Source organism: Amblyomma maculatum, chromosome 2, assembly GCF_055883805.1.
Source record: "Amblyomma maculatum isolate TAMU_Amacu chromosome 2, ASM5588380v1, whole genome shotgun sequence".
NCBI lineage: Eukaryota > Metazoa > Arthropoda > Arachnida > Ixodida > Ixodidae > Amblyomma > Amblyomma maculatum.
The window spans coordinates 157338847-157627204 of record NC_139345.1 but is presented as its reverse complement, the minus strand read 5'-3'; the positions used below and the strand labels follow the sequence as shown (position 1 = coordinate 157627204).

The 288358-nt window shown below is 46.0% G+C and overlaps 3 protein-coding genes and 1 pseudogene across 3 annotated transcripts; 2 read left to right on the top strand and 2 right to left on the bottom strand.

Annotated features, from left to right (window-relative positions):
- Positions 1–87693: 87693 nt before the first annotated feature.
- On the bottom strand, positions 87694–173929 carry LOC146200260 (uncharacterized; annotated as a pseudogene).
- Positions 110266–205645, top strand: LOC146200259 (solute carrier family 52, riboflavin transporter, member 3-B-like). Its single transcript, XM_084595455.1, has 7 exons — positions 110266–110397; positions 174034–174379; positions 175760–175956; positions 183221–183467; positions 186340–186606; positions 188831–189061; positions 204668–205645. Exons 2-7 carry the CDS (start codon positions 174089–174091, stop codon positions 204854–204856), a joined length of 1422 nt encoding a protein of 473 aa, XP_084451581.1. The 5' UTR covers positions 110266–110397; positions 174034–174088; the 3' UTR covers positions 204857–205645.
- LOC146200261 (uncharacterized) lies at positions 128179–128838 on the bottom strand. Its single transcript, XM_084595892.1, has one exon. The coding sequence runs from the start codon at positions 128836–128838 to the stop codon at positions 128179–128181; it is 660 nt and encodes a 219-aa protein (XP_084452018.1).
- Positions 205646–215786: 10141 nt separating the features above from the next.
- LOC146200258 (uncharacterized) lies at positions 215787–277764 on the top strand. Its single transcript, XM_084592311.1, has 13 exons — positions 215787–215889; positions 218235–218264; positions 224578–224587; positions 227359–227453; positions 230429–230584; positions 236787–237047; positions 242370–242501; positions 244772–245007; positions 247423–247544; positions 263139–263259; positions 265298–265465; positions 267746–267865; positions 277353–277764. Exons 1-13 carry the CDS (start codon positions 215787–215789, stop codon positions 277542–277544), a joined length of 1746 nt encoding a protein of 581 aa, XP_084448437.1. The 3' UTR covers positions 277545–277764.
- Positions 277765–288358: the final 10594 nt, after the last annotated feature.

Here is a 288358-nt window from a genome sequence, read left to right as displayed (position 1 = left end):
TACTATAGTCTGGAGTTAATAAAATCTTTATTCAGCTTATAATATCGGCAATTAAAAAAGACCGGCAATTAGTGAATTGCAATCGTGCAACATATGAGCCATCCTACTATATGACTTGACATTGTATTCGTAAGTTCAAGTGGTAATCACAACTATCTAATTAACGGCGACTAACTCAAATTAACTGAAGTTGGATTGTTAATCACAATTAACTTGTTAACAGTTCTTAACGAAAACCGGCCATTACTGTAGTGCAAGCATGTTCTGCATAAGCTATCCAAAGGTATATATGCCTTGATGCTATAATCTGAAGTTAAATATTTAATCACCGCTAATTGAATAACGATAATTAACAAATACTGACAATTAGTGTATTGCAATACTGATGGATACAAGCTATCCTGCGATATATGACTAGACATAGCCTAAATTTTAAGTGTTGATGAAATTATCTAATTACTGGTGATTAACTAATATATTTTAACGGAACTGAACTCAAATGTTAATCACCAATAAATCGTTAACAGTTTTTAACTAAACCGGCAATTAGTGTATTGCAAACGTGCTCTGTGCAAGTTATCTAATATGACTTGATGCTATAGTTTGAAGTTAAGCTTTTAATCATAGTTAATTAAGTAACGGCAATTAGCAAATACCGGCAATCAGTGTATTGCAATCGTGCTAGATATAAGCCGCCCTCTGATATATCACTCGGCATTGTAGCCTAAAGTTCAAGTGACAATCACGATTATCTAATTAATGGTGATTAACTAAAATAACTAAGGAAGTGTTCAAATGTAAATCACCATTATCTGGTTAACAGTTCTTAAGTAAACTGGCAATTAGTGTAGTGCAAACATGCTCTGTATGAGCTATCCAATGATATATGACTTCATAGTGTAGTGCAACGTTCATTTCTATTCACAATTAGCTAATTAACTATTGTATTACAATAATTTTATTGCTATTATACTCGACAAGCTTTAAATTTATAATGCAGTTGTGGCATTGTATTTATTGTATTTGCATTTAGTGTTCGCCGATGACTGCGTTATCTTTATTGAAACTGTGGTACTCGAGACAAGCATGCACTTAGTGTCGAACTAATTAATATAATAGAATAGTGCCAGGAGTGGGGCATGCTCCTAAACTCAGACAAATCTGTCTTGCATCGCATAACCAGGAAAAAATACCCGCTTCAGTACACTTACTCTGTCCAGGACCGAAGTTTAACCGAAGTGAAGGAATGCAAATATCTCGGCATTGCACTAAATAACCGCCTCAGCTCGAACACACATATTCATAACATCTCCTCTTCAGCCTTTCGCAAACCATGCCTGCTCAGACACAAGCTTAAGGATGCTCCCGCTCATGTTAAACTTCTCGCATACACAACACTTATAAGGCCTAGGTTTGAATATGCTTGCACAGTGTGGGACCTTCATACGATGTGCCATATAAATGCTCTTGAAAGCTATCAGAGACGGGCAGTGCGTTTTATTTAGTCCAACTACGGTCTTACCGATTCAGTATCTGAATGAATGGCAGAAAATGGTATTATCACTCTCCAAGCAAGAAGAAAAATCCTCCGTCTTCAATTTTTATTTCTCTTACTTAATAACAAACTCGAACTTGATCCTAGCCCTTACGTTTGCCCTCTTACCACTAGGCAGACACGCTATTCTCATGCCCTCTATTTAGCACCTTACTTTCCAAGGACTTATACAAATTCTTATTTTTTCCTAATACAATTGCAGATTGGAATAGTTTGCCTGCTTCTTCCCTTCAGTCTTTAGATATGCTGGAATTAAGTATGTAACCACTTACGAAATCTTGCCTCCTGTCAGTTCTTGGGTGTCGGTTTTGATTGTGTCAGATTTTTCGTACTTTTGTTCTGCTTATATTTTATGCATGTGCAGTAATACTTCCGCTTCAGATGATCTACTAAATGTGTTGGTGTGTTTTTTACGTTGTGCTTTCATGCTTCTTTGAACTTTATGTTAATGTATGCTACTCCTGCTTAGGCGCTCAGCCTAGAGTATGTTCAAAATAAATAAAGAAAATGAAATTAAACATAACTACTCAGTGGCCGTGGACACTTTATCTACATATTAGGTACACGACGCACATCAGTCAAATAATGCTACACATTGATATTTTCTAACAATATTTTCTACTAAGGGATATCATTTTGGTTCAATTACCAAGCTCTGATTCCCATAAAAATTCACGTAACGTTCCTTATCAGTCAATTCGGCCAATTTCTCCTCTTAGCTAACCTTGGTTCTACATATGCAAAATGTGCCACTCCTAAGCTGGGGACAAAAATGGCGGCCCACCAAGCTTGACGGCCGTTTTTGGCCCAAATCGGCGACCCTGGCAGGAGATGTCACCATCCTAAGCTGGGCGCCACGGTGAAACATGTAGGCTCCGTAGCATACCGCTTGTGCAACGCTGCCCAGCGACGGCCGCCTCCGGAACTGACACGCCCCTCTCTCACTGTCCTACTCTCTAACTGGGTGCATCATGCGATTGCTCTGCCCCCTCAGTGTTAAGTCGCGTGATGCGGGTGTCGCCACTTTCCCTTCCTCCTCTTCAAGTTCACGGAGCGATGGATGGGCAGCAAGAGAGACCGGCTTCTACTACAGCTCTGCGGCCACTCCACCTTCTCAATGTTGAGCCGCGAGACGCGCGCTTAGCCAGCTTCTCTTTCTCCACTTCAAGTTCACGAAGAGAGAGAGTGAGCGACTTCGGACAGACGTCGGCAAAATTTGTGATGGCGGCTAGTAGTGCTCCGCACTAGAAAGTAATCAAGGAGCGAGAAAATTTAGTAACCGAATTCTTTCTCGTTGTATGCCACATCTCGTCAGTTCCTCTGAACAGGAAGAAAATAATAATCCTTTTATGTCGCCAGTACTCGATTGTGGGACAGGACCATGAAAGCTAAGGAAAACGTTTGAAAAGAAAAAAAAAAAGAGCACTGCAGAATCTGCATTGGAGTAATGCGAAAGCACGGATGCTGCTGTTGGTTGCGTCTGGTTACGTCTAGTTGCTTAATTCACTTCTTGTTTACCAATTTTAGTCTTTGGTGCCTCCAAAGTGCGCGCCAATTCCTTCCCATGCTTTCTTGTCAGCTCTACTTCCGGCTGCGTGCCGTCACATCCTCTGCGCAACACGAATTCACTTCTTGTTTATTCATTTTAGTCTTCAGTACTTTCAAATTGCGCTCCAATCCCTTCCTATGGCCTTTGTTGGCTCTACATCTAGTTGCGTGACGGCACATTCTTGACGTCACATTAACTCACTTTTTGTTTCCCAATTTAGTGTTTGGTACTTCCAAATAAGGCGCCGATCCCTTCCTATATGCCCTTTTTCGGCCTTACTTCCAGTTGCGTGATGTCACATCCTCGACGCCACCCTGACTGATTTTAAGAACTATTTTAGTATTTGCTACATTCACATGTGGCGCCAAGCCATTTGTTGTTGAAAACATTTTCGCCTTGATGTTTTCATTTTTGCCTCTAATTAATTACCTATTAACTTATTGCAGTAATTATTTTTTTCGAACACAACGCTACGTCACCCTCCATCGATTGACACCACTCATTATCCTCTACGACCTCTCAATTACAACTGCTGCGGACACGATTTTGCAAATTGCGCGCCAATCCCTTCCTCTGCCCTTTTCCGGCTTTACTTCCGGTTGTGTGACGTCAGATCATCTCCGTTACATTAATTTACTTCTTGTTTATTCATTTTAGTCTGGTACTTTCAAATGGCGCGCCAATCCCTTCCTATGCCCTTTATTCGGCCCTACTTTCGGTTGCGTGACGTCACATCTTTGACGTTATCCTGACTGCCTTAATTAACTACTTTAGTCTTTGATACATTGAAATCGCACGCCAATCCCTTCATATGCCCTTTTTTTGCTCGACTTCAGTTTGCGTGATGTCGCCTTAATTGACTGATTTATTTAACTATTTTATACTTGATACATTCAAATGTGGCGCCAAGCCAATGTCTAATGAGACCATTTTCGCTTTTACTTTTTCGTTTTAGCCTGTAATAATTACCTAATTAACGTATTGACCTAATAATGTTTTGTACACAGCATTACGTCTCCTTTTATCGATTGACACCACTCATTAGCCTCTACGAGTTCTCAATTACAACTGCTGCGGACACAAGTTTGCATGCTCTGCCTCTAAATAATTACCTAATTAACTTATTGGTCTAATTAATATTTCGCACAAAATATTACGCTACCCTCTATCGATTGACACCACTCATTAGCCTCTACCTCTTCTCAATTACGTGAAACGTTTACATTTTGCCTGTAATTAATTACCTAAACAGTTTATTGTCCTAATTATTTTTCGTTAGCAACATTGTGTCACCCTCTATCGATAGACGCCACTCATTAACCTCTACCACTTCCTAATTATTCACAACTGCTGCGGACACGATTTTGCGGATGCGGCCTGCGGACAGAAATCTGTGAATATAGCGAAGTAATGCTATCGCAATAAGAACAAGCAAACTCCGCGAAGTAAAGCGAACGATGGAAATGCAAATAGTTGGTTAAAGTTGACAGATGGGGAAAAAACAGCTGGGGTGGGGTCGGGGAACAACGAAGCTTATGTGCTGAGTCCTGGAATGAAAAACGAAGTAGATATAAGTTTAACGTTTTATTGCAGCAATCAGCAACAACTGACCAGTGGCCAAAGGGTGTGGAATAGTCGAAGACCCAGTAGGGCTGCTTCGGCGTGGTCCGCGACCTAAATGTAGTCGCAGCAACAATACGGCGCACTCAGCAAACCCGTCAGCGTCCGCAGCGCGACACGGATGGCCAAGCGGCCTCGGGTATGGGCCCAGTCAGCGCATTCCTAGTTCCGATCGAACCGATTGTCCCGTAGCTCTCTGATCAACTGGCGTCCGTGCAAAAACCACTCCGCTAGATACACGCGGGACAGTTTCCTCTCCCTTCTGCCACGTCCAACTGGTGCAGTCGAGTTTTTAAACGGCACGGCGATTCGTTCGGTGCAACAGCAGATACAGTGTTACAGAAATAAACTCTGAATTTCGGTTCAGTTCTTGTTGCGCATTTACTGACTGAAAGGCTCTTCAGTAAAAAGTCAACACTGTTTGAATTTGCTCAAAGCTACTTTCACGAAATTTGTATTTATGTAGCATGGGTGTTACGCTGACACTGCTATGCAGACAGCATTGAGAAAATTTCGTCCCTCACGTAGCAGGAGGCGGAAGATAACAAAACCAACAAAAACAATACAAACAATAGCCTATAGTTAAAAATAAAACAATAAACAACAACGAAATGACTCAAGATATACCAAAAAGGCCTGTTCCGAGCAGACCGGAACCTCCCATTCTTTCTGGGAGAGAAAACCAATGCTTTCTCGATTCTGTCTGTACGCCGGACGGGCGGCCCTTCGCGATGGCTATAGGAGAGAGCTGCTGAAAGGCTACCACCAAGAATAGATACCAGTCACTTATCTTCAAGAGAAAAACAATGTAGACCTGGAGACGAAATACACTGGGGCTACCCGGCCTGCGCCAATTGCTCTTTGAGGCAGCTCAGATAGAGCCTTTGTCAAAAGTGGAGAGCTCAGGGGGTCTGCTTCTGGGCCGTGTAGTGGCGCTGATTTAGCATTAAGGGAAGTAGTCCTTCACCAAGGAGAGGGTAAGACAAAAAAATGTTCTTACCATCCCCAGATTCAGAACTCTGGAAATGCAATAGAAGCAGCACGAAGTGACACAGAAGCAGATACCATGGGCTGTACGCTTTTGACAAAGACTGTACGTCCGAAGTTTGTACAGATTAAGCTGCCACTCACTCTCTTCCTTTCACAATGATCGTCCACTGTCGGAGGACTTGGTATATATTTAGTCGGAATATTAATCTTATGGTTAAACAGTATCGTGAAGCTGACGTATACACTTTCAGATGAACCGCTGAAATATTTGGAGCCGGCGAGCTGCGTCACGCAGCTCCGCAAACCATGTATTTGAGACCATACTATATAGTGTAACGTGTTTGTACTCTATTTATTACCAGTTTCATGTGTTTCGGCTATATCTGGTCATAATGGCTGGATCTGGGCGCTTAAGCCTTCAAGGCCTTCTAATTGTACCTATTATTAAACTTAATTGCCATAATGTCCAGTCTCTTGTTAACACCATAAAATCACATTAGAGTTACGAGTGTTCGATGCGAATGTTAAAGCTTTAGATGCGGTTTGATCGCAAATAATTTTCACAGATATTTTGATTTATGTCTCTCAAAGTCATACAGCCGGTAAAGCCTCCCCATTCGCCCTGGACTGCAGCAGTACTTTGAAGTTCTTTCGTAAATTCGCTTACAATAGGGACATATAATATGGTGAGGCAACCAAAAAATCAAAATAAAATAATATGCCTCTGCCCGTGCCACTAGGTATAACAGGCTCAATCCAATCGAATATAAAAGAATTGGTCCCGAAGGACAAGCTTGGTCTGTGTTTGCACCCGTAGGTGAAAGAACCCGAAGGTTCCAAAAAAATGCGGGAATCTCTACGCAGCGGCCCACAGCCGGAAGCGGGCCCGGGGAGATCCCCCGTGATCTCCCCTGGGAAGTAGAGGGAAGGGATGGGACAAGGGAAAGGGAAATGGGATATAGGGAAAGGGTTATGGGACTGTAGGAGGGAACGGGGCAGCTTAGGGATTTCTCAAATGATCCTGATTCGATTCGAGCTCCAATTCCTTGGCCTCAGTTGAGGGCGAGCACTCGCTTTAGCCAATGCACGGCCCTCGGCCTTCAAGCACATTCACATCCACATCACGTTCGCCGGGTCTCCGCCACATGAGACAGGCTGCTGGGCCACATTGGGGTTCCCCGTCCCCCAAGTCAGGCTCCCTCGCCCCGACTGTACTAGGGCTACTGGAGGGGCGCATTTCGCCGTACTAAGATTCTTTCAGCCCTACTCCAAGGTACTAAGAGAGGTGCCCAGAGTCACCTATTGTAGACAACTCTCCATTCACCGTTATCTCTCCAACATAGTATGTTTGACGGCTAATTTCTGGTCCTCCAGCCAGGTTCACCGTCTGATTATGTCCGCAAAGATACTCGTGCACGCACCTACAGAGGTACGGCACTGAGGGGTCACCACTCCCCTTTTTGGCCCTGAGTCAGCGAGCCGCGGTTCCCTTAGTACTTCGCGAGCAGGGGCCGTATCCAGCGGAGGTTCCTTTCGGGAACCGTTCTCTTTCAAGATGACGTCAATTTGACGTCAGCAAGACAGCGGGCGCCACCTCACGGCGAAGACGGGAAAGACAGCGGCCAATCAGCGATGGCCCCAGATCGTAGGCGTGTCCATCACGAGCATGTGGCTTTTTCTGGTGCCAAATACTTGTACCAAAGTGGTGTTAAGCACGAAATAAATCTAATAATTACATGGTAATGCAAACTAGTGAATAATAGACTGAAATATTCTTAGAAGCATCCTGTTAACAACTGCCAAGCAATTATCTTGGCTCATGAGTACCTTTCTTCGCCGCTAGATGGTGCTGCGCGCGCGGCGGCGTCGTCTGCTTTCTCGCTCGCTGTGAAGTTTTTGTAAGTTCTGCCTTTCGCACAGAGTGGCAAATATCCTAATAACGATGTCTACAACGCCCGTAGTATGCAGTCCGAATCACACTAGCTCTTTGACGGAGGTGTTGCTGCCGCCGTTGCGAGTACGAACGAGCTGCTTGATACCGGCACTGCGCCGGCGCGTCCGCGCCTGCCTATGTAGCGGGGCAGCGTCCGTAGCCTTATCGGCCGCTCAAGCGTCGTGAGTATGCGCGACCTTTCCGTGAATAGATGTCAATGTAGGACGCAGCCGATGACACATGGAATCCGACTGCACTCGACCCAGTCAGCCACCGTCTGCTCCCCTTCCGCTGATGTAGAAGGAGGGAAAACTCAGTCCGCACTTACGGACGCAAATTATTTGTCTCTACGACTGCCGGATTCAAATGGTCGCACTGCTGTTGGCCGAGAGCTCCCGATCGCTAAGTAGCGATCGAAGCGCGTAGAGCACCTTTGCTTCTGACGGCAGCCCGGCATACCCCTTCGTCCTCACTTCGCTTCGCGATCGGCACGGCGCCTTAGCCAGTGTTGCCGCAAAACCTCCTGCGACATGTAGAAGGCGTTGTCTCGTTTTTCTTTTTTTTTTACTGCGTCAGTTTACTAAACCCGCAAAGCGCTGCCCAAAAAAGACACACGCAAAAAAAAAAATGTTACCACGACCGTACTCAAGCAGCTGCGCGGCGCGCGCCGTCGCTCGACTACGGCCATGAGGCGCCACAGCGAGCGCAGAGCGGTTCCATCTCGAAGCAGACCAACTCGTCGCGGTTCCTGCGCCGGCCGGCAAAACGGTTCCTTTCGGAGCGGTGGCCCCGCCCCGTGCCGCTCCGTGACTTAGGCGAAAAACGTGGAGCCGCCTCCGGAAGTTTTGGGGGTCACGCCGGACGTGACGCAGCAACCAATTAGGAGCGGCGAAAGGAACCAGTTCCCGAACGGAACCGTCGCGGGATCTGGCCCCAGCGCCACCGGGGCCTTGGCAGCGGGCTGGGCTTTCCCTCGGCCAGCACTACCGCCCAGGACCAAGGGTCTCGAACCCCCCGCTTCTTCCGCGGTTAGCAAGCCGCGGTTCCTTGCGTACTACGCGGGCAAAGCCACCTTAAGGTGGCCGGCTGGGCTTACCCATGGCCCGCCTACTAACCTCGGTTCTGCGGGGCGTTGCCCCCCGGAGGAGGTCCAAGTCAGTGAGCCGCGGTTCCTCTCGTACTACGTGAGCAGCGCCATTGTTCCCTTGATGGCCGGCTGAGCTTTCCCTCGGTCAGCCGTACCGACTCGGTTCCTCGCAAGGGGTCTTTACTTCCCCTTGAATGCAAGCATATGAACCAGCCAGCCGCGGTTCCTCTCGTACTACGCGGCTGAGCCATTGTTCCCTTAACAGCTGGCTGGGCTTTCCCTCGGCCAGCCAACTGACTCATATCATTGCGGGGTCTGACTCCCCTGAGTAGTTCTGCGTGTTCGTTGAAGATACTGACAGTGAGGGGCACATGTGCTTTAGCACATTGTGCGACCACCCTCTTTTCCCAAGTTTCTGGCTTACTCGAAACCATGTAGGCTACTTTGACACCGTCTTTTTCGCCTTTTCGAGCCTAAAGGCAAGTTCCCCAGAACCTGGACTTGGTTCGCCCCAGCCGCGGCCCCGCGAGGACCCGCTCCCCCTGGCAGCGGAAACCAACGTGTCTGCGGCTGGGAGATGCGCTCTCTCGCACCGAGGGGTAATTTTGATCCAACGTACGGAGTCAGCTAACTGCATTTCCTTTAGTACTCTGCAGCTACGCCGCCGTTCCCTAGGCGGCGGGCAGGGCTTTCCCTCGGCCTACCGACCGCCCCGTACATTGAGAATTTTGTTCTGCTTTTAACCGGATTCCACGTGCCCAGTCCGAACCCCTTCAGACTTGCCCCCGTGTTGGGCGTCGGGCTACGTGGGCGCGGCACGCTCACAATGCCGCAGGGAGTAAGCTGACAACCTCCCCGGGGATTCGCAACCCCTCAGTATGGGTTCCGGCTGCACCCATACTGACCGCTGGCCGTTGCAACTGGACAAAGCCTAGCAGCCTTAACCGCTCTGGCCCATCCAGCTGGCGGGGGGGACCGCGTGCAGGTCGCCAGATTGGATTTGCCCCCCCCTTACAATAGGGACAGCGGTCTGTGAGTATGTTTGCACACCTGCGTGGTCAGCATGCCCTGTACTTTCTTCCACTCACGTATTAAGCGCTTCCTTTCCCCGCAACCACTTCCCGGCTTCTTCTCGCGGCAGCCAGCCACTATATGTTTGCTCATTCTTCTGCCCTGCCGAGAACCTGATCCTTCCAGGGTAGCCACTTATTTCCCCTGGCAAGCAACTTTGCTCTGATTGTCCACTAGTCCTCTCTCACTATAATCTCCCAAGCTACCAGGTCATACGTCTCTCTCTCTCTCTTTAATCCTCTCTCTCAGTGCACAAGCGGAATTTCCTTCCCTCCATTCAGTTTGTCATCTGACAACCGTGGAAGGTGCTCTTGGGGAAGCAGGCAATGGCGCCTACGATGACAGAGCCAAACTGAAGAACGAGGTTATGATAGCGAAAGCGCTACAATTCCTATATGTTTACAGATGTAGCTGTATTGAGCAAGAATCCTACAACTTGTTTTTCTACTTGCTTAAAGCGCGACAGAATAGAACCTGTCCTAACAGAATCCTGTGTGACATTCCATCAACTCTTTCTGGACCATGGAAAAAACGAGTGATTATCACCGGTCTTGGAAAATATTTTTATTAAATAAAGTGTTTATACCACCTTGATGTGACAAGCATGAAAAACCAACCTATTTCAATGGTACTTCACACAAAAATAACATTTCACTGCAACATTTTGCATCACATGAGAAAACTCGCACAGCGCGGACTTGCTAAAACAACACAGAAAGTGGGATAGCGCAGAAAAGTAAACAGAAGACAGTAATAAAACATCATTTAGAAAGCGTAGAATCTGCTACGATACCTCTTTTCTTGTTTGTGAAGACATTGTAGCCCCTACATCCAATTTACTTTTTTTAGTGTTGCTCAACGTGTTCCAACTATGGGACTTGCAACAGCAGACGCAGAGTATAATGAATCAGCTTTGCAGCTTGATCTGTGGTGGAAAGAGATTGCCGCATAAACTTCCCATGTTCCAGTACAGTTGCACTGGGGAAACAGCGACACCCATGTATATAGGCAAAAAAAAATCGAGCATTTCACTTCTGGTGTTCTTCTCATGATCCGTCTGAACGAGTACAAGTGCCTTTATCCAAAATGCAAGTCCGTGCACATCTATTCATGTTTGTGCAAATAGTTTCTATGTCCCGAGTTGAAAAAAAAAGTAGGGGTGACAAGTTTTTCACCCATATCGCCACCCAAACAGAGGTGGGCAACCTCACAAGGTTTCGACCTTATGAAGTCAACCTCAACCTCAAAACGACTTCAACCTCAGGGAATGAGGTGAGGTTGAGGTGAGATCAGCAAATGAGACCTAAACCTCGTGTGAGAGTTTGAGGTTGAGTGAAATCGTAACTTAGTGAGGTCAGCTTGTGAGGTCAAAATTATTGTCTCCCACAATAAAACAGCCGACAAAGCACCTTTCGTAATGCTTGTCGTGCACTTTCTTTTAGTTACCAACGCACACGCACCGAAAGGTTAAATGCCCACCCACCCATATGTAACTCAGGATTCCCTTGCGACAAAATCACCGCCATATGTTGTTCAAATCATTGAAAACGGAGAACGAATGCACAGCAAGCATGACTAGCTACTCAAGCGCAAACAAAGTAATCTGCGTTTGGGACATTAGTAGAACTCTTAGGCTTATACTTGCTGGAATTAATTGTAAGGTTAAAGTGGGTTCTCGGGAAGTCGTCATCAGGCTCTTCTCTACTGCGGTAATAAAACCAAATGCCCAGCTGAAGCAATGAAGTCACGTGACTAAAGATGAATTCTATAATCTATTTCATTACTTCCTTGCAGTAGTCTGGAAGCAAGAAGCCCTGTTCTGTAAATCAGGAGGGAGCTTTACGCGTAAACCTCCGCGCCGCGTCGTCTGAAAGTTGTCTGGTCACGGCGTATGCATGCATGTGGTTGCAAACGAGTATACAGAGATCCTGTCTACGTACCCTGCCTTGGAAAAGCATTCGGAAGTTTACGAATAGCGCTCTGATTGATGTTACTCTTTACTTCACATCAGTATTTTAGCTATTGTGTGCAAACGAAGCCGCGGGGTATAGATAGATGGATGGAATATAGGAGCCCCCCCCCCCCCCCCCCCTTTTAAACGGGGTGGCAGCAATTGCAATCAGGCTCTTTTTTCTCTATATCTTAATTATAGTTTTAGATCTGTTAACTATACCATCATTCTATTTGTTGAATTTTTGTTTCTACATTACCGACAATATGTTACTTTTCTGCTTTCAAGAACCAGTCTTCCAATCGTTTTTTGCTAGCTTCCACCGCAGGTTCATTCACCTGGCCACTGGTATGTCTAAACCCCAGGGCCTCAAGAAGACTGACTGTGCCTGCGTCTGCGCCGGCAACTTCAGCTTAGTGACGCCATTTGGTTTTTCCTGAACTATAGCCGTGAAGTTTTAAAGCGCCTCTCTCGCCACCGAGGCAACCCTGCAGAAGGCGCCGAGTCGGTATCAAATCATCAATTTCTCAATGATATTCTAGCCAGTGTCAAAAATATTTTTACTCTCTGAGAAGTGCCGTGAAGGCGAACGCTAGATGACTGAATTAGACCACCTTAACATTGCAGGAGGCTGACTGTTAAACGGCTTTAAAATGCCTAAATTGTCCATGACTCATCATCCTGCGTGCACTTCAAATGGCAGCTGTTCGTTTCAGGCGTCATTCAATACACAAAAGGGTAGGGTATTCCTGAGCAAAGAAAAATTACTGCAGATGCTAGGTTGCATACAGTAAGCTTGCGCATAGTTACAGGCCCGGTAAGATAAAAGATAGGTGAGCAAGAGCAATTCCTCTGGCAACCACCAGCCGTCAGCCTATTATTGCTTCCTATTGTTCGCTGAGCATACCTCGAGCTGTCGTTGCAAGTCTGACGCCAGATCCCGGCTGTTACTGGCGTCTACATGTGACTAACCTGATATCATCAGCTAATAAAACACTTGGCTTCTTGAAACGTCACCTGCGGGATGCCCCTCAACATGTAAGACTACAAGCATAGATTTCACTCATCAGAACTAAACTGGAATTCGCATCGGCCATCTGGAACCCTCACCAAGCATATCTAAGAAACGCCCTCGAAGCTGTGCAGAACAGGGCCACCAGATTCATTCATTCCTCGTATTCCTACGACGTTAGCATATCATCTCTAAAATTGCAATCAGGTCTATCTAATCTTTCTGCTCGCCGTCGCACTGCCAGTCTCGTCTTATTTCACAAGTTTTTTTTATTCGCCACTCAGACAAGAACCCTACATCTGCGCACCCCCGCCGCGCAGATCCCATCGCATCAGTCACCCTCTTCAAGTTTTGCGCCCACGTGCCCGTACCACTGTTTTCTCTAATTCATTTTTTTGCCGAGTAGCAGCTGACTGGAACGGCCTTCCCCACGATATCGCTGCCATCACCTGCCCTGGAGCATTCATAACTGCATTGAACACCTGTACTTAATATAAACCCCCTCCTTATGTAACACCCCGCAAGGGGTCTTTAAGGAAAATAAAGTGAAGTGAAGTGAAGCTTAACTGCTAGCTGTTTTAACATATTTCCAAAGGGTCGAACAAACAACGGCTGCACAGAACCATGTGACGAAGAGAGACGGCGGAAAGGGCGAAAATATGCACATATGCGAAATTATCCTGCTGTTTTCAGGCTGTTGTACGATTCCACTTTGCCACATAACACACTACAACCTTTCCTGCCATTCCAGAAAAACATTTTCACGTCAACATATAGGCGAGATGTTCCTAAATGTGTATCCGCCTTTCCTACGTACCCAATCGAAGCCAAGTCCAAATGAGAAACGGGATGCGGCGTTGGCTGACGTTCCATTCCTTCACTATTCTGCTCTTTTTGCGGAGTTTTTGTCTTCCAGGACAACTATAGCCGTCTTCTTACGTACGCTCCAGTGAGCATGCAGGGCGCAAGATATAGCCCTAAGTATGTTTCATAATCAGCCTAACCAGCGAACCTCTTGGCTTCATCTGTACAGCCGTTTCTGCGTTACTTTTCCGATATTGTATGCGTAAGCGTATGCGTGTATTTGTCTTTGGGTGCTCATTAGTGCCGGCCAAACTTTATTTGCACAAATTTGTGCTGGGACAGTTGATCGTAGGCCTTACGGGTACCTGAACAGCTCTTATATGTAAAAGTTAAGTTCATTTCTGCCTTACAATGTATAAACAATATGGTAATAGCCACTTGTCACGCCTATGCCTGCAACAGCCTTTCGTTGCTCGAGCGTTTGACGGAAAGGGAGTGCGAAAGCAGCCGTTAGACTGCAAATGATGCCGATAACAAAATCAACCTGAAAACGGTTATCTTGAAAGAGTAGATTTTCATCCTCAAGGTAACCATTAAGCGGCAGCATATCCTGCAACAGTCACACAGGTACCTATTGACCCTGCTTCACCGTTAATGCGTGCCACATCACTACTGGTGAAACCAAACAAACCTTGTTTGTAGAATAGTTTTTTTTCTTGTTTCTTGAGTTGTTTTAGCGCTGTAGCCCGCAGTATTCAAGATTTCTTCCAGGTTTGTGCCAGTTCAGTTTTCCTCCTGCTCTGAAGCGTCCATTTCCTCGGAGCGTTCTATCTGGTTTTTGTGCCATGCGATGGAAGCTATTATGAATGCCTGGTATCAGTTTAAAGTGCATGCTAAAGGAAGCTTTTGCGTATAGATGGTCACCATAAAGTACGGTGATGTAGCAGGCAATGGCAGCAAAAAATACGCAATAGCCATTACCGCGCGATGAGAAGCCATGGCCAATAGCTATGCACTTTATTTGCGTGCCAGCGATCATTGAGAGCGGTTTGATGGTATCTTGCAGTGGATGGTGGTTAAAAAATGTATCGGTCTAACAAGGAACATGAGTCATGCTTGGATCAACCCGTAAGGGACCGGTCCTTACAAACACCAGGAGGGGGTTCCTAGTTTGAGACCCCAGTGGCGGTAGCCGTCGCTCGAGCGTGACTGACTAAGGCTTGTTGGGCCAGTACGTTGTGGCAGCCGAGCAGGATCGCCTCCCATTACTCCCGAGTTGGGCTGGGGACGGGGGGAATAGCCACGTTGGAGGGGCAGGTCCACAACATGTGATAGGCGTCCGAACACACCTCTCTGTTGTGCTGGTAGCTGCAGCTAAATGATGAATCAAAATGTGTTAGGGGTACCGGGCACAGGAATGTACTGGTGAGAAGACTCATCCCTATCCTTGAGGCCTTTACATGGGCGGGAATAAATACGACGACTACCTTGACAGTACGTTTTAATATCGTTGAATGTAAAGACCGGATTAAAATCGGGTTCCTGATCGCGTGGGAACCCAGGTAGCACAAAGTGGGCTATGAAGGGGGGCCCCGGTGGGGCCGATGTAGGCAATGCAGGACAGCCCCGGTGGGCTCAATGTGGGTGCTGCAAGAGGGGCCGACGTAGGCCAGAAAGGGGCTGTCGACAAAGCACCGATGGGCCCCACTAGTGACCGATGCAGGCAGCCCTTGCGGGCTGCCCACATTTTTCCCGCATTGCCCAAAAGGGCACATCCCGCCAACTCCCCCCGATGGTCCTACTTTGGACAGATTCGGGCAGCCGCTCTGGATGAACATTTATATTTTATTTCGGTTAGCCCCTCAGATAACGCCATAGGACCGATGCGGATTCTATAGCGCAAGCCGCACTTGGGCTTGCCCGCATTATTCTCATCAGGGTCCGACGCAGGTAATTGATGGGAAGCCCTAGTCCAAATTCTCCAAATCAATCTTTATGCACATAATTAATTAATTTATTTATTTATGTCTGCCCTCTCTAAACGACTACAATATTAAATTTTATAATAATTCGTAACGTTAATCTAGCCTAAATGATTTCATATACATCTTGTTCAGGCTATGGAGATTTGTTCTGAACATTAATATTGTGCTGAGAGTTGCAGCTGTCCACAGCAACCACATAAGGAGCAACAGTTAGCAATCAGTAGGTTTTAGTATTTTTAGCGCAATTTGCATGATCGCGAGAATTAAAGCCATGTAATGTCTTTAACCAACTAAAAATGGCAACAACTGTTATAAAAATCATCTATAATAGTAATTTAGGGCAGCATCTAATGCAAATAAAGGTTGAAAAGAATGATTGCACAATTGCACGCCCGCCTTTTAGCTCCATTACGGCTGATGTGGGACCTACAGCGGTTTTGTGTGCGCAGCCCCAATTGGGCTGAGTTGGTTTTGATCCTAAAGCCCACTTTCTGTTGCACGTGCCTTCAAACTCCCCACAAGGGACCGATATTAGTACCATGCGGGCCCGCCCGCCTTCAAGCCCCCTTACGGCCCATACGGGATATAAAGCAGTTTTGTGTCGGCAGCCCCAATTGGGCTGGGTGTTGTTTTTGAACCTAGAGCCCACCTGCTGTTGCACGCGCCTTCAAGTTCCCCACGAGGAACCGATTGTGGTACCATGCGGGCACGCCTGCCTTTCAGCCCCATTAGAGCCGATGTGGGACCTAAAGCAGTTTAGCTAAGGCTGCCTCATTTGGGCTTCACGAGGGCTCGCCCAAATTGAGCTCTTATTCATATTTCGCCTGCCCTCAAGTAACCTACAAGGGGCCGATCGGGACAGCATGTGGGCAGGTCCGTTTTTTTCCCCACTACGGTCGATGTAGGTCCCACAAAGATGTAATGCGGGCCGCCTCAATTCGGATCTATGAGGGCTTTCCCATAAAGAGCCCACATTTATGTTGGATTGCCCTTAAACATCCAACAAGGGACCCTTGTGGTCTGAATGAAGGAATGTGCTCTGCATTAGCCCGAGCAACGCCGCTATGGGACCCATGCAGCAGGAACAAGGGCAAGCCCAAATGGGGCTTGCCCATATTTGCTCCATCGGGGCCCGATGCTCGTTTTATGATGGTTGCCCCATCCCCACTTGCCTACATCGGACTTACTGGGGCCCCGCATTCAAGGAAAAATAGTCCGCTGAAAGAGTACACGGGCGGCTGAATCTGCTGCCTCGTTTTCTGCCAACCCCTGATGAGCAGGAGCCCATGCAAAGTAACGGTGTGCGTGGTCCGTATATCGTATGTAATTTAGGTACATTGGAAAAGCTAGGAAGGCAGTCCAGTCTTGTTCGACGTTACGAGAGGCCCCTCGCGAGTCTGTGATTATGTAGTTTGAATCGGCATGTGAGACTCCAAGAGCAGTTACGACCTCTTCTGCTTGCTTTGTATGGTGGGCTCTGAAGGTGAGGCCGTTAACTTCGTTGCTGTTGAAAACTACCGCTGCTCTGTGCAATCCCCGTTGGGAAACTTCGCTCTAAAAAGTGATTAGTTTTACTATGTCCTTTTCGGGCGCTTTTGAAATGCAGCGCTCTCTTTAAACAGCCAATAAAGCTAATTTACATTGTTGTCATAGCCTTCTTAGAAGCGCATCCATTTCTTTTACCTCTTACTTACCTGTACGGCTGTTAAGTCTAGAAATGTTTAATATTGAATCATTTCAATTGATTTTGTTTCCAGGTGGTTGTGCACTTATACATAATTGCAAAGTTTGCAACTTCGACGTTCGCTAAAAGCTCGATGGAACATTAACATTTTACGTTCCGCGTGAAATTCCGCGCCATCATGCATGCTTGTTACATAAATTGCGTGTAAACGTGGCATTCACTCGCAGGTACTTGCATTTAATTGGACAGGTGGACTCCCCATAATGTTCAACTTGTGGCATCCCAGAGAATGTGGACCATATATTATTTGTGTGCCCAGAGTATGCGCGTGAAAGAACTGTTCCAGCCGTTTCCTTGAAGCGTTTGGACAAGAAGCCTCTGTCGGAGGAAGTGCTGCAGGGCGCTTGGCAGGAGAAGGGGAAGGGTGTCCAGGCAGTGCGGAGTCTTTGGCGTTTTTTCTGTGCCACCATACTCGATTCGTGCTTGTAAAGTGAACTGCCTGTATATTTTGCCTGTATATTTTCTTCATATGCCTTCTCTCCCATTTTCACTTATCATGATCCTCTTTCTTCTCCCTTTCCCCTTCTCCAGTGCACAGTAGCCGGCCAGATTTTAATAATTGCGGCCAACCTCTCTGCTTTTCCTTTCAATAAATCCACCTATCTGTCTTGGAGCCAGTTTCGTTAAGGAGCGTGGGAACTGCCACTAACCGTAAACACCTAAATTTTGACGAACTTGCACCGCCGTTGCTGGCATGATATATCGACCCAACGGAAGTTTGGCAGCAGTATACATTAAAGAGCTCTGTGTTCTATTTCGCCCCTGGTTGAGGATTGTCGACACAATCGGCTGAGATATCGCAGCTGGCGCCTTGCTGTTAGTGCCGTTCCTGAAATACCCTAGCGTATGTCGCCCAAAGGCAGTATCAGCGCGCTGCTCAGTCTTCAGTTACTTTGCGGAACACACCACGGTCGCGTGAGCGAATACGTTGCAGTGGTTAAAGTGCGCTGTAGGACCTGACAATGCGACATTTTGATGCAACTGCATGGCAGTATATAATAGCCACAGATTACGAAATGATTCGCTAGTACATCGCTGCGATGTATAGGCGGACCGCCTCACGAGCCTGTTAACCATACGAGCTAGCGCACTTGAATTTTCTATTACAGTGAAGACCGACGCGCCATGCTGGGTTTTCTACTGTCGAGAAAGAGGATCTCTTCCCCCAAAATGAGGATTGCTCACTTTAACACTCCTACCGACAATTTAGATAGTTGAACCTGCCGCAAAAGGATTAGAGAATTGGTTTACACGTCTGCTCTCACGATGTCCTATTGCATTGGATATTGAACTACGACTTTGAAAGTTGTTTATTTCACCTCTGTCGGGCTATATTGCCGCTTTTATTCGTCGCACTAGCATCCAACGGCGTCGCTTTAGAAATCGTGTAAGTTGTCTTTGAACAGCCGTCGAGTTTTTAATTACATCCAGTTAGTGGCTCCCTCAAACGTGCTTGGGCACCTTCCAATTATAATCTCATCTGTGTGGGACTCAAAAAGATAGGCAGGTGTGTGTGTGTGGGGGGGGGGGGGGGGCAAAGTTTGACATGATCTTGATAATATTCGACGCATTTTATTAGCTTCAAAGCTGGTCAAATTTATTAAAAGTGGCTTACACAATCACATTTCAATTTATTCACACAGCAGTGATATTCTGAACCTTTATCAAACTGTGCTGTTGTTGTTGTGGCTGTAGGAAGAAGGAAAAAAGAATGCACGGGCCTTCTACTGGCTCTGTAGCTGAGCCACCTCCGCTGCCTAGTGCGAACAGAAGAGAATATAGTGAAGAAAGAAAAAGAAGAGGTAGAGCAAGATGCGCGCCACAACAGCCGTCTTCCATCATCATAGCGGTGGCGGGTGCAATGACGATCTACAACAGATAAACGTCGTTGTAACTTGGACTCCTCAAGTTTGTCGCTAATAACATGCTGGTACTTGAAGCCCGAATCCTACACCACTTATCTCGGTTTGAGGTTTTTACTGGGCAGTAAGCCATTCTATAAATTGTGCGTACATCTCACTCTTTGCTTAGTCTGCTAGCATGGGAAGGCCAAAGTTGCAAACGTTTTCCGTCCATCTGATGCCAAGGTTGAAATGGCACATTAAAGAAAATGAATTCCTCCTGTCCACTTTCTCTCGAGAACGGGAGTGAGAGGGAATACAAGAAAAAGGTGGGAGCAACCGGCTGCGAGTGCAGTGAACTGGTGCCACTCCCTCTTGATTGACTAGGCCGGACCTTCCTTTCGCACTGTCTAAACCCTTCAGCGGCAACTTGGTGGTGTGGGGTGGGAGGCGGACTCTAGTAAGAAGTCATAACCTGTCGCACCAATCGAACTGATATATCATCATTCTGTTGGAAATGCTGATGCTTTCTCGGAGTCCATTCTCTCCGCTTCCACAACCAAGAGGTTATTTCTGCGTGTTGCCGTGCAAAAAGGAGCTTTCTCTACAAGGCGCAGTGTGCGAAGCCGAAACTTTGCTGAAACATCAAAAAGTTAAGTTTTGAAAGACAGTAACAACCTTTTTAATGCGCAAACTTGTCTCTCTCCGACTTCAATCTCTTCCGACCTCTGAAGTATATGATTTGAGGAGCAGTCGATTTTTCACAGCTGTGCTTAAACGGCGCAAGGAGTCAATTAAAGACCAATGAAAAAACTTTTTGAAGGAATTTGCAAGCTTGTATCCGGATGCAGCAAATGCGCTGAATAGAGAGGAGATTAGATTGAGAATTAGTCGTATGTAGTTTTTTGCAGATAAACTGTAGAATGAAGATGGTAAATACTTTTTACTGACCCTCGTAACATCATCCATATCTTTTGAACCTTGTTCACCAACAATGCCGTATCTAGTATTAATAACAAAAACCAAGTACCTGCTCAATGAAGATAAAAAGAAAACGATTTCTTTGTTCGAGATGTAAAAGGGGCGGTAGAGATTTCAATTATGTTCCTATCTCACTGTTCGTTTTCTTTTAAAACTGGCCTATGTAGAGTACCTTGGCAGCTAAGGAATGTGTCTACGTATTTTTGTCACATGATCCTCGTGGCAGTCAGAAGGAATAGCGAGGACCAAGGAGGTTAAAATGAAAAACAGCACGAACATCAGAAAACGTCAATTTTAACAGGACTGGACAGAAAGTAGACTGACAACTACAGGAGAAGTCTGTCCGCACCACAGATGTACCGTGGAATAGAGAAAAGATACTAAAACTGAATAAAATTGGTGCAGTGCCAAATAGATTATAAGGATAATAAAGTTTTATAGGTCGGGACATGGAGTAAAATAAGATAGGAACGCCGACTCAGACACGTTGGAGTGCATTCGGTATATGTCGATTTTGCTATGCGAAAGCCGAACCCGCGTCCGGCGCACACCTTTGCGCTGTATCTCTCCCTCCGCTCCCCATTTGCTCGCCGAAGCGGCTTTGGGCAAACCTTCCTCCTCTCCGCGGAGGACTGCGCTAAACAGGATTGAGCTAGCCCTCTTTTTCCTTGTGTCCCATGTACGTGTTTCTATGCGCTGCACCTCTCCATGATGCGTCACGGACTGGCCCACGCCACAGTATCAATCCGTCACTATCCATGCTCCCTATCTTCCTTGCAAAAGGAAGGAGCCTTAGAAAGAATGTCATTGACGTGCCACTTCTAGACACTGCCGCGAAACGAAATGTCCCCGCACTCGATCCTGACGACCGTACGAGCGTCGCGACCAACGGGCGAAATGCAAACGGAGTGGTAGGTTTGTGCATCGGCTGCTAACCGGAAACGCGCAAGTGGAACGCTTTTAAAGATAAAACACTAAGATAAAGCTTCGGCCATGATTTGTTTTCGCCTGCATGTGCCCATTAGCAGAGGTGGTCAACATCATGCTGTTTCGAGTTCATGAGGTCTACCTCATGAGGTCCACCTCAACCTCAAAATGACTTCTGCCTCACGGAGTGAACTGAGGTGGAAGCGCGGTCTGCAGCAGGTCAAAATGTTTTTATTGAGGTCAGAAAAGTAGGCCTCAACCTCATGCGAGGTTGATTGCGGCCGAACGTTGATGACTTTGACCTTTGAGGTCGAGGGCTTTTCACAGTGCCACGGCTTACTCCGATGAACACTCCTTCATAGCTGGAGTCCAAGTGCTCCATCGCATAAGCTTGTGTGGGCTCGGCTGCCTCTTTAGGAAGACTGGATGCTGCGGTCTGCTCCAAACATTGGGCGGTTCCACTGTTTCCCTTCAGCCAAAACTTACAGGATGGTCTTCTTGGAAGGAACGCTGTTACATCGTTTTACATTTTGTTCATTAGTAATCATTCTGCTAGTCACATAATTACATTCACTCGTATGGTAGGTGCTAAGCTTACAAGTCGCCTTGCAGAGGATCAGCTGCATGATTACACCATTTGAAAAATTTTATACTCTCCTCCGTCGCTTCTTCGCTATGTGCGCCGTGTGCACGTGTTTCACCTTGAAGGGAAGAGAAACCACGTGGCAGCTACGATATCGCTCAGCCGCCGTCGTTGGCGGGGGCAGCTCCGTGGTGACGCGCCGCCGCCTAAACCGAGGTAAACGAGCGCTCGCCTCTGCCTATAATCACGTGAAAACTATGACGCCCACTCATGGAGAAAAATGCGCCCACTCAAGTTTCAACCGCCGCTACGCTGAAGCCGTGGCGTGGCGCTTGCTCTTTCGAGATAACATCCGTTACTGTTGAAAATGTCTTACTGATTGGTTTCCGATTGAGAAAGGAGTGAGGCAAGGCTGCATACTGTCGCCCTGCCTAGATAACCTATATGCAGAGTGCATCATGAGGAAGGCCGGTCTGGACGAGTCTTCAGCTGGAGTGAAGATTGCTGGAAAACGTATCAACAACCTTAGATATGCGGATGATACCACTTTAATGGCAGAAAGTGAAGTGGAACTCAAGAGACTTCTGATGCACGTACAAGAAGAGAGTGAGAAGTTTGGGCTTAAACTGAACATTAAAAAGACAAAGATCATGGCGTCTTGCCCTATCAAGTCCTGGAGCATCAATGGACAAGAAGTGGAAGCTGTGAGAGATTTTCTCTTCTTAGGCTCCAAGATTACCTCGGAAGGAGACTGCAGCCATGAAATTAGGAGACGCTTGCTTCTGGGAAAGAGAGCAATGGTTAGCCTTGACTGCCTAGTAAAGAGCAGAGACATTAGTCTGCCAACCAAGATCCGTATAACTCGTGCTATGGTATTTCCAGTTGTGATGTACGGATGCGAGAGTTGGACTGTGAAAAAGGCTGACCACCGAAGAATTGACGCGTTTGAATTGTGGTGCTAGCGAAGACTCTTGAGAGTTCCTTGGACTGCCAGAAGATCAAATCGGTCTATATTGTCGACCATAAACCCTGGCTGCTCATTGGAGGGTCAAATTCTAAAGTTAAAGCTCAGCTTCTTTGGTCATCTGGTAAGAAGAGAGGCGTCGCTGGAGAAAGATTTGATGTTGGGAAAGGTTGAGGGTCGCCGGAGAAGGGGTAGGCAGCGAACGCGATGGTTAGATGGCATCCTCGAGGCACTGCAGATGAAGTTATGTGATGTTAGGAAGATAGTGAGAAACCGGAAAGCGTGGCGTGACATGGTCCATAGGGTCACGAATAGTCGGACACGACTGAACGACTCAACTGAACTGAACTGAACTGTTGAAAATAAAGCGAAGCGCTGCCTTTGTCTGAGCTAGCGCTCCCACGCATGGGCTCGGGCAGATGCTTCCATAAGTGGCATAGGCAAGATGGCTGGTTGCGTTCTTATTTGAATCCGCCACATCTGCTGGTGTTGAAATCCGGGACCAAACCAAGCACCATTAGGCGTCGGTGAAGTGCTCTTAGCCGATGCCAACGGATCATAACAGCTCTCGACAACTTGACGGCAGGACTCGTCATGGATAATGCAGGCGAGCTCCTTCATGAACTGTCTGCGTCTTAGAGGTCGCGAACGCGGCCGACAGAATCCGATTATCCAGTGACCGTATCTCGTCGAGAGGCTGCCGCGCTGAGATTGAGAGAGGCGGATCGAACGAAAGGTGCCGCAATTTTTACATTTTGGTTGCATTGGTTTAGCAGGAGTGAAGGTGCAGCTTTCTCTCACCATATGATACCTGCCAGTGAAGACAGGACTCAGGTGGCGAACTGTTGAAAGTGGCGAGTTTCTACACCACTAAACCATACGGCACCTTTTAATTGTCGGTGGGGCTTCTATTAACAAAGCACTAAAAGGAAGATATAAAAGAAAAATTAATACTTTTTTATTTTTAAGCTATATGAATATTGAAAGCTGTAGAACATCATAATTTCTCAGGAGCTTACACCGTAAACATACGCCCTTGTCACCATCACAGTCAGCACCATCATTAGGAATCGAACGCGTAGTGGTTGCAACAGGGGATGACTGACCAAAGTATAGGCCATCCAGCAACCACGGGAGTTGCAGGATACTCCATGTGCAAATTAATGCCAATCCTGCCAAACTAATGCATACACACTTAATACTGTAACTGCATTAAATATTGTATATACAGATTTTTTCTCGCATCTTGAACCAACGATATTAAAAATTTACCACCGTTGGGTGCAACAAACGACATATTGTGTTTCCTGATGTGTGGTGCTCTTGATACTATTTCAATTCTGGGTAATTAGATAGTTGACGATAGTGAATTATATATGCTGGTTATTCTCACTGGGGTCAATTTTTTTCAACTAGTAGAGGGATTAAAAATTGCATATTGAATTTTACGTGCAAACGTATTCCATAAATGGTTCCATCACTGTAATCTACGAAATGTAAAAGAAAGAAAATATTGATCGTGCTCACGCGTTGCAATAATGCCGCGATGCGAAAAGCGTTTCGAATCGACGATGCGTGCGCGGTAATTTGCATTTTTTTTCCTATTTCGCAGGTTTTCTTTAAATTCCAGAGGAAAAGTTATCAGTTGTACATGTCTTAACCCTACGCAGCTAGTTCAACGAAGCGCATTGCGCCCGAGATGAATGTAAAAAGAAATCCGATGTTGCAAGTCTGCTAAGGCGCATTAATGCGAACACGTTTGCCTCACTTGTGCTTACTATGGTGGGTGGTCATCTCTTTAGGCTTTTGCTAATTAACGAAATGATGGTACTTTTTGCGTAAGCAAGAAGAGAAAGAAGATGAGGAGGAGGAAAGGCAGGGAGGTTAACCGGTAAAAGAAACCGGTTTGCTACCCTGCACTGGGGGAAGGGGGTGAGTGGATACAAAAATGGTGGGTAAGAAAGGGATGGGTGAAGTAAGTATAGTCACATCACGTCAGATAATAGCAAAATCATAGCCTATCAATCGGGGCCGGGGTTTTAATGAAGCGGAGCAGTGCCTGGGAGGCCTTCACCGCCGACGATCGCCGCGGCCAGTGACCTAGAATCTTGATTTCAGTCAGTGGGCGTCCGTCTAGACTCTCGAGCGCACGGCAGACTGTTTTTCCGCACTTTATATGGGGCACTCACAAAGAATGTGGCCTATAGTCTCGTCGCACCCGCAGGCTGCACATGCCGGGCTATTTACCATACTTATCACAAAAGAATGAGAGGTTGTGAACGCTACACCAACCCTCAGGCGGCACAGCAAAGTTTCTTGATGTCGGGGTAGGGCAGGTGGAAGCCGGCACTTCAGGTCAGGGTCCAGGGATTTTAATAGGCAGTTCGCAAACTGGCCAGAATTCCATAAGGAGAGTGTGTGTTCCCGCGCAAGTGCGCGAACCCTACCCGTTGCGTCTGCCCTGGAAAAGGGGATCAACACACAATCGCCCTCTTGGTGGGCTGTTCGCGCGACCTCATCCGCCTGGAGATTGCCCGCTATGCCGCTGTATCCTGGAAGCCATTGGTAGATGATGTCGTGTCCTTCATATATGGCATAGTGATGAAGTTCTCGTATTTCCAAGACGAGTTTCTCATGGGCTCCACGGCGAAGAGCCGCTTTTAAGGCATGCAGGGCTGCTTTTGAATCTGTAAAAATTGACCACCTCTGAGGAGAGAGAGATATATATTTTAATGGCAACAGGAGATGTCGGCCTGGTGGTAAGCCTAGCATGCTACTCCTGATGAGGGTTGGGGGATCAGGGTGACAGATTGTGGGAGGGGAAGGGGAAATAAATGAGAAAAAAAAGAGAATCGGTGTCGCACACTTTCACACGCACATAATCACACACAGATGAGTTTTAAAGGGTATTGATGAACCCTGTGTCCTTAAGAAAAGTTAACTTTCATACGCACATAATCACACACAGATGAGTTTTAAAGGGTATTAATCAACCCTGTGTCCTTCAGAAAAGTTAGTAAGGCCTTGGTAGCTCGCGCAGCAGACGATCCGTCGCACCAAGGACCCAGGACATGTTCAAGGCGCAAGGCTGTTTCTTTAGGTAAGCTTAAATTATTGCGCAGTGTCCTGCGATGTGCAGTAAACCGTTGACAGGAGGTTACCAAATGTTCAAAATTTTCACACAAGGGTTCTGCTGACTAATATGCCTAATTGCGACACGAAGAGCGGTTAGCTCTGCCGCCATCGAAGAAATCCGGTGAATTGTCTTAGCTTTTACTTCAGTAGTAGTTGCGGGGGTGAGCATAGAGCCTAAAGAACTCACGGCATTCTTTGAACCGTCGGTGTAGACCTGCAAACAATTTGCATGGTGCTCAAGAAAGTATTCAAAAGTGACTTGTTTTACTTCTGTAGGGCATAGCTCGACCTTTTTCCTGATGCCGGGTATTGAAAGAAGCACGTGTGGTTTATGCAGGCTTCATAGTGGAGAGGACGGTCTAGAGCCGGGTGTAAACTGGAGCGGCAGAATAGCCCGATGTGCATCAACGGTCTCTGTAAACAATGTACATGGCATGGTAATAGAAAGACTGGCGAAATGATGAGAGGGAACCCGGGAGATGTGTTGGAAATGAGCCCTCAGGGCGTGAACTATTAGGTAGGTAGTTATGGGATGCTCCTGTGCCATTAATATGGTAGCAGCCGTAGAGGCACATTTCGGCAATCCCAGGCAAGCTCGCAGAGCTTGACCTTGAACGCTCTGTAGAATTCTTAAGTTGATTTTTCTGCTATTTCCAAGTGCAGGTAAGCTGTACCAAAGGAATCCTATAAATATTGCATTGTACAGTTGGAATATGGACCGCACTGACGCTCCTCATGACTTTCCCCCAATAAAGGCAAGTACGTGAGCAATCGCTGTCAGCGTCTTTTTCATGAATGAAATATGGGGAGTCCACTAAAAATTTCGGTCGATGATCACTCCTAGAAACCAATGGCTGCTTTAGTAGGGTATTGCTTTACCACCAATGCGTACAGTGTAAGGTGATATGTTCTTGCGTGTAAATGCAACTAGCGAACACTTTTCGGGTGGAGGTAGGATGCAACTATGCTTGCCGCCCTTTGAAGCCTCGCTCTAACTTGTGGGAGCGTAACTGGTGATGCCCAGGTGCAGATGTCGTCTACATAGATTAAAAGTTGTGCCGACTGTGGTATTAAGTCGACAAACCCGACGAGAGTACGATCGAAGAGCGATGGGCTTAGCACTCCACCTTGTGGGACTCTAATGGAAGGGAAGGCAATCCTTCGTCTGCATAAAGTGAGATCTGTTGGATAAATAACTGCGTATCCAGCACAAAAACAAGACCGCCAAGCTCGGCAGCTTTCAGAGCGTCCAAAATGGCCTAGTGATTGACATAGTCATATGCGCTCTTTAAATCCAGGAACAACGCCGCGGGTAAGCGCATCAAAATTGTTTGACATTGTACAGATGATACCAGGTCCACCATGTTGTCAATTAATGAGCGTCCACGTCGAAACCCAACATTATATCCGGATATACGTGGTAGCGCTCCAGGTACCACTCAATACGTGTAAGCAGCATTCCTTCCAGTACTTTACCGACGCAGCTAGCCAGTGCATTTGGACGGTATGATGTCAAGTCCAGAGGCGATTTGCCAGGTTTCATGAGCGGACCTGAACGACTGCACTTCTACTCTTGGGAACTGTACCCTCACTCCATGATTCGTTGTAATATTCAAACGGATGTGTCTATAGCGTCGTGTCCAAGGTTTTCAAGCGCAGAGTATGTCACACCGGCGGGACCCGGCGATGATGACCGTCTGCAAGAAGCCAGCGCAGCGTCAAGTTCCTTCAAAAGAAGGGAAGATCCAGTCGTGAATCCCGAGAAGCTGAAACATCGTTGAAATGTAGCATTGCCGTTGGTGTTGATTGGCCTGCTACACTAGCGCAGAAATCTTCAGCTACCTCGACCTCACCACGCCTTTGGTAGAGTGCGAAAGATTTGAATGTGTAGAGCTGTTGAGGGGATGTTCGGAGACCACGAACGACATTCCAGACGTGTGATAAAGGCGTCAGTGGATCAAGCGTTTCACAGAATAACCTCCAACGTTTTGCCTGTGGGGCTTCAATTTTGCGCTGAATTTTCTTTTGATTGCGCCTCACATCTCTGAGGTCGAGGCACGACTTCGTGCGTCGTGGTATCTACTATCTCCCTTCCGTCGAAGTGATCGCAAGCGCTGTAATTCCGTATGAAACTCTGTTACGTAAGCATTGGGGTGAAGAAACGTCGCGTTTATCAAGGCCTCCTTAATTTTCCCTTAAAAATCTGCAGAGATGCCGACTCTGCAAGCATCTTCCATAAGTGTTTGAAACGCCGATCAATCGATGTGATGGATATGTCTGGTAGAATTGAATGTGGAAATACAATTAATGATCACATATGTAGGGATATGTTCGCTTCCGTGTGTTTCTATGTCCGCAAACCATTGGACGCTTATGGTAAGGCATCGAGACACGAAAGGCAAATCAAGATAGCTACTGTAAGTTGCCCCTCGAATAAAGGTCTAAGTACTGTCATTAAGACACTGCAGGTCATGATCAGAGGCAAAGGACGCAAGCTTTCTTCCCTTAAGGTTCATTCTAACACTTTCCCTCATGATGTGGTGAGCGTTAAAGTCTCATATGATGATCGAAGGGCCAGGTGTAATCGCCATCAAGTCGCTCAATCGTCTGGCGTCAAAACGACTTCATGGCGACATATACGCACCCACAAGCAACGTGAGATTGCGCTTCTTCACTGTCAGGCAAACGTACTGGTTATCGTTGCTGGGAGGAACCGGATAGATTACATATGTGAGGTCTCGTCGAATATAGACGCTGACCTTGCTGTTTCACTGGTGCGTTGAGATTCAAATGCCTCGTAGCCTGACAGTCACAAGATCTTTGGTACATTTGGTTCACAAATAACAAGGATAGGGGTGTGATTTGCATGGCATATTTTGAATATCTGCGCTGAAGCCCACGGGCATTCCATTTAAAAATAGAGACGTCCTTGAGTGTTTTTCCAAATAATGCTGGGGGAACTATTGTGCCTGCTGCTGTAGAGGCGCCAGAACTGGCGTTAGTGCGTCCAAAACATGTAGCGTATACTATGCTGCTGGCTTGCTCAGGCTAAATAGCACAGCGCGGATTACATTCATCATGGACGTGAGAATGGCAATTAACCTGTAGGTCTTGCCTCATGTCCCACATCCTGACATTTCTCTAATTCGGCAGTAGGTGCAGGACATTCGGTTCGCGGCAAGTTTTTTGGCCCAGTAAACGTGGAAGGCTTTGGTAGCGGTGGCCACTTAATGTCTGAAGCAGCACCTCCAGCTTTACCGCCCGTCGAGGTCCCTTGATTTAAAACGACAGGCATAGGAGTAGGACAAGATGCAGGAGTGCTCGAGGCCTTGCTATCAAACTTAACTGCTTTCTTAGATGATCTTCGGCGACAAGAACGACGCCGTCGCACCTTAGCAGCGGCCTCACTGTGCGTAGATTGATCACGCGCCATTTGCTTCAGCACTGCCCGTTCGGTCTTTAAGCGGGGGAAGTCCCTACAGGAGGAATCATGAGGGCCACGGCAGTTGACGCACTTCAAAACAATTGTGCGGCAAATGTCGCCGCTATGCGACGCAAAGCATCTACGGCACACGGTGAAATTTTTGCAGGCATTCAAGTGCCCGATCTTCATACACTTTCTGCATTGAAGTGGCTTGGGCAGGTAAGGCCGCAGCGGGTGTCAGAAATGTCCAGCCTTCACATGCAATGGTATGCAGTCGCCCTTGAAAGTGAGCTCGATGCATTTCGATCTCCCGAGGCGCTGTACTTGCAGCATGGAGATGCTATTTGATGCTGCCTTGATTAAGACTGGTAGATCGGTGTCAGCGATGGCCACGTGTACATTGCAGATGACGCCGGCCGTAGTGCCGCACCCCTGCTGTATATGGGAGCGCACATCGATGTCGCCGAGTTTGCCAATGGCGGTCAATCTCTCCAGTTGTTGTTGTTGTTGTTGAAAACTTTTATTGTCCAACAGAGAAGGACCACACCGCCTGGGCCGCTCTGTCTCACCCCCTGTAAGGGGGAGGGGACTTAGCGGCCCAGCCGCACGGGATGGTCGCATTAGATGCTGGCCGGTTTGGTTTCGCCGGCGGCCTCTGCTGCCAGTTGGACGGCGGTGAGTTGGAGCTCAGGGTCCGAGCTTCGCAATAAGGTTTTCCAGGCTTCCCTACTGCTAATGTTTTGCGCCCTGCCTGGGGAGTAAGCGCACTCCCAAATTATATGGTCGAGGGTTCCTCTCGCCCCACACTTTTTACATTTATCGTCCTCGCAGTCCGATCGGATATGTTTATTTAGTACTGGGTTTGGGCATGCTCCAGTCTGCAGGCGTCTCCACGCCATTGCCTGACCTCTATTTAACGCCGTGTTTGGTGGGGGGAAACGCCTCCGGCATTGCCTGTAGTGTTCTGTAATGTCTTGATACGAAATTAATCGCCCTTCTCTATTATGTTCTACCTGAGCCGTACAGCTCGGAGGTAGAGATCTCGAGCTGCACTGTGGGCCGCCTCGTTACCGCTGACAGATTCGTGCGCCGGGGTCCAGATGATGTTGATCGTCCTATCAATCACTCCTTGTGTTAAAATTTTGGTGGTGAGGGGGTTTACCCTCCCCCTACTGAAATTTTGGATTGCAGTTTTACTGTCGCTAATAATATATCTAGCTTTGGTGCCAACGCAAGCGATCGCTATCGCAGCTTCCTCCGCTATCTCGGTTTCTTTCCCTAGTATGGTAGCCACCGTGATGAGGGTGCCTCCCCCATCTACCGCCGCTATGGTCATGTATCGACTGTGTCTGTTTCCTGCCGCATCTACGTAGGCAACTTCATTTGGGGGTTTGCTCCGATATATTGTTTCTATCGCTTCCGCCCTTTTCTGTCGCCTTTCCCTATTAAACTCAGGGTGCATGTTTTTGGGTAGGGGAGGGATTCTTAGGTGCGCCCTGATTTTCCTGTCAATGTCAACCCTTTCCTTTTGCCCCCTGTCTGTGGCTATTCCAAGGTTACTTAGCGTAGCTCTTCCCACTCGCGTCGTGCTGAGTCTTTCAAGTTGCGAGGTTTTAACCGCTTCCGTGATTTCTGAAATCGTATTGTGCAGTCCTAGGGCCAGTAGCTGCTCCGTCGATGTACATGTTGGGAGGCCTAGGGCCTTTTTAACGCATTTTCTGATGAGCGCGTCTATCTTTCTCCTCTCATCTGCCTTTAGGTTCAGATATGGCGTGGCGTAGCCCACTCTGCTAATGATGAAGGCTTGTACCAATCTCAGGTCTATTAAATGTCTTAGGATATTCCACGTCTGCGGGAGGTTCATATTCCTTTCCATGTCGCCACATTTGTTAGTCCAATTTTGTTCACATAGTTTAAAGGCGTAATCTTCTATTTCTTTGTTATGACGGCCAGTCTTCTTCTGAGATTTTTGTTGTTTCTGCCCTGCCTTTTAAGTCGACGTTCCATGCCCTGTTTGGCCTCCCACATGTGTAGGAGTCGGGCGTTCGCTATTTCCGGAGCTTTTTCCCCTTCTAGCGTCTTAGTTGTTTTCCTGGTGTCTTTCTTTACCGCTTCGCACCAGTCCTCTATATTTCCTATCTCTGTTAGGTCTCTGTTCCCCCTAATCTCTCTAAATCGGTCCCAGTCTGTGATTTTCGTCCGGAAGCACTTTTTTCCTTTGACTTTACTCCTGATTTCAACCGTGGTTTCCACTATTGAGTGGTCGCTCCCCAGGTTGAGTTCCGTATTTAGCCATTGCGTTGTTTCTACGTTTTTAATCAGGGTCAGGTCCGGTGAGGTATCGGCGGTAACGCTGTTCCCCGCCCGCGTGGGGTGTAATGGGTCAGTGAGCAATGTTATCCCCAGGTTATGCGTGTCCTCCCACAACTGTCTCCCCTTTGCGTCTTCCTTAGTGTACCCCCACTCCGGATGATGGGCGTTAAAGTCCCCCACTATAATTAGCGGCTGGTTCCCTGCTACCTTAAGTGCCTTGTTCATTATCGCCCTGAAGCGGACCTTCCGTTGTCTTGGTGGGCTGTAGATATTGAGTAGGAAAGTGTTTGATTCCTCCTTTTTTCCTGTTAGAATTTCTACAAAGACGTTTTCTATGACGTTGTCCTCTAATTCGTGTTGGATTGTTGCTATGTTTCTCTGCACCAGTGTTGTAACTATCGATTTGTCCCCTTTCCCACTGTGGAAGGCGCGATACCCGTGCAATTTGGCCGGGCCGCCGGTCTCCTGCAACGCTATAGCAAGGGGGGCTGATTCGCGGATCGACAGCGTGCTCTGCAATACCGGTCGCTTGCGTCGATACCCGCGACAGTTCCACTGCCAAATTTGGATGTTATTGGGCGGTCTGTCCATTATTCGACTTTGTTTTGTTCTCCTCAAGTATAGTCACTCTCGCATTTAGGTTGGCGGTTTCCCCCTTTAATTGCTGGAGCGCCTCTGTCATGAGGTGAAAGTGATTTTGCATCTGTATCTGCATATGTTGAATCTGCTTGGCTAAGTCCTCAAGTTTACTGTCTCTTTCCTTAGCGAAATTGTTAAGACTTCTGTCCAGTTTCGCATTTACTTTCTCTAGCTTTTCATCCACTGTTAGATCTGAGCTACTATCTTCCCTAACTTTGCGTTTAGATGGGGGTGGAGAGGTATCCTCGACCAGCATATTATTATCCGCTTCCTTGTTGTCGACTTGAACTGTAAGATGTTGGCCTTCGATTTTGTTGGGCGCCCCTATTTCAGATCCGCCTGCTTTTGTTTGAGATTTAGTCGCCACTGTATTGCGCTCTGTTTTTAAATTTTGTATTTCCTCCTTTAAACTAAGGATCGTTGCATTCATGCTCTTAATAATGCTTGTTAATTTTTCTATTTCCTCGTCTTTTTTGTCCTTCTTAATATTTCGGCCCTGGGTAACCTTGCCTGCGAAGCTCACGCCTTTGCTCTCACCATTCTCGGTTGTTGGTTCGTCTCGGTCTCGACTGGGGGTCGTGGCTCCCGAGCTTGACAGTCCCCTGGATTGGCTCCTCCGCCTGGAAGAGCTTCGTCCCCTGGAGGCTGTCCGCTGCTCCTCTCCTAGTCTAGGGAAGGAGCTCGTCCTGGGCTTGTACCCTTCCTTCTCCCCTTCTTGTCTGGCTCTTGGGCGGCTCTGGTGTTCTTGGGTTTTTGCGATTTGGTTGGTTGCTCCCTCCGATTCCGCTTCTTTCTTCATCTTCTTTTCCCAGATTCTCTTTTTGATTTCGTACGGTGTACGATGGATCAGCTTGCATTTGCTGTCCCCCAGCATGTGCTCTTTCCCGCAGAGTTGGCACTTCAGCTTGCAGGTGTGGTCCTCTGGTGGATTTTCCTGTCCGCAACCACGGCACTTGATGTTTGTCGGGTTTGGACATACGTCGATTCTATGGCCGAGTCTTCCGCATGCCTTGCATACTTCATATTTCTTCTTATACAGGTAGCATCTGTGCGGGGCTCCCCCAAGGATGACGGTCCTCGGTACTTTCTCCTCCTTCAAGAGTATTAATATAGTCGTGGAATCTTTCCCGAGTCTTCTTACCCCGATAGCCTCCGGGTTTGCCTTTTGCCTTAGCATTTGCATGATGTCCTCTTGGGTGAAAATCCTATCCACCCCGTGCACCACTCCCTTGCAGCACCCGTCCGGAGTGCCCACGTAGGCGAAGACTGCCACCTCTTCTTCTTCCCCTAGCTTAATTCGGTTTATGCTCGCGTATTTCATTTTCCTTTCCCCACTTGTTGTAGCGATGAGAATGGAATGTTGTTTCGTGTTGGGTATGACGATGTCCTCCTCTTCCGTTTCTTCAATATTTACGCCCGCCGACGCCCTGATCATTCTTGTTAAATATGCGGCTCCACGTTTAAGGAGTCTATCTAGTCCTCCTTCGGGTCGGAGAATAATCTTGTCCGCTCCCTCCGGGATTCTTGCCTCTTGTCTTTCTACAGAAAATGCTGCCAGTTTTCGTCCGGCCTGCTTAAGCCTGAACTGCTCAGCCTCGATTTCCTTCCTGCTCTTTTCAAGCGGGACAACCTTCTTCCCTCTGCACTGGAACCACTGTCCCGGCACCGTGAACTCCTGCGGGTCCACTTCTTCACCTTTAACCACCTCCATGGCTGCACTCACTTCAAATTTCCCGCGCGCTTCGTGCCGTGCTGAATTTCTTCGCCGCCGGTGGCGCTGCTGCACCCTCGGCTCCCCCGTCGGGGCCTCGACCACTTATCGTCTGGGTTAGGCTTAGCTCGCTTCGCCCCAAAAATCCTTGATGATTCGAGAAATCGGACTCACTTGGTGGAGAACTTGTTATCCACGTATTCCCGGCGGGTTCCGACATCCGATTCTTCACTCGTTTTCAGTCGATGGGCAGGATTTCTCCCGATAACAGCATCAAAGCACTGAGCTGTGCGGAGACGCGTCCGATCATGCCGGCACCGCAGCGCCCTCTCCAGTGCGCTCCGCTCCATGACATCAATGACAATTATGCTTTTGTATAGGGATTCACTTTGAGGTCTTTAATCATTCCAGGGACGAGGCTTTCAAGGAACGCAGACGTGACTTTCCTATTTAGCAGATTCATATTGTTTGTTGGCGTCTCTGGAACAAACAAGACAGTGTATGTCGGGGGCCTCGCGTAGTGATGACCGTAGACGTGCTGGATGAGGACGAGTCTTGTCGTCGGCTTAGTCTTTGCGTTTCTTTCTTGCTAAGCACCGGCACGAACCCATCGTCGTCGGTCGAAGAGTCATCACTATCAGCCGAGTACAGCACAGTGGCTTGTCTGCTTGCGTCACTCGAGTGGTAGAGGCGCTTCCTTTGGGCGACCACTGCCGACGCACCGGGTTCCAAAGGAGGCCCATGAGTGTCCATTTGCATCGTGTAAATTGTTTGCGTAAATGAGTAATCAACTTATGCACCTAAATGATGGGGTGACCCATCAGTTTATAAATAACTGCTCATTTCGTTACGTTAACTAATTTACCAATTAAGTAAATTGATTCTAAATGACCAGCGCGAAAACAGGCGAAGACGAGAGAAGAAACATTGACAACAGGGCGTCCGCTGTCTAACAACTGTCAATGTTTGAGGAAAATGCGGCACAATATATGCCAAAACATTACGTGACAGTCAGGAAGTCAAATATTACAATCTAAAGCACAGTCATCATATGACGTTGACGCAAGCATGGTCCGAAAAAAAATAAAAATGAAAAAAAAGGGGGCGGAAAACTTTATGAATTATTTACATCAAAAGCATGATAGCCACCATAAAAAAACACAAGAAAAAACGTGCACAAACAGCATCGTGGGCAAGGGGCGGTGTCAAGAACTCAAACAGCAGCAACGAGCGAGCCTAAAAGGCCCGAGCAAGTGAAGCAAAAGCAGAGTCATAAACTCAAACGTCACACAATCCTGCATTTGCCATACAAAGTGGCTAAAAACAAACGTGTACTATCTAAAAAAAGCGGCAAAAATTTGTTAAACCTAGAAAGGAAAACGGGTAAACACTGACAGAAAACTAACAGCCCACACGTGGAACACATTTTCGACGAGAACAACTTATAAGCCGCGTCAAAAGCCTGAAGAGTAGTATGCGCACCGGCAAACATAAGAAAACTTCAAAGGCAGACGAGACGTGGCAGGCAAGACTGCAAAAAACGGCATTCTAGGCGTGGTCAAGCAAGCGGATTTCTTCTTCGTGCAGTGAAATTGAGGGCGTGCTTACTCAAATGTCTTCTGGCTTAGCAATAAAGTAATAATAATAATAATATAATAATTTTATTTCACCGCCACAAAGTACATGGTGGAAGGATGCCTACACTAAAAGCCCTTGACAACCCTTGATAAACCCTTTACAAGGCCACAGGCACCCAGCCGTTTACTTTGGCAGCAAAAGTAGCACACAATATTTAGAAAAACGACAATACATGTAATACAGAAAGCTACATAAGCACATGACAAGTATTCGTCACAAAAACAAAAATAAAACCACATACATAATTATTTTTTATTTTTATCAATAAGGTAGGCCTCAATGACTTCCCTTTCTGTTTTTTTTTTTTTTTTTTTTTGATGCTGCTAGGAGCCTTGTATTTCCTAATATAGGTTTACAGTTGTGGCGAGGCTGGTTGCAGTGGTGTGCGATATTACCTGCAGACCCTCTATCTATTTTGAGGAAGTGCTTCCTTGCCCTCATATTAAAACATCTTCCCGTCTTGGCCTATGTGCACACTACCGCAGATTAGGGATATCTGATTGACAACCCTTGTTCGACACGATGTGTACCGTTTCCCGTCTCTCACGGTGCAGGCCGCCTGTCTTTCATGTTGTTTAAGACGTATATCTTCGAAAGCTTGCACAGAGCCGAAAGGGCCACCTGGACATCAGACCGCACTGCTATCTTTCTTGCGTTTTGGGACATCTTGTGCAGATAAGATATGATTGCAACGTGTTTGTGCTCTAACTCCTTACAGGCCTTGCTCATCGCCTTTATCTTTTTAGGCATGACCTCGAATAGATTTGCTACTAATGAAGGCGAGTATCCAGCAGAGTAGAGGCGCTGTACCTTGTTCTCAAAGCTTGAGTTGGCCATATGAACACAGCTCTTGGCTACGCAGCCTGGAGTGCGCATGTTAACGCGGCAGCGTTAAGGAGCTCGTGTCGCAGAAAAGCCGGTGTCGTCGGCGGCGTTGGCCGTGAGCGATAAATCCCAGCATGCACTTCATAAATAAAAAGCAACTTCCAAGATGGGCTGGGTGGGAAACGAACCAGGGTCTCCGGAGTGCGAGACGGAGACGCTACCACTCAGCCACGAGTTCGATGCTTGAAAGCGGTACAAAAGCGCTTCTAGTGAATGCGGTGTTGCCTTAGAAACGTGCCGTAGAACGTTATACTGCGGTGTATATCGGTAATTATGAGCGTGTTACACACAGAAGTCGCAGTTACACGAGTAGCGAAGTACGTTTCCGCTACATTTCTTCTGCGCTCTGCGCACATGCAGAACCATCTTGCGGCAAACACAGAAGAACCCCTCCTCGCAATGTGCGGCGCTGCCCCGACACGTGGCGCGCCATCTTTAGATCACTATCTTCGCTCACCCGCTTCTCCCCTTCGGGCCGCGCGGCTACCGGTGCAAGGATGCCCCAATACCCTTCCGTTTAATAAGTTTTCTCGACGAGGTGCAATAACGCTATCGCGTTCCACTCTTGAAGGCGAAGATTAAGGGTCCTCCAAATTTTATTATCGTTCTTTCTACTAGCTTTGAGTGCGCGCTGTGTAAAAGTAGTGGGCATTTTTAGACCTCACGTTGTAAGGTCAGCAAACAAAGTCCTCCCTAAAAATAATCAAAACGTCTAAAAACAGGACTCTGTTATCCACGGGCAATGGAATGGTGTAATTCAGATCACCAGACAAGTCTTTGAACAGTTCGGAGATACTATTAGCTCACTCCAGCAAATGGTCAGTTTCATCTCGGTCCATAACTACAAGGTAGTCATCTACATACCAGTAAACTTTCACGACACGTTTATGCTTCAGATTTTGTTGAATGTTTCTATCTATTGCAGCCGGATAAATATCACACCAAATCGGGGTGACTGACGAGCCAATGCAAATTCTGGATTTCTAGGTCAAACATTGGCCACTGAAAGACACGACAGTGGACGAAAGGTAAAAGCTTAGGAGCTCTATAAAACTGTCCGCTCTTGTGCCGGCTGAATACTGAAACATTACGACTCCGGTGTCTTCTATCCTCTGGCGAACAGCTTTGTACAGACCATCATGAGGAACAGAGTAGAACAAGTCCTCAACGTCTAGTAAGAAAGCAATCGCCGCCTCCACCATGCCGGCCCTCAGATCATTCACAAGTTCAGACGAGCTGCGGAACTGGAACGGGTCCTCACCCGTCAATCTTATCAAATTGTCCCGCAGTTAATGTCCCACACGCTTTTGCAAAGCACCTTTTTCTGATAATATTGAAACGGGAATTCGGGTTTGTGCGTCTGTCCTGTGAAAAGTATTTCCAGGCCCCCGGTTCTTACTCCTTCCACTTTCTTTACTAAACCATCTAGCTGGCACTGCTTCAAAAGCCCGAGTGCCACCGATTTCTTCATAGAAGCGCGAAACTGCACAGGCTTAACACAATTGTGACGGCAGCCATCGCCTTTTCATTGAAAGTATCTCGCGGCATTGCGACAAACCCCCTTCCTTTTCCGACTTCAAAATGATGAAATTATTGCGTTCTAGACACCTCGATACTTAGGTGATACATTGCCCTCGACTCGCATTGCGGATGGCGCAACACACCATCCCCAATGATCCGTTCCTTGTATCTGTCACGGCAACGGTCAGCAACTTCCCTTCACCATGACCAGCATCTGAGGTCGGCTGGTGGCATAGGTTCGCAGGCCCGTGAAGTGTTTTGTTTGCTGGTGCGCATACTTCTCCGGCTTTTGGCACGGCTTTTGAGTTGTAATCGTTGAAAATGTGTTTCACGTGTGAGCTGTTAGTTTTCTATCAGCGTTTATCCATTTGTCATCCTAGCTTTAAATTAATTTTTGCTCCCCTTTTTGGTTGTTCGTTTGTTTTTAGCCCCCTTTTTGGGCTTATGTATGACTGTATGATGTTTTAGTTTAAGAGATATATGCGAGCAGTGCTGCAAGTAAGGGACGACAAGCCAGTGCAGTTCGATGATGCAGACGACAAACGCTATATTCAGGGATGTATCCCAGCATTGAAGCAAGCGATACGAAAGTGCAGCGATACTATGCCTATGACGGACGCGGCGGCACCATGGAACCGCCCGAGCTGCTGCGGCGAGCTTCACCAGAGTAGATGCTAAACCCGAGCGCCATTTATCAGAACGACACAAAGCTCTCTGCGATGTAGCGACATTTCGCCCTTCCCAACAGCGGAGTCGGCGTTCCTATCTTACTCCGTTGTTGGGACCATCCCTCCGCCTAAAAGCTAACTATCCAGAGCTCAGGCAGTCGCCTGGAGACAATTACAAACACACATACCTGAACCTGCTGCAGTATAACAAGATTTACCCCGAAATATATAACACCAACACGATCAAGGTATGCAAGACAAACAAATCCATACTTAACACATACTCTGGGAATGTAAGGCACAATTGAGCAGTGTTAATCCCGAGACCCTACCCCTGAGGTGATCCACCAATCTGCACAGCTCCAGCTGCAACGACCAACTCTGGGCCATCCAGCAGGCCCTTCAGCAGGCCCTCCAGGCGGGGAGGAGAAAAGAACTCGACGTTCCCACGTGGGAGACCTAGGCCTGGTCACGCTGAACCCTGCCGGACACTAAATAAAGTTATTACTCACTCACTACTCAGGAAAGAAATGAAGAAAGAAGTAATCAGTACAGATGGGCCGCGTTGTCAGCGTATCCATGCAGTCAACAAAGCAGGCCTGCTCATGGACGTTTTTCAGAATTTGTTTCCTACCCCATTTCCTTCTGTTGTCTGTTTGCACTTATCTGGAACTTGAACTCGAACTTGAATCTGGTTTTACAGGTGTCCCTGAAATTGCGTTTGTTATTTAAGGTTTATTTCATTCAAGGCAAAATAAGTTCAGACTGGTAGGTAACTTCATTCGGTGGCGGTATGATATATGCTGTAATTGCTGGTGCGGTAATCGTGCTGATAAGCTTCATTAAAGCTGAAGTTACTTTTAGGGTGTTATTATAGACATGGATGTTTCAATTTATGTGTAGTTATAGATGTATTTATTGAAAGGAAAAGGTAGAGAGGTTGGCCGGAATAATTCAAATCTAGCCTGGTACTCTGCACTGGGGAAGGGGAAGGAGAAAAGAAGGAAGGTCATGATGGGTGACGATGTAGGAGAAGGCATATGAAATACATATACAGACACAGTAGCTTGCTTTACAAGCGCGAATCAAGTCCGCTGGCGCACAGAAAACGGCAAAGAACACGCATTGCATGGACACCCTTCCCCTTGTCCTGCCAAGCGCCCAGCAGCAGTTCCTCCGACTGAGGCCTCTTGCCCAAACGCTTCAAGGAAGCGGCTAGCACATTTCTTTCGCACGCATACGCTGGGCACACCAATAATACATGTTCCACAGTCTCTGGGATGCAACAAGTTGGACATTCTGGCGAGTCCATCTGTCCAATTAAATGTAAGTACTTGCGCGTGAAAGGCACGTTTAAACGAAGTCTATGTGGCAAGCATGCCTGATGACGCGGAATATCACGCGGAACATAAAATTTCAATGTTCGATCGGGCCTTATTAGACGAATGTGTAGTGTAGTTGTGTGTATGTGTAATTATGTTTTGCATACAACAAGCACGCTGGCAAAGAGGGGAGCCTTTATTACGTATAAGCCAACGTACAGTACTCTGGTTATGCGGGATGTCGGGCTAACCTTTCCGTGTTTCCTTCTGTAGGAATGAATATTCCTTCTGCTAAATAATACCTGAGACTGGCTGAGACACGTTAAGGCACATGCATTTTTTCTCGTAAAAGCTTCGGCTCTGATATCGCAGTTTTCGGCCGGTCAGTAAACTGAAATGGTACAATTGCAACTCTGAATGGACCATAATACGACATTTTAGGGAAAGCATGGCAGAAAACGGCGATCATGTAAACTTTAGAAGGTCTAGGCAGCTCTTTCAAGCGCAGTGTAGAATACACTTCTTGCTCAAGAACCAGACTGATTCCGCGTTTTCATCGAGCTTGAAAAACCTAAGGCAACAGCCCGTATAGAGGAAAAGTAATACGTAAAAAAAAGCCGATACATTTCCTATACTGGACGGCTAAATATTAAGTGAATATTTTTTATCGTTTCTCCTCGCCGCGTTGGCGCATTTCTTACTCATACTGGACTACAACATGTTAACCGAATAATTTTTTTACTATTTCCCCCGCCACGCTGGCGCAGTGGTTACGGCACTTGACTGTTGTACCCAAGGACCTCGGGACAGAATCCCGGCTTAACCGGTAGATTTTCGATGGAGGCGAAAAGCAAGGCGCCCGGGTGGTGTGCGATGAGAGTACACGTTAAAGCTCCTCAGTCTATCAAAATTTCCGGAGCCTTACTTCAGTCTCCGGAAATGGAAGTGTGACGGGTGCTGTATATGCGCGCCATGAGAGGTCGTCGCGTGAAAAGCGAGGAAAATGTTTTGCTCTGCTAGGGGCACTGCAGTCAGGAGGGGAGTCGCCTTGCTGGTGATAGCGAATGAATTCGCGGCATTTGTTTGTCTTCATTCTCGCTGTCGCTTGCTGAGATTGAACAACCGCTATTGTGTTTATCGCTGTTTAAGATAGCTTCTCGTTTCATCCGTACTTCCAAAAGCTCTGCAGTAGAGAAAACTCGAAGTATGCGTTGCAATGTCGTCCGAAGAACGATCTCTTTGTGACTGGCTGCCAAAACAAGTGCAGATACGTACGGCTTCCTTTTTTGGCCGCTCAAGTGTAGGGGAAAACAGTGTATTGGACGCGTAATGTCCAGCGTGCCAACAATCAGCTATGAAGTAATTTCTTGGCTTATAATTTTGTCGCTCACCAGAGGCGACGTGATTCATTTGAGTGGTTTTAGCCACGCTCAGCTGTTTCCACGACTTTCGAGATTATGTGTAGGTACCTTGTATTTATAGATTGCATTCTGATAATGTAAATTGCAGCTCAGCTATAAGACCGAATGCTCGTCTCGTTTCTGACGACCATACAGCACATTTGTAACTGTTGCCGCCAACAAGTTCAGTTAATTTAAGGCACAAGTGCACCCAGTGAAGCTAGTTTCCGTTTAAAGCCTTCAATGCATATTTTGCTGCTGCTACTGTCACCTCCACGCGATAACGTTAAAGCTAACTACAGATACGAGGCTGTCCTTATTCTGCAGTCGCAGCCAAAGGACCAACTCCTGAAAAATTCTGTCGTTCTCGCAGATTTTGCCGTCGGATTTCTACATGTGACCATCTACCTACACGTGCCTGAATACTCATCCTATCTTCACTCGATTTCGCTATCTGAGCCTCACACCTGCGCCCTCAACGCCAACGAGTGTGGGATCTACAGGCGCTGCAGGAGGGCCAGGACCTAAAATACGGATGACGGCAACTGAAGAGCTTCAGTCGGCAGCAGCAGTCGTAGCCAAAGGACCAGCCCCTAAGCAATTCTGTCGTTCTCGTAGGCTGGTACACCCCTGGTTGATTTCTTTAGAATTCGTGTTACTGCGACTGCTGCACCGATTTAGTCTCAGAGTATCTTGTTAAGTGTCCTGTTACATTCATTGTGCACAAATGAGCTTCTATCAAAATGTCTACAAATGCTGTTCTTGGAGACAGTTATAGGGCTGTGCCGCCCAATTTCTTCACCCCCCCCCCCCCCTCCCCTATTCAAGAACCTGAAGGTCTACAAATGCTGAGCTGGCTAAAGTCATTAGCCGAGCTTGAGGCTTCTTCTGAAGGCAACGTGGACTGGTTGGCGGAGAATGTTGCAGGAAAACTTTCAAGCGAAAGTGCAATCATCCGAAGAAGATATTGCGGAATTGAAAATGGAAATTGCAAATTTGCTTGAAAAAGTAAATAAGCTCCCCACTGTTGTTGATGAAGTCCGTACTGAAAATACCAACCTTGCGTCTGCCAACATGGCCTTGAAGACACAGAACAATACCCTGTTACTAAAAGTAGCTCACCTTGAGCAGTACTCACGCCAAAAAACATCGAGATTTTAGGTGTTCCCTGTACTCAGGGTGAAGAGTGCGCCGCCATTATAAAGGCAATTGGAACGAAAATCGAGCGCCCTATGACCGATTCGGACATTGACGTCACACACCGAGTGCCAACAACAGCTGACACTAACACCAAACACATAACATCCCGCTTCCGCAGAAAAACGAATTAATAGGAATTTATGAGCAATGCACGTAAGGCGCGACTCAACGAAGCTAATCTTGAAGAAAGCTCGAACCCAGTGTTTGTGAACCACCATTTAACCGCAGGAAATAAAAGGCTCTTTGGCAAGGCTTTGAAACTGAAGAAAAAAAAAAAGGGCTGGAAGTTCTTGTGGGTCGATAACTGCCAAGTTAAAGCTAGACAAACGCCCGAAGGAACTGCTTTCATTATCTGCTCCGAGGCCGATTTGGCTGTTTTTTGCTAGACTGGTGTAAAAGCGCACAGCCAGCTTTTTTTATTTCCTACTAGCATGCCAAGTTACTTCTCGCCTGATCAGCTTACCCAGTTACTTGGCGGTTCTTACTTGTCTAGTCTGAAATGGACACGGAAAAGTCCTAACGGGGAGACTAAAAATGAAATTGACTTCATAATGTGTTCAACCCCCGCCATTGTGCAAGATGTAGAGGTAATCGGGAAAGTGCGATGCAGTGACCACAGGATGGTGAGGTCCCGAATTAGCCTAAATCTGAAGAAGGAACGCAACAGATTAGTAAGAAAGAAACCCATCAACGAATTAGCGGTGAGGGGGAGGGCAGAAGAATTCAGGATTTCGCTACAGAATAGATATTCAGCTCTAACCGAGGATGGCGACATTACCCTAGAAGCAATGAACGATAATTTCAGAGGTATAATTACTGAGTGTGCGGTAGAAGTAGGCGGTAGGATAGTTAGAGAGGATACCGGTAAGCTGTCTAAGGAGACGTAAGATTTGATTAAGAAACGCCAGAGAATGAAAGCTTCCAACCCAACAGACCAGATCGAATTGGCCGAGATATCAAAGCTAATAAATAAGCGCAAGGGGGCTGATACAAGGAAGTATAACATGGAGAAAATTGAACATGCTGTAAAGAACGGGGGAGGCCTTAAAGCGGTAAAGAAGAAATTGGGCATAGGCAAAAACCAGATGTATGCGATAAGGGACAAGGCGGGCAACGTCATCACAAATATCGACAAGACAGTCAAAGTAGCCGAGGAGTTCTATACAGATCTCTACAGCAGCCAAATTAGTCAGGATCGTAACCAGATTGGCAGTAGGGAAAAACAGTCAGACGTTCCACCAGTGACGAAGGACGAGGTCAAGAAAGCATTAGAAACTATGAAAAGGGGGAAATCAGCTGGAGAGGATCAGATAACTACAGATTTGCTAAAGGACGGGGGGAATATCGTGCTAGAGAAACTGGCCACCCTGTATACGCAGTGTCTGGTGTCATCGACGATACCGGAACCAGGGAAGAGTGCAAACATTATCCTCATTCATAAGAAAGGGGACTCTAAGGACCTTAAAAATTACAGACCAATCAGCTTACTGTCCGTTACGTATAAGGTATTTACTAAGGTAATCGCTAATAGAATCAGGACAACCTTAGACTGCAATCAAGCAAAGGATCAAGAAGGTTTTCGGAAAAGGTACTCTACTATCGATCATATCCATACCATCAATCAGGTGATAGAAAAATGCTCGGAATATAACCAGCCCTTATACATAGCATTCATTGATTAGGAAAAAGCATTTGCCTCAGTTGAAACCTCGGCGGTGATGCAGGCATTGCGAAATCATGGGGTAGACGAGCCATACGTGAAAGTGCTGGAAGATATATATAGTGGCAGCACAACAACCATAGTTCTGCATAAAGAAAGTAACAAAATTCCCATAAAGAAAGGTGTTAGGCAAGGAGACACAATCTCCCCAGTACTATTCACAGCTTGCTTAGAGGAGGTATTCAGAGACTTGGAATGGGAGCAGTTAGGGATAAGGGTAGATGGAGAATACCTGAGTAATTTGCGATTTGCTGATGACATTGCCTTGCTAAGCAACTCGGGGGATGAACTGCAAATAATGATAGATGACCTAGACAGGAAAAGTAAAAAGGTAGGCTTGAAAATCAATATGCAGAAGACTATAAGGTAATGTTCAACAGCCTCGGGAAGGTGCAGCAGTTTACATTAGGTAGCGAAGTGCTGGAAGTAGTAGGCGATTATGTCTACTTAGGACATGTAGTAACCGCAGATCCGGACCATGAAACGGAAATAACAAGAAGAATAAGATTGGGATGGAGCGCATTTGGCAAGCACTCGCAGATTATGACTAGCAGCTTACCGGTATCGCTCAAGAGGAAAGTATACAACAGTTGCATCTTACCTGTACTCACCTATGGGGCTGAAACGTGGAGGCTAACCAACAGAGTTCTACTTAAGTTGAGGACAACCCACAAGGCTATGGAACGAAAAATGGAAGGGGTAACATTAAGAGATAGGAAGTAGCCGAGTGGGTCAGAGAAATAACTCAAGTTACCGACATTCTAGTGGAAATTAAGAAGAAATGGGCATGGGCAGGACATGTAGTGCGAAGAGAGGATAACCGATGGTCGCTTAGGGTAACAAACTGGATTCCAAGAGAAGGAAAGCGTAGCAGGGGGCGGCAGAAAGTTTGGTGGGTGGATGAGGTTAAGAAGTTCGCGGGGGTCAAGTGGATGCAGCTAGCACAGAACCAGGTTAAGTGGAGAAATATGGGAGAGGCTTTCGCCCTGCAGTGGGTATAGTCAGGCTGATGATGATGATGATGACTTGTCTAATATACATTTCAATTCCAGAAGCCTAAGAAAGCATTGCCATGATATTTGTGCCGTACTATCTTCTATAGAATCAGGACACTAGAATCAGCACAACCTTAGACTGCAATCAAGCAAAGGATCAAGCAGGGTTTCGGAAACGGTACTCTACTATCGATCATATCCATACCATCAATCAGGTGATAGAAAAATGCTCGGAATATAACCAGCCCTTATACATAGCATTCAATGATTACGAAAAAGCATTTGACTCAGTTGAAACCTCGGCGGTGATGCAGGCATTGCGAAATCAGGGGGTAGACGAGCCGTACGTGAAAGTGCTGGAAGATATATATAGTGGCTGAACAGCAACCATAGTTCTGCATAAAGAAAGTAACAAAATTCCCATAAAGAAAGGTGTTAGGCAAGGAGACACAATCTCCCCAGTACTATTCACAGCTTGTTTAGAGGAAGTATTCAGAGACTTGGAATGGGAGCAGTTAGGGATAAGGGTAGATGGAGAATACGTCAGTAATCTGCGATTTGCTGATGACATTGCCTTGCTAAGCAACTCGGGGGATGAACTGCAAATAATGATTGATGACCTAGACAGGAAAACTAGAAAGGTAGGCTTGAAAATCAATATGCAGAAGACTAAGGTAATGTTCAACAGCCTCGGGAAAGAACAGCAGTTTACATTAGGTAGCGAAATACTGGAAGTAGTAGGCGAATATGTCTACTTAGGACAGGTAGTAACCGCAGATCCGGATCATGAAAAGGAAATAACAAGAAGAATAAGATTGGGAGGGAGCGCATTTGGCAAGCGCTCGCAGATTATGACTAGCAGCTTACCGGTATCGCTCAAGAGGAAAGTATACAACAGTTGCATCTTGCCTGTACTCACCTATGGGGCTGAAACGTGGAGGCTAACCAAGAGAGTTCTACTTAAGTTGAGGACGACCCAGAGGGCTATGAAACGAAAAATGGTAGGGGTAACATTAAGAGATAGAAAGCGTGCAGAGTGGGTCAGAGAAATAACTCAAGTTACCGACATTCTAGTGGAAATTAAGAAGAAGAAATGGACATGGGCAGGACATGTAGTGCGAAGAAAGGATAACCGATGGTCGCTGAGGGTAACAAACTGGATTCCAAGGGAAGGAAAGCGTAGCACGGGGCGGCAGAAAGTTAGGTGGGCGGATGAGATTAAGAAGTTCGCAGGGGTCAAGTGGATGCAGCTAGCACAGAACCGGGTTAAGTGGAGAAATATGGGAGAGGCCTTCGCCCTGCAGTGGGTATAATCAGGCTGATGATGATGATGATGATGATGATGATGATGATGATGATCTTCTATTAAACATAATTTCTCGTTCACCTGCATGACAAAAACGTGGTTATCATCCGACGATAAAACTTATTTAGCCCCCGTGATTGCTCTTCAGAATCGCTCATTGAAACCGCATGGCGGTCCCCCGATTGTCATATCGCCAAATATAAACTACTCAAGAAGGGACCTTGATATTCGCATTGTCGACTGCGAATCTGTGTGGATAGAGGTCACCGAACTTTCCCTGCCCACTGGTCAGCATAGGTTTGTTCTTGGTGTTTATATCGATCCCCATCATCAGCAGTGAGCGACGTTTGCTCTTCACTTCACAAGATTTTATTCACTTTATCATCAGAGGAAAAAAATGTGGACATAATGGGCGACATTAACATTCATCTTTCAGAAGAGAACAATCCTACCAGTGTCAACGACTCGCACTGCTTCCGCGGGTTCGGATACGAGCCTACAATTTGCTCTAGGTCAAGGCAAGAAACGGGAAGAAACAAGTAGTCTGTGTTAAGATATGAAATACCAGCGCGAGCTTTCTAGTCCTTGCGCTCGTGAAGAATGGTTGCCTATGTGCTTTTCACGTTTTATATTTGAAGGCAACAATCAAACTCTTCGCAAGGCAAAGCAGTTCGAACGTGGACCGAGTCACCAGAATGACTGCTCACCGTGTGCGTCGCACGGCTAAGTGCGCTAGCATTGCTTTCCTGCTGCCAATGGCACCCTCTGAGATTGTGATCGCAAACCTGAGCACCCCTGCGCCTCTGGTCGTGACACTTGGCCTCTCCGACACCATAGTCCTACCGGCAACGTCTCTTATAGGCTGAGTCACTTTGGTACTGCAAAGCTCATCAAGCGAACAATGCCATTATTTCGTTCCTCTATTTTGGTTCGATCTCTACAGCCTTCTACAAGAGCAAAGCACAATATGCACGGCCTGCGAAATGCATTCGACAACTTTATTTACCTATTTTACACAGGGACCCTGAACATGTCCTTGCTTTTTCGAATAAAATTTCCGGCATTATTTATCGCCGAAGACAGGATACTATACTATGCTCGCTGCGGTGCGGAAACCCATATGTTATCTCCACGCACATGTTCTGCCAACACAGACCCTATTAGAGCTTCGCCTGCTTCACATAAACAGCTTTTCTTTCACTGTCCACATCCCAAACGTATTATTCAAAGCGCTTTATTTCCTCAATGATATTTTACAGGAAAAGTAAGAGCGGATGCACTGCTTTTTGCAGTCTGCATTTCATCCAGCAGTTTCCGTGGAAGTTAAAGTGTTATGTGCATATATACAGCTTAAAATATTTTAATGTTAACTAGCGAGCGCTGTGCTCGTAATCGGCACCTTTTCTGAACGCTTAAAAGGACACTGAAGGCATCTTTATGAAATATTTGTTAGGAAAAGCGATAGTTTGGCATTTTCACACTGTGCTGTCTTTTGTCCGGATTCAAAAGGCTCTTTTGTTGCTTCGAGATAAGGTTACAAGTTTAAAAGGCTTGCTTCGCCTTCTTTTATCGCAAAGGGAATACAACTCTAGGTTTCGAACCTTCAGTGTGGCGCGGCCGCATTCACGTGAAGCTGTGACGTCACACCCCACGTGACACCAGGATAAGAGCTGGGCTACCAACTCAAGCGGTCGGCGTAGCGAGGTCGCAGCTACAGCACAGCGCGTGACTTCACACTCCATGTCAGAATCAGCCAGCTAGGACCCTGGCATTCACGTCACCCTTATAGGCCACTAAGGCAGGTTCATACGGCTTGGTTAAAGCGGGACTTTATATGTAGGCTAAGGAAGAAGAAAAAGAAGAACGCTCGCGGTCACCCGCAGCTAATGCCTTCGCTCAATATTTAGTTCAGCAGCGTTGAACCCTTGTAATTTTTATTCTCTGGCAACGAAAGCTCCCAGAAATGAACTAAACACGTAATCGTCTACTGGCGGCAACAAGCGATGCCGGTCTAGCAACTAACGATATGAGAGCTGTCGCCTGCAAGGCGTTGCAAGCGCTTATTTATCAGTTATTTCGCTTCTATATTGCTACGGATTGACGAACCTCCGCCCATAAACGTATGCGAGTCTCTTGGTGGCTCAAGAGGCTATTCTATTTGGGTTTAAGGTATTTTTCGACTACTGGCGAATCGGTAATTCCGGCAACAAGCGAAGCCTCTGATGCCGCAGCTACCATCGCTGAACCATCACGACTGACGAGTAGATATACGCGTGGACATTTTTATATTATGTAGTAACTGCCCTTATAGCGTTTGTTATGCGGCCCAATGTGTTGGTACGTTCGAAGAGAGAAAGAGCCGAATCGGTGTGTTTGGTTGTGTGAGGGCCCGATACCTTTCTAATCACTGGTCTTTATGTAAATTTTTCCGAGCCATGAGCGCGAACTGCGCGAAAGGAACTCTTAAATCCTGCCAATTGCTTACTGACACGAGGTGTTGTTTTAACCCGTAGCTTTGAAAATAAATCACCATAGACATTTGCCGGCTGCAACGAACTGAGTTTCCTAACACGAAATGATCTTACTGATTAACTCAGTCGTTTCAACAATTGTGGTTGGAAACTTATTGAACTGGATCCACACAGCCGACCTTGAGGAAATCCTATCCCGGGCGTGTTATTATCAAACCACCCATTGTGAAGAAAATTATTGCTAAGACGAAGACATTGCACAGAGAACCTAGCCGATATGTTTAACGGTAGGATTGTTGGGGTTCTGACTCCAGATATTTCACCCGAGGGCATTATCTTACATTTCCACCTGAGATGTTATTAATGTAGGGAACGCGTAGGGTCTCTCTGTACAAGCAAAGATATTTGTGTAGCGGATATCGCGTTTGTCAAATATTGGCGCAGTATATATGTTATATTTTACCCAAACTGACAGACACTAGAGAGATACCACGGGGACACTCACAAATTGGCCCGCATCAAACGTGATGAAAAGCAAGGCGCACAGTACGGAATAAATCTCGTGGGAAAAAAAAAACAAAAAAACACAGCACCAAATGACTTTTCCGGCAAAAGAATCGGTATTCGAAGGAACCCCAGTTCCCTTCTACACCTACGAATTTGTCGAAAAAAGTTTGACTGTGAGATTGTTTGTGCACATTTGCAGGTCTGATGGTCTGATGAAAAGTGTTCGTATCTGATGCTGTTTTGTACACATTAGCGCGTCGAATGGAAATTGTGCGCGTCCGAGACAGACAATCACGCCAAGGCAAGGATAACGTTCGGGCTCCCATCGTTCTTGGCATGCAATGACAGTTATGCACTACTAACAAACCTGTGCGAGCATATTACTCAACGTGTGAACCTTGACAACATTTACGGCAGCGCGAGTGACACGGCACAGAAGCGGCTTTACATTTCCTCCTTTCGCCCTCTTCTCGCCGGAAACTCACCAGCTGTATTGCATTTCGCCCGATGTTAGCAATTCCTACTACTTCACTGCGCGGACGTAAAGTAGCGCAAACTTCAGACAGCTACGCGATAAGTGGCGCCATCTGCCGCAATTTTCATCAACCGCAGTGGTGGCGCTAACGGCAGTACAGGTACTCGCAGCCGCTCGCTTCCCATTGTTTCTCAGCTATTGTCTCGTTCAAATCCTGCCGCGGTTTCAGCTGTTGGTGCATGCAAGCGTTGAACGGACACCTGCTGCATTGCTGAATGTAAGTCGATTTCGGCGGCCTTCGCCACTCTAGATTTTCTACAGAGATTGGCGCTGCGCTGCCCCGACAACGTGCGGCAGTGCCAGCCTGATCGGATACGCGCGCAAGTGCGTAGTGAACTGCCTCCGTCGCCTCCGTCGCGTGACCGATCGTAGCGACGATAGCGCCGCTACCCGCGTGACGTCAGTTCAAGGATTCTTGAGTCGGTCGTCTGATGCCGCTCAGGTGCTGGCTGTGGTAAAGCCCCTTGATGTTTTGAAAGTAGCGACACTCTCCTCCTTCGCGGCGCATTCCTCCTCGTTTCTCCTCGCCCGCCAGCCGCCCGCGCTGCACACGGCACTCTTTTTCACCTAAGCGCCCGCCGGCCAGCCGCGCCTTTGAACGCTGGCGTGCTTTTTAAGCACCGTTTACAGCTTCGGTAGTGAAAGTAATTCTCATAAACGGTTACCCAAGCGATTAGAATGCTGAGAAAAAATTCTGTGGATTTTTTTCCTTTTTTTAAGGCACTTAATTTCTAAATATTTCCCAGAAGAAGACATTCTTCTGCGGGTGTCATTTACGAAAACCGTCTCTGAAAGGAGATGTGATGTTTTGCGGCGTATAATCAACTAAGTAGTGCTCCAGGCGTAAGTTAATGCGTATTAAGCTTATCAGTGCAAGACATCTAACGGTTTGCTAGTGTTTATGGCGGCGTACAATAAATTAGTTGTAAGTGCTGTGCAAGACGATGTGTTTAGTTTCCTGATGTGAACGCAGGTGCATGCAGTGAGATGTGCGGCGCAGAAGTGATGGACTTAAAAAAACTTACAAAACTGACAGTTCAAAACACAACACAAAAAGCAAGCACAATTGTACAAAAGCAATATCACGCTATGAATGAATCGGCTTTAGTGCGGCTGAAAAATGACCAACACAGTACCAAGCATGAACTGCTTACGATTTCCAGACATGTAATGAAGCCGATGCTACGTGGTGCAAGGGCCAGCACATTATTTGGAGCCGAAACTCTCCAGTAAAAGGAAGTTCAACGCACGGAACGCAGTTTTCTTTAACGTTTATTGTGTCTCCTTCACCCTTTGTGGACGTTCTGAAGTTTTTTTTTTCTTGGTGCACTTTACCATTGAGCCCCTTCAGTTTTATGTTACAGTAAATTGAAAGCGGATTGAAATAAAAAAAAAAGTCTTTTCTGTTGTGAACAAAATTTATTTCGACATGAAAAGCGAAATCCTCACGTTAGATATTAACTACACAGTGGCTGTAAAATTTTAAAATTTATCCCAGGCAGTGGCTTGCTGCTTATGAAAGATATTTGTTTTAAAAGTATCACATAAAGGTCCTTTGCTTCGCAAGCAATGAAGCGTCTACACATCATTTAATGCTTGAAACAGCAACGCGCATTCCAATGCTTTTACTGGCACATTTGGAACTCTCAATAGAAGATCTTTTAGCCGCTTCACTTTTCACTAAAATTTCCATGCGCAGTTTGCCGAATATTTTAACAATGTCTTCAAGTAAGTTATGGCAAGAAGGAAAGCATGTCTGCGAGGTTACGCTTTGGGTAATGGCTTTTTGCACCTCCGACTCATGTACAGAATTACGGATTAGCTTTTCCTTATTAGTGCGGAAGTAGTTCTCTGCTATTTTTATCACTTCAATCACCCCTTGCGATGGAGTGGTCAAAGACTGCTGGTGCTTTGAAAAGTTTTTGAGCTCTATCAGCGTCATAGAGCTGTCTCGTTCAATCAGAGAATTATAGCAATTCTCACACTGTACTCGCTTCACAAGTTTTGAAGCAACGTAGCCTGCTAGGTACGTTAATGACTGCTCTATTTCAGGGCTCAGGTCAAGAATATCATCGGGCGCTTGAATAGCATCTGTGTCGCTTCTTGCTTCACTTGTGTCGCGTAAATGTAATAGTAAATAACCTTCCTCCTCGGAGTAGCTTCCTGATTTGCTAGGCTTCAAAAATTGACCTAGTGTTGCGTTCCTTAAGCTACATTTAAACTCATATAGTCTCGGGATGGGGTTTTTGGCGCGTAATGTAGAGAAAGAAAGACAACGGGCCGATGGCGGGATGGCGCCATCGGCCCGTTGTTTTTTCTTCAGCTTTACTTTAATTTCTTTCTCAATCAAATCATTACAAGACTGATTCAGCTCACTGTAAACTACTATAAACATTACAAACAAAACATCCCTATGCGTCCACCTTGGAATCGTAGACTGCTCCCTCCTTTCGTTGTACCTAATTAAGGTGATTATACAACACCCGAACGTAGTTCACTGGCTACTTCAGCTCATATCTCGTGATTCCAGATTAAGGAACACTCCCTCCGTAAATTTACTAAAAGAATATTTCTGCATGGATTACACCTCGTCTAGTAAACTTGGGAAAAGCGGGAAAGTGAGAGAGGTGCCTTACCTCGCACACAACGCTGCTTCTTGTCGGCACAAAGTTTTTTTCTCCCGATATAATGAAGCCATTGCTTCGTCTTCAAGCGATCCCGCTTTCCTTGAGGTACCATGAAAACTGCATAGCCATCCTCAGGCCGGTTTGAACAGTTATATGCGCAACACTGTGGCATTTGGCGAGCGCGCCGCAAAGAAAAACAACGTGCGCAAGGTCTCCTTTGCTTGAGTGGGTGAAAAATGGCGCGCGAAGAACGAAAAGCTTCACAAAGAATGCAAAAAGCGCGCGTGTAACCATGGCGACCCCGGGGACAGCCAGAGTGACCAATTAGCGCGAAGCGGAACGCGCCGCGCGTCTGCGCGCGGCGTCGCGCAGAGGTGCCCGTCGCGCGGAGATCTGAATCCGAGTAGGTGGCGAGGAGGTGAGGAGAGGAGGTGATGCGGCGGCGGCAAAGTACAAAGCGTGGCGGTACTTTCTCTTTATCGAGGGACTTTAGGCTGTGGTAAAGCCCCTCAATAAACTTCAGGCTGCAAACCTGGATTTCACTTGTCCCCACTTGCGTTCGGCCTCCGCTTCTTGTTCTTCTCATTTGCGCTCATAGTTATTAAGAATGGTTACGTTTTATATACTCCTTCCTGCTATTCAAGTTGCAGGAAACAAAAATACGATTCCCTTCCTACGTTGCGTAATGTTAATGCGAATCAGTAACGGCCTCACCGTGCTGGTGCAGTGATTAGGGCGGCCCATTGTTGTCCCCAGGAATGAGGGTCGCGGTAGCCGCATTTCGATGGAGGCTAAAGGCAAGGCGTTCGTGTGCTGTGCGATGTGAGTGCACCAAGCTGTCGCAATCTGCGCAGCCGTCCACTACGGCGTCCTCGTTAGCGTGAGTTGCTTTGGGACATTAGACCCGTTTAAAAGAATTTCTTGTTGGATTGGTTGTTAGCAGATAATGGTTAATTTAAAGGCGCCAAAAAGGACACACATACACACAAGTGCTTGTGTGTGGGGGAGGAGGGGGGGGGGTATCGGTGCCTTTAAATTAGCGATGAATTATGTCCAGTTATTTTCTTTATAACCACTGTTGCGAATGACATCGCGAAAGTAATGACGGCACAGAAGGCAACTAACAAATGCTACTTATTGTTCGCAGTTCGTCTAAAGGGTTAAGGTCTATCTGAGCTGCTTTTGAAGCATTATTATTTGGACCGTGTTTTTGCAAGTGAAGAACCAATAAGCCTTGTACGTATAATGAGAAAAATATTTTTGGTTTATGGCTTTCCTAGATGAAAATGAGGGCGTTTCTTTATTTTAGCGCCTGGCCCTTTATTTGCAGCTACTCTAGTGTGCTGCTGCTTGGTGCAAACTGTCTGGCTGGTATTGTTTTACTTGTTGTTAGAGGTTGTTCAGTTGGATACAACTCAAAAGTTAACCACGGCTTGTGCCAATTAGTAGTTAATTATAGGCGAGTCATGGTATTACACGGATCATTAAGAAATGTGCTATTGTTAAGCTCGTTATGCCCAAACACGATCGATTCTTTCCGCGACACTGTCCACTCCGGCAGATAGTGAACAACTGAAACCCTGTAGGCTAAAGTGACTGTTAGAAGCACTGGAACGAAACAGGTGTTTTAAATAATTGTTCTTTGAGTGGGGCCTGATGAACCCACAGCAATTTAATAGTCATCAATGCCGACATTCGGGCATGGTTTTACCGCAACATGTACAACGTAGAGAGTTATGCGAAAAATGCGAAAAACACTTGTGGTAAGGGAGCCGGTGAAAAACCCATAATTATGTGCCTCGGCAAGCCCCACTTCCCATAAACAACGACAGCAGGGAACGTAAGTGTCAAGCGGGCAACATGTAATGGCGAAAAAAAAAAACAAAAAAAAACCTATTATCTGGTTTCAGAAAATCATACACAAAAAACACCTTAAACTCTTTCGCATAAAGCAATAATATTGGCCAAATGTCTTCTTCGTACCAGAAGTAAACCATCGGCAGTGGGCCTTAGTTTATTTTGAGTTTGCGGGACCGAAACGATTCCTCTGCGTTCCATAATTTGTGCAAGAGACCTCGTTACGAACCGAATGTCCGGATTTACCCTCGAGTTTACCCTCAAGTTTGCTGTTTTAGAGTATTGTGCGTCGTTTACGTAATTCAGATTTGAAACTTGCAAGAAGTTTGGGCACATGGAGGACATTGACTTGAATTACGTATTATATAATGAAAAGTGGATGGGTATGGCCGTAATTAGGTTGATTTTCAATATCGCGTAGGGAATTTTTCCGCATAACTATTCAATTGCGGAATCATTCACATGGAAAACAGTGAAGATATCACACGGTGTCGATTTCGGAATGGAGAGGATATCATTGGTTTTATTAGTTTGATTGCTAAATAATTTTACACCTATCGTGAGTATAATTTTCTCGGTGTTTGTCTAACGAGGTCGTCTCCATTACAGCTAGAAAAAGAGGCTATTATCATCGGCGTACATTAAATAATTTCCTGAATAATCAATGTTTACTATATCACTTATGCAGAAAATAACAGAGGCCCTAAAATATCAATTTGAGGTACACCGCATTAATTAGTGCTGACGTCGATAGTCTTTGTTTAATGCACACAGACTAGTATAGAATCTTCAAATCGCGGTTTATTACACCGGCTGCAATGCCACAAACGCTGTAGACGGAAAGCTCCTCACAGAGTGTAATATGGTTTAACCTTTCGAACGCATCCAAGAAATCAGCGAGAACCCGCAGTGTGTTGATTCTGGCTTCCATGTTGCAAGATTAATTGTTTTAGCGGAGTAAAGCAATAAGTAAACAGTCCAGTCCTAAAAAGTCGTTGTGAAACTGTAATTAGTGAGTTGATATCAAGAAACGTAGAAATACATCTTATTAAAATATAACGCTTCCATTTTTGGCAAAGCTAATGTTGAAATCGGTCAGCAGTTGGCTAGCTCATTTTTGTCCCCATTTGTTGTGCAGGCGTCATCTTCTACTGAAACATGTTATACACCGATCTAAAGGTAGAAAATAAAACAAATAACTGTAGCACGTGTTTGTTTTTTTAACCATACCAGCTGTTGGAAACGCGCTCCAAGTATACGCAAATGCGAAAGTCTTCAGCAATGTTTCAGTAGCCTGTAGTTGCTACATACTGAGGAGATAGCTTACAAATACTGCAAACTAGACCATGATGAACGCTAAACATCAAGTGACTCCCAGCAGGTCATATTCTGATTATTACGAGTGAGTGATTTTTTGAAAACAGTTACAAGGCGTCATGAAGTAATAGGTTGGATACTTGTATTCATTGCCAGATTATGGGTATATGCTCGCTTCTCAAAAAAAAAAAAAAAAACGATTTGGATGACTGTGTCACTACTTCACTCACCTCACTGCTCAACAAATAGGTTACAAGTAGAGTGTTGTCCAATAGCAAAGTAAGTCACAAAATTAGTTTTGTAGTCGCCAGGTTCCTCCAGGGCTGCTTCTAGTTGGCCCACATTTAGGGGCTCCATTTTAATCCATTTTAATCCACGCCTATCCAGCCCTCTAGGTCTCCTGCCGAATAACTTAAAAAAATGCGCTCGTCTAAACCTCTGTTCATCTTTCCTCTGCCGTCAAACAACGTTATAAACTTTAACAAAAAGCAAATAGAACTGCGGTAAACTGCATCCAAATACAAATTAGTGTTAGAGGTTATGAGTAACAAGCTCTTTCGAGAATATCATCTATATGACCTAGGTTTCGCCTCTTACACGTTCAAATATTTTTAACATTGTTCCAACAACCTGTTCACATCTCGAGTTTAATATTTCGTTGTCAACCTACAGCCTTTCATCGTTCCGCGTGGTCTCGCCTGCACACTCGATAGTTTTGCTTCGCGCAATCTCGCCTTGATCCCTAATAATTCATTTTACAGGCGTTCTTGCGATGTATGCAAATGTCTCTGCATAATGTTCAGATAGTATTTGATCATATTTTGTCTGTGAGCGCAAAACTAAAGCCATTTACTTTCCACCGTGGTTCGCTGCACGACCGCCTAACATCCCTTCCCACTAATATTTTTATTGTTTGCCAATGCTTCGGAGTCACTGAAAGCAAGCGTGGGTATTTGTACTCTGTCATTTGATTGGGCCCTTTTTCTAAGCCTTCCTTATTTGACTCCAATTTACCTGACCTAGTTATTAGCAGTACTCAGTGTTACGTAAGGCAGAAAATTCCGCTTCCTGAATTTTAGTTATGACGGACTCTCTATCGTTTTCTTCTTCATTGTTCACGCCCACAGAGTATCGGGCATTATGCCTATTTAAGCTCAAGATACCGCTCCATCTAGACTAGGTACGCTTGCATTGGGTACCAGAGCAGAAAAGACGTTCACTTGGTTGCAGATGTTGGTTAACAAGGGCTCCTGAGAAGCCCAGTTATTGCAGTGAAATCCAGGATTTGACGGAAACCCATCTGGTCGGGTATGTTCATTGTGGAAACCTTCAAGTGTCGACCAGTCATTCTAAAACAAGATTGGCATTTCGGCCTCCATAGCGGGGCCGAAATGTCATTTTTTAGAACTTTGGTCGGTGCTTGAACCTCTCCCGCCAACTATTGTCGTCCTGCTAACATGTGAATATACAGCTGCGGTGAGGTTTCGTAGCTACATAATATTTCATAAATGTGCAGCTTGGGCACTTGTATCATCTCCGGAGTACCAATGTCAGTTTAGGGCTTGGAGTAGTAACAGCTGGCACTCGCGCAGACTTGAATATTCTTTCGCGCTTTCGCGTTGCCGAATTTCGTGGCTGAACTTCACCTTCATGTGCCTTCCATTTTTGCGCTGAAACCGAGGCAGTTGTCGCTCTGCGTCTTTGAGGAGGCGTCTATTGAAAATTCCTTGCCAGCTGTTGGGTCTGCCTGTGTCCGCTGAGGTTGTTCTTTCGAAGGGCACATATCTGTTTGAACACAGCACCAGAAATGTGCGACATGCTGTAGAACATTAGCTGCTACAAAAGCAACGACAGCCATTCTGAGAATTTCAGTCTCACTGATTGATGTTTAGTCGATGATAACGGGAAATATTGCGTTAAATATATCTGAATGAATGCATAAAGTGGCCGTTACGTATTCAATCTTGTATTTCACAGTTCCCCAGTATTTTCATCGCCCAATATTTGGGGCAGGAAATTACTTTATAGTTAACTTTTTTGTTCTCTCAAAAGCTTCGGTCTACTACAATTCACCACTTGTGTCTTAATTCACCGTTGTGGATGTTGCAGATTCGCGCAGCAATCTGCAAACAGAACGAGAAGAAGGAAGACGAGTTTTGGGGACTGGGAGCGCGCGCGAGAAACTCGATGCCATGTTGGCATATTGACGGCCGGAAATTAAAGAAAGTAACAGGCGGCGTGGTATCTGCCCTCCTGCTTCTATAGTTTTGGCTCCGAAATCCGGAAACGAACTCGGGACCTTTAGATTCCGTGTACATCGTGCAACATTGATGAGAGTCTCATGGCTACGATGACGAAAGCAGTTCAGCGATTATATCTTGAGCCGTTACAACCATCAAATAGACCACGACGGGAAACTGAAGCAGATGGTGGACGAGCGCTATCAACTTCCGGTCTACAAATCTCGACAGCTTCTTGGACGCTATCCATCAGTTGAAGGCTGTCATCATAGAGGTGCCACAGGCTCAGAGAAAACTACCCAGGTGCCACAGTACTTACTGGACTTCTACATGGACAAAATGATTGATGTTGAGGGATGTATTGTGGTCACTTAGCTCCGACGAATCAGCGCAGTATAGCAAAATAATTCTCGGAGGAACTTAGAGCGTGGGCTTCAGTGTGCGATTCGAAACTGTGCTGCCACCCCGCTACGGATCCATCTTGTTCTGCACTGTTGGTGTCCTGTTGCGGAAGCTGGAAGCCGGTCTTCGTGGAGTATCTCGTGACATCTTTGCCGGGATTCACGAACGAGAAGTCAATACCGACTTCATCGTGGTGGTCATCAGAGACCGTTGATGGGACACTGTTGCAGCTTCAAGCTAGGTCTCACCTGAGGATGTGGAGCGTGTTGCAGATTCGCGCAGCAATCTGGAAATAGAACTAGGAGAAGGAAGAAGAGGGAATGGGGTGCGAGAGAGTCTTGTATCTGAGGGCACAACAACAGCGACTGAGCGTCATGTTGGTAGTAACAGCCAGGGAGACAGCCGGGGATTAAACGCAGTGTAGAGGAGTTCTGGTGTCTGTCCTCCTTCTTCTATAGTGGACATGTGCCATCTTAACTTGAATCCTAGAAAACCAATTAAATTGAGAAATAATCAAGATGATGAATTGGACTTGGGAGAGATATCGAATAAGGGAAACAGGTACCTGAAGACCTGTTCAGATGACTGAGGGTATATGAGTGGAACAAGCCGTAGAATGCAGCATGAAGTCGCCGAGGAGACGGACTTATGATACTGCCTAGGGTCTAAAGGATCTGAAGTTCATTTCTAAAAGGACGTGTTTTCAGTTATAAGTACGATTTTTCCGCACACTAATACGAGTTTCGGCAGACAAAGTATCATGTCGTTCAGAGCGTTTCAGTCATACCAGTGGGGAGACTTCACTTCTAAACGTGTCTAGTTTTTAACACTCACTTCTCTGGTGCCCATGTATATTGTCGCGGCATCTAGAAACGGCGGTCCGTATAAGCTTTCTGCTATTGCCATCATTTCCTTCTGGAAATATTTTTTTTGTTCTTTTCCACCCTAATTACCTCTACGGCTGTTATGTCTAAGAATATTATCCCGTGTCAGCGTCGGAGCCAGCAAAGCAGCCTGGAACCGACGACGACGAAGTAGCTTAACTCGCTCGAGCTGTGTACTTGGTTGAAGTGTCGCCGCCGCCTCAGTTGCTGCCCTGCCCTGAATTCAAGGAACTACTGTCGAAGCCTTTTACCCTCAATGCGTTCCCGATCTTTAACGTGCGCTGACATCGCACAACAACGAAGAGCCGTCCGTGTGCTGTGCGATGTCAGCGCACGTTAAAGATCCCCAGGTGGTCGACATTTACTCCGTAGCTCTCCACTACGGCTCCTCTTTCTCTCTTTCCACTTTCAATCCCACCTTCCTTTTTTCCCTTACGGTGCGGTTCAGGTGTCCACAGAAACAAGTGCGACAGATACTGCACCTTTCCCTTCCTGTGAACCAATTATTATTATTATTCCTGAGGTCGTAACGATATTGGTTGCTGCAGCTCTTCAACTTACTTTGTTTTCCAGATGGTTGTGAATTTATCAATAATCTGAAAGTTTTCAACTCAGACATACTTTCCGTTAATGGTCACGGACGCCGCCACTATTTGTAAATACCAAGAGCCCCAGCTGGTCGAAATTTTTGGAGTCCTCCACTACGGCGTCTCTCATAGCCTGAGTTGCTTTGGGACGTTAAACCCCACAAACCAGCCAAATATTTGTAACTACCCGTGAATTTCGACGAAGCAAAGCCGCCGTTTGTTGATACGTGGGCCCAATTTGAAGAATTTCGCAAGACCTCGGATGTCGACTAGCTGTTTGAATAGTTCGTCACGTGCGCTTTTATAACTGTTAAATCTTGGCGTATGGTTTAAATGAAATATATGTGACAATCAGTAATCGAAATGTTTATTTTTGAAATTCCTCAAATACCATTACCCTCTGAATAGCAGCTCAACTCATATCGACACTCTCACGGCTTTTTATTTTGTTTAACTGTGCGACTTTATATTACGCGGCGTGCACATACGCGCTGATCGGGACAACTTGTGTGGCATTGCGTGTTTTCCTTCGCACAGGCGTTCGCAGCTGCGTGCTGTGCATTACGGTTACTCATAGCAAAGGCCACCGGTTAATGTCATCCGTACATCAAGTAAACAAATGCACAGACAGACAGATATTGATGAAATCGGTGACTCGGGTGGGGGGGGGAGGGGGGGGGGAGGGGGCTATTGGCTTCGAGATCGAGCAGAGTCGCCATTATACAGTAGGTCGTGGTCGCCACCTTGCGGCTCAGCGAAACCTACTCAGTGTGGATGCGTTTTCGCGTCGCGTGCCAGCGCGCAGTGATTTACGGGCGCGCATGCGGCGTGTACAGGAGTGTTTTTGTTTGTTTCGCGGTTCCTGTGAGCTTTTGCTTACCTATATGCCTCTAGCAAAATAAATATGAACAGTCTATTACCCCACGCTTCATTACAAAAGTATACTTGTCCGTATCGAGCATGTCATGCTTGGATAAGGACATCATCCATCGCGGTCTTCCGCGCTTGAGATCCTTTGACATGCAATGTCTCAAACGAAGTGGTACTGTCGTTACCGCCGTGTCAAAGCAAAACAGGTCGCTGCCGTCAATAAAAGTTAATGCAAGCGCTCAGAAATCGCATATTCCCGCTTCTGTTTGGAATACCGCAGCTACTAAAACATATGCCATCGCAGACTGCTTCATATAGCAGAATGCAGTTTGAACAGACCACTCTATGCCTACTATGCCGTCTGTATGCACGATAGAGTTGTGTGAGTACTTTTTTTTTTTTTTTTTGCTTTTAAACCTCTGTCGCGGTGTCTCAATGGTAAGGGCGCTCGACTGCTGATTTTGAGAACGGGGGATTCAATCACGACTGTTTCGAAAGGCGTTCCTCTGCTGTGGGATTTGACTGCACAATAAACAATCCCACGTGGTAAATGTGGTGTTATTAATGAAAAAAAAAAAACGACACCAAAACCAGCCTCTGCAATCATCCGTCATAGCCGATGCCGCTTTCATGCGTTAAACCCGGGCCAATATGCATTTCTTTTTTTTTTTTTGTTGTTGTTGTTGTTGAAGGCTTCTGTGCATCCGTAAAATTTTAGTGAGCACATTTTGCTTTAAAGAAATGCTCGAATGTTCGGGAAACATATTCCCTGCACCTAATTGTTACCCTAAATATTACATAATACACCTAGATCAATGTACTTTACTGGTAGCCTATTATAATCATCATAATCCCTTTTCGTCCAAGTGCTGTCTTCCGAGCAAACTCGTCATTTCTGACAAGGGGAGTAAAACACCTTTATGCGGGCTTAAATATCAGTGTTTAGTTCGGGAATAAATACATTTTTATAGTCGCATGATAAGATGACCTCCATTTCTTTCGGAATAGTTTTATATCCGGCATCTGTTTTGGAAGCAACCCTAATATTTTACTTCGCATAAGATTTAGTCACTGCTAAATAATTAGTGATAAAGAAATTTGTAGCCTGCAAAATTGCTTCCCAGAATATGACAGTGCCCATGTGCAGTTTATAACGACGTTTTCGCAGCGAGTAATTCGTAAATAATCGCTGATTATTGTTAATTCTGTCAAGTGTGTAAAGGTCTCCCACACGGTGAAATTTATTCGCATTGCAAAACAAAATAGTTACACTACTAATTTACCGTTATATATTAACATCACACACATCAGAAATCCCTTCTACTTTCCTCGGTTTCAAGAAATTATTTACAGTTAGTGGCGCATGCAGTAATATACTATCACGTTCTGTGAAAGTGGCCGCAAAAAGCATCTCGGCAAATTCAATCCACTCAGCGCTGTACACGTGAACAATCAGCTTTCCTGTGCGGCGAGGTTTCCTGTATAGTGTTGGCGTGATCTCATTTTTGGGGAATACTTTTTCGGGGCCAGAGTTAATTTTTCGGGCCGGAGTTGATGTGCACTCAGTCTAAAACAACTCACCATGCAGTGTGCTGCCAATGCTACATTTAACCTGCTTAATCCTCGAGTACTCAAGTACGATATAATGAACCAGGCTTTCTTGATTCAATCTAAATTACTGCAGGTCAGAGCACGAACCTTGTATCTGCGTGGGCTTAACACTAAATTCGCCGATCTCACTCGCATGAGACATGCGCAAACTGTTTAAGAGTCGATAAGGAAAACAAAGCTGTCATTAGGCAGGCCCAAGCATTAGGCGCGTGAGCGCGGTACAGCGTAAGAAACGTGCAAAGTAAATCTAGAAGACTGGTGGTTGCGTGCTTTGTTTTTCCTAAAATCCGCTGTTATTCCGCTGCATTTTTTCTGCAATATTGCAGAAATATTGCAGAAGACACGTTTTCATCGCCAACAAACCCGCCGTAAACTCGGAAGCAGACCTACGCAGTGTGCGTTTCTGCGAGCGCCGCCGGCTGCCGGTCCACACTACCGGAGTGACGGTGGCGCCACCTCTAGGTCGATCTCGCGACGAATATTGGCATTGCACTGAAACTAAAGCGCAGCAGCATAGCTTGCAGAAGTAATTCTATTTATAAATTATTAAGCGGATACAGCATGTCGCGCCGTAGACGCGCCGCGGCCTTAGCAAGTAGGCAGGTCTCCAGCTAACACGGCACATTTTGTTTAGTCTTCTTGTTTCGCCCTGATGTGATTATTCAGCCATTTCGCCAGAGGCAGACAGCACAGTCAGCGGTAACGCAAAATGGCGACTTTGTAGCGCCAAAGACGGCCACATGTGCAAGGGATGCAATGGAGGCTCAGAATATGTACCCCTGCTTAAGTTTCGGCATGTGTGTCGGTCTTAAGCGCTGGGAACAGAAAGCTAATATTAAAAGCGATAACTCTAAGGCTTCGATTTCCGCGGAAAAGGCGGCGTCGGCGCTATGTTGAGCAACCGATGTCGCGTGAGCATGTCTGGAATGCTGGAATGATAACAATTGAAAATTGGGCTCTACGTGAATAGAACTGAACATCGGCGCATATGTCTCAAAACAAGGTAAATTTTTACATATTAAAAGTTCGACTCTAGTTTCGTCGCAATTCCAACTCGTGACTTGAGTCACCAGCCAGGCAGCCTGTGTTTGGCGCCTGGGTACGAATGCGACTCGAGGGTGACAGCATGTAGTAGAGAAGACAAACTGCTGCGCGATTCTCCCAGCTGGCTCTATAGCCTGCAGCCGATTAAGTTCAAGGCAGGTGGCAGGTTCAAGCGCAGTACCGCACCATCGTGTCTTTCTTCGATTGTATCACACCGTTTCAAACGAATATCTCAGCTGAAAAGTGTCTCGTAATGTAACCTAAAAGGGAACGCACATCCAGGAGAGACGGTGAATTACATACATGCTGGATATTGCATTCTGCAAGTACTGCTACATTGCTGTATTACGCGTTGGTTTATATGCGATGTCGCCTTCTGATATAGCTTTTTATTGGATATTTTCACTGGATGTCATCCCAGACTGCAAATTAAAGACAACAGACACGCACGCACGCACGCACGTACGCACGCACGCACGCACGCGCACACACACACACACACACACACACACACACACACACACACACACACACACACACACACACACACACACACACACACACACACACACACACACACACACACACACACACACACACACACACACACACACACACACACACACACACACACACACACACACACACACACACACACACACACACACACACACACACACACACACACACACACACACACACACACACACACACACACACACATTCTATGGTTCATCATCATCATCGTCATCAGCCTGACTATACCCACTGCAGGGCGAAGGTTTCTACCATATTTCTCCAATTAACCCGGTTCTGTGCTAGCTGCATCCACTTGACCCCTGCGAACTTCTTAACCTCATCCGCCCACCTAACTTTCTGCCGCCTCCTGCTACGCTTTCCTTCCCTTGGAATCCAGTTTGTTACCCTAAGCGACCATCGGTTATCCTCTCTTCGCACTATACATGTCCTGCCCATGCCCATTTCTTCTTAATTTCCACTAGAATGTCGGTAACCTGAGTTATTTCTCTGACCCACTCTGCACGCTTCCTATCTCTTAATGTTACCCCTGCCATTTTTCTTTCCATAGCCCTCTGAGTTGTCCTCAACTTAAGCAGAACCCTCTTGGTTTTAGCCTCCACGTTTCAGCCCCATATGTGAGTACAGGTAAGATGCAACTGTTGTGTACTTTCCTCTTGAGCGGTGGTTAATGCAATGAAAAAGAGGCAAGAGTAATGAATTCGGTGGCGTAGAGTAAATATGCAGCGCTAACGCATTATCGCTTTGCATTGCGCTCTAATTCGTTTCCCTGAAATTTCTCCTATTTGCCTCTAGATGACTAGTAAGAATTGCGAAGTCTTCTGCCACTAGCCGGTGTCGAGGACCGCGTAGCCAAGCAGCGGCCTCATTACCCCCTCATTCGCGTGCTCTCTAGCCTCGCGCTAGTGTTCAGGCGGCAAGAAAACTGAAGAAGCTTAATTAAGCTGCGCCTTAAATTGTGTGATGCGAGTTCATAGCTCCCATTAACCGGATTCCTTTGAGGTTTCTCTTTAACGTAAGTGCGATTTGCTGATCGTGCAGTAATATTCTTTTAATTGGTGCCTCTATTTTTCTGACCATACTCTTTAGCATTCAGTAGCCAGGTACCTGTCTATGAAAATACCCCCCGACGTATTTATAAAGCCCCAACATAACCTAGCCCTACAAACATGTTTACGTGGTCATGGTGAAGTGTCTAATTCGGAATCAAAGTGTCCTGGAATTGTTAGTGCACGTAGGTAATTAATACCAGGGGGTCAAAATCATAAACCAGCATCCCTTGCGGCGTCCGTCGTAACCTAAGTAACTTCCAGACGGCAAACACCACGAATTAATCAGATGCAACTATTAAAAGGCTAACTTTTATATATGTTGGGTGCTATAGTTCTACAAATACAAAAATTGAATTATGAAAAGCGCTTTTTTGGTCGGGTACAACAAATGCACGGATATTTTTTTTACATCAACCATTTTGTTTTATGCTTACAGGCGTCAATTAAAAAAAAAATCCAGCATATTTACGCCAGTGTGGTTGGTCTGCACAGCAAGTTTGGTTTGGTTTGGTTTGGTATGTGGGGTTTAACGTCCCAAAGCGACTCAGGCTATGAGAGACGCCGTAGTGGAGGACCCCGGAAATTCCGACCACCTTGGGTTCTTTGACGTGCACTGACACCGTACAGCACACGGGCGCCTTGTTTTTCGCCTTCGTCTAAAAGCGGCCGCTTTTCGATGAAGGCACAAGTTTATGCAGCACAGCAGACAATATAAAGTGAAAGATGGCAACAATTACGTGGAAATATTTCGAGATCACTGCACAATTTGCACTGTAGAAATGAGTAAGCCTCAGCGTTGCTACGTTGTCCGCGAGATGTGTCAGCACACAGATACTGCGCCTTTTCTATCATGTAAACCTATTATAGAACGGCAGTGAAATTTGAGGCATTGGTTGCGTTCGACAAGGGTCGCGCGATGTACCGCGTGCAGCAGGAACGCTCAGGCTTTCGCATTTCTGCACTGCACATTATGCAGTACTCTAGAAATTTGTCAGACTGCAATTGGTTGATTATCTCTCTCTACATACCTTCTAACCATTCCCACTATATTTGTGCACGCAAATCACACCCTTTCCCGCTCATTCACTTTTAAAGATTTCAAATTTCCCGCCACGTGAAGTTGTGTCTTTTGGGCGCTTAATCTGTCCGAGGGATGCGCAAGACAAATACACAGCGTGCCGTGTAACAAACATCTTTAATCTCACGTCCAGAAGGGGGTCGTCCAAGGCGGTGCGGGGTCATCGTCCGGGAGGGCAGGCAGCGAACCGCGGGTCGTCTCCGTAGTGAAGATTTAAATTTTAAATTGGTTCACAGGAAGGGAAAGGCGCAGTAACTGTCACACTTGCTCTGTGGACACCCGAACCGCGCCGTAAGGGAAGGGAGGAAGGTGGGAATGAAAGTGGAAAGAGAGAAAGAGGAGCCGTAGTGGAGGACTACGGAGTAATTTCGACCACCTGGGGATCTTTACGTACGCTGACATCGCACAGCACACGGACGCCACTTCGTTTCGCCTCCATCGAAACGCAGCCGCCGCGGTCGGGTTCGAACCCGGGAACTCCGGCACAGTAGTCGGGCGTCTTACCACTGCACCACCCCGGCGGGGCCCGTAGTGAAGATCTGATCTGATTTATTTATAGGAAGGGAAAGGCGCGGTAACTGTCTCACTTGTTTTCTGTGGACACCGCAATCTGATCTGATTTATTTAAAGGAAGGGAAAGGCGCGGTAACTGTCTCACTTGTTTTCTGTGGACACCGCAACCGCGCCGTAAGGGAAGGGAGGAAGGTGGGAGTGAAAGTGGAAAGAGAAAGAAAGAGGAGCCGTAGTGGAGGGCTACGGAGTAATTTCGACCACCTGGGGATCTTTAACGTGCGCTGACATCGCACAGCACACGGGCGCCTCTTCGTTTCCGTAGTGAAGAGCGAGGAGCGAAGATCAGGAACGAAGAGGGCGAGACGGCGGCGCGTGCCTTCTTTTATAGCCCCCTGGTGCGGGACCGGTTATCCCCGAACGAGCGGGGAGAGGGAAACAGGCAGCGCGCAGGGAGTATTGGGAAGTGGCGCGGCCTTTGAATGCGCGGCGCGCCACGGGCCCTAAAGATAAATGGCGCATGGCCCCACAGTCTACGTCACCGAAAGTCAAGTGCCACGAAGTCTTCTAGAGCACTATAACAACGTCCCCCTTTGAATGTCGGCATTCCTTAATTTAATTGGTTCACAGGAAGGGAAAGGCGCAGCATCTGTCTCATTTGTTCCCGTGGACACCTGAACCGCGCCGCAAGGGAAGGGAGGAAGGGGGGTGTGAAAGTGGAAAGAGAGAAAGGGGAGCCGTAGTGGAGGGCTCCGGAGTAATTCCGACCACCTGGGGTTCGTTAACGTGCACTGACATCGCACAGCACACGGACGCCTCTTCGTTTCACCTCAAGAACAACGGAAGATTATCTCCAGTGCTATGAGGAGTATTGCTCTTCAAGGACGTTCTTTTGCTTTATAAGGGTGTCTCCCACATAGTAAGGGAGCACCTAAGTGCCATGCAGGGGCCCCCACTGTTTGTTCAATGGCAATAAAATGTTTCTACCACCACCATCGAAACGCAGCCGCCTGCGGTTGGGATCGAACAAGCGTCGACATCACCACTCACGATATTTTAACGTCCATCTATTTTGGCGGCCACTTTGGATACGTATTACACACTTAATGAGCTCTAATGAATTCAACTAATTAACCTACATTGGCCGTTTTCAATACCGGTAAACCTTTTTGATGCTCTATACGATGCTACCATTCGTTTTCTGATATACCTAGCAGCTCTTTTTTCTAGAATGCGGATCGGTACTGGACACGTCAAAACTGTCGAACCTCCCTAATGCTTATGCAGTAATATTTACTGTTACTATACAATCCACTTGCGCCGGATTTAGGAGGCGAGAATATAACGCGAAATGTAAGCCTATCAACATCGTAGGTGAGCTCAGTTTCTAAACATCCTTAATTGGGCGAGCCATCCAAAGTACCGAATTGCAAACTAAGCATTTAAAAGTTGGCCGAGTGTTCCAGCATCGCGTAATGTAATCAATGGCATAGGCACGTGCGGTGTTCTGAAAATCAGCATTCACTTGTTATACATCAGATGCAGAAATGGGTTCTGTATTTCCTGGATAAAAAATGCCGGCGACGCCACTTCACAATTAAATCTGGAAGCGGGAGAGCCACTCAGTCATCAGTAAAATGCTTTATGTGCTACATTTAAAGCTAATTTGCTGATACTTTAAAAACAGGCTTCATCTTCGATGTTGCCAGCGTTCAGTTCCGGAATATGATGTCACCCTCTATAATATGTAAAACTCGCCCGTGGTGGTGCAGTGGTTAGGGCGCTCGAGTACTGTGCCCAAGGATGCGGGATCGAATCTAATCCACGGCGGCCGCTTTGCGATGGAGACTATAGCGCCCGTGCGCTGTGCGATGTGAGTGCACGTTAAAGAGCTTCAGGTGGTCGAAATTTCCGGTGCCCTCCACTACGGCGTCTCTCATAGCCTGAGTTGCTTTCGGACGTTAAACCCCATAAGCCAAATTAAAGAGTATGTAAAAAAGAAAAGATTAAGTGAATGTTTGTATATTGTGTGTCTCAGTATCGGCGCGTATCAGTGTTACCACCTTGGTGTACAGTCGAGCCTCACACGGAGCATACCTGCGTATCTCCTACAGTTTTCAAATCAAAATCAGTAAACGATTAAAAAAAGCACCCAGTACATTATGAAGGAAGGAATGGCACCACAAGGCTTTCTGCTCACTAAAGGCTCTTTAAATGCTGTTAACTAGCATGGCGTGAGGTGTATGTTTGTTAGCGTGTAATGTCTGCCGAAATAATGTACTGTAAGCACTCAGCAGGCTTGGCCGCTGAGTAGAGGATTCGAGCTTATCGGCATCATGCTCAAGGGCAATAATGCGTCAATTCTGATAAGATACGAGCACTGGACCCAAATGGCTCTTCCATACAGTAACTGATGCGCATATGTTGCGGTTTCACCCTGTCCGTAATCTCTGTTTTTTTCTTCAAACTATCTTATCTCCACCGCTTACATGCTCCCGTGCAATAGCGGCAACGTATTTGCCAGTTAAGGTTACTGAGGATGGCTGATTTTGAACTTCTCTTAAAAAGCACGCAAACGTTGTCTAACAGTTATCAGGCTAGCTTTGCCTGTTAGAAAGGTAAGAACTCCATTGCAAGGGTACGCAAACACTCACGAGAATAAGGAAAACCTCGCAGCAATGTTCCACAGAAGCCAGGGAAAATACTCCAGTGTTCAACGTTTTTTTTTTTTTTTTGTTTATTTGCAGCGAAGTAATAACACTGCGGAGATGGCACGAAGCCTTGCGGGGAGATTGTGTTGGTGCATTTGTTCGGATATGATCAGTGATTACTACCACTGAGCAGGCTTGTTTATTGATAGATGAGAGGGAATTAACCTTGTCTGGCAATTGACATTACAGAGCTGATTACAGCCACATTCCACTGCGCTATCAAGCCATGGTTAGCCTTGACCGCCTAGTAAAAAGCAGAGACATTAGTCTGCCAACCAAGATCCCTATAACTCGTGCTATGGTCTTTCCAGTTGTGATGTATGGATGCGAGAGTTGGACTGTGAAGAAGGCTGACCGCCGAACAATAGACGCGTTTGAATTGTGGTGCTGGCGGAGACTCTTGAGAGTTTCTTGGACTGCCAGACGATCAAATCAGTCGATATTGTCGACAATAAACCCTGACTGCTCATTGGAGAGTCAAATTCTAAAGTTAAAGCTTAGCTACTTTTGTCATCTGATGAGAAGGGAGGAGTCGCTGGAGAAAGATTTGATGTTGGGAAAAGTTAAGGGCCACCGGAGAAGGGGTAGGCAGCGAACGCGATGGTTAGATGGCATCCTCGAGGCGCTGCAGATGAAGTTATGTGATGTTAGGAAGATAGTGAGAGACCGGAAAGCGTGGCGTGACATGGTTCATTGGGTCACGAAGAGTCGGACACGACTGAACGACTGAACTGAACTGAACTGAACCAAGGAAAGGAGCTGTCTTCTTAGAGGTAGTGTAACGGCGATATCGTTCGATGGTTCGCTTTCGTGACAGTGCACACTTTGCCTCCTTTGTCGTCAGGCCTGCGAAACGGACGTGAAACCTCTGGTGGTGTTGAGTTAAGGTGTGCGGGACGGCTTTATGAACGGTGCGATGCGAGTGTATCAAGAGGGAGTGATCACGGAACTATATGTCGAACTCCGTGCGCGTCATCGGTATCTGTATGCTTCCGTTTGGGGATGCGGACGAGCCAGACTCCGCAAAAGAGCAGGCGCAACTTCCTGCGCGGATTTCCCGTGGAAACAGGTTGGCCCTTCTGTCGATACGCATACAGTTGGCTATGGAAAAACGCTCTCATGTTCACATGGTAGATCAGATGCATTTTATTAACGTGATGGTGGTTTTGGTTACCTGCTCGTTTTAGTTACCACTTCGTTCGCATAGCAGTACCCCCGTGTAAGGGCTCGCCGAAGCGTTGTCAGGGAGCTACAGAGCATAATATAAATTTTTGCTTTCATTCGTTGTATTTTGATGCTACCTTTGAATGAATCTGACACTGCAGCACTGGTGTGAGTGCAATACACTTGTATGAGTTTAGTGGTTGCATCCGCGGTCAACTACGAGAGCAGCCGCAGTATGCAAGAGACAAGAGCTGAGGCGCAGTAGGTAAAGAGACGAGAGAGAGAGACCAGCAGATAAGAGGAGAGATAGGTGCAGTGTAAAACCCGTTCTATTTTAAATATTGGCCAACAAGGGCCATTAATTTGCAATGCCGACTGTCCCGTACGCTGAGCCCAGTGGTGGGTAGGCGTAAGAAATATGATGATAAATTACGATAAGCTGATCGTGAGGGCCTAGGAATACATTAATCCTGAAACTTCGCGCCGTGTCATTTTGTTACTCGCTAGTTGCTGTGATATGCAGAGCAGTCGTCTTCCATGGACGGTCAGCGCAAAAACATGCACGTCAGTCGAATCGCTGGAGAGATCTGGCCAGTCTCCTCTTTCTCTCTATCCACTTTCACTCCCACCTTCCTCCCTTCCCTTACGGCGCGTTTCAGGTGTCCACAGAAACAAATGTGACAGATACTGCGCCTTTCCCTTCCTGTAAACCAATTATTATTATTATTAATGATCAGTCACATGGCACCAATTATTATTATTATTAACGATCAGTCACACGGCATTTTTTCAGATCTTCTGTTGGTCCCCGTTACTGAACTGCTCCATAGGGCCCATCTCACCGACTGTGCTCCGTCTATTACGCTCGGCAGTCTGGCGTCACCGTTTGGCAAGCTGTTCCTCTCTCTGTCTGGGCGTCTCCGCTACTGCCTTCGCCTTCTTAAGCCGCGTTCAGACTACGTGCGCATCCGTCTTAAGTATCGTATTTATCGCAGTGCGCATAGTGGCTGGAACTCCCGTTTACGTAGCTTGCGACCGCGCATGTTCACACTGGGCCGTTCGGTAAGATGCGTTCTTTACGACCGGCCAATCAGCGCTCTCAACATGGCGCTGGTTAGCAAGCGGCTGATAGCGGAGGTCTGGGCTCTTCAAGCTCAAAATGAGATGTGAAAGAAAAGACTGGACACACAAATAAAATACGAAAAAGAACAATGGGTATATTAACAATTAACAACTCGATTATAAATACACTTCGTTTCACACACGCACGTTCGCACACAGTTTTCAAACGTCCGCTCACCGTGTTGACACACCGCTCACTCCTTCGCACATTTCACGCGCCCGCTCTCATTGTCGACGTACTGCGCACTCCTGCTCGGTGTCCCGTGATCGCACACTCTCGCACCAAAACAGGCGTACGGTCCGCCTGCATCCCTGCTTGCGATTTTACCAGTGCCCCCGAGCGATCTTGGAGACGGGCCGGGGCGGTGACTCAAAGGCCGTACTACTGACTCCAAACAATGAGCCGGGGCGCGCGGCAGACTCGGAAACGTCAGCGGAACCTCGTCCCCCCTCAGAAAATGCTGTTTTCTTTTTCTCTTTTACGGTGAGCTTCTTTCGAACTTCGACGAGTCCGCACCAGCTCCGTTCTGCGGCCCGACCGCAACGTCTCCCCGCATCGGCCTTTCGCTGCAGGCCAACTGTTTCCTCACTTGTCAACGGAGCCGATGGGCTGCGAGAATGCACGGGGATGAAGCGGGCATATCCCCCGCCTCCATAACCTCACTTTTCTAAACTAGAGGAAACATTTGCTTGTTGAGAGCTTGTTCGCGCATGAAAAAACGGATTGATAAACCACTTACTACTTTGACTCAGCGCACTGGCAATTTGCAGCCAGGCATCGTTTTGCACTTCTCTCTGTGCGATTTCAGCTACTCGTAGTAGAGACAGTAGAGAGCCAGCCTCTGCCGAACTTTTTTTATGAGAGGCTGATAATTCCACAGCGAAGATTCCGCACTGCACATGATCAAGCTGCGGACAGACACAATCACCGACACAGACACAATCACCGACAAAACACCAATAACACCGGCGAGCCGAGACACTGCAGCAGAGTAGGAGCGTTGGATGATGCCGCCTACTAGTGGTTTGCGCGCGAAATCTGAAAGGACCGGAAGCCCCGTGACCGGAAAAGGAAAACCGAAACGGCTGTGCGCATTGGTCGCGCGTAACAGACGTATCTGTAATAGTCGTAAAAGTCGCGGGTCCTCCTACATTTACGCCCACGCTTGCTGCGTACGTTGCGCATTTTACGCTCAATACGACAGCAGTCTGAACAGACACGTTACGTTTTTTGCGCTTACGCTTACGATCCTTACGAACGATACGTGCGTTGCGCACGTAGTCTGAACGCGGCTTTACTCTTATTCTCTATTTGCTGCTGATATGCGCCCCTTTTTGCGCCCTGCCGGCGGCTGCGTTTCGATGGAGGCGAAACGAAGTGGCGTCCGTGTGCTGTGCGATCTCAGTGCATGTTAAAATTCCCCAGGTGCTTGAAATTACTGCGTAGCCCTCCACTACGGCTCCTCTTCATTTCCACATCCTTTCTCCAGCTTCCTGTCTTCAATTATTTCGCGGTCGGGTGTCCACAAAGCAAGTGTAACAGACACTCTGCCTTTCCTTTCTTGCGAACCAGCGGTTCTAGGCAACGGCGCTAAGAGCGGTGCGACCATGGCGCGGCGACCACGACAGCGAAAATGCGACTTTTAATTCTAACGTAGCTCTCGCTACAAAAGTAAGTCGCGACGGCGCCCCATCGCGCCCTGTTCCGCTCGCCTAACATGGGATCGTCCAATGAGCGCCCAGGAGCCCCACTGAGGTCAGTAGAGAGGATTGCGCGTGGTGATGCTTCGCACAAATCAGCTGCGATCGGTCGCCAGGAGCACTTTGTCGCTGAACTCCTGGAGCTTGAGACGCGGAAACTATTCAATATTGCACCGATCCTTAAGAATATGCACCCGATTCATGACAAGGAACGAAGACAGCATAGAACAAAATTTATTGAAAGCAAACTACCATATACAGGCACTAAAGCCAAAATAATCCTTTCAGATAATAAGGCGGCTGTTAGGAACTTCGGCAAAGGCCTAATTTCCAAGCAGGCAGCCAGTCTACTGAGAAAGCACCCACTAATCTGGGAGGTTTCAGTCATCTGGGATCCAGCTCACGAGGGTCTACCAGGCAATGAGGTTGCCCATCGCCTCCCTCGAGATATATACACCCGAGCGGCCATAGAGACCCGCTACCGGGAGACAAAGACCACCTCATCACCTACAAGGAGCTCTCTGGGACTCAAAGCAGAAGGATCTATACACCACCAGATAGGTCCCTAACAGCCTCACAATGCAGGGCCCGGCCAAAAATTCAAGCCAATCGTTTCTTTCCTCATGCTACTCTACATAATGAGTTCACTGGTGACCCAGAGGCAACGTACCTCTGCATCGTACCTCTGAGTAAGGACTCCCCTTATGGGGCAGGGCAGGTAGGTCACCGCCGCTTGCGGCGGGGGCTAGCCTGCCACAGAACTTGTAACTGTTGTAGGCCGTCATTGCCCCTGCCACCGCTTCGGTGGTGGACGATGGCTGTTGCTGCGGCGCGCGTCTTTTTTTCCCTCTTCCTTTCTTTCTTCTCTATTTTCTCTTCTGTCTGCACGAGGCAGCGGAGGTGGCTCAGCTATAGAGCCAGTAGCAGGCCCTTGAATTTTCTTTTCCTTCTGCCTACAGCCACAACAACAACAATCTCTGAGTCAAAATCATCTAATCTGGCAATGCCCCGATTCTCCGGGAGCTAAAGAAACTGATCCCATTGATCAAATTACCTGGGCGTCTTACATCCGCAGCCCAAATGCGGATGAACAAACGATCGTCCTACGCCTGGTGGAGGAGGCTTATTCCAAAACCTCTGCGGCCACGGAGCAGTAGAACCGGCAAGGATCGACCCTCCCCCTGGCTGTGCCCCTGCATTGAGATCCATGCCGGTGTAAATAAAATCCTTTCTCTCTTCACGTAAGGATTTCAAATCTGACTCGAATACTGACAAAGGCCACCTCTATGAATTACTTGCATTAGAATTTTACCCCCCGTAGCATTTCAGGGGCCCTGTGATGCGCCAGTGACATATCTTGTCACCAACTTCAGCCTTGTGGTGATTTGCACTTCAGTCATTCCAGCACATGTCAGCCAGGCTACGTGATCCCTTACTAAAGGCCACTGATTAGCAGCATTTAGCATATAACTGGACTGTGTGGTCATGTAAAACAAGGAGGTGTGAGGTATATTAACTACGTTGCTGCGGTGCAGGATTTCCAGTCTGAATTTATATTTATGCAGATGTTGGTATGCCCTAACAAGACTATATGACTCATACAGAGAACTTGAATCTATAGAGAATTTCTCCCTCTCTTGCGAGATATTCGAACTTCAGAGAAAGTCTTACCTGGAGATTCCTCTCTCCAGGTTATGCGTCCCCTTGTCTCTACCAGTGTTCCTATCGTTTGTTGCGAGCGCGAAAGGATTTGAATTGGGTTCAATATGCGGGATTCTCCATGATTATATAATTACAACTGCTAGGTTGAATTGCAAACAATTTTAAATTTCTTCAATATTTTCTTCTTCAACAAAAATATTCTGTTTGTTATTTTACTTGAAAAGTTCTTGTGTTGCCTGTCGCGTTTAATCAATACATTTTTCAAAATTCCAGATTGGCGCTATTATTTTGTTTTAACCACCCGTGGAAAGGTCTGTGTATATACACCACTACATCTTTCGCCCATGTGGGTTTTGCCATGTCTCAAACGGTCAAGAAGACGAAGGGTCTAAGACCAGCAAGCAAGAAAGACACAGACAGAAACAAGAACAACAACAACAATAATCAGTGTTCCATTTAGTGCTGCGGAAAGGAATATTTCAGATAACCGACGCCGCTTACCTCGGCGGAATGGTACAGGGATTGTACTTGGCAAATCGTGAAGTTGAGGGTTACCAAACATTGTAGAATGGATTGCCTTTCGGAAGTATCATAGTGCTGACCAAGACTTCCCGGCCCAAATTGGTCCATTTCAGTCAACGTCTCCGATGCCTTTGAAAGTCGTGAGGCAGCGGCGGAGAGCTACCTGGCGGTCGCCGACCAGCACCGCGTCTTGGAGACTTCCAGGCAAAATCCGCTAGTCGGAGAGGGCTCCTCGGACGCTTGGTCTTTTTCTTGATGTGGTCAAAAGCGCATTACAGAGATTACAACGGACCGGCGAACAGCGAGCTTGACGCGTCCATAACAGTGGCAGAAGTCAGAGCGGAGCTGCACGGCCTAAAAAGACGCTCGGCCCCCGGGCCGGACCTCGTTAATAACAAGATGCTCGCAAATCTGGACGACGAATCGATCAATGCCCTAACCAAATATTTAAATCAGGTGTGGGAGAGTGGTCAAGTACCCCAAGAGTGGAAGAGGGCTAAGATCACCCTAATCCACAAGCAGGGAAAACCACCGGGCTTGGAGAATCTCCGCCCAATATCGCTAACATCCTGCGTAGGCAAACTACTTGAGAAAGTTATTCAGTGGAGGGTAACCAAATACACCGAAGAGAATGATGCGTGGCCGGCTGAATTGGTCGGATTCAGGCCCGGCCTTTGTACGCAAGATACCATGCTCAGACTACATAACGATGTTGTCAGAGACTTCAGGAAAAAAAATACGAAAGCTATTCTAGGCTTAGACCTTAAGAAAGCTTTTGACAACGTCAGTCACGACGCCATTCTCGACGGGCTCGCTGAGCTTAGAGTAGGCGAAAGAACCTACAACTATATTAGATCATTCCTGCGAGACAGGACGGCGATCATCAGCTTTCAGGGCTTATGTTCGGAGGAGTTCCCGCTGGGTAACAGAGGCACTCCGCAGGGGGCTGTGCTCTCACCTTTCCTTTTTAACATCGTAATGAGGAAGCTCCCCAGTAAGCTTGGCCATCTCGATGACTTAAAACTAAGCATCTACGCGGACGATGTGACCGTCTGGATGTGCGAAGGGAACGACTCGTACATCACATCCAGGCTCCAAGAGGCAGCAAATATAATCAGCTATCACGCAGAGGACGTAGGTCTATGCTGTTCGCCAGAAAAATCGGAGCTTCTGGTAATGACCAGCAGTAGTGGGAAGATAACTCCAGATATCAAAATTAAAGTCAACGGAAACGAAGTCCGGAAAGTAGATGAAATTAGAATATTAGGTATGATTATCAACCGCAGGGGTAGTAACAAAAGCCTGATGAAGAAATTAAAAGATCAGGCGGAGCTCGTAGTCAGAGTATTTAAGAAGACGTCCAACAGAAGGAGTGGTCTCACGGAGGCTAGTAGACTCAGACTCGTACAAGCTTTTGTCACGAGCAGAATGTGCTACGCGACTCCATTCCTAAATATCAACAAGACCGAAGAACACAAATTAAACACCATAATTAGGAGATGCACGAAGTGCGCTCTAGGACTCCCCATAACTACTTCTAACGACATTATAGAGAAAATGGGGTTGCATAATGAGTGGAAAGAGCTGGCTGCGGCGGTCAGGCTGTCCCAGAAGGAGCGACTCGCAGGAACGGCGGCGGGTAGGCAAATCCTCGATTGGGTAAACCTACTAGCGCCCGGGGAAGGCGAAAGTGTCAGAGAAAGCATAGATCGAGAAATCAGAAAGCATCTATACGTCTCGCCCATACCGAAGAACATGCACCCCGTACACGACGAGGGGAGGAGAAAAAGCAGAGCTAAGCACCTCGCTAACAAATTGGACAAACTCCCGCCGGGATCGGTCGCCTACACCGATGCAGCGATCGGGAAAGAAGGCGACGTAACCTCGGTCGCCCTATTGGACACTGGGATCGCCATAGGAATAGAAAGAAATCGAGATCTACCGCCGGTAGAGGCGGAGGAGATTGCAATAGCCATTGCCATTGCACGACCAGGCGTGAAACACGTCATCAGCGATAGCAAAGCGGCGGTTAGAAATTTTAGCAAGGGTAGAGTCAGCAATCGTGCTGCAAAACTTCTGAACGAGTCGTCTCTCGCCGAAAGCGTGGCCATAATCTGGACCCCAGCACACGCCAGTCTCGCCGGCAACGAGGCTGCCCACATGCTCGCCCGCTCCTCGCTACCTCGGGGTGCTGCGGACGCCTCCACAACATCTAAAACCAAAGAATGTATAGGTACCTTTAGGGATGTAACGGACAACTTGAAGAAAGACTGGAGGATATATCCGCCACCGGTTAGATCCCTGAGTAAAAAGGAATCGTATGACTGGAGAAGACTCCAAGCTCGAAATTTCTTTTCGCCCCTGTGGAGGAGTTGGACGGGTGCCAGAGGGCGGAAGAGGGACGGTGCAGAAACCGAAATTTGTAAATTTTGCGGCCACGTGGCAACATTAGATCATATAATATGGAGATGCGTTCGTGCCCCAGGGCGCAACGCGATTAAAACTAGAGATGAATGGGAGACCACGCTAAGAAGCTCCGACGAAAAAACACAGCGATTCGCCGTTCGCCTGGCGGCCGAGGCTGAAGACCTCTTCTCCTAGACGAGGCCGGGTGTCCTCTGGCCGCGGTGTGACAGACTGCCTCCCCGGACGCCTGCGTGCGGACTCGTAGGTGGCTGCTGCACCATATTCGGCGGAAATAAATGTTCTTCCTCCTCCTCCTCCCCTGTGAAGGTGCTAAGAAAATCGCTTCTTTTGCGGGTAACAGTCGCCGACTCGTTTGGTGGACCCATCACCAACTTGTAAACTTCCTGGCAACACCTGTTCTGTGGGTAAAATCCTGGGCCAGTAGCTTTCTGCTCTGTGGCAGGGCTCCCCGTTGTAATAACGCTCATAGATGGACGCGATCAGTCCAAGATTCACACGACAAGTGCCGGCCAGAGCTCGATCGCACGATCTGGAGGCGAGAGATCAGGGCAGGTCCAGGCCTACAGAGAAGGTCATTGTCCCCGTGTCATGGTGGCCAGAGCTCGAAGCCGAGGCGATGTTTAGAGAGGGCATTCTCATAGAATGTGGTTTGAAACCGTACGGCAGTTGCACCTGGACTTGGAATCAGGTTACAGGTGGCGTCGTGCCGCCCCAATGAAAGGCTTTCAACAGGACAGCAGTAAAAATGGTGCTTGTTTGAATCCGCCGAAATGGGACCGATTCTTGTCACGCGAACACTTTCAGGAGAAGCCCTAGTACTGAGAGGGCCGTCATATATTCATAAACAAAGAAAATCTTGCAAACACTTTTATTTAAGACTACGCACTGTTCACAAAATTCTGTTCCGGCATTCCGGCGGCCCCGCCGGGGTGGTGCAGTGGTAAGACGCCCGACTACTGTCCGGAATACCCGGGTTCGAACCCGACCTCGGCGGCTGCGTTTCGGTGGAGGCGAAACGAAGAGGCGTTCATGTGCTGTGCGATGTCAGCGCACGCTAAAGATCCCCAGGTGGTCGAACTTACTCAGCAGCCCTCCACTACGGCTCCTCTTTCTCTCTTTCCCCTTTAGCTCCCACCTTCCTCCCTTCCCTTACGGCACTGTTCAGGTGTCCACAGACACAAGTGTGACAGATACTGCGTATTGCCCTTCCTGTGAACCAATTATTATTATTACTATTCCGGCGCTTTTTGCAATTGCGAGGTCCTATGTTTTGGAGTTTATAAAACCTGGCAGCTACTTCGTACTTACCAAATGCAGTGAGGACAGAGCCTCCTAAGTGCAGTGATGACGTGACTCGTTTTATAGCAAATCGAACTTTTAAAAAATGTGTCGTCAGCAGCTCAGCTCCTTTATTGGATGGAAATTGAATGGAAATGGACCTTTGCCCATGCAATAGCTCGCGCTTTAGCCCAGCCATATTCCCGCATGCTTGCGTGGCCTAATAGAAGCGTGTTTTACTCATCGCACTCGCGACTCTATCACTCGCCATTCACGCCACAGAGCTATACTTTATTATCCTTACTCTTTATTTAGACATCAATTTCGAGTCTCTGCATGCATTACGTACGCCGTAGCAGCCATGGGGAGTTGTAACCTTTTCTTCAATGCCACGAGCTGCAAAGCATTTCATCGTACAAGTGAACGAGGAAAAAGAAGTGGCAAAAGCCACGATTCACCCACTCCACGCTCGCCCTCTGTCGTCGGCCACTTCAAATCTGCTACAAGAAGATCAGCGATGGCCCGCGAAGGATACCACTGTCATGAAATGAATCCTTCTGATGCTCTGTGCTCTGTGGAGAATCATGTTGTAACGAGCCAGGGTGACCACCAGACACACAAGGTACCCTCGCATCTACCGGGTGCGGAAGAACTCCAGCGGGACGTGCAAGACCCCGTAGGCGCCGATGAGCGGCCTTCCGTCGTCGTCGGTTCTGCACCGATGCGACGACAGAACGCTGAGGCTCATAACCCAGTGTTGGGCGCACGATTGCGTGCCATGGCAGCGTTCAGGCAACCCCGGCCATGCGGAGGACACTTCGGATCGGTGCTGTTCTGTCTGCTGGCGTCAGTACCTTTCGTGACAGCCATCGTGGCTTTCGCTCTGTTCGTCATACCACAGGCGATATGGCCTGGCGACAACAGCACATCCTTGGCATCTTTTCATCAGCCCCCTCAACGCGGTGGTCTCCTGGGGCCAGTTGTATTCTGCTTCCTTGCGTCACTTGCCTTCGTACTTGTGGCATTCGTGCTTTACGTATACCACAGGCCGTACCCACCGGAGACAGCACCGACGAATGTGTGAGTGGCTAGTCGACACGGAACACTGGCAGTCTTCGAGAGTACGTAACATTCACACGTTACGGCGGAAACACTGGTGTGGAACATTGCGACTGGACGCCTAGTCACTGTAAGATATTTTTTTTATGGCGTTGAACGCTTCTGGGGGTACTGCTATGGACTCGTGCCTGATAGACGATTTCAAGCTCTGAAGCCACCTGGGCGTCACTAACAAGGACTTGGAAATCTGTTTGTTAGAGCTTTTCAGTAAGTTGTATCACATAGCTTAACGTGTCAGAGTAAAAAACAAAAAACAAAAACAAAATATATTGTCATGGCAGGTAGAACTTTCAGAATAATTGTGAACCATGCCTAGAAAAAGCTAGTTCGAGAGGCAATTGGTGATTATGGTGAATTTATCAGAAGTTGCGAAACTGAATAAAATTTTTTGCCATGGCATCCCTTGGTTGTTCTAGAAGATCAATGAAATAACCTAATGAAAGATGGCAGCTGCAGCTCGCCATCAGCTGAACGAATCATGATCAGTTTTGCCAGGCAAGTTTATACATTCCCCCTGTAGGTTTAAAATGAATGCTACGTTGATGAGCCGCGCCCATCAAATAAATTCAGTTCTTTTTGCGTGGGCCGGTGAAGCTTATTTGTATCATTTAGTCCAAAGGCTATCCCGTTATTTGTTTACTGGAAATTGAATATACTATTTTAGACCTTCAGTGCCCAAACTCCATTTTGTTTATTTATCTCTGAATAAGCGCTGCGATACTGCGCCAGTTTAGTTAAGAAAACTTGCGGCTTCCATAAAATATGGGTGTCTTTCTGCTGAAGATAGAGTATATGTCGTTTAGGCATGAACAAAATAATGTTAGACAGCGCAGGTTTATGCAATAATCATTATGCTGTCACTCTTCTCTTCAGTTGGTGAATGCTAGCTTCATTCGGTATTATGATTTTGAATATTCGGCTCATCAGATGTAGGAAGGCTACATATATGTATATTGCTGAAAGCTTGACTGTGCTTAGAGGCTTCGAGGTATGCACTGGCGATTAGTCGTTTCCCACAATTTTCTGAGAAATGAAGCTCATCATTTGTTTGCGTTATCGCAGGTCAAGCATAATTACGCGGTTTAAAAAGAGAACGAAAACTTTCGTGGTCAGTGCGGCATGTCCGGCATCCATTCATGACTGCTCAAAAAAGGTCTTATTTCACGCTAAGGTTCGAGCTAAACGATATGGCCACCACTAGATTCTGTTCAGCGTACTCTATTCAAAGGATATAAGTACTCAGTTTCAACAGGCACTTAGCCACAAGAAGCACATTTGATTTTTGGTCTATTGCACGAACAACGATGAGAAGAAAACGTTGTACCAGAGGCGGGAAGTAAGCGCGCAAAGATTATTCTTTTGTAGCTCCTAAGCGGCATCTTAACGTTTTTACAGAGCTTTAAGTTTAACGAACGAGTTTCCCAGGGGCGGCGTTGTTGTATTAACGTTCCTTTTTGAGTACGTGTCAGAAATCATAATAAAGTGCACACTGAGCGAACAAGTTATGTTCAACTATTGCGTGGGCGGTAACCAAGGTGAGCATGGTGGCAGCGGCGTGAGTGATTGTCACGTGCGTTGTTTTTTCTTCCGGGTAACGTTTGTGTTGCCCTGGTACAGGCAAGTTTTCGCTCACTCTGCTTCCATACTTAGTGAAGCCCGTGGGTGTTTACCCCCGCTTGCTGTAGAGTTCTTCTTTTTCTTCTTCAAGTAGCAAGGCGATGTGAATACTGAACAATTACGGCAACAAATATTTACGCGAAGATTCGAAAGGTGTGTGTTATGCTACACGCGATTTTAATTGACGTTGCTTGCAAGCATATCTCACGAAAACGCCAGAACACAACTCTTTCCTTACAACTTTACAGTGTGCTCTGCTAGTCCTGTCGAAAGCAATTTTTAATTAAACACCATATGAAGGTAATTACGACACACGTGTAAGGTGTGCTACACTGCTCTCGAAGGCGATCATTCCGCAAAACGTAAAGCTAATCTATTCCTTGACAATGGCTGAAATGGGCTTTCATACATCACGCTTTGCAGATGCTCTAGTTGTTTATTTAAACATACTCTTAGCTACTTGGAAAGATATATGGGTCTCCGTATTATATATTAACCACAGCGGGAAAGCGCTGCACAACTTTGTTGTAGTGTTTCAAGATTGCCAAGTAAGAATTTTATGGCGGTTACAATTTCTACTAAATTTATGACCTACACACGAATCCAAAACTACCGAATAGAACTAAAGGAAGTCCCTGACCATCCAGTTTTGATGTTTCTGGCAGGAGCGAACAGCGGTTATGCCTTGTCAGTGTCACTGTAAGCGCCCAGAAACGACGAAGTCTTCCGAATCCACCAAACGCTCGTCACGATTTTCCCGGCGGCGTCGGCGAGACGATATCGCGTGTGATGCACGCACAACGCATACTGTCACAAGAACCATCACGAAGGCTGTTGACGCCACAAAGTAGAACAACAGCGGCCCGAAGAGTTCATTGAGCAGCGGGGGTTGCCTGAAGGTCGCCGAAACGCGCACGGAGATGACGGTCGCCGGACTGTGAGGTTGTTCTTGCTCTCGCACCCTTGTCCAAGTACCTACACCAATAGGTGAAGGCATTTCTCCTGTGCCGACGAGGTCTTGCACCGTCGTTTGGGGTTCGCCTGGGGATGGATGACTGGGGCCAATCTCGTGAGCTGGGTCGCCCTCGCTCGTTACAACAGTGTTTGCTGCGGAGTGCCTCGTTGATTCTCTCGTGGCCAGCAGTTCACCGTCGAAGGGCCCCTCGTCGGCCATTTCCGAGGAGTAGGGACTGGAGCGATGAGGAATGTCAGGCGGCCACGGCACGTGTAACTTCTTCGCCTTCGTTTTCAACTTACCAGATCGGTAAGCTCATAGCGTACTTCTAATTTTTATATTTGGGTGTGTTAGCGACGAATTTTCTATCGTACAAAGAGAGTGAGATATGGTTACCTTGCGTCATTTCGGAAGTAGTAGTGCAGGTGTCTTTTGTGCATTTCCGAGTTGCTTTTTGCACATCATTTTTCACGTCCTCTTCTTTTGAAGTTTTCGGTCGCCTCTTTTTCCTCAGTGTATATTGGATGTGTGGATGGATGGTTGGAATACAGGACCGTCCCTTTTGAAACAGGAAAAAAAAAGTAGCTACACTGCTTGCGTTTGTCTCTATGTTTTTTTATTAGAGTTATAAATTGCTCTATAGCGTCTTCATTTCATTTAATGCCTTTTATTCGTATGCTTTAAACCTTTCTTCCAAAGTGAAAAATACATAAAGAGTGAAAATGCTTAAATATGTTTGTTAGTTGATTACTGAAGGGTGCAACTGACAGCAAACATAATTCGCTGTTTTTGCTGATAAAGACAAATTTGGGAGAAAATGCCCCTTAATAAAGACTCTTTTTATTCAGAACTTCCCCTCCTTGAAGGGTGCAAGGGTGTTCGTTATATAGACACTGATAATCAGCCTCAAGGGTTCACAGTGCGTTTTACAGACACTTTTGGTTTACTGTGCTTTGAGTGCCGTCGAACAATGGCCTAACACAATGCACCTTAAACGAAAAGCAATCAAGCGCGATTTCATTGTTTCAACGAAGCATTATTTCCATATTGGTTTCAACTCTATGGCTGACAGCTTTCTACTGGTCGCAGAAAATAGCTGGACGTCACTTACAAAGATAAAATAGCTTGGCGGCCATACGTTTACGACGTCGCTGCTAAGCTGTTCAAGATGTTACATAGGTTGTGTGGTGTCCGGCCATGAATGCTGTGAGATGGGGTTTGATATTTGCAGAAACGTGCGTCCAGGCAATTTAAATAGGCGGTTATGCACCTTCCGTTGTGACTTGAGCTCCCCATGTATGTAGCTAATAACAGTTGGACCTTAAAACCAGAATCCCAACCCTTCAATCTCGACTTGTATATCTTAATTTCCAATTATGCATGCAACTTTATGAGTATGTAGCACTGCGAGACATTTTTTGATGCGTTAGCAATTTGAACCAAAGTTAGAAAAAATGTGACAATGTACGTTTGAAGGCTCAGTTGCCGGTGGCAAAGGGGATAAATGCAAAATACTCGTACGCACCTTCTGAGAAAAGGGGCAGGGAGACAGAAAGTAGGAGGGGAAAGGCAACGAGAGCCTGGAGACAAGAGACAGGAACTGGTGCCACTTGATGAATGACGGACTGGGTTCGATATTTTTTTCGCACTGTCTATACGCATCAACAGCTGGCCCGTATGGGGCCAGAGCCCTAGTATACGAGCGCATACTTTTCCATTGGCCATTGGCCATTTCCATTGGCTTTTTTTAATCCGGTGTTCATCCTTCTACGATGTTTTTTCGCCTCGTTACGGAAGGAAAGTTAGGAAAGAATCTATAGAGGCTGAGCCTCGTCGCCAATGTCCCCAGTCAACAGAACGGCCCCGCTCATGGATTTGTCGAAATTTCATTAGTGTATTTCCCTTTTCTTCGTTTGTACCTGAATTTTGGCCCGAATGGGGATCGCGTTTTAAGCTGTATGATAAATTACGTTAGAAATAACCTTTGACAGGAAGATAGGTGGAATGATGCTTTTGTTGATCTTGTGACGTTAGTATTCCTGCTGAATAGCTTGGCTAAAATTGGGTTTGGTCACTTTTAGAATGTTTGCATAGATATGGGTGGTTCTGTTTGAGTGTGGCGTTCGTTAATATTGCCACGTGCCTAGCACCGCGCGGCCGCCGCGCTTTGAGACAACGATGACGAAGCGGCCGTTCGCTCGAGAGGCACGCTGCGACTGAACTTTGATATCAGTGCAGGAAGCTCATAGAGAAACATACTTACGTAAAGAGCGGACACTTCCATAGGGCCCTGCGGCCGAGCTAGAGCACTGCCGCCAGCGCCCCAAGCGGCTGGTCAGACCGCTTATTACGTCCTCCGAGATTTTAGGCGCGTGATTTTGCTCTGTTTCGTTTTTGGTTTCGATAGCAATGCTTTCGATTCTGATTTACATTTGCCTGTTAAAATATTCAACTACAACGTCTATAGTGGCGCGTAAGGTCTTTAATGATGCCACGCATACAGACGTAATAAAGTCGCGGATCGCAGCTTTTTTACTGGAAACACCGCCAAGGTTTTCGGAGAACGTACTTTGTTCATGCAGGTTAGATAATAAAATCTAAGCTTTTTTTTTTTTTATTGTGCTTTTTTGATGTCATTTAGCCGGTTTTCTTAGTTGAACACATATGAGGCATGGGTTTCACTCAAAAAGTTTATTTTTTCTTGTTTACAACTTGATCTGTACAGAACAAATACTGGATCACACACATTTTATAAAGTACATCATACTATGAAGAGCAACAAGAAAGAAATTATTTTAAAGCCAGTGGCACCATGCCACGAACAAAAAAAAATATTGCACATACGCTCTGCGGGTTTGTCATCTAAGAAATCACCCGTGCAAACAACACGACAGGAGTTGTCAAAAGCTAGTCACAAATAAGGGGTTAAAAGGCATGTATAGCTCGCTCGTTTCTAGCATATCAGCAGCTTTGAGCGATAGGTTCATAGACTGTTCATAAATACAAGCACAACATATTCAATACATCATAGTAACACAATAGTAAGCTTGCACTCTTCATAAAATGCGATTTTTTGGTGAAGGTGTAGACAGCATGTAACAAAAATTCACATTTGTGCTGCACGCACTTGTTCTAAAACAATACAAATATGGACAAATGGCATACAACAACGTAAATGGCCTCTTCAAAAAGACTGTTGTTGCCTTCGAGAATAAAAAGAAACGTACAACTTTCTACAAGCATTGTCCTACATGTACAGAATTAAGTCCATGTCTTTACTAATTACAGAACTTAGCAAAGGGAAGCAAAGATGCAATGAATAATCAGCGCAGTAATGATCTTAGACAGATATATGTAAGCCAACCCTTTTGCGGAGATGAGGAACAATGCGTCATCAGGCTTTAAATTTGTCCAGCTGCCTGCCAGACACTGATTTCTTGAAGCGAATGCTGTCTAAGTTTCTATTGATGAAACGTACATGCCAGAAAAGACGAATTCTGCAGAACATTCTCAGAAACTTTTCACGACACTGCAGAGAGCAAAAACAAAAATCGCCAACATTTGCCATGAGCTCATACAGTGTACTACAGACGTGGCGCACATGGGATGTTTCTTCAATTACAGAAAGGAATCGAGTTTCCAGTAGCTGTATAAATGCAAAAGCTGCTTCAGAAGGAACTGTCAAGTTTCCAAAAAACTTACCCGGAATATGATAGGCAATTCTCATCTTTGAGAACTTCGCAGCATGTGCATTCTTCTTCTGCATTTCTAAGAAATTGCCTAATTAGAAATCCAGCAACGTAGTAGGTGGCAGAATCTTCTACTACTTGCGAGAATTTCTATTCGGCTAGACAGGAAATGTCGTCTAAAGCAGGCAAGTCAACAGGGGGAACAGGAACCACAGTGTCGACTATAGATTCCCGTTTCAAAGAAAAGGGCGTCACCGCGTGCAGGAGGTCAGACCCATCGTTTTCAGAATTAGCATTTTCCGAAACCTTGAACAGCTTCCGGATCATTATGTGTTTCAGCCCAGATGTCAACTGAGATACATTAGGATTGGTGTTGCATCGTGTTTTTGTCTCATATGGCCAAATATGTTTTCCAGGGAATCCTGTTGGAGGCGGCGCGTGAGAAGAAACGAGAAATCATAATTGTTTGCGATGTCTTCCCATAGCAGAAGAATGGCTCTAATTGTGACCTGCCATCCAATAGTTGTATGTGGTTGACGTTTTCCTTCAAATTTCCACTTCGATATCCACAATCTCGAGAAACTCGGGCAACTCAACGTGACCCTTACGGATCGCATGCCGCAGCTTCTGTTCTGTCTTTTTAACACGTGAGCTATTCAAGCAATCAAACAACTTGTCTATGCGGTCACAAAAGTTAGCAGTTGCCATTGCCTCTTGAGGGAGCTCCTTGGTGTTCACCATAGCGAGCAAAGTGATGGAAACAGAGGCACTGAGGACTTGCTTTGCCCTGTTAACCTTCATTGCAGAGAACGGTTTCTGAAATATGTGTCTATCTGTAAGTTTCGGAGCCAGCCGCAGTCTCAGCTCGTGTGTTGGTTGATAGAGTTTAATAATATGAGACCAATCTGAAATTTCATTTTCGATGTGAAGCTTATGTGCTTGCAGATTGTTACGGGTAGTCTTGATCAGGTGTGGGACATCAAATATGAAGTAAATGCGTTCATCATTTACAAAAAAGAATGGCGTTGCAGCCGACACGCTCGGCGAATTGGCGAGGCTAATGTTGGTATCTCCCTGGTCACAAATAACAGCCTTCACTGTGATTCCTATTTCTTTGAGAAGCTCAATCAGAGAAAGAAGTAAACGACGAGTAGAAAAATATGTTATAGACGCATGCCCAAATGTGTAGGCAATAGGCTGAACCCATTTTTTGGAAATGCCCGACAGAAGGAACACCATAGCCCTGTCCGCTATTGAGGATGTTCTTTCATTTCCATGATCCGTAAACCCATTAACGACATCTTGTGTAATATCATAGGCAAGCTTTTTCTTCAGCCTTATTTCATCAAATATTATAGAGCAGACACGATCACGCTTGCTCCATGACTCTGTTTTGGAAGCTATGGTAGGAAGTATTCCAGGAATAATTCCAAGGCTCATTTTAACGTTACTCAGCAATTTTCTCAAATAACGCTGTGTGGGAAGTGTGAAATAGGATGAAAAAAAGCGGTATGCTCGTGGGCCGCGAAAGTGCAAGTGCAGGGCGAATTTCTTTAGCCACAAAGGAAACCGCTTCCCTCTGTTCTTTGACTGCATTTTTACGTGACAGGAAATGAGTTGAAATACCTCATCCGTTACATGAGGCTGAATGCACTCTAGAGCTTCTGAAATTGTCGATGGTGCCTTGCGTTCCATTTTGCGCAGTCTTGATATTGTCTTTCTGTACTTGGGCACTTTGGCCTGAAGTCGCCTGATGACGTCCCTCGGTGAGTCGCGGAAGTTCCGTGGACGAGCTGCATTCATAGCAGAAAGAGCTGATTTTAATAAATTATAGAGAATTGATTTCTATATGCACTTTATTTAAAGCCTGTTGCGCTACTTCTCAGATGTAAAATAGTCCACGCTATTTACCACTCATACAAAAAAACCTTGTTGCAGCATTAAGGCGCATGAACTGCGTTGCGTCGCATTTCAGGGTCACTCAAAGGCACATGAAGGTTCATTAGAATGTCATTTGTGTGAAGCGGGTATATTTTATACACACTGACATGCGCCGTCTGTAGTAGGCGTGTAAAATGAGTAATATCAAATATAATTGTACGCGTACGTCGAACGTAAGCAGAGCCAACAGGCGTCTCCGCCAGGCGTAATATCTTGTGATTTTTGCTCCTTTCTCTGTAAGTCCTAGAAGGAAATTAAATGAACTTGAGCAACATGCGAAATTGCTACAACTGGGATAGAAAGTCTTTTTCTAGAAATCCGAAACGTTTGAGCTAGAAAGTGTCAAATTATTATATGTATACGTTTTAAATACCGACTAATGCATCATGAAGATGTGCTTTACAATAAACCATCATTCATCTTTATCATTGTATTAATTTCAATCATTAACTAAATTATAAAAAAAATCTAGTTGTTTTGGCCGAGCACATTGTACAACAAAACTATCCTGTCTCCTGGGATGCCAATTCTGTCTCCTGGGATGCCAATTGCGGGCATAGTTTCGTTTTCCATCTGATTGAAAGAAAAACGACTCGTTTCGTGTACCGAACCAAGTACAAAATATCGAGAGTTGGTTTAGTGTCAGGATGACATCAGTGATTCTAAATTAGAAGATAAACAGTAGCGCAATCGTTTGTCCTCTGTCATTCTTCGTCATCGTATTCCGTGCTGCTAGTGTGAAGATAATGAAATGAATACATACTTGTGTGAAATGTCCTGCCAAGTACAGAATCTGGCGACCTCGAAGATGATGGTGCGGCAGTCGTTGGCTTTGGGGCAACAGTGTCTGCGTATGCAAGTGAAGAAGCAATAGTTAATGGTTCCTGGCATGACAACAAAACGGACACATTTATGTGTACTGCTGTGAATTTGTCTTACATTTTCATGTACAGTAAGCAACAACCATTTTACAGTTACACAAGGCTCTCGGTAATTGTGAATTTCTGCTCGTTCACGGTAAACCAGTTCTATTTCAGTTAATTCCTGTGATGGTCGTAGTAAGTAGCACAAGCCGAAAACTATGTTCAAACACTCAATCGGATTCCGACCTCGCTATTGCAAACCTCACGCGTTGCAAATTATTGGTACAGCTGTACACAACATCTCATGAACGTTAACAATTTCAGAACTTAAGGTTTTTAGGCTATACCATTAGTTATTAGGTCGGCAACAACTTCTGCATCCAATGCAAGGCTATCTTGACCGGGCCCTGATGAACAAGACTGTAGAGGGCCGGTGTCACTCGAAACAGGGCCCAGGCACGCAGATGACGATTGTTCTGATGAAGCGACCACTGCGATTGTATGAGGGGATCCAATACCTGCGAAAGCACCGGTGAAGCAGACTTTTGAGTCGAGTGAAGGAACATTTCTTTACGCCAACAACAAGCTCTGCATTAGCGTACCCACAAAATTGGAGTGCAAGGTGTTTCACGTAACGCTAAACTTTGATACACCATTCACGAATACACGTTTGATACTCCTTTAACGGATGAGACAAACGTTACTTTATTCATAGAGTCACCTTGAGTTACCAAGAATATTTTTGCAATGCTTTTAGTTAACTCTTTTGTTACGTTTATTCAAACATGATTTTATATAATTTTTTAAAGACCAAATCTTATTTAATGTTGAGAAGCGTGCTGAGAAACCAATTGTCCGACCACTTCATTAATGTAGATACTTAGGCTATCTCTGTACAATTTTCTTCTATACATTTTTTTTTGAGCATGGGAAACAAACACAAGTCTACTCTCACCGGTGGCTGTTGCAGACGGGGACAGATAACTATTGACGGAAGTGCTCGGGCTCGAGAGAAGTGTTGATGCTGGCAATGACTCGGTCACTGCGGCATTAGGGCTTGAGTATATAGTGCCTGCAAAAGTGGAACAAAGATTTGCAGAAATATAATCTATCAGAAATGTACGTTTTTAATCGCTGAGATTACATCGAGTGGGTTCTGCGTTAATCATAATTCGTAGCTAGAAAAAGACAGTACAAAGCTTTGTTGGCAGGGCGATATTGTCAAGTGTTTAAATACACAAGCACACACTGAAAAATACCTTGAGCGAGCTGAGAGTCCCAGTATTCGGTTGGCTGAATAGTAGGAATAGCAGTCTTCTTCAGCGAAGTCATCCCGGGGTCCATGAAGTCATTTGCGGTGAAATGGTCCCCGCAGATGCGGTACGTGGCGTACAGCTGGGTCGGCGACTTTTCTAACAGGTCGTCCCTCTTTGCATACTCGATCCAAGCCTTCGACCTGAAACAATTCTGGCACAGTATAAGTTGTAATTAATCGCTGCAAATGACTGACCAAAAAACATCCGCATAATAGCCGGCCCTAGCAAGAGATTGGCAGCACTGTTTTATATTTCCTTTATGCTACACACAAAAGTCGTCAATCACCTGCTGTCACGAGGAATACGGAAGAACTTCGTCCCCGGGTTCTTTTGTCTTCTTCCGTTGTTCCCACACCAAAAAACGCAGCAGTAGCTCCCGTAATTTAATCCGCTCCGTGGCATAATAGAGGGGGCTTGTGTACAAACTGTAAAGATTGTTGCAGTCATCAAACGGCAAAGAGAAATATATTGCAGCAAAAAACGAAAAGGAGATTAAAGTCGCTGATGACAGTTATTTTTAATATGTTTGCAGGCAAGTATGTTAGCATATCGTTCATGAAAAATTCTGTCTAACTGGCTTCAATCCCTTGCGGAAGTGAACTGACGTAAAATTTTTTGGCTATAAAACAGTGACTGCTTGTATGGTTTTCTTCCAGACCGTACCTATATGCGCTAAGGACCAGTGATAAACTGTCATTTCACAGTGACCGCACACTGTCGCAATGATTGCGTAGATCGCTGTGTCCGCAACAATTTTCTTCTACCCTTTCACTTGGGCACTTTCGATTGGGATTGAGCCCTTGACTTTGATCAAAATTTCAATTGCGATGGAAAATGATCTTTGATATAGCAGTCCAAAGATCGGGAGTAAGAGCATCTCTAGCTTAACAGATGTCACTAAGTAGGTCCGAAACACCGAACAAAATTGCGTCCCAAACATAGCAGGTTTGGGACGCAATCGGGCAGCTCGATCTATGGCTCGATTCTGGTGCTCTGATGGCCGTGAACTATTCCTAATCGCGGCTCAAACGCGATCGGGGCATATTGACGCCCTATTAGGATCAGACCGATAACGGTCAAAATTGCCCGTTTCCCGTGTGACGAAGGCATTTTCACGTGGTCAATCTCAAATGTGCATTACGCTGTTCGACCCACGCCATGTAAAGTGCTTGTGTTACGATACGGGTGAGCCATCGGTAAATCTGTGTTTTAAACCGAACGTCGTTCCGAGTGATTTCTGGAAAAGTATGCTTTCGAAGTAATGCACATGCACTTCCGTAAAAGACAGTAGAAGAACAAACGGATGGCTCACGGCTCATATTATATGCTACACGTACAAAATACGTTCACGCGGCATAAAAAACGACTGCTACAATGTTCTTAGCTCAAGAAACATCAAAATTAATCCTACGGGTAAAAGGAAACAACTTACCGGGAAAATGAGGTTACTCGTTGAAAAGCGCGGTGAGGTGGGCGTAACCGGCGGCACATGACCGTCGCAGCACCAACTTCTATATGGAAATGGATAGCTTTGATGTAACCCGGTGTATGTACGTGTGATAAGCTGTTGACCTTCGAAGTAGAGTGGAAGCCAACATAGGCCGCCTGGCGGGTGGTCAGACCTGTTTTTGCTCGGCCGCGAAACGGCTCGAGTGTCCGCTCTTTACTTAAGTAAGTTTCTCTATGGGAAGCTGACCTGATTCTCGGGCTCTCGCCTGCAGGTAGTTTCAAGGCTCCCTGGGGCTTGAGTCGTGACACTGGTGGATGTGCTAGGCGCGTGGCAAATCGCTGCTCCACAAGACGACAACGTCGGCTAGATCACGACCACTCTTCAAGCTGACATCGCCGCCCAGCGACGGGACGACGGAGTGCACCGCCCGCGACCTCAGCACGAGACGAAGCAGAGATCGAACACCGATGCCAATGTGCAATACGAGGACGCGAACAAGCGACCTTGAGGTTACTGTGGACGGACGCACGGTTACCGCCCTAGTGGGCACCGGAGCCGATTACTCTTTCATCAGAGGAGCTTTCGCCGCCAAGCTCAAGAAAGTGACGACCACTTGGGGCGGCCCGCTAATCCGTACTGTTGGTGGTAAGCTTATTACGTCGTCGGGGCGATGCACCGCAAGGGTTGCAGTAAATGGACGTACCTACCCTACCAGCTTCGTTGTCCTACAGCACTGTTCCCGTCACGTGATTCTGGACATGGATTTTCTGAACGAACATCGAGCGATCATCGACCTTCGATCCAAACTCATCACGCTCTCGATCGACAAAGTCATACTTGCTACGAGACCTTCGACGCATCACGTCGCTTTCAACGTCCTTGACGGAGAACTGACTGCACCGCCCCGATCAAGCGTCATTGTCCCTGTGGTTACAGCAGAAGTCGAAATCACAAAAGGGGTTGTCGAAGGAAGCACTCAGTTGTTACTGGATAGAGGACTTGGCACCGTAAGAGGCATCGTCCGTTTTCGTCATGGACAAGCTCAAGTGCTCCTCACGAACTTCATCAAAGAATACCGGTACCTGAACAACGGCATGACGATTGCTTTCCTTGACGAGCTAGAGGACACCCGAGAAGTCTTCTCCCTCCCCAGCCAACATGAAGACGAGGCACCCAACCGAGCCAAGCAGCCCAATTTCAACATCAACTAGCACTCCCCTGAGACAGACAAGACCGCATTCGCACTTTTCTTGAAAGCTACAGCGAGTGCGTTTCTTCAGCGTCGAAGATGCGGTAAACTCTTTTGGCAAAGGTTCGCATTATCACGCACGAAAACGCTCGACCCCTACGTCGTCAAAGTCCCTACCGTGCATCGCCGCGAGAACGCCAGGCCATACGCGATCAAGTTGAGAAAATGCTGCGTGATGAAGTAATCCAGCCATCGAACAGCTCCTGGGCGGCACCAGTCGCTTTGGTAAAGAAGAAAGACGGCACACTTCGCTTCTCCGTTGATTACCGACGCTTGAATAGCATACCTAAGAAGGGTGTCTATCCGTTTCCCAGCATCGACGACCACTAGACCGGCTCTGTATCGCTAAGTACTCGTCGATGGACCTGAAAGCAGGTACTGGCAAATTGAGGTCGACGAAAGAGGCCGCGAGAAAACGGCGTTCATAACACCGGACGGTATTCAAATTCAAGGTAATGAATGCCATTTGGCTTGTGCTCCACACCAGCCACGCTTCAACGGGTAATGGACACTGTCCTGGCGGGCTTAAAGTGGTAGATTTGTTTGGTATATTTGGACGACATCGTTGTGTTCTCGTCAAACTTTGAACATCATCTGAGAAGGCTTCAAACAGTACTTGACGCAATCAAGTCCACTGGTTTAACGTTAAAAGCAGAGAAGTGTCACTTCGCCTACGAAGATACGTTGTTTCTGGGTCATATCGTCAGCAAGGAGGGAGTTCGCCCCGACCCACAGAGAACAGCTGCGATCGAACAGTTTCCACCACAGCTCGGTGACAAAAAAGCTTTGCACCGATTCCTCGGACTGTGCGCATATTACCGATGATTCGTCAAAAATGTTTGCGTCTCGCCGAACCTTTGACGTAACTTACAAAGGCAGACTTGCCATTTCAACGGGAAGGACCGAAAGCGGAAGCCTTCGAGCAACTTAAGCGCCGCCTACAGTCCCCTCCTGTGCTAGGCCACTTTGATGAGAACGCCGAGACAGAGATGCATACCGACGCGAGCAGTCTGGGCCTAGACGCTGTTCTCAATCAGAAGAATGCCGGACAGGAGAAAGTAATCGCCTACGCTAGCAGATGCCTCTCGAAAGCCGAAGCCAATTACTCGACGACCGAGAAGGAGTGCATTGCGGTCATCTGTGCCACTTCAAAGTTCCGCCCGTACTTATACGGCCGACCATTCAAGGTGTTGAGCGATCACAACGCGCTCTGCTGGCTGGCAAATTTGAAAGACCCCTCCGGCCGTCTTGCCCGATGGAGCCTAAGTCTTCAAGAATTCGACATCACAGTCGTCTACAAGTCAGGTCGCAAGCACTCCGATGCTGGCTGCTTATCACGAGCCCCCGTTAATGCGCGAGTGAACGAAGACGACGAAGTTTCGCGGAACAACAGCGATCAGACCCGGAGCTTAAACTGCTATCCCATTACTTAGAAGGAAAAACCTCTTCCCCTCCTGCTGTGTTCAGGCGTCATTTATCATCGTTCGCGTTAAGCAGCGGCCTCCTCGTGAAGAACTTCGCATCCAACAGGACCGCGCAGCTACTTGTGCCTAAAAGCCTCCGGCAGGAAATTCTGCAGGGATGAGCCCCCAGCAAACCATTTCGGGTTTGCGCGCACGTTGCGCCGAATCCAGAAGTACTACTGGCTGCCGATCAGACCAGCAGCACTACTGAACCCGATTCCGCCCTCAACCCTGCTCTTTCAACAAATTGGGATGGATCTCCTCGGCCCCTTTCCATCTTCGTTTATGGGTAACAAGTAGATCATCGTGGCCACTGACTACCTTATCCGTTTTACCGCAGCAAAAGCACTACCTAATAGTACCGAAGCAGCAGACAAATTTTTTGTCGAACAAATTCTCTTGCGACACGGTGCCCCAGAAGTAATCATCACGGACAGGGGAACGGCGTTTACGGCAGAGTTGACGCAAGCAATCCTGGAACACAGTCATGCAATCCATCGACGAACAACTGCGTACCATCTCCAGATCAATGGACTTACAAACAAACCTGAACAAACCGACTGCGGACATGATCGCCATGTACTACGTCCACGCTGAACACAAGACCTGGGACGCCATGTTGCCGTACGTGATCTTCGCTTATAACACGGCAGTCCAGAAGACTACCAGGGCGACCCCGTTCAAGCTTGTGTACGGCAGGGAGCCCACGACGACACTCGACGCAATGCTGCTGCGTGTAACCAACGAGGACAATTTTAACGTCGTCGTCTACCTGCAGCGTGCAGAGGAAGCCCGACGACTCTCATGGCTGCGTATTAAAGACCAACAGCGCACCGACAGCCGACCATACAACTTACGACGACGCCACGCAAAGTACAATCCAGGAGAGCAAGTGTGGGTTTGGACTTCAATTCGCCGCCATGGACTAAGTGAAAAGTTTCTGCGTCGATACTTTGGGCCATACAAAACCCTTCGCCGCGTCAGACAACCCGACCATGAAGTCATTCACAGCGGTATGGCAGCACCACAACGGCGACGCGCGCGCCCAGAAATCGCACATGTCGTTAGTCTGAAGCCTTATTACGCGCGTTAAAAAATCCATGGTGTTTAAATTTTGTAATCTTTCTATTAAAATTGCTTTGTTTATTTTGGAACATCGGGGCGATGTTTTTTAAGCGGGGATAGTGCCGCGCAACATTCAAAACTGTATTTTTGTTGTTTTTTAGCAGCCGCCGGCATGCGGCCTTATTACTCTGATTCTGGCACGCGTATCAATTCTGTATTCTTTGTTTGTTAATGTTCGTTGTGACGAGACGGATCCTTATCAGTTTCTTTGTCACGCAAGATGCGCCGAGATCTGCCTCGAAGATTCCGATCACTCCTGTATGTTTCTACAATGTTCCAGGTTGTTCCTAGTTCCTATTATCAGTTTGCGACGTTACCTTGATGGTTCTGAGCCGCCTTTAAATTGAGCGTTGGCGTGTGCGACGGGCATTCTTAGTTTGACGATCAACGAGCACGTTGCTATCGCTGCCGCCGAGTTGCTTAGTTCTTTTGCGGGCGCAAGTAAGCCCAGTAAAGTGTTTCTTTAGTGCAATCATCGACTCCGCATTTGTGTCATCGACCTTTTCACCAACACGTGGCAATATGATACGTGCTTGTCTCATTTTTAAATCGAAGGAAATGGTTCTTCCGCGGTGTTTTTACTCGTTAGCAGTCTGTAATGTCGAGTCTTTATATTTGTAAGTGAAAGTCAGTGGCATTTGATTTCTTGATACTGCCGTCGCAACTGATTTATCTAGGTTTATTAACATTTGTCAATCGTCGCACCAAGCGCTTCTATTTTTTCAATTGCATTACTAAAGCTGAAAGGTGCAGCGGTGGCGTAGCGGTAGAACATCCGCCTCGCATGCAAGGGGACCGGGGCTCAAATCCCGGTGCCGCGCAATTCTCCACCGGATGAAAAAAAAAAAAAGAAAAAAAATCCGCGTGTCGATGGAATTGCATACACAGGTTTGGGGTGCGACCTGATGCCGGTGAACACCTTCGGCAACGCACTCCCTCACCAGAACAGGAGTTGGCCACCCTGGTGCAGTAATTGGCCACAACCTCCTATGATAAGTTCCATAAAACCCCGGCCCTCAGTCACCAGCGGCTGCGGAACAACTGACCACGGCGACGGTCAGACCTGTGACGCAGCAGGGGGTGCTAAGAAAGCCTGGCTCCGCTGGACAGGCCGCCATTGGAAACTGACCCTGGCAATGTTCAATTCTAGAACCCTAACTAGTGAAGCTAGTTTAGCAGTGCTGTTAGAGGAACTAGAGGGCATGAAATGGGATGTCAGAGGGCTTAGTGAGGTTAGGAGGCCAAATGAGGCATATACTGTACTGAAGGATGGGAATGTACTGTGTTATCGAGGTTTATCAGAAAGGCGACAACTAGGAGTAGGTTTCCTTGTCAATAAGTATATAGCGGGTAATATAGATGAATTCTATAGTATTAATGAGAGGGTTGCAGGCATCGTAATTAGGCCTAATAGGCGGTATAAACTGAGGTTGTACAGGCCTATGCACCTACATGTAGCTATGATGACCAGGCAGTTGAAAGCTTCTATGAAGATATAGAATCGGCAATGCGAAAAGTAAAAACGCAGTATACTGTACTAATGGGCGACTCAATGCCAAGGTAGGGAAAAAACAGGCAGGCGACAAGGCAGTAGGTGACTCTGGCATTGGTTCTAGGAATAGCAGGGGGGAGTTATTAGTTGAGTTTGCAGAGCGCAATAACTTACGAATCATGAATACCTTCTTCAGCGAACGGAAGAACCGGAAATGGACATGGAAAAGTCCTAACGGAGAGACTAAAAATGAAATCGACTTCATAATGTGTTTAACCCCCGCCATTGTGCAGGATGTAGACGTAATCGGGAAAGTGCGATGCAGTGACCACAGGATGGTGAGGTCCCGAATTAGCCTAAATCTGAAGAATCTGAAATAGATTAGTAAGAAAGAAACCCATCAACGAATTAGCGGTGTGGGGGAGGGCAGAAGAGTTCAGGATCTCGCTACAGAATAGGTATTCAGCTCTAACTGAGGATGGCGACATTACCCTAGAGGCAAGGAACAATAATTTCAGAGATATGATTACTGAGTGCGCGGTAGAAGTAGGCGGTAGGATAGTAAGAGAGGATACCGGTAAGCTGTCTAAGGAGACGAAAGATTTGATGAAGAAACGCCAGAGTATGAAAGCTTCCAATCCAACAGACCAGATCAAATTGGCCGAGATATCAAAGCTAATCAATAAGCGCAAGGTGGCCGATATAAGGATGTACAACATGGAGGAAATTGAGCATGCTGTAAAGAACGGGGGAAGCCTTAAAGCGGTAAAGAAGAAATTGGGCATAGGCAAAAACCAGATGTTTGCGATAAGGGACAAAGCGGGCAGCGTTATCACTAATATGGACAAGATAGTCAAAGTAGCCGAGGAGTTCTATACAGATCTCTACGGTAGCCAAAGTAGTCAGGACCGTAATGAGATTGGCGGTAGGGAAAAACAGTCAGACGTTCCACCAGTGACGAAGGACGAGGTCAAGAAAGCACTCGAAACTATGAAAAGGGGGAAATCAGCTGGAGAGGATCAGATATCTACAGATTTGCTGAAGGACGGGGGGGATATCGTGCTAGAAAAACTGGCCACCCTGTATACGCAGTGCCTGGTGTCATCGACTGTACCGGAACCATGGAAGAATGCAAACATTATCCTCATTCACAAGAAAGGGGACTCTAAGGACCTTAAAAATTACAGACCAATCAGCTTACTGTCTGTTACGTATCAGGTATTTACTAAGGTAATCGCTAATAGAATCAGGACAACCTTAGACGGCAATCAAGCAAAGGATCAAGCAGAGTTTCGGAATCGGTACTCTATTATCGATCATATGCATACCATCAATCAGGTGATAGAAAAATGCTCGGAATATAACCAGCCCTTATACATAGCATTCATTGATTACGAAAAAGCATTTGACTTAGTTGAAACATCGGCGGTGATGCAGGCATTGCGAAATCAGGGGGTAGATGAGCCATACGTGAAAGTGCTGGAAGATATATATAGTGGCAGCACAGCAACCATAGTTCTGCATAAAGAAAGTAACAAAATTTCCATAAAGAAAGGTGTTAGGCAAGGAGACACAATCGCCCCAGTACTATTCACAGCTTGCTTAGAGGAGGTATTCGGATACTTGGAATGGGAGCAGTTAGGGATAAGGGTAGATGGAGAATACCTCAGTAATCTGCGATTTGCTGATGACATTGCCTTGCTAAGCAACTCGGGGGATGAACTGCAAATAATGATTGATGACCTAGACAGAAAAAGTAGAGAGGTAGGCTAATATGCAGAAGACTAAGGTAATGTTCAACAGCCTCGGGGAGGAACAGCAGTTTACATTAGATAGCGAAATACTGGAAGTAGTAGGCGAATATGTCTACTTAGGACAGGTAGTAACCGCAGATCCGGACCATGAAAAGGAAATAACAAGAAGAATAAGATTGGGATGGAGCGCATTTGGCAAGCAGTCGCAGAGTATGACTAGCAGCTTACCGGTATCGCTCAAGAGGAAAGTATACAACAGTTGCATCTTACCTGTACTCACCTATGGGGCTGAAACGTGGAGGCTAACCAAGAGAGTTTTACTTAGTTGAGGACAAGCCAGAGGGCTATGGAACGAAAAATGGTAGGGGTAACATTAAGAGATAGGAAGCGTGCCGAGTGGGTCAGAGAAATAACGCAAGTTACCGACATTCTAGTGGAAATTAAGAGGAAGAAATGGGCACGGGCAGGACATGTAGTGCGAAGAGAGGATAACCGATGGTCGCTGAGGGTAACAAACTGGATTCCAAGGGAAGGAAAGCGTAGCAGGGGGCGGCAGAAAGTTAGGTGGGCGGATGAGATTAAGAAGTTCGCAGGGGTCAAGTGGATGCAGCTAGCACAGAACCGGGTAAAGTGGAGAAATATGGGAGAGGCCTTCGCCCTGCAGTAGGTATAATCAGGCTGATGATGATGAACTAAAGCTGGCCTTGTTGCGTGTTATTTTCTTTATAGATTATACGATTGTCAGCAAACATGCGTACTTTGACATCTGTATCGTTGGTGATATCATTTTTGTAGTTTAAAAACTGCATTTTTGCTAGTAACGTGCCTTGCAGGACTCCTGACTTTACTTCAATGTTATCTGAATCGTAACCTTGGAAATGAACGAACTGTCGGCGGTTCGAAAGATAAACGGTTACCCCGTTAGTGATTAGGTTAGTACCGAGAATTGTTTGAATTTTGACGATCAATTAGGCGTAGGACACACGTTTGAAAGCTTTTGGGAGGTACGTCAAGAAACAAGATATCAGTTTACAAGCATTTATCGATCACAGATGCTAAACAATGGATGGTTTCGACCAATGGCGTTGTTGTGCATAATCCCTCTCTAAATGCGTGTTGCATTTTGTTGAGCAGTCTATTTTCTTCTATGTAAGTCACGATGCGCTGGAGTATGATGTACGTGCTCTAAAATTTTGATTGCTGTAGAAGTAAGAGAAATTGGGCGGTAGTTTGTCGGGTTGGCAATGTCTCCAGATTTATGTATGGGATTTATTTTATCAATTTTTCACTTCGTAGGTAGATCGGCGCTATCCAATGATTTCTTGTACATGAGAAGAGGTATTTGGATCCCCATTTGCATGTCGTTTCAGGAATTGATTTGGAATATTGTCGGGGCCACTAGAGTTCTTTGAATTGATATTAAGCAATAGGGATGATATACCAGGTTCGTTTATGTCACCATTGGTGCCCTGTTGATATTTTAATTCTGGTATCCTACCACTGACAGCAGTGAACACCGACTTGAAATGATCGGTAAACTTGCTTACGAGAAATGTGATGAGCGCGTGTGATAGGAGTATCTTCGAAATCACAGGTTTGATAAAATTTATGATATGAAGGAAGACCAGTGATATTGCGACGACAGGCCAACGTAGGGAGATTGAGCTGAGATTTGAGTGCGCTTATGTGATACAAATAGTCATAACAAATAAACCTTGCAGCGCGATTCTGAACAGATTCGAGTATCTCAATGAGGTTAGCAAAAGAAGGATCATGCGCCGCCCATGCAAATTCTAATTTAGAACGTACAAATGTGAAGTTATCAAGCCGTTTAATAGAACGGGTTTTTAAGGCAAGGTTACGGTGTCAGTACCCTAAACCTTGTTTAGCTGAATCAATGAACGTGTTGCGACCAAATTAATTATTTACTTAAGTGGATGGTCAGGTGTGAACTGATAGAATGGGAATTTGTTAATTGTTTGAAAAGCGTCCTGGCGGTTGCGCCGTCGTTGCAAGGAAAACCATTTTAGTAGGATTTAACACCACTCTTGAACGTGTAAAATCTCTTCTTGAAGTTTGGTTACATGTAACATCAGGAAATATCCGGATATTAGAACTGATGTTAGAGAGTGTGGTTTGAAAGCTGATTTGTGGCCGAGAGATTGCAACACAAATTGAAAAACCTTTCTCCCGCCTTCCTCATTCTCTGGTGACGAAATATCCACGAAAAGAAGTAAACATGCAATCTCATGCAAGAAATGACGTAAGCATGCGGTCTAGCAACACTATATAAAGGCTATCGCCTTCCGGGCGTCGCTGGCACCTTTTGTTTTAGAGCGCAGCTCTTTGGCGCCCGTTCCTGCGTTTCGCGTCGTCGTCGCCGTTGGCGTCGGCGTTGACGTCGTCCCTGTAACCAGCTCCGTAGCTGGGGCAGCGCGCGCTCCTTCCCTCACCCTCCTCCCGCTTCCTCCGTGGCGGCAATCGCGCGTGTTATCTGATTGCTGCGCCCCCCCCCCCCCTCTTCCTGCGTGGCGGCGAGGGTGCTCTCCGGTTGCCGAAACGCCGGCTCGCTATCAGCGGATCACGGTGTGCATGTGAAGCCGAAACGAAGTCACGTTCTCTTCACTCGTCAGCGGCATCAGTCAGTCGCTGCTATCTGTTCGTCGCACAATGTTCCTATGGGCCCACGTGCTGCCTTCCGCAACCTCCCGATAACTTAATCGCTCTCTTCATTTCTCCGACCACAAAGCTTCTTTCATGACAGCCAAGAACTGTTAGTGGAGTGTTTCTTGAAGGAATACGTGTGGAATATTTAAAAAAAAAAATGTGTCTGTAATTGTACATACGTGTCTTGCTCGAAATCTTTGCCCCAATCTATCGAAAAGGTGGAACAGCTGATGAACTGCGCTCAAACTTCGCATTAGGAAGTAACGTAATCGTCGGCAATTTTTTTAATGCGACTGAGTTAAACGTCCTGATACTAAGAAAAATCCGATGACAACGTTGGCTTTGTGAGCTATTAGCCATTGTAGCTTCCTTTCTTTTTTGTTAGCTTGGTTGTTTCTTGGCTGGATACTGGGTAGGGTCTAGAACCTTCTGGGCTGTTGTTTAGGACGTTGGTAAATGTTTACATTCTAACAGTACATATTTTAGTGTCTTTTGTTTGTTTTTTTAATTGCATTATGACCAATTTTTACATTGTTTTGCAGTCTTAGGTTGTTCGTGTTAGCCTTGCGAAGCTGTTTTACACGTCGGTTAGCACGGATAACTTTGAAAGTGATCCAGGGACTTTTTCAGATTTTACCTTTTTCTCTTTCACTGGAATCTAATTACCTACACGCTTCAACAATACTGTTCAAAAACGGTCACAATAAATCTGAATCAGTGGTTGCATGGCAAGCTTTTTCTGGGAGAGAAAGGGATTCATGTGCTGGATAATTTAGTATGTTACCGTTATCTGCTTTATTAAAGTTAATTATTCTATTCACTGTAGGCGGGATAGTAATGCAGCCGCTGGTTAAGGTGTACATGTGGTGAGATATATTTTCGGTAATAGACACCTTTAGCAGACCGTGTTGCGTGTTGCCGTCTGCGGTTGTGGAGTTGCGGGGTCCCTCCCATCGGCAGTGCGCATGCGCTTAATTGGCTTCGACGCGTTGCAGCTTGCCTTGAGATCGCCAGATGGTGCTAGTTGCCCGTCAGCTTAACGCATGCCCACAGCGTCGGGACCAATCAGTACGGGAACACCGGCGGTGGGAAAGATTCCGCAACTCCAGCTACGCAGAGAGCAATACGCAATATGAAGGTGCTTAATACCCAGTTGTTTTTAGTTTATTTAAAAATCGGTGCTTAGGTTTGAGGTTGAGGGTATTGTTTATTATAGGCTTAATGCGAGTGGGATCAGTAACAAGTTTATGTAAGTTAAAATTTAGCATCAAGTCAATTAGCACTTCTGGAGCATCTGATGCGTGCTTCATTGTGACCCAGTCTATGTCGGCAAGGCAAGTCCCCTGCAAGAGTAATTCTGGATTAATGGATAGGAATGGCATAAACTCTTAAATCACTGAATTTCTTGCGCTGTCAGAGAATGGGCTTCGATAAACGTAGCCGGTAACAATCATCCCGTCGCATAACAGTTTACTAGAAATGGCTTCGGCGTTGCCCAAATCGGGAAGCAGGAAAAAGGAAATAATTTTTTTTATTAACAATGCTACCTCACGCCGTGTATATGCCGGTCTTTTCGAATGATTGTTTAGTTCGATGGGGTAATCTCGTGGCCCATTATAGCAGGTGATAGCCGTGTTCCCGTAATGGCTACTATATATGTATCGTAGTCAACTAGTGTAGACTTTCAATGGGTCGTGTTTATTTGGAACACTGCGGCCGTTTACGTTTATCAGGGTTAGTCTTTTGATTGCTTGGCTCGGCGGGTTATTCGACGGGCTACTTTCGTTTGTGTGTCGTTTCATCCTGCGTCGGTTTGCTGTAGTTTCTGCTCGTTTTGTGTAAACGTATACTTTGTCTTCCTTCTCTTCGTCCAAAATATATACGGGTTTCTTAATGTATAATATGTAACAGGACACTGACACTTCTAATTTGCTGTCACGGTTTGGTTTGGTGCTGTGAAAATCCTTCTGTCGTATGTATCGTACCCTTTTAAGAAAAATTTTTAGCTCGCGTGCATGCCCGAGTGCATAAGGAAATTCAACTTTTACATTCCTAGATGCTAAGCAGCACAAATGACCAATGATTCTGGTTCTATGTATTAACGGATATCTTTTAAGCTCGTTCAGTCGAAAAGCCGTTGACGTCCTCGCCATAGCAGTGGTAGGAGTTGGCACAGCGTATCGGAAATAATCAGGGCCGCGTAAAAAACTGTATCAATGTACATTTCTGGTTCTATAGTGATTAATAAATGATTGGTGTGTGATCGGCGTTGAAAAGGTAATGAAATAATTGTATCGAATTGATGAACTCAACAAATATATAAATTGAAAACGCTTGGTTCAAAGGTGCCAAAATACTCAGAACAGAAAGCCAATGCTTGATGATGCTACTCAAGAATCTTATAAATTAGTCAATTTAAGTAACTCAAAAAGGGGAAAAACTGAAAAATGGGGTTCAAAGGTGTCAAATTACTGCCATGAGAAGGCAGTGTTTGATGATGCTTATTAAGAAAGTTTAGACTTGTAATTGATGAATTAATAATTTGGTATAGATCAAATAATGCTTGCGGAAGTTAAGTATCGTTGTATAAAAAATAAATGTAAAAAGTAGAAATAAGAAGTACAAAAAAAACAACATCCCAACTGTAAAACGCTACCGCGTGATAGCCTTAACGGCAGGGTTAGCCTTAACTAATTTTTCCCTAAAAAACAAAAAGCTACGACAGACATCGCTTAAATGTATTAGCAGGGCAAGACAGAAGGCTGGTATTTTTTTACAATGCGGCGCCTTGTCTAAATTAAACGTGTACTGCCGCAGCTTCTTGTATCGGATAATAAAAGCAGCAATTGAGCATTGCAAAGTTTATTATTTTGGAGCAGATTTTCTTCCGTGTGCTATATTTCCGGACTAGACTAGGCTTTTAGCAGTTGTACAGCCCGAGCTTTTTGCTACATAAATGATTTTCTTATACCTGCGTGTTATTAATTTCAAGTTGAATGTTTAATGTGTGGACGCTGTGTCACTAAGTTCCTCCCTTTCCTGACTAAGCCTGCCCCCCCCCCCCCCCCCCGGTAGATGCGCGGCTTAAGTTGTTTAATTCACCAGGCATTCAGCAAACATGCACTTGTGCATGTGAGTACCCGCGTTGTAGTGATACATACAGGAGCGGCAAAACGAAATGTGGGCAGCGCGACATCTACGTGCTCCATCATTGGCATTTCTTTCCATCGCGATAGCCTCGCCGGGGTGGGGCAGTGGTAAGACGCCCGACTACTGTGCCGGAGTACCCAGGCTCGAACCCGACCTCGGCGGCTGCGTTTTGGTGGAGGCGGAACGAAGAGGTGTCCGTGTGCTGTGCGATGTGAGCGCACGTTAAAGATCCCCAGGTGGTCGAAATTCCTCCTTAGGCCTCCACTATGGCTACTCTTCCTCTCTTTCCCCTTTAACTCCCACCTCCCAGTCGGAAAAAAACTATAGAAAATTTTCTGATGTTACGACAGAGTTTCTGTGCGGTTTTTGACGGGAAACCTGTTGTGACAACAGAACATTCTGTAGTAACATCAAACAATTCTGTAGTTACAACAGCAAAGTGCGACAGAACTACAGACAACAGAAATGTATTACAGAAAAACTACAGAACTACAGAAAAATCTGATGGTTACGACAGAACTACAGGATATTTTGTCGTATTTTTGACACAGTTCTGCAGTTTTTTTCGACTGGGCTTCCTCTCTTCCCTTACGACGCGGTTCAGGTGTCCATAAAAGCAAGTATGACAGATACTGCGCCTTTCCCTTCCTGTTAACCAATTATTATTATAATTATCATTATAATCATTCCCTCGCGTTAGCGAAGGCTAGGTGTTATTATGTGTTGTCGCCTAAACGTGCTTCGCGCGACTTTCTGCAACAGCTTAGCCGGGGCTCTCTGGCCCAAGGTCCGGTATATTTTCCCGAATCATCTTCGGAGCCAGCGGTATCGCTGAAACCTCAAACTTTTCGTAATTATCCGCATACACAAATAAAAGACTTCAGCTAGTGTTGTTAGATATCAGTAGATATCACAGTTACTAAGGTCTGTTATCAAAGGTTTGCTATGTGCAAAATCCAGGTAAGTACTAATTAGACTTACTATATAGTACTAATAAAACATGAATGCCTCGGTGCCTGAATTGAAAACCTCCATCGCCAACCTCCGTTGCATCCCTACGATGTCTGTTGTCACATAAAGCTTGCGTAACTTCACACGCATCAGAAAGCACGCGTGCTGAAATAGCTGCTCAAAACAATCGTTGTGCATCGAAGTGAATTCATACATGGCAAGAGTCAAATGACGCGATACTCGCTGCGTGTTATAGTGGGTAACAACAAATAAATATTAGGGGGATACTTAACCGCCGCTGTTAAGGATATGACGAGATGGCATTTCACCAGATGGAAAATGTTTTTGTTTTTCACTTTTTAGTTTTTATTTTAATTTTCTTGTTTTATTCTTATCTTTTTGTAATTCATACTTAGCATCATCAAACATTGCCGTTCTATTCTGAGCAATTTGACACCTTTCAACGAATCATTCATTTTACTCAATTATTTCGAATAATTGATTATTGTCGATTCTAAATGTTCTTAATTAGCATCATCAAGCGCTGACTTTTCATTCCGTGCGTTTTGACGCCTTCGAACTCTTTATTTCAGTTTTTTTTTTGTTTTTCAGTTATTTCACTTGATCAAATACAAGACCTAATTTTTCTCAATTACATAGTCAAGCTTTGCCTTTTAATTTTGAGCGTTTTGACACATTTGGGCCCCTCTGGCTCATTTTATTTCTTAAATTATTTCTGCTAATATTTGATCAATTACACACCTTACTTTTTCTTAATTAGCATCATCAATCATTGACATTCATTCTAAATTTTGAAGTCCTTTGAACCCACTTCTTACAATTTTTATATATTCAATTATTTCAATTTATGAATTGATCAATAAGCACTCTAAATCTTCGTAATTAGCATCATGAAGCATTTTATTTTCATTCGTAGCATTTTGACTCCTTACTACATTTTTATAATTTTCAGCTTTATTCCTTCAGTTCATCAGTAAATTATAATTCACTCACATAAGAACACAAATTACAATGATACGACATTTACGCAGCGATTGATTATTTCCTACCTAAGGTACCGACCACGCCAATGGCTTTTCGATCGAACGATCTGTGTAATCAATCGCTTAAAAGAACAGAAGGACCCTTAGAACGTTTTCCTTGCATTTAACAGCTAATATAATTTTGTAAAATAATCACATGAACTTTTCTTGGTGGTGAGGAATGAGAAATGTGAGGTGAGTTCGTGTGGAGCGGAGATTGCAGTAGCTACTTACATGTGCGAGCGCTGAAGTGCCGGCTACAGCTAACATGGCGGCCGTGCAACTTCTGGAAAACAGGCACATGCGCAGATCGCTCGACAGAATCAGTCTATTGCAGTCGGTCAATTTCAGAATCTTCTTCCCAAGATTGCAACTTTTCCAGCGAAAGCTACACTGGGTTAGGTTTTCAAGCCGTCGACGTGGCACCGTGTTACCGTGGCACCTTGAAAGACAAAGAAGAAGAAGAAGATGAAGACGACGCCGACGACGACGAAGAAGACGCTTCGAAACCTCGTGTGCTTCAGTCAGCCAAGAAAAAGCTGCCGTTGGCATATTTTCACAGGATTTGACATGAAGTTAACCTGTCCGTATCCCAGATTATATTCCTATATTCTTTGCGGAAGTTTTAGTGATATTGGATTGGCTTTGCACAAAATTCCATGCCATGAATCACAAGTAATCATTCTTGCTGATTGTGGATCGGTGTTAATTTCACTTGAAACGTCAAAAAAATATTTTTTGAGCCGATTCCTTCGTTTTCTTTTTTTTTTTTTTGTTGTTGTTGTTGTTCCGCGCTTTAAAAGAAGTCCACTCTGTCTGGGTGTCTGGCAATGCAGCTGTTCATTCATATGAGGTGGCTGATTACTTAGTGAAATCAGTCCTTAATGCATCTGTAGTATACCAGTGCTTAATTTTAGTGTAATGGCGATTTCCAGGTTAAAACGGTTTCAGCATATATCAGCCAGGCACCGGGATTCCTTACTGAATACAACAGGTTGTCAGCATTTGTCACATAATTGGAATGTACGTTTATGTAAAACCAGAGAGTGCGAGGTATCAATGATGCTCTTGCGGTGAAGAATTCCGGGCTTGAATTTGTATCTATGTAGAAGTGGGTCGACACCAACAAACCTTTGTGCATAATGCGGAGAAGTGGAATCAATAGAACATTTTATCGTCTCGTGCCGGCGGTTCACACTCTAGAGAAGGGCATACCTGGAGATCCCCCTCTCTAGGTTAGGTCTCCCCTCGTCCCTAAACGTTTTACTGTCGTTCGGTGCGAGTGCCAAGGGAGTTGCGTTGGACCCAATTTGTGGTATCATATACATGCCTATGTTACAGTAACTGGTAGGTTAACCTGTTAACCCTTTTCGAAATTGTTTCAAGTTTTTTTAATGAAAATTATTATAATTGTTTTTTTTTTTATGCTCACAATTATAATAGCTACATTCTTATAATTATTTACAATCTCGCTTTGCGACAAGCTTGCGCTTGTAATTGAGTTTATGGACAACACCACACTGTGCTTTCGCCCTGTCGCTCACCTCTTTGATTTCTCCTACCTGTCTCCTTAGTATCCCTTTATTTCCGCCGCCCCAGTTCAGGTGCTTCAGCTTATTGATAGCAGATACCGGGGCAGCAAAAATCTTTTCCTTCCTTTATTATTTTTATTTTATTCTATTATAATAAAGAACCACTACTACTACTACACCACACCTTGGCCAATCCCCCATGGTGGGTACGTCTCACTTTTCAGGAGGCCAACAACAACAACAACAACAACAATAACCTCGTATGCTAAAAACTGAAAATTTGTAAAAGATCCTTTTTTCTGGATTCTGACTTGACACAATCCGAGCAGGTGTGCCGAAACTATCTACTGGAAGTTTGTGGCGAAAGCTACACTACGCTACCCTTAAACATTTCGTCGGTGCCTGAAAAAGGTGCCTCAAAGAGATGGCAGGTGGTATCTGGCAGCTGGCACGGTCGCTTACTGACATGATGTATAGGGTTGCCTGACGTTACGTTCGGCAGGAGCTCCCAACTCGGGCCTCTCCTTTCAAATGGGAGGTGATACCAGAATAAGCCTGGCAGGACCTTCAGGATCAGCGTTACCCTTAGGCCACGCAGGCACTTTCATAAGCTTTGAAAAGCAGGTGTTAAAGAGGCTATCACTACAACACTCACAGCGTTTGCTCTACCACTAGGTTCAAGTCATGCTTAGACTCTCACATTTTGTTTGCCTGTGGTCCGGTAGTTATAATATTAATGGCCTAACTTCACCTGTCCCGGCTTCCCTAAGCTAAGTATTCTTCCTATGGCGACTTTTTCGAGCTGTAAAGTGTAGTTAATATGTCATTGTTAACAGTCTTCTGGGGACTCCCTGGTTTCTTCCTCATTTTATTCGCGGCTGTTAATAATTAATTTGAGCCGCCTGCTGCGATTTTTTATATTCCGTTCAAGTGCTTATAAGGCTTTATTCATGCCAGCGATTTCTGAAAGCCTCAACATTACTCTGAAGGACTGCAAGAATGTGGAGTTCTCTTTTTTTTTTTCTGTCAAGCGTTTTTCTTTAATATCTTTATGTAAGCTGCAATCTCCTGCAGTTGTCTAGCAATTTGAGTTAGTTCGGGGATAGGTTTTTTTTTTTTTTTCAATAGCTCTACCCAACAGCGGTAATTATCTCAATGCCAAAGCGACGCAAACCAGCACTACGAAAGGCGGCGGGTAAAGTTAAATATTGTTTTCTTTGTGCACATTTTCGTTCCAGAGGAGAAGGTTGGCTTCCGAGGCAGGCAGGTATGCATTTAAAGGCCCAGATGACGTTCGGCCTCCCGTCTTTTTAACTAAAACTTGTCGGGGAATTGCAGTTATGCGCTGCTGATAAACATGTATGGGATTTTATTCAACGTGCGAAGCGTTTTAGTTTTAACGGTGGCGCGAAAGGAACGACACAAGCAACTTCACTTTTGCTCCCTTCATACGCTTCTGGCCGAAAATTCAACATATGTGTCCTGTTTTATGCCCCTTCCTTCACACGCTTCTCGCCGGAAATTCAGCATATGTGTTCTGTCTGACGCCCCTATACTACAAATCCCCATTTTGCGGCGCCGATGTAGAGCTTGCGCAAGTTCCAACACAGCTAGCTGTGTCATATGTAGCGCCATCTACCCCACTTCTCAGTAACGACAGCGGTGGCGCTAACGGCAGTAGCGAGATTTGTAACAGGCTACAGCTGCTACAGCTACAGCTGCTCGCTCCGCTGGCTCCACCGGCTCCGCCTTGCTTCCCAACTGATGTCTCGTTCAAATCCAGGCGCGATATCAGCTACTTGTCCGTGCAAACGACGAACACCTGCTGCATGTAAGTTGGTTTCGGGGATAATGGCCTCTTTAGATGTTCTGCATAGCTCGGCGCTGCGCTCCCGCCGACAATACGCAGTAGCGCCAGTCTGATCGCATGCGCGCGCAGGTGCGATGTGAAGTGCCTCCGACGAGTCGACGCGTGACGCGCCGCTGCCGCTGACATCGCCCCCGTGGCGTCAGCTCAAGGATCCCTGAGTCTGTCGTCTGGAGCCTCTCAGGTGTCGCTGGCGGCATTCACTTGCTTGCTCCTGGGTTCGGCGTTACTCTGGCAGCGTTCCACTTCCACTTCGTTTTAATTTCTTTAATGAGACTGTCTATTAGCTTTCATACTTCCTGCTGCTATTCAAGTTGGAGCTAAAAAAATACAATTTGCTTTTAGAGTTTCGTAATGTGAAAACGAATCAGTAACGACAGGAAGTTAAGTGAGTGATACTCGGTTATTTTCTTCATAATTAGTGTTTGCTAATTGCATCGGAGAAGCAATGCTGGCACAGAATACGACTAAAAATATTATTTATCTGCAGCAGTTCTTCTGGATGGCAGGTTTGGTCTGAACAGCTTTTATAGTACAATTATGGGGCTGTCTTTCTGCAAGTGAACCACCCATTAACTTAGAGGAAATATGGAATCATTCTCGGTGTACGGCTTTCTTAGAGAAAGGTGTTGGCTGTTTTTTTTTTAATTTCGTTTTGGAGAGGCTATGGCCTGCTCTTATGATATGCTACTTAGTGCCAATTATCTCTTGGTATATACACTTTGCGTGCTTTAGAGGATGTTAAGTAGGATACTAGTCGTAAGTGAGCCGCGGCTTGTGCCAGTTAGTAGTCCGTTTAGGTTAGTCACGGTACACGGATTATGAGCAGTTTGTTCAGCTCGCTATCCCCCAACACGATTGATTTGTTGTGCGACACCATCTACAGGTGAACAACAAAATACCTAGAGGATAATTGTTAGAAGCAGTGGAACGGAACGGGGTGTTAAATAATTGTTCAGTGGTTTGAGAATTTTCTGAAAAACCCACAGTGAATTAATAGTCAGGGATGCAAGCAGCTGGGTTTGGGTTTGCTACAGTTTAGGGTAACATGTGCTGTCGCATGGCAGTTATGCGAAAAATACCGAAACACTTGTGGTAAGCCCGACAGCCAAAAAGCTACAAGTTGAGGCTTGACAAGCCCCGCATCAGAAAAAAACAACAGCAATGAACATACGATATCAACAGTGAAACATGCAGTGGCAAAAAAACAAAGAAACATTATCGCGTGTTTTCAAGAAATCATTCACACAATATTCTCTAAACGCGACAGTTTTTGAGGATGTATATAAACGGATATCGATCCCTGAAATCGCGGTTTATTACATCTGATGACAGGCAAAAAATTAGTTGTGGTTTAGCTGTGGTTAACAGCAGTTGAATTGCGATAATAGCAATGGCGGAAGCTTCTTTCGCCTGATAAATTATTCTCCTATCACACCCTATCAGTGTAAGGTGCTACATTATTGGGAACAATTAAGCTCATTTTTTAAGAGTACAACGCGAGAGCGTAAGCTACCAGCCCACGTAAAATAAGAAAGATTCAATGCTGCTCCTTCTTCCTCAATTCTTCGTCTTCGTCTACTTCGCAGCTGTTCAAGGCCAAACGTTACCCTTCCCGGGACCACGCGACGGGCCAAAACCTGGCGTAGTATTGCTATCGGAATAAACCTCGGTAGAAGGAGAGCTTTTGACAGCGCGCAATATGGGTTAGCTTGTCGAGAGCTTTCGAAAAATCAGCAAGAACCCCTAGTGTTTTTTCTGGCTTCTATGCTGCAAAACTAATACTTTCTGGCTGATTAATTCGGTTTCTGTAAATAACCCAGGGATTAAGCCCTGTTGTTAAACTTCAGTTAGTGAGTGGCTAACAAATATGTTACCTTGAATCAAATAATGTTGTCCAATTTCATTGTAAGTAATTGCAATATTGATATTGGAATTTGGTTCGCTAGCCCATTTTTATTCCTTTATTCTGCACAAGACAATTACCTTGGTGTTTTGCAGCTTTTGCAGAAAAACGTCACAGCTTAAAAGAAGGTTGTGAATATCTGTTATAAGCGGAGCGATAAAGTTAAAAACAGAACACTTAACTGTATAAATATTTTTTTCTTATCGGTACTATCCCTTGGAAGCTTGCGCTCCAGGTATGCAGAAGTGACAGTCCTCAACAATGCTTTTCTAGTTTCTTGGGACCACATACCATACGCGATAGCTTACGAATACTGCAAACTTAGACCACGACGGGCTCTAAATAACAATGAATCTTCACTCTGTCACCTTCTTCTCATTATTACGAGCGATGTCTAGAAAAAGAGCTGCCAAGCGTTAACGACTATTAACCTCTGTGTTCATTGATAGGTTAATGCTGCGCTAGCCCCCCAAAGAAAATCCATTGGATGACTGAGTCGCTGGGCTTCGCATTGTGCTTAAGAGGGGCTTTCATATTTATACTTATCTCGCTTGTGAACGAATCGGTAACGCTACGATGGTTGTTCAAGCACAAAATAGACCAAAAGAAAATTTGTTTTGTAGGGGAAAGAGGTTTGATGATGATATTGGCGTCCTTACCCTTAAGGTGCGTACGCGCTCAAAAGTCCGTTTGTTTATTTTTCAGTTGCGTGACCAATATGCTCTTGCGATACTAAAAAAAAAAGGATTAGCCCTCATTTACTTCAATGCTCTGCACAGTTAAGCAAAGTCATAATGTCACTGGCGTTTGTCACAAAATTTCTTGTTTTAATTTCGAGTTTACGGCTGCTGGGTCAGACCAGTAATCAGGAAAACGTCCGTCGTCAGGCGCGAAAGAATCCGCTGATATTACGCATTTGTACTGCGTAAACTCGCCGATTCGATACATGTGCCGCGACGAACTTCACAGTTGCATAAGGCATGCTACTCGTTTTTCTTCTTTAATGTATGATGTGTTCGCACGATATTTACGTGGAACTAATGACTGACACAAGAGGGAAGGCTCCGCATTCAGTCCATGCATTAGAGTGAGAAACGCATGAAACCCACCATGATTCAACAGTTTAACGGTTTCGTGGTAGTGAGATGATTTAGTTTTGCTAAATCTGGTTAATGAACGCGTTGTGCACCTGCAAACATAGGTTTTGGGAAAATTCTGCCATGCAGTGTAGTTTCGGCTGCTGTAAACAACGGTGAAGGCGTCGCTTCTTTTTGTATTTAATCTGTTGGGATGTTGCTCCGCGCGCCTAGTGCAACATCATACAGGCACTATATTTTGCAGGGCTATTTGGGATATCGTTGTCTAATATAAATTTGAGCGTTGATAATTTTATGACACTTCAAGATTCAGGGGCCGTCCTGACTCCCTCCGTGTACTCTGTGTACCTGTTTTACTTTAAGTTATAAAATGCTTACATAGTCACAATGCTTTTCTATGTCGTTATTTGCAGGCCATCGAGCCACGCAATTGCTACACGCCGTCCGTGCCTGAAACACACACACACACACACACACACACACACACACACACACACACACACACACACACACACACACACACACACACACACACACACACACACACACACACACACACACACACACACACACACACACACACACACACACACACACACACACACACACACACACACACACACACACACACACACACACACGCACGCACGCACACACACACACACACACACACATACACACGCACATACACACGCACACACACGCACACACACACACGCACACACGCACGCACGATCGCACACACACGCACGCACGCACGCACTCACTCACTCACTCACTCACTCACACACACACACACACACACACACACACACACACACACACACACACACACACACACACACACACACACACACACACACACACACACACACACACACACACACACACACACACACACACACACACACACACACACACACACACACACACACACACACACACACACACACACACACACACACACACACACACACACACACACACACACACACACACACACACACACACACACACACACACACACACACACACACACACACACACACACACACACACACACACACACACACACACACACACACACACACACACACACACACACACACACACACACACACACACACACACACACACACACACACACACACACACACACACACACACACACACACACACACACACACACACACACACACACACACACACACACACACACACACACACACACACACACACACACACACACACACACACACACACACACACACACACACACACACACACACACACACACACACACACACACACACACACACACACACACACACACACACACACACAGGTGGTCGAAATTTCCGGAGTCCTCCACTACGCCGTCTCTCGTAGCCTGAGTCGCTTTGGGACGTTAACCCCACAAACAATACCATCTGCAGCAACGGTCCTGCCTGGCTTATACTGCACTGGAAGCGTCGCATAGAGTAAAGTCAAAGGATGCTCCTGTATGCAAGTCCACTTAACTTTTTTTTTAACTTCAGCGTTCTTTTGTAAATGCCGGTTCAGTATGTTGCGAGAAAATCAGCCTTTTGGAGTCTACCACGTACTTAAGGTGGCAGTAATACTGTAACGCTAAGCCAGCTTTCCTGCTTTTTATTGTTCCTCTAAGGAAACCTGCGAATAAAAATGTTCAATTCGATTGGTGGCATTCGCCTGCGGAAGGGTTTCTTTCACACGCCGTGTAGTCCATAGTTCTTCGCATAGCTCTCGCTGTAGGTTGCTGGGCTTTTTGAACGAAACCAGTGTTTATGCTGTCTGAAAAATAGGGGCCCGTATAGCGCGTCTTTCACGGCTATCAGCAATTCTTGCGTTCTCACGCTTTTTGTTGGTACATATCACCTTCATCGCTATTTGCGCGAGCTTCGATGATGGTTTTTACTATTCGAGATCAATGTTCTCCTCATCTGGCTTTGTGAATTCGGCTATGTACACAGACGCCGCTGAATGCGTCTGCTGGAGATATTTGCGGGCGACACCACCTTTAATGCTTAGAATGCTTGCTGAACAAATGATATCTCAACAATTTCCTGGATTCTATGCGTGGCCTGCTCTTGTGCATGCCGGGTGTTTCCAAAAGCGCGCGCATTTAACGCCGAAGTGCAGTGATACTGTGAAAATAATACGGAGCAAATCCGGCGTTTAAACGTAACACAGTCGTTTTGCAAGTTACAATGAAGGTATGCACGTTCCCAGGCTCACATGCGAGCAAGCGAGTCTCGTTTGTCAGCAGTGTGCTTCAACTATATCCTACATATTATTAGCTAAGACAGGAAAAATGTGTAATCGACGAGGTGTGCTCCATATAACGGGGCCGCGACTGCAAATTAAATTGACCTCGGTGATTTGTGTGCCCCACTGGTACGTTTGTGCCAATATCTCTGTGAGGGACGGACATTGTTAAATGAATGCTTATAAGACGTGACTGGACAGAGCAGCAAGACGTGCAAAAAAAAACACACACACACAGCCAACGGTCCGCCCAGTTGAACATGAAACTTCTGCAAGCGGGCCGGGCCGGATGCACTTCCCGGCTTTTTCGCGTTCAGCGGGTCTAGCCTACACTGACTTGTATTGTCGGGCGCAGGAACTTTAGCCTGCGAGTACCAAGCCAACGGTCCGCCCAGATGAACATGAAACTTCTGCAAGGGGACCGGGCCGGATGCACTTCCCGGCTTTTTCGCGTTCAGCGAGTCTAGCCTACGCTGGCTTGTATTGTCGGACGCAGGAACTCTAGCCTACGAGTACCAAGCCAACGGTCCGCCCAGTTGAACATGAAACTTCTGCAAGCGGGCCGGGCCGTATGCACTTCCCGGCTTTTTCGCGTTCAGCGGGTCTAGCCTATGCTGAATTGTATTGTCGGGCGCAGGAACTTCAGCCTGCGAGTATCAAGCCAACGGTCCGTCCAGTTGAACATGAAACTTCTGCAAGGGGGCCGGGCCGGATGCACTTCCCGGCTTTTTCGCGTTCAGCGGGTCTAGCCTATGCTGAATTGTATTGTCGGGCGCAGGAACTCTAGCTTGCGAGTACCAAGCCAACGGTCCGCCCAGTTGAACATGAAACTTCTGCAAGCGGGCCGGGCCGTATGCACTTCCCGGCTTTTTCGCGTTCAGCGGGTCTAGCCTATGCTGAATTGTATTGTCGGGCGCAGGAACTTTAGCCTGCGAGTACCAAGCCAACGGTCCGTCCAGTTGAACATGAAACTTCTGCAAGGGGGCCGGGCCGGATGCACTTCCCGGCTTTTTCGCGTTCAGCGGGTCTAGCATACGCAGACTTGTATTGTCGGGCGCAGGAACTCTAGCCTGCGAGTACCAAGCCAACGGTCCGCCCAGTTGAACATGAAACTTCTGCAAGCGGGCCGGGCCGGATGCACTTCCCGGCTTTTTCGCGTTCAGCGGGTCTAGCCTACGCTGACTTGTATTGTCGGGCGCAGGAACTTTAGCCTGCGAGTACCAAGCCAACGGTCCGCCCAGATGAACATGAAACTTCTGCAAGGGGGCCGGGCCGGTTGCACTTCCCGGCTTTTTCGCGTTCAGCGGGTCTAGCCTACGCTGACTTGTATTGTCGAATGCAGGAACTCTAGCCTGGGAGTACCATATCTCTGTTCCAGGGTCTTGGTTTTTCAAGCCTGCTTTATGTGATCACAGTGAAGCGGCAAGTTAGATTATATATGAGGCAAGACTTGAAGAAACAAGAATTGAATGCAAAAGTAAGGAATCTCTATAGCGGGAATCAGTAGAGGCACATCACCAAATTAGAAAGAGCGGTGAGGAAGACCTTAACTTCCCATCAGTAAGGATCTAGAGGATATGAGTTATTTGAGTTCAGTTAGATTATACGTATTCCGTGCTGCGTAAGCATTATTTTCTATGATATATATCTATGTCAAACTGTCCGCGTGCTTTAAGCGAATGTATAGGTAGTACCCCAAGAGGGTTTTACTTAAGTTGAGGACAACGCAGAGGGTTTTGGAAAGAAAAATGGTAGGGGTAACATTAAGATATTGGAAGCGTGCAGAGTGGGTCAGAGAAATAACTCAAGTTACTGACATTCTAGTGGAAATCAAGAAGAAGAAATGGGCACTGGCAGGATATGTAGTGCGAAGAGAGGATATCCGATGGTCGCATAGGGTAACAAACTGGATTCCAAGGGAAGGAATGCGTAGCAGGGGGCGGCAGAAAGTTAAGTGTGTGGATGAGGTTAAGAAGGTCGAAGGGGTCAAGTGGATGCAGCTAGCACAGGAGCGGGTCAATTGGAGAAATATCGGAGAGGCCTTCACCCTCCAGTGGGTATTAGTCAGGCGGATGATATATATATATATATATATATATATATATATGTTTGTGTGTGTGTGTGTGTAAATTGAACCACCTTGAAAAACGAAACAACGTTATTTACTAATGTTTCGAGCAGGGACTGGTCGTGATATGGTACCATGACGGCGCACAACCCTCTGGCAAATCAGCAACATGGCCATGGCAGGTGCAAACTTTAGCTCACAACCCCGGCAATGCCGACGCATAGAACGCCGGCCTTTTTTCAGAAGGACGCATTCAAGTTTATCGCGTTGAAACAGCTTTCGAAACCCTCGCTCTCCCAGAGCGCATTTATTTTATTTTCTGTACCCAAAAGAAAGCAATGCGTTCTCTTGGCCATATACAAAGTAAAACTAAAAAGTTGCAAAGTTGCATAACAATGCCTTGCTTTAATATTCTTGTTTCAACCAAAAGATGCGTCTTCTACTGTCATTGCCGTAACCCTTTGTGATGCCTGTTTCGATGGAAACGCTGTATTAGCCTTGTGAACGGTATTCTGATTACGCGACTCAAGTGCTCACCGGCTTCGTGCAAAACTATATGTTATTTTTACTTTTTACATAGACATTTATTTCAGATCCTTGTGTACCGTAAGTACGCCATAGGTACTACATAAGTTTTAGCCTTGTGTTCAGTGCCACAAGCTCTAAAGCAGTTAGGTGATCATTCAAGTGAATGAGGAAAAAGAAGTGACGGGAAGCCACGACGTATGTTCTCCACTCTCGCCCTCTGTCGTCGGTCAGTTCAATGCTTTTAGAAGAAGATCAGCGACGGCCGACGAAGGACATCTCTGTAATGAAATGACTCCTTCTGAGGAGCCGCAGAACTCCTCTGTGGATAATCGTAATGTGGCGACACAGGCTGACCACCAGACACACAAGCTACCCTCGCATCTACCCGGTGCGCAGAATCTACAGCGGGACGTGCAAGGCCCCGTAGGCGTCGATGAACGGCCTTCTCCCGTCGTCGCCAGTTCTGCATCGGGGCAGGAACAAAACGGTGACGCTGAAAACCTAGTGGCCGGCATACGGATGCGGGTCGTGGAAGCGTTCAGGCAACCCCGGCAATGTGGAGGACACTTCGGACCTGTGCTGTTCTGTCTGCTGGCGTCAGTACCCTTCGTGACTGCCGTTGTGGCTTTCACTCTGTTCGTCATACCACAGGCGATATGGCCTGGCGGCAACAGCACATCCTTGGCGTCATTCCATCAGCCCCCTCAACGCGGTGGTCTCCTCGGACCAGTTTTATTCTGCTTCTTTGCGTCACTCGCCTTCGTACTTGTGGCATTCGTGCTTTACGTATACCACAGGCCGTACCCACCGGACGCAGCACCGACCAATGTGTGAGTGGCTAGTCAACACGGAACACTGGCAGTCGTCGAGAGTATGCAACATTCATACATTACGACGGGAACACTGGTGTTGAAAGAATTGTTATCGCTCATCGCGGTCCGCACCGCTACTCAGACAACCTGCATGCCGGGTTAGACTAAATGCCGTGAATGCTTTTGGGTTAGTCGGGATAATAAATTACGAATGACAGATGAACACAGGCATAGACTTTTGTCGGACTGGTAAGAAACGAATTGTTGGAATTCCCAATGTTTCTGACGTGCTGAAGAAGTGAAGGTCACGAGTACAACTGGTAAACACACACACACACACACACACACACACACACACACACACACACACACACACACACACACACACACACACACACACACACACACACACACACACACACACACACACACACACACACACACACACACACACACACACACACACACACACACACACACACACACACACACACACACACACACACACACACACACACACACACACACACACACACACACACACACACACACACACACACACACACACACACACACACACACACACACGCACGCACGCACACGCACGCACACACACACACACACACACACACACACACACACACACACACACACACACACACACACACACACACACACACACACACACACACACACACACACACACACACACACACACACACACACACACACACACAAATAGAACTAGAATATAAACGCAGGGAGGTTAACTAGCCCGTGCCCAGTAGACTACCCTACACGATGGGAGGGGAACAAATGTGAAAAAAAGGAAAGATTATTAAAAAAGGTAAGAAAAGGAATACAAGAAATTATACACCGTAATTTTTGTTTACTTTCTCATTTCAGCTGAGCCTTGTTTTAAACTAGTTGTTCCCAGTGGCTCTCAATGCATTCTTTTTATGCTTCCCCAATATTCCAGCATTTTCTTGCTAACGTCAATTGGTGCCCAATCTACATCGCCGTTTCTAACTCCAAAAGTGCACCAGTCGTGTGGTGCCATCTGTCGGAGCGCCGAGAACAAGAGTGCGTGCGTGCAATGTGCGGAGCGCTTGTTGAATCACCTTTCTGTTTTTACACCGTCTGACGATCCTGGTTTGTCGCTATGAATTGAGCATGTCCGGTGTTTACGCTACAGGTCTCGCGCCTTGAATGCTAGAAACCGTGGATGCTTAGAATACTACGTGCGCGTTTCCGTAAGTGACGCTACGGTTCATGTGGCACATCACATTGTCACATTAAAGAAGCTCACTGCGCTCTTTGCGCCGAAAAGCCTTCGCTTGGTCGAGAGGGAGCTTTCAAGGACGATTCGCAGAACTTATCCACGGGCGGATGGATGGATGAATGGACGGACGGATGGACGTATGGACGGAGGATGGATGGACGGACAGATGGAAAGGTGGTTGAATATATGGGTGTATGGGTAGAGGGATGGACAGACGGACTGAGTGACCTACAGATTGATGGACGGACGGATTGACGCACATACGGTTAAATTCCAAGCATGATGATAAAACGTTCGCAGTTACTGTAGCTTTTGACTTTTCAAGAATTAGCGCCTTTTTTCGGTTCGCATTGATACGTAGGCTCATATCACATGTCATTCAGAAGACGAGAATGAGGAGTCACAGCGTATACCAGAAACAGGGGTTGTGACCGTCTAACAATCAAACATACAAATTTCAGAACAAACAGAACGCATCCCACCGAGGTCCTAACCGCAGGGCTAACATATGCATTTTATCCGGTCGCGAAACGCCGCACCATGCTTACGTTCCGGTCATGGTAATCTACTTGAGTCTCCTGCACTGCTATAACATCGAGGTCCCGATCCGTATCGAGTCAACACAATTGCATGTGTTTTTTTCCAAGAGGCAAACCATTTCACTCTGACTGTTCCGACTCGCAAAGACTGCTCAAGCGATGCCATTACTTAAGAAAACCTACCGAAAGCATGGTGCCTGGTTCCAGCTTTCCTTACCAGGCTTCTCCGGTGGGAGCGAGGACGCCCACGGCTGGGAACCGGCGTTCTTTCTTTTTGCGCCACCAGTTTACACCTTTTACCGTCGTGTAGAGTGTGTGTCTCTCCAGTTCCTCTCAACGTCGCCGTAGCTAGTCACGCCTCGTTAAAGCTGCAACACACTCTCGCGCTGTGAACTAAACATCCTCTTCATCAAGTTCCTACTGCTGCACTCTGCAGCTCTATGCGGTGAGCATCATCGTCTCCAAGAAGCTCCATTTGCGCCGCTACTTTATTTTACCTAGGTGAATATGCCTACACGTAAGCCATATCGGAGTGCGTGGCAGAGGTTTGCTGCCGTAATGTCGGGCGAATTAACCCAGCGGTGTGACAGAAGTCGCAGTGGTTTCGCATTACTAAACCCTACCAGATATAGCTGCGCCCCTTGAATGTTATTTTTAAACTTTAAGGTGATGTGCGCACTGGACATTTTTGACACCTCATAGTTGAGCTTCGCGTGTTTTTTGTACATTATGACCCGTAAACATGTCTGATGAAACCTACAGGACTCTAATGCTGTCCTCACAACTTTACGATTCGCCCTGCTAAAGCTCCTGTCCACAGTGTTTAATTATAATACTGCAAACATGAAACCTGCAAGCTCATCGCTTCACTCATGAAACATTTCTTACATTGCTCAAAGGCTCTCATTTCGCGAAAGCAACGTATCTCAACTGTAAACCTATTGTTTCGCAAATGGCGGCAACGTTTTCCTTTCACATCTCGGCCTTTGCAGAAGCTCTTGTTTTTTATGAAACATGGTAATAGCCCCTGGATGGAAGTTAATGGCGATCTTGGTATTATATCACCCAGAGTGGGTAAACGTTGTTCCACAACAGTGGAAGAAGTGTGTAATTGACACACACTGGTAAAGCCTAAAAAGCACGACTTTGGTTTGGTGCATCCACATTGCGAAAAAAGAAAAGTTGGGTGGTTTAGATTTGTTTTTAATTTTAAAGGCTTCACAATATTCCAAAGATACCGAATAAAGAGAATCACTGAGTATCCAGCTTTGCTCTCTCCAGCGAGCGCGAAAACCACGCCTTGTCTTGTCAGTGTCGCGGTAAGCGCCCGGAAAAGACGAAGTCTTCCGACTCCGACAAACTCTCGCCACGATTCTCCCGGCGTCGACGATAAGACGATATCGCGTGTGATGCTCGCACAACGTATAATGTCACAAGAGCCATCACGAAGGCTGTTGACGCCACCAAATCGAAGAACAGTGGCCCGAAGAGTCCATTGAGAAGCGGAGGTTGCCTGAAGGTCGCCGACACGCGCACAGTGATGATGGTCACCGGATTATCAGCTTGCCTTCGGTCTCGCAGCCTTGGCCAAGCAACTACACCAATCGGTGAAGACATTTCTTCTGTAGTGACGCGATCTTGCACCATCCGCTGGGGTTCTCCTGGCGATGAATGACTCGAGCCATTCCCGTCGGCTGGGCCGTCGTTCCCATCCGTCGCGCCAAAATTTGTTGAGGTCTGCCTGGTGTATTCTCTCGTGAACGGCGATGCACCGTGGAAGTGTCTCTCGTTGGCCATTTCCGAGTAGCAGTGACTGAGACACAGATGGCGGCTACGCTGGTTCTAACTTCTTCACCTTCTTCAGCTTACGGAATTGGTGAGCAGATAGCGCTTTTCTCTGGTGGAGTGCGTTTGTGCCGTGTCTATAATCTTAACAAAATATAAGATTGCTTACCCTGAGAAGTTGTCAAGAAGCACTGCACGTGTTTTTTGTTTTTGCGGACTTGCCTTTTCCGACATCGTTTGTTATTTCCTGTTCGTTTCACGTGTTTTGTTCGCCTTTTGTTCGCAGTGAAAAGTGGATGGCTGGATGGATAGATGGAATATAGGATCGCCCTTTTGAAACTGGGAGAGAAATTTAATACCACGATTGACGTTTTTTTTTTCGCGCATATTTCTTTGGTAGAGACAGAAATTTATTCATAACACCTTCATTATTTTTTAAAACATTCTTATTCCTATACTTCCAACCTTATCTCGCCTGTCTGCCTTTGAGTCACCAATCTTCAAATCGTTTTTTTTTTCGGTTTTCCTGCATATCCATTCGCGTGATTATAATCTCTAAGCCCTAGAGCCTCCTCGAGAGTGACGCTGCCTGCATTCAGATCGATGCCATCTCATTCGAGTGTAAGATATTCAGTTGTTTCTACCAATTTACCCCACACTGGGCGTGCGTCATCCTCTTGGTTACTTCTTAAGACGAAAGCCTTTCTAGCGTCGTGGAACGAAATCAAATGCCCGACATTTGGGCACCAGATCTAGGCGCGAGATCTGTCATATTCCGATGTCAGCGCACGTTAAAGATCCCGTGGTCGAAATTACTCCGTAGCGCTCCACTACGGCTCCTCTTTCTCTCTTTCCACTTTCACTCCCACCTTCATCCCTTCCCTTAAGGCGTGGTTCAGGTGTCCACAGAGCAAGTGTCACAGATACTGCGCCTTTTCCTTTCTGTGAACCAATTATTATTATTATTATTATTATTATTATTATTATTATTATTATTATTATTATTATTATTATTATTATTATTATTATTATTATTATTATTATTATTATTATTATTATCCGCAAGATTCCGCGACATATACTCTTGCCTAGCGTTCCTGCCACCTGAAATCCCAAATTTGAACGCGCGCCAAGGAACGCCACGCGACAGGAGCGATGGTGTACCGTCCAAACTCACACTTGCCAGTGTGACAGATACTGCTTCTTTCCTTTCCGATAAACCAAATATAATTATATGCAGAACTGCAACGAACGCCGATAAAAGGCAAACGAATAGAGGGAACTGATAGGAGAGGAAAGGTAAGCTTTCACCATTCTCCTCTTAAGAGATATCTAATAGACCGTCTAATTATTTTTGTAGTTGTGCTTTCAGAGGCAACCTAACCTGTAGGTTCAGAGCATAGGGCACTGCCTCTTGCGTTATTTTAGAACAATTACTTTCTACTGTGCCTTTTGCAATTTTGATATATTTCTACATTATACTTCTTTTAAATTCAATAATACCAGTTTCGTCCTTCTGTGTCTCTGCCTGCTGTCTAACGCTTTGTATTTTTCGGTCATTCTGTTCTGCATGCTTGGTAGCTTCCTAATTTGCTCCGTCATTAATAGTCAACGCTTTTTCGTTGAAGTATTTTATTATATGAGCTGCTTACCTGTTTAGGCAGCTCAATATTAATTTACTCTAGGCGCCAGTTGCTTTGAACGATGCCCTGACGATATCCACATTTGACTTTTATGTGTAATATATTTGTCTAGGTAGGTGAATTAAGAAAACCTGCAATGGTCCTCACTCTGACACTGTCATGTTTGACCATCCTTGGTCGCGCCGACGGTGGACAGAATCCTGGTCCTCGCCTGGTGGACAGAATCCTGGTCCTCGCCTGAGTGACGCCCCGCCGGGGTGGTGCAGTGGTAAGACGCCCGACTACTGCGCTGGAGTTCCCGGGTTCGAACCCGACCACGGCGGCTGCGTTTCTATGGAGGCGAAACGAAGTGGCGTCCGTGCGCTGTGCGATGTCAGCGCACGTTAAAGATCCCCAGGTGGTCGAAATTACTCCGTAGCCCTCCACTACGGCCCCCCTTTCTCTCTATCCACTTTCACTCCCACCTTCATCCCTCCCCTTACGGCGCGGTTCAGGCGTCCACAGAGCAAGTGTGACAGATACTGCGCCTTTCCCTTCCTATGAACCAACCAACCTGAATGACGTACTCATTGCGGATATGCAAACATATTTCTCGCCGTCGTGCTGATAGTAGCCGGCAAATGCTCGCGCTTTCAGGCCTCTTGGGTGTTAGTAGTATTGGCCACTTACTGTCCTGCAGTGTTTGCAGTAGTTTGTGTCCTGATGGGTGTCATAAAACTGCAGCGATAGATTTCATGTTGTGAAGTGGCCCGCGGAGCCTCTAATTTTGGAAGTTAAGGAGCTGAAACACATGTTCTATGAATTATGGGCATCGTGATCATGTCAGCAGCGTTATCGAATTGCATTGTGGAATAGGGTAAATCAATCATTGGTTCAATGGAAAGGAAAGGCGGAGTATTTGTCAAACTTGTTCTGTGGACACCTGCACTGAGCCGTAAGGGAAGGAAGGCAGGTGGGATAGAAAGTTGAGAGAAAAAAAATTCCAAAGGTTCAACGCTGCTGAACCCAGTATTGAGCGAAAGCATTGGCTGCGGGTGACCGAGCGTTCTTCTCTTTTTCTTCTTCCTCAGCCCACATATAAAGGCCCGCTTTAACCAAGCCGTATAAACGTGCCTTGCTGGCCTGTAGGGGTAAAGTGAATGACAGTTTCCTAGCAGGCTGACTCTGACATAACCTTTGGCAGCTCTTGTCAGCCCGTGTGTCACGTGTTGTGTCATGGGACAGCGTCACGTGGGTAAGACGTAACTTCGGCCGGGTCACCCGAACGCTTGAAAGTGCGAGTAGTATTGCTTTCGCAATAAAAAAGAGTCGCATTGGAGGGCTGCGGAATGATTTCTACCACCTGGAGATCTTTAACGTGCACTGACATCGCACAGTACACACAGAAGAAAAGATTCCACAGCGCTAATACGATATAACAAACAGACACAGACAGTACAAGCGCCGACTTCAACTGGTCAGACTTCTTTTTAGAAACGAGGTGAATATTTGAACTCTTTGTTATAAAACGCATGTGCTCTGCAGCGCGACAGTCACACATCGTATACCTTGGCACAGGTTAAGGGGAATTGATAAGTAACCCCAGTGGCACATTTGACGTACGGATTGACGTACTTCTTAGAGGAGCCGTTGCCTTGTTTTCTACTGTCAAGGCCCGTGATTTGCACGCATATATTGGCCAATTTTTTTGGGCGGAGAAGACCACCCTGACACCGTGTTTGCTAGCAACCTTCTTCAAAGTATCAGCCACCTTATGCACATAAGATGCAAAAAAAGGTCTCGTCGTGACTTCCCCTTCATGATGCCTTTTCTGCATACGGGCGTGTCCTTTCACACTCTGCATTGAGCCTCCGGTACGGCCACCGTTAAGTGTTCGGGATAGGCCGCCGATCTAAGCCTCTATACTGCTGGTCATCAAAGCTCTCCATCATGTACCGCAGGATCTCTGCAAGGCACACTTTACCACTCAGCATCGTGGTTGCTCGCTTAATTATCTTGCTGCCGCGCCGAATAGTAAGGAAGTGAAACCTTACAAACTCTGGGACGATAGCACTAGCAGACACCTTTTTGTGTGAATTTGTGTGACGATTTAGGTTTAACACTGCAGGAATTCAGGCTACAGTATTTCTGATGTAAACTTGAAGCCCTTTCCGATGTAATGAAAAGCATCTATGATTTGTTCCACGGTTTCCATATAAAATCCATCGTTCTGTCTCCTCAGAATGATTGAAAAGTCGTCGACGTGTCTAGAGACCTTGAAAACTCTCCCAGTGTCAAAGGCTAAAAACAGGGACCGCGGTCATCAGACGCAAGAAAAATATTACATAACACGGGGGTAACACAGGACACAATACAAATACCCTGGCACTGTAAATACAACCGGCTGTTAAAAGCGATAAACGTAGCATGCTAGTAAAACAATATGGTAATAAAATAGCCAGTGTTCATTGCAGCAGTATTCTGGAAGGGTATGATGTCACTCACTTCAATGCAGTCTTTTACAGAAGCAACGCGTTCTTGGTAACCAACTTCGCTGCCAATCTCTTCCGGAAAGAGATTGGCAGCGAAGTCGGTTGAAAGTAAATCGATCAAGGCATCCGACGGAACTGACAAAATGATTCTCCGCCCACGGAGAGGATTCAGCCGCTTTATTAAGCACGGCAACATTGAACTTGCGGAGTTGATCGCGCGCATCGCGAATGTAAACATCAGAGAGGCCGCGGAAAACGCCTTCTCGGTTAACACAAAACAGCCTATCCTCATCGCAACAGACAGCGAAGAATGTCAAAGAAAACACGTCGCACTACGCGTCTCGAATTCGAGGGCCAGAAAATTCAAATGACGGCATACGTCGCCATAACCGACTACTGTGCCGGAGTACCCGGGTTCGAACCCGATCTCGGCGGCTGCGTTTCGATGGAGGCGAAACGAAGAGGCGTCCGTGTGCTGTGCGATATCAGCGCACGTTAGAGATCCCCAGGTGGTCGAAATTACTCCGTAGCCCTCCACTACGGCCCTCCTTTCTCTCTATCCACTTTCACTCCCACCTTCACCCCTCCCTTACGGCGCGGTTCAGGTGTCCACAGAGCAAGTGTGACAGATACTGCGCCTTTCTCTTCCTATGAACCAACCAACCAACCAACCAACGCATGGTCAAAGGCAACCCCCCCCCCCCCCCCCCCCCCCCCCCCCCGTGCTAGGAGCCAGGCGCGTGGGCAGGAGCTCAACTACCGTGCTCATACTGTTTGAAAAACCAGACGTTCCGAAGTAGGTGAAACTCTCCCGTACATAGCAAGGATGTGCATTAATAGAAAGAAATACGAGGTTTGCAACGCATGCGGACGCCTAGGGCGCCGCGAAGATGTCTGCCCAGATCCCAACAACGCTAAGTGCAGAGGATGCGGAGCAGAACACCGAGATCAGGGACACACCTGCGATATAAAATGTCAGCTGTGCTGCAAAGACCATCCGCTTGGCGACAAAAGTGCAGAGAGCTCTACAGGACTCCATACCAGAACAAAAAAATTTGGAGGACGCTTAAGCTTCGCCTTCAAGAGTGGAACGCGATAGCGTTATTGCACCTCGTTCGCACCGCCCACTCATTCGCTCGGTATGCTCTTGAGTCACACAAATACATAGTTTTCATACTCAACACTTCTAAGTGCACTGTACAACTTTTTTCTAATTATTTGTTCAAACAAGTGCTTCTCACAATCTACATTATCGCACTGTGTTGTGCAAACTACAACGTTTCTTGCTCCCTTGTTCCTTCAGCGTTCACACGCACTGAGTATGTCGGTCAGTCGGCTTCCCTGGCTCGAATTTCTGGACAGTCTTGCCGCTGTTGTCGTCTGGCTTGGGCCTCATTCGTCCGCAACTCCGAGTTTTCCTGCCGCTGTTGGCGCCGGGCCTCGGCCTCACGTGCTCTGAACTCGGGGTCTTCCTGCCGCTGCTGACGCTTGTCTTCAGCCTCACGCGCCCTCAAATCAGGATTTTCTTGCCGCTGTTGTCGCCTGACCTCAGCTTCCCGCGCTCGTATTTGGGGATTCATGTCACAGCGCTGGCGTTTGATCTCAGCCTCCCTGGCTCTCAGCGCGGCGTTTGATTGGCGTTGCTGCCGTTTGGCTGCGGCTTCCCTTGCCGTTCGGCACGCATCTTCGGCACGTTTAGGACGCATTGCCTCGGCCTCCCTTGCCCTGAATTCCGGGCTCACGGACCGCCGTTGCCGTTTCGCCTGAACCTCTCGTTCCCGCAACTCGGCGTTCCCACGCCGCTTTCGTCGCATGGCCTCAGCATGGCGAGCTTTGGTCTCCGCCTTCTGTGCCTCCGTCCTCCGTGGCCTTCCTCGTGGTCGAACACCAGTTGACGGAGATGGTCCATCAGTACTCGCCGGCGGTGAAGACACTGATGAGCAAGACACTGTAGTGCTACATGCACTGGTAGACGGCGCCGCTTCCATCTCACGCGTCTCAAGAGCGAGCGCGCAAGGCCCTGCAATACAACACCCGTCGACCTGCCAAGGAGTGTAAGACAATGCGCTACGGCGCAGCAATCACTGATGAGGCGCCTCACGTCGGACTTTGCACTCACGAATCACGCGGTGAGCGCCGAGCAACGCAACGTTCGGCGCGGCAACGAAACGTGCGCCTGAGCAAGCGGAACGAACCAAAGAACTCGGTGTCTCGGAGGGAGAAAGCCGGGCAGCCACGCGCCATAAAGCCGGACGCGATCATGGGGCTGACGCCTTGATGGGAGCGTCCTCTATCTCGCTTGGGAGCACCACGCAGAAGCATGATTCCTCGGAAGCAGCTCGGCACACATCGCAGGGGACGCTTTCCCAGCAGAAGCGCTACGGCGCAGCGATCACGTCAGAGGCGTCCGGCATCAGACGCTGCACCTAGCAATCGCGCTGTGAGCGGAAAGAGGAGCCACGTCGCCTAAACACCACTGTTCGAGTGACGCACACTGGATGTTGGAAGGGGAGAGAGCGAGAAAACTTATTAAACGCAAGGGTATTGGGGCATCCTCGCACCGGTACCCGCGCGGCTCGAAGGGGAGAAGCGGGTGAGCGAAGATAGTGATCTAAAGAAAGGAAAGACGCTTGATTCTACAACCCATGAGGGTGCACGGCGAAACGTCAGGGGCGAGTGGCGCGCCACGTGTCGGGGCAGCGCCGCACATTGCGAGGAGGGGTTCTTCTGTGTTTGCCGCAAGATGGCTCTGCATGTGCGCAAAGCGCAGAAAAAATGTAGCGGAGATGTACTTCGCTACTCGTGTAACTGCGACTTCTGTAAGTAACATGCTCATAATTACCGATATACACCGCAGTATAACGCTATACGGCACGTTTCTAAGGCAACACCGCATTCACTAGAAGCGCTTTTGTACCGCTTTCAAGCATCGAACTCGTGGCTGAGTGGTAGCGTCTCCGTCTCACACTCCGGAGACCCTGGTTCGATTCCCACCCAGCCCATCTTGGAAGTTGCTTTTTATTTATGAATTGCATGCCGGGGTTTATCGCTCACGGCCAACGCCGCCGACGCCGACGACACCGGCTTTTCTGCGACACGAGCTCCTTAACGCTGTCGCGTTAAAACGTCAATGGGAGCAGAAAATCGCCGAATAGCAGCAGCATATTCCGACACCACACCTGAGAGCGGCCGCAGAGGACGCTCGAAATTCGGAGGAGACCACCGTGACCAACGCGGATATTCTCAAGATAGGGGTGGAGGCTTCCGGGCGCAGAGCGGGGACTTCCCGCAGTTGGAGGAAGCCGCCAACCGACGTCGTCGCCGTTTGAGCTGCCGCAGCAGCAGGGAGCGGTCAGGATCCAATTCCAGGTCGGGGTCAAAATCCATGCCACGTACGGCCAACTCCAGGGACCTCAGGAACCCGTGGGCCCCCCGAAAGCGAACTCGGCGCGGGGACAGTAAAACCGCGAGTTTCAGCAGTGTACACCAGGCTAAAGATGAGGAAAACAAAGAAAATAGAAAAAAAAAATTAAGAAAGGAAGTCGAGGATTTGAGGGAGATAATTGAAAAGCTCACCCAGGACCTCCACCAATCTAAATCAAGACCAAATTCCGGGTGACCCTCGCCTCCACAGGCTCCCCCCGCAAAACAAGTAGCCAAACTGACACCTTCACCGGCGACGCCTAAGATGCTAACACCACCCGCGGCGTCAGACATGGAGGAGGAGGCAATGATCACTGAACATATCAGACCACCTCCCCCGCAGAAATGGAGAGGCGGAGAAACGGATTCGCTGGTGGCAACAGAACGTAGACTAGACGCCAAATACGGGGCGAGACTCGAGCGGCTCGAGACATGCATGGCCAATATCATAGGCGCTCTAAACAGAATTTAGGAATAATTAAACATACAAACGCGGCTCTTACAGAAAGGCAAACGGCGAGAGAAGGGATACTTGACCAATTCTAACTAGGGCAAAACGCAACCAAAGAATAATTCGACGGTATGGCAGTGGAACTGCCGAATGTTCCCGCGCAAGCGAGCGTTAGTGCAACAACACCTCGATCAAACAGTTGAAAAACCTCTAGCCGTAGCTCTACAGGAAACTAGCAAAGGAGTGATTAAATTATCAGGATATCAAGCGTTTGCTAGTGCCCGGGGAAAAAAATCCCGCTTCACTACATTCGTCATAAGGAACGTAGCGGTGATCGAACATGAAATTAGTTCTCGCGACATTGAGGCGGTTTTCGTTGAAATCATCACGGGCAGGAAGAAGAAACCCAGTATTTTCGTCCGAAACATATTTAGCTCTCCTAAGCAGCGCAAAGTTAGGTTGACGACATTATTCCGCAAACCAATGAAGGCAGCCGGAGCCAACTCTTTGCTAATTGTAGGAGACTTCAACGCCTGCCACCAAGAGTGGGGATATAATGGGCAAAATCTGAAGGGCAGGCAGTTATGGGAAGATTTTCACGAATTAAAAATCAGCGTGCCGACAGACTCTGGCTGCCCGACCAGGGTGGGAAACAGTGTGAGCAACGACACATCCCTTGCCTTAACATTCACCAAAAACATGGAGGAGCTTAGGCGGAAGAACACAGAGCTCAACTTTGGAAGCGATCACTAAGTCCTTGAAATAACTCTTCAACGGGGAGTCAAACTAAGACAAGAAAAGATAATCAGCGCAATCGAATGCGAGAAATTCAGACAAATTAGAGAATCCGCAAACATAGAAGAAAACGTTCAAAACATCGACGATTTGGCTGAAACCCTCATGCGCCACGTTAAATCCGCTACCATTACCCTAGAAGGGGACGATGTACCGAAAACAGTCGACAGGAAACTCCTACACATGTGGGAAGCAAAAAAGGTATGGAAAGACGCCTATGATGTCAGAGATGGAACCAAATCCTAAAGCGAGAAATAGTGAGGCACAATAAGGAAGTAGAGGATTATGCAATTAAACTCTGCGAGCAAATTTGATGTAACAGGTGCGATGAGATGGAGGGCAACATGAGCCTTTCAAAGACGTGGAGCCTGCTACGATATCTTCTTGATCCCGACAGTTCGAAAACAGTCGAACACAACAATAGCAAAGGCGAGACACGCGTTCGAGGAGACGGATGCGGAACTAATAACTAAACTTGTAGATACATATGTCGGCGATACAAAATCCTTCCCTCTTACGCAATACGCGGGCCCTCCGAACGAGGCCCTCGACGCGCCCATTCGAGAAGCGGAGGTTAGAGCCGAAATCCTGAGCTTAAAGACGCGATCAGCCCCCGGCCCCGATGGGATAACAAACAAAATGCTAAGAAACCTAGACGACGCCTCCATTACGGCACTCACCAAATACATGCAAGAAGTATGGAGTAGCAGTCGTCTTCCCCAGCAGTGGAAAACTGCAAACGTTGTGCTAATTCCAAAACCTGGCAAGCCGCCGAAATTGGAAAACCTCAGAACTATTTCTCTAACCTCCTGCATTGGAAAGCGTATGGAACGCGTAATCCAAACAAGGCTAACTAATTTCATGGAGAAAAAATCGACCTGTGGCCGCACGAAACGGTCGGGTTCCGACCGGTCCTATGCACGCAGGACGTGATGCTCCGATTACAACACGACATCATGGACTCGAAATCCAAAGACGTAAAGGTAATTCTAGAACTAGAGATTTGCATAAAGGAAATTATCATGTACGCAGCATCTTACTGGCTAGAAACGGTGTGGCATCTCCCATCATCATCATCATCATCATCGTCGTCGTCGTCGTCGTCGTCGCTATTTTTTGCCTCATTTAAACATGATAAGCTTGGGAAAAACCTATGACCTAATGCATCGAATCTGGCAGCCTCGATGTCATAATTAGTGTAAGATAGTTATCAAACAGTTCCCATCCTTCTCGTTACACCACGTTCCAGGTGACACTCGTGGTAGCACAGGGTAATCCACATCCACCTCTATGGGCAAAACTTTGGCTGGCGAGACGCTATAACTTACATCGCATATAAATAGCTAAGAAAGTAGTAGACTGAACAACTGTCGCCGTAGATTAGCCGGTGGAACAACGTACGCGATATTCAGAGGTGGAGGGTCTGCATCCACCCTTAGTATGTGGTTGTTTTTGTTCCAATTTCTAATTGATTATTGATTACTGCTACGATTATGTTGTTATTTCACATTCGTCGACACCAAAAAAAAAAAAAATCTCCTATGGCTTACTTGGCTTCAGAGGCTGTTGACTATCTCTGTATGCATCGGGACGCTGCACGACGTACAGGCGCGTCACAATTTTGAAATGAAAACCTGAAAACTTCGCCACATGAAGGTGGGGCAGTGGCGTGCGTATATAGAAAAACGACATGCATATGATGGCATAAGGTGCAATGACTTCTGTCACTGGTGTGTCTGGATGCATGCGAATGATGCATGATGCATCGATGATGCTGGGCACGTTGTCTACGTCATACAGCTGCTTGCTGACAGCATCCATTTTTCTTGCTGTGCAGCTGCTGATGCCGTAATTGTCTAGCCATCTCTCGGGCAGGAGTTCAAACCTTACAACCAAAGGGAAGACTGTATTTCATAAAACGTTAATCAATATATACTACACAGAGATCAGTAACTACATTCAGACATTATTTCCTAACCCGACGCCTATCTCTGCGTCGTTCAGTATTATCGGGAGGCTCCATCCTGCACACCCGCCCGTGCTCTCAACTAAACTCGCACTACCCCAAATGTAATTCGCCCTACGGTTGTGTTCCCAGTGCAGAGAAAGAGGAGCCGTATGGAGGGCTACGGCGTAATTTCGACCACCTGGGGATCTTTAACGTGCGCTGACATCGCACAGCACACGGACGCCTCTTCGTTTTGCCTCCATCGAAACGCAGCCGCCGAGATCGGGTTCGAACCCGGGTACTCCGGCACAGTAGTCGGGCGTCTTACCACTGCACCACCCCGGTGGGGCCCACCTTCGCTGCCTCGTTCAGACAAAACAAAAAATAGAGAAGAAAGAAAAGGAAGAGGGAGAGAAAGACGCGCGCCGCAACAACAGCCGCTGTCCACCACCGAAGCGGTGGCGGGCGCAAGGACAGCCCAAAACAGACAAAAAATTCGGTAACAGGCCAGCCCCCGATGCCCCGCCGGGGTGGTGCAGTGGTAAGACGCCCGACTACTGTGCCGGAGTTCCCGGGATCGAATCCCGGCCTCGGCGGCTGCGTTTCGATGGAGGCGAAACGAAGTGGCGTCCGTGTGCTGTGCGATGTCAGCGCACGTTAAAGATCCCCAGGTGGTCGAAATTACTCCGTAGCCCTCCACTACGGCTCCCCTTTCTCTCTATCCACTTTCACTCCCACCTTCATCCCTTCCCTTACGGCGCGGTTCAGGTGTCCACAGAGCAAGTGTGACAGATACTGCGTCTTTCCCTTCCTATGAACCAACCAACCAACCAACCAGCCCCCGCTGCAAGCGGCGGTGAACCACGTGTCCCAGCCCCATCAGGGGAGTCTTCCGCATCGTTAAAGATCCCCAGGTGGTCGAAATTACTCCGTAATCCTCCACTACGGCTCCTCTTTCTCTCTTTAATAATAATTGGTTCACAGGAATGGAAAGGCGTTTATGTTACACTTGTTTCTGTACACTGATTTATTTGTAGGAAGGGAAAGGCGCAGTAACTGTCTCACTTGTTTTCTGTGGACACCGCACTGCGCCGTAAGGGAAGGGAGGAAGGTGGGAGTGAAAGTGGAAAGAGAGAAAGAGGAGCCGTAGTGGAGGGCTACGGAGTAATTTCGACCACCTGGGGATCTTTAATGTGCGCTGACCTCGCACAGCACACGACGCCTCTTCGTTTCGCCCCCATCGAAACGCAGCCGCCGAGGTCGGGTTGTTTCTGTACACAATTTAACCAGCCGAAACGGAAGGGTGGAAGGTGGGAGTGAGAACGGAAAGATAGAAAGAGGAGCCGTAGTGGAGGGCTACGGAGTAATTTTTATCACCTGCGGATCTTTAACATGCACTGACATTGCACAGAAAGCATACGCTGCGTTTCAATGGAGGCGAAACGAAGAGGCGTCCGTGTGCTGTGCGATGTCAGCGCACGTTAAAGATCCCCAGGTGGTCGAAATTACTCCGTAGCCCTCCACTACGGCTCCCCCTTTTCTCTTTCCACTTTCACTCTCTTCGTCCCTTCGCTTACGGCGCGGTTCAAGTGTCCACAGAGCAAGGGTGATAGATACCGCGCCTTTCCTGGAGTTTTCAAGTACTGCTTTCGCATTAAAAAAAAACTAATTGATTGATGTATACGAAGGGAAAGGCGCGGGCGGTAACTATCACTTGTTTTCTGCGGACACCTCAACCGCGCCGTAAGGGAAGGGAGGAAGGTGGGAGTGAAAGGGGATAGGGCAACGATATGCAATAGTTACAGGAGGGTTAGTGAGCTATCAAAGGGGTTGTTGAACTACTTTTTCTCCACTGAAACAGCCAAAAGACATGTAAACCACAGGTACAGGTTCGCAGATAGGCCGCGTAGCTTTCGAACTTTATTTTGTGCGTGCACTAAATGACATAGTGCAATTTAGCAGAATCTACTGCTGCAGTGATCACAAAAAACAGCTTCAACGGCTGCCTAGCAAGCACAGCAGGGTGCCATTGCCGTTGAGAGCTTGCTGGTCTGATCTTGCAGCGTAAGAAGGCCATACACAGTCTATGGGCACAAAATGCGACAGGAAAGTTTTAGCGCTAGTGTTTGCGCCTCCCCTTTCTCGCCACCATTCTTTTGTTGTTTTGCACAATGAACGTTGTCGCATGCCCTTTTATCTACGCTTGCCGCGCTACTCGTTTTGTATTCTGATGACAATTCGTCATGACAACGAGATAGCGTCTTCGACAACATAAATACGTCATAACCGGTGTTGCACGAAGCCGGAAGTGGGGAACCGATGTGAGCGTCACTCTTAAGTAGTTAATTGTTTTCCCAAATGCTTTATTTTCGGCAAACAGTTGTATATTTGCTATTTCTTAACGTCAGCGTTATTAGGCTACGTTGAATTAGTATTTTATTGTTTCCCCTTTTAATGATACTGAGATGGTGGTAGAAAGAACTGCGGGCGCTCTTAGAGCGCTGATTTTTTTAAGTTTTTGTGCGGGCGAAGCTCTTCCAAATAATTCATTTTCAAGATAGCGCGAAAAACGAGGACCAAGGGTAGAAGCACACAACACGGGCGCTTTGTGTCCTTCTACTACTAAAAGCGCCCGTGTTGTGTACTTCTACTTTTGGTGCTCGTTTTTCAGGCTACCTTCAAAACGAACCAGATTCAATTCGCCTAACTTTCAACCTTACTCTTCCAAATAAGTCGAATGAATTTCTATTGATGTTATACTCTGCTGCGGCGAGTCCGGATTTTTTGAAGAAAGCTTAATCATTTCAGAGCGTCATCTTATGAGCAGAGCTAGTACGACGTGTTCCCCTTCGCGAGACGTCTCGATTGGTCTCGCCCAACATGCGTCAGGACAAGACGGGATAGCTGAGAGGGTCATTGCGAAATGAAGGTTTACCCCGATAGGAAAATGGTAGCCTCAATGGAGCAGCCGCTTCGCCTTTTAGGATGCCAAATAATCCTGGAATCTTAAACTGACAATGGAGATAAAGTAGCATCGTACACAATAGGGGGATCCTGGAGTCGTCTGGTTGACATTGTCAGATATTGATTCATGAGAACCGATGCCTATTGTCTTTGTTATGCGTGAATTCCCGAGAAGAATGCCTCAAAACGCGCTGAAAGAGACTGACAGCGGGTGTGGACGAAGGCTCTGCTCACTAACCGCACTTGAGATGCCGACCAGATTGGATGTTAATGTCTGCGTAAGAGGCAACCACTCCTTTTCACTCAGACCGGAAGCTTGCCTAGAGTAACGTTGTTTTCTTTTTTTACTCTCCTCATTCTTTTCTTACGTTTGTTTTACTATGATGAAACAACTACAATGGGCCATTGGCTAGTTCGCCTCTTATCGATACGATATAAAACGTTAGTGGAGCAACCCAGTAAGCTGATAAGATACGCATGGCCGGTGTGGATGACACCTTTACTCGGTGCTCTCACTGCATTTGCGGGCTCGTTCAGACCTTTTTCTTCATTCCATGGTTTCTGCTATCTAATCTGTTGCGTTTTCTGGTTGCCCCAGAACAGCTGTGATGCCTGTGTGGGGTAAGAGGCCGGTGCGGAATCCTTGGAGCCGGACGCTAAGTTTGAGTCTTCTTGAAGAAAACAGTCTGTTCGGCTGGTGGCTATTTTCTCGTTTCGCGGGCATTCTTCGGCGTTAGAAAGGTAAGAGTGGATCCAAAGGTTTGTTGTTTTACTAGCTAAACGCGGCGGTGTCGTGGGTCGGCAGCAGTTCGACAGAAGCAATCGATAGCCCCGAATAGAATTCAGCCTGCAAAAGGCATTTTTGCACAGTTTTGAAGGGACGACTTTTTTTACACAACAGGTATTGATGACGTTATCTCTGGTATTAGACGTACGTAGGCTTCGCAACGTTGGCTGAGCTTGCGTTGGGAAGGAAAGTCCTGTCGTATGAGCTCCGTGGCACCTTATGTTTGTTTATTATACTTTCAAAAAGGTACTGTGCGCGGTTTGTTGTATTGGTCGGATTTTTACACCATCTCGCGGTTTTTAAATTACCCTGACTTTGCCGTCGTCATGAAGGATTGACGTGAGACTTCGGCAACGATCGTTCTAAGAAAGAATTAAATTGAGACTGCATAAAACAATACTCACATCATTATATATCCAACCCCGCCGAGGTGGCGCAGTGATTGCGGTGCTCGACTACTGTTCCTGAGGACGCGGTATCGAATCCCGGCCTTGGTGGCCGCTTTTCGATGAAGGCGAAGAGCAAAGCGCCCCTGTGCTGTGCGATGTCAGTGTACGTTAAAAAACCCCAAGTGGTCGAAATTTCTGAAGTCCTTCACTACGGCGTCTCTCATAGCCTGAGTCGCTTTGGGACGTCAAACCCCACAAACTAAACCAAACCATTATATATCCTTGTGTTTATATGTTTACTATCAGTGTAAAAAGGAATAGACACATTGGGAATGTGTTCAGAAAGGCTCCAACTACTCATGGCGCTCGCTTGTACTTCAAAAACGCAGCGGTATATATCTATGGCTTCCAAGGTGTTCATGCTATCGTACATGGCTTCCGATCGTAACTGCCCCATTTCTATAATAAGTGCTTCTGCAAGCTTCTGGGTTGCATACATTATTATTGTTGACCTGGTAACCTTTTCGCTAGGTTTGTTGATAAACCAATCTTTGCAGTCCGGAAACTATCATTTGAGTTCAAATGAGTCGCACGTCTTGTATCAAAGGGTGCAATGAAGGGTGCAACGCTAGGGGCTTGTAAAAATCATGTGCTCCCCTTAATATAGTAACCAACAGAAACGTTGCTCGCATTTAGATGTATCCATCCCTTATCCGAACAGGAGTTATGTTTTTCAGGATCAAACATGAGCATTTCAGATGAAGAAAATTTTATATTTGCTTCACATGACAACAATCTTTGATAAGTATTTTAATATTAGCGCAGCTCTGTCTCTCGTCAAAACTCTAGAGCAGTAAGGAAACAAACGCGCGTTCACGGTGCCGTGATATTTCAGACCACAACTAAGTTTCTTATGTTATTATTTGTGGTCACGATGAATATTACACCCAGAATCAGCATTATGTGATGTTTTTACCAATCCAGTGATACGTATAAATGAGTTCTTATCCTCTTTATCTGTGAACATTGGCCGTTATTTCTGCGGTAAGAAAACGTGTCCGTAGTTCCCATCAATGTCGTAATATACTATAGAAAAGAATTTAAAATCGTTTACTGAGCTTCTGTTTCCAGCCGAATGGGATATCAGGCTTAGAATAGGGCAAGTGAAGCATAAATGAGCGCATTGATATACTGATCCTTATGTACTACGACATTGTTATCCAAGTCTATGCACCGACCACTGCTGCTGAAGAAGCTGACATTGAGAGATTTTATGCGGACCTACAATGCCTTTTAGACCGCACCCCATCATCAGACGTCGTTTTTCTCATAGGAGACTGGAATGCTAAGGTCGGGAGTGAAGAAATATCCGGAATTACAGGCAAGTTCGGTCTTGGTGAGCCAAATGAAGCTGGGCAGAGGCTAGTAGAGTTCTGTCAAGAAAACAACCTGACCATAGCGAATACTCATTTTCAACAGTACAAGAGGCGCCTGTACACATGGATTTCACCGGACGGTCTGTACAGGAATCAGATCGATTATATTATTTGCCGGCAGAGATGGAGAAGCGCTACACAAGCAGTAAAAACAAGGCCTGGGGCCGATTGTGGCACCGATCATCAGCTTCTTGTTGCCAAAATTAAGCTTCGATTGAGGAAAACGCAGAAAACTAGAAGGCCTTTCAGGTATGATCTGGATCAGATTCCATTAGAATATGCTGTGGAAGTGAGCAATCGATTTCAAGAATTAGATCTAGAAGACAAAGAGTCCGAAGAGATGTGGACTGATGTTCGTGATATAATACAAGAAGTTGCTACTAAGGTAGTTCCAAAGCAAAAGAAATGCAAAAAAGCAAACTGGTTATCTGAAGAGGCTTTGCAAATAGCTGAGGAAAGGAGGATGGCAAAAGGTATGGGGGAAAGAGAAAGATACAAGGTTCTCAATGCGGATTTTCAGAAAATAGCAAGGAGAGATAAGAATGCCTTCTTGAACATACAGTGTCAAGCAGTTGAGGACAACAGCCAATTAAGGAACACAAGAGCTCTGTATAAGACAATCAAAGATATCAAAGGAAGCTTCTGTGCTAAGCTGGGCGTGATAAAGGACAAACGAGGCAAGGACCTCACTGAAGCCTCAGAGATAAAGAAGAGGTGGCAGGAATACACAGAAGAACTGTACAAGAAGGACCCGGATGTGCAAACCCAACATAGGACGGTTGTGATTACTGATCTCGAGCCGGGCATCCTGAAGAGTGAAGTTGAATGGGCCTTAGCCAGCCTTGCTAAGAACAAAGCTAGCGGAATTGATGGTATTCCAGCTGAGTTGCTTCAAAACCTCAACCACGACGCTGTTAACACACTGCATACATTATGTCAAAAGATTTGGACAACCCTGCAGTGGCCACAGGATTGGAGGAGGTCAGTTTACATCCCCATTCCAAAGAAAGGCAGTGCCAAAGATTGTTCCAACTACCGCACGATCGCGCTTATTTCGCATGCTAGCAAGGTGATGTTAAAAATCCTGCAAGGTAGGCTGCAGCAGTATATGGATCGGGAGCTTCCGGACGTGCAAGCTGGGTTTCGCAAGGCCAGAGGAACTAGAGACCAAATTGCCAACCTTCGCTGGATCATGGAAAAAGCAAGAGAGTTCCAGAAACCCATTTACTTCTGCTTTATTGATTATGCGAAAGCGTTTGACTGCGTAGATCACAGCAGATTGTGGCAAGCTCTCCAAGAGATGGGAGTTCCAATTCACCTCATCTGTCTCCTCAGGAACCTTTATGAAGGGCAAGAGGCCACAGTCAGAACTGGGCATGGTCTTACTGATTGGTTTCCGATTGAGAAAGGGTTGAGGCAAGGCTGCATACTGTCGCCCTGCCTATTTAACCTATATGCAGAGTGCATCATGAGGAAGGCCGGTCTGGACGAGTCTTCAGCTGGAGTGAAGATCGCTGGAAAACGCATCAACAACCTTAGATATGCGGATGATACCACTTTAATGGCAGAAAGTGAATTGGATCTCAAGAGACTTCTGATGCGCGTACAAGAAGAGAGTGAGAAGTTTGGGCTTAAACTGAACATTAAAAAGACGAAGATCATGGCGTCTTGCCCTATCAAGTCCTGGAGCATCAATGGACAAGAAGTGGAAGCTGTGACAGATTTTCTGTTCTTGGGCGCCAAGATTACCTCGGAAGGAGACTGCAGCCATGAAATTAGGAGACGCCTGCTTCTGGGAAAGAGAGCAATGGTTAGCCTTGACCGCCTAGTAGAGAGCAGAGACATTAGTCTGCCAACCAAGATCCGTATAACCCGTGCTATGGTCTTTCCAGTTGTGATGTATGGATGCGAGAGTTGGACTGTGAAAAAGGCTGACCGCCGAAGAATTGACGCGTTTGAATTGTGGTGCTGGCGAAGACTCTTAAGAGTTCCTTGGACTGCCAGAAGATCAAATCAGTCGATATTGTCGACCATAAACCCTGACTGCTCATTGGAGGGTCAAATTCTAAAGTTAAAGCTCAGCTACTTTGGTCATCTGATGAGAAGAGAGGAGTCGCTGGAGAAAGATTTGATGTTGGGAAAGGTTGAGGGTCGCCGGAGAAGGGGTAGGCAGCGATCGCGATGGTTAGATGGCATTCTCTAGGCATTGCAGATGAAGCTATGTGATGTTAAGAAGATAGTGAGAGACCGGAAAGCCTGGCGTGACATGGTCCATAGGGTCACGAAGAGTCGGACACGACTGAACGCCTGAACTGAACTGAAATGTACTACGACATTGTCTTTTCCCGGCGACACAGAATAAGAATGAAAGCTGGGAACTGTGTTTTACTCCCAAATTACGCAAATTAGTCGAGGGACAAGCTGTACCAATGTTTTCGTCAGAAGTTGTCCCCTGATGTATTACTTTCATTTCAAACCTGCCGCAGTAATTAGCTAATAAACAAGATATGACACACGCGGAACATACTGCGGATCTTTTTTGGACTCAGCATCGCAAGCAGTCTACTATGTTCGAGGCCGAATAGCATCTTAAATCGTGGTGATTTGCATCAGGACTTGAAGCAGGCACAAAAATTAATGAGTTTTTTCGGGCATTGAATTGCGTTAAGTATTTCAGAACCCTTTGCAAATAATGCTGCTACTCGTGCTACGTCCTATAATGCTAGTAAATGCGTATGTACTCATAATGAAAATACAATATACATTTAGCCAGCCGAACCAAAGTTGTGAGGGTTATAAAAACGTTAAACAACAGCAGCAACAGTTGGAATACTCACGAATTTTATGAAGTCCCAGTTCAGAATGTAGTTGATTTTATTGCCTTAATACTTACTCTATTTTTAACATGTGCAAGAAATAGGAGGCAATTTTTCCAGCGAAAATACAAACCGCAAAATTCAGCCTCAGTTATATGAAAAGAAGGTGTTAAGTATTGAGGAAGTTAGGGATTCGAGACTCATTTCACCCATCTTTTGAAACGCGTTTAAAAAATATTTCTTTCACGTTTGAGGCCGACAAGGTTTATCAAAAACATAATCTGTTATCTGTGGTCCTGCCTCTTTGCTGCAGGAAGATTACCGGCCAGTGAAGCCCTCCAGGGAAGCGTTTTTCCTGTTTCCCCAGCTGTAATTTATTTTTTACAATATACATAATGAGCAATTTTAATTTCACTCAAGAAAGCTCATTCGCAGAGTAACCTCGTCGTACGGCCACAGAAAGTCTGCTTTGAAAGCCGTGATTTTTCGCAATGCAGCCAGCAGAGGCCCTGGACTGAGAACGAAATTCGCGAACCATGGAGTCGGGATTCTGGGCACCCTGTCCTCTTGCTGACCCATGAAGCACATTCAGGAGCGGAAATAAGGCGGGACAACTGAGTCCTTAGTACATCGCCACTAGAGGTGGAAGTGAAGCCTACGCCAAAAATGCCATGTACCAACAGACGAATGCAAAGGCTGCCAGAGTCTGTCATTTGCAGCGCGTCTACCTATACATGGGAATAGGAAAAGGCTGGTCGTATCTGTTATGTGATACCTAAAAAGTAATCGTTTGCTGGAACAAGGGTCTCTCAAGTTATCGAATCTCTTCACATGGTGGTGGTAGGCTGTAAACCAAATGCAAATGTCGCATTTATGGGGGCCAATATGCCTGCAAATTTACTCAAGGCGTTGGGGAAATGAGTCGTTCTAATAATAATAGACATGACAGGAAAGAACAGTTCCAGGTGGCATTCCTTGTGATACAGCATTTTTTTTTTTGTTCAAAGTGCCCTCGAACCCTACTCGTATCAAAAGGCTGCAGCTGAACGAGTCACTAAAACGCACAAGGTGGCTTTGTACACCACAGCTCATTCCGTCATATACGTTATGTCCGCTACTGTGGCAGTGATTTATAACGTCATGGGCATCAACAGCGTCACGAGGTTGATCTGCTGACCTTGGGGGGTAACTTCGTAGACGTACTCTCGTTTCTCCCTTTGTCCTGTCTAAAATCATATATTTTAATTGCTGTCAACTAGCGGACTTCCCCGTTGATATCATGTCGTGGCGCACTTCCGCCTTCAGCACCGCACTGGTATCGGCCAATAGACTTCATAACGTGAAGAGAAAAGCGAAATAGCAGCTATCATGCTCTCGGTCGGTAACATTTGGGCCAGAAAAATACACAGTTGATTCTATTTACCTCTCAATAGAGGTTTTAAAAAAGATAGCACGATCTAGTGAGAGAAACACAAACTTCGCGCGGCGGCAATGATTTCATCAGTCCGCCCGCGTCTCCCGTAAATTATGCCGTCAATGTGTGGCTTCGTGGAAACCGTGAACGCAACGCCAGCTGCGTTGGAATGCGCACAAGTGATGGTTGCAAGTTTTAACAACACTCCGGTCACCAAGCTCGGTTCAGAACGTCGGCATGTTTTCTGTGTGCTCTTTCACGGCCAGCGCACCGTCGCAGACGTACATGGAAACAAGGTAGCTGTGTATGCGACCGCTCGTTTGCATTCCTGACCGGCTTTACGAATTTCTCTCGCGGTATGTCAAATATTACGCCACGCCCTTCTGTCTGGGAGCTAGCTCACAGAATGTGATCGGGATCACCTAAAACAGCGAAGTTGTTTATCGTGCTAAGGATTGTTTTGAACTTGAAGTGTAGGCTTATTAAACACTGTAGAAAACATTTGGGCGCTTAAAATATATTCGCATGCAAACAGCTAAGCGCTCACTATAGCACCTGATTTGCGCCATTATTGTGGCTGCTGGTTTCTGTACTTCTTTCTGTTTTCTCAGAGCAAAATTCTGTCAAAGTTTTCACGTTAGACAGTTAAAGTTGTAAAAACAGATATTTTGCCATTTTTCTCAGTGGCAGCACTAAGACAGAGTTATGCAAACTACTCAATTTAGTAGCACCGCTAGCATTGAACAGCCGATTTTCTCACCCTTATTCCGTGATTTCCTCTAACGTCTTCGACATCATAAAGGGCATGGTTTGACCAGAAGCTAAGTATGCCAGATTGTATTCATTCTTAAACCCCCTTTCATGCAAACACTCTCACGAGTTTTTTTTTTTTTTATTGATAACTATCGCTTGCCTGGATTGCCGCGTACGAAAATGCACAATTTTACACATGATCTTCGCGCCTGATCGTCATTCCAGCTTATGTCAGATTGCACGCGATTCTCTCATCACAAAGGGAATGCATCCTGGCTCATTTCACAAATGAAGTGTGTACCAGTCTGTGATGGGCCACGGTGACGAGCAAACCAAGAAAACATACTGGGGATTGTTTCGCACAGGCGTCCAAGCACACAGCAAAAGCACGTGGGCAAAAATATTTTCAAAAGTGCAGAAGTTTGAATTCTGAGTGCGGATAGAGATGACGCTATGCGGATCGTCAAGGGGCCGTGTACGACGTACAGGTCAGTTTGTAACCCCGCTCGGCAGTGCTGCCGGAGTGCCCCGCCTGCCTCGACTATCAGAATACACGTCTAGGTGTCTCTGGAGGAAATCGCCAGGGACAGACTCTACGGTACTCTACCAGGCCTTGTCTTTTGGCATCTAAAAGTCGGTCCTCGCATAGTAAATTTGGTTAGAATGTGGCAAGCACGTGTGCAATGCACTACGTAGCTGGCACTGACGAAGGTGACGCTACCAAAATATCACCGTCAACGGCGGGGGGAGGGGGGGGGGGTTTAAGGTTAGGTAAGCGCTCAGCTCATTGTTGCCAGACCTACTTTTGTAAACCCTCTATTCCTTGACGACTGGACGATATCCCAGTTAGGTATAGGCAATCTGCATAAGGAAAACAACAGCAGCTCTTGCTGTCCCTCAGTAATCCGTCTAGGTTAGAAATAGTAGCGACGACCGGCAGATGCATCTTGAATTGTTATGGATATTGTGTATTAATACCGGCGAAACACAGAAAAAGACACAACTAAAACACAAGGACAAAACACGCGCTGAACATTCAGTTGGCGTTTAATGGTAGAAATATTACATACCACTTTTTCCCAACAACATTAAAATTTCTCAGCTTGTCACTTCGTCAAAAACAGCAACTGTGCATTTGTTAAGGCTATCGAAGGTGCACCAGCACAATTGTCATGCTGACCGACCATCTCGGCAGCCTCCGCAATCTCCCGCACTGCCTGGTCCGAATGCCTGTTGGTTACTGAATAGCTGGCAAGGTCCGGGGGGCGCTGCTTTCCTTCCCAAGCTTGATTTTTGGTCTTGCATTCGCGACGATGCAGCGCCAGATCTCCTGTGCCTGTCTCGAAGGTCCTATATTGATGTTTTTTGAGGCGTTTATGCCTTTTCGCATGCAACCTAAATGTAGCCTGCTCGGTAATCATCAGGCATTCGGATCAAATAGTGCGGCAGATTGTGGAGGCTGCCGAGATGGTCGGTTGGCATAAACATTGTGTTAGTGTGCTTTGGATAGCTTTAATGCAGAGTTGCAGTTTTTTTTACGAATTGGCACGCTAAGAAAGTTTCATAGGTAATGTTGTTGGGATATCACTACACAAGTAGTATATATATCACCAAATAAATATCATTTGGAAGTTCAGTGCTTGTAGGTCCTCGTGTCTTAGTCTTGTCTTATGCTGTGTTGCTCTGGTATTAATATACGCAATGGAACACCAACTGTCCCGAAGTCTTAATCTACTGATTTGGATAAGGAATCACGTTGGATGCAGAGTCAACTAGCAAACGCAACTGTGGTCATGTATTAACGAGTCAAGGCAACTGCCAGGCTCACAACATATCCTTGCATCCAACGCCTTCTGAACGGCTACAGGGAGTTGCGCAAAATTTTATGGGCGCAGACGAGCAGCCTTCGGCCATCGTAGTCATTTCAGGATTGGTGCAGTGAGGCTGCGGCGACAACGATAACCCAGTGGCCGGCGCACAAGTGCACGCCGTGAGAGCAATCAGGCAACCCCGTCTATGCGGAGGACACTCGTTATCGTTCTGCTTGCTGGTTTCTATCCCTTTCATGACGACCGTTGTTGCTTTTGCGCTGTTATGCCGTAGACCATGGGCTAATGCCAACAGCACCTCTATAGTACGCTTCAATCAACTCTCTAAAATAAGTGGTCTTCTCGGCCCTCTGGACTCCGGCTTTCTGGCCTCAATGCCCTTCGTATTTGTCGCATTCGCGCGACATACCGTATGCCATAACCCCACGCCCCGCCGACAACTTAAGAATGTGCAGTGAGAGAGAGAGGGGGAGGGATGACACACTGTGTTCTGTATTGGTGTATAGCAGCATCGGCGTTCTTGAGGCATACGAGTGTTAACTGCTCTCTGAATTGCTTTGCCAGCACAAAAAGGCTTTAGCTCTTCGTGTGTACAACATATATCGATGTTTGTACGCGTGACATGTAGGCTGTCGATGCGGAACCGGAACCGAAACTGAATATCGCGAAGGAACCGTTCAAAATCGGTTCGCGGCGTGGTTCCGATCCACTTTTGCTGGCAACGAACCTTCATTATTTATTTTATATTTGCCTGTAAAGCGCTGTTCTTGCTAATTTCGAAAGCTCTACTGCATACCGCAACCCTCACAACCATATTGAAAAATCGTCCCTTGCAAAAAGGCGAAAACAGCAAAGGAAAATATATAGCCACGTCATCATCATCATCAGCCAGACTACACCCACTGCAGGGCGAGGGCCTCCCCCATTCTACTCCACTTAACTCGGTCCTGTGCTAGCTGCATCCATATTGACGCATGCATAGCACCAAACTCTGGTGTAGGGCCATCGTTTCATCCCGAACAGGGGTGGCCGCTGTACAGCGCGGCGCTCATGGAGAACGTTGCTCCATTCTAGAGCCTAATTCCTAGGCACTCAAATAATACCATATAAGTCGTAAGTTGAGTTACGTATTTATACAAATAAATAACCATATACAACTCTGAAACGAAATTACAAATCTAAAATATCCCGCAAATAATTTAATTCCCCTATCGTTCGACGACATCGCATTGATTCACACTGCACATGCACAGCAGCCATATGCGATTCGACGCCAACAGATACAGTTTTGTTGACCGAGACTTCAGAATGATACGCCGACGTTAATGGTGGGAAGGCCGCCATGGGCAGCAATTTACCGGTCTGTTCGTGATTTATATCTGAACTTTGCGCAAAGATGATTCCATAAGTCGATTTCCCATATTTTCTTCTCTTCATTTTGTCCCTAGTGATCTTGGCAAGTTCGACTATGCCGGAAATGAACTTCCGATGCACAAACCTGAAGACTAGGTGGAGGAAGGAACTGAGTGGAATTACCGTCAGGAAAATGAATGCGCTAGCTGTACTTGGTGTGCTATCGTTTCGGCCCGTACAACTATGGCGTTGAAAAAAAGAATGCGTTTTGTCCCTTTACCCACCATCACTGGAGCGATCGCCTAAGATAATCTAGAAAGGTGGTACTGAAAGCTAGAAGTACACTATTGAGAGAAAATGTTATAAATGAGAACATTGTTTACGGTTTGCACGGTGACGAGGAAAGGTAGGGCAAAAACATTGAAAAGTAGGGAGAAGGATGAGGAAAATCGGAGCGAATGAGCCTAGAAATAGATTAGAGAATGGCAATAATTGTGCAGTCGGTGAACTGCAGGGTGAAACCCTTGATATCACTTTACGTTAACCAGAGAGGAAAGGTCCCCAGCAAAACAGCATTTGGTCACCATATGGAACCAGCTTCGTAGGATTTCCGGCGGCGGTCAAGTACCGCTACAGGCTGCTTGTCTTGAAGTGAGGATCTGGTGAGTCAGCCGTGGTCACTAAATGTTTACTGAGTTTCAGAAGCAATGCTTTCGGCTTTAGTGTGTGCTCTGAATGATGACAAACAGTCTTGTTTGCGTCCCGTTTACTTAGTGAAACAATAGCACTGACAATTGGTTATTTATAGGCCCAGGAACCCCTGCGGAGTTTTCAGTCTGCCTACATAGGACCTAACAATTTCAGTCTCGAAATAAACTGTCATCTTCAGGCGTACATTAGACTCAAGGCGTTAATTTAGTGGAGGTCTTTTCATAAAAGCTGACTGTTGGAAATAGTTTGTTCATCTCAGCTTCAATTGCTTTCTTGTCGTTCTTCGCTAGTGACATTGGGCCGCGCGCTGAAGAGAACGTAATGAATTGTCACGTCCCACGCCTTGTGTTTTTCGTCGATATTCATATCGAGAAATCTGGTCCTGACTGACTTCACAAACAAACGTGGTAGGCCCGTGTTCCAGCGGTTTCGCTATCAGCAATGCTTAGTTGCATAGCTTTCTGCCAGTAGTGATCGTGATGATGATGACAACATTCTTTAATGAAATAAAACTAGGTGCTCGGCCGCCATATTTCGGGAGTTAGTGGGATTTTGCAGCCGCTCTTGATCTTAAAGTCAGCATGGTGCTGAACTTTCGGGTCTGAACTGAACAGCATTTCCTCCCACCGTTCAATCGTCGGGCCTTTTAGTCTTCCTACTGTTGTACTGACTGGCCCAAACTATGTGGCATAAGTCCTATGTCACGTGGGACCATGTCACTGTGTGCGCATTGTGGCTCATAGCCGTGTGGGTAGATTGCCTGAAATCTATTTGGGCTTGAGTACGTGTTTGTTTGAATTATTCTCATTGTTATTTATTGTTCTTTGTCTAGGTGTTTATCAGGTGGCGCCTATTCAGTCCTACCTATCCTTATGGTATTGCGGGATTTCCGACTAGGTGGTCAGCTTGTTTGAGCAGCTGTTCTCGCCCGTGTGTTGAGGTGCCCGGCGTAGGAGTGCTCTGGTGGCGACATGTGCGCCTTCGTTCCCCTCTACGGACTGAAGTGCTGGTATCTATATCACCATTCCTCTCTTTTCGTCTTCCTTGATGTTCCTGAGGATCCTTATGGCTGGCTGCCCTATCCTGCCTATGGTGTAGTTTCTGTATGTTTCTTGGGAATCTGTTATTATAGTCGAGCGTTTCTGAGGGTGATCAGAAGCGCAATGGCTGCCTCCCCCGTTGTGTTGGGTGACTCCCTGCATCTTTGTGATGCGCTATTTCTGAGAGTTACTACACGAGTCTATTACTGCTATCGTCATGATGTTTTTAACAGGTCCTGTCGCATGAGGGTAAATTATTTTGTGGTAATTCTTCTATTGCATTTCTAATGTTTGAGCTCTCGCCTCTCTTCTTCCTTCATGGTGTACACGATGTATGCTTCTTGGTATAGCCTTGACATGTAAGATATCGAGCTCTTAAGGGACGTCATATCTTTCATTCATTGTGCTTATGTACGGCAGTTTGTGTCGGTCTAACACTGGTCTACCTGTCCTGCTCTTGGCTAGGAGATATTTCTGCGATGTTAAGTTGGTTTCATTTATATAGTCTAGCATGTTGGGCATGCCTAGCTTCATTAGTCTCTCTGTTGACGCGCTGATCAGAATGCCAAGAGCTGCTTGATTGTCTCAGGTCATTGAGGGATTACAAGGCGGTGGAGTTTGTCAACACTCGGCGGTTGCTACCAGGTGCTTGAAATGGGTGTCGTGCGTTCGATGTCAGCGTTACATTGTGATGCATGAACTCTCCACGAAGTCTTCGTGCTGGTGACCGGTAGTTTACAGACGCGTATTTGTCTCGCTGTTACCGTAGAAATGTGCCACTTGTGGTGTGCACTCTCAGTTACCCTTAAAGCGTGGGCGGAAACTTCTGCAATCTCTGAAGAAATGCAGTCGAGTTCTATGGCAAACTCGCCAGCATCTAGACACAATTGACAAAAATGAGAGGCTGATTAGCATCTGGCGGTCGCTGCTAGCAAGCCAGAGAATGGGCAACCACCACAGTTAACAGACAGTGCAAACTTTATGCAGAAAGGAGATGACGCACAGTTCTTACACAATAATATTTGGAGCAAATACACATTGTTCACGAAAGCATTGCTACGTATGGAAGCTCAACTAAGCATAGGGACTACTAAAAATCATAAATTCATTACAGAGATAAACCAACTTAATGCCAGAACACACCAGTTACTGTGAGATTAACAACGTGGTCGTCGCAAAGACTGGTGCCGCTCCCTCTCAGGTTCACGGTTGGTCAAACAGCGGGCCTTTCCGGAATCCGGGTAGAGCGTTTCGGCAGAAGGCAACCATATGAAACGATATGACAGCCGATGCTACGTGAACTTCATTTATATGGTGTGCCGCGTCTGTTCATAAGACAGACAAAGGAAGTGCACAACCACACGTAACGCCCACGATGCAAACATCCTGTCATGCTCTCGCCGAGACGCGCGTCCTCATTGGTGTGGTGCGCAGATATATTCTGGGAAGTGCAGTTTCCTTTTTCACCAATCGTTCGCCGCCGCTTTCGATCGAAATGGAGAGGACACAGCTTAGTACCCTGACGGTGTATGCCCTCCCTGTTCGTTATCATAAGGATTTCCTTTCCTCCGAAGTTCTCGAATTCTGTACGGCATTTGCCGGCGCCATTACTTTGAGCCGCGCTTTTATAAATTACACCGATTTTGTGACACTCGCCTTTGTCTGTTGTTCTGCTCCGTTTATTTGTGGGGTGTTCTGGTTTGGTTTGGTTTGTGTGGTTTAACGTCCCAAAGCGAATCAGGCTATGAGAGGCGTCGTGTAGAGAACTCCATAAATTTCAGCCACCTGAGGCTCTTGCTCTTACATCGCAGAGCACACGGATGTCTGGCTTTCCGTCTCCATTGAAAAGCGATCGCTGCGGCTGGGATTTGATCCCGCAACCTTTGGCACAGCAGTCGATTGCCCCGCTGCACCAACCACGGCGTGGTTGTACGATGTTCTTTTCACAATGTTAATTCACGAACCCTCCCAGCAATGCAAATTAATGCCGACTTAACGACATCGACCTTTCACTTTGAAACAATTTATTAACTGCGTCTCATCGTTTTATGTAACGTTGCAGTGTCGCCTGAGAATGGTGGTGAGGGTCACAAACGTATACGTTTTGCTATTGGAAGACGTCGAAACAACAAAATGTCGTTAATGTGGATGCATATCCGCTAGTGCGCTACGAACACATGCCTGTTTGCGCTAGCCACTATGCCCGAACCTAGCAACCAACCAGACCAGTTAGGAGCTTTGGAGACGAACGCGGACAGCAGTTGTCACCCTTCGGACACAGTGTCCAAAGCGTAGGAGCGGGAAACATCCTGCTTTTTTTTTTGTTCACTCCAAGAACGCCGTCGCCTTCGGTACAGTTCCTTTGTGGCCTTTCCTTGTGGCTCTAATTCTCTGCTGTTGTTGACCGCAGATAAGCGAGATCGCGCTGATATCAAGAATTTCACAAATACCGGATGAGTGGAAGGGGCGGCGGCGTGCAAGGGGAAAATGGTTAAGAAGCCTCCTAACGAGAGAGGACGCGTGTACTCTAACCTCAGAGAGTAATTATTCTAGTGTATTTGCGATGAGTTTATATCGCTAATGGGGCCAGAGTCCTCTCTGGTATGGCCCTAGCCTGGGGCTGACCTCAACTTACGGGGCAGCACCAGCCTCACGCGTGATCGTTTCGGTTGGTGAACTGACGCATGGGCAGGCCACTGAAAATGGCCGCCCCTATTTCTTTCTCAACGAAGGGTTAAAAACGAAAATTTTCGGAGAAAATTAATTCTAGATCTTGACTCCGTGCTTAGCAAGTAAGTCTGCAGTACCTCGGCTCAACTTCACACGTTCACTCGAAAAACAAGGTTCCGTAGATATCTCTATGTGAGATTATGTTTTTTTTTTTTCATTTAGATACATTTGCTGAGCTCGTCTGCGGGCTTCAATCTCTGTAACTTGCAGTTTGTAATGTTGCAAATATTATGAATACATTTCATCACCTCCATCGTCGCCTCCTGCTTTACCGCCGAATCACCACGTTTGGGGAGATCTGAAATCATCAATTGTTGGGAACGAATCACGTCATAAAAGTTTTCGGGCGCTATCCTGTGTATAGCTGTCCTCAGGCCCTCTTTCGGCCCCAGTGTGATGGCTCCCCTCAAACTGCTGGTTTCATCTAAGGGGCTTCATCTCTAAAGCGATGAGAGACGCCGAAGAAGGGGGGGGGGGATAATTTCTACCATCTGGGGTTCTGTGGGCGCCTTGCGCTTCGCCGAGAAAGAAACGCGATCGCAGCTTCCGAGATCCAGCTCTTGTCCTTTGAATCAGCTGTCTAGCCCCCTAACCACAGAACTACACCAGCGGGGGCTATTGTTGAACAGGATATTCTGCTAACAGCAGATTGCTTTATCTTGTGCTGCGTCATATTGATAAGGTTTGTCTTCGGAAGAACTAAGTATTTTGGGCACTTCATAACTGCAGTGCGCGCTTTGTGTCCTTGTAGTTTTTGTTTTTGTATAATCATTAGAAGGCAAGGCAACGTGAATACATTTTAGCTGATAATCAGCGTCCCTTTCGTGTTTTCATTTTTATAGCCGTTCATATTACCTAAGCCACCTTGAATGATAAGCAAGCTTTCAGTGCCGCCGTACTGTGAAAAACCTGCCGCATTTATTTTGGCAGGGAGTTGCAATTTCGGTCTGCTAGGTATTGTGGAGATCTGTCAAATATCCGCGCGGCACGTAAGCGTGGAACTTCGTACTTTAACAAATCGTAGGCTATCAATGCAGCTGGTTGAAATTTTTGCTCTCCAAGCGGTGTAGGGATTGCAGATGTTTATTGGTAACTATGAATATTAAAATTAACTTGGCCGGACCGTCTAGTGTTTTTCTGTCCTCTCTTTCGCGTTTACCTCATTCCAGCGGTAGAAGTTGGGACTTCACTAGAATAAAAAGAAGAATAACAATTGGAAAATTATGTTCCAAGGTAACTTATAATGCGGTTCACATTGAAACTCGAAACCAATGAACGCCAACAGTTTACTTTCGAACATGCTCAAAAGAAAGGTGACAAAAAAAAATAGTGCGACATGAAACCGTACAAGATGCGTCATTAGCTGCGTGCATTAGGAAAGCGGCAGACTAAGCGAAATATAAAGGATTGGAAATCACGCGCACTTCCGAAAAACAGCCGTTCAAACTTAGATATCTGAAAAAGAAAGATGTGCTTTCATGGCTCGGTTCGCAAGCCCATGATCTGTTTTCTGAATTTTTTCAAAGAAACGATAGCCCAGCCGGCACAGTACAGTACCTGAAGTTCAGGTTGCATTTTGAAACGTGGATAAAGCAGATATTGTCTTCATAGGTGCCTTGTATAGGAGACGGGGTGCATCCTTTTTCGCAGTGGCGAGCGTTTGCAACAGCAATTCGGACGTTGTCAAGTGACCTTGGTAAGCCGGCACTCATTTCCAGCTGGACGACGCCGTCTTGGCGTGTGCTTCAGCCGCCATTTGCATTGTGAGAGAGAGGACCCCGCCCCCCCTCTCCCCGTGTACAACGAAGAAGCGGAAGAATCCCCGACCGCTGTCGCCGTACGCACGTGTCCGCTGTTCTCGGAGGCTACCTCAGGGAACGAGCCAGTTCTCGCGCTCTGCGCGCGCTAACTGCGGCCTCTCAGTAATATCGGTGATATTATACTAAGAAAAGCAGCCATGGTACTTTTTTGACAGAGTGCATGCTGTTGTGGTAAACGGCACGATCGCTTAGCGGGATCATCTGTAGGCTACGTTGGTGCCACATGACTGGCAGTTAACAGTTTCTTACGCAGAATACTGCCACGTACGGATCCTTCCGCAATGAAATGGAACAAATGTTCAGCCTTCAGGTGCCGATAATAATCACGTGCGACCAACGCACTTTCCTTGTTTTATAGCTGGTTACCTTCTTGGCGTGCGACATTCCAAAAGCCAATTTTTAGTTTTCTTTTGGAGAGACGTGTAGGCTGACAGAAGGGAATTTAACCTCTCTAATCTGAAGAAAAATTATTCAAAATGTCATGCTAGCAACCACAGCCATGCTCCTGTTAAAACGGAGAACACATTCCGTACAATCTTTGAGGCGCGTTTTTATTGCCGCCTGTTGCCGTTCTGTTGCAGCTTCTTCAAACCTGGACATTCCACATGACTTTGCCGTGCTGTTGGCCAAAAAGGATAATGTTGGCCCAGAGATAAGCTCCCTGGTCCACTTCTGAGAGAAGAAATTCTTATTGCGTCTGGCTTACGCTTACGATGTTGCCTCTCCCAGCAGCTAGAATCGGCAAAGGAAGGATTACAAGCAGCGAACGAGGGTCATAAAAGAACAGAGATAATCTGTGTGCTCTTCAGCATCACTAACGTCTCGTGGATATGAGTGAAGCCAAGGGCTCTGAGCACTGCCTGCTCACCACAAAAAGCGACTCCTGACCGTCCAGAAAACTGGCTTTGTTGAATGCTGTTGTTGAGGATTATTAGGTACCTGTGACTGAACCTTCAGTTACGCACGTTTGAAGAGAACATGTGCGCTAAGTTAGTTTGTGCTTGCATGCAGCAGAACAGATGCAGCATATATCGTTCATTACAACCATGTCACGTTTCAGATAGGAAGAGAGTAACGGAAGCCGGGCAAGTGCATCTATATGGGGTTTGGCATTCAGTGTTGCGAGCGTAGTGTCTATAACGCAGATGTACAGAAACCTGGACTACAAAAGTTGTAGCCTTATTTCCCGAGCGGTTCAACTACAGGATCATTATATCAAGCCTTTCTCTTAGTGGAGAGGACATCTTTGTAGCAACTGTTCTGGACCGCGGTGAGTCTTGTTGGGTACCATCCTTCAAGATTTCGCACTGCAGTTGCCGCCTTGTATGTACTGGACAGTGCAGCGCGCGTAATTTCGCACATGAAAGCGGAACACATTAGCCGATGATTTTGCGATTGCATGCTAGAATATGTAGATCAGTGCAATCATCATGGCGTGCTAGTCAAAAACTATTTTTACTTGCGAGCATTTTCACAATAGAGATCTGAAGGAATGTTGCTGATTACACGAAGGGTTCCAATTTCCGTCAGGCGAGAGCCACGCACTGCTAGCGAACGAAATTCAAGATAAAGCAGTTAAATTTAATTACTGAGCTTTAGTACTGTTACGAACTTGCAAGAAAATGCAAATTCCAGCGCCCTACAATAGCATTAAAGGAACTTAATTACTGAGATGCCATGTGAAAGCTCTCTCATAGTTCAAAGTTACTGCCTATTAGCGTGGATGCAAATCGAAATCGTACGGATACTTGGAGGAATTTCCTAATCTGTTTGGTTAGCATCTGAACTTGTATAGAAGCCACATTAATGCCCTTCCACGCGGCGCATAGTGTACACGGCTTTTCGGATCCAGCCACCTTCGAAGAATTCACAAAAAGTCATGCCGTTTCCTTAATTCATTCCATGCACCCATCCGAAAACACAGCATACATTCTATCAGACTCCACGGCAGGCTGCCGCCAGTGCCTGACCAATTCCGTCACACTCCTTACCAATGACCTGCTTTCCCCGGTCCCCTCCCCACTTCCATGCTCAAAGTGGCCCTGCTTTGGGTCTCCGGTCACGCGAGCATATGTGCTTATGAGTGCGTTCATGCGATGGGTCGAGAAATCGAGGCCCGGACGGCAACGATAGCAGCCTCACTTCAGTCCCTCCACATTGTCCCGACAACATTCTCTACGCGTTGCACTTTTCCCGACTGATTTCTCTTTCACAGACACGAGGCATCGATCTGGAGGTGGATTCAGGCTCACTACTTTCCCACAGTAAGCAAGGCGCCCCGTGTGCTGTGCGATGTCAGTGCACGTTAAAGAACCCCAGGTGGTCGAATTTCCCGGAGTCCTCCATTACGGCGTCTCTCATAGCCTGAGTCGCTTTGGGACATTAAACCCCCAACCTAACCCAACTTTCTTACTCTGTCTTCTTCAACACCACAAACCCGGGCCAGCATAACGCTGATTCTGGGGAGCCCTCCACAACCTGAAGCACATAATTTGGTGACATTCAGAAAACTCATTCCTTCCCTTCCCTCTCCTGGCAGCCCGACCCTTCTTCCCAACGCTCTACCGACCAGCTCATCAAAATCTCGGCCTTCAGCCAGCTTTGTAATATTCCGGACTGCGGCAGCAGCTTTATATGTTCTTTCGGAGCCCTACACTGAGGGTTCCGTCCTTGTTTCATGTTTCTGCATTTTCTACTTTTTTGAATAAAACCTCTTACTACTGCAACTCCACTTGGTCTGTTCGGCATTCTTTTACAATCTTCTAACAATCGTGGCTATCGCGTCTTGGTAACCAAGTGCAGTGCTCCAGAAAATTGAGGAATCCGGCACTGATATTTTGTAATGGTTAATATATTCATTTAGCTCTCAACCGTGTGAGAGAGGTGTAAAATCGTCAGAAGTGGCCGCGCGTTGTTGGATTCTAATTAGTAATGAGTGCTTTACTTATAAGATGCTCAACTCCACTAACAATATTGTGCCTTCACTTCTGTGGCGTAGATTTGTGTGCGAACTGCTTTCCCGTTGTGAATGACTTGTTTTTATTTACTAGGTCCTAAGCGATGAGCAGCGCTCCATATGCCGTAGAAATGTGGTAATATTATCGGCACGACGAGGGTGTAGTTCTCTGATTTCGCCGGGTTATACTTCAGTTTCTCTGCAATGAGATTTGTAGACACTGAGTATTTATTGGCACTGTATTCGGGGCAATGAAATAACCAGCATAATTCTCATCCGTTAACGGCAGTCAATAGCATTCTATCACTGCCCAGTGTCTCTGCCTTTAAATGACATCCGAAACAGGCTGGCTGCTGCTCTAGATGCTTTCTATGATAGATGCTTCTATGAGATGCTTTCGAAATATATAATTTCACAGGCAAATTTTTCGAAATTTGTTTCGATCCTGAAAACTGCGGTTTGGTATGGGATCTGGCCTGCAAAGTACAGCATTCGTCTTTCAGAGCATAGACTTTACCCTCCGCACTCAAACTCCCAAGGTCATTCACTTGCGTGTTTGATCTTGAGCCGGGAGACACATTTGGGGTGGACTTCTAAAATTTGGACCTATTTGCACTGCGCGCGTTTGACGTTGAAACGAGATGGCAAGGGTGGCGTCTTTGTCCATAAGAGTCTCAGAGTAAGGACTCAAATAATATAAAAGGCTCTTTTAGGCCTGCACAATCTCATTCCTTGATTAAATATTTTCGCCACCATCACGCCGCACTGAAGTTTCCGGAAATCATGGCCACCTGGGGCTCTTAAACGTGCACTGTTCACGTGACTATGTGGGGAGTTTAACTGCTTCGCCGGAACTTGGTTGCCCAGTCTCGCCATGAGTGACGTAGCACGTGTCCAAATTGAAAATTGAAACAAAGAAATTTATTTCCAGTAATATACAGGAAATGGGCCTCGGGCGAAGAGCTACAACAATAGCTTGAGAGATCAACGTTATGTACAGCGCGAAAAACGAAGACAGAAGATGAAACACGCAAACAAACAAGCAAGCGCTGTCTTTGTTTTTCGCGCTGTACATAATGTTGAACGTTCACCAACTCGCCCAGTTCTCGGTTCTGCTTGAGAGATGCCCGAGGCCCAGTAATGTCAGATCTGTTGATCTGCCATTACTGCAGTGCACGTGCACGTTTAAGAGCCTCAAGTGGGCATGATTTCCGGAGACTTCAGTGCGGCGTGATGGTGGCGAAAATATTAATGTCACGCGTCTTGTTAGACGCGTGACATTAAGGTGAAGATATACGTATATAACATAAAAATTATGAAGCACAGAAAGAGCATATATACAAATGAAACAGCAAGTCAAAAACCAGCACAGTAAATTAACGGCCCACAATAATGTAACGGTATGCACGAAACATGACAAAACGTAATGAAAATGAAGTGACTATTCTTGTAATAATGTTTACGGCAAGGAACGGACAGTACTGACAGACAGTGCGGAATTGATAAAATATAGCTTAAAATCCTTAATTGAGGCGGTAAAGATGTTTGGGTTGTGTATGCTATAATGATTTACTATGCATGGTAAAGTAAAACGAAGGCTCTGGTTACCGTATAACATCCTCGTTCTAGGAACGTCCCATATTTGTTTACTTCTGGTGTGAAAGGGTTTTTCGTAAGGCTTAAGTCCAGATATAATCTTCAAGAAATCAGTTAAGCATTGAGGTGACAATTTAAGGCAGTGAAGTAGACGATACTCAAACATGGTATGCACACGATGAATCCTATATTGCGGAAATAGTGTTTCTGTGTGGGCAGTGTAGCATGCACCAGCGATCAGTCTAACTGCCTTCTTTTGGAGACCGAGTATGATGTTTAGATTGTACAACGCTTCGGCACAGGCGTCAGTTGAGCGTGTAGTCATGCTTAAGAGAGCTTGCGCTCGGAATACGATGTTAAATTTACATGGATTAAACCTCCGCTATTTTTTCAGCATCTATTTTGTTGCTCAAATCATGTGTTTAATTTTCGAAAATTGCTTCGTAACAGCTCAAAGTAAATGGGATAATAGAAATTAATTAGGCGTCCGGTACTACCCCAGCCGTGCGTAGCACCCACCACCTTTATACATGTATGAGGAGTCGAGCGATGCTTTATTGGTCCTGGGGCGGTAAGCCCAAGCTATATGTTGCGAGCGAAAGAGTAGTGACAAATCAAGAAATTCGACCTCTCCGTCTCTAGCTATTCCTACAGTGCAATTTAGACTACGGTCACACTCTTTACTACGGTTCAGTACGTTGACAACGATCCTGATATTTCTACTCCCTGGTTCTGTTGATAAGCTCCCTAAACATTGCCGCACGTGTGACACGAGCGATAAGAAAAAGAAGATCCAATGCAAACCGCTCTTCGATAAGACAAAAATTACATTCAAGCACATTGATCGACTCGTGCTCAGGTTTAGGGAACCCTGGCATATATAGGCGCATTAATGGAACAAAGTGCGTAAGTCACACTTCCTTCCGCTTCTCAGAAGATTCACCTAACTAACTAGCCCGCACGCAAATTCTACTGACGACGATTTGTTGCTGGTTCAGTTCGGAAGGCAATGATAAATAGTCGTCTACATATCGACATACCTTTAAAATGAACTCACCTCATTTCTACTCTACGGTTTTGTCTACTTCGCCTTTGCTCGATTTCTTGTACGGCCATTCCATAATCATAAAGAATGGCATAGTCACTTCCAGTTTTAAAGCGGCCATCTCTACGTCCTGCCCTCTTGCAATCAATGAAAGTGATGCGTACCAGTTGGGAAGACTGAAAAGGAGTGGGTGCCCTCTGCATGTAATCGTGAAAGCTTATGCGAGGCTGGTGAGGCGAATCAAGGCAGGGCCGCGACCTAAACCCTGGGGAACAGAACGTCGAAATGTTGTGCATAGATTGGCACATGGACCAAAACATGCAGATGCAGTAGGGTAGGGCATCACAACGTTCCGATCATGTTTTCCGCCTCTGGAAAGTTGGCAGCAACCTGTTCGCAGGTGCAGAGCCGATGGTGGCAAACGAAAAGCACGAAAAAATTACTATGGTATAAAGCATACAACCCTCTTCGTTCCTTGTGCCAGGAGAGTTGGCTGCAAGTTGTCGTTATTTTGTGGTGCATTGTACATCGTCCAAACCGCCGATGCGTCAATGAAAGTTTGGGTAAACCTCGGAGATTACTCGGGGGAAATTCCGTTGATAACCTCCCTAAACATTGCTGCACGTGTAAAACGAACGATAAGAAAAAGAGATCCAATGTAGCCCGCTACTCGATAAAATAGCAATTATATCCAAGCACTCGTGCGCGAGCTTAGGAAACCTTTCATATGCTTATCACTGGAGTTAAGTGCGTAAGTCAGACTTTCTTCCACTTCTGTGATATGGAATTTCGGTTCCTGGCGAACTCACTGGCATATACGGAGTAACATATGACGATCTGCATGTCAGCTTCATTTATTTTTGGTTGGCTTTTCCTATTTATTCGAGTATGTGTCTTGAATAAACTTTACAGATGAGTTAGCGCTTGTCCTTATTTTTCTCGACTGGTCCTTCGCAAACTTTTTCAGTATGCGCTGTAAGAGAAGGCTGAAAGGTGGGATTGAGAGAAGAAAAAGAGGTGCAATGAGTGGAGGCCTGCGGAATAATTTCGACTGCCTGGGTATCTTTAACGCGCAATGACAACGCACAGCACACGGGCGCATTTCCTCCACCGAGGCATGGCCTCCGCGATCGGGTTCGAACTCGGTTACTCCGGGTCAGTAGCCGAGAGCCTTGCCCAGACCAACGCGGCGGATCCCTGAAAGATGCTTTATGCACATTGAGCAACCAGACAGGACCCATTCGAGCGCCGGCTTCTGCGTGCAGAGATAGTCACGAAACCTGTTTGCTAACAGGTGTGCACGTTTTTATTTTCTTTTTTACACCACGGATATAGCTTGTTCGTTAGCCAGGTCCGCAGATGGGGATGCCACTAGTATCGCTTCCGACCTTTACTTGTGAAAGATAACCGATGTGATAAATTAACGCTCACCTAGCAATGACCGTTATCGGGTTTTCAAGTGACGAAGAGAATGGGCAAGCGAGCATGTGCCTGCTTCGTCACTGTTGTTTTGATGGCTTCGACTAGCCTCGACTGTGAACAGGAGTGGTTTGATCACGCTGTTTTTCCCGTTTCACGCACTGCCCCGCCGCACAAAAATGGTGTCCGCCTTTGTGTCAAAGTTGACACTTTAGCACTCAAACAAAAACATAGATATGCTCTGAAAACACGCTGGAAAGCGGTAACGTGGCAGATGCTGTCAAGCGTCGGTCCACAGAAGCAGTATTTCCTTGTGTGTGCGTACAGAGACGCCTATCGGCACTGAGGTATTTCCGCTGTGCGAAGTGAACGGTAACGACGAAGGCCGTTAAGGTGACAAGTGTAATAGGGTCTAACGGCAGGTGCGTCGAAGCTAAGCTAGCCAGTCCCGTGTATGACAAAGGAGAGACATGCACACCTCGGGACGGGGTGGGTTGCGTGGCGTTTAAGTAAAAATAACGCGCCCGCGGGAGCAAAGGTCACAGATGGTGCTGATCTCGGGGGAACCAGAGGGCCACTTATTGCAGTGCGTGGCATCAAGAAGTACAGGAAGGATGCGTCGAAACGAGTGACCAGGTGCGATGTCGACGCGTAGGCGACATATGGCGAAAGGAAAGGTTGCGTTCTCTTGTTTGTTTGTTTTTCCTTCTATCTGCTGGAGAGAGATCTGTGTACAGGTTATTGTTGTGGGCAGGCCAATTTTAGTCGCTCGGGTCGCGAAGTTTGCATGTTTTTATTTTTTCATCCTCTTTTTGCTTTCACAAGTGTCTTGGGAGAGAGTTAGTGCTAGTAAAGTCAAAAGTGGTTACGTAGGCAGCAATGAACCGATCATGCTGACGCTGCAAATGGCTACGATTCGAGGATGGGCTGGGCTCCTTGGCATTAAAACGGAGCCTGAGGGTCCAGTAGGGAGATATATGAGCTATAACTAGCGCGACATCTTTGGCTAAGCCGATGTAGCAGATCTAACTTTGTCCAACGTTGCTCTTGGCAACGTTACTAGAACCAGTTTCTGTTTATAAACTCGGAGCCCGCGCGGCGCCGCCGCTGCCTTGCGCGGTGAGTGGCGCTACAGTCGAACAGGCTACATCGCGCCGGCGCGTTTCCCGGCGGCTGCAGACGTTTCCGCGGTGCGCGCGAGAGTTCAAAGCGCTGGCTTGACGCCGTGGAACCCTAGCGGCTCCAGAAATCATGAATTCAGTATTCGTATTTTCTTGATTATTTTTTCATAGTTCGCTGAGTTAACATATTTCAATCATGTACGTGGGCGGCCTGGTGCAAAAAGTTGCCACTGCACCTGATAACGGTGGCGGGAAGGATAGGAAACGAACCATTTTATTATCCCTGCCTACGAGCTATTTGGAAAGCGTGTGGTCTCCGTGTGTAAGAGGAGTCCTTTCCGTGCTTTAATGTCCCTCCCTCTCTATGTTACTATGCACACTTGCACACTTAGTCAATGGACTACTTAATCGCGCGCTCAAAGTCACTTTCCGCGTGGACCGGGACCGTAACTTTCTGAAAATTCTGAAAAACAGCTGTTCGCGGTGTGAAGAACTTGAAGGGAAAAAAGAAGACGTACACAGCGCGCTCGTCCACATTTGACCACGCTTCCATCCCTCTCCAAGTTGCCGCGCTTTCTGTTTACAGCGCAATGCAGCATCAACTTGCCTGGCAGCGTGTGTATTGCAATTAGTGTAGTGAATATATTGCAGGGCAATCGTACTCGCTAAAAGTTGTCCAAACATATATGACGATGTTGTAGCGTAACGTTCGTATTTAATCGCAATTAACTAATTACGACAATCAATAATGATGTGCAATTATATCCCTCATAAGCTGTCCAATGGCTTTAGCATGAAGGGAAATTTTTAATCGCTGATAGCTAAACAACGTCAACTAATTAAGTCCTGCAGTTAGTTTAGTGCAAGTATACTTTACACAAGCAATTGAGCCATATATGACTTAATGATGTAGCTTAAAGTATAATCACAATTAAAAATAAATATGATAAATTTAGAACACAATAAGCGTAAAATATATTCACAATTATACCACTTAACAGGTTACAATTCAGAACTACAATTATTTCACCGCAATCATATCGGCATAGCTCTACACAGCCACTGCGGACAAATTGTGTACACACATTCCGTACACGGCGGGTAAGAAACAAGTAATGCTGGTTATTAAAACTGCCTATTGATTACGTGCATGCACGCTCATTTTATCTCAAATTAACAAACAATTTGGGAATAGTCCCTATTGATTCTGCCAAATTGGACGACCGGCAGTTTTTCATGCCGCTATTTTCATACTTCCAGGTGTGGCGAGGAAAACGCGGTTGAATTGTAAAGCCTGCTGTAGAAGCTTTGAAACATATAGACAATTTGTTTTAACTAAAATGCGCAGAAACATCCAGTTGCTCAAAAGCAGGCCTTCTGGCGATTGTCGCCTTCCCGGTTGGCGAAAAAAAAAAGCAAACATCCCGCGCTCACTGCTGCTACATGTGTTGTTGTTGTGGCTGTAGGAAGAAGGAAGAGAAAATGCACGGGTCTGCTACTGGCTCTGGGGCCGAGCAACCTCCGCTGCCTTGTGCGGACAGCAGAGAGAAAGTAGAGAAGAAAAAAAAAAAAAAGACGAGAGAGAAAGACGCGACGCAACAACAGCCGTCGTCCACCACTTTAGCGGTGGTGGCAGGCTAGCTCCCGCCGCAAGCGGCGGTGACCTACCTGTCCTAGCCCCATCGGGGCCAGGATCATCCACCATCCTCCCATTCCCGCTGCTACCCATGAGCGAGAGGGCTGCACACATATGAAAACGTACTTTATTTCACTTGAACCTCTGCAGAGGAGAACAAGGTAGTGAACGCCGGCTGGTACTGGTTTTGCGTATTTAAGAATCACTGATACGCATTAAGAACAGCGCATATGTGCTTTCTCTTCTTTACAATACCAGTAAAATTTGTTTGAGAGCTGCAATGAAACTTGCAATTATTTTACTTAGCCAATTGCTAAGTAAATTGAGTATAAATGTCCAACATATGTTGAAGATAGTCAGAATTATATCAGAAGAGGTGCACATTCACACATAAGCATAGAGAACTGGCGCAAAGAAGTGTCGCCTTGTTCTTGCCTTCGCTATTCATCGCAAGAGGCTAACTTTCCATCTCCGTGAAGAACGTTCTCTTTTAAAATGCGGTTTTACCTCTTCCAGGCTTTTAACATATATCAAAGAAGGACGGTTTGCAAATTACAAAAGGGAGTACTTAGTTATTTATTTCGCAAATTCCTTATTGCCGATTGAACCCATGTCTTCATGACCCAGCAAGAATCTGGCGTGTGTTCTGTAATGCTTTAACAGCCACATGCCTTTTTCAGTGATGCACTCATACAGAATATTGCAATTAATAAGTAATGTTATCAAAAGAATTATCTAGAGTGAAGGTGCTCTAAATGATGAAACAGGGAAGCAGTTGCCATGCAGAATATGCTTGAGCCCTACGAAGCAGAGCAGATTTCACTTGAAAGAGTAACAATCCACATGGTATATATCAGGAGCACGTAGAGCAAGGATAGTATGCATGGTATTACTGAGGTATTCGACCTTAGTTTAAATAACTACAAGTCAAACACACGGTTTTGTAGCACAGATTGACCGGGCATCGAAGCTTGATGAAAAATGCGAGGTTCATATAACTCTACAACTCCTTGACTAGGAATGCAAGGATCAGAGACTTCCATCCAGTCTACCGGTCAGTCAGTCCCAGAGCGCCAGCTCATTTTGCGCGCATTGGAGGCCGCAGAGTCCCAAGGGATCCCTGCTGACCTTCTCTAAGCAGTGCAACCAGTCTTTCGGCTGGTTACCCTTCTTTGGGAGTAAATAAAGAGTTCATCATCATCATCATCATCATCATCATCATCATCATCATCATCATCATCATCATCATCATCATCCCAGAGCGCACAACACAGCCATGTAAGAGCCTCGGAGAGAAGAGAAACAGACCACCACGACCGACGACGTTTCTCATAAAGCATTTATGCACATTTGCAAAGATTTGCAAGGAGGCATGGCAGATTGAATTTCATACACCAGGAGCATACAGAGGTGCCGGCATATACGGCTCCTGTAGAAGGCAAAATAACGGCAGTACTAAGACTTTACGTACATGAGTAGTCACGCCAAGGAAGCGTGGACTTGTACTCTTGATATAGAGATTGTGAAGTTAAAAACGCAAATTTCCATCGAAGTGGACAATGAATTTGCGCACAGAAACCTCTGTTATGTCATCATTGAGCGCCGGGAAAATAAATGGAAGGTCTTCTGCTTAAACGGTATTGCAGCAATCTTACTGTAATTCATGTCAGACTTAATTGACAAACGCCATCTTTCCACATAGTCCACCTCCCCTTGAATTAGGCTGCAGTCATGATGAGAGCAGAATATGTGGAATATCTTCAAGTTGTCCCGATATTGGAGAATCCAAATGAGCAGCTATGTAGACGTCATCGACGAATATACTGAAAAGAAGTGGCCCCGAGACGGGTCCTTGGGAACCCCAGATGTTACACTAAAGACTAGAATTTTGTTCACCATAGTGGCTAAGAAGCCCGCCACGTTAGGAGAGAAGAGTGTGGAAAGTTAGGTGACGTAATTGCAACAGGGCACGAAAACACGCAGTGTTCTAAGTTAGCATAGGATGGAGGACATTTTTGGCGTGCGGTAGAATTTGTGATACAGCAGAAAAACGATCGGGCGGGAGTAAAAAGGGTATTTAGGTGTATGCGTCCAAAAATACACATTTGCAATTTATCCGCAAGAGGAAGTGTACGAAGAGTTTCTTTAATGTCATAGCGAAGATTGATTTGTTTGTTTTTTGTAGCAAATAATAGCGTCCCACGTAGGTGGATAAAGCCAGGGAATCCCAGGTGCCCCGTATGAAGTTCGGTGGAGAGGCGATGTACTATCCGATTGCCTGGGATTTCAGCGTGACCAGGAATCCACCTCAGTGGGACAGTATGGGGATGTAGTTTGGTAAGAGCTTTGTGTAGATCAAGCTGTAGTTCTTCAGGAAGCGACCCGTATGAAGAACGCGTATAGCCGGTATTGGATCAGTGTATATGGTACATCCTGAAGGGCTAGGGGGTGCTATTGAGATATCTTGAATACTGGCGAATATTGGTAGGTTCTCGAGTCTTTGCAGGATCTATGTAAGAACCGAATCGAGGATTTGTGTCACTAACTGAGGTCGGAGCAACTGCTTACTTGATGCCGCTCTGAATTGAGCAAGCAGCTACTCCGACCTTAGTTCGTGATGCACATGGGTAGACGATCGTCGAACGGTAGGGTGAACAAAATTGGAAACGCGATTGGAACGTCTGCCTGAGATAGTATCGGCTGCAACGTTTTTTTTTTTTTTTAATGGAATTACTCTTAGGTTATATGGGAGCGGGGAAGAAGGGAAATAATAGAGAGGTCGATAGGTTTGAGTGCAACTTGCTGAAGTGTCCAATGTTCTTATTTTGTGCTGGAAAGACGCGTCATTGGCCGGTATGGATATTGCTGTATGAGGTCTCCCAGAGGCAAAAACAGCGTCGCAGTGTATAAGTGTTGAGTGGACGTATATATGTGCGGGGACGTTAAGGGCAGCCTTGTACAATATACGAAGCGCTACCTCAATCTGATGTCTTTGGTGACATGTCAAAGTTATGCAATTGTGTAGGGAGTTTTGCTGAGTGCTAATCACGGTGTCTAATGCATGAGTAAGCTGCCTGACTTGACCGTCGCGTGGCCCTGCATGCTCATTGACAATACGGCGAATTAGATGCGTAAGCTGATTGCAGACATTTAACAGTTGTAGAAACATTGGCCTGATTAGTTGACTCATGGATATGAAGTCTAAGAATCCGACAGGACGATACACGAGGGATGGGGTGACCTGCCATTTTAAGAGTGAGTAGATGGTTCTATGGTGGGGATGATCACGAGATTTTGCAATCAGCTCCAATTCAGATTTTTCAGGTGTGCGAAATAGCTCTACTTTGTCATGAGATCGATACCTTGCCGTAGGGTGTCCGCTACTGCTCTAGGAGACCCAGAAGCACAGCAAAGAGTTATGTCATCTGAATGGAATGGATCTTTTAAATTTCGCATAGACGAAAGAATACGAGACAGGGGAGACATTCCGAGGTTAAACAGTGTGTGTGTGTGTCTGTGACAGAATACTACTGTTCCCAAGGACGCGGGATCGAATCGCGGCCTCCGTGGCCTCTTTTCAAAGGAGGCGAAAAGCAAGGCGCCCGTGTGCTGTGCGATGCCAGTGCACGTTAAAGAACCCCGGGTGGTCGAAATTCCCGGCGTCCTCCACTACGGCGTCTATCATAGCCTGAGTTGCTTTGGGACATTAAACCCCACAGACCAAACCAAACCAAACCAGAATAGCGTCCCGTGGAGTACCAGATGTGAGGGGAAAGGATTGGAAACAAAATCGGAGAGATAGAACTTGGCCGTGCGGTCGCGGAGAAATGCACTGAGGTAGCCGTCCATCTTTCGAGCACAGCCAGTAGAGGCAAGGATGTTTAAGACAGGGTCTTGGGCAAGGTTATCAAAGACCTTACGCACATAAAAGGCCACTACGGCTTGGAGGTGGGAACAGGGCAGAGGGTCAAATTCGTGCTTGAGGAGAAAAAAGATGTCCTCAGTAGACACACTTTTCAGAAGCCAATTTGTTGAAGGGGAAAGAAATCTGTCGGTTCAAGATGAGTCCCGAGCCGATTGAGATCCGTTCCATTGTCTTTCCAAGTCAGACTCAGCTGAAGAGGCGAAGATAATAGATCCCCATGCATTTAATAACGTTTTGCTCACTCACTCACTCACTCACTCACTCACTCACTCACTCACTCACTCACTCACTCACTCACTCACTCACTCACTCGCTCACTCACTCACTCACTCACTCACTCACTCACTCACTCACTCACTCACTCACTCACTCACTCACTCACTCACTCACTCACTCACTCACTCACTCACTCACTCAGCCATGATCTAAGAGAAACTGGGCACAGATTTTTTAAGTGCTGTTTTTTTTTGCCAGGCTTTGGCAGTAGGGTTATAAATGATTGTGTCACAAATGCTGGGAGGGTGCTTTCTTCGTAGGGTGAGTTAATATTACTGAGAAAATTGTCTTTGTCCTTGTCGGAGAGATTTCGAACGAGCACGTAACTGGGTACACGGGGCTAACCCGTTTTAGCGGTTCTAGAGCCCAGTCCAGATCCCAGAAGGTAAACGTCTCATCGAGTTCTGCAATGAAGGTATCATTGTACGGAGGACGAAGGCTAGGTAGGGGAGGAGGACTATAGAGATCGCGGAGTTGGGTAGTTAAGGCATCCGCGCCAAGTAGTGCATGGTACTTCTCGAGAGTGGGAAAGGAGTCGGTTGAGGCCGGAGTTCTCTGAGTTAGTGCCAGGTTCTTGTTTTATTAAACATGCCGTTGATAGTGTTACACATTTTGTTCCATTGATTTGTCACAGGTGTAACGCAGTTTTTTGCACCCTGCCGCGTAAGCTCGGTGACACGCTTGGACAGGCGAGATTTGAAATCTATGTTATGTGGGGAGTGGTACGATGACTCTTGCGCTAGCAAAACGTCGCAAATTGTAAAAGAATCGGGTGAAACTTCTGTGCTGTGTCTGGATAACCTATAGGTTCACTAACGAAGGCATTGAACTCAGCTACTGTACCACTGCAGGTATTACTCTCTACCGTGCTTTGTAAGTGGACCTTCCTGCGCTTTGAGCGTCTCATATCGGTACGAAACAAGAAGGATATTTGGATGTTCAGCGTTTCTTTCACGAAATCTATGAACGAGTTGTGTGTAAAACTATCAATATGCTGCAACTCAGCAAAAAAAGACAGTGACAAATTAGGCTCGGCTGCGTTCGGCTTGGTTTGGTTTATAGGGTTAAACGTCCGAAAGCGACTCAGGCTATGAGACGCCGTAGTGGACGGCTCCGGAAATTTTACAGGCCATTTAACGTGTACTGAAATTGCACATCAGACGGGTACCTTGCTTTTCGCCTCCCTCGAAAAGCGGTTCCCGTGGCCGGGATTCGAACCCGTATTCTTAGGTACAGCAGTCAAGCGCCCTAACCACATCCCCACCACGGCGAGGCGACCAAGAGGTCAGGCGATCTTAACTGCATTTGAAATAAAAGTGGTTGTGGTTTAGCTTCGGTTGAACCATGTGTGAAGCGATAGCTCCGACCGAGGAGCGCGGCGCCGCTCTATATACACTCATGGCTGACGTGAGCGATCATGTATCTCGCCACGCAGCTGCTCATGCGTTAAGCTACTTTCCACGGCAGTTGACGTTAACCTTGACCTTTGGTGGGAACATGGTGGTTTTGGCTTAAGTTTCCATTTGAGCTTAAAGCTTTTTGAAGGTCATCGGAAGCACATGATGACCATGCCTTTACATCCCGTAGTGAAGCGCTTCAAAAAAACGAGGTCACTGCAGAATATGCACCGGAGAAATGCGGAAGCCTGAGCCTGCTATGTATCAGCCGGATTGCGCGAGTGACAGATATGGCGCCTTCCCTTTCCTGTAAACAAATTATAATTATATGCAGCACTGAAAAGAACGCCGATAAGAGGCAAACGATGAGAGAGTTAGACATCTGAGAGAGAATCCAACTTTCTTTTTCAGACTGCAGTTGGGTTATTACCTCTCTTCAGATACTTTCTAATCATTCTCACCCATTTTTGTACGCAAATTACTCATTTTCCCTCTCGTTCACGTTGAAATATTTCACATTTTCTTCTCCAGGAAGTAAACTAATATTAATCTAATTACGCCACATCAACCATATTGTCACTTGCACCCCTTTCTTTCACGCTCTATCTGATGGTATCATTGCTTTTCCGATCTACTTACTGGTTCCTCTTTTACAGCTCCGATAAGGTCACGACCATGCGAAACCCGCTACATGGCTACAAAATGCCGACGAATTAAAAATTACGACAACACTGTAGAATATGCACTGGGGAAATGGGAAAGCCTCAGCGTTGTTGCTTCATGCGGTACATCGCGCGCCCCTTGTATATCTTTTGCAAAAAAAAAAATGGCTTAGCTCTGTTGTGCCTGGATATATGTAGCGAAAAGCAGTGACTACCAGTCTTCCGCGCCTTTCGCCAGCAGCTAAACTCTCTTTGGCTTCCATGTCGATCGCGTCTACGTTTACCGGCGTTCTGTAATTCGTTTACAGGTCCTGGCCCTACGGGGCTGGGACGGTAGGTAAACGCTGCTTGCGGCGGGGGCTAGCCAGCCATCGAATTTAACCTGTTGTAGGCCGTCATTGCACTCACCAGTGCTTCGGTGATGGACGACGGCTGTTGTTGGGGCGTGTCTTTCTCTCCCTCTTCTTTTTCATTTTTTTCTCTATTTTCACTTCTGTCCGCACGAGGCAGAGGTGGTAAGACGCCCGACTACTGTGCCGGAGTACCCGGGTTTGAACCCGATCTCGGCGGCTGCGTTTCGATGGAGGCGAAACGAAGAGGCGTCCTTGTGCTGTGCGATGTCAGCGCACGTTAAAGATCCCCAGGTGGTCGAAATTTCCGTAGCCCTCCACTACGGCTCCTCTTTCTTTTCAGTTTCACTCCCACCTTCCTCCCTTCCCTTACGGCGCGGTTGAGGTGTCCAGAGGAACCAAGTAAGACAGTTACCGTGCCTTTCCCTTCCTATAAGTAAAAAAAATCAATCAGGCAGCGGAGGTGGTTCAGATACAGAGCCAGTAGCTGGCCCGTGCATTTTCTTTTCCTTCTTACAGCCACAATAACTTCACGACCCGGGGCGTGGCATAGCGGTGAAGCGCTTGGCTGCGGATCCGAGCGATAGAGGTTCGATTCCCGGATGGAAACTAATTTTTTTTAATGAGGAGGAGTCGCACACCTCTTAAGCGTTGCTAGGCAACGGCGGCAGAGCTTGGCGAGGGGATTGTGGAGCTGGCCTTGGCTGTGACGTCACTTGGTCGCGGCATACGGCATACGTCACTCGGTTTCGCGCATGCGCAAAACTGGCCAACCTGCGCACCGGCTCACGCGAAGCTCGGCTCTGACCCTCGTAGTGAAGTTTTTCGCTTGAAAAGGTTGCTTCCGCGCAGTAGAAAGTTTCTTTCGCGTCCCTACCGCCCGCGGCTGCATTTCGATGGAGACGAAACGAAGAGGCGTCCGTGTGCTGTGGGACGTCAGTGCATGTTAAAGATCCCCAGGTGGTCGAAGTTACTCCGCAGCCCTCCACTACTAACACCCTTTTCTCTCTTTCCGCTTTCACTCCCACTTTCCCTTTCCTTACGGCGTTGTTGAGGTGTCCAGAGAGTGTTTGTGCCAGATACTGCGCCTTTCCTTTCGTGACAACCAATTAAGTCAACATCCACTTCCTGTTGATGTGTCGTCACATCTATTGAACGTGGACAGTAGTCGTATGGGTAATGTCGACATAAGTTTGATTTTACTTTTACCCTTGGGGCTCTAATTAACTCTTCTGACAACGACACAATGGCTGCGGACACGTTTTGTGCGCACCACGTTGCTGACATAGCCTATAAGGCTTTCGCCTTAATAATTTAACATTAACTCAATTTGGCTTTTCGGTAAACAAAGCTAAAATGATCATCAGTGTTACAAATCAAAATTTTGTTTCAAACAAAATACAACACTGCCTCTTCACTTTGATATGCCGCGGTAACACATATAGCAGTTTCACTCTTCATTTACAGAAACCTAATATAGCGGCAACTAATTGTTTTCTCAGCTCTGGAAAAATTGAGCAGTGACCCCCCTTCTCTCCCTGTACGTTTATTGGTATTTCGCTAGCAAAAAGAAATAGTCATCGAGAGAGAGTAATTTAACGAGAAGAAAGGTGGAGAGGTCGGCCGGTGGTAGAGATCCTGGCCTGCTACTACACACTGGGGAATGGGGGAAGAGGAAGTAAAAGAGAGAGATGGTGCGAATGAAGGGTGATGATGTCATAGTTCAGTGAAGTTTCGCTTGTGGTCCGAGGCATTGAGGAGACCATGCACGCACTTAACGACACTCATGCAACGCAACATGTCGCACATGTCTTGGGCACGCACCGCTTGTCACTGAACTGATTTATTTATTTATAGGAAGGGAAAGGCGCGGTAACTGTCTCACTTTTTTTCTGTGGACACCGCAACAGCGCCGTCAGGGAGGGGAGGAAGATGGGAGTGAAAGTGGAAAGAGGGAAAGAGGAGCCATAGTGGAGGGCTACGGAGTAATTTCGACCACCTGGGGATCTTTAACGTGCGCTGACATCGCACAGCACACGGACGCCTCTTCGTTTCGCCTCCATCGATACGCAGCCGCCGAGGTCGGGTTCGAGCCCGGGTACTCCGGCACAGCAGTCGGGCGTATCTCACCACTGCACCACCCCGGTGGGGCCGCTTGCCACTGGATGGATTTATAGGAAGGGAAATGCAATCCAGTGGGCGCCGTGCACATACACGAAGCCGTGATGCACAACGTATCTCTTACTCGACAGAATGAACCGCTACGCGTGTCGACGATGTGCGCTCGGTAACTGCAAATTGAATCGAACCTAACAGCATTGGTAAATACCGCAGTAAAAACGTCTCATATTAGCCGCAATGAACGTATTTTTCGCATTGAGAATCTGTTTCTTATACCAACCGTTAGTGCTCCGGATATTTGAGAGTGAAAATCTACTCCAATACACCTCCCGCTTCATGCCGTAACTGCTCCGTTTTTGCAGAGTGAAAATCTACCCCACATCACCGGCCGCTGCATGTTGTAACTGCTCCGTTTTGGAGAGTGAAAATCTGCCCCACATGAACTCCCGCGACCACCCGCGAATGCTCCGTTTTTATAGGGGTTTACTCTAATCCAGCATTCTGATTCCGAACCTCGTTTAGGGAGGACGTTAGAGGACAAGCCATTCACTCCGATTTGGGTGGATTCGTGCCTATATAGGCACTTCAGCAGCAGAAGCTCAAAGTGTACTGACACATGTTTCAGCATAAGCGCGTATGCACGTGTGATACTCACTCATTTCACAGTTCACACAAATGTCACAGGCGAGAATCTAGGCCCGCTGCACTTAAAAAATCTAGCAGGGCCTCAATCATGCATCACTTATCCGTTTATTTCGCCCTGACACCTATAGAGATTTTTCCTCTGTCTAACTGCTCTAGAGTATTTTCCAAGGCCCTCCTCGCTTCACTACAGGTAGGGCACTCACAAATAATATGAATAATTGTCTCTGGAATTTTGCAGTTCACGCAGTTCGGACTTGCTTCAACTTCGATCTTGTGGAGATTGACAGGTGTACGCGTCTCCAAGCCGTAACCGATAGAGCATAGTTCCTTGACCTCGCATAACTTTAGATGGTATACAAGAAGTGATGAGCCATGCATCTAGCCGAGAGATGCGGTCCGGCTCATGGCTTCCATCGTCCCAATGTAGATGCATAGCAGCCTGCATTGATTGAACCAGTTATCAAAATATACGCAAGGTGAAGGTGAAATTGCGATCTGAAGGGGTTCTGTGGTTTCGCTATCAATAGCACCGCAAAGAAAAGGCAAAGAGGAGGGTATTTTCAATACCTTAAGGTTTATGATACCAGCGGGTTGCCTAATTTCTCTTCCATTCGCTGTCTTTCGGGTTCTCTATAGTAGTGGGGGGTGCATTCCATACTACGCTACACCAAATGATCGTATTACTTGCAGTAGCCGCATCTCTGCCGCAATTAACGCAGTGTACTACTTTCTCCCCTACGTGCCAGGGCTTCGTGACGAAGTATTAGAGATCGCAGCAGGTCCTGCACTCCAAGGGTCAAAGTTACTGCATAGCCCTCCACCTACAGCACTCTTTCTCTCTTCCACTCTCACTGCTACCTTCCTCTCATATTACGGTACGGTTCAGTTGTCCACGGTGGTGGCACAGGTACTAGGTCTTTCGTTTTCTATGAACCCATTTACAATTAATTACCCCTTTAAGTAATTATGTGCTCCCTCAGTAAGATCATATTGCACATGCATGACCTAATAATAATAACCATCTAAGCATAGAGGTTTGGGGGCAATTGTTGGTTGAATTACGGTATAGCAAACTTGTGTCCTACGTTTGCGCCTGTAGCCGGGGATCCCTGTATTCCGGTAAATTACACATAAGCCCGTACCGGGTTTACACATATTTATATCTGTTGATTCATTTAGCCTTAAGTTAGCTGACCCGAGGGCGGGTGGGTAAGGTAGCCTGCCGCCTTTGGGCAGGCCACGTAGATGGCCAACTCCGTTCTGCTCGCCATGGCCCCAGTGAGCGGAGGGTGAAATAGAGCGGCTTCTTTTTCTTCCGTCAGCCTGCCAATGCTTGCTGCATTCTATATTTTTGTGCATTTGCTCGCTCACGCAGTGACAGTGGACAGAACCTGAACCACCCCAAAGGCGACCTGCAACCAGTGCTCATCATGGAGGAGCAGTCTGCAGGCAGCGTCCCTGCCTTCAGCGGCGGCGGTGGCAGCACCAGGAAGGCGCTAGCCCTTCGGATGCCTGCGGGTTGGCCTCGGGCATTCATATCGGCCTGTTCGCTCATGTTCGGCGTGAGCGCGTGGGTGAGCGTGAATGGCCTGTGGGTGCAGATGCCGCTGCTCGTTCCCGCGCTGCCGGAGGGGTGGAACCTCGGTTCGGTGCTCGTCATCGTCATACAGGTCGCCAACGTGGGACCGCTGGCCTACACGCTCGCCCGCAACCATCTCGGAGTTAGTACCTCCACTTATGGCTTAGCCTTATGCACTGTTGTGATATTTTTCTGAACACTTGTCGATGTTAAGGAGCAAGGAACGATATTCATTGTTTTTAAGCAGGAGAGTATAACAGCCTACTACATGAATAGGAGTTGCGCCTCGATCTCGCTTGCAGATATTACTTTTAGCAACTAATACTTGGTTCGAGGTGCTCTGTAGGGTCATCCGTATGTGTATACTATGCTAGAGGCCTCCTAATATGAAAGGAACAGCAGCAAAATTGTACGGGATTTTTATTTTTTGGCGCATAGCCGGTTGGTAATTGTTTCCTCCGCAATAAATAGTGCACGTCCGTTACCTGTCGTCTAAAAAACCTTGGTGCCACCAGTTCTTAAAGATAACAACTTTGGCACCATTGCAAAAAGCCCACGAGAAAAAACAGACCAGGAATTAGAATTTGAAGTTTTCGAGTAGTCGTCTCACCATTAAAAATTTCGTACCATGATTTATGTGAATTTGCCAGTCCTGCATTTTAAAGTTTAAAAGGCCAATAATCTTGATATGCCTTACCCCCCTCCCCGATACTTAGTTCCCTCTCCGCGGATTATGAATTTTCCACACCGTACAAGAAAACGTGAAAATGTGTCACCTTCTCGGTATTTACAGTGAAGACGCTTCTTGTCCAAGCCCATATATGTTGTCTTCTTTAATATGCAGCCAACTGGTTTCAGTAGCCGTGGATAGATAACCTCAGTTTCGGGAGCCTGCTCATAATATCACGATATGTATGATGCGTTCTTCACGGGCCATGCCAGTAAATGCTTCCTTCACTGTCAACGTCATGTGAAAATGTTTCTGTTTTGCGCAGTTCATACGATGATTCCACGTTTCGTCATTTACACGTTAAGGTTGCGCACGTTAAATCCTCTTCCAGGAAAGAATTCGGGCGACATTCTCTTCAGATAATCGGGGCCTAGCTGCGTTTTTCAGGCGACGCTATCGAAGCTCGGGTGTGAAGAGCATTACTGCTCATATTTTGTGCCTTCCCTCGAAGAGCCCTCCTAACATGAGCGCGGACAGCAGCGGCAGCCGCTGAAGTCCGCTCCCACACATTTCTCTCCTTTGTCGCCCTAGAGCGTTTTTAATTGAGTGCCAACAGTTATTTACCTTTCACATTGACATCTATCAGAACCTTCTTTCCTACGCTCTTCGTGTCGGCCAGTGCTAGGTGAAAAAAGTGTTGCAGCTCTAACCTACCTCCCTACTTTTATTTCAGACAAGAATCTTTCCTCTTGCGCTAGATTAAGTTTTTCCTCATGTGCTAGTCCTTTCGCGCATAATTAAGCGCATCGCGTATTATGTCCACAGCTTACGGTTTCATATCTCTTCCCACAGATCCGGTGTTCGGTGCACGCGACCTTGCTCGTGGGCCTGACGGCCAGCGTCTTGTTGGTGTTCCTGTGGCGACACACGGTTGGAGGACACAGTGTGGCGTTCATCGCCCTCGCCTTTTTTCTCTCCTGTGTCGACTGCACCAGCTCCGTCCTCTACATGCCTTTCATGGCCCGATATCCACCACAGTTCCTGTTCTGGTACGACAACAAAACCTCGAATGTTGAATGTGCTTTTTAGACCGTAATACTAGCATGCTAACATAGCTCGCTAAAGGCTCCAAAGCTAAGTACATTGAACTACAGTGGCTGGAATAGAACATCGTTTTTTTTTAATACGAAAGCGCTAATGAACACGATAAAATCCTACCACAAATCTTTTTTGAGGCCTCTGCCAAGCTAAAAAATATCGTTGAAGCGGATTGGATTCAAACTCCACAATTTCTGGCGGGGAAGCGAGAACGGAAACTCGTACCCATCGACGTTTTGAAGCGAAAGCTTCACTACGCAATGTGTCAGCCAAGGGCCAGCTGAAAGCTTGTTTGACCTTGAACGAGCCAGAGGTCACATCGTGGCTATGTAGCTTAACCGTGGCACCATCTATGGTGTGCCACGACTCACCTTTGACATTTGACGGCAGATACTACATCACGAGTAAGTTCCCTCTTGTAGTTGACAGTGTCTTCTCCTGCATAGTCTCGTCAATTTCATCGCCGGAAATCTAGGTTGGCACATGTATAAACTCAAGCCTAACCGCTTCACCTAATTAGATTTAGCCTGGTTAAAGCGTAGGCAATTCTTTGTTGCACTATAATCGTATTTCACTGACTTAACATGAGTGAAAGTCCTGCAATTATTTTAAGGTTCTAAGGAAGCTGTCCAGCCTGGAATGTGCTAAGATGTCATGTGCTTTACGCAACAAAAGCTAGAGGTGATAGGTGTATCTTTCAGCGCAGCCGATCACCGCGCATATTTTACTTCCTTTCTCTCGTGCTGTGTATTGCATGTGATCGTCTTCAACAACTCGGATCTGTACGCAGTAGATTCAAACACGCGCTATCGTACTGACCTCTTAAAGGCCTCGAAAACATTTTCTTCCCCGGTGACTGTGAGACTTCGCCCCCAGAACGCAAGGCCGCAAAATGTTTTTGAAAAGTAAATAATAACGCAGTTACAGCCACTGCAATCACCCGATTCTGTCGTGTTTCTCTCCTTCCGTTCCCTCGTAAAGGTTTTTCACTCTCCTACCCGGTCGCCTAGCCTCTTCTGAGTCGCTTTGGGACGTTAAACCCCACAAACCAACCAAGCCTAGCCTCTTCAAGACAAATTCCCCTTCCACCTCCGCGTTTTGCGGGAGCTGGGGCGTGGCACTCCGCGTGCGAGACGAAAAAAAAACACTGTCGAGGGAGCGCGCGCCGCTGGATTCAATCCGGCCGTGGCGAGGGAAAAGCGCGCAGCGAGCGATAGAAACCCACCCTCAGACAGCGAGACGGACCAATGGATGCCGTTTTCGACTACGACGTCAGCCTTGCGGCTCGTAGAGAACGGGGAAGCTGGTTTCCCGACGGGGAGGATGAGAGAGCTTTGATTTGTATTTTTGCTTGTTTGCGGCACGCGTATCGCCGTAGTATTTTGCACAAACTATCTCCGGTACCTGATCGGAACACTGGGCTCCTTTGCTTAAAAGGTCTTTCCCTGGACAGTGGCCCTTTAAGATGGATATAGGTGAGAGGCGGCTTCACCAATGAACCTGGCCCACCCAACCTTCGACTGAGCGCAATTCTAAAGTTAAAATTACAAACATATTTTACGATCGTTCAGAAGCGACTTTGTAAACAACGCCGAAATAGACTTGGCCCTCCTTTGAAATTTGAATGAACCAACGGCAAAATTCGGCCAGTAATCACTTAAATGAATGAACAGTCGAAGTTTCTATGCTTTCTCAGCACACTGCATTGTTTGGAGAATTCGAACTGTCTCGTGTCTTAATGACCTCGCTTTCCCCAGTCACACTCAAGCACGGATCCTTTCTCGTCTGGCAGGGCATTAAATTGGATGGCATAAGCCTCGCCGAACTCAGCCCATCCAGGATTGAAGCCGTTCATGGGATGAATGCCTTATGTTTTTTTTTTCCCGTCAGCTGTTTCTTAAGCCTCGAGAGAACGCTCTTCAATTACTTCATCTGTCTCTCTATATCTGCCCTAACCTCCTTGATAACTTGGCTCTGGCTGTATCGACATTTTTAAGTAACATTGAAAAAAACGTGAACTGGACAAAAATATAAAGGTAACGTAAACAGTTATCGCACGTAGAAACTTTGAGCAACGATTTAATAGTTATGCTGCGTGTCGCTAAAAATGTAACAAATCACCTTTCGCTGTGTTAACGCTTGCTCTTAATAATATATTTCCCATCCCTTATGTTATACTACAGGGTAAATAAACGAAATGAAATGAAAGAAAGGAAATGGGGAGATAAATAAGCGAAAGCGAATACGAGCAGTTTCCCTTATAGAAGACAGGAAGGTCGTCACCGATCTTCCTGTCACGTTGTAAGAATAATTGTAATTGTAAGAATAATTTTAACTTTAGGAATAATACGTAATGAATAATTAATATTACACACATTGTGAAGTTCGAATTCAATGCTTTGCGTTGCCGTATGGCGAAAATAGGCACATCAGGAACGCTGTATGGAGCTTCAGCGAAAAAAAAAAAAAAAAAAAAAAACTCCTGACTAAAGCAAATGCTACTTTAAACGCCCTCTTAAGAAGTCCGGAGGGCTTGCAAAAATATCGTTGGTTTGACCATTTTTGCGCGCTTATTCAAAAGCACATAATTGCTTGAACTAGATTCACTGGTACGACTTCCTGAAAGCTGCGACGCCAAAAAGGTCCTTGGTGCACTTTCTTCTTCCCTTATTCTTTAAATGATTCAGGGTTGTCGTTCATTGTGGACATGTGGTTCAAATGACTGGCAAATGGGAACGTTGTAATTACCGTTACTTGTCAATGTACATGACCTAGAACCTGCGCATTTTACTCCGTTTCGCCGCCATATGGGAGATTTTGCATTGTGTACAGAGGATAATGAGCTGCATATGAAAAGGAATATGGTAATTAAGAAGGTTGATTCCCTGAACTATCGCGAGTAGGGCCACATGTGCCTTATGCGCTTGTCAGCATGGTCTATTTCATAACGCCTATCGGGAGGTTAGAGATAAATGCCTAAAAAGAGCTAACAATAAGTATCAGTAGGCGTTTCAGCGGTCGTAGCTGTCCAAAAATGTGTAGGGTGGCAAATGACTGTTGCCTAGACTTACTTTAACTACTTCACAGAGTTCGTTGGATAAGTGTCTGTACTCGTAACATCAACGCATAGAGTGAACTCAAGTTAGGGTTGCCTGCCTTTGTCGAGGTTAGACGCTTTGAAAATAGCCGGATGGAACTCTACACCCTTCAGGAAACTGGCAAAGCCGCAGATACGAAATCAGTCTGCATGCTCACAACGAAACACGCCTACACACGAAATATATATATATATATATATATATATATATATATATATATATATATATATATATATATATATATATATATATATATATATATATATATATGAAGGAGAGGCCTCGCCGACTGTTGGCTTCTTTCCTTCATGTATTATAACGAGAACCCTCATTTCTCCTTCATTGATATATATATATATATATATATACACTGAACTACCCAGCACCTCCACTAAGATGTTACGGGGGTAGTTCAGCTTGAGGCTTCAAAGAGCGGAGGCGGGAGACTAGGCTTCCACACAACAGGCCTTTCCTGTAGGCACCAGCGACACTGCTCGAATGTCGTCGTCTTCGCCAAAACTACCCAGATACTTCTTTTTCCTTCTTATGAACATATCAGTGCATGCACCGCCTAACGTAATAATATATATATATATATATATATATATATATATATATATATATATATATATATATATATATATATATATATATATATATATATATATATATATATATATATATATATATATATATATATATATATATATTATGTATTGTTTGAGCGATGTGAAACTGATTCGTGCAATGCAACGCACTAAACCGTATAGCGGACCTAAAATTTGAAACCTTCAGGAACCTCAACTGGTAACACACCAAGATGCTATATGTAAGCGCATACAAGAGTGCAAGACATATTTATTCATACATACTGCTGCGCATATGTGCGCTATGGTAGGAGCGGGCTACAAATGCATAGGTATATACATCGAGTATAACACGAAATCAAAATACATTACAATATCAGAAAAAAACATATGCACGAGAACGTTCACAAGTACGCGCCGAGCATAAGTGACCAGGGTTATTTATCCTAGACGACGGATAAAAAGCTATGAGGAGGATATAAGCGAATAGACGCCGCTAGTGAATTTCAGTTTTCAATATAGCGGGGGAAGAAACTGAACTTGAACATGTTAGTACGTGCGTGGTAGAGTACTAAGTTGAGGTCGTGATGACTCATTGTAGATGATGTTTTCGCTAGGGTAATGTAATTATCGTGAGAAATCCCAACTGTACAGCTGACTATGGGATGCAAGAATTTTAAGAATTCGACACGACAACGTGAAGAGAGCGTAGTTCGGTTCAAGGAAGAGACCGTAGAAGAGGGGGAGAAGTCGCGATCGTAACGGTGACATATAAATCGCACACCTTTTTTCTGGATTGCTTCAAGCTTGTTAATTTCCAACTATTTATATGGGTTCCAAACAACAGACGCATACTCGAGAAGTGTACGGATTAAGGGTTTATACATTCGTAATTTTGTGTCTTTGGGAGAATAATGGGCATATCAATTTATAGTCTTAAAAATTTATTTTCAAACACAATGACTTGTGCTTGTATTTTCTCATGCTTGTAAACCCACCCCTTATGTGATACCTCCAAGAAAGGCCTTTAAGGAAATAAAATGAAGTGAAGTGAAGTGAAGTTCCCTACAAAAGTAATAACTGGTGGTACGGTGCACGATGCGGATGGAATCCGTCAGGATACAGTTTGTTTAGTGATTCCGATGCAGTCTACTGTAACGATTATGTCATTATGTGTAGGAATGAGAATTGGGGGAGGTTGGCAAGGTAATGTTTTTATTTCTAAGTCTGCAAAAGAACGATAGCGCTGTTATTTTATTTAATGTACGATTTGCAAATTATAACGCGTTTCTACTCAAACGAGCCGAACGCGGAACATGGATTTTGCCTTTAAGAGCTCTTTGCTTGGTTAGAAATAAGTTTAACCAGTGATGCCTTATTGTGAAAGCAGGAAACCTTTTTGGGAGCAATTGCAATTTAGAAATACTCGAGATTGCTGTGGTATAACCTATAGCTTTGAGAAATCGCTAGCGAAAATGCATCACACAGCAATGGTTTGAATTTGTGAGGTAGGAAATATTTATTTCGAGCCTACAGTTGGCGTAAATTTAGATTGCCTCGGTTATTTTTCCAATTTAGATGCCTCGAAGAACCACTACGATGACTTTCAGACAGTCCACAACTTAATCTGTTCTGATCTTAATGATGATTTTCGAATCCCTGAAACCCAACCCTTCCCGTTGGTAATTAACACATAGCTTTTCTTTTGGTCGAATTTATCTTGGCGCAATTTTCTTCTCTATAGAGTTTGCAGATAAGTACGCCGTCACCTGGTTCCTCAGTGTCTGTTTTCCTGGCACCGGATAAATATGTAGTGGAATTCTCAGCGCTGCGATTAAATTTTACTCTCTGGGTAGAATGCGCTGAGTGGATTGTTAGGTTTCATTCACATGTCACCCTTACTTTCTGTACCTTAGTTTGTGTAGAGAAAACGCTCGATCGATGCCACAGCCCGCTGAGCACCGACCGCTGATAGCGTTCGTAATGAACGTTGGATCAGTGTTTCCAGTGAGAGCGCGAAGCGTGTGTAGGCATCAAGGCTTTAGCTGAGTTCATAATAATTACCGATGAATAACAAGCAGCCACATTTTCATATGGAATTGCACAAGTCTCGAGTATAGATATGTCGCAGCACTGCTGATAATTGTATGTGCGAACGATTCCGTCCTTTATTACCCTGGCTTGGTTTTCAGCAAAGAAAGAAAACTTCATCTCCGGCATTTTCAAATCGCCGCTCACATATCAGAACTGCGGAAGCTGCGTGTTTTATTAGTAACATCGTAAAAATACCTGACGCGCCTATTGTTCGAAGCGAAAGTCGGAGCGAAGCTTAGGTATACTCAGTGTCTCATTCTCACTAACGAACGAATTTTGTGATCGCTCTTTAGGGTTTGACTAAAAACGAAACCCTGCCGACTGTGGCACACTCCCAGTAGAAGCCTATGAATTGATGTGCAATACCAGCGATTTAGCAGGGATGGCTCTGGAGCCCACTGGTTTTGACTATCCACGGGGCTTACAGCGTCAAAAGACGTTGTCAAGTTCTCATTTATACTTTTTGTGCGCCCTGCTGTGTACGGAATCAACTAGGAACAAATGCTTAACCATAGCAGGCTTAACTGTCAGTATAATTTGTTCCAGTGTTGTAACTTATTAATAAAAGCCTGTTGTTAACTTTACATTTGAACAGTCTATGTAACTTGAAAATTCGAAGCCGTGGAAAAAACAAGGCCATATTTGCTTTTGAAATTAGCCTTGTCGAGGAAGAAAATGTCATGCTTTATATCCTTACGGAAACGACACTGAGTGGAATAGACACGTAGGATCTCGGGGCAAGCGCGACGTTTGCTGATGACGTCAGTTACAGCGGCAACTAATCCGAACTGTGTCACGCACTTTCGCTTAGTCGCTCTGAACTTGAACCACCACGAACTTTGCACTAACTGTCCTTTTCCTTTCATCAAACTACAGAGCGTAAGAATGCTTATGGCGTGGCACAACAGCACAGTCAGTTCCAATAAGCCGCCATTGTACTACAGCACTTCAACAGCGGCTGCTGAACTTCCGTCGACGTTCGTGCACGTGCAATGGATTCAGGGTCGGTCTGCGCGCAAAATGAGGGGGATTTCCTCTTAGTGCAGGACTTCAGGAAATGTGTTTTCTTGTCTTTAAAAAGTGAAGTAGCATTGCAAGGTCTATAGCTTTGAGGTAACCAACTAACTAGGTTAATTAAAGTGAGAGTTCTTAATTTTTCGTTAAATAGGTAGGCAATTTGAACACTCCTTTCGGTGAATAACGTCCGTTGCTGCTGAGAGCCTCCTTTTGAAATATTGTTTTTAAACTCCCCATTTCAAGAAATTTTCGAAATTTTTCGTCGGAACACCAGCGGGCTGTCAGTAAAATTCAGTTCACAGTTAGGGAAGTGTTTGCACTTTTAGTACCTTTCTCTTTCCTCTACATACACTTGATCTACTTCACTCCAACCGTGAGCTTTGAAGCCTTCTCCTTTAATTCGGCCTGCCTTCTCACAGGTATATGGTCGGGGAAGGCCTGAGTGGCCTCGTGCCAGCCGTCTTGGCGCTGGCTCAAGGAGTCGGCGCTACCGAAAGCGGGAACTCGACAACCAATAGCAGCGCCACGGAAGACTTCGCCGAAGCAGGCCCCCGTGGGCCCCGGTTCAGCGTGGAGGTGTTCCTATCCCTCCTTTGCGTCATTCTGGCTCTTAGCTGGCTGTCGTTCTCCGCCCTGGCACACTGGCCTGTGGCCACCGCCTACCAGGTGGGCCTGTCTTAAGATCGTAAATCTATTGCCTTTGTGGGGTAGGGCAGATTTTTGAAATTTTTTTGATCGATGAAACTTTATATAGCGTCCCAGAACTCTTTGCAATATTGATATAGCGTGATGAGACTAAAAAATAGTCCTATTCATACGAAATGGTGCTGGCCTATCACCCTTTCTATATGAACGTGGCAAATAGTAGTTGCGGAGACCGGCCTGTTATTGTACGCTTGCCAAAGGTGTGGAATAATTCTTTGTCCATTTCTGTGCAATGACAGACTTTTTGCTAGGGAGCAAATTTTGACGGCAGTCCGCGCGAACTGTACATCTGAAGTATACGCAATATCTAATTAGCACTCAGCATTTTTTCCAGCAAAAATAATTTTTGATTTGGGTTAGCAATTTTGCATGCTCGGGTCCATTTCTATAAGTTATTGTTCTGAGATAGTCCGTATCGGGCATCGACAAACCGTACTCGTTGTTTTTCTTTTTCTTTTTTTTTTAAATCACAACGTTGAAAGTTTCGCCTGTAAACAAGGCTCAAAGATGCGTGACAGTATCAGCCGTCCGATGCATCCTAAGCCATTACCGATACCAAGACGAAACTCGTGCGGAAGCGGAAATGCAGATACAACTCCAAGGTACCAGTCGATCGTGTAGCCTCAATTAGCGCATATTACATTGACGGCTGCGCTGATAACTTCTCCCAGGATGATCTCGCCAGCGCCATGCTATGTTACCAAAAACTAGCAAGCTTCCCTCCTCTTCAAAGACAACCTTTTCGTGGTCAGCTGATGATTGCTGAACGGTCTCCAAGGTCTTTCTGCCCTTGTCCAGGGTCCTTGGCCCTTGTATCCATTTGGGCGAGCATTTTCGTACGTGCACGAGGAAGGTGGGAAAGGGCATAAGGAAGCACGTGGAACTGCTGCCCCTTCTTGATGTGAATAATTTATCACAAGAATTTTGATGGGGAACTTTTCTGCATTCGTCACATCACGCACCACCAACTCGCTCTGCAGCATGCTCTCCAAAGATAAATATACTGGTTGTCCGAGCTAAAAGTAACCAAAGTTTTAAAAATACTGCGAACGCGAGCCCAGTGAAACCAATTCAGGGCTGTTCAGATGGTTGGTTGGTTTGTGGGGTTTAACGTCCCAAAGCGACTCCGGCTATGAGAGACGCCGTAGTGGAGGACTCCGGAAATTTCGACCACCTGCGGTTTTTTAACGTGCACTGACATCGCACAGCACACGGGCGCCTTGCTTTTCGCCTCCACCGAAAAGCGGCCGCCGAGACGGGGATTCCATCCCGCGTTCTTGGGAACAGTAGTCGAGCGCCGTAACCACTGCGCCATCCCGGCTTTTTTTTTCTTTATTGCATGAATTTGTACAAATACATCAGTAAAAGATCGTGGTTCTCATGCCCCTTGGCTGACAACCGTGTCTAATGGACTTTCATTACCACAAGTTCGCCCATCAGGCTCAAGACCTCCTCCGCAGCGTCTTGCTGCTTCAAAATTTCTTTTAGTTTATACACTTGTTCAACAAAATATTCACATAGAGATCGTGCATCGACATCACAGTGTCTATAAGCCATCCTACTCCTCCAAATACTGTGAAGGCCCAATAGCATGATGAGGTCATACTGGAAATCATCATTAACAGTTGTCAAGCACCGAATTCCACGTGGCGTCAATGGAGGGTTTTTTTTTTAAGTCTCCTTTGTAACACATCCCAGTAAAACACCGCATCCCAACAATCCAGGAACACGTGCTCAACTGTTTGAGGTTTCCTACATTTCAGTAACGTTATTAGAACAGACTAATTAGCTATTTTTATTTACTGGCTTGAGAGAAAACGTGTCCGTGCAAAAGTTGTAGCTCTTCTCGAAAAACAGCTAGCTGTGTAGTCTTCACCTAACTAGCGTTTACGTAAAGTGATGTTTTACCGGCCGAAAACAACGTCAAGAGCAATAAAAAAAAACATGCTCGTGACTGCGGCGCTATTTTAAAGCCCCCAAACAAGTCCGAGATAACAAAACCCGCTTTTCTGTGCCGTGCTGTCTACAATAAAGCTGGGTCTACGCCCTTGGATAATGATTTAGAATAAGAGCCCCTCACGTGGCAGCATTTTTAAAGGCCTATAAATAGGGCAGCGTAAATCATATCGTGCTGGAAACAACGTGTCTAGCCGTTTCTGGAAAAGTTCAACAATTATTGCATTGACACTTTACCTCGAACGGCAATAGTTAAACATAGTGAATTAATACTTACTAATTAATTAACCTCGGTTACCGAACAAATGGTCCAGATTAGCATAGGCACCTGTGTACAGCTCTGAATCTGTTTTACTGGGCTCGCTCTCGCAGTATTTTTATAACCTTTGTTACATTTAGTTGGGAACCCGGCATATATTGTTGGGAGCAGGCTGGACAGGAGCTTTTCTTGCTTTCCAGCATGCTCTGCTCGCAACGGACTACGCAACGCAAAAAAAAAAAAAATTAGTTGTGGTTTAACACTGGTTAACCCTAGGTGAATTGCGATAGCAACGGCGGAAGCTTCTTTTGCCTGCTACATTATTCCCCTATCACGCCCTATCAGTGTAAGGTGCTACATTATTGGGAACACTTTAGCTCATTCTTGAGGCGAGAGCGTAAGCTACAAGCCCACATATAAATGAGAAGGGTTCAATGCTGCTGAACCGATTGTTGAGCGAAAGCATTAGCTGCCGTTGACCGAGCGTTCTTCTTCTTCTTCTTCTTCTTTGGCGGCTGTTCAAAGTGAAACGAGGCCTCGGCCGGGACTACGCGACGACTTGAAACCTGTCGCAGTATTGCTATCGCAATAAAATGCCTTCTCGTGCGGCTCATGCAGGTACCGGACAGAAGGATCAAGAAGGGTCAGCAATACGGCGCCGCTGAGAACGGCGGCTACGTACCCGATGTGCAGCCCGCGGGAGCGCCAGTCCAGAATGATGATAGCGCTCCCGCCCAGAGATGTTCCGATGGGGTGTCGGGAGAGGAGACGTCCCTGAGCGGCCGCTGGCCAGGCCGCCGTCTCCAGCGGTGGCAGTGGTGGCTCGCTCTCACGCTGCAGGCAGTTATCGCTTGCCTCGGAAATGGCGTCCTCCTCGCCGTGCAGGTGGGCTCGAAGGGAACATTACTGTCCTTACAACTAGGCCCCATGCGCCCACGAGGAGCCTCACATAACGACCTTCAAAATTCGTTCGAGGAGTCCTAAGAGCAGTGTTGTGACTATGATGGAATAATTTTACTCGATAGCATAAGAACACCGTGTGAAGAAAACACGACATTGCCAGAATCGCCAGCGTATGCGCCGCCGTTTGTGAGTACAGGTCGAGATGAAGTCGAAATTAAAGAGGAACTTCCTTTGGCACAGACAAGGAAAATGAATTGTAGTTAATTGCGGAGCATTCGATTTGGAACTCACGACCATTGGAAGCGAGACACATAAACTTAGGTTTATTAGTTCAGGCGTGTGGGTCGCACATAGTGAATATGTTGTGGTCTTTCCCTCAGTGGTTTATCTGAAATGGGTGAAATGATGGTAACTTTGATTTGGTTGAAGAAGGGTGTATTGGGATGTCCGGAGGACAGCAGACGTCGACCGTCGGCGCAAGGCGATCGAGTAGCGAAGCACAATATCGGGTCCGATCATTGCAGCTCGAACTTTAGTGCACGCGACAGCTGGTCGGCTTAGAACCCCGAAGCCTTCCTCGTCATCTGTGTTGGCGCGGTGCCACCGTTTTTTATACAGTGTATGATAGATAGAAGTTAGAAATTACGGGTAAAGAAGCGGTGCGGAGGATAAAGGCAACGAATGAACCAACCAAATCAAGCCGTTGTCTGAGTTGCTCGGGAAGCCCGTGATAGCGAACAACGACCAGAAAAGCCAACGACTAGGTCCCTTAACTTTCGCTTTACACTCTAAAGGTGCAGCATAAGCATCTCCTAAGATTTAATGCGCCGTTTATGTAACCTCAATGTGCTGCTAGGAAATGTTTTCCAATCTAAATCTTATTAATTTATGACTCTGCCTATGCTAGAGCAGGACTTTTTGACGGGTTAGTTGGCACATGACCTTGATTTTTATAGCGCTGAAGAAACACCACAGGAAGAGAGACAAAAAGCGCTTCTGTCCTTTTGTGTCTTTCTTCCTGTGCTGTTTCTTCAGCGCTATAAAAATCATGACTATGCGAGGGGTCCACATTGCTTGAAGCTCCCTTGAGAAATAGACCATCAGGGGTCACATGCCCTAAACCAAGATTAGGGTAGAATGAAACATTTATTTTAAGAGATTCAAGTTAATGACGTAGAACCGGATGCAACTTAATGACAAATGTTTCAGTAGAGTCGAAATGAAGAGGAAGAAATGGTTTGGTTCGATTTACTCTAGACTAGATGGTTGAAAGCCCGAAGGAGACAGTCTGCAAGGGCCTAGGCAGTGGGACAGTCCAGAAATTTTGACCAGCTGGAGGACCTTGACGTACGCTGACATCGCACAGACACGGACAATTTGCCTTGCGTCCTAATCGAAAAGTGACGCCCTTGCCAGATTGAACCCACATTTTTGGGTTCAGTAGGCGACCGACTTATTCTGGGCTACCACGGCGGGTTCGAAAAATAAGTAGGCATGAGCAGAACTTGTAATGCTACGGAAAGATAGCTAGGGTTGTTTGTGTAGGAGGGGTGGCAGAAAGTCAGGTGGGCGGATGAGGTTAAGAAGTTCTAATTGGTCAAGTGCACGCAGCTAATACATGGATGTGTTTGAATGGAGGAATATGTGAGAGGCATTCACCCAGCAGTGGGTATAGCCCGTCTGATGATGATGATAATGATGATGATGAAGGGTAGCTTATTGGGTCCTAAGAGAAAGCGAGCATAATAATGTGCGAGAGGAATCGATAAGGGCTGCTGATATTAGGAAGGCAGTGGCGATTCCGCGGCCTGTAGGCGCAAAGGACCAAGTTAGCAAGTGAAATACGCTCGAATCCTTTGTCCTACAGTGCGCGTAGTCAGGCCGATGATGGCGGCTAGTCATGGCAGCTAAACGTTTTATACAATGATATTGGTTACTTATACTATACACATCAAGAAATGATTTATGCCTACCTGGTCGCTCAACCTATAGGCAAAGGCAGCTTCATAGTTTGGTTACCTATTTTTGCGATACATCTAAAGCTAATTTTGAACTACCTGTATGTTACCAATTTGGCTACAAGTCCCAGTTATGTAACGGACGTTGTCTTTTGTTTATCTGGTATCTTTTCCCTATTATAAAAAGTGTGCCGAGTGGTCGAAACACTAAGAAACGACCGCGACAACAACTCGGCATTTTTCCGCAGACCTACTCGAGCCTGCCGTACGGCCAGGTTCCTTACCACCTGGCCACTAACCTGGCTGTGATCGCGAACCCGCTGTCATGTGCCGTAGCCGCTGTCATTCCTCTGAGCAACCTCGCTGGCCTGGGGCTCCTCACTGCTGGCGGACTGGGCTGTGCTGCATATATCCTGCTGCTAGCACTCCAGAGCCCACACCCTGTTCTCGTGGGAACCGTGGCTGGCGCAGCACTCATGGTGGGTATCTGGGAAAAGAGTTAAGCAGGTAGTCGGGCTACTTTCGACTAAACCAGATAATCTCGCCTGTAAGTAAATTTTGGCAACTTTTTGTGCCCACAAAGAGACCAGGGCTGGCTTGCACGATAAAGTCCGGGCTAAATCCACACTTAAACGATGTTTTTAGTAAGACCAGACTTCTGGAAGACGGCTCGGGTTACGAATGTTTTGGTTCCGCTCGTGTTCACCACAGTGGCTTCCCTGAAGGCCCTCAGCAACTACGGGGGGGAATTTTACCTCGTAAAACAATTTTAAGCCGCAAAAGGCGGGACAGGGGAGCGTATTCCTGTATTTTCCTAATTTCTCTACTTAGGTACCTGACGTCCTTGTGTCGTAGCTAAGTCGGCACTAGAGTCGTAATCGTGCAAGCGACTTATGAAAGTGAGAACTGAAGCCCAGTCTCGATTCCAGTCTTAAGCGGCCATGCTAGCGGCCTATCCTTTTGACTCAGTTAAGTCTAGACTTATCTAAGACAGTCTTAAGACAGTTTCATGATTGGCTCAACGTCACAGAGGTAATAATAATGGCACAGTGCATTACTTACTAAGGTAATTGCAAATAGAATCAGCACAACAACTAGGCTTAAATCAACCAAAGGATCCAGAAGGTTTTCGGAAAGGATACTGTACTATCGATCATATCAATACTATTGTCACGTAGTGATGACAAGGTCGATGACACAAATGAAGGGTCAATGATTGCACTGAAGAAACTCTTTATTGGGCTGACTTGCGCCCGCAAAAAAACTAAGCAACTCAGCGGCGGCGATAGCAACAAACGTGCTCGTCGATCGTCGAACAAAGAATGCCACTCACACTCATCAACGCTCAATTTAAGGGCTGCTCAGAACAATCTAGATGACGTCGCAAACTGCTACTAGTGCACCCTGGAACATTGTGGAAACATACGCAAGTGATCGAAATCTTCGAGACAGATCTCGGCGGATCTTTCGCGGCAAAGAAAATGATAACGCGTCGTATCGCGACAACGAGCATGAACAAACACGCGATACAGAATTGATACGCGTGCCAGAATCACAGTGATAAGGCCGCATGCCGGCGGCTGTAAAAAAACAACAAATACAGTTTTGAAGGTTTCGCGGCATTACTCCCCCCTTAAAAAAAAAAACATCGCCTCGATGTTCCAAAACAATGCAACTTAAACATAAACAATGCAAAGTTTAAACACCACAGATTATTTAACGCGCGTAATACGGCTTCAGTCGTACAACATGTACAATTTCTGGGCGTGCGCGTCGCCGTTGTGATGCTGACGCTCCATCGGGAATGACTTCATAGTCCAGTGGTCCGACGCGGCGAATGATTTTGTACGGTCCAAAGTATTGACGCAACAACTTTTCACTTAGTCCGCGACGGCGAATTGGCGTCCAAACCCACACTTGGTCTCCTGGATTGTATTCTACGTGGCGTCGTCGTAAGTTGTATTGTCGGCTGTCGGTGCGCTGTTGGTCTATGATACGCAGCCGCGCGAGTCGTCGGGCGTCCTCTGCACGCTGCAGGTAGGCGGCGGCGCCTAGGTTGTCCTCGTTGGTTACGTGCGGCAGCATTGCATCGAGCGTCGTCTTGGCCTCCCTGCCGTACACAAGTTTGAACGGGGTCGCTCTGTTCGTCTCCTGGACTGCCGTGTTATACGCGAAGATCACGTACGGCAAGATGGCGTCCCAGGTCTTGTGTTCAGCGTCGATGTACATGGCGATCATGTCCGCTATCGTTTTGTTCAGGTGCTCCGTTAGGCCATTGGTCTGGGGATGGTACGCAGTTGTTCGTCTATGGCTTGTATGACTGTATTCCAAGATGGCTAGCGTCAACTCTGCCGTAAACGCCGTTCCCCTGTCCGTGATGAGCACTTCTGGGACGCCGTGTAGCAAAAGAATTTGTTCGACAAAAAATTTGGCGACTTCTGCCGCGGTGCCATTTGTTAGTGCTTTTGCTTCAACGTAACGGGTAAGGTAGTCAGTGGCCACGATGATCCACTTGTTACCCATAGACGAAGCTGGAAAGGGGCCGAGGAGATCCATCCCAATTTGTTGAAAGGGCAGGTCTGGGGGCGGAATCGGGTTTAGTAGTCCTGCTGGTCTGATAGGCGGCTTCTTGCGGCGTTGGCACTAACGACATGTCTTCACGTAGTGGGCAACTTCGGCAGGCAGTCGCGGCCAGTAGTACTTCTCCTGGACTCGACGCAACGTGTGTGCAAATCCGAGATGGCCTGCTGTGGGCTCATCATGCAACGCCTGCAGTATTTCCTGCCGGAGGTTTTTAGGCACTACAAGGAGTTCCGCAGTCCTGTTGGGTGCGAAGTTCTTCTTCACGAGGAGGCCATTGCTTAACGCGAACGAAGATAATTGTCGCCTGAACACACCAGGAGGGGAAGCGGTCTTTCCTTCCAAGTAATCGGCTAGCGCTTTCAGCTCAGGGTCTGATCGCTGTTGTTCTGCGAAACTGCTGGCGCTTACCGGTCCCAAAAAGGAGTCGTCGTCATCGTCCTTCGGGGGAGCGTCGACGGGAACGCGTGATAAGCAGTCTGCGTCGGAATGCTTCCGGCCTGACTTATAGACTACAGTCAAGTCAAATTCTTGAAGTCGTAGGCTCCATCTGGCATGGCGGCCGGAGGGATCTTTCAAATTAGCCAGCCAGCAGAGCGCGTGATAGTCGCTTACCACCTTGAATGGTCGGCCGTATAGGTATGGATTAAACTTAGAAGTGGCCCAGATGATCGCGAGGCACTCCTTCTCGGTCGTCGAGTAATTGACTTCGGCTTTTGTTGATTTATTATTTATCTGAAAGTACTGCAGTTTCGGGAGACCAAACAGGTGGGAATATACAGAAACGAAGCAGGTCAGCTTAAAAAAAAAATACTTGAAACGGGCGCATGATTTAACAGAAGAAAAAATAAAAGGGATCACACAGCAGCAAATGCAGACCAGTAAATGAATGCCATACAAGAGCACAAAATATAACATTACACAATAGGACATGTAAATAAGGGTAAAAACAGCAGAAAAGTAAAAAACATCACAACTGTAATGCGTTTGTTACACCACAATCAATACTTTCCAAAGAAAAAATGGCTGCAGGCAGATTGTTCCGCTCCAGTATTGTTGGTGGAAAAAAGGAGTATTTAAACTAATTAGTGCGCGCGGTATAAGGGAGCAAATTATGGGCATCTGTGTGTCTTGATGAGCGCGATAAAAATGGCTGAATATAATTTTGTGATTTGATGTTCAGATACTTTCTGTAAATTGCAAATAAAAATTTAAGTCCGCAATTTTCCGCCTAGTTTTCAATGTTGGGATGTTATCTGACAGAACCTTTGATATAGAATCAGTAGCTCTATATTTATTTAATATAAAGCGAACTGCTCGCCTTTGAACCATTTCCAGCTTTTGTTTGTTTTTTACGTAGAAGAGATCCCAAACCACTGAAGCATACTCGAGTTTCGGCAAGATAAATGCTTTGTAGGCTTGAAGTTTTAGGTCGGAAGGTGCCTGTCTTAGCTTGTGTCTTAAAAAGCCCAGTTTACGTGTAGCAGATGCGCAACTCTTTGTTATATGCTTAGACCACGAAAGAGTGTTAGTAATTGTAATTCCCAGGTATTTTTATTCATCCACTTGCTTTAAAAGGTGACCATAGATAACATAAGAAAATACATAGGGATGCTTTTTATTTGTGACGCGGAGCAGTACTGTTTTTTGGGAGTTCAGTGTCATGCCCGATACCGCACACCATTCACTGATATCCGTTAGACTGCCGAGTAAATTTCTTTGGTCTTGTTCACATGTTATTTGTTTGTAGAGAAGGCAATCATCTGCAAAGAGGCGGATGTTAATATTGGGATGAATGTGAGTAATTATGTCGTTGACGTAGATTAGGAAAATGATAGGCCCTAAAACGCTTCCCTGTGGAACTCCCGATGAAACCGGTAAAGTCAGTGTGAGGGACCTGCTAGCATAGGCGATCACTTTCTCCAGTCCGGCACTCTTCTGGACGAGAACGGCTCCTAGGCCCACACTGCTCGCGTCAGTGTGAATTTCGGTCTCGGCGTTTTCATCAAAGTGGCCTAGTACAGGAGGGCACTGCAAGCGGCACTTGAGTTCGTCAAAGGCTTCTCCTTGCGGCACTTCCCATTTGAAAGGTACGTCAGCCTTTGTAAGCTGCGTCAACGGTACGGCGATGCGCGAAAAGTTTCTGACAAATCTTCGATAATAAGCGCACAGCCCAAGGAATCGGCGCACAGCTTTCTTGTCGGCAGGCGGTGGGAATTGTGCGATTCTAGCTGTTTTCTCCGGGTCTGGGCGAATACCATCCTTGCTAACGATGTGACCTAGGAACCGCAGTTCTTCGTAGGCGAAGTGACACTTCTCTGCTTTTAGCGTTAGCCCCGATACCTTGATGGCTTCCAGCGCTGTCTGCAGTCGCTTTAGATGGTCTTCAAAGTTTGACGAGAAGACAACAACGTCGTCCAAATATACCAAACAAATCTGCCACTTCAAGTCTGCCAGGACTGTGTCCATTATTCGTTGAAATGTGGCTGGTGCGGAGCAGAGGCCAAATGGCATTACCTTGAACTCAAAAATACCGTCTGGTGTGATGAATGCAGTCTTTTCGCGATCTCTTTCGTCGACCTCAATTTGCCAATATCCGCTCTTCAGGTCCATCGATGAGAAGTACCTTGCATTGCAGAGCCGGTCAAGAGTGTCGTCGATGCGCGGAAGCGGGTAGACATCCTTCTTCGTTATGCTATTGAAGCGGCGGTAATCAACGCAGAAGCGAAGTGTGCCGTCTTTTTTCTTCACCAAAACGACTGGTGCCGCCCAGGGGCTGCTCGATGGCTGGATTACGTCATCACGCAGCATTTCTTCAACTTGATCGCGAATGGCCTGGCGTTCTCGCGGCGATACACGATAAGGGCTGTGGCGCGGAGGTCGGGCGTGTTCGTCCGTTATAATGCGGTGCTTGGCCAGTGGTGCTTGTACCTTCGATGCTGACGAGAAGCACTCCCTGTAGCTTCGAAGAAGACTGCGAATCTGGTCTTTCCTGCTGTGGGTCAATGCCGGGTTTATGTCAAATGTGGGCTGACGGAATTGGTTCGGTGCGTCTTCCAGTGGTTGGTCGTGGAGGGCGAATACGTATTCGAGGTCCGCTAATTCGTCGAGAAAAGCCATCGTCGTGCCCTTGTTGAGATGCCGGTATTCTTCGGTGAAGTTTGTTACCAGCACCTGAGCTTGTCCTCTTCTGAATTTCGCGATGCCTCTTGCGATGCGGACACCTTTTTCTAAGAGCAATTGGATATTTCCTTCGACGATGCCTTCAGTGGTTTCGATGTCTGCGCTACCTACGCTGACTGCGACGCTTGATCGGGGCGACACGATCAATTCTTCGTCGAGGACGTTTAGAGCGACGTGTTGCTTTGAAGTCGTTGTAGCAGGTATGGCGTTGTCTGCAGAGAGCTTGATGAGCTTGGATGGGAGGTCGATGATAGCCCTATGTTCACTTTGGAAGTCCATGCCTAAAATCACGTCTCGGGAGCACTGCTGCAACACCACAAAGTTGGGGGGGGGGTAAGTACGCCCATTTACGGTTATTCTTGCAGTGCATCGTCCCGATGGAGTAATCAGGTTGCCACCTGCGGTGCGAATCAGCGGGCCATCCCAAGCGGTGGTAACTTTCCTAAGATGAGAGGCTTACGGTCCACTGATGACTTAATAGTCAGCTCCGGTGTCTACTAGGGCAGTGACTCTGCGACCGTCGACATCAACTTCAAGGTCGCTTATTCGCGTCCTCGCATTGCACGTGGGCCTTGGTGTCCGATCTCGGCTCCATCGTTTCTTCAGGTCATGGCCGGGGCCTACAGTTATTATTTCGCTGGGCAGCGGTGTCGGCTTGCACTCTGGTCGTGTTGTCGTCGATGTCGTCGTGTGGAGCGGCAATGAAATAGCTGCTTCGTCGTTAGTGGTCGTCGTCGGCGGAAGATCTTCGTCTTTTTGCCGTTGAGCAACCTCACCTCCAAAGGTTGCTGCCTTTAGTTTCCCCTCCGAGGGCTAGGAGGCCGTCCTTGCACGTAATTGCGGCCCGGCGACGCAAATCGGGCATTGTAGGGCGATGGCATTGTACGAGCGTGACAGACGCCTTGGCGACGAGTGCTCTCCGCTGCGCAGGAAGTCATTTATTTGCTGTGGCCGCTCGCTAGGACGGGGTCGTGGAGCGTCGACAGCGAAACCACGGAGGCCGATCCGCCTGTACGGGCAGTGACGGAGGATGTGTCCTGCCTCACCACAATGGAAGCAGAGCGGTCGGTTGTTTGCTGTCCTCCAGGCGTCGCACTTTCTGGGGCTTGGGGGTCGTTGGTAGGCTTGGCGGGCGGGGGCCAAGGAGCGGTTTTCAGGAACAGGATGGTAGCGGCGAGGGCTCGGAAAGTCATCACGTCGGGGCGCAGGGCGACGTAATACAGCAGCGTAGTTCATCGCTGTTGCCTCTTGCGTTGGAACAGTCGCAGCCGTCGCTTGAGGAACGCGCCTGCTGGACTTCTTCACGGACGACGTCCGCAAGCGTCGCCACCTGGGGTTGTTGCGAGGACGGCATCAATCGGCGGAGCTGCTCTCTCGCACGATCTCCGGAATGAGGTCCCGAAGGTTCTCTCCGCTTGCAGATGCGCTGGGGTAGTGGCTTGAGTAGTCCGGCTGAAGTGGTCGCTCGTAGTGGCGCATCCGGGTGTCCAACGTCTTCTCGATGGCAGACGCTTCCGTTTCAAATTCCGCCACGGTTTTTGGCGGATTTCTGACAAGACTTGCAAAAAGCGATTCTTTAACGCCTCGCATTAAAATTTTACTTTCTCACCTTCGGTCATGTTAGGGTCGGCGCGGCGAAAGAGGCGCTTCATCTCCTCAACGTACGCCAGGACAGGGTCGTTAGGAAGTTGAAGTCTTGACTGAAGGAGGACCTGGGCTCTTTCCTTTCGGACGACGCTTGAAAAGGCAGTCAAAAACGCTTCCTTGAAAATGTCCCAATCCTTCATAGCTGTCTCATGATTTTCGAACCAAACTCGGGCATGTCCTTGAAGAACAAAGTAGACTTGCGTGAGTTTCGCGGCGTCGTTCCAGCCACTGAATTCTGCCACACGGTCGAAAAGGTCCATCCAGTCTTCTGCATCTTCATCCGGTCGTCCATGGAATCAGGGGGGCTCACGGGGTTGGACGAAAACAACCGGTGCTGTAGGCTGGGCCATTGTCAGCGTCGATGCCTTCCGAGATCGAATGGGGTCCGGCAGCAGACCGTGTTCAGGTTGGAGCCCTTGAAGCCGGCGACTGGTTCGGTGGCCTGTGGGCTGTTCCTCCAGGGTATTAGGAACAAGGGTGGGGTCGTCGCTTGAAGAATCAAAGGCAGCACCTCCACCAGATGTCACGTAGTGGTGACAAGGTCGATGACACAAATGAAGGGTCGATGATTGCACTGAAGAAACTCTTTATTGGGCTGACTTGCGCCCGCAAAAGAACTAAGCAACTCGGCGGCGGCGATGGCAACAAACGTCCTCGTCGATCGTCGACCAAAGAATGCCCTCACACTCGTCAACGCTCAATTTAAAGGCTGCTCAGAACAATCTAGATGACGTCGCAAACTGTTACTAGTGCACCCTGGAACATTGTGGAAACATACGCAAGTGATCGGAATCTTCGAGACAGATCTCGGCGCATCTTTCGCGAAAAAGAAAATGATAACGCGTCGTATCGCGACAACGAGCATGAACAAACACGGGATACAGAATTGATACGCGTACCAGGATCACAGTGATAAGGCCGCATGCCGGCGGCTGTTAAAAAAACAACAAATACAGTTTTGAAGGTTTCGCGGCACTATTATCCAGGTGATGAAAAAATGCTCAAAATATAACCAACCCCAATACACAGCATTCATTCATTAGGAAGAAGCATTTAACTCAGTCGAGAATACCTCAGTAATCTGTGATTCGCTGGTAATATTACCTTGGTAAGTGACTCAGAGGATGTTCTGCAAAGTATGTTTGATGATGTAGGCAGGACTAGCAGAAAGGTAGACCTAAAATAATATTCAGAATACTGAGGCAGTGTTCAACAGCCTTGAAAAGAAACAGCAGTCTGGAATAGGTAGCAAAGCACTGGAAGGGCAGGCGAATATGTCTACTAAGGACAGGTAGTAACTGCAGATCCGGACCATGAAACGGAAATAACACGGAGAATAAGATTGGGATGGCGCACATTTGGCAAGCACTCGCGGTTTATGACTAGCAGCTTACCGGCATTGCTCAAGAGGAAAGCATATAACAGTTGCATCTTACCTGTACTTACCGCTGGGGCTGAAACGTAGAGGCTAACGAAAACAGTTCCACTTAAGTGGAGGACAATGCAGAGGGCTATAAAAAGAAAAATGGTAGGTACAACGTCAAGAGATAGGAAGCGTACAGAGTGTGTCAGAGAAATAACTCAAGTAATTGGCATTGTAGTGGAAATCAAGAAGAAGAAATAGACATGACCAGGGCAAGTAGTGTGATTAGAGGACCACTGATGGTCGCTAAGGGTAACAAATCGGATTCCAAGAGAAGGAAAGCGTAGCGGGGGCGACTGAGAGATAGGCGGGCGGAGGAGTTTTAAGACGTTCACTGGGGTCAAGTGGATGCAACTAGCACAAAACCGGTTTAGAAAATCGTAAATAGCACTCAGAACGAGAGTATTATCGCCTGGCCAGATACTTGCAGTTTGCGCCGGCAATGTCAACAGAAAAGACGAATTTAGAGAGCCAATACTAACTCATGTGCATATTTTGGAGGTCAGTGTAGCAGAGAAATATTCTTGCTACCTCAAATACAGGAATAATGATTCATTCGCTACCGCCATTTTCTGAATTCAAACCTGCCGCCAATCTATACATCTAAGCAGGCGATCGGAGAGTAGAGCAGTGAAGTGAATTAAGGAAATTAAATAATGCACCATAAAAGACTCAATCTGGTAAAAGAGCACCCAAAAGTGAATGTGGCTCATTGCTGTCCATGTAACATGTGTTTTTTTTCTTTTTATGGCACATAATAAGATCAGGCTATGGTGCGTCATGTATGATAGCCCTATATAAACAGGATCTGGCCCGTATATTAACAGGATGTGGCTCATTTTTGACTTGACAAAATTATTTTTGTGCACGTTTTACAAGCGATATACGGCAACATTTGCTTTACTATGTTTTAAAGGAAAGATTGTGGACAACCTTGCAACTAAACCTAGATTTGTGTTAGATTTAATTTCTCTATATGGTTCAATTTAGAAAGGAAACTCCTAATGCGCCCTTAATCTATCATTTCATCGCCATTTGCCAACGCAGTTGACTACTTTAGACACTCAACGAGAATTGGCGCTGTAATACAGATTTCTATCTTACACTCGCAGAGTTTTGGAATACTTCACTCTATCGCTGTGTAGCAGTAATCTTCATGGAATGAAGAATGAAAATCACAGGCCGCTAATAAAACTGGTAATCAACCCCGGCCTTTAACTATAAGGCTTCTCCACTACAACATGAATTGGCGCACATGCGGAAAAAAAGTTATTTTGGCGAAGTGTTATACGTGTCGAAATATGAAACATTCTAGCTCTAAAGCAACACAAAAAGTAGACACGAACAGAGACACTTCCAATAGCTATAGAGTTTTAAGTCAGTGAGTTGAAGCTGGCTGCCTCTGAGGCATAGATATAAAACTAAGAAGCATAACGCAAGTTTCTCGTCCCTGGAAAGAAGAGAATCATGATACAGTTTGAATGTTGCCATGTTGCCGGTGGTAACAAATTTCCGAGGCACTTCAGTGACGGCCAATGAGTAGTTGTTTTAGATCTTGTGTAGTCGAGTCATCGCTTTTACATCTAACAAACGGCACGATCTCTTAATTACTGCTCGAGCTGTACGCCTACGCTACCCAGTCCAGTTCCAGTAGGAGTTTCATTCAGCACTGCATAGACTATGCAGTCTACTATAATCTTAAGAGAGAGCTGGAACAGTGCAGGAGAAGGGCATGTGCACGATTCATATTTCTTAAGTGATAGCAGGTACTTCAACTAAGGTTTAACCAAACCAAACCAAACTAAGGTTCAAGTATTTGCGGTCTGCAAGCATCGCGTAGTTTCACAGCAGCCGTTGTTAAGGGTACATTTCTCGGTTCTGCGACCGTAACTCTCCGCCGGTCTTATTGATCAGCAGGCGGCGACGTAAGCGCGCTTTGATGCGACGTTGAGCGGAAACCGGACGCCTCCTGCGCATGCGCACTGACATCGGTGGGTCGAGCGAGGTTTGCCCGCAGTGCGTACGTAGGCGACCTGCAAACCGGTACACGTCGATGTTAGTAAGACTCTGCTCGGGTAAACATCTGCAATATTACAGCAACGCCCACATACTTTTCTCGCTGAACATCGTATTGAGCTTTTATTTTTCGTTCTGAAATATCTGCATAATTGACCATGAATTCGATCACGTTCTGTCGCTGATGTCTCATTCTGCAAGAGGCGCTCCTAAACTGCAGACGCATTAAGTTCAACCCTTGTCTCAATGTGCTTTGGTCACAGGAAAGGAAAGGCGCAGTTTGTCATACGTTTCTATGGACACCTGCACCGAGCCGAATGGGTAGGGATGAAGTTGGGAGTGAAAGTGGAAAGAGAGGAAGAGGAGCAGTAGTGGAGGAAATAATTTCGACCACCTGGAGATCTTTAACGTGCGCTGACATCGCACAGCACATGTGCTTTGCAACCTTTTTATTTCTTCTATTTAACTACTAATTGCTGAGGGACACGACGGGCTGTGAAAGGAGGAGTACCCATTTTACCTCTGCCTAAAATTAGTGAATAGTTAAAAAATTATTGTAAAAGAAGTCTATAAAATACGCATATGCCTCTGAATTCAGCGATAGGAATTGAAATTGCAAAAAGGTAGGGAGACTAACTTCTTTTTGGGTGCCGGAACGAATGACAATGTGTTCATGTATTCAGGAGCCTTGAATTTTTATTCCTCTTTTTAGCGGCCAGCGCTACTTAAGCCAATAGAAATTCAGCATGAGTATGCGCTGGTAGCCTTTTTCTTGAACTTTAACTAAGGATGGCGGTTCCTGAGCAGATTTACGCTTGTAAACCGTCACCGGACAAACTGTCTATTATTGCTTTAACTCTTGTTGACTTGAATAATCAGAATGTAGTGTGTGTGATGTATTTTTATTCATGGGTCTTGTGATAAATGTGCAATGTTCAACCTTTTATATTCTCTTTAGTAGATGGTTCATCACTTTGAAGCTCGATTAGTAAGCATCAAATAATCATGATGCACTGTTACAGAATGCGTGCAATTTAAACTACTGTAAGACTAAGAACATTAGATTGGCACCAGTTCGATCTTTTCTCTTAAGTCCGTCACAAATCCACAATCGATGTGGTTGATTCCTTTGCAAGTAGGATTACAAACTGTCACTTGGTACGTCGTTGTTCTTTAACACCGATATGCAGGGACAGAATTTATGTATATGCAGCAGGAGAGAAGGATAAGCGTAGAAAAAACAGAAACGTATTTCACGTGAATAAACAAACTCGTTAGTAAGCAATGAGGAGTTTCGCCAGGCGAAAAAATTGCGCACCTTTTAGCCAACACTTCTGATGCTGTCATGCATAAGGCGACGCGTAATAAATACATTAGTTTAAGGCGACAACCCGGCTGCAGCATTCAAATTCACACGCGGGAGTCCAATAATCCCCGGATTGTTGACATTCCGACATTTGAGGGCCACCGAGGACACCGGCCTCGTCGACTTTCGTTTCATTTCAAATCCAAGTGTCTAGGTTTTGTGCATCTGCTTGCTTCTGTTCGAAAAAATAAACAGGATGTGTTATATCTGCCGAATATCGAGCTTTAAGTCCGAATAACAATTCTCGTCGCCTTAATCAAATTCTTCACGTTCACGATAATATTGATCTATACACTTGGCGATCTCTGAGCTGAAGTAGCTGGGGACTTGATGCGGCCTAAGAAATCGCCGTCCGGTGTATTTTAGTAACCTTTTCCTTGTGGAAATTGTCGCTGGCAGTGATATGTTTTCCTTGAATAGCTGTTTTACTGCTCTTTAACTGGCCTCTTTGTGAACAAAACGTCGCACGAACCTACTCATAGTTATCTCCAGCTTACGATTATGGCATCGGGCACTGCACCCTATTGTTCAGAGCAATAGATAAAAAAATATAACAAAGCACAAGAGGGGCGCTTAAAATGATTGCTTGCGGAGACAGCGTATGTCGAAACGGGCTCACTTAACGAGGCTTAACATATAAACCGCTAGCAATGTACAGCGTCGAATCGACACAACCTTTTCTTAATGTGGTTGATTCAAAAGATGGCCACCGGTAGTGTGGTGAAGTATCATTGATTGTAGCTAGAATTGTGAACGCTCAGACGCCACAGGGCGCTAAGTGTGTGCAGCCAGAAAATGAACTTGATCGTGCTCCTCTATTGCGGCTTGAAGCAGTTACACTACTGAGTTCGGAGTGTTAGGATTCTCTACTGGAAGGTTTCAATATTTATCTTAATATACAAGACAAATGTGCATGCACTGTTGGTGATTGACAAGGACAAGGTTAAAAGACGACGCAAATGTTTAAGTGCAATCTACTAACAGATGCTTGCTTCATTCAAGTGTAAAATGAAAAAAGAACAAGTATGTGAACTTAGCCCGATAAAATAAAAGCTAAAAAAAAAAGACAACTCCGCAATGCACTACACTAATAAAGAAGTGGAAAAAAGACAGGACATATAAAGAGATGTCTGTGAAGCTTGGTTTGGGTCTGCCCGGCGTAGCAACAACCGCTATGCATGCCAGAACTAATGCGCGGGCATTGCACCTACTTATGAGAGACATATTTCCAGATCATATCAGTCACCCTTTGGGAGAGAGCAACCAAGGAGGAACTAATGGCGTCTGTGTGCTCGGAGTCATGACTCATAAGGAACGATTCCTTTTCCCCTTCAGTTCTTTAGAACCAACAAGTGTGGCTGCTGGTGGAAAGCGGTATCGCTCTTTCCTGTGTAAAGTAAGCTCTGGCTAAATTGTGCCCGGCAAAATGGAAGAAAACTTGCGATTACGAATGATCCGTCTGAGTGACTGTAGGTACACCATGAGGCTTCTGGTTGATGTGTCACAGGCGTGTCTATAATAACTAATAACGAGAAACAGCTTTTTCTACCACAGAAAATCATTGAAAAGAAGCATTTTTGAGTGAATCCTTACATACGTGATATCTCGCATAGCCCAGTATAGATTGGCCAAAATACGTTGGGGGTCAATGTTGTCATTCTGCCTGCCCGCTACAGGTTCAAAAGCATATGCAGAAAGGTTAACCAGATAGAACCAGCCGTTGAGTAAATGGGATATAAGGTTCGTCATATCCCCCCTTTTACATATTGCTCAACAGGGGTGACATATAAGATATTTCTCTCTTGTGGCGCGTCTTGCGTGGGCCAGACTGGAGTTTGCCTTAATTAGCGGCTCCTAGATCAGAAGAAATCGCCGCTCTCTTCGGGGGCCGGAAATTTGACCGACCACTATTTAAACACAAGTGCTGTCCTGCCTTTGAAGATACCGTAGTTTTGGCAAGGGCTAAACAAGGAAAAACATGAGAAGTCGTTGAGGTCTTTCGTATGTTGTCGGGCTTTGAGGCAAATACGTTAGTTCCGCGGTTGCTCTTTCCCAAAGGGCGACTGATATGATCCGGAAAGATAAATGTTTCTCATGAGTAGGTAAAACGCGTGCTTATCAGTTTTGGCATGCACGGCGGTCGTTGTTACGCTGGGTAGACCCAAGCCGACCTTCCGAGCCAAGCTGTTTCCATGTCGTGCCTTTTTTTGTTTTTTTCAAATCTGTTATCTGTTCGGGGGACTGCGGTATTATCTTTTTTTCTCACTTTTACTTTCATCAAGCCAAGGTCACATGCTTGTTGTTTTCAGGTTTTCTCTTGAACAAAGTCAATGCCTGTTGTAGATTGCCCTTAAATGCTTATGTTGCCTCTTCACCTTGTGCCTGTTAATTTCAAGCAGCTCATGTATCTTGGTCTAGAATGATTCAAATAGCCCAGTCATAAGCAATACTTATTTTCTGACAGAATATTTGCAGTCGGAGGACATTTCATCAAAAAAAAAAAGAGCCCTCACCTGCAAAAATATCATTTCAACGGTGCTTTTTGTCCAGCACAGCTGATAAAGAGGCACTATTATTCTCCTTTTTCATTTCACATGCTCAAGAACAGATAGAAAGCAACAAAGACAGTACTTTTATAAGAATATCAACAGAAGCAAGAAACAAGTGGAACAAGTATCTCAAACCGGCCATTCAAGAAAAAAGGGGTAATTACAATGGAATCTTGAGTAAGCTCTGAAGCTTATATAATACAGACTTTGTCTAATTCCTATGCGCGTATCTTTATTGGGAACACAGTCGAAATCAGATATATCAAACTGGCAGGGGATCATAAGATTTTGGGCATATAGATTCTTCAGTATATACAACTCAGAGTTGATAACCTTATCAATAGCGTAGAAGCAAGAATTTATTACAGTGTACGTAACGCTAGAGACATGCTTAGGGCGCAGACCTGTAAACCCTAGTCGTACCGACAGCGCGCCCCACTCGCTATAGGCTTTGCTAGATCTGCCCCACGTCGTAGCCGGTGCTTTGTAATTATCCATTGCCTATGATAAGAATCCTAATCCTGTCCTAATGCGCCATAAATATCAAAATTACGCAATAAGGTAAAGATGTGGCTGGGCTTCCGGAACGCCTTCGGCACCGTAATTAGCCATTACAAGCGCTACCGTTAGGGTTTTGTAAATCTTACTTCACCGCTTGACACCTGTCTAGTTTGGAAGATAAATAGAACCCACCGAAGGGCACTCTCGTCCACGTGGCATGTCGACAGCTTCGAAAATACTAAAGCATAGAAAACCCTAGGACTTGGATCGGCTTTTTTTTTTCTTTGTAATTTATAAATCAGCAAAGAGTGAGCAGTACTGCCTCAACTCTCTAAGTATTGCTCTGAATAAACTTTAAATTTTAGACTCCGTTTGTTCTATGAAACCCGTGGCACTGGTCCACTTGAGGCTCAACGCACTTTCATTGAGCACGAAATAAGAGATAAAATCTGTTCAGTGAAGTGCGGTAAGTTAGTTCCGGTTCCACTTCTTTTTGTAAATGCCTACAGGAAGTGAACGATATAATCTGTGCTTAATGAATACATTTAGTGGCATATTGCCCATATAATTCGAGAGTTAACAAGCGTGCTGATTAAGAACAGGACAAAGTGCGGCTTTTTTTATATGTGTACTTGAAGTTGGGCCCAATGACGTCCAACATCGACTTCAGCACCGCATTGGCGTCCATCACAGCCCAGTGGTGAGTCTATATTCCGGTGAGTACAGTATGTAGTCCGACGAAGGGAATAGTCCTGCAATTATTGTGTTTAGCCAAGCCGGGCTATTGTTCAATGTGAGGCTTCGTTGTGACCATACGCAGGTATCAGCCTGGGTATTGTTCGTGTGCCTGACGACATTCGTGAAGAGCCGGCTGGCAGCGGGCATGATGGCCCATGACGGCGCCCGCTCCCTTCTCTGGTATGGTGTCGCCACCCAAGGAGGCTCCTTCGTCGGCGCACTGGTCATGTTCCTCATCACTAACTTCACGCATGTCTTCAAGTCTACCTGAACTCATACGATGCGCGGTAAATCGCGCATACTCTGTGAAGTCAGGAACTGAAGCGAATCAACATCAGTAGCCAACCTCAGTGGTGCTGGATTTCGTTCTTCAAGTCTTACAGGCCTCTGTGACGCTACGATAAAGACAGATGTTCTTCTGACAATCACTTACAGTTTACCGGCTTTACATCGACATGCAGTGATAGGACCAATGTGATTATGTGTGTGCTGGTGACAAAGGACGATCTGTGTGCGCCTTGACCCTTTGGGAACTGACGCCTATACTCCTCTCCTTTACCATGCATGGCGAGCCAAGAGGACACAAGGCCGTCCTTCTTCTCGATTGAACAATACGTTGTGTGACAAACTTGTTCTTGCGACACTGAGGCATCGTTACGGTTGACATAGGGTCAGCGTAGGGGACGATGCTGGGCGAGACAGTTGCTAGGCTCTGAACACTGGTGATATTGCAGTGCTTTATTACGTGGAGCTTATGCATTTCCTTCGCTGACAATTTTTTCAGGAGTTATTGCTAATAAACCGCTTACAGTGCGAACGCATGAGCTCTTTTTCTTCTCATTTGTTTTATCTCTGCGTGACTGTTGCTTTACAGGATACTTGCCTAATACAAACTGTTGTGGCTGTGAGCCTAATACGTGGTAGTTGATGGAGATAAGGATGATGATGATGATGTAGTGATGGCCGGCTCCTTTACAAGGTGTGCACATGCATGATGCGTCTTGGCCTGAAGAAACAGATATCTCATAAAAAGGAAGAAAAAGGGAGGGAAAATAAAAAAGAAGGAAAGTAATAAGAAGAACGAATCTGTGAGTGTTTTGATGCGTAGCGTCATGTTCAGCGCACAGAGGAGCACCTTTCAGTCGCTGCTCGGTAGTAGCCACAGCGTTGGTCTCTTCCTGGCTGCGGCCATGCAAGCGGTCTCCGTGGGTTTCGCTGTACTCTTCCTCTTTGTTACGAAAGTCGATCTCTTCAGGGAGTCTTGCGCCCTCCACCGAAGCGGTCGAGGGGTCCGCGCAGCGGAGTGCGAGATATTCCTACACCTCGCTCACCGCTTTGCATATTCTGCACACGATGCAGGTCACGGTGCTGTCGAAACAGCCAATATACGGGGATGCGCAGCGCCCCCGTATATTGGCTGTTATCAAGGTTGCAGTCATAAAACGTTGACTATCCTGATATTCTGCTTGTGCATTCGGTAGCAGTCGACGGTGGAGGGTAGTTTCAGGTATACATGTGGCGCCGTCTCGAAGCGGCTCTGATGAATGGGGGAGGTTTAACCGCGGCCTCCGCGATCAGCTCCAGGACAGCGGGTTAACTAATGCCACGGGTTTATATTGTCACGTAGTGGTGACAAGGTCGACAACACAAATGAAGGGTCGATGATTGCACTGAAGAAACTCTTTATTGGGCTGACTTGCGCCCGCAAAAGAACTAAGCAACTCGGCGAACAAACGTGCTCGTCGATCGTCGAACAAAAAATGCCCGTCACACTCGTCAACGCTCAATTTAAAGGCTGCTCAGAACAATCTAGATAACGTCGCAAACAGTTACCAGCACAAGCTGGAACATTGTAGAAAGGCACACGAGTGGCCGGAATCTTCGGGACAGATTTCGGTGCATCTTGCGCTACAACGAAACTGATAAGGGTATGACTGGCGACATTGAGCATTAACAAACAAAGAATACAGAACTGATACGCGATCCAGAATCATAGTGATAAGGCCGTATGGTGGCGGCTGTTAAAAAACAACAAATACAGTTTTGAAGGTTTCGCGGCAATAAGATTGGGATGGAGCGCATTTGGCAAGCACTCGCAGATTATAACTACCAGCTTACCGGTATCGCTCAAAAGGAAAGTATTTTCTTTTTTTTATTGTAAAATGTTTATTGCCAACAGTCTGAAGGGCATATAGGCCCTTCGCCTAAACGACGGCCAGAAGGTCTTGGCTCCTGGCGGCGTCTTCGGCCAGTTGGACGACTTTTGTCTGAGTCTCCGGATCGGAGCTGAGTAGGAGAGCCTCCCATTGTTCAAGTGACTTTATTTTTTGTCCCTCCAGGGGGCAAAAGGGCATTTCCAGAGAATATGGTTGAGATCCGCTTTGGCCTTACATTGCTTACACTCGTTTGAATATTGTCCCGGATAATAACGACTACACATAACCGGGTTCGGAAACGTATAAGTTTGGAGACGGCGCCAAGAGGTGGCCTGGCTCTTTGTCAATGATTTATCAGCGGCGGGGCATTTCGTTCGATTAAGCCTATAATGTTGTGTGATCTCTCTAACACACAAGACGATCCCTGTCTGCGAAGCCCTCGGTATGGCCACTGGCTCGGAAAGCAAGACCTCGAGCCAGTTCGTGACCTGCTTCATTTCCAGCCAGGGATGCGTGTGCAGGTGTCCAGACTATGCGGATTTTGCGGTCGTCCCTTACAACAGTTGCATCTTACCTGTACTTACCTATGGGGCTGAAACGTGGAGGAAAGATCCCCAGGTGGTCGAAATTACTCCGTAGCCCTCCACTACGGCTCCTCCTTCTCTCTTTCCACTTTCAGTCCCACCTTGGTGTTGCTTCATCCCTTTCCTTACGGCGCGGTTCAGGGGTCCACATAGCAAGTGTGACAGCTACTGCGCCTTTCCCTTCCTGTGAACCAATAATAATTATTATTATATTAACCAAGAGGGTTCTACTTAAGTTGAGGACAACTCAGGGTGCTATGGAACGAAAAATGGTAGGGGCAACATTAAGAGATAGAAAGCGTGCAGAGTGGGTCGGAGAAATAACTCAAGTTACTGACATTCTAGTTGAAATTAAGAAGACGAAATGGGCATGGGCAGGACATGTAGGGTGAAGAGCGGATAACCGATGGTCGCTTAGGGTTGGTTGGTTCACAGAAAGGGAAAGGCGCAGTATCTGTCACACTTGTTTCTGTGGACACCTGAATCGCGCCGAAAGGGAAGAGAGGAAAGTGGGAGTGAAAGTGGAAAGAGAGAAAGAGGAGCCGTAGTGGAGGGCTACGGAGTAATTTCGACCACCTGGGGATCTTTAACGTGCGCTGACATCGCTTAGGGTAAAAAACTGGGTTCCAAGAGAAGGAAAGCGTAGCAGGGGGTGACAGAAAGTTTGGTGGGCGGATGAGGTTAAGAAGATCGCAGGGGTGAAGTGGATGCAGCTAGCACAGAACCGGGTTAATTGGAGAAATATGGGAGAGGCCTTCGCCCTGCAGTGGGTATAGTCAGGCTGATGATGATGATGATGACGGGTTTATTTCTACTTGCAGCGTCATCTGGGAGTCGCTGCGTCAAATCGCGCATGTTTAACCCTATTTCATAACGAGCGAAAGCACCTGGCACGCTGACAAAAAAGCACAGACTGGCCGAAATGTCAAACGTGAGCCAGTTAATAGTCTCCAAAGGCAATGAAAGGAAATTAAATAAAGTCAGGGAAGGCAAAAACTCCCACAGTACGGTACAACAATTTGGTGGAATGTACGATGTATTGTAAGCCACGCGGTGGGGTTATCTGCAGACTGTGCTTTGTTTCTGAAGAAATCACTGAGTTTTGTTGTAGAAAGTTTTAGCAGTTTTCTTAACGGGCACTTTAGCGCTACATCGTCGCACGCCGCTGGGGTCCGCGCTTCCGCAGATGCTCTTTAACGTTGCACTGATAGGCCTCCCAAAGCTACTTACCAGCATCCCCGCACATCACAGTGATCATGCGTACACTCTCACTCTTTGGGTTATGCATGGCAGTAACGGCCAGGCAGAATAGACTCTCCATACCGCCATTAATCGGATCAAATATTAATTCAGTACAATTAGCCTCTCCTGCTCGGCGACCAAGTGAGATTATATAATCATGCTGTCCCGGGAAGTCGCCCTCCAAAGATACTTCCTGAGATTAACCTCCCGGTGGAAGGCCACCCAATTCCTCGTTCACATCAGCAATATGGACCTACACCTCTAGGCCAACGGCAGCAATAACACTACGCTCCAACACATCAACCAGTCGGCAGTACAGATCATACGCGTCTTTGATATGCCAGTACCATGGTATGCCAGAGTCCAACCTGCTGCTCCTCCTTCAAACATTCACCTGCTCTCGCATCACATAGTACTCTGTACCCTTCCTACGTCTTACTCAGGCGGAGAGCGGACGGCTAGAGGCGTCACTTCGGAAAGCATACAAGGCGTCCCTGGGTTTTCCTATATGTCCACAGCTACCCATGAGCTCATGGTTCTGGGAATCTCTAACCGTGAGCGAACTGATTGAATCAACCCTCATCGCACTATACAAGCGGCTCTCACTCACTCACGCTGACCGAGTGGTACTGCAGTAAGTTTATAGTTTGCGCCATTGGACGGCGCAAACTATAAACTGGCAGCTTTCCACACCCCTTCTTATACAGCAGGAACTTTCGGCAACACGTGCAAACACTGCTTAACTCTTGCCACTCTGTGCACAAATGGTGCGGGGTTGAACACACTACAACTGAGACAGCGTAAGCACTCTAGAGGCATGGGATTATCTCCGGCGTACCTCCGAGCCAGCAGACCAACGCCGCTTTCCCCGGCGCGGTGGAGGCCGCGATATTCCTAGGAATCCCCACCTCCTCTAAGCCAGCAGAACCTGTCCTTGGACTGGCTCCTGTTTTCGGGCGCAATAAAAAGTTCACCACCACCACCACTACCGCGGTGATGCAATGGTTAAGATGTCCCACTACTGTGTCGGAGTACCCTGGATCGAACCCGACTGCCGGCGACTGCATTTCGATTGAGGCGAGACGGAGAAGCATCCGTGTTCCGCACTATGCCAGGTGGTCAAAATTACTCCTGAGCCCTCCACTACGGCTACGCCGAACCTCATAAACGATGTGTCACTTACGCACGGTAAACCCCACGTAACATACCGTATCAAAACATTAAGCACCACAGGTGCCTTCCTGCGGCGCCTCATCGTTCTGTCATCCGCGACGTCTTGGTCCGGATTCAATTCATTACAGATTATCATTCTGCAAAACCTTAGACACAACTTTAGATTTTGTACTCAACATTTACCTAAAATAATGAAAACTTGATTGACTACTGCCAGCTTGCCCACTCTTGAAAACCTTAAGGGGCAGAGGCGTTCGACGACTATCCCATTTATGCTATGTTAGGGTGCGTATAGCTCCTGAGATAATCACATCTAACTTTACAGCGTATTCAGTTTAATTTCGCGTGCCAGTCCGCAGTATTCTGTAAAAACCTCAGCTCGGATGTGCCGTCGCTGTTGAGTATGGTGCTCTTACAAAAATGTGACAGGCGATGATGATAACTTCTCGCTCTTGTCCATAACTTCGGTATCGCTGCACGTAACTGCTCGCCATGCCTGAAGCGGCAACACGTCTTATCGCCCACTCTAGAAACGTTATCGCTTGAAGAAAAAGCACTTGCCCAACGGCGGTCGCGCCGTAGAGATCTTGGGTCAAGAATGAAAGGCCATGGCGGTCACCGTTAACTCCAGGTTCTCGTCAGACGGAGTGCCATATGCAACCGCTGTGTCATGCCCGGGAGAAGCTTGACGCTGAATGCCCGATCTGCCATTTTGTAGACACTATTGCCCGAATGTTTAGGCGGTGCATCTCATAAGACACGAACGTGCTACTGAAGTGGCAGTAAATATACTAGCTTTCAAATTTCAGAGCCTCAAAGTTTTCAATACCAATATGCACGCTAACTGTTATACCAAAATGATTATTAAACTTTGCTAATGTTTCCGTTCACGGACATTTTTCCCCAATCTCTGCACTCCTGGCCGCATTGCAACAAAAATGCCTGCAGCTCACGTGAGCTGGCCACATGCTTTATCATGCCTTTTGCCTCACTAAGAACAAACTAAATCGTTAATATTCTTATTTACATAAGACAGGGAGAAATTGCCTGAGCGATGTTGTCTTCCTGGGGCACTAGAGATTTGCGTTACAGTAAACGTTTTGCAGCGATTGTGCCGTGTGTAGAAGAAATGTGCCGTGTGAAGAAGAATAAAAAATGTGGTGAGTTCGGCTGATAAGGCTAATAACGCTCCACACGAAATCCACTGAAACCAGCCACTGTCGTAGGGGAAAGAGCTAACTCATAAATAGGAAACTAAAGCAGAGCTATTTTTTCATTTTGCAAACTCCTTTATATAAACGTGAGAAGCTTAACTACGCGAGAAAATGGGGGACGGCGTTCAAGTTTCCCGTATAAATGTAGGCCACGACAGCTTTAATGGCGCCTGTCTGCGACTCCTCTGCCGATCCTAGTCCGCCTATACGTCCACTTTGCCACTAAGGGATTTAATCATAATCCCTTAATTTGTGCCTATTATTTTCCATATATTTATTACCATACGTTACCACATAATAGGAAAGGCCACCTGGAGTAACTATAAAGCCCCGCTTTAACTAATTAGTAATACGAAGGTACCGCCTTTGGCTATTAATAGTGGCGTGTCTACTCTATATAAAGGCCAACGACAGTTCGATTTATATGGCACCCTCCAATCTCAATGGTGGAATCTGATATGTCCGCTCCAGCAAACTCAGCCACCCCAAACAACTCGCCAATAAGTAATTCTCGGTATGTTACCTGTCAAGTAGCACCTTCGAGGCATACTGGCGGTTTTAATAGCGAGAGCTCTTAATTCTCACGTTTGAAGATTTCTGCCGGTTTGTCCGGGGCTCCAAATTTCTCTGAGACCGAAACAGTGTTCATCCTGATGGTGTGCCACCTTAGCAATGCAATTTGGCGTCCATCCTAAGGTTCGAGGTTCGGACCTGTGCTAAACGGTTCGTTAATGCGCACAAAACTGCTAGTCGAGTCGAACTTTAATATGTGTGGCGTAGTTGTGCCGGCGACCTCTGGCCATTGGAGTCCCAATGGGGGCGTAACTTCCGGCGGCCGTGTCGTATAAATTGTTAAGTTGGTTAAGAGGAAAGGACCGGTCAGTAAGGGGAGGGAGGGAGGCGTGAGTCAAAGAAGAAATAGAGAAAAAGATGTGCCTTACGGGGGGCCGGGGGGGGGGGGGGGGGGGGGGTCTGGTATAATTTCGATCGCTGGGGATCATCTTTAACGTGCACTGACATCGCAAATCACACGGAGACCTTTGCGATCATTTGATCGAAACGCAGAGCCCACGGTCGGGATCAAAACTGGACACTCCGGTTCGATATACTAGCGCCTTAACAACTGGGCCACCGTGGCTGGTATGCTTATGCGAACCAGCAGAAGCAGGAGGACGCCGGTGCTACAAAATGAATCGGCGTTACGAGCTCAACATGTTTATTTCCGAATTTTGAACCTAGGAGTGAAATTCAAACGTTCCTACCACTCAGTGGCGGACCGCTTTGGGCAGCTGTTCTTCAATCGAATGCCGATCAGTGGTACGCTCAATTTTATATATTGATATAAATATGTCACTACGCTAACATTGTGACACTATAAATGGTGATAGAGAAACCTGAGCAGTGTCTAACAAGTAGTTGGGTTAGTACGCGTAAAACTGCATTATAAAACTTTTCTAATTTTCATGGAAGAGCTACACCAGCGATTTTCAGGAATCCAAAATGGTCAATCTTCGTGTTTGCAGGGGGTAAGGGTGGGGGAGGAGGTGCTTATCTGGCGGTCGTAGTCAAATGCAAATAGCATGAAACGATTCGTCTCGGCGAGATCTATGCGAAATAAGATTGCTATAATTAATAGCTTACGCTGAAAATTTTAACGTCGATCGGTGGTGGGTCCATTTTTATCGCTCGCTACGCCGACGACGCCAGTTTTTCTGGTGAATGGGTCCATAACATTGTCGCTTTAAAAAACAAAAATGTGAGGAAACCACAAACAGATACAGTTTCAGGAAACATGAAACCATTGTAATTTAACTGCGCCCTCCATATTTACGGGTATCTGTGATTACTAGTCATTTATTTCCTAGCCTGCTCTGGGGTGGCTTCCGCTCCAGTACGACTGCGCGGCTTAATGAATTACGCTATGGCAGCCACAGAATGCGTCAGAGAGGCGTGGAGCAGCAGCGGAAGAAGATGAAGAAAAAAGTCGCCGGTCTCAGGCTGGGTGCCGGTGCTACCCGGGCTGCCCGCCTGCCAAGTCCTCTGCTGCCCGAAAACGTGACCCGGCTTGGCCCCAGAGATGAGTGACAGCCCGGAAGAAGACAGCAGCGACGACCACAGTGAGTTCCTGTTACGACACATTCGCTTGTACGCAGTTGAGATGAGGGAGTTTTACATTGCATTGTGAGTGTTCCTTTCTCCATATGACTCACTGAACGGGCTTTCAGAGGCCAGTGAGACAAGAGCTTGCTTTGCGAGTGCAGAATCAGAGCTTCGTTCGCTCCAGTGACTTGGAGCGGTAGAGAACAGCGATCATAAAGTTCGCATTAAAGGCTGCGCTTTTAGTCAAACGTACGGCTTCTTTCTATCGTGTAAATGACTGAACCCTGCAATTCAGTTACGATAGCAGTGCACCGTGGTGTGGCTTCAAACACGGTAAAGGAGATGGAACTTTGCCGCAAATAATCTGTATTTAATCCACAGATAAAAATGAATGAACCTTGTAACGCCGCAACACTCATTCTGTTCTTTTTGTCAATCTCATTGAAATTGTTATCCATTGATTTTTTTTTATCTTTGAAACCAATTACTCTCCTCTTTCCTCTCTTTTTTAACACCCTGATTTTTATTAAGGGTTACGGCTGGAGTTCAAGACAGGCCAGTGGTAACAGAGATAGCAGAAAATTAGGGGCTCGGATGAGATTAGGAAGCTTGCTGGAATAACGTAGCGGCGGCTAGAATAAGGCAGTGGTAATCGGAAAGGTATGGGAGAGGCACTTCCCACTGCATCGGTGTTGGACAATGGCCGTTGCGACGCACGCCTTTCTCTCTCCCTTTCTTTCTTCTCTACTTTCTCTCATCGGTCCGCACGAGGCAGCGGAGGTGGCTAAGCTACAGAGCCAGTAGCAGGCCCGTACATTTTCTTTTTCTTCTTCCTATAGTCGCAACAACAACACTGTATTGAGCGTATAATTGCAAGTTAATAATGATTTGCCTATAAATAATATTTACGTCTGACATTTGCTCATTTTCTCCATAACCATTACTGTTTTGGATCGATATCTTTTGTGGGCAATGTAAGCGCCAGCAAATGAATTATACGCATACACTGAAGGAAATATTTCAGCGGTCCTCTAATTTCGCTTATGTGCAGAATTGCGGAAGCATTTCTCTTTCTATTGCTGTATGTTCATCTTCTTTATGACTGTACCGTTTCTAACGCGTTTTGCGCTTCATGTTGTCCTTCCTGGCGAGAGTCGCACAGAACAGCTGTGCTGTTTTTTCTCAACCTCGCTGATAGCACCGCGCATCTGTTGAACACGAGGTTTGCTGTCTTTGATTTGTTTTGAATTTTGCATGCCACACATTTCAAAACGCAGCCGTTAATCTTCAAAACCTGTTCTCGAGCGCAGTTCGAGCGCAGCTTTCTTTAACTTTTCGTTAAGTTTAATCTTTTTTCTTACTGCCGCTCTCGCGGTTTCCATAATCGACCTCCGGTACCCTTAGGCTAGACAAGGAAAATTACTAAATCGTTTTCACGAGCCCGGCGCAGAGGAGTTAGACCGCTCGGTTTGGGGTCAGAGGGGTGGTAGTTGCACGCCTGGTGACGACAGAATTTTTTTTTTTAAGATTCAGTGCAAAGGACGGTTTCTGCTGACAGCACAGCAAGTATCAGACAAGAAGGGCTTTCAAATTAATAGTAGTAGTCAAATACTGTGTCACTGTCATATTGATTTAAACAATTAAATCATTTGGAAAATACTGCGTTCTTTATGAATGGAGTTTTCTATAACGTACAGGGCGTCCAGAAGCATTTGACCAATTCTATTGTCTATTGCTTGGGAGGCCTTCGATATAGCTCATTGTATGCCCGTTAGATGCGACTGGAGACGGGCGTTGCATTGAATGTTGCAGAGTAGAACATTTGTCAGGCTTGTTGTTTGATTGGCTAAAATGTGGCCGCACAAGCTGAAATGCAGCTTCAGCGTTTCTGTTAGACGTGTGCACGGGCCGAAATTATCAGCCCGAGTCCGGCCCGGCCCGACAGTGAAAGGGCCTCAGGCCGACCTGGCATGACGCAGTCCCCGGCCTAGGGCCCGGATCCGGCCCCTGCTGGTATAAAGAATTAGTTACAGGATGACTATGTATTTAAAGATATTGAAAGTTAGAGCTCTCAGATTAAAAATTTGTAGAACATATGCATGCAGAGCAGAAACGGTATATTCAAAAGCAAGTTATAAGCATTGTTGAAGGGCCTTTGTGAAGCTCCTGTATCTTGAATCAGACAGCGGTGAAGTTCCTTTCTGTGGTCTAAATTGTAGCTGGAATTAATAATACGTTGTTAGCAAAAAGAGCAAGTTTTGTGTAACGGCTTCCGTGATCCTCCAAAAGTGCGGTGGCACAGACTGTAAGCAGCGGTTTGATTCTGTGGCCAAGTACTCGGGGAGATTGTCCTGCTCACCGTGTACCTTTCACGATGCTGGTAATTAGCGTCGTCACTTTATTTTCGGGGCTTAGCAATTGTGAGAAAACTCTAGTACCACGGATGCTTTGGCTATTGGCGTTATGCCCCACATCCACAGAGGCTATGTCGAGGCCAGGAGCAAGCCAGAACAGAGGCGCATGATAGGCGACAGCGGGGCTAGAATTTCGAAACCGATACGTAAATATCTCTTTTCACGCCTACGGGGACTGGTGGACAGGCGGATCGACTTCGGAGGACAACTCTGATGCTCTCGCGTTAACAGGGCGCAGGAAATCGCGTAATGCTGTGCATACGAGGCGCCCAGAGTAAATTGCAAAAGTAGCATGCACTCTGGATCGGCGTATCCGGCATGGCCCGGCCCGGCGTGGCCGAGACAAATATAACCTCGCCTGGGCCCGACCAGAGCAAGAGGGCATCCGAGCGTCTCGAGCCCGACCCACGGGCCGAGCCGGGTACGGGCTCACGGACCAGCCCGAGTTCGTAAACGCCTCTAGTTTGTTTACCTGACTGTCGACTGATCATCGCTGCATTTATTCGTGCTTCAGCTTCACGACTCAAGACCCGTAGCCTACGCATAGAGTGCACTCTTAGCCTCGCACCGCATAAGTTCCTGGTATAAACGGAACATCTTAACAAGTTGCACTTATAACTAAAACCTGATTCATTTTAATAGTGTGCACTTTGTCGGTTCGAATAGCAGCTTCTGCTGCCAGGTATCTTGCAGAGATGTATCAGCATCTTTTTTGTTTATTGTTGAAAGCTGGTAAAATGAAATGCAACAGCGAAATTTTTTTTTTCATTGCAGCAACAGGGGTGGTATGTGCTGATAATTGCGATTCGTTGTGTCGCGTGGCTCTGAACATCAAAACCATATTGTTCTGCTGACCTCGTAGCTTCCATTTTCAGGGCATAGCGCCTACTCGCGATGGAAGGACGACTCTACCGTTGGTAAGCGCGCCTGCAAAGTAGGCCCATTTCTTTCTCGAAGGTATCACGCCACATTCCCAGTCAGATACCGTAAAAGCAACATTTACCGCTTCCTAAAGGCGCTCCGAACTGGGTAGTTGACCTACTCTCCTTGCCAAAACATTTCCTGCCTTCTAAAGACTCAGATATGCGCAAAATGTGCCCTCCTGGCCAAAGTAACTCGGTTGCATGATTTGGTTTTGATACGAATAGTAAAAGAATCCTTGCCTTCCCCTCCCTCTCTTCCCACCATATAAAGGCAATTTGATCTTTCGGGAAGCCGTAAGGGTTCTATTATACGAGCGCGATCAAACATTGCAGCCGCGGCATGTATTTTTCTGAAATGCCGTACATAAAAATCGGGCGTGCTAAGGCTTCGTAAGTTAATTAGTAACTCGCAACATCAAATTGAATACCTGAAATTCCTATTGCAGTTCAGAAATTGTTTATTACTTTGATCCTGATTTCGAGCGCATTCTTCTTTTGCTGAAAAAAATTCCGTCAAATGTAGATGCATCCTGAATGCACATTTTTCCTTACTTATCGCTGAATGATCAAAAAAAGTCGGTGTAGATCGCGCATTTAAGGAGAAAATTTTGTAACGTGCTCTGCACTAGCATATGTCATTGTCTTTGCTTCGAGGTATTCCTAGCATGTCACGTGTAACTAACGAAATAGGTTGGAGAATTTGACAGCTAAAACCACTGAAAGCGTTTGCAGTCGAAAAGCATGAGCGTCAGTATACAAATAGAGTATTTCCCTAATTACTGCTCGTCAGGAAGAAATACAGCTTACCGCTTATTACAGAGCTTGGCTTGCGTATCTTTTGAATCCCTATAGGCTACTCTGAAGGAAGAGAAATTTAAGGAGGAAAACATTGACATTAACACAATATATGAACGAATGCTCTGTACATGGCATGGTAGTCGAAACATCGGAAATCGGGTTTTTGAGCCACTGGCACTGACACTGCTGCTTTAACAAAGAACTTCTACGCAAAGAGTATTTTGAAAGCGTGGTGCTTTCGCGAACGACCGGAAAAGACAATTCGTCTTAGAATGACGTCACTGACATATAAGTGCTGCGCGTATACACGTTTTACTCCTGATGTACTTTCCACGTTACCGTTGGCAATTATTCTTGTGAAATGGAGTTTATCCTTAATCGTATAGGAAGTGTGTCCCATGGTATACCTCACCATTGTTCATATCTAGTACCAATGCAAGCAGAACCGATTCCGCAGTTCGATCGCCTTTCGTACACGCTGCGTAGGTACTGCGAGGTACTGCGCAGTAGGCTGCCTAACTTCGTAGATGAACACTGCCGAGCCTCCGTTGTGCGACTTTCGCTCTGTTGGCCTCAGATGCATACATAGTTGACCAAAAATTCCCACGTAACGGGGTATATATATAAGCGATAGAGATGGGAAGTGACAACACTCCTGAAGCTCAAGATATTTGTAGAGGGTAGGAGAAGTACAGGTCTCACCTATCAGTGCCCTGATAGTTTATTTGGCATCTTTAGTGTCAACGTATATGACTAAAAACAGCGTCTTAGGGTTGAAAACTCTTGACCGACTCTGCACGTGTGTACGTTCTTAGAAACAACAAACTAATAAGCATCTAACGTGCAAAGAATGACGCTATACCACGCAGTCTGTTCACATTGAAGATATTATCTTTGCATTGCCGTTTTACTTGAAAGATGACGAACCTGCACACTTTTGTGAGCCATATTTAGACGGCAATGCAGGTAATAACTGTCCATTGAATAACATGTGTATAATATGCCTTGCACCTGTTAACTTTTTTTTTTTTTTGCTGTCATCCAGGGGATGCCGTCAGCATGCAGAAGCTTTACGGTAAGTGGCACAATGCACATGAAAAACATTTACTGCAAAAGTAATGAAAATGTACTCGCAAACATGAATGACAACACTATTACGCTGGCCAATACCTTGCCTCGAAGGCATCAAATATTTATATGCTTATCGTAACTTTGCGCCTGTAACTTTAGAGCTTATCATTTTGATCTGCCGCGATAACTTGGTAGCTAAAAAGTTTCGTCTACTGAACCGGAGACTGGGGTTCAAGCCCTGCAAAATCGGCCATATTTCGATGACCCAGAAAAGCATGGCGCCCTTTTACTCTGGGTTGTCAGTGCACGTTATACAACTGCTGCAGTGGAAATTATTTGGAGCTTTCAACTACGGCATCCTTCAAAGGCAGTCGCTTGAGGCGGTTAACCCCACAAACCAAACAAAATCTGCTTACTCTTTCGGAGTACACGATTTTCAAGGGATGCCTCAGACATCCTTCGTGAGCGTGGAAAAAGGCAGTGTTCGAAACACACCATATTTAGCGATCCTTAAGTGTAATTAATTTCATCAATTGATACAGATAACGTCGCAGTCGACACATAACGTCCATCGTAAAGTAGCGATAAGAAAGACGTTTTTTCTGGAACATGTTGCTGAGAGCACCACCCCGCGGACGTTCAATTGTTAACTTTATCTTCACAAGCTAAAAAAAATTTTTAAAACTATTAAGTGTTGTATTGTTCGCGTAATCTCGATTCGATTTCAACGGCGATTTATTACGGTTGCCGTGCAAGATAATTACATCAAGACGAAAGCTTGAGTACTGGAGGATAGGTTTTTGTCCACATGATCGGTTATGAAGAAAAGCATTGCGGATGAAGAATTAATCTATCTACAAGTATCTGTCATGATATGCCTCGTGATGTGAACATCATTCGGTTGCCACATTTGAAATGATGGAATTATGCGTTCTTGATTCAAGATTCCAAATTTGTGCTGTTGTCCACGTTTCCGATGAATGAACACTTTGTGCAACATTACAATGAGAAGTGACGAAATTTTTAGCAAACTTACAGTCAAGGTACACCAGTGCATGATAAACATAATTAACCGGGTGTTCTAGCTAAAGGTAAATATATATTAACAAAACCGGCTGTCTTAGCCCTGAATAAAATCAACAGAATGCTTTGAACCCCGCGGTGCTTAGCCCGTTGTGCATTCTTCGTTTTCCTGAATAATTTATTACCAAAAATTAATTACGCAAACGTTTTTTCCCCACTTCATAAAGAAACGTGCTAATTCACTAGTCGCAGGTCGTTTGGGAAAATATTACTGAAATGATTTCAAGGTAAATTTTGTTTTTTCTCTGCCTTACAAGATATACGCAATAAAAAGGCAGCTGCGGTGCTGCTTAAGCGTCTCGAGACACCTCTGAAGCAAAAGAACTTGCTTTTTTTTTATTGATTTGCCCGATGTGCTGCGGTGTACAACTTCTTAACTGGCAGTTTTTTCCCGATTCCCATTAATAAAGAGTTCGTGTTTACTAAATGCTGAAATTAAGAAAACGAGAAACACGGTGCAGAGTATAGGCAAGGCGTGTTCTAGTATATCGCTGTCCCTGCATGCCCATCTCGCGTTTAGTTTGAAAAGACGACTGGTTTCACACATTGTCACCCATTAAAAGTGGATATGGTGTGCGAGCACTGACACGTTGTAACGGCACAGTCTCCTCGTTTTTGCAATTTTTATTTGCTTTCTTCTAAGACTGATTTCTACTACATGCTTATACTCGTTTCAGAGCGAGATTCAGACAGTAAGTTTGCTGCTTTTCTCATTTTTGTTTTGCCATATAAAGAGCACTGCTGGTACATTGCTATTATATCTGGCACTTATTGCATAGATCCATGTCTAGCCGAATGGCTAAGAACCCAGAGGTACCGCTACACCTTTTAATTCGAAAACTTTTTTTTTTTGGCTCATGGGTGGCGAGGGTAGGATATGTGGAGAGAATGTGTCACCAAGAGAGGCTTACGAGATGAAAATAACTAACGATAACCAAGCTATTTGCATATGATCAATAACGAAAACGAGGCAAGTCATAGCAGCAGCAGCGTCGTGTACGGATTGGTAGTTATAGTCTTGATAACGATAATGAGATAACATAGAGTTAAGACTGATACCGCACTTCAGTGGGAATTTAGGACACTATTAGCAGTCAACATATGATATCATTAGATTTGATAGATTAGAATTATGCCTTGCCGCTGTGGCGCAGTGGTTAGTGCACTGGGCGTCTGTGTCCAAGGATGCGGGATCGAATCCTGAACGCGGCGGCCGCTTCTCGACGGAGGCGAAGCGCTAGGCGCCCGTGTGCTGTGCGATGTCAGTGCACGTTAAAGAACCCTAGACTGTCGAAATTTCTGGATTCCTCTTTGACGGCGTCCCTCATAGCCTGACTGGCTAAACCCCGTAAACGAAAGCAAACCATACTAAGTTGGATATATATTGACAGTTGGTGACGTCATTGCTGAGCAATTTACAAAACATGAACAGTGATCAGCAAAACAGCCCAGAAAACATGAGGTGAAGGATGCGGGCGTTGTTTGTTTTCATGAAGTTTTCAAATTTTACTAATTTTCAAATTTTACTAATTTCGTTAGTACATACTGCAGACCCTTTGCACGGTCCGCGCTAGACAGGCATATGCTGTATTGCAGAACGATGCAAAAAGCAATCAAGCGATATATATGTACGTACATAAGGAAAGAATGGCAAATATTTTAAACTAAAACAACACCAAACCGTATTCTAACTGAATATTGCCAGTGAAAAACAAAACGATTTTAAAACAGTCAGTTTTCGGAAATAGTATTAGTATAGTGCATGTGATGATGAAGAATTTTTTGGGAACACACAGCGGATATGTACTCAACGTTTCACAGCTAACTCACGGCTAAGCCCCGAATAAAGAAACTCAAGACCCTTTCAGGGCGAATGCACTATTTCGTGAAGTCTAACAAGCCCTTGAAGATGTGCGCCACAGACACTGCGCCTTCGATTTCCTGTAAACCAATTATTATTATATTATTAAGATGTGCACAGAGAGCATGACAGGTACTGTGCTTTTCCTTTCGTGTAAACCAATTACTAACGAAAGAATTAGTAGCTATGTAAAAATGATGGTGATGATGGTATTAAATAGCAATAACTAAAATAATAATTCATAATAATTTCTGAGATAAGAGGATAAAATAAAAACTAAAATGAAGAAAAATAAATAAAATAATGTTTTGCTGTGCGCCATGGTTACCTCCATAGGCGCACCGCGCCATTGCTATGGCGCGCCAGACCATAGCATGATGTCGAGTGAGCCGGGACCTTCTACTGTCTTGGCCGAAGAAGCGCACCGTGTCTGGCGGTCTGAGTTAGAATCAGAGAGAAGACGCCGTAAACGTGAACACGTTACTTAATGTGTGTATATCCTAGAGCGTTACGAATTCGAAACTTAAAGGGAAAGAACAAACAAATAGCGACCAACAGCTAAACCGAATTAAACCGTGCTTTCGCATGTCTACCTCGTTTTAACCTCAGTTGAAACCCTGCTATTGTTTTACTTCTCCTCCTAGTAATTCAATATTATTAGCTGTTATGAGCTCTGTGGAAGATTCTGTGATTTTAAACTTGGAATAAATAAACCGAACATGTATTCTTCTATCTTTTTCTTGTTTCTTAAATGCCCAGGTCCATCCGATGAACGTGAACGTCACAGAGAACACAGAGCTCCCAACGAAGCTAAAGGTGCGTCAGATATAGACTCAATTTGCTTTGCTCTCAATGGTTGCCAGTGCTCATAGCTATAGCTTGATGCAAGCGTCAATGCACCACGAAACGCTCGTTTCCGACCCTGCTGTATCCTTGTCTCCGAGTCATTTTCTGTGCTTTCGAATGCCCAAGAACTGCTAGCGTGCTGGGGTTTATAGAGCCAGGTCCTGGCGCAGAGAACGCAATCCTAGTCTTACCGATGTCTATTATTCCGCCATTGTGAACGCGTCGTCCTCGCTTTAGCCACGCAGCGCTGTCTTTTGATTCTCTGTCATATCTTGTTCGCGTGCATCACTGCGCTGGGTCACCACCCCAGAAGAGTTCACCTTCTAAGAAATATTAGTGAGTTATAGCTCACTGGAGGTTTTAGTCAAGGCATATTTTACACCCTGCCCCTCCTCCCCCTCCCCAAAATTAGGTTCCCTGCAACTAATTGGGTAAGGTGGAGGGAGAACCACTATTTTTGGTTCTTCTCCTAATGAAAAACGTACGTACTGACAATAAAGAGACTCCGAAAATGTCGACAGTTAGGAAAGCCACAGCAAAGGCTGGACGTGAGAGTTTGAATGTTTTTTTTTTCTTTTCGGAATAAAACAATTTATGCAGATGCGTTTGGAGGCTGTAATTTGTATTTATCTCCACTGCGTGTGCTCCCCTTCCAACTAATTTTGGGGGTTTATTTTCGTTTTTCCAGCTTATGAAAAAAAAATTCATTGCTTCTCGACCTAACGTAAGAGCGCCACGAAAATGTTACGGCCCGTTGGTTATGCTCGGCCTTCGAAACATAAAACATATACTTCAACTTCAGTGCCATGAGCTTCTCAGTAAAGCATGGTGTAAAGGGTAAAGCACAGTTGCAATTTTACCTCTTGATGACCCATTTCTTCCTTTAAGAGATGCCACTACAAATAGCTGCATGGCTATCACGTGGCTACCATCTGTGTCAATCGGGATTTTACAGGGATGCGGACACCAGATTTTCCGCAGAACGAGACCTTTATCAGTACAGCGTTAAGAGGCACAGCAGTGGACGGGATGGCAGGGAACCACCTTGCATCAATGCACATGTATAAGTCACAGTAGCAGTCTTCTATCAGGAGTCTGTGCCCTTACCATCCTTCCTGGTCAACTTTTGCACTTTTTTCAGCCATTCACGCGCATTATAAGCAGGAATAAGTCTCCAAGGGAGTAAAAAGAGGGTAACATGTCCTCTAGCGCCCTTCATCGTAAAGACATGGTATTCTCTCCAAGCCCTGGGGTAGATTTTCAACACGAACTATAAACAATGCTATACTTTAGTAACAGAAACATATTTTCTTCTTCAATAATATTTACTTGCCAATGAAATAAGACATTTAACGTTTGCACCAGAAGTTTTGATGTTATTGTTTAGATGACATAGAAACCTCCCTTAATATATTTTAAATTGTTAAATTTTTGCCTTTTCTCAACGAAGAACTGGCTTCCGTATTTCTAGTGAGAAAATCTGCCCCATAGTTCGGACAAAATGCCCTGTCTTTAATTGGAAGTGCACTAGAGAACAAGCTACTCCCTTTTTACTATCTTATAGGCTTATTTGCGTTTAGAATGCGGTCCAATTTGCCTATTTTTTTACCTTGTCGTGTTTAATGAGGTGCGCCACTTACATGCTTTTTAATTTCAGAATGGTTGTTAAACGCGGCGGCGAAAATAGGGTGTTGCTTTCAAGCATTGCCCACGTGAAACCAGATTTGATTCAAGCACTCAAAAAAAAAAAAGGGTTAAAAAATTTTTTTCTCTCTGTTTTCCGCGCATGTTTTTTCAACGTAGGTTAGGTTGATCCACTTGCGCCTACCAAGCACAGCCGGTTCACTTTGCATCGCTGAATATCGTCGTTGATTATTTTTGAACACCTTTACACCATTCAACCTTGGATAATGATCAGATATCATGAGCTGTAATTGCCGAATAACTCATTTTAGGCGCCAGGTTGATTAAACGCTACAACATTGAATACGTTCAACATGCAGGCTCAAACGTTTTGTCATCGTATACTTGAATATCACTGAGGACAGCTTCCTTATGGCCTACAGGGATGATCAGGTGTTGACTCGAATAACACGCTGTTACTCCCGCTCTTACCGGCGCTCATTTCAGTAACGTCTCAATTGTTGAACCCATTTACATGATTCACCCTAAGGCAGTAACAACACGGCTGAAAATGGCTCTGTTAGTTTCACTTTCTCGAAGTACAGGCTGTGCAAGCGAACACTCCCAGTTGACCTATTGAATATGCTTATGGTGCCCAAGTGGAGCCAGCTGCAACGCGCATTATTCAACCTACATTAGCGAGCGTGGTTTGAATAACGAGCTCTGTTACTTCAACGATGGGCACAACACTATAAAGCAACTCATTTGGAATAATAGAGAGATTCGTGGTGGATGTTTTCACGTGAACGGGTCTAATGAAAGATGGTTGTTGGTTAACGCATAAAACCTGCTGCTACATTAGCGAGTCATCGCTGAATATTCTACCTTTTTGTTCTGGTTGCAGAAATTAAAGGGTAAGTGCGCACCGTACTCTTCTACGGGGTCATGTTCTCTGGTGTTCATATGCCAAATCCAGTACCGCGGGTTCAGATCTCGTGTGACGTGTAGGCAGAAAGCGAAGGACATGCTTGTGCTTTGCGATCTTATCACACGTTGAAGGACTGTAGGTGCCCAAACGTAAGTTGGAGCACTACGCTATGGCTTCTTTTGGAAGTTATGCACGTTAAATCATACATATATAAGTTTACAGTCGATCTTTGTTAACGCTTTGAATATTTTTCCGTCGAAAGGATTCATTCTGTAACCCAATAGTTCATATGGATCAGGATTATTTTTGAAGGGTGATAGTGCATAACGGCTGTGAGCCTTCGCTTCGTTTTTTCAAAACCAGAAATTCTGGTTATTTTCTGCAAAGCGTTTTCTAAACAATCTTTTTGTTTTGCATGTTACATATCATCATAACAATAACCAATATATCCCCACATCTTCTCTCGGCAAGGTGTCATTTTCTGTTTTTTTTTCTTTTAGGTTATAAAAATACCACCCGTTGGGTTCCTCTCGCCGTCTTACTTATTTGTTTTCAGAGTAGGACAAACTTCGAAAGCAAACTTTCGTTAGGCATCGGAAGTTTGGCCATATCTCTCAATATGTTCACAAGAGTATCCTAAAATTATTTTTCGGAAACGCCATTACTTTATTTTTCGTGAGAGCACGAAGAATTTTAAATGCGGATTTTTAACACAGATTGAAATCTTAGGTTATCTTCATCCCTTCATGCATAACAGTATATAGCAATACCCACAGCTGCCTCACTATTAAAATGTTTCTCAGAATTCTGTTTCTCTAGAATCCTGCATCCATATGAGCGCTGAGCCTAAACGCTGTCACAAAGAACCGCAGCAAAAGAACAGTGAAGAAATTGAATAAAAGGAATTTATTCAATTATTCAATACAGAAGAAAACAAAATAACGTGTGCTGCTTTCAATTCGTGTAAAGCCATTCTAATATTAACGAAGAAAACTGCCAGAAGGACTATCTGGATCTGAGTTAGTTGGTTCATGTCAAAGGTGAAGCTACACCCGAACGGAAAGGACACCATAAGAAAGAGAACAGGAACCTAGCCTGTCTAACGCTGATTTTTATTTTAGGGAGCCGAAAAATATAAAAGCGGAATTAGAGAGCGAGAAAGTGAGGAGCAGTAACACGAAAAATATTTTGAGTGGCCGTGATGAAATAGATGTGGTTGACGTCACGGAATCAATGCGAAACAAAAACAAGAAGACGCGTAAACGCGCGGTTGTAAGGCTCCAACTTGGAAAAAAATCAAAGGCAAAGAACTCTCTTGGATTTTTCCAAACCGTATTGCTTCTGCAACCTTAACACGATTTTCATCTTACAGAGGAAAAATAACAGCGCTTTTTCTGAAGAAAAAGAAGAAAGCCAGACAACCATATAATTTTTGCAATTGTGTTTTGCGGATGGGAACGGCGGAGACGGTGCATTTTGTTCTCTCCGCCATTCGCTATAAGGAGAGCCTACACCTGAAACGTACACTTTGGGGCAGGACGACGCTGTGAAATAGACGGCGTAGTGAACAGAGAGGCACAATCTGATCATAGAGTTTACTCTACCACGGCGTTCTAGCAACCCCCAATTCTACGTCTAAATTGCAGAGAAAGCTGTCCTAACATGCCGCTGTATAAAAAAAAAAAAATTCACATCAGACCGTACGCCAAATGTTCATGAAGGATACGATAAGTCAAGCCTATTTGTATATCCCAATACCACGAGAACTGTGCGCACGTGAGTTGTATGATAGCTTCCAATGTGGCTCTCGTCATTAAAGGAGCATTCCAGAAAACGAGCGTTCGGAATGTGATGTACTTGTTGAAGACAGGAAGCTTCCTTTCGCGGGAACAGTCCCTGTTTGGAGCTAATTTGAGCAAATACTAATAACTTATAGCTTCGGAGAGGCTTGAAGCATTGTAAGACAAAATTGCTGTTGCCATACCTGCCAGCTAGCACCTCTAGTTGTTCAGAAATGAAATTTATCGTCTATTGGGTAATTAAAAGGTAAGATTAGAACAAAGGCTTATTCATTTTAGTCGTAGGTAGACGAACGCAGAACATCCATAAATGCGAATGCGGACTTCTAATGCTTAAAAATGTAGGCCCCAAATAATAATAGAAGTTTCGCATCAGCACAAGTCAGCTTTCAAACGACTCGAGGTCATTTTTATAACCGGCGCCATCTTCGACTGCTTCCTGTCTAAGAAATACTGCTCCATATCTGATAAGAACAGCCCCAAAAGGTATAAACGGCCTGACTGCAATGCATACCAGATCTAAGAAGGCGTCAGAACAGAATACAGAGCAGCGAAAGGTTTGTGTAGATTCCGTTCTTGGTCAATTATCTTGCAATTCTGGCGTGTGCTAGTTCCAATCTCGATTAAAGAGAAAACGAGTGACATCTCTTAGAACCACGCATGATATGTTGGCGCCATCAACTGCAGGCTACGTGAATTGCTCATGGTCATATTTGAGCTCATGTGGCCCCTGTGTACTCAAACTTTGCGTGAATCTAGGTAGGAAGCGTCAAATTCCGAAGCATTTGAGGTCTACACAATTACATCGAGTTACCGCGCAGTGCCTAAAAGCAGGCCACATCCGCCACTAGTATTGCCTCTTTACATGCAAGCAGCTTGAACACAAGTCGCATCTGCACCGGTATGCTACAGTTTTGAAGCTCCCTTTTGTGATCTCTTCCTTCCCATGTCCCGTCAGTAGCAGTCCGGAGGTGGCCCAGGCGATCTGCATCGCAGCTGTGGGGCTCGCTGCTCTGCTGGGCGTTGTCCTGTTCTTCCACACGAGGGCCGCACGTGAGCATCTTCTATTATCGCTGGAGTTGCTCTTTCATTTTGTAAATAGAACTTCTCTGGGAAGAATAGCTTGCACGTTTCAACAGAATAAATAGAATAAAGATGATACTTCACTCACAGGCATACGGGTAATGACATGTCTTATTGAGAGAAAGGCAGTTAAGAAGCAAGCTGGAGGACGCGGATATTCAGGAGCAATTTAAATATACAAGGCCAGCTAGAAACACTGCAGGTTTCCTCTGAGGTGTTGATTTAGTTTCGACCTTTTTTGATTGAGGCTTCAGTGGGATTCGATACCGACTGCTCCTAGCCTTGCTTCTACCTCTAATCTACGCGCTGTTTTAATTTTGCTTCAGCATATCACCTCCCTATGTATGGATGCAGTACAGTTTACATACAACCAAATTTACCTGAAGCTGTTTTCTTGTTTTTATATTTTTACCGCTACTGTGATGAGCGCATGCAAGAATATCAGATTGAAGAGATAAACATAAATAAAGAGCATGCACGGAATGTGATAGATTCCATTAAAACAAAATAGTGTCTGTAAAAATGATTGTTTCCTTTAGGAGCAATTTATCTTTAGGAAACACTATTTTAAAGGTAACAAGCTGTACATCAAGAATGGCACTGATGGTCTGTGAATATCCTAAGCGTACTAAAAAAATTTAAAAAAAAGTAAGGCAAGTAATTAAGAGCACGGTAGTTTGCTACCGTGGCAACGAGATGTTCGAGCACGAATGTACATTTGCGCAGCCTTTATTTCTTGCTCCTTTGTACTAGTGCGCACCGCTACGATGGCTTTGTGACCTGCGCGTGCCTCCTTTAGATCGAAGTTTACTATTTCTGTCTCCAGCTACGGAGGCTGCAGTTTGATGAAGACGTCTTATGTTTCTGTGCGAATAGAGTATCTCCGAGCTCTGCGCATGGTGCTGCCTTGTTCGCAACAATATTATTTGTAAAGGCAACATAATTTAATTCCTTCCTACTCCGCAATCCCAACCTGTACCAACAGAATGAAGAAACTCCTACAGGACAACTGAATAATACTGCAATATTATATAACAAATTTTCTTACAAAAGAACATCTGACTCGCCGAACACGCCACCCGTGCTTTAGTTTTCCAGACCGCCCTCTTGGCGGGTGGATTCTATATCCGTTGAAAAATAAAGTTTCTCCGCCACCACAACCACACACCACAGACAAAATGTTGTTGTAGTGCGGGCAGTTATGGCCGATTTTTTTCCGCTGGTATTTGAGCATTGGCATGTGAGTCAATTTCGATTGCAAGGACACTACTCAAACTGAAATCACTGCAGAGCTTAAGTGTTTAGCGTATGGTTGATATATTTATTCTGACTCAATTTTTGCCATACTAAAATGCGAACTGCAGCGCATAATAGATATTAAGGTGCAGAACTACCCTCAGGTAATAAATGGGATTGCACACTCAAGCTAAAACTACATTTAGAGCACTATAGCCATTTGGCGAATGAAAAAGAGCTGGTAGACTGACTTGTAAAAAGAAAGGACAGCACTGCTTGGAGGATACGCTCGGGATGTGCCCCAAACAGACATGTCAACGGAAAAACGTAGACAGGCTTGGGATATGTAAGACGTATAATTGATGCCCTGCTGATCGTTAACGTAATTCAGCGCATATAAGCAAAGTGTAGCAGGTAACGATACATGGTGGGCTGTGCAGGTGGTAATAGTAAATTTACTAGGAGAGCGCTGATGTAGCTAGTATATAAGCGAGGCTGATGCAGATTGGGAAGTATTTTTCTTAAGTAAAGCTTATACTTAAAAAGCTTAAAAAGCGGTTGAGCCGCGGACCTAAAATAAAAAAAAAACGTCACAGAGGAGCTCATTTTAATAGTTTAGGAGGATGATAGGCAAAGTGCTGACCTATACTGAATATTTTTAACGTGCCATTACTCAATTAAGCTGGCTCTCGCTCGCGTCAAGTCTCAATGTCGCAATTTGAGCGGTATACACTCCTGGGCATCACAATTAATAATAATCTTATTTGTCTAATTCTAAAAGCAATATTAGCTCGCCCCCGTCGAGAAGCTTGTGTCTTTTAAAGCGGAAATGAAAATACGATACACCTGGACCTAAAATGTCTACCTTTAACTCATTAATCCTTCCGTAACTAGGAAGTATGTTGTGTAGCCCGCCGTGCATTCCTAAAATGAAAGACCCTTTAAATGACCCCCGGCTTCAACTTCATGCTTATTGGAACTATATATCTCGTTTTGATCTGATGACAACCAATAATATCCTCGTTTAAGAACACTTTAAAAACATAAGCGTGCTTGCAGGGCCTAAATTGATTTACGCTCTGTATTTTAGCAAGTTTAATATTTCCACTGGTCCATACCTAACATGTCGATACATGCAACACACTCGATATAGCCAGAACTATAACCTTTATTTGTACTACGCGAGTGGTAGTACGTAAAATAGTTTTTCTTCCTATATCTCAAGTTAGTACTCTCCGTGAGTGCTATTCTCGTTATTTTGCCTTGATTGTTGACTCATATGGCGGTGGACTTGGGAGCTGGCAGTTTTTATTTACTTTTTTTTTTTATTCTTGCCTTCTCCGTGGTTTTTATGAATGCAGTATGTGCACAAAAACATCGATTCTTTTTATATTATCACGCACGTGAATGATCTACAAAAGCGGCACGTTGCTTTTGCTTACGTTTTGACCCTTATGATATAATACGTTATATAAATATTTTGTGAGATTTCGTCATTTTCTGTCATAGCAGAGGCCGTGGGCCGGTCGGCCTGCAGGGTCATCAAAAAGCCCAAAAAATGTCAGAGGGCGAATAGAAAGAAAAAAAAAAAGGACAAACTGCCATGACAAAAAAAAAATCTAACAATGACAAGGAGACTTCATGTTCGCCTCATGGGGCTCAGTTGGTCATTGACCCGCAAAGCTGCGCTGACCGCCGTGCATTTGCAGCTCCCCGACGCATCGCCGTTCGCAAGATCCATGCTGAGGTCGGCGGCGACGAACCGCGAGGCGAGGGCAGCAGAGACTTCGATGGCGGAGGCAGCTCGGGCCGCAGATCCAGGGACAAGTTTGGTCGGCGAGAGGAAATTCCGGAAGAACCGCAAGGTTCGTCGCTCACTGCGATTCATATGTGTGGAAGCAACGCGACAATACAGGGCTCGTCCTCCGGGCCGTTTATATAGCGACGCCATTAGCGAATAGCAATGTCCCTCCGGACTTGTTGACAGAGAATTTTAGGCCCGCAAAAATCGAGGATAGCAGAAATGCGGTAACCAGTGGGCTTGCAGAATTCTTTTATTTTGGAGTATAATGCCGTGACGTCTGGCTTTGCCCTCCGGCACGTTCCAGCGATTTCGAGCAAGTGTACCAAATGCAACAGTAACTGAACCCAATCAAAGTATTTTGATATTTTTATATATTCAAATGTATGGTGATTATTGATCGCTAATTAGCACAATGATAACTTATTGGCCTAATGACGACTCACTAGGAAGTAGGAGAAAAAAAAATAACCAGGAAAATGCACGGCGTTCTATGGCCACTGCTATGGTTGCTAGCATGTAGCAACGATAATATCATGCTTCCCAATAATAATATTAATCTCAAAAGAAATTTGCAGTAGTATTCAGCTTCTTGGCGCAGTTTTGATGAGTATACAGCAGAGTGTGCCTACATTTAATCTACAATTCATGAGAACGAGCGCACTGCATACCATGCTCATAGTTCCGCTGCTCGTTTGCCTAACTGTTTTATAGTTTGTTTGACTAAATTTCCTCCTGCTGGTTTCTGCACGCTTGCACTGATGCACCTAAATCTATAGTTGCGTTTCGTCACAGCCCTTTCGTAATTGTAGAGTGTATAACCTAGGAGACATTACTACCTTCACGTGCACAATCTGTCCACTTCGTTTCCTTCCGATTCCTTGCTGTGCACCCCCTCCTATTGCCTTTATTGAAATCCAATCAATTATATACAGTTTAAGAAATTGTGCCAATAAATAATGCGTATCGAGGATGCTACTCCCCTAAATATTTTTGTTTTCTTAAGAAATTGAGCGCTAAGCAAATCAATACAATTATTTTACCTTCAATCCTTTGAAGATTGATAGATGGATGAAAAAAAAAAAGCTATTTTATACAGATTTGTTGTGTTTGCGATCGTTGCTGGTCACTTGTGCGCCATGGCTTATTCTCGGTCCAGGATGCCGCACTTCGCTGCTGCCATTGTGGCTCGGAGTACGAGAAATCTTTCCTCTTGCTCGTACTCGCTGGCCAGCAAGTGCTCCCATTGCGTCAGATTCGAGTTTTCTATTTTGGTGTCCAAGTTTGCCTGTGGACTGATCCATGTGACGTGCTCGAGTGTCGGTGTACCATGACACCATGGGCATTCATCTTCATGTTGCGTACGAAAATTCTTGTGTAATTTGTGTCTGTATGAATAAGTGCCAGTTTGTAATCGGCGCAAGCCTACTGCCTCCTCTTGGGTTAGCTCTTTTGTGTGTGCTGGGAAGCGTTTTCACTGGCCTCTGTAATGATCTAGTATATCTGAGTATACGGGGGGATGACAGGGTATAGGTGCCCGTGGTGCAGAGTGTTGAGTCCGCCCGGTCGACGTACCCTCAAGCTTACTCATCTGCTGCCTTGTTGCCCCTTATACCCTCGTGTCCCGGAACCCATATTATACTGTGATTAGTGTTTGTTATATGTCTTGTCGTCGTTTGCAGGATGCGATTGGCGATTCTGTCAATTCTGCCTCTTGTTCGACAAGCATGTTTGAATATAGTGAGGTGCTGCCCCGTTACATCGCCGTCAGCTATTTGCAGAGCTATCGCGGCTGTTGTTGTTTATTCTTGCGCTGCATATTTCTTTCGCTCACGTACAGTGACGTACCAACTCCATATGGTATAACTATAAGAGTGCTTGAGGTTTTACTCACCACCTCATATGTTTCAAATATTTTTGCTTATTCCTTAAAAGTTTATTTTATATGACATATTGTATTCGAGTTTTCAAACTAAATAATGATTGCAGATATTGCACGTGCATCTCTCACAGCGCTTTCAGGCATATTTTTACGGAATGAGAAACAAAATAACTTCCATTAAACTGCTAAGCGAACGTGGCTGCTAATAATTATTCATAATTATTATTATTGGTGTATAAACCAGTGGAGAAAGTGTGGTCTCTAAGGTTAACGATCGAGGTGTCTCCACTGTTTGGACTTCATAGGCTTGCTACACTTTCCAGTGACATCTCTAGCCTGGTTGTGTTCCCATAACAACTTCACAACGCGTGCCAGCAGGCTTGTTAAGTTAGCTTTGCTTTTTCACTGCCTTCTTTATTATTTTTCCAAAAACAGCCTGATAAACATCATGCGGAGAATAGAAATGCCCTTCAACTACAAACAGGTGCATACACGCCGCACGCAAGACATATCTTGGTATGAAAACTATATAGCTGGTGACCTCGTAAATGAATTGTATATTCATATTGACAAATTGAGACAGATCGCTGACAGTGGTTTGTAAGAACTATTTTTCGGGATCTCACGCACACAAAAAAATGAAAGTTTTCTAAAGTACTGTACAATGTGTACAACTGTCAAGCAGTTAACACATGAGAAGCTGCAAAGCTGTTAAGAAAAAGTGCAATTGTACGATCACAACGCACTGAATTAGGATGAAAGACATACCTTGCACCCAACCAGGAAGGTGAATGGGAGAGTTATAGAGAGTGCACGTGTTGTTGCAGTGTAGCCTTAACAACCACTGGTTACTTGCCTTCGCAATGCGCGCATTGTCCATCTCCGTTAAGGTATTCTTAGATCACACTCGTTTACTGGCTCTCTCTGTTCCTTCCCTGTCTCTTGAAGCTAGACCTATAAATTTTCTTTCTATAGCTCGGTGCGTCCTTCTCAGTTTATGGGCAACACTTTTTCATTAGGCTTCACTTTGTTCTCCATAACTGAGTACGGCAAACGTGCCGCTACTCTATGCTTTTCCTCTTGCTGCATATTGGTAAAATGCTGTTCATTGCCTTAGAGTGTCTGCAAAGCGCGTTTACCTCCACTTATATTCTTAAATCTATTTCACTCTCGTGATTGGGATCTGCAGTCACCACCTGCCATAAGCAGGCACATTCCCTTAATACTTCCAATACTTCGCTCCTCATCTCGAACTGCTGTTTCCTTCCAGGTCTAGTGAACATTATTTTGTTTTATGTGTTATTGCTCAAACCGAGCGTTCGAATACTTGCTTGTCAAGATCCTCCACCACGCTTTGCAATTCGCTCCTTGAACAACGCTGCAAGGTGGTATCCGAAGATTACTACAGCATTCTCCATTAATTTCTCTCTCCAGTGCATTTATAACCGCGGCACACGAGAGATTGTATCTAATGGCCTAGTCACTTTTGTTATCGGGTTTTTATAACCTTTCCTGCGAAGGAATATAGTCGTTCTGCGGCTCTTAGATATATTTCACAATTTTTACATATGTCTCTTCTGTAGCCACGTTACGCATATATCTGCCAGACTATAATATCTAATATAATATAATATAATATAATATATTATCTATAATATCTAAATAATATCTAATATAATATCTGCCATATATTATCTGCCAACTGAAATGCCGGCGTCTAATATGTGAATCTTATATACTATGCATAGACTATGGTTATAGTACTCGTTCGTCGCGTAATTGTGCAAATGTAGTCAGTTGTCTGGTGTTTTTCGAAAATGCACTCCTGTTCGTTGGTTCACTGAGTCTAAACTTCATTAGCTATTGTTTTAGTAAATACCTTGTAAAGAGTGTACTTTGAGCTGGCTCGTCTGCACTAAATAATGATTTTGGCGCTTCTTATATTGATAAATTAATGTCATCCTGCCTAGGCTCCGGAACGCCTGATTCCATCAGCCGCTGCGGTTACAACGTAGCGAATCTTTCTAGCGCGTTGTTTCCATCACCGTGTAACAAATCTCCCTTTTCCTTATCCTCACCAGTCACGGTTTTCACTTTGGCATTCCAGCTAAAACGAGATTTATTTCCACTTTTTCTTGCGTAAAAGATGACGTCTCTTCTCACCTCAGCTTCGTCGTTAGAATGTTCAATGTTTCTCTTATTTTATAGATCTGTACAGACTTTTTCGGTTAAAATAACTATGTTATTCACATTCGCATTGGCATTGCCCTCTTGTGTCTGAGGGCCTATATCCGAATTTTGCCCATTAACAATTTGTTCTTGAACCCTTTATGCCTTATTTTTATAGCCTCCTCAATACTCTCCTTGGGTTACTCCCTTCATGCTTATCGATTAGCGTTGACAATAATGCCAGCTCGAACCTATCTATTGGGGTAGCGGCTTTCATACTTTTGCTGTTCTTAATTGGGCGTTTCCCATGTCAACAGAACTTGCAAGTATCCTTTTTAGCTACCCTACTATTGCGTACTATCTAAATACATCGTCAGAATATCAGGCATCATATAAACGCTAACGTCATCACCCTCCGTTAAATCAGAATATATAGTAAGAGAGTAATTACTGATTGGCATCCACGCAAGCGCAGCCATACGGCTACAAAGGAAAGCTATACAGCTTTCTGTATAGTTCTACAAACTGAGCTAACCATCCTGATTAGCTCAGTTGGTAGAGCGACTGCCCCGGAAAGGCAGTGGTCCCGTGCTCGATCCCCGGATGACAAATTTTTCTTTAACTACGACGTTTGTGAGAAAGCTGCGTAGCTCTCCTTTGTAGCCGGGTTGGGCTGTGCGTGGGTGGGTGTAAATGAGCAATTACTCCCTTATTACAAATCTACTCGATCTACTCCCCTAAATATTCTACCAAAGCAGAATATCCCGTTGATGACCCAGCTCGATGACGCGCTTTCTCGTAATAATCTTATCACTTTTTGTCCCTTTCTATCGTAATCTGAGACTTTACTGTCCCCTGACCACTACGCATCGCACCTTGTCCAGTACCCACATATCCTACACAGTGTGGGGATACGCTCACAGTATATCTCATTTTCGGTTTGACCCTTCGGGCTCTTTGAAGTTTTGTCCTTTTTTCTTGTTTTCAGAATAAGGTAGTCATGGCCTGTAAATTATTTTTCGGTAAAAATTTCAGGTCAAAATTTCAAGTTAGCTCCCGTACAGCGATTCCTAGAACCGATACCGCGATCTTCCGATTATACTTCTCGCTCGCCATCAAATTCAAACCACTCATGAGAATAATGTAATGCAATTTATGAGTGTCCCGACTCCATATCTTCGTGGAACCTTCACCTATCTCCTTATTATGACACGATGAAGGTTTTTCAGGGTTTCAAACAACCTTCACGGTCTTGTCGAGAAGTATTGCGGTAGCTGCCACGGTTTAGTTATTGCTTTAAAATACCTCTATTTCACTATACCTATATGCCCTTATTGATCAAAACTGCGTCTTGCCACTTTGTCCGTTAAGCCATGATACCGTAGTGAGTATCGCCTGTTTATTTCCTTATATGCCTTATATAGATTCCGAATCTCACTGAGCCCTATGATGTGCGAATGATACCTGCTAATTCGTGTAACCGTACTTCTAGGCTAGTCTAACTTTTTAGAATGCTGACGTTTAACGCAGACAGGTGCTTTCATATTGCAGCCTGTTCGTAGCCAGAGATTTTGACACCCGCCACTCTTTCACTTGTCAGAAGGCCACCATGGTCATTTGATTCACATCCGATAGGGATTGAGGGCAGGGTCTAATTTATGCATTCCTATAGGACACTGTCGGTGAGAGTACGTACTACACCAGGGTACTTTTAAATAGAGGTCTAGTTTTGTGCTGGTGAGTTTGTATTCTCTGGTCACTGAGATTAGACCACTCCCGTAAGATTCCTAATCATGCCATTGATACTCGGATATCTTTTCGCTACTGGGCAACACCGCTTGATAACGATTCAGGCCGCGGTACTTATATGCCTGAGGCAGATGCTCTATACTTGCGCATCGGTTCATCTCCTTGACTGCGATACATAGTCAACGCCTCTAAGTTTCGAAATTAATTTTGACGAGCTTGCAGCTTCTGTTCGCATGTGCTTTGAGGCCTCATTTACTAAAATATTATGTTTTAGCGGGGACAGGCTCCTAATAATCTTATCATTCACTTTGCTTTTTGTACTCTGTACAGCTTTTGTTTAAGCAAGGAGCAGAGATGTGTCTTCTACGACAAATTTTAAAGCGTGAAGCAAAGGCGCATGTTGATTCACCAGCCGCAGTGAAGTAGGCCGTTACATGGTTGCCCGGCTTATGCGTGTACGCTGCAGTTCCGCCAGTGGCCAAAATGCCGGGAAGGCCAAAGGGCGAGGGCCGACGTAGGAACGCCGAATCAGATTACGTCACGAGTGACACGGACGGGCCTCCTAGGACATCTGCTCCTGAACAGACTACAAAGCCTGAGGAGCAGCCGGCACCGCCTCCTCCCGCACCACCTCCCAGCGACCAGGACACTCACGAGGCGACGGACTTCGACAGGCCGCCAGCATCTAAAGGCCGGGACATAGGAAGCCTTCCGGTGGTGTCTGTAGGTGAGTGGTCGCCAGCTGTCGGGAGCCTGCAGGCAAGGAAGCAAGGAAGCTGCCAGCAAAAACGCCCCGTAATGAATATTGTTAGTCCGCTTCAAGAGGCGAGCGAAAGCTCAAATTCAAATTCCGGTTTGCTAATATTAAGATAAATACCGCTAGATCTAAGGTTATCGTCAGCCACTCACCAAATGTGCAGCATGAAATTCGGGATGTCCAGTCCATCGCACTGAACAAGCTACACGACCCTACGCACCCAGTAAAGCTCTTCATTGAGTGCAAAGCCCATTGGATACATCGATTTATTGTTATTTTTTTGGTCTACTTGAACACTCTTCGTGTTGTATCACGCATATGTCCATGCAGCTCTCAGGGCAGTCATTCAAACACCCATCTGCATTACTGCTAGCTTCCAGCCTATACGAGGAGTATCCACCATTACGGTATTGGGGCTTCTTATTCAGAGAAATCGAAAAAATACTGACACTCTAGCTATACTCATAGTTACTGTCTCGCTGACCGTTCGTCTCGTTCGGCGCATCACTAACAAACATATAAGCATGTGAGAGGCTGAGTTACAACGTCTAGTCCAGGCATTTGTTATCAGTCGCCTAGCATGTACCCTCCCTTACCTCTACCTTAGCTGCCAGGAGCGGTACCGTGTTGACTGTCTTATTAGACTGGCATACAAGGCGGCTATCTATAGCTATCTCGCTGGACCCTAACCTACAAACGCCTGGCATTAGGGGTCTATAAAACTGTAACGGAGCTCATGGAAGCTCATCTCATCTCTCAGTATGAGCACCTTACCCCCACGGGACGTCACACACTCGACAAGTTGAGAATAGGCTTCGAAGCGACCGTCGCTGAAAAGGCCCAGCTTCTACCTCGCATTCACAGTAACCTCATCGTTACCCCTCTCCCTAAACACATACGCCCAATGTATCATATCGCTCGCCCCAAGGACAGGGCAAAGTCTCTGCACTAAAAAAAAATTCGACAGACCGGACAGCAGTTTATGTCGACGCAGCCGAATACTCCGACCGGGATGCTTTTTCGCTCGCGGTAGTAAATCACTGTGGGCAGCCGTTGGTTGCGTTCTCCATCCCTGTCATCATCTGAAGAGGCCGAGGAGGCGGCCATAGCCTTAGCGATAGCCTTTACCTTTGCCGAGACCATCTTCAGGGATTCTAAATCTGCAATTCGTAATTTTGCCAAAGGGCGGGTCTACCCCGTCGTCACATCCCTCCTACATTCCTCAAATTTCCATCCATGCCAGATCCAATTGATCTGCGTCCCAGCGCACTCATCCCATCCAGGGAACCAATTATACACCCGAGGAGTCGTCGAAAGGGCTTTAGCGTCGCCCGTTTTGGGGACTGCGAGAGACCGTATGGTTACGTTTCACGACATCACCATGCACTACCGCTTAGGTAGACATCAATCCCCCACGCATATGTCCCTTACGAAACCCCAAGAGGTTGCGTGGAGGCAACTCCAAACAAATACTTTCCCGATTCTGCGATATATTGTTACGGACGAAGGAATATGCTTGAATATATCCTAAGGTCTACTCCTCATCCTGTATGCTGTGTGACCGAAACGCCACCCACCCTCTCACACATACTCTGGGCTTGCACTCGGGACCCCCTTCTCGCATGCTTGCAGCTCTCGACTCAAGACCACTGGGAGGCCATGTTGCTCAGTTCCGGCTCGAACATCCGGGTCATACCAAGAGCCTCAGAAGTCGCCGAGTGCCATAAGCTTAAAGTTAAAGTTTATCCTCCTCCTCAGCGATGAATGCGAGGTTGTCCAGGACAAATTCCTTCCCTTAGTCTGATAACAAATAATCAGGCACAATATTGCTGTGCCAAACGTGTATCGCATTGTTTCGGGCACAGGAAATACAAAAGACAGAACTTCACATCAAGAAATTGCGGAAGCTGAATGCGGTGTACGTTGCATTTCGACGTTTTATTTCCAATCAAGGAATAATATTTGGAAGCATCATGATTTACAGGTTCACAAGATGCCGCACATGCTATTTCCAACGCGTTTTTACTAGTCAAGCGGTGCTTCCAGATATATTTATGAAGATAAGTAACCAATGCCCCTAATGAATATATTTCCAACCCAATTTCTTGAATCAGGAGTTGGTTACCTGAATTCAAGTGGGAACGATTAGACAGAATAAAATGTCTCCGGTATTATATACTGAGCTCCAAAAAAAAGGGTTCTGTTCTTTGATAAGGAACTCAAGCCTATTAGAAATGACAACCTGCACTGGTACCATAAAGTTATCTTTGAAATACTATGCGCACGTATTATTAGTGCATTAAATATACGACATAAGGCTGTAAGATATACGCAAACACCTTTTTCTCCAACGCCAAAATGCACAATCTTCATCAGTGGTTCCATTAGCGGAGCGGCCGAGAAGAGTGGAATAATGCAGACTATAAAAACCCGCCCATCGAATATATATATATATATATATATATATATATATATATATATATATATATATATATATATATATATATATATATATATATATATATATATATATGTATGTATGTATATATATCACGAATATCATAACTTTCGCGACGCTTTCTCCTTGTTTTTCTGCTGTCGTCAACAGCTTGCACGTCAACAGGCCGTATCCACGCGAAAGAAAGTATTTGCTCGCCTTTTATTTAAATTTAATTTAATTTAAAGCATTTAATTATTTTAACGATAACATTTCTTTTTGTTCTCGCGTGGCCCTTAATTTCAAGAGCCTTGTTTACTGCCGTAGACGATTAAATTGCTTTCTTGTATTGCGGCAGGTGTTCCTTCGTCCTAGTGTAAAAAGTAGAAAACGCATTGGTTTTTCGCTGAAGTATATCTTAAGATAGCAAAATATTAAAGGCAGGCATCAAGGCGCTAACGTGCTGTGTTCAAACCTTGATGCTCCGTTGGTGATGGGTTACTCAGTCAGGACTGAGTATATATAATGATATTAGTGAGTAAAGCCGAGCACAGTGAAGAGGGTTATTTCTCATGTGACAACTATTTTAGTACTTCCATTTATTTTTTTTCATACCTAACCACCTGTTACTTGGTTCAGCCTTTGTTTCTGTGTTATAGTTTACACTGTGCTGAAAAGGCGGACTTCCCTTATGCTAACGGCTATGCCAATGTTGGCAACTCAACTGCAGTGAAAATACGCTTCCAGCTATCCGTGATGGATATATCTAGTCTGAATGTAGCGATAGATTATTCAGCCACTTCCGTGGTTAAAACTGCATTTTCCCAATTAAATATGTATCTCAGGAAGTTTCCCGAAGCTGGTCGTGTTGTGGCTGCCTGTCAGGGTGGCATCTTTAGCGTCATGGGTTAAAGCAGTCACCATTCAAATACAGACGAGCGTTGCCACGTAGAAAATTTCTCTGATAAACTGCTGTGTTTCTCGCCGGAATACGCTTATTGGCCAAGGAACTTTCGATTTTTGCACTTAAAATATGCCTGATACAGCAGATTGTACCTCTAAGACGTCGATGCGTATTGGAGAAAATGGGTTACAAATTGATACTGACACAATGTGACACTTCAGTCTTGCTCAGGCGTGCGCTTTTACTTTCACATAATATTCTGTTTTGTAATGTACATTTTGCCTATAGTTTGTAAGGAATCATCTGGTCACAGGGCACGCAAACAAGACAAAACAACGAAGGTTGCACATAAGCAAGTACTGACTATCAACTGTGTGTATATAAGCGTTTATGGAACATGAAAACTCAAGGCAAAAGGAAAAACTATCACACACAGCCGTCCATTGAGAAATTGTTAATAGAAACATGAAAAAGATTATGAAGAGCTTAGAACAAAATGCGACCCTCTTGCGGTGTCCACTTTTCAATGTAACAAGTGCAAATGTGTCCCAAACTACAAATACACACGCATTCTTCCGCCACCAGGATAATGGAACACGTGAGGGTATGGAGCCTTTAAATTTACACCATGCATCAGATGCATTAGCAGTTCTTCCATCGCAATCTCTGAGAGGGAATGAAGCTTTCGTCTCACATGTAGTGTTGATAAAATTTCTGTACAGATATTTTCCACGCCTTTCGTTTCTTCCGTTTCTTCAGTAAACTGCACTTGTTAGCGTTTGTTTGAGTGCAACCTTTGTCTTTTGTCTCGTTCTCGTGCGCTGTGACCAAATGCTTCCGTTTTGAGTTTCTGGTGCAATATTTGTTCGAACTTGGCAAGAGGAACAAGAGGACGCGGAAAAGCTTGTGAAGTTCTGAGTATCGAATCAAATTTTTCGATATTTTTCTCGAAGGCAAGCCGGTTAGCTGAGGGTAGGTTTTTTCTGATCGTTTTTATTTTTCATAGTCCCTTAAAATTCGCTATATATCTTGCACAGGAATGCTTGATCGGCAGCTTTGGTTCCATATTGTGACATTCTGGTGCAGAACTCGAGGGAAAGGCTTCTAACCTATCTGCGACGGCTCCTTCCACATTGAGCCAAATGTTAAAATGCCTTTGTATGTTGTTTCGCTGCGAAACATTAGATCCATCGACCTCCTTATGAAATGGCCTAGCCCTTTAAGTGCATAAATAACTTTTGTCGCGCTAAATAATGGAGGAGGATTAAAATTGTACTAGGGACCTCTGCTCTTGCATAAATAACTTTTTTCGCGCTAAATAATGGAGGAGGATTAAAACTATACTAGGAACTTCTGCTCTGCTCTTTTAGATAACCTGCGGTGCAGATTTGGCCCATGAATCGCATGTATCTCAGCCAATAGCAATAAGCTAAGTGCGACACTTTCGTAACGAGTGTAAGTTGTGGTAATTAGCAGCATGCGAGCATATTATTTTGGGTTTTATAGCAGAACGGCCATTACAGATCCACTATTCAGCACGCAGCATTGAAGTTCTTGAATAGCGCAAATGGAATAAACCAATAAATGTCGCTAAAACCCGCTACAAAACGCATGCGCTGTACACCTTTGTCTATCACAGTCTACATGTGGTATCAAAGATTCTGTTAACAGTACGCAACGTAGAGCACTCACGAATTACACTCCTTTAGTAGAACGCATGCAAAGTGAAAATACAAATGCCTTAAAACGAAACTAAGCAGTAGGCACATTCAAGCTTTTTTCTTCCCATAACCTTTAAATGAACTGTTCTTTTTTCGTTTAGATAATTTAATTGCTTCGGCCGACATTCGTATTTCCACCGAGGAGGACATAGATATAATTTCAGTAGGAATATGTTTTTTTTTGTCTCTTTAACTTTGCCATGTTTTTTTTTTTTTTTTTTTTCTCGCAGGTCCAGCCCCATTACTGTGCGTGACTGGTAATAACGCGCGCATCCCTATGCTTCCTGTTGACGGCGTCTGCGACTTCGCCATCTTTTCTGACGTCATCTTTGGGGACAACGAATGGGTTTCTGCAAGCAGCCGTAATTGTATTTGTTTGATTTGCTCCTAGGCGGCAGTACTTATACTTATTCAGTGACATCTGCTTATGCGCCCGTGCCATTATGAATTTGTTGATTATTATTATCAGCCACTCCTGGCAACTACACCTTGCCTATCCATATTTATAAGCTAATAAGTGCCCACAATGAAGGTTTCAGAATTTCTAGAAATTGTACAATGAACATTATACGAAAGCGCTTCTTGCATAAGGATTACCGAACTACAGTACCCTGGCCGAACCTTGACAAAGGGTATTACTGTAGCCGTAGACATCCTAGTTAACTAAATCTGATGCTGAAAGTAGCTTTTTATTCCTAATATTGTCTTGCACATCGAGTGCAAAGATATTACCTTATGCTTTCTACTTCATCATACAAACGTTTGCGTGAAAAAAAAAAAAAAAAAAAGAGACGATGTGCTAGTCTCTTTTCTGCTGTGAAGCTGGCGCGGCGGGTATCGCTTCTTTGATCTGACTGATATGAGTAGAACCCTGAAGAGATAAATTTCCTTGCGTGATATGTTTGCATGGATTACTGCAGCTCTGCATGCGTAATTTCTTGGGGTCAGTCGGAAGTTAGGAGGGAAATTTCTTGAAACGTCCGATTCCTAGAACAATTCTGACATTATATAATATATGACTACCAAGTCTATGCGTCCGCTGTAGTCGTGAACGCAAACAGCACCGACCGAATAGTTTGTTAGCCGACAATAGCAACCGAGCCTAGGGGAAATATTGGTTAGCCAGAGCGAAGGCACGTACAGCACGAACAGCACGTTATCTCGTGTATGTGGCGGAGTGACAGGCAGGTGGCATTTCAAGTTAAAAAACATTATTCGCAACATGGTATGAAAACTTCGTATAATATGCCATTGACATCGAATCACACTACACATCATCGTACACTCCTCGACTTCATTGCATCAGTCAACATTTATCCATTAATTTGACCACATCCTTCAGCCTTCATAGCAGTTTTATGCCCTGAGGCAATAAACATCAGAAACAAAAACGTTTTAGACTGAAGACTATTTTACCCCTTCGTGCTTAAAACGTCACACAGTCGGAACGGTGGTAGGCTGCAAACCTCTGGTCCAGAGTATGACCGTTGCACTAGCGAATTCTATCTCCTAGCAGTTACTAGATTGGATACATCATAAAACAAAATGTCGATTTTACACTCACCGTATGCCGACTCAAGGATCATCTGGAACGCCCTGTCATTTATCCTGCTTTTAATTGAGCCCTACTGCGTGGAGGGACTCCGTGAAATAATAAACTAACGCCAAATTTCAATTCTAGTCAGTTTTTCATGAGATAACATCTCTGCATTGCACACTTAAGGCTTGTACTCATGCAATAACACTGGCGCTGGCAGAATGCTTTGCCATGAAAATTTGGAGAGAAGGCGCCATATAAAGCCTCGAAATTTTCTTTGTCTTGCTGTCATAGCTGAGTACTACCGGCGTTCGTGTGTCGTCACCATATAGTTGGGGAAGACAGCTGAAATACTGAGGACAAAATACAGAAGCAGATGTTGCCGACTCTGAAAACACCCGAAACAGAGTGCAAAAAGCAGAATTTGTAACGAGCTGTGATCAGTGCGGTGAGTCGTTGTCGAGTTGATCGCGCCATATTGTTGGCACTTTCGGTCATACTCCTTTCTGCCTTTGTGTTCCTTCCACTTCTTTCGTGCTACCTCCCTTGGATCAAGCCAGAACTAGACGTCTAGTTATACAACACCGTTTCTATCATCAAATGGACAATTACGATCCTGCCCGCGTCCCGTCATGCATACCTGGCTATAAATTAACGCCTTATTTTGACACTATTGGTTTTTTCTCCAGTAAAATAATTGCCATTTGCTGATGTACATGATTAAATTTTTAGTATTTGCTCGCAGAAAACTCTAGAAGACTAGAAGTGAGCTCTTTTAGGTCCAGTTGTTTATCGTGACTTAGTATACAACCCGAAACCGATGACATGGTACAACTATACTAAAACCATCTGCTTTTCAATTCCTTTTCTGATTTTCGTAGTTGCCTGCAGCGTAGCGCTTGCGAACATGGCGTCACTTTAAACAATGACGAAGTATCATGAGTGCGTTTCTTTTTTATGTTCCACGTATTCGTTCTGCATCGCGTTGATCCATTTGTAACACTGTGTATCGTTTGAGGCATTCCGTAAATGAGTGAGTGAAATTGTATAGAGCGACTAGTCTCCATGCCTGCTGACCACGTGTGTGCGGCGCAGGCGGCAAGCTGGACACGTACCTGCACGAGGCCGAAAAGTCGGTGGCCACCACTTTCCTCCTCTCCTTCCCGGCCAAGATGCGCCGCGAGCTAGTGCCTTTTCTCTCCTCTTCGGCGGCCGTGGAGCTCATCAGGAGCTACGCGTCCCGTGGTATTCGTGGCTACGGCTTTGCGCGAGCCGAGATTCCCGCTGAGCAGGTGCACAACCTGAGCGCCGAGTACACGACCGTGCTAAAGGTTGGTGAGGATAGGTGTAGGGAAAGGCGGTCCGTATTCTTGACTGAAAAGGTGCCAGCCGACTACGCGTGAAATTATCCTGTGTGTTATCTTTCATGTGTGGCCGTCCTAGCGCCATTTTGAATATAGCCTTAATTCATATGCAGCTGGCACCATTTTCTACAAAATGACACGGGCCTGTCAGGCTCTGTTCATCATGAGCATGCGAGAGTTATCAGTTCGCAAATGAGTCAGCGATTTATTGCAGAAGAAGAAGAGTACATGTCTCAGAATATTGACTCAATTGGTGCATCTTATTTGTTTATTCGATGGTTCAGTGCCCTAGTTCTGGAATAATGTTTAGGCTAAGAACGCGCTCATTGGGACAGTTTTTTTTTATATTCTAAAAAAATTAGTCACAATCTACCTCATAACACAAAAATAAACAAAAACTAAACACAAATAATGAAGCAGCCATAAGCAGTGCCATTGTTTATGTTTGTTTTTACACCACCCGTCATGTTTAAAAAAAAGACAGTCGCCTGCAGCGATTGCTGTGCAGTGGCGCTTTTGAGTCGGTGAAGAGAAGTAATAATAATAATAATAAAGCTGGTCTGAAATGAGCATTCATATTTATTTACCTACACCAATGAGGCGTTATTATTTAACTACAAATAAACCGCTGAGACATATCGCCGTTCTCTGATACCGACTTTATAGGTCTTAGACTGGTTATCATTTGATTAATTTCTTTGTCGTGCCTGTTATGGCTAGGCTACGTATTCTGCCTTGCACATTTCTCACGACACTTCCAAAATCGAAATCAAACAAGAATCATGCCTGTTATTTCACACGCCACCTTGAAAATCGAGCGAAGCGCATGTTCTAGCGGACAGACCGTTATTGCATTCTTATTTCTAGTATAGATAGGATATGGTGCTGTGAGCTGGAACCGATGACTTTTGAGAAGGCCTGAGAATACACTTTAACCTCAGGTATCCAAAGAACAAAACGGAAATCGGGACTGACTGTTTTATGCGTCAGTTCGTTGTCACTCCTCAGCAATTTCACGCCATTGTTAACGGTATTTGCTGCGAGGCGCGTCTCGCAAGGTCATGTAATGTAGCCGCATTGCGTGCTGGTAGCACTGCATCATTCGGTCCAGATATTTCTGGTCCCTCATAATTAAGCGTATAAGCATAGCACTTTCCCAGAACCTTGCTCAATAAGAATTTTGTACCTACCACACGGATCTGAATAAGAATTGAACAGTGATAGCACTGCATGGAATCAGACATTTCCACTAGTATTCGCTACGTTTGCGAATGCTCGTACAAAAAGCTTTAAATTGTGAAGCAACAGCGGCGACCCTGCGATATGGTGCCAACTTGTGAAGTTAGAGCTAAAGCTTTTAATTACACAAATCTAATTCTAGAAAATAGCGACAACACCAAGTCAGTGAGTTAACTCCATGTCGACAACTTATACGCGCAAAAGAATTGCCCGGCTTCCTGACCAGGAAATAGCATAAACCAAGTCACACTCTTTCACATGAGACGGGTGACAGCAGGTATGAGCCGATCGTGGCCTTCATGATGAGACATGAGGCAAGGTCTCCAACTTGCGTACACCTGGCGGCGCTGTCCTGCCTCAGGGGACATACATTGACAGTGTGAATATTGCGGCGCGAATGAATAACATAGCAGTAATGAACATTAATCTTGAAGATATTTATCGCTTCAGGATGAAGCGCAGCGTGGTGTTTACCGTATTTTTCTAACCGTCTTCGAACAAAAATACGATGGAAGGGGTTATTCGAACCTTATCCCAATTATCCAAAAACGCATTTTCAAAGTTCAGAACATAAGCGATCCAGTTCGTATAATTTAAAAAATATACTACTTCGTTGATTCATTCTTATAACTGATACAAGTTTATTTGATTCACTATTCGAGATTGTCGACTATTCGCACTCCCCTAGTTATGCTTGCTCATTTTGAGGTAGCGAAAAAACGAGGACCAAGGAGCGCTACCTTCAAAATGAACAAGATTCAACTCGCCCAACTTTCAAGCTTACTACTATAAGTCTTGCATTTCATAATAACTAACTTACTATTGGAGACGCTTTAGAAACGGTTAAGCAAGATGCTTTCTTAAAACCTGGTAATGACTTGCTGGAGAAAAGTAAAACTAATAAATGAGCAGCACGTGCAAGTATAACCACAAAACAATCTAAGCGGTGTGCCATCCAGAAAACGCCACCAGAGGTGAAAGCGATGCAGCGCTTTCCTTTAGGAAAGATTAAGCAAAAATATTTTTAGATAACACAATGAGTAATGACAGCGGTAACTGCAGCTCACAGCTCCAAATATGTTTCTGTCTCTACATTTGCTTTCTGTTCGGCTTCCAAGTGACGTTACCTCACCATCCTGACAGCTCCTGCGCAGCGCCCAAAAGACAGCCGTGCCTTCATCCGGCCTCTCCTTCATGGGTGTGCGGCTCAGGGCTCTGAAAAACACGAAGGGCGCCCTGTTGCCTTTCCCGACAGAGATCGCCAGGTGAGCTACGCGCCTTTATTATATTCTTTGTCGAAAAGCACGCACTGGGAGATGCACAATATCATGGGCTAAAAGAGAAAAATGTAAATATGCAGTGAAAGGAAAAAGTCAAAGTGATCAACAGTGGCAATACCGTGGTAAACAGTCTAGACTTTACTCTTCGGTCTTGCTCCGTATCGTCCCCTCTTCTCGTCTACAGAAATGGCTGCAGGGTCGCGGTCATCTTTAGGCTTTCGGCATTGGAGAAGAGGTAGTACAGGAAAAAGCAGCACTGGACCTAAGCGATAAAAAAAAAACTTAAGCAATAAAAAGCAATTGAAATCACATCCGACACCATTTTACCATATGGTAATGCTACCTTCTCGTTTCTGAGAATTGACGAATTTATTGAGGTGTGCGTAACAACAGGCGCGGAAGGCCCCGACTTCCCTTGTCTCTGGTCAAAAAGGTACTTTATGTGCAAATTATAGTGTAAACGCACTGGACATGGTAGTCTGGTTCCTTGACTACTGTCATACCTACTTATAACGATAATGAAGTATCAAAGAAATAGCGTTGTTGTAACCAATTTTTACAATAAATACAATGACGAATTCTTGACCGTTTAATCAAAAGGAATTAGTTAACGGTAATATTACCTTGGCCGGAAAAATTGTATTACTCAGATGTCACTCATTTATTGCATATTTCGCTCAAATCTGGCTGCAGGGTGCCTATTTCTGCCTATGCCCGACTAGGCAACCTTCAGAGAAAGGGCATGCTGCAGGGACACCATCATTTTCGGCACCTTGTTTGCCTATAGTTGCCTCTTTGTCGCCACTGCAAGCGCGTATAACAGCTGACATGATTACCTGCATGCTGAAACTTCCATTTTTCGTGACTGCATCGTCCACATAAAAAATGAACCGACGCTGAGGTAGCGATAGATAATTGAACGATATCTGTAAGAATCTACTTTTTGATTTACTTGTTGCACAAATTATTTATAAATACTGTAACGAGTTGTCTATTGGATGCTTTGAAATGAACTCGCAAAACGATATTGGTACAAGCAATAGTCGACGACGAAGCTGAGACAGTCGGTGAGTAGTTGGCGTAGACGACGAAGTTGGTTGCCTGTAATCGCGCTCGGACCGTTCTCGGACTTCGCCAGTCTTCTAGGCTCAGGGCGTTTCCCAGACTTTCGGGTCAATATCCGTTATAGTATGGTGGAGTGCGCTGGGTATACTTTCCCACGTTGACACGCTCCACGGCGGATCTGACTCCGGTCCACCAGCGACTCAGTCGACGTCTCCGCGGACAGTCGCTTGAGTTTGGGTCCATTTCCACCCCCACAAGGATGACGCAGCCGCAACTCTCGAGCCACCTCGACATTGCCACAGATCCCAGGCTCTCTGCTCCGATCATTTGTCACCCCTTGGGAACACCACTCTTTTCACGGCGACGTCTTCGAAGACGCTGATGATTGGCTGGCGACCTTCGAGTGAGTGGCTGGTTAGAACGGCTGGAGTGACGAGCTTAAGCTCAATAATATCTACTTTTCCCTTGACGGGTCTGCCTGTACCAACGTTACTATCTAGTAACGTTGGCTTGTACGTGGTTCGTAAACCACGATTGCGCCATTACCACCTCGCAAGCGTTTTGCCGCGAAATTCTGACCACCTTCCCCAACGCCGACCACCGCGAAAAAGCTGAAGCTGCACTTCAGTCCAGAAACCAGCATCCAAATGAAAGTGTGCGCATCTACTTGGAAGACATATGACCTGTGTTTTCCAGCCTGCAGACTCTAATATGGCGGAGGAGAAGAAGCTTCGCTATCTCACGCGTGGAGTTAAACAGGAGCTGTTTCTGGACCTCGTTTGCAGCATACCGCGTACCGTTGCGGAATTCGGCGCGTAGGCAACGACCATGCATAGAAATGAAATTCCAACAACGGCCTCGGCAGGGCAACCAAGATATCAGCAGCCTGGCCCCATATGTTTTTTGTCGTGTCATGAAGGTAGTGCGGACGCCTTACATGACCTCATTCTGTCGGTTGTTCGGGAGGAACTCCAACGTTTCCGCCTGCCACAGATTGCGCCCATGACATCACTGATTGAAGTCGTCAGAGATGAAGTACCCTAGGCTGCGCATAAATTCCCGGTCACCAACGCATTGCTGCGCTTCAATGAGATGCCCACACACACATGTGTTGTTCGTCTGGTAGCTTCCGACGATCCTGGCGCTACCATGCCTCCACGGGTGGACGACAAACGAGCGTACGCATCCGTCGCACATCAAGCAGCTGCCTGTGATCCTATTCACCCGAAACCTGTGGTCAGCCACGTCAGTTAGTATGACGCATCGGCTCCACCTTTGGCGCCTATTCCACGCCCTCGGAAGTCGGACGTGTGGCGTACGTGGGACCGCAGACCAATCTGCTACCACTGCGGCGATGCCGGTCATCTTTACCGTGCTTGCCCGTATCGCCAAGTGGGACTTCACGCCTTCGAACCCGATGTTCCCTGTACTCTGAATGGAGAACGGCCACGAGATATTGGACATCTCTGGACGCAGCTGAACCCTGTCCACCACGTTTGCGGTCAATTCTGTTCGCCTTCGTCGCTCCAATACCGCTCACTTAGACCCGGACGCCCGACTGGCTTCATTGGCCGTCGTTCGCCGAGCCCTCACCTGGAAACCTGACAACAGCGACCTTTGGAATAAAGGCCGTTGACGTCCGGATGTCCCAAGATCTTTCCTCACTAAATGGAGCCGACGATATCCATGCGTAGTCAGGCAGCGACAGTATCCGGTCCGGTGCGGCCAATTTTTGTGTGACAGTTGACGGCGTGAAGGTTACCGCCCTGCTTGATACCGGCGCCGATTATTCAGTGATGAGCGGTACATTTGCACGAGAACTTCTGACGCCGTGGACAGGAACTCACATTCGCAATGCTGGGGGCCTGCTGATTCCTCCTATGGGTATGTGCACAACGAGGGTCGGAATTCGCGTTTTCATGAACACCGGTGAATTCATCGTCCTATGCGATTGTTCCAGGGATGCAATCCTGGGAATTGATTTTCTACAGGCGAATGGCGAAGTTATTAATTTACAAGGCGCATGAGTAACATTTTCGACTAAACGGGCAGTGGCACGCTTTGACACTCGAGATCCTTGTAGCCACACTCTGCGTATCGTGGAGGAGGATGTCACGGTGACACCATGGTGCAATGTGCTGGTGCGCGTGCAGAATGACCTATTCCACAATTTGAGGGCATGGCGGAGGGCCATATCCAGCTGCTGCTTGAGAGGGGTCTCATCGTTGCCCTAGGTCTCGTCCACCTACTGGATGGATGCACTACCGTTCTGCTCACCAACTTTGTGAACGAATTTCAGCACCTCGTCAAAGTCACGGTGATCCTCTTCCTCCAAGACGTCGTGGAGTGCCCACATTTATGCGCCATGGAAAGAGCCCTTCTAGATGATATTGAACTGTGTCACGTTCTGTCATGTGCCGAAATGAACAGTGAGTTATCGCCGGCTCAGAAGGATCTGCTGGCAGATTTTCTTGACAGATTTACAGACTGCTTCGCCACGGCTTCCAAAGTGGGCAGACTCCGGTCGCCAAGCACCATACAATTAGAGACGAGACCATGCACCTCGTATACCAATGCCCATACCGTGTTTCTCCGACGGAACAAGCAGTAACAGGTCACCGAAATGCTTGCCGATGATGTCATTCAGCCATCTACAAGCCCGTGGGTTTCGCCGGTTGTTCTCATCAGAAAGAAGAACAACATTCTGCGGTTCTGTGTTGACTACAAAAAATTTAATCTCTTCACAAAAAATGACGTTTACCAGCTTCCCCGCATAGATGACGCACTCGATGGACTGTGAGACACCCGATACTTCTCGTTGCTATGATTAAAAAGTGGGTACTTGAAAATAGAGGTGAATGAAAGACCGGGAGAAGACGGCTTTCGTAACACACGATGGCATGTATGAGTTTAACATGCTACCGTTCGACTTATGCTCGGGACCGGCCGCGTTCAAACGCTTGATGGACACCGTTCTGTCCGGCTTTAAGTGGCATTTCTCCGGTTTGATTGTCAGGTTGGCGTCTCGGAGATCTTTTAAAACAAGGCGTAACGGTTTTAGGTGTTGGTCAAAGGTAGTCGAAAACATGACGACATCGTTCAAGTATAGCAGACACGACTGGCACTTGAAAGTTGGTCTTTGTTGCGGCTGTGACGCTGAACTTAACGTCGACATCTCTGTTCAGTGTGCTGAAGAAGTGCGGGTACTACCACTCCTTCTAATCCACCGACGACAGGTGAATGACTGCTCGGTATAACCTCGGCCGAAGAATCGTCACTTACGAGCCGGGCGATTTCGTGTGACTGTGAACACCTGGGGCCGAATACAGACGGCTCATACTCACAATCACACTCACACTCACAATTTTCCTATTGGCCAGCGGCAACACGGCGGGAGTGGCCGTTCTTTACATCATCGACGTCTCACAAATGGAAAATGACGGCGGTAATATATGCGGCGGCCGGCGTCCTCGTGAGGCGGTAGCGGCGGCGCCCCGACGCGATCATCGGCGAAGGACGGTGTACGAAGACTGCTTGACGTGCCCGGCGAGATGTTTCGACGCATGTTGCTACTCGAGAAGGATATAGTACAGTGACTGTGCGACGCGATGAACTGAGATAGATCTGTGCGGCCGAGTGCGCTCTCTGTGGGGCGGCAGATAATGTGTGCACTGCGCTTTTTCCGAACTGTTAGTGGCTTCCAAGCCGCTACTGGTAACGAGGCGAACATCGGCCTCTCGCAGCCGACAATTTGAAAGCGTTTGTGGCGGCGTGCAGCTAGGGCGACGGAGAAGAAAGGGTTCCTTCGTCACGGCAGCATACCCGGCGTCGTCGGGTTTGTCGACGGCACATCGGTCGTCTACAACTAGTATCCTTGTGATGTCCCTGTTTCAGATATGAGATGCCAAGATGATTTTGGCCATGAACCTCCCTACCTGGGATCTTGGCATGATGCTTTCTTCTGGCGACATTCTCGGCTGCACAGAGGCGTGACACAGGTCGAGGCCTGCCAGCTGCGAGACGTCGAATTCACAACACTGAGCCGCGCTGCTCTTTGCAAGATAAGTTACGATAGGCTCCACATGCCTCACATGTATTGCCGTTCTTGGGCTTTTATAAAAGCTGGAACACAAGACACTAGTACATTGTTGAAATGCCTACGTAAGAAACGAAGATGGGAATGCGTGTGTTTGATGCCTGCATTGAGTAGGAATGGGGCGTCATTTATACCGATATGAAGTGCAAGGCTGTCCTTACAGCAGTGTTGCTTGACACGTTCAATCATTCATTGTATGCACGTCCATGTCATCGTCAGCAAAACCTGGCAATGAGCTACTTGATGCGACTCTTGCATTGTGTCAGTAAGGCTGTTAGTTTACGAGGCTGTTTAGGTCAACAACGGCGTGACGAAGAATGTTTTAACAGCGTGCCATTTTCGGTTATGCTGGTGAGAGGGGCACCTGTTGGAGATATGGCTGCCAGTGTCATGGAATCCCGTTCCGGACTCTCCATAATGGTTATAGAACAAGGCATTCACCTCCACAAGGCTAATGGTGGATAACTGCATCGGCGTGCTGAAGACCCGCTTCCGGTGCTTGCCAAAATACTAGACGTTCCTCTACCAGCCAGAGCGTGTAGCATGTGCCATGTTGCATAATTTCTTTGGGTGTCTTCCTGCCTGCCTGCAGGCGAGGAGGGTGCTGCTGGCGTGGACAAGAAAGGGTCACATCTATGCACTGGCTACTTGGAAGTGGGATCACTATTGCCATGCATACCTCAAGGGAAAAGCCATACAGAATCATGTTGTGAGCCTGTTCCACAGAACCTACCACCAGAGGCTGGCACAGCTGCCCATGGTGATGCAACCGCTTTGGCGTCAATCCTAGCACAGCAACCGGCCGTGATATACCACACGTAGCTGACCAACTCATCACAGGCAGTCAAGTGCAGCATATCGTCTCGTTTAATGTCTGTGCCAGAAACCTGTTGCGATAAAGATGCATCTTCTAAAACCATGCGTTAAAACACCTCATCTGTCAAGTCAAATTTGTCTTCGCACACCCCTCTTCACTGTTGATTGCAACCGTGTATGTTGGTGTTTGTGTGTGTGCATGTGTTTGAATACATAATTAGTGTTTCACAACGAGGCAGCAATTGTGATGCCTATCGGAATGGGAAAGTCTCACAGAAGTTTTTTTAGAAGCACGTGTATCCCCTGTGCACCTTTTTTTCCTGCAGCATTTCACACTCTTGAATATGCAGCAGTGAAACCAGCTGCCTGCAATAGCACAGGCAGTTATTTGCACGTGCTGCGCAATTGTGCTACACAGAGAAGACAAACAAGAACAATTTTTTACAGCCTGTAAACTGACACAGTACTCATCACAGGTCCGACGCACTTCAGAAACAAGAAATGAAAGTATTGTGGATAAAACTGAGACTCAGAGGCAAGACACAAAAGAATAGTTGCTTAATGATTACAGGGTTGCATAGCAGTTGTCATAGGTTTGGCACATTTAAGAAGCAGGAAACAAAATATGGCACTTAACAGTGCAGAAACATGACACAAGTAGTGCTATGTACAATGTTTGCATAGGGTAGTCTCCATTAGTCAGCCTTTCAGGACTACAGGCCTGGATATACTGTTACGATGCAGATAAAGCATTTGCTTAATGCTAACAGCGTGAAGCTGACAAATTTAATGCATAATGTTGTGAGTTTTAGTGCTCACAGTGATTGTAGCATAAGTAGAAAATCGCTTAGGTATACAAACTGGTGCAAAAAAACATCACATATGCATCAAGCAAATGGTGTGTGGGCAGAAGGTATCGCTCAAAAGCAAAGCAGCCCAGTCATGGAGAACAGAGAAAAAAACACAGAGCACACTACAATGAACGTACATCGAAAGCCCTGTCACGGTGGCACTGCAGTGAATGAAGGCTTCGGGTTCAGTCCCGGCAGGGGTGGAAGCATTCCCATATCATGTTCTTTCCTAAACTATCCAGTTACATACAAACAAATGATCAAGCAAGGACAGAACTTCATTTTGGCCTACACTACATGCTTCAAAGTCGTCTTGTATTTCCTAAAGAGAAACAAATGGAACCACAGAGCCTGCACGTTGCACTTTCAGCGCTCATCTCATCGATAGTAGCAGGCGCCGACCGAAAACACCTCCGCAAGCTCTCTTTGTCCATTTCCGTGTCAAGCGCTCCATGAAATTTTATCGCTGCAGGCCCTGAACTTCGACTGCATTCTGTTAGACTTTCAGCATGCTCACGGCACCCGCACGGTACATCGATTTCCGACGACGCTAAAAAAAGCAGCACCTTCTCGGGGAATCAGCTGTTTACTAGCAGGCCGCCATGTGCACGCCATGACGCCACCGGCGCACCCTCGCAGCAGCTAAAGTTAGCTATTAGCAAGTATAACTACAAAACTAAGAACGCTTTTACTTGAGCTTAATATTATTCAAAATTAGAAATAGTACCTTGCCAAAATAAAGCTATGTCTGATTTATTTATTGCGTAATAATTGCGTCGTGTTACAAAAAGTTAGGAGACGGTCCCTGCTCAGTTTTGTGCCACACTGTGGCAACAGCATTGCCGAGGATTCGAAACTACCGGGGCGGAGCCACGCTAAAACTGTCTGGTAATTGGACGATTTCGTACTTCCGTCACGATTGACCTCTCAAGGCTGCATCACAGCTACGTAATTTTGACGTCACGCTCACAAACTTGTGAGCGGAGTCTGTAACTCGGCCCCTGTTCGTCATTGCGGCCTATCTGAAAAGTTACTGCACCGATACTCCGGCCCTTACGAGATTGCCCGCCGCATCAGTGACGTCATCTACGCTGTTGTTCCCTTAGCCTCATCATCATCGTCATCATCATCATCATCAGCCTGATTATACCCACTGCAGGGCGAAGGCCTCTCCCATATCTCTCCACTTAACCCGGTTCTGTGCTAGCTGCATCCACTTGACCCCTGCGAACTTCTTAATCTCATCCGCCCACCTAACTTTCTGCCGCCCCCTGCTACGCTTTCCTTCCCTTGGAATCCAGTTTGTTACCCTCAGCGACCATCGGTTATCCTCTCTTCGCACTACATGTCCTGCCCATGTCCATTTCTTCTTCTTAATTTCCACTAGAATGTCGTTAACTTGAGTTATTTCTCTGACTCACTCTGCACGCTTTCTATCTCTTAATGTTACCCCTACCATTTTTCGTTCCATAGCCTTCTTGGTTGTCCTCAACTTAAGTAGAACTCTCTTGGTTAGCCTCCACGTTTCAGCCCCATAGGTGAGTACAGGCAAGATGCAACTGTTGTATACTTTCCTCTTGAGCGATACCGGTAAGCTGCTAGTCATAATCTGCGAGTGCTTGCCAAATGCGCTCCATCCCAATCTTATTCTTCTTGTTATTTCCTTTTCATGGTCCGGATCTGCGGTTACTACCTGTCCTAAGTAGATATATTCGCCTACTACTTCCAGTATTTCGCTACCTAATGTAAACTCCTGTTCCTTCCCGAGGCTGTTGAACATTACCTTAGTCTTCTGCATATTGATTTTCAAGCCTACCTTTCTACTTTTCCTGTCTAGATCATCAATCATTATTTGCAGTTCATCTCCCGAGTTGCTTAGCAAGGCAATGTCATCAGCAAATCGCAGATTACTGAGGTATTCTCCATCTAGCCTTATCCCTAACTGCTCCCATTCCAAGTCTCTGAATACTTCCTCTAAACAAGCTGTGAATAGTACTGGGGAGATTGTGTCTCCTTGCCTAACACCTTTCTTTATGGGAATTTTGTTACTTTCTTTATGCAGAACTATGGTTGCTGTGCAGCCACTATATATATCTTCCAGCACTTTCACGTACGGCTCGTCTACCCCCTGATTTCGCAATGCCTGCATGACCGCCGAGGTTTCAACTGAGTCAAATGCTTTTTCGTAATCAATGAATGCTATGTATAAGGGCTGGTTATATTCCGCGCATTTTTCTATCACCTGATTGATGGTATGGATATGATCGATAGTAGAGTACCGTTTCCGAAACCCTGCTTGATCCTTTGCTTGATTGCAGTCTAAGGTTGTCCTGATTCTATTAGCGATTACCTTAGTAAATACCTTATACGTAACAGACAGTAAGCTGATTGGTCTGTAATTTTTAAGGTCCTTAGAGTCCCCTTTCTTGTGAATGAGGATAATGTTTGCATTCTTCCATGCTTCCGGTACCGTCGATGACACCAGGCACTGCGTATACAGGGTGGCCAGTTTTTCTAGCACGATATCCCCCCCGTCCTTGAGCAAATCAGTAGTTATCTGATCCTCTCCAGCTGATTTCCCCCTTTTCATAGTTTCTAGTGCTTTCTTGACCTCGTCCTTCGTCACTGGTACTACCTCAGCCTCAGCTCCATCCCAAAAGTCACAGCATACTGAAGTTGTGCTCGCAGTTCGGCTAAAGCCCTATCACGATCGTGCACGACTGAACTTTTCATCAACCGCCGCTGGGTGCTTCTGACGCTTCTGTGTACCCTTTCGCTGACTTCTTCCTAGTAGCACCGCGCCACATCGATTCGGTACTACACAGGAAGGGGGCAGTGATACAAACTAATGTTGACGACGAAGCTGAGACAGTCAGTGTGTAGTTGGCGTAGACCACGAAGTTGGTTGCCTGTAATCGCGCTCAAACCACTGTCGGACTTCGGCAGTCTTCTAGGCTCTGGACGTTTCTGAACTTTCGGCGCAATACCCGTTACAATATGATGATATAAAAGTAGCTCCATTCAGTGAATAGATTTTCCACTACTCTGGCACAACAATATTGTTGATATAAAGTGGTCTATAACCACCTTCGATGTGTGCAGTATACTGCGTTATATCCGAAATCAAAGTTGCAATCCGAATTTAAATAGCAATGCACACAACACAAAACGACAAATTGCTTGGCACCAACCGGAACGTACTGCGACAAACAGTTCGGAAGATCGGGATGACTGGCCACGCACGCTAATTTGTTATTAACAAAGCTGGCCCAATAGCAGCGCTGTATACTACTTCGATATTCATGTAAAATGCTTGCATATCTAAAAACAAGACGGCTGGCCGCATCTAAATAAGTCGACGCGCGTTTAGCGCTTCATAAACTAAGAAGAATTTTCCTGTAGGGACCGGGCGCTCGTCGTATGGTTCCACCGTCTGTGTATGGATGGATGGGATGGAATATAGGAGCGTCCCCTTTGAAACGGGGTGGTAGCAGTAGCTATCATGCTCATTTTTCTCCCTATATCCTAATTATTGATTTAGATTGGTTAACTAAACTATAATTCTATGTATTAAATTTTTGTTTCTACATTACACATTTTGTCGCTTCTCTGCTTTTAAGCCACCAATCTTCCAGTCGCTTTTTGCTAGTTTCCACCGCCGGTTTATTCACCCGGCCACTGGTATCTCTAAACCCTAGAGCTTCAGGAACAGTGATTGCGCCTGCATCAACTTCCGGATGGATACCATTACATTCGAGTATAATATGGTCAATTGTTTCACTGGAGTTACCACATACAGCACATGCGTCATCCCCATTGTTAAATTTCTTTTTGTAGCTGCGCGTTCTAAGGCACCCTGGTCTAGCTTCAAAAAGTAGGGCACTGCCTCTTGAGTTATCAAAGAAATCTTCCTTCCTGATCTGCATTTTCCACTTTCGGTATAATTCCACACTCTGTTTCTTTTCCATCGAATTTATCCAATATTTACCTTCTATGTTTTTCGCCTGTTGCTTAATGCTCTTTATTTCTCCGTCCTTATGACTAGCATACTTACTAGTTAGTTTCCTGGTTCTTTTCTTCCATTGTGAGTCAACGCTTTTTATGTACAGGTATTTAAATACTTTAGCTGCCCAACTGTTACTGTCCAATGTCCTCAGGCGTTTCTCACATAATATTTTACTCTGAGCTTCCCGTACTTCGAAAGATGCTCAGCCTATATCTCCCTGTACCGCCTCATTTGTAGTTTTGCCATGGGCACCTAGTGCTAATCGTCCAACATTTAAAGTGCTTGCCAGCGCCGCCTGATGAGCACAATTTTAACTGAAATGAAACAAAGCATATGTTGAGCCGTAGCGAGCCGAGACAAGCTCACTTTGCAGTCGCGAGCAAAGCGAAACTTTAGAAGTAGACGAACGTCTGCTTCCAATGCAGCCGGTGTACTCCCTGCGCGGCGCTTGGCCTTTGAACTGTCTACATTCCACAGGCGTCTTTAAATTACAGCGTCGAGCGTCTTGAATGATTCACGATATCTGTCGGTGTGGACATGGGTGGAGATCGAAGAACTGCATCTATAGGAGCACGTGCTCGCGAGCTCGCTCGAGCTGACTTGTTTGAAGCCGACTGTTTTGAAGTCTCCCTGCAAAGCAGACGTGAGCCAACCATGTACCCCTACCGCTCGAAGAATGGTCAACTGGATATATCTGCTGTTAACTCTGCGCTGTTCATATTGCAGTTCCGGCTAGAAGAAGAGAATTTTGGGCAATTTGACAACTGCTTTGCTGTGCCAGACGCATTCACTAGCGCCTAAGGCGCTTAGGTGCCTGGCTGACAGGCGCTTTGCACTAAACCGGCATTCGTATGTATCCTAACCGCTGGAGCGATTTGTAACCTATCTTCGGCCTGCATTCATCAGTGATGGTCAACGTCCTCGCTCAAACTATCAGCTACATTTTATAGCGCAGCTCTTTGGCGTCCGTTCCTGGGTTTCGCGTCGGCGTCGGCGCCGTCGTCGGCCTCGTAACCAGCTCCGCCCCCCTTTCATCCCCCCAGCGCTAGCACGACTGATACCGCTGGATGCCGCTGACGCCGCTAGAGAGTCAAGATAACGTGACTGCATAGAACACCGTCGCCGCCATGCAGAAAGAGGAGGGGAGGGTCACCCCCCCCCCCCCCCCCTGTTCCTGTATGGCGGATAGGGTGCTCTTCAGTTGCCGACGCGCCGGTTATTTCACGTAGGCCTCGGCACGTCGACGAATACGTGACCACCTTCCCACGGCTAGACCTGGTTCTTGGCGCTGCGGAAGCGAGGGTATCATATTGTTTGCGTCGGCATCGGCGGCGTTGTCCCTGAAACCAATTCCGCAGCTGGGGTTGACTCACTATCGGCGTCAGCAGCATCAGTCAGTCGCTGCTATCTCTTCCCTCCTCCCTTTATCGCGTTGTCCGCTTGCTGCGCGCGCTTCTGCCCCCATCGTTTGCCGCTGGGTGTACACGCCGCCCCCCCTCCCCCCTCTTCCTTCGAGTCTCCGGTTGTCAAAGCGCCGGCTCGAACTTAATTCCTTTCTTCGCTCCTCCTCCAATGCAACCCCTGTGCGGTGGCAATCAGAGAGCCAGATCGGTGGCGGCGGATCTGTATATGTGCACCGCCCGAGCCGAAATTGCCGCTGCCGTTCTTTGTTAAAGGAATACGTGTGAAAAATAAAAAAAAAATTCTGTGATAGCGCATACATGTGTTGCTCGATTTCTTTGGCTCAATCTATCGAAAAAGTGAAACAGCTTATTTGCTGCGCTCAAATTTCGCATTAGGAAGTAACGTAATCGTCGGTAATTTTTTTGCTAGTTTTGGACGCTGATGGAAGCAAATCTGCAGTAATTCGCTGCAGTGAGTGCTCAATCAAATCATAAAATATAGAATCAAAGCTACTACCATTAGAAAACCGGCCATTGCAGGAGCTCGATCGTTTTTCGGATCAGCGCCTGTTCCAATGCTCTAAACAGATCCAAGTTCCGCACTTTTCTCAGAATTGCAGCGTCGTCATGTGGAGTGCGCCGTATATGCATGTCTCCGCTACACCGTGCTCCGACTCTGTATGGCGCTGGACATTTTGATTGTGGCGCTTCTCGTCTGTTCCCTTCTGCTCCGAGGATTGATGGACTTACGCTACAAGGACCCCACTTGCATGCCACTTTGAAGTCAAGCTCTTAACATTTAAAAGATGCAATGCTAATTTCACAACCAGTTCAATACCTTGTTGTAAATTAGAAAGAAATAACAGCCAAAATTAGTAGTAACATTTAGTGAACGCCGAAATGAGCCTGGAAACCAATTCGCTGTGTTCAGAGCGTAAGCGGCACCATTAGGCCTGGGAGCATCAAATTCCTGACCCAATCTGAACCACAGATCTCCTTTAAACCCTGCACATAATCGCTGAAGCAAGATTAGAGAAAATGAAAGACAACAGTAGTTGCCGGTATAAACGACTCTTCGATAGTCTGAAGCGGACGGCTGCCTGATCCAAGGACAACGCAATGTTTTCACGATAAGTGCGCGAAAGACGCGCGCTAACTTCTCAACATTTCGTGCATGTGCTAGCGCTATTTTCATGTTAGCATTCAGCGCATGCGCATTTTCGGCCCGCTATTTCGTTATTCACGCAATCACCGCACAACGCTCTAAACTAAATCTTTCTAATACCTGACGAAGTTACGTATGGCACACATGACCTGTGCAGTGATGAACCAGTGCCGGCACTGCTGCGCATTTTCTATAAGAGGCTCAGTACCCTCAGGAGGTGCTTTCCCTGAGGGGACTGGGACAGGTAGGTCACCGCCTTTTGCGGCGGGTTCTGGCCTGTCACTGAATTTTTATCTGTTGTAGGCCGTCATTGTACCCGCCACCGTTTCTGTGGCGGTGGACGACGGCCATTGTTGCGGCGCGCGTCTTGCTCTCCCTCTTCGTTTTTCTTTCTTGTCTATTTTCTCTTCTGTCTGCACGAGGCAGCGGAGGTGGCTCGGCTACAGAGCCAGTAGCAGGCCCGAGCATTTTCTTTTCTTTCTTCCTACAGCCACAACAACACAACAACAACATTAATAAGGTAAAGATCCACTGAAGGATGACATTGGAAACAGCAAGTCTGTCTTTTCTCCTTGTCTGTGCCACCTCCGCATTTCGCATCCCGACCGGGCACGTAGTCTGTGTACATGATCACATAGGCTTTTCAGTTTTTCAGCATAGGGACAATCCTTTGGTCGGCTCCACCAATCAATTGGCTCGTCCGTGTGTTCCCCGTTAGGCTGGTGTGGATGTTATCAGTTGCGTGTTTTTTATCTTTAGGTTGACTTCCATAGACCAGATTTAACTGTTATGATGGATAATGCACTGTGACAGCCCTACGTATTAGGAAAATTGTTTTTATGTTGTTTATTCAGGTTTGGTTTATTATACAAAACGGAAAAGCGATCAGTGGCGTGTTATTCCAGTGTTATATCAGAATTAGGTGTCCGATATATTGTACTAACCGATACAGTTATATGGGGCTGAAACGTGGAGGCTAACTAAGAGAGTTCTACTTAAGTTGAGGACAACCAAGAAGGCTATGGAACGAAAAATGATAGGGGTAACATTAAGAGATAGGAAGCGTGCAGAGTGGGTCAGAGAAATAACTCAGGTTACCGACATTCTAGTGGAAATTAAGAAGAAGAAATGGGCATGGGCAGGACATGTAGTGCGAAGAGAGGATAACCGATGGTCGCTTAGGGTAACAAACTGGATTCCAAGGGAAGGAAAGCGTAGCAGGGGGCGGCAGAAAGTTAGGTGGGCGGATGAGGTTAAGAAGTTCGCAGGGTGGATGCAGCTAGCACAGAACCGGGCTAAGTGGAGAAATATGGGAGAGGCCTTCGCCCTGCAGTGTATAGTCAGGCAGATGATGATGATGATGATTTTAGTTCATTTTTCAATGTGGTATCCCTGCTGCGCTCTAGAGGGGAAAATATGTGAACAGGCGCGGAAGTTGCATTACTAGCCGTCAATACTTATGCGATCTACTGCAACGAAAATCAACTCGCATGCTGCTGTTCATGAAAATTACGGAAACGATTTCTCCTTCGCGCTCTGCAAAACCCCTCCGTTCGAGCGTTAGCGGGTATATGGAGCAAATGTATCAAAACCACACTGTCTATTTAAAAACCTGATGCTGAAAAGTGCGGATCACTGAGAAAGGAGCCACTCATCGAAGCTGTAATGTCTCATAAAACCAAGATTGTGATAAGTAAACCAGTAAATGGCCTCTGGTGCTTATAGATGTGTAAATTAGTAGCACTAGTCATTTAATTTAGAGGCAGCCGACTAATCTAACGATGTATTTGGGCAATCTCACACGTACTTCTCTACCGAACTGTGCGACGGCAAAAGTGAATTTTTTTGTTGATTGTGTGGTTAGACCTAATGGACCTTGCTACTAAAGGCAGTTGTAATCGATGTTGATGGTTAATGCATTAATGAATAATAAATTGCAGTTAACTGGTAACACTTATCATTGCACTATAGACTAGGACCTGTGAAGAATTGACGGCCTTTTGACAATCCACGATACGAAGTGATAACGCGTCGTATAACCGTGTCTGTAAATTAAAAACGTACTGTGTAAGAATGGCTGCAGAACTAAGGTAAGGCTTGTGTTACCTCATAAAAGGCGACCTATGGAACTATCCCCAGTTGAATATGCATTTTCATCATGCATGTCACTTCCGCAGCAACGTGGACGTGTTCATCGCCATCTCTCACACTCCCGTGCTGCCGGTCAAAGGCTGCAAAGTGGAGCCCACCAGTTCATGGACTCACGAGCACATCAATGACTATAGCTTGCCCTCACTGGTGAGTTTGGAATGAAAGAAATGTTCCTCCTTTTAAGACGAAAGCCTTTCTACCCTCATGAAGAGAAATCCCGTGTGCGAGATTTGTGTGCGAGATCTGTCTTATTCCGCGAGATTCCGGGAGATGTGTTCTTGTCTAGCGTTTCTGCCATCTTGAATCTCACACTTGAACGCGCCCCAAAGAACGTCACGCGACAGGAGCGATGGTACGCCGAGAGTAGGGAAACAACAAGCGCTCACTTCAACTTCTTGTAAACTCTAAGAAGTACAATACACATATAAAAAAATGTATAAAACCAGGACAACAGTAACTCAAAACACGCCCGCAAAATTAAAAATTATTCAAGGCGACAATAAGAGTAAACTTATAACAACAAAGAATACAAGTATTATACCTAAAAGCGAAACCCGCCATCCACGGCGCAAACTAGCACTCACGGGTCCAATGTAACAGCACTCGTGTGCAGCTCACAACGCCTTGCACAACCGACAAGCACTGAGACCGCATCTGCGTGCTATCATCCTATATAAGCAGTCCATAAAGAGCTAATTCTTTATGTGGCAGCACCACAGACGGACGATGGCCTTACTTATTACCGTTACCATCTGTGTAAAATGCTTTCATAATATCTCGTGCGAGCTTGTATTTTCAGTGATGAGAATTACTGTACTTGAAAAAAAAAAAGCAGATTTTGACATCGAGACTCATGTTGAAACGCACGTAAATCGTCCGACTGTGGTGGTGTCGCCTATTTTTCACAGATTCCATATCGGCTTACAGCTCAAAGGTGCAGACTCAATGTGTGTCCCTTGTGCTGGGCGTTGTGTGGTGAACACATTATCTTTGTTGCGCTGGACATGTGAGTGCTAGTTTGCCCCGTGTATAGCGGGTATTACTTTTCTTTTGGGCGTAATAGTTTATTGTTTATATTTCTATATACGTTTAGTTTTAATTTTTTGTGGGCTTTCCATAGAAGTGGTTTTCTGGTTTTCTATAATAATAATATAATAATGGGTTCAGAGGAAGTGAAAGGCGCAGTATCTGTCCCACTTGTTGCTGCGTAATTTGTTTTGGTGTGAGTACGTTCATTCCTGGAGTTAAGAAGTTTAACTGAGTGCCTGTTATTTCCCTATTCTTTCTGTTGCCCGTATTTATGCGCTCTTGTTAACTGTGTATTCCCACAACGTGCCTAGATATCTGCATTAAACATGGGTTCGCAGAATCGCTCTTTTAAGGTATCCATGCATTAAAGACAAGACAATATATTGCGAACATGAGGCATGCTTAGTGCAGCGGCTGGACGGAGTGCAGCCTTAATCCACACATTGACTGCCGAAGTTGTTTTACTGTGGTCAAGTCACTGTTGTATTGAATGATCTAGCTTGACGGTAACGCGTAGGCTAGACCAAGTTAACGAGTGGATGGCGCTACCACTTGTAAACGCCACTATTCACAAGCACATTTTATATAATTTCAAAAGCACTGTGGGCCTCGTCAGAAATGAAATGAATACAGATTCACGACAGACGACACCCTGGCCTTCACTTTTTTTTTAACTTGCATCTTTTATTGCAGTTGATAGTATTTTTTTTTTCAGAGCGGCACGATTGATATCGTTGATGTAGAGTTTTTGTGCTCAAATACAAGGACAAGAGAGGCGACACACACACATAACCGAGCTTGTATTAGATGCCACTGTTATTTGTCTCTAGTTTATTCAATGATGCATATACGGTGTTCATTGTCCAGTTCAGGCTAAACTTGGTTGAAATTATAGAATATCTGCCATTACGTGAAGACATATGCGGTTAAAAGCTGTTTTTTTTTTTTCAGTCCGCTTCTGCGTGTGTCGCTTCTCTTTTCCTTCTCTTTGTTTGCGCTGAATACCCTGCATTATGATTAACTACCAACTCGTCCAACAGCAAGTTTCAATGATATCGCTTATCGCTGGTCCTGGTTCGTAGACAGTCTGCGTGAACTGTTCAGCGCTGCCCGTGAGCAGGACACATTTAATAATAAGCACTGCGCCGCCTCACAGAGTGGCACGCTGGAAATGCTGAGGGAAGGCCGCAACGTAAGCGCCACGCTAGCGATGTCGCTGACGCTGGGCGTCCTGGACTACGGCGTGTCCGTCTCGGGTCTCGCCGGCATCGACGGCACCTGGAACGTGGCCTGCACCCACAGCCAGCTGGAACCCTTCGAGCAGGTACGTATGTCCAGATATGCGGTTACAATACGAACTGGCCATCGATTGACGCTTCATTCGCGATAAGTCAGGCAGTATTGTTTCGACCTTTAAGCGACACGGCAAAATGTGTCACGCCAAATGCCTTGATTGCGGCAAACCAACGAACGCCAATCAGCTTACTGTCTGTTGCGTATAAGGTATTTACTAAGGTAACCGCTAATAGAATCAGGACACTCTTAGACTGCAATCAAGCAAAGGATCAAGCAGGGTTTCGGAAACGGTACTCTACTATCGATCATATCCATACCATCAATCAGGTGATAGAAAAAATGCTCGGAATATAACCAGCCCTTATACATAGCATTCATTGATTACGGAAAAGCATTTGACTCAGTTGAAACCTCGGCGGTGATGCAGGCATTGCGAAATCAGGGGGTAGACGAGCCGTACGTGAAAGTGCTGGAAGATATATATAGTGGCTGCACAGCAACCATAGTTCTGCATAAAGAAAGTAACAAAATTCCCATAAAGAAAGGTGTTAGGCAAGGAGACACAATCTCCCCAGTATTATTCACAGCTTGTTTAGAGGAAGTATTCAGAGACTTGGAATGGTAGCAGTTAGGGATAAGGGTAGATGGAGAATACCTCAGTAATCTGCGATTTGCTGATGACATTGCCTTGCTAAGCAACTCGGGGGATGAACTGCAAATAATGATTGATGACCTAGACAGAAAAAGTAGAAAGGTAGGCTTGAAAATCAATATGCAGAAGACTAAGGTAATGTTCAACAGCCTCGGGAAGGAACAGCAGTTTATATTAGGTAGCGAAGTATTGGAAGTAGTAGGTGAATATGTCTACTTAGGACAGGTAGTAACCGCAGATCCGGACCATGAAAAGGAAATAACAAGAAGAATAAGATTGGGATCGAGCGCATTTGGCAAGCACTCGCAGATTATGTCTAGCAGCTTACCGGTATCGCTAAAGAGGAAAGTATACAACAGTTGCATCTTGCCTGTTCTCACCTATGGGGCAGAAACGTGGAGGCTAACCAAGAGAGTTCTACTTAAGTTGAGGACAACCCAGAGGGCTATGGAACGAAAAATGGTAGGGGTAACATTAAGAGATAGAAAGCGTGCAGTGTGGGTCAGAGAAATAACTCAAGTTACCGACATTCTAGTGAAAATTAAGAAGAAGAAATGGACATGGGCAGGACATGTAGTGCGAAGAGAGCATAACCGATGGTCGCTGAGGGTAACAAACTGGATTCCAAGGGAAGGAAAGCGTAGCAGGGGGCGGCAGAAAGTTATGTGGGCGGATGAGATTAAGAAGTTCGCAGGGGTCAAGTGGATGCAGCTAGCACAGAACCGGGTTAAGTGGAGAAATATGGGAGAGGCCTTCGCCCTGCACTGGGTATAATCAGGCTGATGATGATGATGAACGAACGCCCGCAAAGATGGAAAACGTGTTGGACTAAGTGACAGAGTTCACAATCGGTAAACCAGAGGCCCTCAATGCAACTGTGGATTAGGATTAATTTTGCTACTGTAAGACAGATAGCGGACATTTGGAACATCAGCGAGAAGCACAAAAGGAGACGACGAAACTCGAGCTCGCTCTGAGGAACGCTGGCCTTTGCAGTAGCAACGTGTCAGGGAAGACATTCCTGATCGAATATTTAGGGGAATCCCGGAAGGTGGAGTAGATTTGTAATAAGGGAGTAATTACTCATTGGCATCCACCCAAGCGCAGCCATATGGCTGTAAAGGAAAGCTCTACAGATTTCTCAGAAACTTCGGTAAAGAAAACTTCGACCTGGTCCGGGGAAATCGCTGTGCAAATCGCCTAATTCGCCTCATTACTGCCCATAAATTAGACCTTTTGCCACTAACATTATTCGAATGTCTGGCCTTCTTATCACCTGAGCCATGTTTATCATGAGACAAAAGTTTCTGGACGGTCACGACACACAGGGATACAATGCATAGACATGCAGCCTGTAGCATATGGCAGAAGTCCAGCTTTTCAGCTGGCATTTCCAGGAAACGTGTCTGTACGCAAATCTGTCAAGCAACCGACCTTGCATTAGATCCTAATGTTCTTTGTTTCTAATTCCTTCAATGATGCATACGCGAGGTTTATTGGCAAACATTTACTGAACATTATAGAATCTTTGCCATTACATGCAGACATTTGCCATTAAAACTTATTATTTCAGTACACTTTGCTCTGAATAGGCTGCCAGCTGTCGTAGAGAGCGGCGATGTTTCATTCGTCTTCTTTACTCCCGGCGGTTCACAGACATGCCGTAATCCCCTGACGCGGGGTACGGTTGGGGCAGAGGATCTGCTGGTGTACGACTTCAGCAAGAAGACCAGAGCGTGGCGTTCGTTCGAGACCTCTGACAGCATCAGCGCCAAGGTGGGCTGATTTTGCGAACTCAAAGGACGTGACACGTGAATTTTGCGTCGCAGCGCTTTCTAGCAGAATACTTGTGCCGGCTGGGCTTATTACTGCACTTTTGGCTCAAGTCGCTTTGGGATGTTAAACCCTACAAACCAAACCAAACCAAAGCCATTGGGAAAACGCATTAGGGTTGTAATAAAATAATATGACCATGATCGACTGTCCAATTACCTGCCCCATGACGCCTTCCTTTAATAATCAATCAATCATTCATTCGATATTTATGTAATGTGCGCAGGAACAATCATATGGTCTTTGTGCTGCAGCACGAATAAGAAATAAAATAAAATATATAAAGTAAACAAAAATGCACACGCAACTTTTACACACACTGATAGAACACAAAAGTAACAACTGACGCATGAAATGAAATTAAGACAAAAAGAGTCACGGAAAGAATGAAATCAGTGAATAGCATGCCTTGTAGACACGGTGTAAGAATTGTAGAGCACATAAAAAAATACGATATATAGAAAAAAAAAGAACAAAGGACAGCCATTGACTATAGTATTATAGAAAAATACATAAACAACTATTCTAGGTGCAACAAGTATGTGGTACGTAAAACACAGGTTAGAAATACAAGGAAATGCAATCAAGAAATACAATTGAACGTTGGACAGTAAGATTCCAATATAAAGTTTAAAGTGAAAATATAAACACGGAACGGATAAAAAGCAGTTCAAGAAAAAAGAAAAAAACAGCTTTGGACAGGAGGAAAAGTAAAAGTTAAGAAAATACAATATTTAGGCTCGAAAGTGAAAGTTATATGCGATAAAGTACTGTTTAGAATACAACGCTACAAGCATCCAATATAAATGAAGAGAGCGAGTTTCGTAAGATGTCAAGGTGAAGACAAAAAAAGTTTAGAAACGTCTGCATTCTGTCCAGAGGGAAATGGGAATATAGAGGCGGAGAAACAAGAAACGGTCTGAATTTTTTCATGCCCTTTTCCGGAACGCGCAGTAACTCTATGAGCTGAGAGCACATAATGTGGCCATGAAAGTTTGCACAGGAAAATTTTATCTACCCTGACGCGACGGCAGTTAAGGAGAATGCAGTGGGGTGCTCCCAGTGAAGCGAGAGGAGGAAGTTGCGCAAGAAACACGATATCGAAATGCCCGTAAAAATGTTTGCTGTACTTTGTCGACCTTGTCACAGTTAGATTTGCAAGTGCCATTCAAAACAACCGACGCGTACTCCAAAAGCGGCAAGCATATGAACAGGTACAGCTTTAGGAACGGAAGGGGAATACGGAACTCTCCCCAAACTCTGCAGATGATTCCCAGTGTGCGCATAGCCCGCTGAGCAATGCGTTTAGTATGAGAGAAAAAGCTGAGGGTGCGGTCAAACAGTACACCAATCATTAATTTCATCAACCCTGTCCAACAGCACCGAATGTACAGAATAATGGTAGAGAAGGCTGTGCGATTTACGTCTAAATGAGACAAGCCTAATTTTGTAAGAATAGAGGCTAAATCCATTCTTCGCACACCAATCGGAGAAAGCTGCTACGTTCGATTGCAGCGACAAGCATTCATGAAAAGAATGTAGGATTTTGAATATATTTATATCATCAGCATAAAGAAGAAACGAGGAGTTCTTGATCACCGAGGAAACGTCACTGATAAAAACGGAGAAGAGAAGCGGGCCTAATGTCGAATCTTGAGGAACTCTACTGGTTGCAGGGTAAACGAAGGAATTCTGTCCATTGACACTGACAAAGCAGAAACGATCAAGGAGATAGATACGTAGGAGGGCTACAACTGAGACATTGACGCTAGAGAGTCGAAGCTTCTCAAGTAGTAAAAAGTCAGTAAGAACGTCGAAAGCTTTGCTCAAATCACAGTTCAGTTCAGTCGTTCAGTCGTGTCCGACTCTTCGTGACCCTATGGACCATGTCACGCCACGCTTTCCGGTCTCTCACTATCTTCCTAACATCACATTACTTCATCTGCAGCGCCTCGAGGATGCCATCTAACCATCGCGTTCGCTGCCTACCCCTTCTCCGGCGACCCTCAACCTTTCCCAGCATCAAATCTTTCTCCAGCGACTCCTCTCTTCTCATCAGATGACCAAAGTAGCTAAGTTTTACCTTAGAATTTGACCCTCCAATGAGCAGTCAGAGTTTATGGTCGACAATATCAACTGAATTGATCTTCTGGCAGTCCAAGGAACTCCCGAGAGTCTCCGCCAGCACCACAATTCAAACGCGTCAATTCTTCGGCGGTCAGCCTTCTTCACAGTCCAACTCTCGCATCCGTACATCACAACTGGAAAGACCATAAGCACGAGTTATACGGATCTTGGTTGGCAGACTAATGTCTCTGCTCTTTACTAGGCGGTCAAGTCTAACCATGGCTCTCTTTCCCAGAAGCCGACGTCTTCTAATTTCATGGCTGCAGTCTCCTTCCGGGGTAATCTTGCAGCCGAAGAAGAGAAAATCTGTCGCAGCTTCCACTTCTTGTCCCATGATGCTCCAGGACTTGATAGGGTAAGGCACCATGATCTTTGTCTTTTTAATGTTTAGTTTAATCCCAAACTTCGCACTCTCTTCTTGTACGCGCATCAGAAGTCTCTTGAGTTCCACTTCACTTTCTGCCATTAAAGTGGTATCATCTGCATATCTAAGGTTGTTGATACGTTTTCCAGCAATCTTCACTCCAGCTGAAGAATCGTCCAGATCGGCCTTCCTCATGATACACTCTGCATACAGGTTAAATAGGCAGGGCGACAGTATGCAGCCTTGTCTCACTCCTTTCTCAATCGGAAACCAATCAGTAAGACCATGCCCAGTTCTAACTGTGGCCTCTTGCCCTTCATACAGGTTCCTGAGGAGACAGATGAGGTGAATTGGAACTCCCATCTCTTGGAGAGCTTGCCACAATCTGCTGTGACCTACGCAGTCAAACGCTTTCGCACAATCAATGAAGCAGAAGTAGATGGGTTTCTGGAACTCTTGCTTTTTCCATGATCCAGCGAAGGTTGGCAATCTGGTCTCTAGATCCTTTGCCTTTGCGAAACCCAGCTTGCATGTCCGGAAGCTCCCGATCCACATACTGCTGCAGCCTACCTTGAAGGATTTTTCAACATCACCTTACTAGCATGCGAAATAAGCGCGATAATGCGGTAGTTGGAACAATATTTGGCACTGTCTTTCTTTGGAATGGGGATGTAAGCTGACCTCCGCCATTCCTGTAGCCACTGCAGGGTTGTGCAAATCTTCTGCCATAATTTATGCAGAATGTTAGCAGCGTCATGGTTGAGGTTTTGAAGCAACTCAGCTGGAATGCCATCAATTCCGCTACCTTTGTTCTTAGCAAGGCTGGCTAAGCCCATTCAACTTCACTCTTCAGGATGCCCGGCTCGAGATCAGTAATCACAACAGTGTTATGTTGGTTTTCCACATCCGGGTCCTTCTTGTACAGTTCTTCTGTGTATTCCTGCCACCTCTTCTTTATCTCTGAGGCTTCAGTGAGGTCGTTCCCTCGTTTGTCCTTTATCACACCCAGCTTAGCACAGAAGCTTCCTTTGATGTCTTTGATTGTCTTATACAGAACTCTTGTGTTCCTTAATTGGCTGTTGTCCTCAACTGCTTGGCACTGTACGTTTAGGAAGGCATTCTTATCTCTCCTTGCTATTAATCCGCATTGAGAACCTTTTATCTTTCTCTTTCCCCCATAACTTTTTCCATCCTCCTTTTCCCAGCTTTTTGCAAAGTCTCTTCAGATAACCAGTTTGCTTTCTTGCATTTCTTTTGCTTTGGAACTACCTTAATAGCAACTTCTTGTATTATATCACTAACATCAGTCCACATCTCTTCAGGCTCTCTGTCTTCTAGACCTAATTCTTGTAATGGGTTCATCACTTCCACAGCATATTCTGATGGAATTTGATCCAGATCATACCTGGAAGGCCTTCTAGTTTTCTGCGTTTTCCTCAGGCGAAGTTTAAATTTAATTTGGCAACAAGAAGCTGATGATCGGTGCCACAATCGGCCCCAGGCCTTTTTTTACTGCTTGTGTAGCGCTTCTCCATCTCTGCTGGCAAAGAATATAATCAATCTGATTCCTGTACAGATCGTCCGGTGAAGTCCATTTGTACAGCCGCCTCTTGTGCTGTTGAAAATGAGTGTTCGCTATGGTCAGGTTGTTTTCTTGACAAAACTCTACTAGCCTCTGCCCAGCTTCATTTGGCTCACCAAGACCGAACTTGCCTGTAATTCCGGATATTTCTTCACTCCCCACCTTAGCACTCCATTCTCCTATGAGAAAAAGGACTTCTGATGATGGAGTGCGGTCTAAAAGGCATTGCAGGTCCGCATAAAATCTCTCAACGTCAGCTTCTTCAGCAGTAGTGGTTGGTTCATAGACGTGGATAACTGTTATGTTGAAAGGGTGACCTTGGATCCGAAGTGAAGTCATTCGGTCGTTTTTGGGATTATACCCTAGCACTGCTTTGCCCATTCTTCTGTTTACTATGAGAGCAACCCAATTCCTCTCTTGGACTCGTGCCCACAATAAAAGACATAATGGTCGCCAGAGTTAAATTCTCCCATTCCAGTCCACTTGAGCGTGCTGATACCCAAGTAGTTACTGCAGCGTTCATAGGTGTCCAGCCAGTCATCGACGTCTTCATCGCGACGACCAGCGAACAGCGGCGGGTCGCGTTGTCGTGTGGGCATAGTCGGAGGGGGTGGTGCAGCCGAGGTAGAGGGTGCTGCCGATTCGCGGGTACTCTCGGTAGACATAACGATGGTGGCAGGCGGTAAGCAGCGACCGGAACGTAGCTCCAGAGAGAGGCAGGACACAAAACAGCAAGAGGATCAAGTCTCACCTCCACCACGTGTGGAAGAAGGCCAGGTCGAGACGGCAAGGCAAGGGATGCCGTGTCTGGCGTTTTACTCCGATTACAAAGCCCAGGCGCGTGCCGGAGCCGGCGCCGCGGGACGATGATGATGGTATGTACAAATGAAAGGAAGATGATTGCATGTACAAATTAAAGAACGTCCACAGAAGGCTCACACAATCAATGTTCATTCTGTCCATTTCCCGCTTGACATCCAGTTTACCTTGCGTCATAGATCTTACATCCCACGTTGCTATGTGATATATCTCCTTGCTACATCGCACTTTCCGGTCGCTTTCCGACACATCCACAACTGAGCGTCCTTTTGGCTTTAGCCCAGCCGCTTCTATCGTCCTGGAGCTACTAGGAATCGCCCTTTGTTCATCCCCAGTAACATGTAGGACACCTTCCATCCTGGGAGAGGGGGGGGGGGGGGCTCACCTTCCGGCGCCATATCATTAATGCTTTTGTGACTGGCCATAGGGCTTTCTTGGCAGGAAATTCTGGAGTGGGTTGCCATTACCTTCTCCAGTGAATTACATTTTGTCAGAACTCTCTGCCGTGACCTTTCTATCTTGGGTGGCCCTACACGGCAGAGCTCACAATCACATCGAGTTTCGCATGGCCCTCCGCCACGACAAGGCAGTGATCCATGAAGTGAAATCACAGTACACAGTGTCAACCTGACCTCTCTGAAGGACTGCTGCAGAGGCATGCGTCATAAACGTGACTAGGTTGGTTGAAGTAGAGCGACCCGATATGAAGCCATGTTGATTCGGTACTATGATATGTTTGAGATGGAAGGAGAGCACGTTGTGCAAAGCTAATTCGAAGAGCTTAGAGGTTACACAGGGAAGAGAAATCGGACGAAAATTGGAAACAACAGATTTGTTTCATGACTTGAAGACAGGAAACACGCGTGCTATTTTCCACACGCGAAGAAAGGCAGCATTTTTGAAATAGTTATTAAATATAGCAGTTAATTCTTTGTACAAAGACACAACTGAAGGTTTTTATTAGGGCGACTGGAATGTCATCATGCACAGGAGACAAAGGTGCAGACGCTTAAGGCTCGCAGTTTTCGACTCCTCGTCAAAGAGAACGGAATTAGGTGGTGCACCAGATGGAAGGCATACAGAATCGCAATGTGGAGATTTGCGTACAGAGGAAATATTTTGGGCAAAACTGTCGGCAATATCCCGAATTCCCGACCCCTGAGAGTCAACTAAGTTTATACACGAACCCGATTTAATGGAACGCTTGCGAACTTATTGCCAAAACTGACTAGGACGATTTGAGCCACTTATTATTATTATTATTATTATTATTATTATTATTATTATTATTATTATTATTATTATTATTATTATTATTATTATTATTATTATTATTATTATTATTATTATTATTCATTCCTGAACTAGGTAAAAATGTTGGTTTGCCAGAGCCTTGGAAAACTTGAATGTCAGCGCTCGGCAGCAGGTATACGCATCTCAGAAACACTGTGTCTCATCAGAGAAGAACTTCCAGTTCAAATTTTGAAAATAAAAACAAATACCATGAAACCGAAACGATTTCAATTTATTTCTGCAGTGAAGGGAAAAGGTTTCTTTAGTAACATGATTGGTCATAGTCTTGTGGCACATACCAAAAGGAAAAATGATCGTGAGTGTGTGAATATTACGGACAAGAGCATAAGCTGTACAATTATTTTGCCGAGATATATTTATAAACAACAGTTTCATTCAACAGATAGGTAAAGTCAGGTCAATGTAAAACAAAAAAAAACTGCATTGTGGATCTCGTTACAGTAACTGTCGTCTAGCACCTATTGCAAGCTAGTCCAAAAGGCTTCTCTATCTCAGCCGTGAATTTAACTGTCAGCCGCCAATTTCCCACAGGTTCCACGTCTGAAGATCTATTCTGTTACCCTAAACGTCCATCCTTTATTTTTTCTTCTTATTACGTACCCTGCGCTACGACCATTCTTCATGAATGGAAATATGTTCGCTTTAACTCACGTTTCTTCTCGAACCCACTCTCAGCGTTTTTCCTATTGTTTTCATACCCACGGTTTGATGCAGTGTCGCGTTTGATTTCACGCCTTTTTCTGAAAATATACGGCCCTGCCTCCTATGACAAAAGTGAAAAAAGCCCTGTATATATGGCGTCAAGGAACAACGACGTCGAGAGACGAACACACAGCACGTTGATGATGATTCACAAATGATGTTGAAGTTCCATGAAACGAAGGGTGATGATGAGTAAACACAGATGTAGATGAAGTTCGCGTGGCGTGACATGGTCCATAGGGTCACGAAGAGTCGGACACGACTGAACGACTGAACTGAACTGAACTGAACTGGATGAAGTTCACAATAAGTGTTCACACTTCCCCCCGGACGAAAGCGGCCATCCTGGTCGCAGGAATTAAAGAGAAAAAAGACAACGGGCTAAGGGCGTAAGTCGACACACATGTATAATCTCAGTTCCACGACAGCGACAGTCGTTGACAGGAGACGCGGGGGCTGCACGATAGTTCACCGGGGGACGTTTTTTCGAGCATCGTGTACGGACCAATGAAGCGGCTTAGAAGTTTGTCAGACAAGCCTGGTGTGCGTGTAGCCGTCTCCACGGTGACACCTTACGGTGAGAGGCGCCGTAGCTGCATTTCCACGCAATCTGGGTGGCGTCACGACACTCGGCAATGCTTGAGTTGAACTGTTCATAGGAGGGTGTGTCAGAAAGAACAGGTGCAGGGAAGAAGGATGCCTCCATGCAGAACGTAGCAGCCCGACCATAGACCAGGAAAAATGGAGAGTAGCGGATCGTGCGTTGAACGGCAGTGTTGTATGCGAAAGTGACCAAAAGAAGCAAGGAATCCCAGTTACTGTGATGAGGGTCGATGTATGAGGCTAGCATATCGGACAGAGTGCGGTGAAAACGTTCAGTGAAACCATTCGTTGGCGGGGGTAGGCGACGTTGTTTTGCGAACAATGTTTGTGGCATAAAGAACTTCGGCCATGATTGTACTAAGGAAAGACTTGCCTCGATCGGACAGGAGAGCACGAAAAGCTCCGGGCCGCAGAATAATGTCTCACAGGACAAAGCTTGCTATCTCAGCAGCGGAATCAGACGGTATAGCTGTGGTTTCGGCATACCGGATGAGGTGATCCACGGTTGTTACGATCCAACGATTTCCCGCCGGGGTTAACAGCAGAGGGTCGTATAGGTCAGTGCCTACAACGTCGAAAGGTGTGAAAGGGCAGGGAATGGGTTGAAGGAGGCCGACTGGCGCTGACGTCGACCGTTTACGGCGTTGACATAGCACACAAGACGCAACGTACTTGGCAACGCTCGATGAGAAACCGGGCCAGAAAATGCGTCTCGATTCTGTCGTAGGTCTTATGGCAGCCAAGGTGACCAGCGATGGGATCTTTGTGGAAGGCGTGCAAGATCTTAGGGCGAAGACAATTGGGAACAATTGAAGGAGGCCGACTGGCGCTGACGTCGACCGTTTACGGCGTTGACATAGCACACAAGACGCAACGTACTTGGCAACACTCGATGAGAAACCGTCGTAGGTCTTATGGCAGCCAAGGTGACCAGCGATGGGATCTTTGTGGAAGGCGTGTAAGATCTTAGGGCGAAGACAATTGGGAACAACGGGCACCCCCGATTGGCTGAAACAGTTGCGATTATGCTAGTAAAGCTGTCCACCCTGCATTTTAAAGTTGGCAAGTTGACGGTTCAGTCGAGAAGTCAGGGGTAGCGAAGTACCGTTGAGCCGATCGATTAGCGGTTGGTTAGTGGTGTTTAACGTCCCAAAGCGACTCAGGCTATGTGAGACGCGAAAGAGAAAACAGAGAGTGAGAAAACAGCGCGTCTAAAATTTCAGCTGCGTATTTCCGCATGCGATCCCATGGCCTTCGGCCTGAAGCTCTTGCATGGTTTGGCGGTGCGTGGATTTCTTTGCCTGACAAGAATGTGGAATTGCAGTCACTGGTAATAACCTCTCATGTTTGGCCTAATAACCAATCATTTGAAACAACAGCTCTATCTCGTATGATTCACCGCTTTTGTGGCCAAGAGATAAAGACGCTAGACAAATACTAAAAGTAATCTATCGGCTGTCACTTTACATTCTTGCCAGAATGAGCGTCATACACAACAGCTGCGTCAAACAAGAGGAGGGGGAGGGGCTCCTGCTGACGGCCCGTTCTGCCATGCATAATTAGAAAATATGGCCTGAAATGTTAGAGGTGCATCTCACAAGACAGGCAGTATGGCAATAAATGGAACAGCCTTCGAGTTTCTCTGCCTCAAAATTTTCAATATAAGCATGCATCTCACTGCACTGATTAGAACGTCAATGATCGCATTTTATTAGTTGCTGATATACCATTGTCCCTCAATCTCACGTGTAAAAACAACGTTTGTGTGGTGTTCACTGCAATTAAAGGCATCCTTGAAGACTCACTTCGAAAAACCTTACATTGCAATGGATTCAGCAGAGTTGCGTGTTCGCACCCAAAAACAGCTTTAAGCAACTAAGGCGTAGTTGTTGTTTTTTTATCCTGATTTCGCCCCACAGGTGCGCAAGTGCGTCCAGATGATGCGCTCTGCGGGCTTCGACAGGTTTGGCTGGGCCATGTACGACGTTGACCTGGAAGACCACAGCACGGCCTGCGTGTCAAAGGGTCACAGCGAGGCCAGCACAAACCGCTTGGCGCAGGCTAAGCAGCTGCTCAAGAGCATGGCGGCGAGCAAGGCGCTGGGAGCATGATCGACGGCAGCCCTATGCAATCGGCTACGCCGGCAGACGCAGAGGGAATCATAACGTGCTACGTTGTTACAGAGCACCTAGAACTCTCTTCTTTTTATAATGTAGTGCAAAGCGTGGTCTCAGAAACATCTGCGATGCAGACAAGTCGCCAGACGTTTCCATGTTAATGACATATGACCACAGTACTCTAAACGCAGGCAATCGGATGTAGTATTAAATATTTACTCGAGCCTAGGCAAACCACGATTCTAACCAATGCCTTAAAGTTAAAGCCTCCTCCTCTTCAGGACAGCACGCAGACGACGTTTATTTGCACGAACCTGCTGCCGCTTACTCGTTTCAGCGTCGCTCACCAACATCTCACTCTCCTTCTCGTAGTGTGCACAGTGCTTTGTGCCGTGAAGTCCTTTACATATGCTCCACTTTCGGAACGAACACTCAACCAAGCATTCCGGGCTATCTTCACAGGTTACAGCGCTCCAGCAAGCAACGTCTCCCAGAGACGCGTGATTCATGCAGCCTGTGGAGGTTAGGTCACGTGTTTTATATTTTTATGACATGTTTTATTGTGTGACGAGGAAATCTTGTAATCGAAGTGGACCTAAGAGCTTCCTGTAGCAGTTATGACACTTAATTCACCTAATGTGCGAGCTGAGCTTGCAGTCTCCAGTCAGGGCCACAGACAGGAGTAAACGGAAACAGTCATCTACAGTATTTTACTTTACAACTATCTTGGATGCTTTCTGTATTGTCTCTCTGCTATTCATCGCTATCACCCAAGACGTAAACCGCACACAAAAGGAATTTTGTCAGTTGCCGAACCGCGAAAGGAAAAGTACGATCGAGAATAGAAATTGAAACCAAAGCTCCCTCACTATTCTCTCTCTCCTTCTTTCATTGTATACCCAGCTTTTTTTCGCGTTGTGGGCAACTATATCTGAGTAATTAGCCCAAATTTGTGCCCTTATTGTTTCCGCTTAATACCAGCCACCGGCTTTTCCACTGAAGGCTAATCCACAGTCTTAGAAGAGGCGGAATAATGGACCGACAAACACATTACTACTGACTGTTTCGACAGTCTAACGACAACAGCTGTTCTCGCTTTCATTACGTGAAGGGAAATATTTTTTCAATCAAATCTGTATATTAAATTTTGAGACATTAGCCGCGCTAACCTTGCTTAAACCGATAAAGATGTGCGAAAGCACTCGCACGGTTAATATGGGTGGATCAGGATTTGAGCTGTCGTCGCAGTTTTCCAAAGTTTTGAACGTTTTTGGTTGGGTTGGCTGTTTGTGAAAGAAAAAACGCATTTTCTGTCCCACTTCTAAGTGGACACAGATACTCACGATGAACGGCATACCTTTGGACCTGCATGTGTTGTCGGTTTGAATTGCTATCTGAAAGTATATAGTGTCCAACTTGACTAGCTGGTGGGTGCTAAATCCAAACTGGACGCAGCACAAAGTACATTTCTGTCTCAAGTTTGATGCACGATCATTTGATATTTCGGCGTCACTTCCTGTTGGCTCCACTCATGAGGCAGTTAAGGCTTCCGCCTTAACAAATGGTTAATGATGAACCACGTCTTGCAGAAAATCTATGAATATTGTTTCAACACAAAACGTTCGTCGAAATCTCAAGAGTATCGAATAAACAGTGTTTCCTCTGACATAAGTTTATTCCCAGGGTCTCGTTTGCGCGGCGAAAAAGCACGAAACATGAAGAATGCACGAGGAAAAGGCTGGTATTTTGGGCGTTTCACGTCACATGGATCATGGCGTAGTGCAATGAGCATTTTTACATCGTGCTCCGAGCCCTTAACAATGTACTGAAGCTTCTTGGTTTTCTTAAATAAATTGTTTTTAGATAGCAGCCTGCGTGGCAACATCAAGAAAGGCAATGGAATGTGGAATACCTAAACTGTTCTATTTGTATAAAATTTACAGTAAGCAAAATATAAAATTGCTGTGAAGTGCGCTGCTGCTGCCGGTACGTGCCATAACTAGGGCCGCAAATCATCAAGGTAATGGACCAGCCACAGAAGGCTGACCTAAGCGCGGTCTCTGGAGCAACCGCAGAGACGATGGACGAACAACCATGCAGGCTGGAGCTTTTCGCTCACTTTTTACAGCGTTTTTTAGTGCATTCTTTTTTATTTTAGTCTCCAAAACGCCAGCTCAATGTCATTTACCCCTAAGCAGCAAGAGAACCTGCTCTTAGAAATGGTAAAGTCAGTGTTTAGTTCCTAGCAGAGTACCTTGCTGGAAACCCTAATCTTTTTCCCAGATCACTAGCTCTTCTTAGGAACCACCCTGCAAATTGCACCAAAATGAGTACGACGTTTCTCCTTCGGGCCTTCGAGAAGCAGCGGCCTTGAGTTCCGAAAGCTAAACGTTTATACGGTTTTTTCACAATTATTCAGGTGTTAACCCTGAGCGGGACGGCCCCATCAAACATGTTTTGCTGTTCGAGCCCTCATCTCTTGACGCCATCTGCTGGCATTCAAAAGGCGTACGAGCTGCGGTGATCAGCTCTGCAGGCTCACGAAGCCTGGTAAGCGGCCTTGAACGGGATACTAAATCTAGGAAGACCGCGAGAGTAACACGAAAAGATGAATACATTTTACTACTACTACTGCTACTACTACTACTACTACTACTACTACTACTACTACTACTACTACTACTACTACTACTACTACTACTACTACTACTACTACTACTACTACTACTACTACTACTACTACTACTGCTACTGCTACTGCTACTGCTGCCACTATTCTTGCTACTACTGCTACTACTACTACCGCTGCTACTGTTACTACTACTACTACTACTACTACTACTACTACTACTACTACTACTACTACTACTACTACTACTAATACTACTACTACTACTACTACTACTACTACTATTACTACTACTACTTCAGTCTTTATTTTAATGTACGCAAAAACAACCATATGATCTTGATACTGCAGCACGAATAATAAAAAATGAACACGCAACTTTCCCACAGTCAGAAGGCAAAAGCAACATCCCGAATTCCACACCCGTGAGAGTCAAGTTAATACTTGAAGTACCTGTAGATGTTTATTGGAAAGCTTGCGACATTATCGCCAGGACTCAGTAGGATGATTGGAGACTCCTTTCTCCAATACTCAAGATAGCAGTCATAATCCCGCTTATACCGGCGTTTGTAAGGGAAGCGCAAGCGGCAAAACGCATCTGCTCATATAATAGAGCCCAGTGCGTTTCGCATTATTGTGAGCCTACTCCTTAAGTAAGTTTTAGCGCTGTTCTCAGTTCACCAGAAAACCATAAATGGAACTTGCTACAAGTAGGAGTATGCAGCGGCATGTACTGAAGCGTACCACGAAGAAATCTATGTATGAAGGAACTGCTGTTCGTCATCATCAATTTCGTTTAAAAGCAACCAGTCGGCAGAAGAGAAGAAACCGAAGAGGACCAACATAGTTCCCAGGTGCACACGCGAAACGGGGTAAGTTCCCCGTATCATCTGAACTAGTGAAAGGTGGCGCGTACATTTCAACCGTAATTGGAAGAGGAGGAATTTGTCATAGCGAGTCAGTGATATGTCAGAGCTCGAGACTTCAACACTTTCAATATTAGATGTAGTACTGAAAAGATTTATTGGCTTGGTCTTACAGCTCACTCTGCCGGTACTCTTTACACAGCAAGGGAGAATTACCAGCCACGGGGAACAGCTGCAGCACGAGAGATGGACGCCGAACACAACCGATGTTGTTGCTGTTCTCTAATTTGATGGCACATACCCACACAGGGGCGATGGCTATAGTAATGCCATGGCGCTCTGTCTTCTTTGTCTTCCTTACAATGCCACCGCACGAACAAGTCGCCATCCTTGCGACTCACGGAGAAGAGACGACAAGAGGATTGTAATATGGCTTGAGGCGGCTAACATGGATAACCTCGCGGCCGCGACGGCGGTGGTCGGAAGAAGGGGTTACTGGCTCGACGATGTAGTTAACACGGGATGTGCGTTCCAAAACGCGATAAGGACTATGGTACTTTTCTTCAAGTTTGCTGGCAGGAACGCAAAGCTAAACTAAACAGTCGACGAGGAACGTCGGAGCAGACGTGTCACTATCATGATCTTCGCAATAGCCTTGATTGTTGGAAGTAAACATGCGAGCTAGCTGCCGGCAGTCTTCGTTCGGCCTTCTGTACAACATATGACAAAGCACTGTACTCAGAGGCATCTGGATGGCATGGAAAAATTGTGTCGAGGATACAAGTTGGTTCACGGCCGTATAAGAGGAAGAAGGGCGAAAACCCAGTTGCTGCTTGGGTGGCAGTGTTGTACGCGAACGTTACCAATTGCAATAACTTGTTTCATTTCTAGCTTCTTGAGGCAGATGTAACATATATTGCGAGCATGACCCCATGCGTACGGTTGAATCGCTTCGTGAGACCATTCGTTGGCGGGTGATACGTGGTTGTACCACGATGTATGGATTTGCAAGAGGACAGGAGCTCTTGGATGACTTCACACAGAAAAACACGACCTCTGTCACTAAGCAGCTCGCGAGGGGCGCCGTGCCGAGAACTAAGTGATGCAGGAGAAAGTAGGCTGTGGCCACTGAAATTTCGGCGGCCTCTATGTAATGTGCCAGATGATCGACGGCGACGATGACCCATCTATTACGAGCGGCAGTGCATGGTAGCGGACCATAAAGGTCTAAACGGGCTAGCTGCGCACGGTAAAGGCTGCAGTGGGCCAGCGGGTGGCAAGAAGTCTTTGTTGGCATGCTGCACAAGAGCGAATGTAGCGAAGTGCGAAATTGTACTTTCCCCGCGCAGTAATACCTCTTACGAATTCGATCATACGTTTTCAGGACGCCAGCATGAGCGCTTTGCAGGTCAGTATGATGATGGGAACAAACATCGGAGCGGTGGTGGCGCAGAATGACAGGGAGCCATTTTCTACCGAGTTGTAGTTCCTTCGGTAGAAGCGGCCGTCCCGAATGGTGAACTGGGAGGCTTGTACTGGAGTTCCCGAGGATGGGTAGCCGCGGACGTGGAGCTAAGGATGTCTAGCAAAGAAGAAACCCAGCGATCCCGTCACTGCTTGCTATTAGTTACAGTTCCATACATTTATTTTTCCGTTCTCCGATACTATGTATGCATTGTATGCCTGCTCCTGCCTAAAGCCTGACACTCAGGCTTTGAAGTACGTTTCTAATAAAGGCATACCCTCAATAGTGAGGTCTGTCAAGGAAGCTTGAGGTGGGGACGGCGACGCAGGCGAACACACCGGTGACCCAGAAAGAGCGTCAGCCTCAGAGTGCTTGCGACCAGAGCAATACACTACACAAATGTCATACTCCTGAAGCCTGAGAACCCAGTGGCCGAGATGGCCAGATGGACTTAATTAATTTATTTATTTATTTCAGTTATCATCTTGGGCCGGTGGGCATTATAGAGGGGACGCGGGCCAGCAGAGAGCGTGATGATGCGTATCTATCTCTAAGGTGTGGCCGTATAAGTAAGGGCGGAACTTCGTGATAGCCCACAATATAGCTAAGCACTCCTTTTCGGTGACAGAGTAATTTGGATTCTGCTTTTATAAGAGCACGGCTTGCGTAGGCAACAATGTATTCAGAGCAACCAGGCTTGCGCTGGACGAGGACGGCACAGAGGCCGACACCACTGGCATAAGTGGGAAGTTCTGTAGGGGCAGTAGGGTTGTAGCGACGAGGGACTGGCGGTGACGTCAGAACGTGACACAGGGTCGCGAATGCATCATCGCAGGCTGGCGTCCAACAGGAGAGATTAAGGGTGCTGCGTAATGGGGGCTATGATGGATGCGAAATTCCGAACAATACGATGAAATTGCGAGCAGAGGCCCATTAAGCTTCGCAGTTGTTTCAGTGTGGTCGGTTTCAGGAAGTCAGGAACGGCACGCAGCCTGTCAGGGTCAGGTAGAATTCCATCTTTGCACACGACGCGTCCGACTGTTGTGAGCTGGCGAGCACCGAAGAGGCACTTTTTGGGGTTCAGTTGAAGGCCGGCGCGTGTGAGGTAGGTGAAGACCTGACTTAGTCGAGTGAGGTGGGTGGGGAAGTTGGTAGAAAAAACGACATCATCTAGGTAGCACAAAAAGATGTTCCATTTCAGGCCTCGAAATACGTTGACCATCATTCTTTCTAATATGGTTCGGGTGTTCCACAGTCCGAATGGCATCAATTAAATTCTTATCAAGCTTATTCACGTGACGTCATTGCAGCTTTACTGGCAACCAAGGCAAGCACTACGCAACATCGGAGAGGGGTAAAGAAAGAACGAGAGGGCCTACAGCGAATCATCACAGGTAGTCTGTGAAATCCGAGCTCTGGTTGTACGGCGTTGCAAACGGCGTCTCAAGTGTCCGACAAATGAACGGCGCTCAGCAGGGAGGACACCGGTAAATCTGCGCCAAAACGCGTCGGAAACATGTTTTGTGTGCTTTTACTTTGGAACCGCCCAACGTTACGGCGTCTCCACAATACAGGGTTGAAACAACTAACGCCTGCTAAACCTGATAGTGAATGCGCTCTATAGTCCATCAGGGATAACAACGACGGACTTCTCACGATCTGCCGTTGCCGTGGGCAACTGCCAAAACCTGGATCGCAAATCCAGGGAGGAAAATAATTCTGCGCTTTGCAAGCAGTCAAGGGCATCGTCGATTCGTGGGAGGGGGTAGACATCTCGACGGGTAATTTTGTTGAGGCGACGATAATCAACACGAAAGCGCATTGAGCCCTCCTTTTTCCTAACTATCACCACAGGAGGCGACCACGGACTAAAGGTTGGTGGCGTTTTGTGGGCCCTCACTGGAGAAGGTAATGGCAACCTACTCCAGTATTTCCTGCCAAGAAAACCATGTGACCAGTCCCAATAGCATTAATGATATGGCGCCGGAAGATGAGCCCCCCAGGTTGGAAGGCGTCCCACATGTTACTGGGGATGAACAAAGGGCGATTCCTAGTAGCTCCAGAACGAATGAAGCGGCTGGGCTAAAGCCAAAAGGACGCTCAGTTGTGGATGTGTCGGGAAGCGACCACAAAGTCCGATGTTGCAAGGCGATATATCACATAGCAACATGGAATGTAAGATCTATGACGCAAGGTAAACTGGATGTCGTCAAGCGAGAAATGGACAGATTGAACATTGATATCTTGGGTATCAGCGAGCTCAAGTGGACCGGAATGGGAGAATTTAATTCCGGCGACCATTGTGTCTTTTATTTTGGACACGAATCCAGGAGAATGAATGGGGTCGCTCTCATAGTAAACAGAGGAATGGGCGAAGCAGTGCTAGGGTAGTCCCAAAAATGACCGAATGATTGCACTTCGGATCCAAGGTCACCCTTTCAACATAACAGTTATCCAAGTCTATGCACCAACCACTACTGCTGAAGAAGCTGACGTTGAGAGATTATACGGACCTGTGATGCCTTTTAGACCGCACTACATCACCAAACGTCCTTTTTCTCATAGGAAACTGGAATGCTAAGGTGGGGAGGGAAGAAATATCCGGAATTACAGGCAAGTTCGGACTAGGTGACCCAAATGAAGCTGGGCAGAGGCTAGTAGAGTTTTGTCAAGAAAACAACCTGACCATAGCGAATACTCATTTTCAACAGCACAAGAGACGCCTGTACACATGGACTTCACCGGACGGTCTGTACAGGAATCAGATTGATTATATTCTTTGCCAGCAGAGATGGAGAAGCGCTATACAAGCAATAAAAACAAGGCCTGGGGCCGATTGTGGCACCGATCATCTACTTCTTGTTGCCAAATTTAAGCTTCGATTGATGAAAACGCAGAAAACTACAGTGCCTTTCAGGTATGATCTGAATCAAATTCCATCAGAATATGCTGTAGGAGTGAGGAATCGATTTCAAGAATTAGATCTAGAAGACAGAGAGCCTGAAGAGATGTGGACTGATGTTCGTGAATTAATACAAGAAGTTGCTACTAAGGTAGTTCCAAAGCTAAAGAAATGCAAGAAAGCAAACTGGTTATCTGCAGAAGCTTTGCAAATAGCTGAGGAAAGCAGGATGGCAAAGGTTATGGGGGAAAGAGAAAGATACAAGGTTCTCACTGCGGATTTTCAGAAAATAGCAACAAGAGATAAGAATGCCTTCGTGAACATACAGTGCCAAGCAGTTGAGGACAACAGCCAATTGAGGAACAAGAGAGCTCTGTATAAGACAATCAAAGATATCAAAGGAAGCTTTGTTGCTAAGCTGGGCGTGATAAAGGATAAACGAGGCAAGGACCTCACTGAAGCTTTAGAGATAAAGAAGAGGTGGCAGGAATACACAGAAGAACTGTACAAGAAGGACCCGGATGTGCAAACCCAACATAAGACGGTTGTGATTACTGATCTCGAGCCGGGAGCCCTGAAGAGTGAAGTTGAATGGGCCTTAGCCAGCCTTGCTAAGAACAAAGCTAGCGGAATTGATAGCATTCCAGCTGAGTTGCTTCAAAACCTCAATCATCACGACGCTATTAACATTCTGTATACATTATGTTAGCAAATTTGGACTACCCTGCAGTGGCCACAGGATTGGAGGAGGTTAATTTACATCCCCATTGCAAAGAAAGGCAATGCCAAAGATTGTTCCAACTACCGCACGATCGCACTTATTTCGCATGCTAGCAAGGTGATGTTGAAAATCCGCCAAGGTAGGCTGCAGCAGTATGTAGATCGGGAGCTTCCGGACGTACAAGCTGGGTTTCGCAAAGGCAGACGAACTAGACACCAGATTGCCAACCTTCGCTAGATCATTGAAAAAGCAAGATAGTTCCAGAAACCCATCTACTTCTACTTTATTTATCATGCGAAAGCGTTTGACTGCGTAGATCACGGCAGATTCTGCAAGCTGTCCAAGAGATGGGAGTTCCAATACACCACATCTGTCTCCTCAGGAACCTGTATGAAGGACAAGAGGCCCCAGTTAGAACTGGACATGGTCTTACTGATTGGTTTCCGATTCAGAAAGGAGTGAGAAGGGCTGCATACTGTCGCCCTGGTTATTTAACCTATATGCTGAGTGCATCATGAGGAAGGCCGGTCTGAACGAGTCTTCAGCTTTAGTAAAGATTGCTGGGAAACGTATCAACAACCTTAGATATCGGATGATACCACTTTAATGGCAGAAATTGAAGTGCAACTCAAGAGACTTCTGATGCGCGTACAAGAAGAGAGTGAGAAGGTCGGGCTTAGACTGAACACTAAAAAAAACAAAGATCATGACGTCTTGCCCTATCAAGTCCTGGATCATCAATGGACAAGAGGTGGAAACTTTGAAAGATTTTCTCTTCTTGGGCTCCAAGATTACCCGAAAGGAGACTGCAGTCATAAAATTAGGAGACGCCTGCTTCTGGGAAAGAGCCATGGCTAACCTTGACCGCCTAGTAAAGAGCAGAGACATTACACTGCCAACCAAGATCCGTATAATTCGTGCTATGGTCTTTCCAGTTGTGATGTATGGATGCGAGAGTTGGACTGTGAAAAAGGCTGACCGCCGAAGAATTGACGCGTTTGAATTGTGGTGCTGGCGAAGACTCTTGAGAGTTCCTTGGACTGCCAGAAGATCAAATCAGTCGATATTGTCAACCATAAACCCTGACTGCTCATTGGAGGGTCAAATTCTAAAGTTAAAGCTCAGCTACTTTGGTCATCTGACGAGAAGAGAGGAGTCGCTGGAGAAAGATTTGATGTTGGGAAAGGTTGAGGGTCGCCGGAGAAGGGGTAGACAGCGAACGCTATGGTTAGATGGCATCCTGGAGGCACTGCAGATGACGTTTTGTGATGTTAGGAAGATAGTGAGAGACCGGAAAGCGTGGCGTGTTATGGTTCATAGGGTAACGAAGAGTCGGACACGACTGAACAACTGAACTGAACGTCCAAAGCGACTCAGGCTGTGAGAGACGCTGTAGTGGAGGTTTCCTAAAATTTCTACCACCTGGGGATTTGTAACGAGCGCCGACATTGCACAGCACACGGGCGCCTTCTTTTCGCCACTGTCGAAAGCGCCCGCCAAGGCCGGGATTCGATCCCGCATCCTTGGGAACAGTAGTCTAACGCCGTAACCACTGCGCCACCTCGTCGCGGTACGGACTAAAGGATTCTCCAATTACTCTGCGTTTCAGCATGTCGACATCTTCGGAATTAACACGGCGCTCAATCCGGGACACGCCATATGGCTGCTGATAGACAGGTGGGTGAGCTCCAGTGTCGATGAGGTGGGAAACGGCATCGTGCGGCCCAAGGAAGGTTGTGGGGTATCGAAATAGGAGCGGAATTCATACAAACGGGCAAGCAGCTGCTCGCGGCTTCGCGGCTCTAGGGCTGTGTCCACAGAATGGTCAAAAAGGTCACTGCAGAAGATCGAAAGCCACACTAGTTGGAATCAAAGGGGCAACTTAGCAAGCAGACAATGAAACATCATTCAAGGCGAACAGGAGGCCCGCAGGCTCAATGCGGCCAAGGCACTCCGCTTGAACCAATATATCGGGCGACTCGAGAGGATTGGCGACCAGAGGTGTGCTGGCATCGTTGTCCATGTCCAGGACGGCAAACGCCAGCGTTAAGTGACGGCGGTGGCAGACAACGTTAGAGGGCACAAAGAGCACTGTGGCGGCGGTGGCAGAAGCAGTGAGGGGAAGCAGAACAGCGCTAACGGCTGGGATTGTTGTGTCATGAGCGACGAGGAGTTTGGGCGCTGAACAAGGGCACAGCTCGTGGAACAGAGCATCAGACGATACA

What these genes read in the sequence shown, in the direction of transcription:
- LOC146200261 (XM_084595892.1), bottom strand. Translation starts at nt 128,838, where the DNA reads ATGGAAGCGGCGCCGTCTACCAGTGCATGTAGCACTACAGTGTCTTGC.
- LOC146200259 (XM_084595455.1), top strand. Translation starts at nt 174,089, where the DNA reads ATGGAGGAGCAGTCTGCAGGCAGCGTCCCTGCCTTCAGCGGCGGCGGT. An exon ending in CCACCACAGTTCCTGTTCTG is followed by an intron (nt 175,957 to 183,220) that starts GTACGACAACAA and finishes GCCTTCTCACAG; the next exon opens with GTATATGGTCGGGGAAGGCC. An exon ending in TGGCTGGCGCAGCACTCATG is followed by an intron (nt 189,062 to 204,667) that starts GTGGGTATCTGG and finishes GACCATACGCAG; the next exon opens with GTATCAGCCTGGGTATTGTT.
- LOC146200258 (XM_084592311.1), top strand. Translation starts at nt 215,787, where the DNA reads ATGGCCCGGCCCGGCGTGGCCGAGACAAATATAACCTCGCCTGGGCCC. An exon ending in AATTCCGGAAGAACCGCAAG is followed by an intron (nt 230,585 to 236,786) that starts GTTCGTCGCTCA and finishes TGTACGCTGCAG; the next exon opens with TTCCGCCAGTGGCCAAAATG. An exon ending in CTGACAGCATCAGCGCCAAG is followed by an intron (nt 267,866 to 277,352) that starts GTGGGCTGATTT and finishes TTCGCCCCACAG; the next exon opens with GTGCGCAAGTGCGTCCAGAT.